Source organism: Varanus komodoensis, unplaced genomic scaffold (genome assembly GCF_004798865.1).
Source record: "Varanus komodoensis strain SLA01 unplaced genomic scaffold, ASM479886v1 scaffold72, whole genome shotgun sequence".
In the NCBI taxonomy this organism is placed as follows: domain Eukaryota; kingdom Metazoa; phylum Chordata; class Lepidosauria; order Squamata; family Varanidae; genus Varanus; species Varanus komodoensis.
Window position 1 is genome coordinate 2,489,811 of NW_025336374.1, and position 288,358 is coordinate 2,778,168.

At 44.6% G+C, this 288,358-nt stretch overlaps 7 protein-coding genes across 14 annotated transcripts in view; 2 read left to right on the forward strand and 5 right to left on the reverse strand.

Moving 5' to 3' along the window:
- PLPPR1 (phospholipid phosphatase related 1) overlaps positions 1-9,512 on the forward strand; it is a 158,698-nt gene extending 149,186 nt beyond the window's left edge. For all 6 annotated transcript variants that reach the window (XM_044452444.1, XM_044452445.1, XM_044452447.1 and 3 more), the window contains 4 exons: positions 2,860-3,110; positions 6,016-6,192; positions 6,994-7,125; positions 9,049-9,512. In XM_044452444.1, coding sequence (XP_044308379.1) covers positions 2,860-3,110; positions 6,016-6,192; positions 6,994-7,125; positions 9,049-9,081 — 593 coding nt within the window. In that variant the 3' untranslated portion in view covers positions 9,082-9,512. The remainder of the gene's footprint in view (positions 1-2,859; positions 3,111-6,015; positions 6,193-6,993; positions 7,126-9,048) is intronic.
- A 6,676-nt stretch (positions 9,513-16,188) lies between these two features.
- MRPL50 (mitochondrial ribosomal protein L50) lies at positions 16,189-18,262 on the reverse strand. The gene is made up of 2 exons (XM_044452451.1): positions 18,101-18,262; positions 16,189-16,763 (listed from the first exon to the last, which is right to left on the reverse strand). The coding sequence occupies exons 1-2, from the start codon at positions 18,187-18,189 to the stop codon at positions 16,373-16,375; spliced, it is 480 nt and encodes a 159-aa protein (XP_044308386.1). The 5' UTR covers positions 18,190-18,262; the 3' UTR covers positions 16,189-16,372.
- A 3,943-nt stretch (positions 18,263-22,205) lies between these two features.
- Positions 22,206-38,134, reverse strand: ALDOB (aldolase, fructose-bisphosphate B). Of its 2 annotated transcripts, none has more exons than XM_044452473.1 (9): positions 38,035-38,134; positions 27,959-28,075; positions 27,116-27,327; positions 26,540-26,594; positions 25,949-26,109; positions 25,760-25,843; positions 24,299-24,473; positions 22,944-23,143; positions 22,206-22,733 (listed from the first exon to the last, which is right to left on the reverse strand). In XM_044452473.1, exons 2-9 carry the CDS (start codon positions 28,068-28,070, stop codon positions 22,638-22,640), a joined length of 1,095 nt encoding a protein of 364 aa, XP_044308408.1. In that variant the 5' UTR covers positions 28,071-28,075; positions 38,035-38,134; the 3' UTR covers positions 22,206-22,637. The 2 variants fall into 2 exon arrangements, with proteins under 2 accessions (XP_044308408.1, XP_044308409.1); XM_044452474.1 differs by lacking the exon at positions 38,035-38,134 and adding an exon at positions 33,884-33,992.
- A 10,145-nt stretch (positions 38,135-48,279) lies between these two features.
- On the reverse strand, positions 48,280-49,467 carry PGAP4 (post-GPI attachment to proteins GalNAc transferase 4). Its single transcript, XM_044452385.1, has one exon. The coding sequence runs from the start codon at positions 49,465-49,467 to the stop codon at positions 48,280-48,282; it is 1,188 nt and encodes a 395-aa protein (XP_044308320.1).
- Positions 49,468-77,244: 27,777 nt separating this feature from the next.
- RNF20 (ring finger protein 20) lies at positions 77,245-104,516 on the forward strand. Of its 2 annotated transcripts, none has more exons than XM_044452440.1 (20): positions 77,245-77,262; positions 78,817-78,986; positions 80,017-80,184; positions 80,277-80,424; positions 81,613-81,795; positions 83,602-83,720; positions 84,881-85,027; positions 86,910-86,987; positions 87,074-87,193; positions 89,152-89,331; positions 91,461-91,596; positions 92,784-92,905; positions 93,624-94,024; positions 95,134-95,251; positions 95,672-95,821; positions 96,648-96,860; positions 97,932-98,057; positions 101,328-101,468; positions 102,372-102,473; positions 103,107-104,516. In XM_044452440.1, the coding sequence occupies exons 2-20, from the start codon at positions 78,858-78,860 to the stop codon at positions 103,281-103,283; spliced, it is 2,958 nt and encodes a 985-aa protein (XP_044308375.1). In that variant the 5' UTR covers positions 77,245-77,262; positions 78,817-78,857; the 3' UTR covers positions 103,284-104,516. The 2 variants fall into 2 exon arrangements, with proteins under 2 accessions (XP_044308375.1, XP_044308374.1); XM_044452439.1 differs by lacking the exon at positions 77,245-77,262 and adding an exon at positions 78,011-78,034.
- A 3,484-nt stretch (positions 104,517-108,000) lies between these two features.
- Positions 108,001-211,724, reverse strand: GRIN3A (glutamate ionotropic receptor NMDA type subunit 3A). Its single transcript, XM_044452460.1, has 9 exons — positions 211,005-211,724; positions 158,953-159,557; positions 153,615-154,662; positions 131,985-132,130; positions 130,292-130,407; positions 125,790-125,941; positions 115,439-115,603; positions 112,872-112,945; positions 108,001-108,343 (listed from the first exon to the last, which is right to left on the reverse strand). The coding sequence occupies exons 1-9, from the start codon at positions 211,722-211,724 to the stop codon at positions 108,001-108,003; spliced, it is 3,369 nt and encodes a 1,122-aa protein (XP_044308395.1).
- A 73,977-nt stretch (positions 211,725-285,701) lies between these two features.
- The window catches only part of LOC123034783 (perilipin-3-like), an 8,173-nt gene continuing 5,516 nt past the window's right edge, over positions 285,702-288,358 (reverse strand). The window contains exons 5-7 of the mRNA XM_044452443.1: positions 287,100-287,299; positions 286,262-286,390; positions 285,702-286,073 (exon numbers count right to left, since the gene is read on the reverse strand). Coding sequence (XP_044308378.1) covers positions 285,702-286,073; positions 286,262-286,390; positions 287,100-287,299 — 701 coding nt within the window. The remainder of the gene's footprint in view (positions 286,074-286,261; positions 286,391-287,099; positions 287,300-288,358) is intronic.

The window sequence follows — 288,358 nt, forward strand, 5'->3', positions numbered from 1 at the left end:
TACACGTTCCTTGCAATCTCCCTAACCAGCAACAACCTTGAGTGGTTAACAACAAAACAGAAAAACATAGGCCATAAATACAGTAAAATACTGCATGAAATCTTTCAATATACAAAATTTAAAAACAATTTAAAAGCTAAAATAATTTTAGCCCACACTAGATCTATTAAAACCAACTGACAAAAATTCCCCATTATGCCCTTAAATGCCTGGGAAAAAGCATTCTTAACTAGATACTGAAAACATGACAAAGTTAACGCCAGGTCGGCCTAACGGGAGAGCCTGGCAGTGCTGGGGGGGCAGGGGCTGGAATGGGTACCACTAAGACTTTCCTGCTTGTTGCCACCTTGGAGGTGGCATTTGGAAGAAGGTCTCAGGTGGGGATGCGTTACTTCCATGTACTTGGCTACCAAGTGGGGCAACTTGCTTAGAGCTTGGAACTTTCATACATGGAAAGAAGAAGAGACAGAGAGGATTGTTCTAGCTGCTATCACAGTCACCCCAACTCTTTATGAAAGCCTCTTTTCCTTATCACTGCTTTTCTTAAGGAGATGAGTTTGTGGGCAAAGGCTGTCTAGGCCACAGGTTCTTCAGATGCAGTTTACCTTTCCTTCCATCTGAGCTTTCTGACGGGGGGTGCATTCACTCATAATACTAAGCTGTGCCATGCGATATCCACATGGCATGGTATCTTACCTTGTGGCCTGGGTTCAGACAGGAGCTGGGTTCCCATGCACACGTGCTTTTCATGCTTCTCCATCTTCCTCACTGCGGCCTTTAGATAAGCCCTCCTGCCTCTTCCATCTCAATACCTGGAGGCCCCGTTTCCCAGGGCTCCTCCTCCCCATTGGAAGAGCCTGTGTCTCCCTGGCCTTGAAGCGCACCCCACGGACAACTGCCTCATTCATTCCCAACACTGTGGCAGGGAAGGAAGGAAGGAGCATGTCTTCCTGCACAATTCCCAAGGGTGTCCATCTGGACATCTGCCCAGGAAAGTTTTCTGACTAGCAGCCAGGAAAGTGTTTGTCCTGAAGCGATGGTGGGGCAGCCAGTGCAGCAGGACTTGTAGAGCGTCCTTGGGAATGTCAGGGACGAGACAGGGTTGGAAGGGGGAAGAGAAGGCAGAGAGGGAGACTGGGACTTCTCGGGCAATTGCCCTGACGGCAACACCCACACAGAGCCCATTTGCTTCTCGGGTGCGAGCCAGCCTTCACATGACGAGAGCCCTGGCTCCCTGAATGAGGCATTCGCACACCACAGTTTCAAAGTGCTGCTTCAGTAAAGTGCAGCAGCCAGACCGGAGTTCATGCTGCAGCGCCCTGATGCTGCCAAGAGTCCGAAGCGGCAGCCGGGCATCAGGAAGGCAGAACATGGAAGGGGCAAAAAGGAGCAAGAAGCAGCCAATTAGAGCACAGCAGGCTCTGACGCAGCAGTTGCTAGGCGGAACAGAATAGTGGAAAATTTAGCCTGGAGTGTCTGCTGCAGCCAGGACCACTCTTGCCACAAAATTCTATGGTGGAAATATGGGAGCTGTGCAGCAACATGGCAGCTGGGTTCAGACATGCAAACAGACAGACAAATGAGCCATAGTGACGCATGGACACCTTACAACAGGCCAGTGTTTCTCCACGTGGTTCCGTGGAGACCAAATGTACCATGCTTCTCCATGGATACTGGGTTCAGACATAACAACAAGACATAACCCCATGGTTTCTACCATGGCTTGTCATTGTGTGTGAACTCACCCACAGTATCTTTCCAGTAATGAAATAGTTCAGGAAAAGAAGGTGGATAGGCACATACATTCATAGACATCTAGGTCAGATGGGGAACCAGTTCTCTGTCAAGGGCCACTGACCCACAGGAGACTTCTATCAGGTATGACATCTGATAGTAAGTGGAACCAAGTCTGATTGTGGGCACAGCCAGAACCAATAGTGTGCAGAGACTGTAGGATTTTATCTCACTTTGTGTGGCATTCCATCTTTCTTGCCACTAACACAGATGTGAATTCATCTGTTGTGGAGGACTACCCATTCTAGCTGTCTGTCCATTTCTGCAGTTTTCCCCATGTTCACCTCTTTAACTCAGATCTTGATCCAATCACTCATGGAGTACATTCCCAACTTCTTCCCTCACCCTCACCCACCCCACCCCACTCCTCCTTCCTCTCTCAGTTCTCCCACCTGCAGTCATGACTCAGCACAAAGCCCTCCTTTTGGGCCACACAGCAGCTGCAACTCCTTCTCTACCTCTCTCCAGCTCTCTCACACACCTAGGAAGCAGAAGAGGAACTGATTCTCTGGGCCTAGAGGACTCAGGTTGCTCTATACTGCAGTGGACTATGGTTCGGTGGAGGAATAGCCACAGCCCATGGGCCTCAGGTTCCACATTTAGGATCCTGATGTCTCAGTTACACTGCTAAGTAAGCATACTTAAGAACATGGACAGCTCATGCACCATCATATGTGTTCAAAGACCTAAAGGATGTCGGAAGCCTTCAGAGGTGATACACAACTATGTTGGTGCCTCAGGACTTAACAGGAACCAAGGCCTGCATCCAGGTTGGGCAGCAGTGCAGCATGCCTGGATGTTTGGCCCTGTACCTGTATTTCCATTGCTTCAGTGAGATTTGGACCTCCTGCACTTGTCTGCTAAATTCCAGGATCACAAGTCTCTGTCATCATGCATGGCTTTGCCCTGAGCACAGGGAAATCTTCCCTGGAAAGTTTTCCATTTCATCTTTTGAAAGAGAAGCCATCAGGGTGACTGTTTTCCTTTCTACACATTCTTTCATGTTCCAGGCGGTATCACAGTAACACACCTTGTCTTCCTGTTTCATTTTTTCCCTTCCCACAGGAGTGTTTGCATTTGGCCTTTTTGCCACAGACATATTTGTAAATGCTGGCCAGGTAGTGACGGGGAACTTGACACCCTATTTCCTGACTGTTTGTAAACCCAACTACACTGGGAGTGACTGCCGGGCTCATCATCCATTTGTTAACAACGGAAATATCTGCACCGGAGACCAGGAAGTGATTGAGAAGGCAAGGAGGTCCTTTCCATCCAAACATGCTGCTTTAAGCATTTATTCAGCCTTATATGCTACAGTAAGTACATAAAGACTTTCTTCTTTTATAGGAGCTTCCCCCTTTTGTCCTCCTGCCACTTTTAATTGTTTTCAGGGCCTCCTTAATCTCTTAGGACCAACACGAGCAATGATCAAACAACTGTTCCACTCTAAGATCAGGTGAGCCCACCTTTCCTGTTGATATGCTAGCCTGCATAGCTACAGGGAGCTTTACCCATGGGGGATGTTCAGGCATGTAGTCCATCACTTCAGAGGTCTGAAATGGCACAGGTCACCAAGAAAGAGCTGCCTCACTTGATTCTGCTGGTTCTAAAAACATATCAAGACTTCCTGCTGAAGCAGAGAAAGAGTCCATCTTGTCCAGCCTCCTATGCCAAACATGACACGATGAAGTCCGTAATCCCACACTGCCTCAATGGCAAAAATATAGAACAAATTGTGCAAAATATACAAATATGCTTAACATGTACAGAATTGAATTTCTTAAAAGAGTATTGTTAATATTAATATTATTTGAGATGGAATAGATACACTTTTTGCCCGAAGCTCTTTAAGATGGCTAAGCGATACCAAGTTTCCCTTCTGGCCGATGAAGAATTCAGCACAGCTCAAAAACACTTCACTCTGTCATGTTCCATTTAAAGGTACCCCGACACCTTTCCTCCATTCTCCCATTTTCTGTCTCCAGGCAGTGAAGTTGAGCCCAGCCTATTCTCCATTTATGTTTCTTTACATCTCGTTGTGGCCCATCTGTATGACACTTCGGCTGGTGCTAATGACCTGATACAATTTTGGGAGGGTGGGGCCAGGCTTAACAAAGCCAAGCTGTGTTTTGGAATGCAGAAATCACAGGAGAGGTTTTCCATTGTGTTTGCTGATTTAGCCTGTCACTTTTTATTTTAGTGCTACTGTATCTTCCTGCTCTTGTCACCCTTGTAATTGCAGGTTCAGAAATTAGTGCATGTCTCTTAATTGGTTCTTTTCCCCCTTCTTTTGTCCTCAGAGCTGTTGAAAATGAACCATAATGGCTTTCTGTGTTTTACTGAAGGAATGGTTCTGAGCACAGAGGAATCCTTCATCCTATAATTACGCTTCCATTGTCTGCTGTGTTTGTTTGCTTTAAACTCACGCACACACTCCTGCATGCACTTTTATTTTCTTTTGTTTATTATATTGCACTGAAAAATGGTATCTGTTACAAGGTGAGAATAGAAAGAACACGCCTAGATGGAGGGAACATAGGTAACCATCCGAAAAGATAATGATCTGTTAAAATTTACTTGAGTTGATGTTGGGAGAGAGCCACATTCTCAAGGCCTGCTGGCTGGAATTTAGAGGAGGAGGAGGAAAAGCAGGAGGAGACCTTGGGATGTGGACCGATTCCACACATTGAGATAAGAGAAGCAGAAACTCTTATCTCAAGGTCAGATTTCCCAGGTGTGTGGGCAGACTCTGAGAATAAGCAAGATGTACAGCTGTCAGGCGGGGGCTTGGAAGAGGGGAGTTTCTCGGAAGGAGACGAAGCAGGTATGGCTCTTGACCCCATGATGTGGCATCGGGAGAGGAAGACTGCCCAGTCAGAGGGTCAGCATGTAGAGAGGAGGTGTGCTTATTTCCAAAAGCCCCTTCCCAAAAGAATAGGACCTAAACATACTCCAAAGTTCCTAGAAGTAAATACTAGATTGGGTTCAACAAATTGCTCTGGGCATGCTCAGAGATTCCTTCTGGTTGCTTGTGCTTCTGGAAGATGTTTTGGTCGATTAAGAACAGAACGTTTTGGAAAGTAGTGGCTTTGAATGTCCCAAGGGAGGATCCCTAGCTCATGAGATTGGTGGGAAAGGCCCTTCTCCAGGAGCCCTCCGTGAAAGAAATTAGGACGGTGGGTACTTGGAGGAGGGCTTTCTCAGCGGTGGCGCCTAAGTTATGGAAAACGCTCCCCAGAGAGGTCCGCCTGGCGCCGTCGTTATTTGTTTTTTGGCGCCAGGCAAAGACCTTTTTATTTAAGCAGCGTTTTAAATGTTAATATTATTGAATTTTATCTGGCCAGGGCGGCTTATTTTATATTGTATGTATTTTATTTTAATGTTTATATTTTTAATTATAATTATTTAACTAATTGTTGTAAGCCGCCCCGAGGCTTCGGCAAATGGGGCAGCATAAAAATGTTTTAATAAATAAATAAAATAAAATGACAGTCATTCATTTCTGCTACAAGTAAGGGCCAGGTCCCACACTTGCCCAATGCCCTTGATCACCCCAGATACTGCCCAGGAAGCAGGAGCAATTTCTGTGATCATGGTGATCTGTTGTTTTTAAACCTTTGGAATCATATTTTAAAAAGCAAAGGATGCCCAGAAGAAAAAGCACAGCATCTTTCCCTCTTCTCCGATGCCTGATTTTTGTAAGACATTGAAGAGATCAGGTCAACCCCAAATGTTGCATGTTTTTTCCCCTTGGAATTGGCCTAACAAAGGTACTGCCCTAATATGGATTAGTCAGTTCATATATTACATTCTCCTTATGACTAGCAATCCTGGAATGCTTTGTGGGAAGGCAATTTTCATTGTGTGAACCCATTAAAAGTTGTCTGCTCAGTGGATCTAATAAATTCTGTCTGTGACAGTTGCCCAGTCTGGCAAAAGAAGCATCATCCAGTTTCCAGATTATTTACTGGGGAAAGGAATTGGGGATGGGGGGAGGTCTCTGGACCCATCTTCTGCTGCATCTTAAAAGGATGCTGTAGACCACATCCTATGACTATTTCTCACAGCCGTATGAAAGAGAAGTTCACGCTCTGTATATGGATGGGAGAAACAAGAAGAGTAATCAGAGTAGAGCTGATATGAGAGGGGACACAGGGGAAGGGTTAGTCCATTGAGTCTTCATAGCTCAGTCTCGGCTGACCATTTTGGACTGTATTTCAGATGTACATCACTAGCACAATCAAGACAAAGAGCAGTCGGCTTGCCAAGCCAGTCCTGTGCCTGGGAACTCTTTGTGCCGCGTTCCTCACTGGGCTCAACCGAGTCTCTGAGTATCGAAACCACTGTTCAGATGTCATTGCAGGCTTCATCTTAGGAAGTGCAGTGGCCCTCTTTCTGGTAAGTGAATGATTCACGCTGTCCTTTCCGACGTTTAAAACTGTTTCGTGTAGTTTCCCTAATCCAGCGCCCTGGAAGGCTGCCTTCCACAGGAGCTTGGAAGTAGCAAAAGTGCCTAGGTGCTCTCTCTACTTGGCAGTCATGCAAATCAAACCCTGGGGGTGGGGTATCCTTGAAGGCACCCTAAAAATAATTTAAATAGACTTCTTTGCTAGATGCTGTGTGAAGATTTTACAGGAGTGGCTGGCTGCTGAACCTCCGCAGCAGCCAAGGTTTTACAGGGAACTTGGAGCTCTGGGTGACCGTCCACACAATAATGAAAAAAGAGGACTTCAGTCTGTTTCTTTGGTCCTTTGCTGAATTTGGGCAACAAGATGCAGCTTATTTTAGTTAAAGCAAGGGGAAGTCAACCTCTTTTACTGTCATGCCACCAAACTTCAGCAGAATTTGATAGTGGGAACCATAGAAAAGTTACCGGGGAGTGCACACAGCCTGCAAGCCACATATTGCCAATCCCTGTTTTTTTAAAAATAGAGATCTTTTTTTTCCCCCAGTGTATACCTCTAACTTTTAGGGTCTGTAGAAACATAGTAACAGAGAACCAGAGCGAGTCAGAAGGGGTCTCCCAGGCCATCTAGTCTGACCTCTGGCACCAGCCAACTCTGCTCACGACATGCCCACCAGGTGCATGTCTGTAATGTCTCTTCTGGGTGCAGCTTCAAGGAAGAAGCTCCATTGTCTTCTCCTAAATTAGGGATCTGAGGGCTCACTTTAACAGTCTCCTCTTTCTTCAACCCACAGGGAATATGCGTGGTTCATAACTTCAAAGGCACACATGGAACTCTTTCTAAATCCAAGCCAGAGGAACGACGGGGAATGCCCCTGATGGCGTTTCCAAGAGTGGAAAGTCCTCTGGAGACTTTGAGTGCACAGGTGCCATCTATCCTGCCCTTTCGAATTTTGATCCACTGAGGGGAATCCTTATTATTCAAGCCAATCCCCTAGTTTGGCCAGAATAGAATAACATGTCAGAACAGATGATTAAGGGAAGCTGGTGATTCGTTTGGCTTACTCCTTGACATGTTTGAGTCTTTATTTCAAATAACCTCCTTTTGCTTCCACATACACTGAGCAGGCCATTTCATGCCGTATTTATATTGCCAGCAATATTTTAAATAAATGTAAACTTTAAAATGGAACAGCATTGATGGTAGTACTGCCATCTTAGAGCACTCGTGCCAAGCCATATGTTTTATGTATCCCATCTCTTCAAATACCATTTTTTCTCCTTCCTATCAACACTTGATCAGTGGAACTGGCCTAACTTTTCATGAAAGAAGGCTTCTGCAATCTGGCATCATACAGGTTATGTTGGCCTACAACTCCTATCATCCCTCAGCTAGCATTGACTGGAACTGATGGGAATTGTAGTCCAGCACATAACTTTGGGAAGACTGCAGAAAAAAACAGTAAACAAACCTTGCAGTCTCCTGAATTACATTGATCAGTGCATCTGGGATAGTTCACACATTATCTCTCTAATGAAAGAGCAGGCTGCCTTTAAATTGGGATGGAGAACCCATGTGGGGGCAGGATAGAAATTCCTCCCCCCCCTCCAAGATTTTGTTGGACTCCAGCTTCAGCAGCCTCAGCCAGCCTTGCCAATGGACAGAGGTGATGGGATTGTACTTCACAAGCTGAAAGGAGACCGCTTCCCCACCCTTGCTGTACATCCATCTCTGTCTGCTGGAATTCTGGAAAAGGAAGTAGACTCTGTTCAGCCAATAGCACGGAGGTTTGTCCTGCCCTTCCAGACAGTGGGAGCCTCACCTTTGTCCCTATCTGCAGTCTCCATCAATAACTGTTTGAATTTGCAGCACATCACTGCTACTTACACTATTACCGCTTTTTTATTATTGTTCTATTCCTTCACTGAAACATAAGAAGTTGCTGCAAATCAAATCAGTCCAGCGAAAGCTCTCTGGGCAGTTGATGACGGCACGTAAAACAAAATATAAAATACAGATAACAGTAAAATTATCACAATGCAATACAAAATATTAAAATACAAAATTTAGGAGTCATTTTTAAAAGCTACAATAGATTATACAAATTAAATCACAAGTCCTGTTAAACAGTTGGCATAATGCCTTGTCATAGAGGACAGTCTCAGATATTGAAAAGATATTATATTTGGGCCTCAGTGGGGAGTTCCAAGATGAGAGGTTAAACTGACCCCCTTCCCTGAACATCCACTACCAGCAAGAGTGGGGGGGGGTTTAAAATGGGTAAAATGTCTCCAATGAACACATTTTAATGTTTTAATCTTAAATCCCCCCATGAGGAACAAGTGGGTGGAATTTCAAGGGGAAACAGGTGCGGCAGGAACCTTCAGCTTCCCCCTTTGTGGAACAATAGTCCCAGTCTAAATTGGGGCACATGCTTACATGAGAGCAAAAAACCCACTTGTTTATTTGATTTATATCCTACCTTTTTCTTACAAAGGACTCAAGGCAGCTCACATAATTCTCCTCCTCATGTCAGTCATAACCTCACAACAACAACCCTTTGAGGTAGGTTGGGCTGAGAGTCTGTGACTGGCCCAAAGTCACCCAGTTGGCTCCATGGCTGAGTGGGGACTAGAACCCAGATCAGATGAGTCCTAGTCTCGCATTCTTAACCACTGCACCACACTGGCTCTCTGTTGTGAATTGTGCATCATTAGCAGAACTTTTATTGTGGCCCTTTGATGGGGGTTTTTGTTTTTGTGTCCTATTCTGGATCTTGACACTTCTGAGCACGTGCTGACTGCATCATACTAAAAAGTATTTTTTGCTTTGTATCCTTTCTCCACAGAATCACTCCACCTCTATGACTGAAGTAACCTGATCTGACAGATTGGAAGAGAAGCTATTTTTTATCACCCTCCGGTACAATACTCCCTCCAGAACACACAGTTATACTAATTGTCAGACTGTGATGACCAGTATTATGTTATGTCTAGTTAGAAGCTAATGTTTTGTACATTTTTGTATGACAAAGTGATGTAGCTTGCCCTGGAATTTCCCCCCTTTTTGGTCAGCTTTAATATATTTATGCCAGAATTTAAAACAAAAAGAAAACAAACAAGAAAACAAAAAACAAAAAAACCAGAAACAGGAAAAAAAAACATTTTTAAAAAAGCGAGACTTTTTCTTGTTTAAAATGTGTTCTGAGGCACTACATCTTTGGGAATTGTTGATGTTTTGTGATATTTGTACACAGACCTTTTTTTGGTTTTGTTTTATATACAATAAATCAAATGATCATTATAATACTAATTCACTTTTACCTTTTTGTTACCAGGGAATATGCCTCCAGTAGGTGAAGGGGCAAGATTCAGGTGCTGCTGGGCAATTCTGCAGTAAACCTTGTTCGGTTCAATGAAGTTGCCACAGCAGGATGTGAATCTAGTCTTGAAGCGATTGATAATAAGCACGCATTTCTGGGTAAGGGCGCAACTGAGGACTAGTCTGCTGTGAACTTCAACTCCTCCCATAAAGCCTCATGGATGTGAGTGGGAGTCAGGCAGGTTCTTGAACCGTCTCTCAGGACTCCCAAGCATCTCTATGAAGCTTGCTCAGGAAGTTGCCCCGGTGAGCTCTTCCCCCGGTGTGCAATCTCCAGGTTGTGTTCTCCAGACTAGGAGTTTCAACAGGCCCCAAGTACACAGTCTGCGTGCACAATCCACACAACTTTCCTTGTGGCTTTCTTCCTTAGACTTCCCAGGAGCTGCTCTGAGCAAGCCTTGTTCATGTGATCCCACTTTTTTTAGAAAAGTAGACATCCTTGGGGTGTCACCATGGACATTACAGAGACGACCTGGGTACACGTGCACATGTCTTGTGCATTGTGTGTTTAAGATCACTGCCGTGGACTGCAAGAGTTGGTGCATGCATCTTTCAGGCCAAGGTTAAGGCTAAGACTTTGGTTTAACACGAACACTGCAGAAGCGAGAGCTTAGTAAATGGGCTCAGGAGGCACCTTGTGCTAGTGATGCTCAGAGAACTAGCACAACAGTATTGGCATTTTTGTACAGATGTTTCAGATAGACCCCAAACTGGGAGCCTAACAAAATATGAAAGTGTTATTGAAGTCACAGGCCAAAGAAAAGTGGTCTACAATAAGCTTTAGTCTGCCTCCATGCAGTACTTTTTAAAGCCTGTGTCTTAAGAACTGTCTCTTAAGAGGCATGAACATTTTGGAAACTTCACAGACATGTTCATCCAAACTCTTAGAGTTGTACCAAAACGCTCATCTTCGCTGTGAAATAGCCGTATGTAACCCTTCCTTTGTGGCATATGCATGCATTTTTAAGACATGGGTAACTGGGGAAGTGGCACTTAACCCTTGGACCAAATATATTTGACCCTTAGGTGCCCCTGAAAGGCTGTGCTCAAGGTGCATTGCGGAGGGGCCCAGCTGGTCTTGAAGGTTTGAAGCCATCACTGTGGTTCCACCTAATGTTTTGTAATAAGAGGAGTGTAAATTTTCCATTGCCACATCACAGCATCATAGAACAATCCACAAAGGAGCCTTAGGCTAATACATCTGTGACTCATTTCCACTGGTGCTAATATGAAGAAACACCACTCATGTCGACGTGAGTGGGGAATTAGATCCTGGCTGTGCGTCTCATGTAGCCGTGTGAAAAGTAACCTGCCTGTTCCGAACGCTGAAGGCTCCCTCCTTTCTGGTAAGGAAAGGCAACAGGACTTCAATACATATTTATGAGGAGGAGGCAATGATAGCCATGTTCACGCCTTCCCTTGCCCTCTCTGGCAGCTCACCTTCCCTCCTCACTGCAAGGGAAGGGGAGCAGTTAGAGAGACCAACGGGGGTAACAAAAGCAAAAGGCCCACCCGTTGCTTGGACATCAATGACATCAAGCCTCTGTGGGGTTCCTTGTTTGGGAGGGCAGCCTTCAGAGCTCTGACCAAGCAGCAGCTGCCTATTTTCTCTGTGGTAAACATCGTGCGTGGCCTGACTCTCCACTTCTGTTAGATTTGGGCATGCCTTTCCCATAGAAGTGCCTGCCTCGTCATCACAAGAACAGGCGACATCTGCCTTTTGTGGCTCATAATGTAATGCATTTGTATCTAAAACTGGTTTTCACTTTGCACAGTATTGTTACAGATCAAAAGAAAACTAACGGAACAGTTTACTGGACCGTCTTTTTGTCCTAGGGCTTTCCTGCTGCATCTCATTTTTCTAGCATGGTGATAACCGATAGCGTGTTTCCTTTGAGGAATTGAGCCTCTCTCTGTACTTTTGCTGGAATGTCTACCATGTTGGTTCTTGGGTTTTTGTATATAATTTTTTTCCAAAAGAGATGAAAAAAAAAAAAACCTTATCACAAACTCTTTGCATCAGGGCTTTGTCATTTGTTCTAGGAACTGGGAAGGAAATATATGGGAGTTGTCTTGCCTCACAACCACACCGTTCGGCTGATCAGGGCAGGGAACGCAAGCCTCAATCCTAGCTTCAAACTGTGCCTTTGAGCCTTGAGTGTGAAATGCTGATGTTTTTCTTAAGGCGATGGTGCTGAAGTCACTTTAGATCTGAATGAGCTGTGCTCACTTTATGGAGATGAACCTGTTACTTCTCTCAGTGTCTTTCAGGAGGTGAAGGATGTTAAGATTCTGTCATTGGAAGTTCCCTGACATACATGACCTTACATGAAATTAGTAGAAATCATTTGCTAAGTCAGCCCAGACCTTTGATCTAGCACATTCTGGTCTAGCACAGTTTGGTCAACCCTAGATGGTCATGATCTTCCAAAGTCCCAAGTCAAGGTCTGGGCCCTCCCCTGTGGATCACTTCTGCTCCTAATTACCCTGGATGATGTGCTTTTATCCCACCCCTCTGGTTAGAGAGTTACTTCTGTGCCAGGAACTCAGAAAGCAGTGCAGGAATGAATTGCATGTTAGCAGCTGTATAACTGCAATTAAAGATTGGAATTTTAGTAAGCTTTCCAAATACTACCTGGTTCCTGCCAGGTAGCCCAGTTAAACCTTGTCTTTTGTGAACAGAAGGAAAGTAGTGGATTTCCCCCCTTTTCAGAGATCTGCATGCCTAGCATTACACACCACATTTATCCAAAAGGATTACTTACTCACTCACTCACTTAAAACTTTTGCATACCATCCCATCACAGACATCTCTGGCTGGTTTACAGCAAAGATGGGAGGGGGGAATGCTTTCATACTGAGAATTTTGGGAAATTGTACTACACTGTATCACCTTTGTATTCTACCTTCCTCCAAGCAGATCCAAATGATACATATGGAGTCGTTTGTAGTACTGCAAAGCAGGTTAGGTCTGGAGCAAGAGAATGGGCTAAGGGGACTGAGCGAACTTCGTGGTTCAGTGAGGATCCCAACACATTTCTCTGTGGGCCCATTTGATCCTGAACACTTTATTCTTTTTAAGGAAATGTAGCAAACTCAGAACAGCACTGTTCACAAATGCGTTACTACAAATATGTACAATCTGGAGATAACTGGCATTCACTTGTGGATGTTGACAATTCCCAACACATGTTTTGAATGTCTGAAAGCATCCCTTCATCTGTCATTTTGACTAAACAATCACCTATATGTGATAGCATGTGGTAGCAAATATCTTTAATGAGTGTGTATAGAGGAGGGGGAGAATATATTTGAGTTGTTCAGAGAATTCCTCTGGGATTGTCAACATTCCTACATTAATTTGATTACCCACTCAGTATTGGGCATTCATAGTAACATGTACAAATCCATTAGTTTGCTCATATGAATCTGCTTTTTAGGTCGGGGAATGCTAGAATATAGAAACTAAAGATTTATTAATATGAAATTGCCCTTCTGATTCGGCTCCAAATATCTCTCATTCTTTTTTCAAACATTGAGCAAACTTGGCTCTCTGAAATCAATTCCAATAATTCAAAATCTCCTGTGCTTCAGTACCACACACTGTTTTGATTTTCCCTTCAGAATGGATTTCAGTTGATAGCAGCCACTTTGGAACGCTTGCTGGGTGTAACATCTCTTAAGTCAAGCTCACCATGACCTGGTACCTGCTCTGAACTGCTTGCTAATAACGCTAATCAAGGTAGAATAGTTAGCAAAAACAGAACGTATCTATGGAGCTGGTGGCATTTTCCAGGCATAACCTTCACTGCCCCAGCAAAAGATGGGATAGTCCCCAGCCTAGAGTTATTCATGATTCTCCAGGCAGCAGTTAGATGAAAACAAAAGTGTTTTCATCCTATTGTCTCCTATAGCTACAAACTAGACAAGACCAGAGGCAGCACTTCCCCACTGACAACAATCAGATCCGTCACACTGGGAAGAAAGCATTTAGAACGTTTCAGACCTTTGGGTAGGTTCCAGTTAGTATTTTAAGGAAACCTAGCAGGCTTGTCTAGTGAGCCAGTTCCTGTGACTCACTTTTTTGCAGGTCAGTTTGAGCTTCGCTGGGCCCACTGCTTATGCAGGCTTTCTCTATTCTTACACATTTATCAGTCAGCTAGGCCCAGCTGCTGCCTGCTCTTCCATCTCTCAGAGAGAATTAACTTTTGTTTTTAAGGTGACGTCTTTATTATATTTATGATCTGCCTCTTTTAACTTTCATAAGGAACCAGGGTGTCTCACATGGTTCTCCATTTTATCCTCACAACGATCCCATATAGTAAATTAGGAGGAAAGCCAGTGCTTGGTCTAAGAGCATCCAATGATCTTCATGGTCAAGTGGGGACAAGAACCTGAGGCTCCTGAATGCTGCATTAACAGGAACCACTGCATTACTCTAGCTTTACCCCATCCCTTTTAATGCAATCAGATCACCAGTAACACAACACACAAAGCTAATTTTTAAAGCAACATCATGCTTCCCAAAGAAACAGTATATGCTTGAAGAGCACCTCCCAAAGCAGCTTCTTGCAGGCAGAAGCAAGTACTCCAACTCCCCCTTCCTGTGTATGCTACTTTCCAGCAGGCAAACTGTTTCCTTCCTCAAACAGCTGCCGTGTTTCCAACCATCCAAGAAGTGCTACTAAGCAGGGACTCAGCACTGAATCATTCACAATGGAAAACTGCAAAAATGAAACAACCAACCATTCTACAACAAGAATTAATTTAAAAATAGCCCAAAACAATACTGAAAACCGAGAGGAATTGGTTTCTTACCTGATGCAATGTATTTCAAAATCGATGTGGTTGTGCTTTTTACAGTATTTTGGTTTTATGATTGAAAAGTAATTATTTTAGTAAATATGTATCATAGTTACACCTTGATGTCATGGCATGGTCCAAAAATTCTTCATGAAGTCAGTTGGGGAGTAGGACTATAAACATCATGTAAGACACAGCCCTGTTGTTGTTAAAGAAATCCTGAAATGAAACATCACTGGGCCATTTACAGTCCCAAACTTGTTCACAATATACAATCTACTGAAAAGATCAAGCGATGGGAAGAAAAATCCTAACATGCTAGAGTGTTTATTATGCATTTCTGAGGACAGTCACCAGAGGGCAGTATCTTTTTGTACAGTAGCTGTCCATGAAACCAGGGAAAGATGCAAGCTTGTTAAGCATAAATATTTACCTATAATTTTGATATTTATAGCAATCCCCAGAGTCGTACAGAACAGAAAGTGTAATAATGCACAGCCATCCTAAAGGTACTACAATGAACAAGCAGCCACAATTAGCAACTGGTGTGCCATACCCACAGACCACATTGCAAATCAGCTACTGGAGAATACTTTTACAAACAAATGGACAATAGCCAAGGAGACAGTGAGACTGATCCCTATTATTGTTAGCTATCGTTACTGTTATCAGCATTTTAGACACCTTTATCAAGTTAAAAAATTAAACTGGACTTATAAAGTTAAAAATCGTACAAAAAGATTATTTTCAGAAAAGCCATATCCCAATTTGTATTTTCTGATTGAAAAGAAGAGAGGTGATGCTGGATAGCATTTGTTTGTACCTGTCTATGCTACTGAAAATTACATTTTTTTCCTAAGCAGACTGGTATCACACAATGGACATAGAATATTGCAGAATACGTATTACTAGAGATCTGTCAGCATATGGGCAGCTCACAAATAATTTTTTTAAAGCCAGCTCTGAATAAGCCACATAGCTCTAGCTTAGAACCTAAGAAGAACCATGCTGGACAATCTCAAGGGGGAGAGACCTGTCACTCTCCAGAGGGTTCTGAGCTACCAGTTCCACCATCCCAGCCACTTGGCTATGCTGTTTTATGTTATCTGGAAGGCCAACATCTAGATTCTAGAGAGCACCAGTTCAACAGGTCTAGCCTATCTACTCCAGTATCCTGCTCCCACAGTGGCCAGCCAGATAACTATGTGATTTAGGCAAACAGAAAGACAAAAGTCCCTTCCCACTGTTTATCCCCACCATGGGAGCACACACAGAACATGCACTGCAACACAGTCAAAATGTGTTACACTGCACAGAAATAACTACACATGCCAAGATGTTATAGATTTTATTGTCTTACAAAAAATCCAATACTTACTTGATATATATTAGCAATGAAAGAGAGAAAATATTTCCTACCTTTCTCTGGTATTTTTCAAGTTACTGACACACTAGGTTTAGCAAACAAATATATGTTAACAAACGGACTTTGCATACAGAACAGTTTCAAATGGAGGTTTCTCCATCCTGTCACTGGAGACAAGAGTCCAGTGTTTAATAGATTTAATAATACACTGTGTGGTTCTGACTAGTCCAAATATTGTCTTAACAGTACCCTCTCTTAATGATCTTTATGAAAAAGAGTTTACTTTAAATAGCACAAGCAAAAGTAGCACAGTCAACAAGTCTAGAAGGAACATGGTGGAGGGAATCAAGGCCCACACATTTTCTTGTGCTTCATTTCAGTAGCTGTAATTTCATTCAGCAATGACTGCTCAAAGAAAGAAGCAACAGGTCCTTGCAATTACTGAATAATCCTTTATTATCTTTCTCACAAAATCCTACAGTGCCATTACTGCAGCTGAACATTTGTAAGAGATACTAACAATACACTCTAGAAATCCAGGAAACACAAGTAATTTCTTTTGATGTGGTTACCAGAGAACAATTCCCCATAAATCACAAACGTCCTTGTTCACCATAAAGGTTCAGTACTGCCAGCGGATTCTCAAGTTTGAGGGTAGCTCCTGCGTGCTTAACTCATCAAACTTGGAGATGTCTTTCACAGGTATACTGTAAAAAGCCAAGACGTCTTTGGTACTCTTCATTTGATGGAGCTGGGAATTAGGAACTGCATGGCCCAGATCTGCTGCCAGTTGAGCCAACAGGCGATATTTTAAACTGCTGTCTCCCAGAGATACCATTTGCCAGTCTGAAGAGGCTGAGGAGCCAAAGATTTCTCTGACATGAGACTCCAGACGACTTTGGAGATCTTCTGGAGGAATGTATTTTTTGCTTCGAAATGGTGGGCAAACCAGAACTGGTTCCTCTTTCATGGGAACAGCTGGTTGTACTGTCTCTGGATCATCTTCCTTCTTCCTGTTTTAAGAAATTAGATTAATTAGAATTAGCAATATATTTTTATATCCTCTTAGGTATCAACAACATATTCCTATCTCTACTGGAACCTCACTCTAGCCTTATTAAAAACATCGGACCTTTCTCAACCTAAAAACATGCAACTGCATAGCTAGGCTTGAATATGAAACCAGTGTTCCCACCAAGAAGTCCTTAAATAGAACTGCAAAGAACTCAAAGCTTCCCATCGTTAATAAACCCAAGAAAAGTCTAATGCTGGGAACAACAGATGGCAAAAGAAAAAGAGGACGACAGAGAATGAGGTGGCTAGATGGAGTCAATGAAGCAGTTGGTGTGAGCTTCAGTGGACTCTGGGGGATGGTGGAGGACAGGAAGGCCTCGAGGAATGCTGTCCATGGGGTCGTGATGGGTCGGACATGACTTCATGACTAACAACAACAACAACACCCTTTACACTAGGGGTGCAACTTATTTATTTTCCGATTTATATCCTGCCTTTTTCCTACAAAGGGCTCAAGGCAGCTTACATCATTCTCCTCCTCCATCTTATCCCCAGAACAACAACCCTGTGAGGTAGGTTGGGCTGAGAGTCTGTGACTGGCCCAAAGTCACCCAGTTGGCTCCATGGCCGCGTGGGGACTAGAACCCGGATCGCCTGAGTCCTAGTCCCATGCTCTTAACCACTACACCACACTGGCTCACTCTGAGGCCCTCCCAAGATGTTCTTGGACTACAACTCCCATCAACTTTAACAAGGCAAGATAACAATGAGGGCTGATGGGAATCAGAGTCCAACTACAGTTACCCTTTCTAAAGTCTCACCCCAGACTTTATGCTCACAGAACTGGAAGTCTGAAAGCAGGAATCACGAAGATTGTCCACCCAGAGGCACTGAGGCTGAGCTGAAAGCAATGAAACCAGCACATCACTGAAGGTGAAATCTGAAAAATCCAAGATCCTGGAACCTGGAGAACAAAATTCCAGGTCCTTCAGTCACTCTCTCCAGGGAACAAACCGGAGGGAGGACGCCAGTATGGTACAGCAGTTAGGAGAGCGGGAATGGGACTCTGGAGATTTGGACTGAATTCCCCGCTCAGCCATGAAGCTCACTGGGTGACTCTGGGCCAGTCAGATTCTCGGCCCAACCTTCCTCGAAGGGTTGTTGTTATGGGGATAAGGTCGGGAGCAGGAGGAGGAGCATGATGTAAGCAGCTTTGAGTTCTTTAAAAAAGAAAAAAGTGGGATGTATCTTAAATAAATAAATAGGGACATGCACGCACCCCACCCCACCCACCCCGCAGCCCTAAGTCTTCCAACTGCGACAACAGGGATCCTACCTCGGCCATCCCCATAATGTCCGGCGCACAGGGAGCCCCAAGCCCATGCGATGTCTCCAGACTCTGAGGAGCCCCATGGAAGCCGCCATCTTGAAGCACGAACAGAAAGCACCGCCCCTCGAAGGGCAAGCCAGCTTCGCCTCTGGAAAGGGCGGAGAAGAATCAAACAACTTCCCGAAACACGGTGCATCACGGGATACGTTTTTTTTTCCCCTTTTCTATAGAGATTAGCTGCAAGGAGAGAGAGAGAGAGAGAGAGAGAGAGAGAGAGAGAGAGAGAGAGAGAGAGAGAGAGAGAGAGAGAGAGAGATTCTCCTTTGTTTAGGCTTCTGGGATTTGTAGTTGGCAGAGGAAAGACGAACAGGCGCGTATCTCCGTTGCGAGTTGTGATTGGCTCGTCTGGTCCCAGTTGCTGTAGCAACCGAAGCGGCCAGTTGGGCTCGCGCTCTTCCTCGCCCGCTGTTAGTTGAACCCGCAGAATACTAACTAGAACTGGAGAAGAGATAATCTCAGTTCTTTATGCTGCGTGTACACTAAGATTAAATTGGATTTCCACATTAACTTCAAGTGTGCACTATAACCCTTTTACTGCGGAGTATCCGAATGACAGAGCGGTGCCACCGGGGTCAATAAAGACTTTTCATTCTTACCAATTCTTCAAATTCTGTGCCACGCTAATCTTTTTCTATCTCTGAGGGCCGGATGTCGGGCAGCCAATGCTGCTTGACTGACAGTCCTGACTTCCAATTGGACATGCTCATTTCGATAGCGACCAATGACTGGCCGACAGAGGCTGACCTATTTGAGATACGAGAGGAAGTCCGTCTCCATCTCGGACTTGCCACTCAAATGGCTTCCTAGGGAAGGTTTTATGATCTCTGGGGGCAATAGGTGGCCTCGTTATTTAATGTATTTAAGTCAGGAAAAACTTTCCCAGCAAGTCAGATTGGCTAGTGGTAGCCTTGCCTTCCCTTGCGGCACGGCTTGCTTGTTTGAGCCCTCTGGGTTAGGTTTGCTATTCCTTGCCTGCGGGAAGCCCTGGTAGGACAGCTAGTTGGCACCTCAGGGGCAGTGCCTTTGCGGAGGTGCAAAGGCATTTCCCCATGAAGCGAGGAAACTCCCCAGCCAAAAAGATCAAAGCATGGCAGTGCCTAAACCTGCTGTTTCTTAACCACCTTCCGTGTATAAAAGTGAACATCCTGTGAACACGCTGCCTCTGAGCATCTGTCGAATGCATTTGCTTGCTTTCCCCCCTGTTGCTTTCTTTAAAAAACACATTCAGTAGAAAACTAGGGACGCCGCCCAACCCCAGTTGATGCCTTTCTTTTCTGGCAGATGGCAAGATAATGAAATTATGCTTGGATAAGTTTCAAAGTGCTTCCACAAATGATCTTGGCCCAACAGGGGTGTTTAAAATTCTGTTAGAGATTGCAAGCAGAACTTCGTGCACACTAGGGGAGAAAATGAGTGAGGTAAGCCCTTAAGGGCCAGGCGTTTAGATCAGGGTGTTGATTTAAATTTTCTCTTTACAGTTTATTACATATGAAACTATTCACATGTTTTTAATGTGGCTTTTTATGCTTGTTATGTGATAGGATACCAAGCTTTTAACATGTTTTGAATTCAAATTACCAGTTGCACATGTAGATTAACTCGTGCAGAGGCAGATCTGAAATTGTCCACCAGCATGCACCACAAAATTAAAGTCCCTTGGAGGAGTTTTAGGAATGCATGTGCTGTTAAATTAAGGGAAAAAACCTGTACAAATCATGGAATTGTCCCAAACAAAGTTACGCTTATGTTTTGCAGCATACTGTTCTCTTTCCTTCTCAGGTTATCTATTTATTAAGATTTATGAACTGCATTATTTGCTAAAAAGCCATCGAGACAGTGTGCAACCTTTTAGTATGTAGAAAATAATGGATTTAGGTGCTTGCGGGGAGGGTTAAGGCCAATTCAATAACTCACTCTGGCTGTCCTTGCACTATCCCCACATGAGTGATTGCATCATAAATCAGAATTACAAGCACAGTTAGGCTGATGGCAGAGGAGATGCAAACTCACAGGTGCTGTGTAACTGTGTCCACAAATAGCATTTGAAACTGGTGGTGAGCTAGAGAAATCTCTGTATGCTTCAGGGAGCATCCAAACTGAATGACTCACTCAGCTCTTATTAGGCTATCCCGTGTATTTTAGTGCAAAACCTTGAAAGAGAGGTTGGTGTAGTGGTTAAGAGCACGAGATTGGGACTCAGGCAATCTGGGTTCTAGTTCCTGTTTAGTCATGAAGCCAACTGGGTAATTTTGGGCCAGTCACAGACTCTCAGCCCAACCTACTTGACAGTGTTTTGTTGTAGCAGTAAGATTGAGAGCAGCAGGAGGGTAATGATGTAAGCTGCCTTGAGTTCTTCAAAAAAGAAAAAGGCAGGATATAAATCTAATAAATAAATACATAGATAAGAATGCTTTTAGCATCATCTTGTTACACTTGCCTGGGAATGACCTCTTCTAAGTACACACTAACTCAGGCTCTGATAAAAATTCTACCACATATTAGTGGTGCCCATGGCTTTTAGGCTTGCACACTTTGTGACCCTGTCATGATGAATGCACAGGATTGCATGTATATCTTACTTTTCTCTTTTGCAAAGATCCTTGACATGACTAGATCAGGTGAAATATCACAGGTCTTATGTTCTTAACAGGATTTCTCACGTGAACCAAGAGCATGTGCATTAGTCTGAGTGTGAAAACATCCCAAGCAAAGGCAGGTTATATATTTTTTTCGCATATCTGTGAGTATCCAGGCCCTAGCTGTGCAATTTACACAGACCACATTACAGATATTTGCCGTAACAGAGTGCGACACTAATCCAGAGTGCTACCCTTAAGGTCTCAAGATATTTTGTCATGCAGGTTTAATACCAAATTCACTTTGAAGGGCATGTACACAAACCTCTTCTAAAAGCCTTGATTTAACTCCATGTGTGTCCTTCCTAACTGGCATGATGCTTATGAATGCTGTAGCCTGCCTACAAAATGTTTCATACTAAAACTGTGGCAGTTGTAACACAAGCAGTTAGCTTAAAGCTTTTTAAACATAGTTTGTTCTTTCAGATCTGCACAGGAAAAAAGGCTGTGATCAGGCAATATTCACCCCTCCTGTCAGAACTGGGCAGAGTCTTCAGTGCTACAATCAAACCTAGCTGACAGCAGCACAGGTTAATGGCATGATGCACCTGTTCTGTGTTAAACTTGTTTGTCATTTTGTGTCAGGGCGAGTGTAGCTTACATAATCTGCTGAGAGTTAATGAGAGAGAGGGAGACGGGTCTTCAAAGGCCCATTCAGCCATGAAGCTCATTAGTTGATCTAGGTGAATCTAAGCACTTAAAAGACTTGAGGCCCAGGCCCATGTGAATTAACATGTGCAGATTTTATGGAGATTTTAGCTCTATAAAATATGTGCATACTAATTCATATATATGAATATATTCCTTATATGTAATTCATATATATGGAAATTTAGAGATCATTACTAGGTTTTCTTTCCATTTCACAAGAAATATCGCCAGCCAATTCATTTCACTTGGCAGAAGTCAAGCCATGGTGGCTTCTTTTCCCCGCTGACTGTGGGAGACCAGCCAATTTCTCTAAGCCCGGTGGGGAGTTGTTATGTTGAAATAGATAAGCCCTTCCCATGTTGGCCTAGGCTTGTGGAAGGCTGGGACTGAAATAGGAAAATAATTCATTCTTATCTTTGCATCCTTAAAAAAAAGCTGATTATGGCAGTTGGCCCTGAAAACACTGCTGGTTGGAGACATAACTGTGAGCAACTTGCACTGTTTCTGGCTTAGTGCTTTAGAAACAAACCTTACCTATGAAAAAAGGGAGACTCTAATGGCTCTTCCACTGGGTCAGTCATGCCATGCTGGCCTCACTTTCATCTACTTCTGACTCTGTGGCCTCTCAGCTCACTAAAAGCTTGAGGGCTGCTCCTTGAGGTGCAAGGGGACACTTAAAAGAAGGTTCTAATAAAAGAAATACTTGAGGATCAAAATGAATTATACCATGGAACAGGAAATGAATGGCATATACACACGTGAGGAACATTTCATACACATTTTATTTTTCCACAGTGGAAGAAAATGTGCTCAGTTGATCAAATGAAAACATAATGGATTGAGAAAAGATCTTTCATGCTGCCTGTTGTTTGTTATTAGCTGGGAGTTTTACACATTGAGAAGCGAGTAGGGGCTGAAGATAGCCAGCTCCTCAGTTGACTGTGGAAGCCATTTAAAAATTCCAGCTAACCAAATAAAAGGTGTAAAAGCAGTGATTGATAGATGTCCAATGTCCATACCAAATGTCCAATTCTTTTGGAATGTGTATGTAGTGAAGTTTTTTTACCATTGTGCAAGTGTGCAGTGGTGCATATTATCTCAATCCATTTGCAGCTTTCTAGTTGGATGTGCCATATTTTCCTGTTGGGTCTCCTGCCAGCTGCAAAATGGGCAAGGTAGTTGCACTGTTTTATGAGCTAGTATGTGTAACTGGCAGTAAAAAGCGACTCAGTGGCTGCTGTGCTGCTCTTCCCAGAAGCGGTATAATGGCCTTTGCTAGCTAAACCGTTAATCTGAAACAGAAAAGATAAAACAGCTAGTTAGAAAAGAAAGAATTGAGAAGGTGCAAATTACCAAAACAGTGTGCGTGTTCTCGGGTATGGTCTCAGCATACTTTGCTACACAGCAGAGTATTTAACTTCTGTATCGTTCACCTTGCCAATTCAGATGAGAAGGAAATTTTCTTGTTCATTTCTAGGTCTCCTATCGAGACATGGACTTACCTTTGCCCTTTTGCAAAAGGCCTCTTGGGCAGCCTTCTTGTTCTCAGGTTTGCCACACCATGCAGCTAATGCTGAAGCTTGCAGGGCCCGTCCATATGAGAAAGTCAGCTTCCAAGGTTTAGGCAGAGGGCATAGGTTGATGGCATTGAGGTTGATGGAAGCCTCCTCTTCACTTTGGCCCCCAGAAAGGAAGCAGATTCCTGCAATTTGAATCAGAACACCAGAGGCAGAAGGTTAAAGACCAACATGTCAAAGTAAAGTGAGAAGGGAGGAGATAGAGCTGGATTACGCATGATGCTGTATGACATAATGTGTGACTTAGTCCAGCTAGGTATATACAGTGCTGGCAGTTGTGCCTTGTATATGCTGATGGTAGGAACAAGTGATTATTTGCCGTATTATTTTCAAGACATGAACCATCTCAACTCAGTTTACATATTTGGCAGTGTTAAATTAAAAAACCTCCAACCAACTAAAACAGCAACATAAACATTCCATTTCAAAACAGGTCAGAAGTAAAAATATTAGCAAGTTTTAAAATTACAGCTTATAAAATATAGATCAGAATCAGTCATAACAAATAAAAATGGTCTGAAACATCCAGGTCTTTAAGGCCCATTTAAAAGTAATTATAAAGGGAGACAGGTATACCAAAAGACATTTCATAAAGTTGGGGCCAACACAGAAAAGGCCATGGCTCTTCAGTCCAGCAACCTGACTGAACTTAGTGGTGGCCCCTTGAGTCAGAACATTGCAGCTGATCTTAGGGTCCTGGAAGGGTTAATTTAGGTTCAGGCAGTCCTTCAGACAGCCTGCTCCCAAGCTCTTTAGGGCTATAAAGCTGATCATCTACACATAAAGCAAGTTTAGAAATGCACTGGCACCCAGTCAAAATGGTTCAAAATTGGTTTAATATGCTGTGGTTGCTGAACACATCAGGTTGTACCAGCTGATGGTTCTGCACAGTCCATTGTAATCTGGAGCATTATTTTTTTCAGGGGTGGCTCTCACCAATTACTGACTAGCCGCAAGCACTGTGGCATGAGACATTTCAAATATAGTGGCCATGCACTTATACCTCTTGTCTAGCGTGATCAGACTGCCAAGATACATCCTTCATTAAATTTCTTTAAACTAAATAAAATAGAATCATGAAATGTGGATGCAGAACTGTAAATGCAAAAGAGGTTCAAGGTGCTGCATAAGCATGGTGCCCATCACACACTGTAGACTACATTTCCCAGCATTCCTGATTATTGGCTCTGCTGAATGGAGCAGACAGGAATTTAAGTCCAAAACACTGGCAGGGCACCAGCTGGAGGAAGGCTGCTAGACAGCAATGGCTGAAGAATTACCAGGAACAGAGGCAGGGACCGTGCGACGGAGGGCTGTAACGGTTGCCATGGCCACCTCCTCAGCAGTGTACTTCTTGGTGCAAGCATGCCCGGCAGTCACCATGTTGGGCTTCAACAGTGTTCCCTCCAGGTAGACATGGTGATCATTCAGGGCCTTGTAAACAGCAGCCAACACCTGGAAAACATTCAGACAGCTTCTAGTAGCATGAGCTTTATCATCACCACCAGCCTTGGGAAGACTGCTGAGCTGAAAGGCAACCTTGACTTTTTAAATAATAATAATGAATTAACTAGACGGAGTAAAGCAGATACAGTGCAATCCTAGGTGTAGTCATTCAAAAGTAAATCCTGCTTTATTCAGTGGGAATTGCTCCAGGTGAGTGCACACAGAGGTGCGTCTTACCTGGACTGCCTTCCTTATTTAGAGTCTTCACATCTTTCATGAGTCCAGGGCTATGTGATATGGCCTAGGCCCTAACATCAATTACAGACGCACAATTCACAGTGGAGGCAAGAAGAAAATGCTCTCTCGCAGAGACTCCTCTGGCTCCCACAGCGGAGGCCTTTAACAGCCTGCCAAGGCTGTTATTGTGGAGGAGAAGGCAATGAAAGGCTCCACATCATGATGGATGCATTGCTTCCAGCATCAGAAATTGCAGGCTGCTCTGGGTCAGTTGCTGGGAATATGAGCAGGAGAACACTAAGGCACTCATGTCTTTCTGTGGGCTTCCCAGAGGCATCTGGTTCAGCCGTCTGCCAACAAGATACTGGGCTGGATATGCCTCTGGTCTGACCCGGCAGGGCCTTTCTTATGCTCTTCTTCTACCAGGCCTTTGAGCCAATTTGACTGCTATTGGCCTAGTGTCTTTGACAAATCTGAAGTTTGGGGCGGGGGTTGCCACTGTTGTATTTTAATTACTAATTACAGTGTTATCTGTTGCCTGCCTTTGGGGAGAAAGGCAACCTGTACACTTCAGAGATACAGAGAAAAATACACATTTACCACTTTTACTGCAAGAAATGCTTCCTCCAGAGCCTCTTCATTATGACTGCTTTATGCTACAGGTTCCTGAAAAGTGACTAGGCCATTGCTTTCCTTGGATTCACTTCTTGGACATTAATAAGTCTTGCACTGAAAATGCCGGGTGCTTTGTCCATTTAAAAAAGCCCTTCCTAAAACTCAGCCAGCAGAATGCGTTCCCAGCCCGAAAGCCAGCAGTTCTACATGCTATTTACACTGCAAGGAAGGACAATGATTGAAATTGCTTTGAGAAGTGGAGGTGCAGGCCAATGCACTTTCAAAATAAATGATGCAGCCATCATGAACTTAAACTTCATGTGCTTTCACTTTCTTCCTTTTGGACAACTTGGGACAGAGTTTTGGAAAAGCTCCTCGACATTTAGAATACATTTTTGACAATGAGCTTATCTGCATTGTGATGGAAGAACATGACACCTTACTTTCTCGGTCACATACTGGCACCGCTGGAGGTCATGGTCTCCATCTGGGAGGATTTCAGGTTCCACAATGGGGACTAATCCATGCTGAAAATGAAAAGGGAGAAAAGAAGCATAGTGTTTGCTAGCAGACCCTGCCCTCTCATCACACCCCAGTCAAGCTCTCAGAAACACCCTGGAACCAGTTTATACCTGTTGGCAGATACTGGCATACCGTGCCAACGTGTTGGCATTCTCTTGGATGGCAAGAGGAGAAGGAGTTGTATCTGTGATTTTCAGCACGGCACGCCACTTGCCGAAATCAGCCCCATCTTTCTTATACTGGGCACAGCGTTCACCAAGTCCATCCAGTCCTTTAAGGCAAGGATAGAGGAAAAGGTAGCTTAAGACATTCAAGACACATTGCAATCCAATGTGAGATGAAATTTAAAATAGTTCTGAAGGATCTTTAGACATTTTGCTGCCTTATAGAAATGTTTCCACTCTACACCCATATTGGTCTACAGTCACTTTCCTTGCTACTCTAGGTTCTTTGCTTTTCTCCTTGATTGTGCTTCCATGAACTTTATTTTCCTCAGCCCTTCAGATTTTAGGACTAAAAGTCACTTGCCTCCAACATCCCATTTCCTCCAGTCTTTTCTCTCGTGCTTTCATGAACTTCAAACTCACAGCCTAGAAAACTTCCACAACAGCTATGCTGACTGGCATCATTCTAAGATTGACCCTTTCTTTTCAGTAGTTAAAACACCAATGAACGTCATGCAGTGCCCACCAATAGCTTACCTTGGGTGGTGGTTTCTCCATTTGTTCCTGCCAATGGGGCCGTGCCTTTATCCAACTGTGGATATGAATACAAGTGTTAGCTAAAGGCTACGGAAAGGACCATATTGGGAAGTACACAGTCACTGCATATAAACTGGATTGGGTGAAATGGACTGCGCTGGTACATGTCTAATTTGTGTGATCAAATTTGCGACACATCTACATCCTGCAACTGAACCAAATGGTTCATAAGGCGACCGCACAAAGTCTTTCTATTCCAAAGTTTTAATGTGGCTACATTGCATTTGCAGTGGGAAGTTGAAACAGAGGATGGTCCTTTTGTGCCACCCTTCAAAAGACATTGTACAGTTCATCTGTCTTTTTCTCAACCATGTTTTTTGTGATAAAAAGATGGACGAAATGGGGAAGCACAGGAAGGTTACAGATGAAAGATTTTGTCTTCGGGACCCTGCTGTAAAATGCTATAGATGAGACAGAGAGATTGCACCATAATAGCCTCATGTGGAAGCACCCATAAGCAGGACATTTGTGCTTTCCTACTGCTAATTCTGGAAGAAGATCTTGAAGACAGTTCACCTTGATTCCAACCACTATGCCCTTGTCCTTGATGACTGCTGGAAAGAGCTTTCCAGTGTTGTCCTTCTGATAGAGTGTTTCATGGAAGAAAATAACTCCTCCAATATTCTGATTGATGGAGGTATCAGATGAGAAGAGGATATCACGGAAGGCACGGCGATTTTCTTCAGTGTTCTCCACCTTGATGCGCTGCAGCCTGTTACCCATAGTACCTATGAAAAGCCATCAAAAGTCAGAGACTTTTGCCACCCAATTTGGAACAACTTTTCCTGACCTCCCTCCTGCCCCCACCACACATACACTTAGATTTAATGAGTTCAGGGCATATATTCCAGCATCAAATTTATTATTTCTTCCATTCTAGCAACTGAGGTACATATTCAGAATTACCGTGTGGTACATTCCTTCCTGGGCTGTACCACTTCAGACTGCAATTTTAGGAATTCATGCTTAAATGCCTCTTCATGTTAAGGAGGGGGGGATCCTCCCAGTCTACAGAAAACTGAATGACCTTCTCCCAGTATGATTGTCTTTCATGTGTAGATCGTCTTTGATGCAGAGCATTTGAATTTGTCCTCCCTTGCCCGCAGTCCAAAGCTGTACAGTCCAGGAAGGGCTGTGCTATGTGATTTGAGCCTCACCTCTGCATTTCCTCCTTTGGCTGTTGATAGCAATTCTGAACATGGGCCTCATTCCTACTGTGAATGCAGAGCTCCATGATTACATTTTGAAATAAAAGGTTTTTCTTTAACCTTCCGCCCATCATCTCAAAGAGAAGACGAGGGGTGGGCAGGTGGAAGAGACATTGAGAAGGGACAGTAACATGTGAATGATTATACTCACCCACAGACTCATCTGCAGCCAGAATTCCTTTGCCTGGAGCCACGATCCTCTGAGCAATTTCAGAGAGGGCTTTCTTCTGCTCTGGAGAGAGTGCTGGAAACTGGTGGGTCATGATGGCTGAAAGCAAAGTCACAGTTCATTAGCTTGAAAAATTCAGCCTGGTTTTTCACCCACCTGAAGTTTTCTTGTTGTATTCTCACTACCACGAAAAAGATTAAAAATAGAATTTAAAAACAGTAATTAGTTTACAATAGTAGTGTGTGTGTGTGTGTGTGTGTGTGTGTGTGTGCATGCGTTCACACACGTGTGTGTTTCATGGAACCAATTTTAGAAAACTAATATGGGTTTAAAAAATCTTCACCTAGCCAAAATATAAAATGCTGTGTTAGTCAAACACCATATACACCTAGGCAGGATGACTTTCAGTCTTGAGCACCAACTTGCTGCTTCCACATTATTTTTAGCATCCCCATGATCCACCAGCACATTCCAGATTTGTAAAGCAACCGTGCGTAGGAAAGGTTATTTCTCAAGACTTAACCAATTTGCAATTATCAGTGTGCATAGTTGCTTAACTTAAGTAGTGCCTCATGGGATTGGACCAAAGTCCATCTAATCTACCATTTTTTGAAAGAATGCCACCAACCAGGAAGCATTTATGTTCTCCAGAAATGGGTGAAATGTTTGGGCAGTAGCTAATAGTTCATGGTCTATCTTCCATCCATCCTCAATAGAGTATGTGGACATTAAAGACTTTAAAAAACCTTAAGAGAACCATTATAAGGTGATTTCATTCTTTCATGGCACTCAGCCTAACTTATTCTTTGCACAGTAGAGAAATATAATCAGAAAAATACAAGATAAAATGACCACTAGTATTTTCTTATGTTGCAGCCTTGATTTGCTAGAGACTGGCGTGCAGATTTTTCAGCCATTCCTGCTTTGTAGACACATGGTTGGAGTGGTAGTTGTGGCTGCTGGTTTCAGCATCTTATAAACATGGAGGACAGAAAGAACTTGCTGTTGAGACAGTGCAAAGGAGACTTTTGCTAATTCCAGTTGACTGAGCCTGTGCACCATGGCTTGAAAAACTGGAATTAGAGGCATTGACCCCCATGTGGGTATTTCTTTTAGTCCTCTTTTCTAGAGGCCTCCGCAGCTACATCATGTGCTTCTGGTTCCTGTCTGTATGACACATGCAGCATCAATTGCTCTTTTGAAGATGGAAAGTAAAGCTGTGATAGGATAAACCACTGCCAAATCAAATTTGTGAGGTAAAATGCTACCAGTTGAGCCTAAAGTAAGAGTCAGGATCATGCACTCAAATAGCAGAACTTCTGTAGAGACAGATTTGTCTCTAGGCCAGGAGTGCAAAGGCCAGCAATCCAATCTGGTCCATGTGGGATCTCACACTAGCCTCCCAGGGTTCTCCAGTGGCTACTACCTCTTCCCTTGGTCAAGTACTTTCCCCAAACATAGATTGTTCAGTGGTTTCTCAGCTTTTGTGCATTTTCTGCTTAGTCTTAAAATGTAGAAATGCCCCTCCTAAGGCTTAGTTACTAGCAGTAAGAACTTTAAAAATGCTAGTATTTTGGCCCCTGCATCTTACGTCTTCAGCTCCACCAACTACTAGAATCTAGCCCCCAAGAAAAAATGGAATGTAGCCTTCAGATTGAACAAAATTTGATACTCCTGCTGAGGACTATGGAAGCAACAGCACAGTACAGAAGCAAGCAAAAGGACTGGTCAGAATGCAAGGGGCTTCCTGTGATATTGCCAATGTCTTACACAAACCAAGTTCTGCCCTCAGGAGACAGTACATCTCCTCCTGCATGTGGATGGCCAGAAGCGAAATGGTACCGCAGCCCCTGTACCACCGTCCTTCACTGAAAACTGGCCACCATGGAAGCTGCTTTCCCTTAAAAAAACAGAAAAGCAGAGAAAAGACAGACAAAGCTGCAGGTAGCAGGTCATCTGGCCCTCATCGCATAGGCAGAATGACCACTTAAAAGTGGACCAAAGTGCCAAGAGGTGCGCTTTTCCTTGCAGGCTCAGCAAATCTCTCTTCCACTATAGATCGGGACATTCGTTCCTAAGTAACGATCTGTTTTCCCACAGAGCATACTGTCTGCCCCAGCACTAACAAACCTCTGTGCTAACAACCTCCCACCCCTTGCCTGGCTTGCTTTCCCAGTGTTTGCTAATGCATTTCTGTGCATAGCTTTTAACTCTTTCCAGGGTATTCACATACACCTAGAAACTTTTCAGGCTTGTAGGAAGCAGGTTGAGTTCTGTGTATTGCTTGCAGGCAACTAGACACACAATTTGCTAATCATTAATGCCTGATTAGCAATTCCTTGTCCTCTGGATTTTCAGGTTCTGGCCAAGATGACAGCTTACATTTGCATTATGCAGTAAGCTAGTGCTCCACAATTGCCCATCAGATGATTGCTGTGCTTTCCTTGAGTTTTTGGGATGGCCACCACTTTTTCTAGAATAATAGTACGTTGACTGATGAATTGCTGGGACTTGAAGTGTGCACAAACCTAGCAAGGCCTACTTGCTGCCCAATAAGAGTCCCTTCCTCTTCATGTTACCCACGCAGTTTGACTGTACTGGAATGCAGAGGCAGTTCAGTTTAAAATTACAGTGTTCAAAATGGTTCATTTTGAAGAGGGTCTTTTGCATTTTCTTCTCATTTTTATCAGTTTCTCATATATACTCTTGGGCTCTGAACTGGTGGTGATTAACTAGGGACCTTCATGTGGTCATGATGAATTTCAATGAAAACATCACCTAAGTGTGCAGTGTTCTTCAAAAATGTCAAGGTCAAGGATTGGAGATAAGATGTGCTGTGTCATTTTTCTCAGAAGTAAGCCAGGTTTTACTGGGAAAGATTTCCAAGAAACACAGAGATTGCTCAAGAAGGACAGGAGTGAAGTAACAGGCTGAAACCAGATAGGTTTTGTAAAGCAGTGGGTGGGAAGCAGAGGCCCAAATCAGCATACCCGAAAGGAGTAATTCAAAGTTAAAGGTCCACTGAAGCCTGAAATCATTTCAGTATATAAAAATAATAGGAATCAACTGGGGTACAGCATTCTTGTCTGGAAGCAACCTAGGACCATGGTCATTAAATAAGTGGTTTGATCCCAAGAAAAAGCTTGTTCAAAAAGAATATCCAAATTGTGGGTCATTTCTTGAGTCCCAGGTTCTACATCTGCAAAGGATGTAGTCTTTGAGGAAGGATGCAGTCTTTGCAGATTCTCACCCTAACAGTACAGTGCCTCTCTGCATCAGAACTTAAGTTCCCAAATGGCAACCTAACTGGTAATTAGCACTGACCATTCTTACATGTTTTCAGGTTACTCCAGCTTATTCTTAATGCGCAGTCTTCAGAGAGAGGTTGTTTCTGAACATGGAGGCTGCATTTCACAGACTAACAAAAGGGCAGGGCGGTCCAAAGTTTTCCTCTCCTCCTTGAAAACATCAACACTCAAAGTAGCTTGCTGGCATCTCCGCTCACTTGGCATTAACACCAATGTTTTTCGAAAAACAGGTTTTAGCCGTTCATTTCAAAGTATTTGGTGGTGCTTTAACCATTACAAGTGGCGGTACAGTTAGTTTATTTCTTTACTCTGAATTTAGTGGTCTTATGGAGAGCTTTCTCCAATCGTTAGCATGATTAGGCAGAAAATAAGGTCTGCGGCTCCCAGCATGTCTCAGCCAGCTGTGATGGTAGGACTTTTTCACTTGTCTGAACATGCATAGGATTGCACCCTTCATTATTCGTCTTCCAAATGTTACTGTCCCTGCCCCCAGAGCCATTTGGGAAATGAGCAGCTGCTTAGGAACACGTCTAAAATAAATAATATTTTCCTAGCATGAGCACTTCAAAACTAGAAAAGCCTTTGCAGTTCTACTGAACTCTTCCAGAATGTAGAGTGGTTGGTGACATTTTAAGCAAACAAGGCTGTTTACCTAATTCAGTCTCTGGCGAAGGTACCACAGGACATTGACACGGATTGTCAATAGTACTGGAATGTAGCCCTCTTTCTCTTTGCTTAGGGCAGCGGAGCAGCAGCAGCAGCAGCAGCAACAAAAGTGAGACAGAATGAAATCGCCTCTGGTATCAGTGCAAAGGTTGTCTTCTGTTAATATTGCAACAGGCTGTGGACCAAAGTGCAGAAGTTTGGGGGGAAAAGAGAGGAAAGCAGGGCAGTTTCAAAATGATTGGCATGGTGTTGCTTTTAGGTCATCTTAAAATGTGGTGTGTGATGGAGGGGCGCAGTTTGTGTATTTTTTAAAAAATGAGACATTTTTCTGCTCTTCCCCATGCCCTGTTTTTTTAATTGCTCAGTCTAATAAAGAGTTCTGAAGAACGCAAAAGTTTGCATAATCTTTTATTGCATCTTGGTTGGCCCTTATAGAGTGCACAGCTCTTCTGCCTAGGAGTGCATGTGATGCTGACTTGAGGGTCACACAGCTACTCTACCAGTCCCCATAGAAACAGCTCTTTCTGTTAAGCAGCGGTGGCAAAAGAGCAACCTATATGAGGATTGTTGAGAATCATCTCATCCCCTGCAATCCTCATGCAGGAGGCTTCCACTTCTCCCTGAGGTCTTCCTAAGGTTGCTCTTTCCTCACTATATGAACAGTCTGCATCACTGGTAGCGACAATGTGATTGGTGGGAAATTGGCAAGGTGACAAGATTTGGGAGGCAGTGGGGGTGGATAGTCCGGAAGCACAAATAGAATAAAGCTAATGCCCAGCCGAGTGGGTTTTGTGGTGATAGTATGGGTGAAGGTGTGATATTAACTGCTGATTCTGCATGCAGAGCCACTATGGATTCACAACACTACTGATTGCAAAGAGGTTTTAAATGTTATAGTGTTAACCTTTTTATTTAATGGCTATTTTAAAAATTAAAATATCGTTAACAGTTGCTTTTTTGTTTTTTGTTTTATATGATCTTATTGAATTTGTTATTGTTTTATTGTTTTTAATTCTGTGGTTGTAAACAGTCCCAAGATGTCGAGGCATGTGGTGACAAGATATAAAAGTTTTAAATAAATAAAATAAAAAATATCTAGCCCACTAGGAGGAGGGCCTTTTCTGCAGCTGTTCCCCATATTTGGAATGCTTTCCCCAGGGAGATTCGCCTGGCACCTTCATTACTTTCTTTTGGACACCAGACAAAGACCTTCCCTTTTAAAAATATTTTAATAACTAATACCATAAGACCTTTGTTTTGTATTTTTTGCTTCTATTGTTATTTTATTTTTAATGTGTCATTGGTTTTTGTTATGTTTTATTGTGTCTTTATCTTGTAATTGTGAGCCACCCAGAGGTGCTGTGGCACACTTGGGCGGCATACAAATGTTTAAGTAAATAAATAGGCTATGGTTTTATGATATATTGTTGCCTGTTTTTCTGTAAGCCACCCAGAGTGCCCTCTGGCTATGTAATGGGGTGACATACAAATGGGGTGACATAAAATGCAATAAATAAATAGTATAAATAGTGGGAATCTGGAAGTAATGTGCATCAAATGAGGTTAGTGTGAGCCTGAACATTAGAGCTGGGCCTTTTCAGCCCCAAATCCAAGTTCCATTTCACAGATTTATCAAGGGGGCTATTCCAGTGGTGGGTGGGGCCAAAGTCAAAAGAGGAGGGGCCAAAATGCTGGCTCAGTTTCTCATTAAGCTCTTTTTATTAGTAACTAAGCCTTCCCCAATCTTTTAGAATTGAGGGGCGGCCGGGGGCAGGGGGGGAGAATATGCACAAGTTAGGAAACCACCAAAGTTTTGGCGGTTGGGTGAAAGGGTTTGGTTGAGACCCCAGGAGCACCAGATCTGGCCCCTGAGCTTGAGGTTCTGCTGCGGGAGTTGAATATAATGAGGACAGAAATCAATACCATGCGATACCTTAATGTCGCTTATTGCAAGGCACTCCTCACATCTGAAAGGAGAGCTGTCTTCCAGATTCCTCCATTTCAACTCAGGCAAGAAACAACATGAGGCTGGTCAGCTGATTATCAGTTCTCTTAAATGAACTAATAAAATGCTACTCATAATAAAGACCTGAAGCCATGAACTTTAAAAAAAAACTTCAGATGGCTTTATTGTAATAATAATAATAATAATAATAATAATAATAATAATTCTGTGCTCCTGAAGAAAAACTGTTTGCCTACTAAGCACGCTAGCTTAAGCCTTCTTCTATGGGGACCCAGGACCTTTCTTGCACTAAGGAAAATCAAGTTTTGTTACTGACTGAATACTCCAAATGGAGCTGTAGCCACGTACAACATACAGCAGTGTGTGTGTGTGCACATGCTGAATTAGTATTGGACTGCCTTGTGGGGAAATGCCCTGAATGAGGATGGGGTGGGGCAGGGGAGAATGGTTGAGAGGCTGCTTTGAGGGAAAGGGGGTGTATTTGGATGGATAGGGATTAATGGGTTGTGCCTACTGGAAGTGTGCAGTGCAAGTCAGCAGAACAGCCCCTTCCATGTGCCACTGGGTGATGACAGATTTCCCCTTGGTACAGCAGAAAGTGAAAGGCATGGTGGATCCCTGGCTTTGGAAGGACAAAAACACTGAAAATACCTTTGGCAGCTCATTAAAACAGGGAGGCTCCACATCCACAACTGAATTATAAGGGTAGAATAAAAGGAATTGATGCAGTTTGAAATGAGCGTTTTCATTATGGCATTAATATTACATTGCTCATGTGACTTTGCACTGTAGAAACCCTGCATCAAACAATTTGGAATGGGATTTTCAAAGGGCAAGCCGGGTAGAGGACCAGGGTTTTTTTTTTTTTTTGCCCAGCTTAGGAAAAAAAGCTGCATTATATGCGGCTGCTTCCACCATAGCCAAAGTGGTGTGCTCAAGTTCACCTAAAAGAAATGGGATGGCACCACATCCACCTATCCTGTGAGCACTGATGTCTTACAGATAAAATTCTTTGCACATACAAAACTGCCATAGTAGGGAGAGAGGGTTTATCCCAGCCTTCTTCCCAGTGTCCAAGTTGTACGCAGGCCTGCACGTGCATGTGTGCTTAAAGGTTCCCTCCTCTACCTGCAGTTTGAAGAGGTGCTTTTCTGGAGATCTTTTACTTTCTTTCCTGCCTTCCTTCTTTCTACCACTCACTCCCACATCCTTTGCTGTTTCTGTCCATTCCCAAGATGCCTTCAGAAAGGTTTCTAAAATCATGTTCAGACTGAAAGCACAGGCATCATTTCAGATTTCAGTGAGGGAGGGAAAGTCTTCGGCAGCTGCTGCAGTTCCTGCTCTTGGATACATGCAGAATTAAATTGCAAAATAAATCCCAAAGCAGTGCATTTTAAGACCTTTTCTTTAATAAGTTTCCTTAAAGTGCTGCATATCACTAGCCTTATCTGCCAAGAAACAACTTAGCAACAGCATTTTTAAACCAGTTAGTTTTGCCTTAAGAGAAAGAGAGAAAATGGACTATGTATGGAAAGTGGTGAATTGTCACATGTGGTTTGAAGACACTCCCCCTCCACAGACATCCTTCCTAAATAGCACTCAACAATTATCCCTCAAAGTTCCACAGAGAAGGAAATCAGCCAGCTAGAATGCCATGCATGAAGAAGCACCACAGGAAAGGAACTTGTGAAATGTTTTTAAAGCCAGTTTGTACTGCAATAAGCAATTGCCATTCAGCCAAAGCTCTGTTTTAATAGCTGGGGAATGTGGCATACTTTAGAAACAAGCCTACTGAACAATTGTGGTAGGAGTGGCAGGATGTAATTTGCTAGGCCTACACAACTCAACAAACAGGGCCTGACAGCCAAGAATAGTGGTCCCTTTGGGCCCCAGTAAACCTCCCTTTAGGTAGCTCCCCTTCTACCTCCAAAACTTGCTACAACACATAGCTGGTGGCTTGTGCTGGGCTGGATGAGCCAGTGATTGTGTGGACCCAGCAGGATCTGAAAACTTTCTGTGTGGATCAACAGCACTAAATGGGATTGTTTTCATCTGGTAACATAAGCTGCTTTCCCAATAGTTTTTGTAACTCTTGACTCTAATAGAGCAGGGACAGATGGAATGTAGACTGGGAACTGCTGGTAATCAGATGATTTTCCATAGAAACCAAGATTGTCCAACTCCTATTCGTTTCACAGTAGCAACAACTAATTGACGGATCTCTCTTGCTGTTCTAAATTCTCTTGCTAAAAGGAAGAAAACTTGGAATAATCATGAGTGGATTTTTGTGCGGAAGGACTCTGCACTAGAAAACTCGCATTACCTTTTGAGGGGAAAGCAAGTCCACAGGACACATATCATCTCCCACTCTACAGCTGTCGTGGGGGGACTGTCGAGGACCCGTTATAGAAACATTCCACTCTCCATAGAGTAATAAAACTAAAGTCCTTTAATGTTGTCTACAAGATTTACAATACTATAGATAAGTTCTCTAATAGCAGTCCCTGCTAAGCAGATGTCAGCCCTATAATGGCTTTCCTTTCTGAGCCCACGAGGGATCATTCTCCCAAGTCACACCTTTCTTCCCTCTTACGCTGTCTAATTTGCAGTTGTTCAAATCTGCATAAAAAAGTCTGTTCTCGGCTTTTGAGAAATCTACGACACCTATTTCTGGCTCAGGGAGATCAGCCTGGGGGGGGGGGGGGGGGGGGCAGTTTGCCCTGCCTCCTTCCGAGTAGAACTTGCAGCTCCCTCTTTCTCATGACTCTCTGTCTCTGATAAAGGTCCAGGCGTTTGCTCAACGGGCTGGGGCTCAGGGAAAGATGCAGTAGCTGGTTCAGCCGTCCCTGCATTGGGTTGTGGGGTCGACTATTGGGCACTGGGTGCCAAGGGCAAGGTCTCCTCGCGAGTCACTGTTTCTGTCGGAGCTTCATGCACGACAACAGCCAATAGCAACCTGGGAGCAAATGATTTAAATCACAAGAAGAAGCACAGAGGGAAGGACCCTGGCCCCCGTCCAAACTGGACCTCTAAATAAGCTATGTGCAGATCTGGCAATGAATCTCCTTGGTGGCATCTAGTTTGACTTTACACAGGGAATCCAATATCACAGAAGCAGAAAAGTTCTGGACTGCTGTGCCACGTTGAAGGCAAACCGCTCTTGGCATGGCTGGGATGTACAGTGCTCCCCAGGATCATCAGCAATGGCGTGGCAGATTCTGCAACGCACCCTCAGTGTGTGTGCAAAGATGCCCCCTCCAGTCTGCCTACAGGAGCAGAACCCCTTCACTGCGCTTTGCAAGCAGTAAAGTCCCTCTTTACAAGCTCTGAAGATACTTGCCGACACTGGTGCAGGTAAATAATTATGGACCCCAGGCTGCAAACATGTGACTAGGCCCCCTCCTATTCCTAGACAGCCAGTGGTCAGGTATGATGGGAGTTGTAGTCAGCAATATCCGGAAGGCCACAGGATCCTTGCCTTGGCTGTAAGCTACAAAGAGACACCTCTATTTTTGTGCAAGCCTTGTGGGATAAGATGGGGTCTTTGCTGACAGAGGGTCCCTTCATTCCCTAACTATGAAGCACGTTGCTAGTACAAAGTCTACGTGTATTATCAAATAAATAAATAAATAAGGAAGGAAGGAGTGGCAGAATTCTTATCTTCATCAGAGATACTAGAATTCATCCTAAGGAAAAAAAGCCTCAGTACTTTTCTGGGCAACATTTGTGCTAACAGCAGGGAAAACTTGTTTAAATTAGTTGTCTGAACAGTCAGTATCAAGGCTGGATGATCTTTCAGAATTACTTTGAGAATTATTTGTTGAAAAACAGAAAACCCCTACTAGATTTCTTTCCCCCGACTTCTAGCAGCAAAAGGTGTGATATCAGCACAAATGTGTACATTTGGAAATCCCACTGATTTCAATGAGCTCAAAGGAAGCATTCATAGGATTACAGGCTGCTGGAGTTTTCTGCATTGAGAGAGAGGAGACAGAAACATACAAGCAGCCGCAAAGGATACACAGTTTTCTTACACACTCACACCCATGTATAGACACACACCCACTTCTTTTCTTCTTTACTCTTTTTGGCATGCACATTGATTCATAGCCACATACCGTTTGGGTAGATTGCCTCAGCCGCTACCGGATGCTCCTGTCGGTGAGGTGGCTGCAGTCAAACAGGTCAAATTCTGCAGTGCTGAAACATTTTATATGTTTGCGTGTAATGTTCCTGGTTAACTTCTTGTTCCTTCTTCCTGAGCTTCAAGCTGGTTGGAGAGGTGTCCATGCTCAGCAGCTGCGATTGGTTGCTGAAGTGTGGCAGTGCTGAGCCAGTAAGATATGCCTCCTTCCCCTCCCACTTCTCCTGCATGCCATGTCACACACAGCTTTCCTATGTACTGACATTTAATACATGTTAGAGTTCACAGGCAAAAAAAAAAAAAGGGGGGGGGGTTGCACCAATTCTGCACAGGCCTATTCAGGATTCAGTGGCCACTTACTGCCAGAGAAGTGCTCATAGCATCAAAGCATGAATATTGCAAGTTGCTGCCTGTCTACACACTTACATACTAGTCGTTACCAAACGCTGTGAGCATACAAAAATCTTTCATATTTAAACCTGAAGTCTTTTTACTAGGCATTGTGCCTGATGATGTTGATAAACAAGCGATGCATTTGATTCTACATGTAATTACTGTGGCAAGGATTGTATTTGCCCAACATTGGAGGAGTGAAGAACCACCCACTGATGAACTGATTTTAAAAAAGGTTCTGGACTGTGCTGAAATGGATAGACTGACTTTGTCTCTGAAGGAGAAAGAGGATACATACTTCTATCAAACTTGGAACTCTTTTTATTATTGGCTTGAGAAATGGGACTATGCGTAGATTTGAATATATCTACGGATTGCTATAAAAAAAAAATGGGCGGCTGACCCAGTAGGTCTGATGTCTCTGATGATTGATGTTTTTTAGATTCTTTTAGTTTGTAGAAAATAATAATAATAAAACTTAAAAAAAAAACCCCAAATGCTGTGGGAAGTAGCATTGCACCTGTCTGTAGGCTGTCACAAGCTTGGGCAGACTTAACTTTCATCTGGCTGCCTCACTTAGAAGATACAAAGGCAGACAACTTCTAGTGTGTATAAATGAATTTAAGTCTCACAAAGGGGGTATTTTCGCTCAACTGTTCACTCTTAGTTTGGGAACATCTGTAATCTGCCTTGCAGGAGTACCAGGAAGCCAGTAAGAAACTTTTAGAGTGGCATGCCCAATTGAATTGAATTGGCGTGCCCAATTCAGACTCTGAGGATGCCATGATGCCCCTGAATACCCACAATGAGACCGCCAGAGGGGTCCCTGGTGTTGTGTTTACTAGCCACTGGAAAAAATGAATTATTTATACTTTTTAAATATCTTTTTGGTTTTTTAAATATTTATACATGAATTGATATGAAAAGCATACAACTTTCTAGCAATTATATGTAGGCTTCAAAAAATGGATCAAATGCCCAAATACATTCTTCTTTGAAGGTAGACTATATAGGCCACCTAATAAATATTGAATGTTTTGGAAGTTTCTCAATTTGTTATGTTATAGGAAGTGACTGTCTTACCTTCCAGTGATTTAATATCTGTCTTTCAGCTGCCAAAAGGGCATGAAGAAGCTGTTTGTGCTGATCGTTTGTTTCCATAATGCATGTGATGCTTTTTAAAATCATGTAAGTTAATAATACAGTCTTTATTAAATCTGTAATAAACTCCCCCTGAAAAGAAACAACTAGTGAACATTACCAAAACATTAGCAGTATTGCAGTACCAGCAATTATCTAAATTGGAAGACATTGTCTTAAGGAGACATTGTGATGTTCAATAAACGTGAAACCAAAGATGCTGTGTATGATCCATAGATGTGACAGGCAGCTGTTAAACTGGATCTACTCTGATAAGGATTCTGTGGTGTTGCCCACAGCACTTCCCACATGTGTCCACAAAAGTTAAGGGACCTGTTTTGCACAACTGTTTTGTTGTTTGAAGTTTTCCAGACCATAGTTCAAGAATACGTGGAGCTCATTTGGAGGAATCCTGTCCTTCAGATGCATGTGTGTGTGTACTCTTACTGCTATGTTCAGTGCCCTGCCATTTCTTAATGGTGCATTCACAAAATGTAACATATATGCTACATTTTGTATAAATCACTTGGCTTTTTTCTCTATTTCCACTACCACACAGCCATCAAATTTGATTCTTTGCCTATGCAAAGAAAGGCATTTTGCACAAGCTCAGAGGCCCTTCCTTCCTTCCACACTGAATGTTTAATCAGAGCTTCCCACTGCATGTACATGTTGGGAAATATATGTATATGCTGGGTATGTGCAGTTTGTTTACATTGGACTGGGGAAAGACATTTGAATCATTTCCACCAGTCACATTAAAAGCTGCATTCATGGAGAGAAAAAGCCATGTCTTTTCTCTCTGGTTTCCCTGCACTTGAAGTAACTCCCAGTGAGTATTTGTAATCGACTGGACACTTGGAACCCAAATATTTTGTTAAGTCAGCACAGTCTCAGATACAGCACAAACACCCAGTGGCCTTGAACATTAGATCTTCTTTTCATGTAGAGATGCAATGTTTGCTTGAACACCGCAACTTGAACACTGCCCTCTTACTACGTTTTTCAGGGGGCAGGCAGAATCTTTAGCCCTTGTGCAAACAACAGCAGGCCTCTACAGACAGCGTGGAAAAACCAGCATGGCTTATCAGCAAGATATCCCCCCACCAACATCTACCATTAAATCCAGCAGCTGCTCCAAGGATACATTACCTGTATGACTGATTACCAGCAACCATACAACAGGTATTGGGCAACAACATTGTGCTAGAAGCAGCTATTTCCCCCATTGTTTGTTTGTTTCTCTTTCCCTCCCTGCTCCATTTTATACATGGTCATTATATATCTGTGTATAAATAAAACATAAGACAACCTGAGCACAATGCAGTCGAGACAGAAAGAGGAAAGGAGGCAAAAAAGACCTCTGGATCTGCTCCAGCTTATCTTTGCCCTCTCTCACAGATGCCCTCTACCACAATATGACAGGTGGGAAAGATTCCAGGAGCAAAGGGGGTTCCAGATGGACTTTCTCTGCTCCAGCACCTCAGGTTATATACCACCAGCTGCCCCACCAGAACAGTCCTGACGACTTTTTATCAGTATTATTTATTCCAATTTTATTAAGGTATTTTGCTCTTGCTTGTCAATTGTGTCGGAAGGATTTGTATCCTGAAAGAATTTCAGTTTTTAAAATGGCTATTTGGTATTCCATCAATTTCAGTGGGAAAGGCTTTAGCATGAGTTTTGTGCTCTCTGTGGCACTGAGGAAATGGTAGCATGCTTAGTTATTATTGTCTTGGGCCAAATGCATGTTCATGGAGTGCCGGCTCCAGGTTATTGAAGGTCCTAGGCAAGACACTTTCAGCAAGTCCACCTTCTTCTCGCTGCTTACTCCTTTTTGTCCTCTCTGCTGCCGCTTGCTTGTGTAACAGGCAGCGAGCCAGGGAACACGGAGGCCGTGGCATCTACTGGCCCTCCATCTCACCACCACTTTTCGTTGCCTGGGCCAGAGTGAGCAGCCGGTGACCAGGCGAGTTGCGCTGGCTCATTTATTTCACATGGCACAGCGGAATGCAGCATCATTGCAAACAATTCACAAACCAAAATATGATGTGTATTAAAGGCAAAACAGAATGTCTCTTAGCATTTACAAACTCTTCCAGGCCGGTATGTGATTTCACTTCCAGAATGGGAGTTTCTGACTTTCCTTGCTCCTTAACCAAACCAGGGGAATGCAGCAAGAATTAAAAGCTGTTCAAAGAATTAAAAATCTTTGAACAGCTTGTAAGTTGCCTTTCAGCTATCCAGAGCTAGTGCTACTGAAGCCTTGAATTGCCTTCATAGGGCAGAGCCACATGCTAGGACAAAGTTATTGCCTCCATTGTATAACATCTAATTGTGCAACCACAACATAATTTACCAAATTCAGGCTGGGGGAGGTGATGTCCTAAGTGGTAGGACAAGGCATGACTGAAAAGGTACTGTTCGTGTTAAATTGTTGCAATTTGTGTACCGAGTGGTGTATCATTCTTTCAAGTGTACCATCCTTGCAAATAAGAGTAGAGAAGTATCGAATCGTTAGGTTAATTATGACTGAGGTCTGGGTCTTGGAACTGCTGCACTGAGTCTGCTGCTCACGAGATTAAGAGCTGTTAGGAAACCCTTTGGAGAAATACTGTAGCTCAGTGCAGAGTGTTGCTGTGTATCTGCAAAAGGTCCGAAATTCATTTCCTGGTATCTCCAAGTAGTGTTGAGAATGATGTCCGATAAGCTGGAGACATGCTGTGAGTCAATGTAGAGGACCCCTTCTCCAGCAAGGTGCCTTCCAAACAGCTCCCGCTGCCGTTCCCTTCAGCTCCACCCAGCATGGGTGATGGTTAGGGATTATGGGAGTAGTGGTGTCTCTGATACTGGAGGTATCATGTAGACATTCTGACAAGTAGCCATTGATTGGCTGATCCACCATTGATTTATCTAATTCCCTTTTAAAGCCATCCAATCTGGTGGTCATCACCACCCCTTGTGGGAGGGAATACTAGTGTGTCTTGCTATAGTGAAATGTTAAAGATGTGTAAGTATTTGCAGAAGACAACCACACTGATCAGTTCTGATACTGATGTAGGAAGAGTGTTGATGGAGAAAGAAACACAGTCATCACCTTGCAAGTGTTCAAGGATCTATTCTAGCATGTATTCCAGGACATCCTGGAAAAACACAAATGCAATTGAACCTCATCGCGTTCCCAAGCAGGGACCTACTTTGTGTTTCCATTCCAAGGGGGCCAGTATCTCCCCACACAGACACTCTCCCCTGAGACCCAAAGTCATGTCTGGCATTTTTCTTTTCAAAGCTGAGGGTTGAAATGGCAACAGTGAGAATTGACCTTAGTTCAAATAAGCCAGTTCACCTCACAAGTTTGCTTCTTTTTGTCCTTCAACACCTTATTTGTCATTGTTCCTCACAGGGATTTGGTACTTCCCTCCCTTCTAGCCTAGTCAACACACACACACACACACACACAACCATCCACTGGATCATGAACTTAACTGCTCTCTCTGCTTCACAGGAAGGCCTGTGGTTTTCGGGGGCAGATTGAATGAAGCATGTCCGTTAGTGGTATACACATGAAAATAAAATGTATGCTGAGCTTACAGAGGGAGCTTGCTCTGTTAGGGCTAAGATATGCTCTATTACAAAGCTTTCCTCTGACATTTTCCTGCCACCTGGCTGTGTTGTTTTCCTATGTCCAGATCTATCAGCTGCTCAGACTATTAATAATTACGATTGTTTCTTGTTAATGTGATCTCCTTATTGCATCTCAGATCTTTGAGAGAGGGAGAACTGTTACAAGCAAAATTCAAATGTGAAAAATTCAGCAATTTTATTCTGCTGCATTGTGTAAACAAGACATTTCTAGTTGTATCATGTATTCATTCCATTAGCTACTAGTTGCCATATCAGTTTAGATTTTAGCCTAACTTTTATAGTTTCAGATACATTGATTCATCAGGACTTGAAGTTTTAAAAACTTTTCTGCCAGACCATTCATGGCACTACTAAGAATATTAACCAGAGCATATTTTGACTAACTGTATCTGACCGACTCCGAAAGGCTTCGCCTTAGCCTGCCTTTTCATATTGGTGTCTGCTTTCTTATCACTCAGAATGAACAATCCTCAAATGGCAGGTTCAATTCACTAGGCAAAATACGGAAGGAGCAAATTCCTCCCACTTCCATCCCTTTTGTTGTCTCTCCACTTTGAGCTAGTTGCTTAAACAACCTCTCCACTTGTCCAGAGCAGGGCATTTTGAGATCGAATACTGTGAATTTTTCTGTGGAATAACTCATGGTCCACCCTCAGGGCAACAGGCACAGAAGAGAACTTTGGGCCTGAACCTTTTCTCAGCCTTCAATATTATAATATGAATAGCTGTGTCTACCAAAAAATCCCTTCTTCTATGATGTTATTAGTGTAGCCGTGTGTTGTGGGGAAGGGTGCTGTTAAAGGCTACACTCCCTCGAGGCTCATCTATTGAGGGCGCCATACTTGTGAACGGGCCAGAGCTAAACATGGGCATGGCCTCCCATTACTATTGCAGCCTTCCCCAACTGGGGGTCTTCTGGGTGCTTTGGACTACAGTTCCAGGATTCCTGTCCATACTGGCTAGAACTAATGAAAGCTGAAGTCCAAGGCACCTTGACATGTTCTGTCTTTTTTTGCCACCTCCTTCCCCAGGTTTACCCTCCCAGTAGGTACTAGGAGATGGTCAGATTAGTCTTTCCAGAGGTCAGAACGGATCACTTGCTGAGGGTTCCCTTTTTCCATTGTTCTGATAGTCTGGGCTTTCCCCTTTCCCTTCCTCCCTCCCCTAGTGGGGTGGCACTGGTGTGGCAGCAATGAGGAAGAAGAGGCCTCTGCCAGTGGCCCCCAAGTCCTGCTTGGGCACTTTGGGGGAGGCTGCCAGTTATGGTCACCCACTAGTCTCTTGGCAAGAGAAGCAAGGAGTTTTTGCTTGCCTGCCAAGTAGCTTGCTAGCTGTTTGAGTTGACCCACAACAGCTTGTGTCATCTGGGTTCAGATGTCAAGACAATCCACCATGGCTCTTGCAAACCCTACAACACACTGTGTTGTTCAAAAGAAGAAGTGGTACCATAGTTGGTTCTCAGGTTGTGCTCTTGTAGTGATAAGAAAGCAGACACCAATATGAAAAGGCAGGCTAAGTTCTTATAACAAGAACTGATCTAGGCGAGATCAAGGGGAACCCAGAAATAACAAGACTGACTGTTCTGAAAGCATTTTTGTGAAAATCATTCCCACACACAACTTCGGTTTTCCTTTGCATCTGAACACCCAAGGAGATAGCTTATCAGCTTTCAGCTCTGTTTGACTCTAGGATGGGGTTAATTTGTCTGATCCTGTACCACGTGGAACATCTGAGATTATCATCAAATTCTGTTCTTGTATCTGAAGCACCGTCTTCTAAGATTATGTTCCCTCTGGACTTCCAAAGGAGCTTGAATCAGTAGGTACATCCACTTCTCTACTTGACAAACATCATCATCTGAAAAAAGCTTATTCTGTTTTGAGCTTTTACATTCAAGCAGCTGTTCGGTACTACAGCAACCCCATGTGGCCAGTCAGGAACTTCCTAGATGAAAATAAATTGGTTCTATGAGACAGAAAATGGAGACTGTAAAATTGTATCTTTGACTGCATTTAGCCGCAGTTCACAAGTCTGTTTTGAGATCTTGGTTCAGATAATTGAGATAACTTAGGTATTTCTATATGTTTATATAAATACTCACCTGTGTTTTCAGGTTGAATCCTTGCAAATGCAAGCATTTAAAACAAATGTCTATGAAAGCAAAAAATCTCATCTTTCACTTACAAATAGATGAATTTTATCAATGGTTGACTCAAAGTGCATTTAAAAATGAAATTTCTGTTTTGGATGCCTGTTGATATAGACCAGGTCTGCAGACCCAGTGTGGCTCTTTCGGTTCTCCAGAATACCATGTCCTGCTTATGTGTTTGTCTGCTAACCTTCATGGCAGGGGCCAATGCATTTGGTAGATGGCTTGCCACACTAAAGGTAAATGAATTATTATTGTCATTGGGTCATGATTTCTGGCAGCCTCTGCATGGGGCTGCAATGTTTCAATTAGTCCTCACTGCCACTGGTTAGATCATGTATTCGATCCTCTGTTCCCATTACTTTTGCAGATTCGGGCTTTACCAGGAGCCTGAGCTCTCTCGCCCCATGGTAAAACTAGGTGCTAGGATCCTCCTGCCAGCTGGTAAGGGCAAATTTTACTACATGTCAGGAGATGTGTTGTAAAACGATTATCTGGATATACAGTCATTGCCCAGCTCTGCATGAAAGTAGTTGCTATTTTTAGACCCACCAGCTTTTGAAACCATTGCAAACGATTCAACACAGTAATGCTAGAAATTGCTGCACCTGAAATAATGACAAAGAACCATCGCCGGCCTTCCGTATTTTCCATAAACATCAGTGCATGTGATGCTTTGCAAGAGTGTGTAAGCAAATTGAAGATTTCTTCTTGACCCAAAGGGCTCATCACTTTAATGAGCTTTCATAAGCACAAAGGGGCTCCACTGGAACTTGATTTAATCTGCTTCTTGTTGGTCTTACTTTTAGCAGGCTTTTGTCAGCCCCTGTGCCTCTTCAGCCAGGCCTCTTGGATTTTCTTCTTCTGCTACCCTTTCCTTTTAACTCTTCTTGGTCTCTGTTTCCTCCCACTCCATTCCATGTGATGCTTATGGACTACAGCAGATGCAGTATCTGCTGCTGCTACTTACGCTGGTCTACCACCACCCGCTCTTCCGAGTTCCACATTGTTTGAGCATCTCACATGCTGGCAGGGGAGTGAGACACTACATCCTTCCTCACTTAGGTCAGCCTTCCCCCAACCTGGTGCTCTATAACACATCTGGACCATTGGCCATACTGGCTGGAAATGATGAGAGCTAAAGTTCAAAACATCAGAAAGAGCACCAGATCATGGAAATGCAACATACGGTACATAAGCGGTAGATTGAATCTCTCCTCCTCACCCTCCTCCTCACTGAATGCTGCCAGTTGGGCAATGGCCAACGTTCTGCCCATTTTGGGCTTACTCCATGCCTCACCAGCAGAGTTATGGGCTTGAGCTTGTCTTATCCCACTCTTTGTATCATTTAAATCACAGTTGCAAAACCCTAGGCCCATGCGCCATATTTGATCCTCAAAGGGCCACACCACTTTCCCATGCCAATGGTCTGGTGGCTTCCCGGCTTCTTGTACACATTTGCCCCTGTTCTAAGAGGCCAACATGCTCCACTCCCCTTTTCTGAAGGGAGGAGGCTGCAACAGCAAGACCACCACAAGTGCATACCACCTCCAAGGCGAAGGGAAGAAGGATTTATTTTTCAAAATACATTCTTTAGTTACAAATGAACTCCCACTGAAGGAAACAATGTTGTTTTAAAATATTTGAGGTTCTTTTCTTCAAGAAACAAGGAAGATGGAGGAGAAGACAATGTTCTCCAGATGGTTTATCAGAGTGCAAAGGAAGCATGAGAAATGCTTCCCAGAAGCTGTGTACATCATCAAAATAAGGCACTGGTACTTCTTGTTACGATGGCTCTTACCAAGGAGAAGTACTATGGAATTCAGAATGAGTAGCACCCAGGGCAGGAAATGGAAGATGTAGGGGTGAAAGAGAAGATGGAAAAGCTTAGATTTACATTGGTAATCAGGAGTGCTCAAAACTTTTGAATAGTACTCACCTTCTAAGTACTAACATTGGTTCAAGTCTAAGAAAAGTAAATGACTGACCATGGAGAACAAGCGGAGGAACATCAGGTATGGAAAAGGGTAGAACAAGATCACAAACATCAGCCAAATCTTCCAGAACCATCATGGCTAATTTTGCCTATCTGCCAGTGTGAAGGCATTCCACGGGTAAGATTTTGCCACTTGACTCAAGCAATCACTCAAGTGTGTTGCTATGTTCACATGAGAAGACTGTACCACATTGGCCAAAGCTCATAAATTGGCCCTGTGTGAAAGCAAGATAGCAGATACTGTTATTGATAGAAATAGATGCTAGGACAGTGAATGAACCCACCCTCTTCCCTGAAAACGATTGTTATAGGCTAAGGCAACGATAGTATGATTTATCTCTGAAAAAGAGAGCTAGTCCTTCTTAATGAAGGGGGTACCTCTCTTAAAAGAATTTCTTGCACAAACATAATAAGCACCACTTTAACAACTTGGGATGCAATCCTATGCATGTTTGGACAGGAAAGTCCTACACCTTATCCTACAACAAGTCCTACAAAGTCTTGACAGGAACATACTGGGAACTGCAGGACTTCTTTCTAATCGTGCACAGGATTGCACCCTTACAAAATCGAACTTGTGAACTCTTGTTCTTTATCTGTAAGAGATATAACTTAGAGCTCCAGGAGATAAGATGAAGCTCCACGCTATTCTTGATTGCTGCAATGCACTGTTTCAGACTGCAGGCAAGGCACTTAAGTGCCTTTTTGTTATATCCCACCTGTTCCTAACCTACAGAACTTTACCATTTGAGGGAAAAGGCTGATCCAAATCCTGTATTTCTGACAGGTGTTGCGTGTATTTTGTAAACCATCCAAACATTCAACCCCCAGCTCACGGTTTGAAGTGGTACAACCAGTCTAGCAACGGGCAGCACATTTCCACTCAGCTGCTGCAGTCAAAGTAGCTTTGGGTTGTCATTCAACCTGAGACTGGAAAACACCCCCACGTGCCTGACCAGGTTGGGTTCCACCACGAACGCCCGTTCGCCCTTCGTGCGCAGCAGGGAGTAAAGGGCGGTATCTTTGGCGAAGCCCTGGCGGCAGCGCAGGTCCTTCAGATAGCCCAGCGCACGGCGGGCAGAGGGAGCAGAGAAGAGCATGGCTGGGGTGCAGCACTCCGTCACCGGCACCACGTTGTAGAACGGCGGGGCCAAGCGGCGAAGCTCCAGGAAGTAATGGCGCCCCACCAGCTCTACCAGAAGCATGCTGTACAGGGCAAAGAACAGCATGATGGGCCAGCTGAGGCTGGAGCGGTTGGTCACCCTGACATACACGAAGCTCAAGAGTGACCCCCAGAACATGCCTACTCCAAACCACTCCAGGATCCTCATGGGCTCCGGGTTGATGTAATGCTGCAGTCGCTCGGGATGGTAAAGCTTTACATAAAGGGCGTCCTGGAGGTGAGGCCTGGAGAACCGCACCTGCAGCAAGTGGTGCAGCACTGGGAAAATCTGCTCCTCCGGGACAGCATCATCCTCCACCAGCAGCACATACTCCGGGTTGTAAGCCTGGAGTGATTTCTCAAGGCAGTAGGTGTAATCCTGCTTCTCCTTTTCAAAGCGGTTCAGCGAGAACTCCAAATCCTTGCGGCCACCATAGCGGCTGACCATCGCAAAGAAGTTGGCTAGCAGCATGGCATCCCAGTGACTGCCGGGCTCCGCTTCCACGTTGCAGAGCAAGACGCGATGGTGCCGGCAAGAGGGGCCGCACTCCTGGAGCAGGCGATGGAAGTGGGATGCCACTTGGAGCACGTAGTGGAACTCGGGGCGCCTCTGCACTGTAATGATGGTAATCAGCAGCCACGGCTGCAGGGCCTCCCCAGTCAGCTTCTCGGAGGAATTGGGGGCCCGCAGCTGCTCAAAGTAATGGAGGGCGCTCTGGCCATCCTCTTGGTTCTGCTTGAGGAAATCTTGGCTCATTGGGTTGAGGTACCACTGCCGCATGTAGAAGTAGGAATGCAGGAGCTGCCGGCAAGTCAGTGGGGCTAGCACGCCAAACGTCACACTCACCAAGACAAGGAACGGTAGGAATGGGCTCGACCCACGGCACAGTCGCCCCCAAGGCTGACGTCCCCATGGGAGCATGGCTGCTGCTCCTTACACCTCCAGCAGTTCAGCCCATTCTTTCCTCTGGTAAAGTGGTTTCTAGCAGAAGCATTTATAGACCCTCCAGATTTAAATCTGTGAAGAAAGAAAGGAGGGGATATTATGGAAATCTATGACTATCGCATGCCTGAAGGAAGAAGCAAGTGTTGTAAATGCCCTTATAGTGGAAAAACGTATCATCTAAGTTTAGACAAGCAAACATTATCTCCGATTGGCACCTGCTACTGGATACTTTGGCAGTTATCGGTGGGACAGGGGTGTTTAGTGTGTCTGCTGAATGTGATGTGCATCCTTACAGGAAAAATAAAAGGAGGGTCCCTTTGCTTCCTCCCAGGTGGACTAAGGGCAAGTGTGGGGCTATTTTGGTTTATCCCTTTAAGTGCCATGTTAGAGATTTTAGTTGTGCTAACCCTCTAGTGCCAGGGTGCTGAACTTCAGGCTGCTGCACTGAATTGGAGTTCCCCAGTGGGTGACCCCTTTCCTTGGCTGCACCCCCGTTCACCTGGTTACCAACTATTTGGTGGCTTTCCCAGCTATTCCCTCAGTCTAAAAGGCTGAAATGCCTCTTCTAATGCTGTTACAGGCAAGGGTAGCATGAAGCTAAAACATGCCGGTCTTTTAGTTCCATTCCTTTTGCCTGCAGCCCCACCCATTCCTGAAATGCGGCCCCTGAGAGCTTCTTCAGCCATTGGGCTGAAAGGGATTGGGCACCCCTGCTCTAGCTGAGTAGGGAAAGGATAAGACTATTTGGAAAGAACTGAATGGGACCTTTTGACATGTTTTTAGCTGTTAGCCCTGACAGATCTGGAGAGAATGGAAACAACTATTTTGAAAGTGAATTATGATTGCACTGTTCCCTTTGGATTTTAATTGAGATCTGCTTCCAGAGTCAAATTTGGCTGAAAAACAGGGTGAAAAATGGTCATTTCCAACTAAACTGAATTCTTTGATAGGTCTGACAGGCACAACTAGCTCGCATCCAACAGGTTTGTTTTGGCCCTGGATTCCAGCAACACAGCAATTCAAGTTTTGCAAGATGGACACGCAACAAGGTGTCCGATGCGATAAACTGATAGCATTTGTTAAGAAGACAGGTCACCTTGAGAAACAGGTTCTTTTTGCCTTAGACCTGCACATTTTTGAGGCATGTTTAGAGGTGTGCACTCAATTTTGAAGCTTTACATTAAAATGCCCAGTGCCTTAAGTGACTAAAAACTAAGAAATATGAATGTAAAAGACTTTCTTAAAAATGATGTCTAAATTCACTGAGGGCACAATCCGTGCAAGCTAGGGTAGGAAAAAGTTCTGCTGCTTCCAGAATTCCCCAGCCAGCCATGGTGGCTGGAGCATGCTGTGGATTGCAGGAAATTTTTCTGTCTAAAGACACACAGGATCATGTCCACAATCTCTTGGAATGATCTGGCACAGGATCATTGATCTTGGTTATCAAAATTAACTCTGAACTCCATTGGAGAAACAGCAAGATAAAAACATAATAAATATATCTGTACATTTGGGCTAGCTGAGAGCCATTTTTGTTCTACATAAAAGGGAACATGCAGTTTTTCGCATGCAAGCATCCTATATACCGGGGTAGCCAGACTTGATCAATGGAAGAGCCACATACAGTAAATGTCAGATCTTTGAGAGCCACAAGACATGAAATTTATTGATTGATTATGAGCAAACAGACATTGCTACAATGATCAGGCTAGTTACTGCTAGTAGAGGTCTTCTGAGTCTCCATCTTGGCTGTAAGTTGTTGAAAATCAGGCTTTGGATGGGTTTACTACTTGGCGCCTCCCTGAATTGCACAGTGATTTTCACTCTAGCAAGCATTTCGACCTGAACCAAGCTGCAATAGTACTATAAAACCTATTAGATCCTGCTTATAGAATCAGTGCTGTGCAATATGGCATCGGTTTCTAGGAGCTCAGTCTTTACCTTCGGCCAGCCGATCGGTGCTTCCCCGCATCCATTCAGCAATTCCACTTACATGCAAGGGAAGGCATGCCTCCAAGTGCTTTTTATTCGACTTCTAAGTTGAGCAAGGCAGCGCTTGCAGAGTGTCACAAAAACCTTGAGTTGTCCGTTCCATCCATGAACTAGCTTTACAAAGCAAGTGCGTGAATAGGGAGTGGTGTGTCCTCAAAGCTACCATGACAAGTAAGTTGGATAGACAAGGGCAGTTGCTGGAAATTACAAGTCTCTAAATAGAACACACCTCCTTGCTGTGGATCCCAAAATGATGCAGGCTCAGATTTTCTCCATGGAAGCCTTGCAGGCCCTGCTGTTTAAGCTGGATGAATTGCACTGGTGGAAGTAGACTTCCTTGCCCCTTTCACCCCAAGGTGGCCTCTCCAGCCTCCTGGCAGTCAGGAGGCTTTGCTGAACTCAGGGCCATCTTAATGCATGGGCCTGATGGGCACTTGCCCGCGGGCCCCATACTAATCTGTGTATGTTAACCCTTGGAAAATTGGAAAACTTCCAAAATTAACAGTAGTTGTCGTAGGGGCCCCAGTACACTGCTTTGCCCGGGGCCCATAATGCTGTTAAGACGGCCCTGGTTGAACTGGGTGAGCCCTGGCTGGAGAGGGAGAGGGGAATCCCTCAAAACTGGGCTGAGGGGAATCCACCCAAATTATGTTAGGAGAGAACTTCCTCTTGCGGAAAGTCCCTTTCTCTTAAAGAAGGCAGATTCTGGACCCAATCTCACATGTGGTTCCTTAGGCAGGATGCAGTGATGTCCCAATTATGTTTCTCATTAGCAAGCGGGCCCTGCAACGAAATGCTGCAGTGTAGAATGTGCCTGTTCGGGGTTCCAACAAAGCAACCACGGTTTTTCCCAGATAATTCATTTCACTTCATCTTCTCTATCTCTCTGGATTTGATGGGGGTGGAAGTCCAGTATAACTGGAGGGCACAAGAGTAGGGAAAGCTGGACCTGTAACAGAAGCAGGCAAAAGCCAGATCTCCAGATGTTTTGGATTTCAACTCTCAGAAGTTCTCACTAACATAGCCAATAGGGAGGAATACTGAAGTCGAACACATCCACAGATCTGCAACCTGCCCATGCCTTGTCTTGGTGTTACAGGTTTGGCCTTCTGATTAATATACTCCAAGCAAAGTTTATACCAAAAAATTCTTTTAATGGATTCCATTTTGATTCTGTACTAACATGAAATTAGTAAAAAATATTTCGATCATTTTTCATTACAATCTTTATTCTCAAATTATCAAAATATAGCTTGCATTGAAAATAAATATTTCTTGTAGTTAAGTAGAGCACTGCTCAAGTTTCTTAGTGTTATAAAATATTAAAATATCCTGTAAAAAGTTATACATATATAATTCAAGCCAAACAGGAAATAGCAGCAAACAGCCCAAGTTGCTGGTAAATTATCAATAACAGGTTTACAGTGCCTTTTTTATAGGATCGAAAGTATATTTTTCACTATTACACTGTGATCCATTTTCTTAAACTTACTTACATCTGATGCATCAAAGAGTGTATGATTTTTCCTTAACTATTTTGTTAACTAGACACCAAGATCCTTTGATTGCTCTTATAACATCACATTCTTGCTAGTGTTCCAGTCTCATATTTTAATCTTCATTCTTTCAGGAGGCAGCTTTTGCCTTCTCATTCCATCTCTCTATATTGTAGCATTTGTTAAATTCTTCATTTCTGTCTTGTGATTGTTCTAAAAGCTTATGCTTTTGTTCACATTAGAAAGTATTTTTCACTGAAGTTATATGTAAACAGACCACTAATCTTCAATCCTTTTGCATCATCATGTCAAGCTGGAACTAAATATTCTTAAAAGGCCCAATCATACTTTAACCATGTCAGTAGGCTTTTCTGTTCTTCCACGGCTCTACGAATCCAGATGCCACCAAGTTTTTAAATACATATCTGAGGCATGGCACACAGTTTCCGTTGATGGCTGCCAGATCCTTTGCTCTTTCGTTTTCTTCAAGCTGATGACTGGTTGAACTTAATACGGAAATTATTCAGTTGCTATGCTTGCCATATAAAACAGTTACATGGTAGGACTGATAGGACAAATTCTTACTCTAGTGTCAGTGTCCCAATACAGCATTGTTTCTTGATTAGTTTTCTGCTCCATTCAAAGGAATTTCTAAGTTCACATTTGCTTTTCGTGATCCTCCAAGCTCTACAATCAACGCGGGAAAGGTGAACTTGCAGTTCTTGCATAAGCAAGTAGTTTTGCCATTTTCTGATTATCAAAATACAGTGTGACTGGCTTTCTTTGTGTGTATTTTCTTTCAGTTGTAAGTTGGGATTTCATAGATAGACCCTAGGAAAACCTTATTGCATTAGTTTGTGTAGAAGAGAATAGATTTCCTGCTTACTTTCATAAAGCAGCCTTCTGTCTCATTTAGGCCTCTGCATGCATGCTCAGTCTAATTCTGAACAAAAAGAGACTGCAGCATCTAACTCAGAGGTTATTTCCAACCGTATGATCCTCTTTCCTGGATCAGTTTGGCCTACTTTAGGTAGCGAGTAGTTAATGGAGATGATTTGCCCATTGAATGTTAACTGCAGCCAGGAAAATGTCTCTTAAAAATGTAGCCAATCTTAACTCAAAAAGCATCTTTGGGTAAAATTTATTATTTATATGGGGAAATAATTTAATCTATAATTTATATCAACTATGAGAATGTATCCATACATAGGTCTCATGAAGAATGTAGAAAGGGCTATTTGGACTTGCACATTTTTCATACTAGCTGCGGGTAGAAATCTTCTGTGAACACAGGGCCAGGTATCTTAGAAATAAGGTGGTCCACATTTCAAAGTTATTCTGCAAGTTTCAGCTAAACTGATGTGAATGTTGCATCCTCATAATAGACAGATTTACAGCAGGCAAGAACCCCTTAGTGGTCTTTGGCAATCTTGTAAAATATTATGTATTCATAATGTGTACATCAATTTATGTCCAAACACTTTTACGCTTACATGATGAGCTAAAGTCTCACTAAAATAGTCCGTCAACACCTCCTTCTTTTTAAAAGGCTTTTCCTGAACTGTGAATCAGGTCCTGCTAGCAGAATTGGGATTAGATTGGTGCCAAATGTAATATTGGGTCATTTATTGGGAACTCACAGCCAAACTTTTACCCTGATTTATGTAGCCCACACTGATATGCACTTGCCATATTAATCTTAGCTGTCCTGTTGCCAATGGAATCTTTCTGGTTTCCTATTTAAAACAAAAACATCACAACATCTATCACTCACTGTTTTAAGTGTAGGGTACTGGGTGAGAGCTTTGCACATTCCTGGACCAAAAGAAAGATGAACAAGTTGATCCCAAATCAAACCAAGCCAAAACTTTCCCTTCAAGAAAATATGACAGTATTGAAGCTGTCACACTTTGGGTCCATTGTGAGAAGGCAAGACTTCCTTGAGAAGATAAGCATGCCAGGGAAAGTCAAAGGCCACAGAAGAGGAAGAAGAGCAGCTATGAGATGGGTTGATTCTGTACAGGAAGCCATAGGTTTAATTTACAAGAACTGCACAGTATATCAAGGACGACAGTTTATGGAGGGCGGGCATTCATGGGTCAATGTTAAGTCAGAGCATACCTGATGGTACATAACAATGACAGAAACATTTATCTAGGTGTATTCGTTGTTTTTAGTCTGAGTTCTCAATTAATGTCACATCTTTTTATATTTATTTAATTCTTGCCTGTGACCTGATGGGAACCCTGACCCTGAACTAGTGTGTTGGGAGTGCATTGTCTTAAAATTAAACACTAAAACATTTCTTATAAGCTGGCCAATGGGTAAACTTTAATGACTCCAGTTTTTGCCCATTTTCTTTGTATTTGGAGTATATAGAGAAATTTCTTATCATTTAAAATTCCAAGAGACATCAGTTGGACATCCTGTTTCTGTAAGTTATAATCAGAACATTCTTTTGCTTCCTAGTATCTTTTGTAAATTAAGATTGTAAATAAGGCAGACCTCTGATAACTTACCTGGAAATCATGTATTCATGACTGTGGAGGCAGTTCTGCTACACTGCCTCTGCTCTTAAAGCTATATCAGATTCTTCTGGCCAGCTTGTTGCCTAGCCAAACAAGTTCACGAAGAACTTAGTAATCATTCTCCAGAATAGGGTGCTTTAAGGGTTTGTGAATCCACTTGCATATTTCACTCGATTTTCAAAATGCGACAATGGTTTGAGCTATGTGAAGGGCAAACTGAGCCTTCAGCTTTGGTGTGCTCATTTGTTAGAACTACTGAGGTGTGTCCATGCTAGAATTAACTGCAATAAGTTTTCCTTATGCATTATCAAACAGCTTGAACCTGTCACATCCATCAGTTTCCTATCTGGCAAACATTCAGACTTCGTAAAGGCGGCTTTATCTACTGATTTTAGTTTCTTCAAACCTCTGCTTGGAAGTTTAAGCAAGAATGGAGGAGCAAACCTAGTTCTTCAACAGGCTCAACTGCTTAAGTAGCACTTAAGCAATAAAGCACTGTCTATCTTTTGTCTGATAATTTAATTTCTCACCTTCCTTTCTCTACCACCCAAGAACCAAAGCTCTCTGGGTAGTTCAGAACAATTCATTTTTAAAACAGACCAGAATTACAATAAATACATTTATTCCAACAGGCAAAATTTAAAAGCAATTTAAGAGCTAAAACAATTTTAATAAAAATTATAGCAGTTGAAGAAAAAGAAAAATCTATACAATTTGAGGGCATAACCTTTAGGGATTTCCTTAGGGAATGATGGGCATCCTATGCCCTTAAAATGGAGACATCTCATTCTAAGTGTCAAGTTTGAGTAAGCTTCCACATTTCAAAAGCAGCACATATAAACCTTTTTCTGTAAAAATTACCTCAAATCTATTCTCCCTAGAGGGCCCCACACTAATGCTCTATAAGTGATATTGGTAGTTCTTCCACCACAAAGAGGCTAATACTGTCCTGAGCGCCAGGAACATCAAAGTAAGCCTTTCCTTACATGCAAGGTTTCATTTTTACCTGCAAAAATAACTAAAATTGCTCACTGGGGGCTGAGGCTGAATTTTTGTTGAATAATTGTTTGGGGCCTTTTGAAGACAATACTCCAAAGCAGGTTGAAGGTGGGGCAAAGCCTGCAACAGTTGGGGATGTTGAGAACTTCAGCTATAGTTTTGTTTCACTGGGGTGAAGTGTCACCAATTCAACAGAATTAGCGTTTATTTAGGCAGAAGCAGATTTAAATGAGGCACTCATCTACATCTGTTCCCAACTAGAAGATTCCACAGATTGACCCAAATCTTTTTCCCAGCTAATGGGGATTCGATGCATTATCAAGTTTGGAAGCCAAACCCTGGGTGTACAATTTCATTTGTGCTATAGCTTTGTTAGTGGATGCATTTTCTTGTGTTTTCAGTGCAGCTTTTGCTGTAAACCCGGTAAATCTGGAACCAGTTTAAGATATTGTCCTGGAGCATATCTCTAAGTAGTTAACAGTATCTGGGGCACAAGTGTACAAACAGGTATTCTGTGCAGTTCAGCCAGTTCACAGCCCTGACATCTTTCCAATTTATCAGGATAACAGAAGAGTGGGTGCTGGAAGAATGAAACCACTCAAAAGGTTCAAAGCTAAACCTTTCGACTTCTAGTCTTAATTACCAAATTGTTGTTCAACATTTCTAAAAAACAGTAACAGCAAAAAAATTACATAAACATATTGCAGGCTAGATCAGATAAATTCTGAATCATATCTTTGAGAAGATAATTCCTTAGTCATAATTTGTGAATTATTAGTAATGTTTTTACATTACATTTATATCCCACTTGTTTCCTTTTACAAGGAATTCAAGGTGACCTACAAGGCTCTCCTCCTCCTGATTTCATCCTAACACCAACAGCCCTGTAAAGTAATTTAGGCTGAAAGTCTGTGACTGGCCCCCAGCTTCATGGCTGAGTAGAGACTAAAACTCCTATCTCTATGGTCCCGGGAAAATGCTCTAACCACTGTCAGGCTGGCTTTCCCAATTAAACATAATTTTGTAGACATTCTGTATCAAGCATTTTGATGTATATAATCAATTTTTTCTTATTAACTGAAAACAAAAATTTGCAGATGCTTTTGGCATTTTTCCTTTCAAAAGAATGACTCCCTCTTACTAATTTCTATTCTCATTTACTTTATTATTTACACATTTGGCATTTTCATTTCATAATAAAATGTCCTATTTTAAGAGAACTGGGCTAGCCTTCCCAGTAATTTTAACAAAGCCAAACCAGCTATTCCAAAAAGAAAAAAGGCAGGTCAACCTTTCCCAACCTGGTGCCCTTCAGTTGTTGGTGGACCCCAACTCCCATCAGCCCCAGTTAGCATGGTCAATGGTTGAAGGTGGTGGAATCTATAGTCCAACATGCTAGAGGGTACCAGGTTGTTTACCCCTGGTCTAGGGACACTGCTGAAGCTAAGCAGGTTTGGATCTGTTTGGTAAACTAGCTGAGAAACCAATGTTAGAGTAACATATTAAGATTCTGTTTTATTTTTAATTACAGGAGATAAAAAGAGGCATGTGGCAACCTAAAACAAAAGAAGGTCAGTTACAATAAACTAAAAAGCTTCTTGGAAGAATTCAAATACTAGAGGATTATCATAAGAAAAGTTTAAATAAACGAATTCTGAGTTTATAAATCAATTAGATTGGTGACAAGGAATACAGAAGATGTTAAGATTTTTAAAATAGTAATGTTCTGAACACACAAATAAACCTGGAAGATATCTAGTGTATTGTCTAAAATGAGAAACTGAAAGGAGAGTGATACCAGTGTTAAGAAAGATAATGAAATTACTCATATGAAAAATTGAAATACATGATCAATTTACAGTTTTTCCCCAAATTTGTATTAAAAAATTCAACTTCAGGAGATGGAATGGAGCAATATATTTGAAGCTCATATTGAAAAATTTACATCTGACCATAGAAGTATATTAAATGGTATTATCACCATCCAATAGTTATCACAAGCTAATAAACATTTTTTAAAAAAATAAAGCACCTGGGCTGGATGATCTCTTCACAATGTACTAAAAGTGTTTAGAGGAAAAATTAATATTACTACTTCAACAAGTAATGAATGAAATTTAGAAATCATTATCTCCATCATGGCAAGAAGCCCATATAACATTGATGTATGAGAAAGGCAATGATCCTACAGATCTACTAAAAGAGAACTAAAACCTTTTTACTTTAATAATGGCAGTAAAATTAAGAAAATGAATAAAAAGACAGATTCACACAGACCAAGCGGGCTTTATCCCAAAGACACTTATGAAAGATAATATATACTTTGTGATCAATGCCATTGCAAAGGTCCAAAAAACCAAAAACAAAAATGCAGCATTTGTCTTTCTAGATGTGGAGAAGGCCTTTGATAATGTGTCTCCGTCTTTTTTTATTGAAACACCTTCAATATTTATACTGTGAGTTGAAGTTATGAATTGGATTCAAGCAATTTATACTAAACATGTTAAGATTCTTACAAATGGAACTTTAACTGACAGCTTTCAAATGGAAAAAGGGGCACATCAAGGATGTCCATTATATTCTTATATTGGAAGTCCAATTTTCTTGTATTGGAAGCTTTAGCTACGAAAATAAGACAAGATCCAAAAATAGAGGCGTAAAAGTAGGCGGAGAAAAATATAAAATGAATATATAGCACATGGTAGACATATTTGGATTGGATTTTATTCTGGATCTTTTTACAATAAGAAAACAAAAATAATATTAAAATTTGTAATGAAACAAGAAGAGGAAAATAGAAATTCCAATCCAGTTAAGAATTTAGGAATAAATGTGATGGGAAATAATGACACATTATTTCAAGATAATTACAAAGTAAATGGATGAAGATTCAAAAGAACTTATAAAAATGGTCTAAATTAAAAATGTCATGCTTGGGAAGAAATTCCATTATAAAAATGAATATTTTACCTAAGTTGAATTTCTTATTCCAGATGTTACCAATTTCTATACAGGGAAAAACTCTTCAAGGTCTTGTAGTACCAAGTATCAAGCTATATTATTATTCTGCTGTCTTGGTTTGGATCACAAATTGGATTTTTAATTTTAATGAAAGAGTGAAATTGGAATGATCAGATCTCAAAGATGGAATACATAATTATTTATGGACTAAAGAATCTTTCAAAAAAGCTTTGACACCAAATAATAGCCATATACTTAGGGACGGTTGAATAAAAACTTGGTATTCCATGAGTAGGAGAATCAGTCCTCCAATTTCTCCTTTGATGTCTCCAATAGAAACATACTATGGAAAATACATAAGAAAATAATCATATACTATATGGAGACATGATTGATCAACAAGGACAAATCAAGCTTTAGCGAGAACTAAAAGATGTAGGAAACATATAGAATGGCTTCTTTATTATCAACTGGTTTCAAGCTTGAAAAAAGGAACTTCAAACAGGAAAAGTGCAATAAGAACCCTGACAAATTTTGAAAAGATGATTAATCAAGAGGAAGACCATCTGTTAGGATGAATCTACAATCAAGTGCTCCAATATGATACCGAAACTCAACAAATTAAAACCTGTATGATTAGTTGGATACAGAACCTTGAAGAAAAAATACTCCCCAGTCAATGGGAAGCTCTATGGATGAAGAATATAAAATTCACAACCAGGCAAGCATTAAGAGAAAATTGGAATAAGATGAATTTTGGTGGTATATTACCCCAAAAGATATACAGAAAATGTATAAGAATTATAATAGAAAATGTTGGAAACCTAAAGAAATAGATGGGACTTTTTACCCTATGTGGTGGATGTGTGATAATTTTTTTAAAAAACTGAAAAATGATACATGCAGAAATGCAGAACATTCTCAAAATTAATGTTTGTATGAATGTTACTGAGTATTATACCAGAGATTTTTTCCAAAGAGTATGCTAGAGTTTTTAAAAAATATTATGCTATGATAACAGTGGCAAGAGTTACACTTGCATCAAAGTGGAAAGAAGACTGTTCAACTAGCAAAGACTGGAAAAATAACCAAGCTGAACATGCAACAATGGCAAAATATTCAAGAAAACAGAATTTGTAAAAACATTTAATAATTTTCACTTCATGTTGAAGTTATGACATTATTTATAATTGTTCTGAAAAAACAGAGTAATCTGTGGTTGAACCTTAACTGAGAAGTGATTGATTTAACTGTGGCTAAAGAGAAATTTTTGCTTTCACATGAACAGGTTAGATGTTGAAATTATATGCTGTATTTCTGTAATAACTCTTGGTATCCCCCCCTCCGGCAAATTTTCTTATTTGCATTTTATTTTTTGGTGAAAAAAGGCAAAGAGTTTACATGTCCCATTTTATTAATTTACTATGACATTGAAGGGGCAATCCTGCAGCCTTCAGACAGCATCCGAGGGGGCATGGCATATTTTAGACCCCCAGACCTAAAAAGGGGGTGCTTCAGTGGGTTTACTGTGGAAAAGACGCTAAGTTCAACACTCACGTGGCTAATTTTAACACTCATTCTCTCTAACCTGCTTAGAAGCACTTGCTGCATGCACTTTGACTTACTTCTTGGAAAGTATGTCTTGGGTTTCCCTGCACTTTGCCTGTGTGCATTGCAGTTGCTTCAGTTGCTTGCACAAGTACAAGGCGTGGGCTCATTCAAGTGCAAGACCTCCGGCCATCTGGTAGCACAAACAAGTGCAAGATGGAGGCAGCATCACTGGAAGAGTAGGCCCCTTAAGCTTGCTTTTTTTGTTCAGTGCTTGACCTTGTTTTCTAGACAGGACGTGGTTTGGTCCTTAAAAATCCAGTATATGCTGTTTATTCAGTATTAAGCCCAACTGAATTCAATAGGGCTTATTTCCCAGTATGTTCTAGGCTGTACTTCTATGCACAACTATCCAGCAGTAAGCAGTAACTCCTTCTGCATAAACAGGCCTGGTTTTTCTAGGTATCTAGTGAAGGTCACCCTTTAACGTGACTTTTAAGAAAGTCTCACATTCTTACACCCTTTAAGGAATTTTGAATTATTCCTTCCTCCATCTGAGGTCTAAATGGCCAGTAAATCTGTATAACCTTGCAAAGTGGCATTAAAGGTAGTTACAGAGGTGATGTTAGGTAAAGGAGAAAGGCGGGGGGGGGGGAGTCAGATAAATACCAGCTAATCTCCTTTCTTTCTCCCTCCTCTCTGAAGTGTTGCCAGACAGACGGGTGCTTTGCTTCTTTCATGGGGCCAATGTAGTTAAGGGTAAGTTGGCTGAATCACAACCCACCATGATGGTCCTTAGGGAGGCAGTAGATTTTATGGCTTAAAGCGAGAAAATGGCTCCATGGGCCAATCAGAAACTTGGCAATGCGGGAGAATGGGTTTGGAAGACGTATGGAGCAAGTTTAAGGAAGAAAAGGCACGAAATGGCTTATTTATTGAAATTTAAAGTGCCCGTTTTTTCACATAGACTTACATTGTGTACATTTCATGGCAATTATTTTGTCTTGCACAGCGTCTCTTGGCAAACAATTTGTGGCCTTCAGTAAAGGAGAAAGTGCAGTATGGGCCAGCTCCCAGTTTCCACCACCTCACAGACTTTCTAGCAGGGAAATGGGGCTACATGTGGAAGCGCTACTGGGAACTGGGTTCCTACACACAGCAGTGGATATGGGAGAATGTTGGTGACCCCCAACTAGTTGGTTGTTCCTCCTGTCCACCAGGACCCCTATTCCCCAAAAGTAGGTTGAAAACTACCAAGCAAGTTAAAACAACATTAGGCATTTTGTGCTATTACACACAATGGTTTCTCAAATTCCCAAATGGGCTCATGGGTTCAGTATGGTTGAGGATAACTGTCTTAATAAACGGTGCAGACATCTAGTAGGGTAGCCTTAGTCTTCTCAAAATATAATGAAGTATAATAAACCGTATCAGGACTTCTGATTATGATGCTTTTTCATGTTTACTCAAGCTGCTGGGAAATTACAGTGCAAAGGCATCAACTGCCACGTACTCTGGACACTATGCTTGCTGTAATGGTATCCATGTGGTGATCAGTGCCAACTGTACCACTACCCTGGAGCTGCATGGTCGCAGCATGGTGGACTTAGGCCCCAGGTATGTCTGTTTGCTGGACACAGCCAACTACCATTCCACATAAGTACCAAACATGCAAACAACAGAATGGTAGTATTGGAGGGGACCTTAAGCCACAAATATTCCTCCTGTATATGCCCAACACAGACTTTTGCTTAGTTTTATAATCCTGAAACAAATCCTGAATGGTAGGCTACTATTTCCTCAAAGGCCAAATGATCAAGAAACTGAGATTAGGAGAGAAAAAAAGAGTGCCTTACTTTTATATATCTCACAGGAAAGATTCAGCTTCTGGATTTCATAGGTTATTGCACAAACATAGTCAAGTGCGAGCCTTATGTAAACACTGAGATTAGGGCAGAATGTCCCCCCATAACATTGCACTTTTGGGGTGCAATCCTTGTGGCTAGATGGCTGTAAGTTAGGCTGCAGTCCGAGCTGAGGTTGAACCACAGTGTGCCCACCCTCTGCTTGCACAGTCAGCATGGTTCACTCCATGTGGGTGCAGCTCCAAAGTCGCAGGACTAGTGCTGGGGGGGGCGGGGGGCGGGGTGGTTCCAGAGGTCTGGTGGGGAAGAGCAAGGGTAGGGCCAGGATGCAGGGAATTCCAGTGGTGCCTCAGCCCCTTCTCCCTGCAAGCTTGGGCAAAATATACAGATTGCTGAAATCCTATGTCTTTTGAAGGGCAGGTGAAGCATGGAGGCCATCCTTGCTTCTGCTTTCTTCCCACACTTAACTGGATACCAGCAATTCAAATTTGGAGCATTACAGGGATGCCACACTTTATCTGGGTCGTTGGCCATCCAGCACCAAGATACTGATGCAACTGCAACTAAGCACAGGACAGGATGGAATGTATTGCTTAAGTAACCCTGAGTAAACATGGAAAACCCTTAACACAGCATGGTCAGCCAAACATTGTATAGGGTTTTAAAGACAAGTCTCCTTTTTTATTTTGACTTATACAATGTGTAGTCTACCCTCTAACCTAAGTTCTCTGGGGGTCTTGCACGGCTTAAAGTATAATTATAACAACCACAAGAACAGCAAACAATTATAAACAATAAATCATTTTAAAATGAAGAATGGGAAATGAAACTCCGCAGCAACAAATCAATTTAGAACAGAGGACAGAGAGGGAAAAAATCTATAGAGTTAACACAGTACAAAGCCACCACATGGTTTTAAAAGCCTGGGAAAATAAAAGGAAGTATTCTCCTGGCATCAGAAATAGCATAAAATAGGTAGCAGGTACAGCACCCTGTGAACTGCATTCCACATCTGTGGGTGCACTAACTGAACAGGCCCTTTTTTGTCTTATAGAGAGTTGAGACAAAATCTACTATATCTCACTAGATGCGGGCATTCAGACGACCATGACAGGGATACATATGAGAAGAAGGGATCTTTCGGGTACCAAACTCTCAATGAGCAGGATCCGATGCCACACTACTCATTAAGAACCTCTTTTTCTTCCGGGGGTGGGAAGGGGGGACGAGAGAAACCTAAACAAATTGCATTCCTCTTTCTAGCATCGAATAAAATTTTCTTGAAGCATTTGAACCTACAGCGCTCCATTGATGGATCCTTAACAGAAAGGAAGGTGCTTTTTTGCGTCTGAATACACACACACAAGAAATCCGACTTTCGAAAAGTGGGTAGGATTCTTAAAGAAAATGCAATTAAGTTGTAGCTAGCCATACCTAATATTCGGTCTTAGTTTCTCTCTCTTTCCCGCCGCTCGTGTTTTTTCCCCCCCTAGGTAGAGAACGCGTCAAACCAGTGGACTCTAACGTAGCGACCGCTTGAACCGTTTCCGGACTGCAGCCCACTTTCGGGGGGCCTTTGGACCGAAAAACTCAGTCTATCTTGAATCTCAAGCCTCTCGCGTCTTCCTCCTTCTGCACTGAAGTCTCCCGCACCAGGAGATAACCCGATTTCTCTCCACCAGCCGCCCGCAGCCCCCACCCCGTAGGCTCCCAACCGGCCATAGCGACAGCACTTCGGAGGCGAGGTGGGGGAAGCCGAACTACCCTGATCCTCGAGAGGAACTACGAGGCCCGCCAGAGGGCGGGGAGCAGGCAGAGGCGCAGAGGTCCACCAAGAGCGCGGGAGCGCCTCGATGGCTACATTTCTCCCCCTTCTCCTTGCAGGCATCTCCTTAGAAATGCATCTCTCCCCCCCTCCTCGGCCCCGCGCACCCCAAAACGGCCACCGGAAAGATTCCTTATATTTTCACAGCAAGCTCCAGAAGGAAGGCACAGCCGAAGCTGAAGACGGATCTGCTCACGTACCAGCAAAGACAATTAAGAAACCCCGATCCAGCCAGATCCGATCAGAAGCAAGCGAGCAGCCCGTTCAGCGGGCATAGCGGCAGAGGCGGTCATCCGCCCCACATCTGGAGCAGATCCAGCCAGACACCAGTTCGGAGAGACAGAAAGGGTGTGCGGGTGTGTGTGTAGGTAAGGCGACGCCTCCCTTCCCAGAGCCGCTGATAAGACCCCCTCCTCCGCCGCGCTGCTCCATCGCAGCTCAAGCGGGCATCCGCCTGGCCGGCGGCGCTGCCGCTGCTGCCGCTCCCACCGCGCTCGCCTTTTTGCTTGTTGCGCTCGCGTCGCTCCGCACCCGCCGCGCGACCTGGTCGCCTCCGGCCTCTTTCTCTGGCAGGCGACGAGGGTGGGATTAAAAGCGGGTGGGGGGAGAGATGAGCACTGGGCATGTGACTACGGCAGCCACAGAGTCGCGGGAAGGAAACCCCAAATCGAGGACAAATGGTTGTTTGAGTCCCCTCTTTCTCCGCCCGGCAGCAGAAGCCTGCGCCTGGGCTCGTGGGGAACATCTTTGAGGACTAGCGGCGTGGTGTTGAGGAAGAAATATTCGGGTCCATATTTGATTGGCCATCTAGTTAAGGACAAAATAAGCGCGCATTTGAACTTTTGCTTTGTACTCGATTTGTAAGCTTGCCCGGCTTAAAGGTTCCCGCTTGGTATCCAAAGCGGATTGTTTCAATTTATAACCCTGAAGTCCCCCCGGTGTTATTGAGTAACAGTTCCCATCATCCTTGCCTATCGGTCATGCTGGCTGGAGCTCAAGGAAGTTGGTCTGGACAGCCAGCCACAGATGCAGCCATATGCAGAATTTCTTCCAATTCAAAACGGTCACACTTTCTAGAAGCGTCACTCAGCTGGGTGCCATCAGCTACAGATCTCGTAGTCCGCAATAGCACAATCATTGGACTTTATAAAACTTGGACCATGATGCATTTGTAATGGAATACTTCTTTTGATAGTCTTGCAATACTAGAGATTTAAAAAATCCTGAAGTTTGATAACCAGAGAGGTGGGTTCCTCCCAAACAAACTATTTTCCCTTATCTTTGGAAATAGAAATACATTTTAGAGCAAAATGCAACACCTGGAACACTTTTATCAGTTATAAATTTATTTTAGGCTGCAGTCCTATAGCTACAAACCTAGTAGTAAGCCTCACTCAATTCGTGGGACCTACTTTTGAATAAATGTATGTAGGATTGTAATGTCTGAAAGATAAAATGAAAAGTGCATAACCAAGCACACAAGATGCTACCAACTGCTATATTTATTTAAAGTATAAATCCTTTAGTTTTATTTAAATAAAAATTGCATATATATCCTATCGTTCATGTTTGGAGTAGCAAGTTATTAGAGTTTAAATGTCCCAAAGGTATCTGGTATTTTGCCAATTGACAAATGGGAGGGGGAATTAAAAAACAGAAGCCATCAATATTGCAATAGACAAAAAGCATTTTTATGATTTGGGCTTAGTACAACTTCCTCTCCACTGGCTGCATTATACAGAAACAACTGAAGACAGTATTCCACCCCGCCCCCCTGTCCACCAAAAGCTAATAACAGGAAGCAATGTTGGGTGCAGGAGTATGCACCAGAGTACATACCTCTTTCAAACTGTTTCCACCCTTCTGTTAAAATAGTAATATCTGCATGTAGCCTTACAGAGCTTGATATGAAATGTACAGTATATAGTATAGAGGAATGCATTTACCAAGCACCAGAGCTTGCCTTGCATAGTTTTTACGACTGAAATCATAGGACTGAAGAAGTCAAGTACAGCCGAAATAATAATTTCTTAACTAGCCTTAAAAGTATTTCAGTTGATTTTTATTTCTTCTTTCAATTTAAACAAATCATGATGGACATTTAGACAACGGCAGGGTAAAAATATGGTATTTGTGTGGCTTTCATGATGTATAGTGCTACAAAGATGCAATCAAAAATTGGCTTCACAAAGTCAACATAGTTTGACTTTGTCTGCAGAGAGAGACTATAGACCAGTGGTGGGGAACCTATGGCACATGTGCCACAGCGGGCACTCAGAGCCCTCTCTGTTGTATGTGAGCCAAGTCACTCCAGCATCGCCCCAGCAGCTGAGCATCGGATAAATGTGCATGCTCGGAAAGGAGTAGCACCAGGCGATGATGTCACGAGCTGCGACTCATTAGTTGCAACTCCTCCGAGCTTTTGCATGGCCGGTCAGTGCACTGCCAAGGATATATATATATTTGTTTGGACTGGCTGTGAGTTGTTTTCTCTAAACTAAAACCTCAGTTTTCAGGTTCTATTGCAGTGTTGGCACTTTGCGATAAATAAGTGGGGTTTGGGTTGCAGTTTGGGCACTCGGTCTCTAAAAGCTTCGCCATCATTGCTATATAGAGCCAATGTGGTGTAGTGGTTAAGAGCACAGGGCTGGAACTCAGGAAACCTGGGTTCTTCTCCAGCTCAGCCAGGGAGCCAACTGGGTGACTTTGGGCCAGTCACAGACCTACCTCACAGGGTTGTCGTTGTGGGGACAAGAGTGAGAGCAGCAGGAGGAGAATGGTGTCAGCCACTTTGAGTTTGTAAGAAAAAAGGGGATATAAATCTGATAAATAAACATAGTTACAGTAGAATGCACAATATGTTGTCAACTTACTTCAATTAACTAGGAGGGAAGAAAAACGGTGAAAAGCCATATAAAAACACTGAACAGAAGGAATTAGAGAAACAACAAAAAGAATGTGTCTTCATTTTTATTTATATTTTTTAAACCAAAAAAGACTCATCTCAAGAAACTCTACTGATAGCAGCAAAAGGGGCAGGTTTACTATTGTATTTCCCACCATTTAAGTTACATAGATCATGATTGCAAATAAAATCCTTCTAAGAATTTTGCCTGATTCAGATACTTCCCTCACTACGCCTGAGATAAAAGCAAGCAGTATAATAAAATATTTTTGGCAGCAAAATCATCAGAACTCTTGTTTCAAGGATCTGGTTGGTGCACATTTGTTTTGCCTCCAAGAAGGAAGCTTCTCCCAGTAGCTGTGCATTACTTTGGCATCAAAGAGAATCAAACATGACTTGCATAAAGTTTATAGAGCCGACGATGAGACAAGTAAGGCGAGTCTGATGTGGATCTTGAACGCTGTACTGGAAAATGGTCCCAGTGCTAACAGGGTTTCTTACATAGCTCACAATTCAGGAAAACACACGTTGGTTGGATCAGAAATTACAACAGTTTTACAACTAGTTTAATGATAGAATTGAAATGATGTCATGTACTCCACAGTTGCCTCAAACATGGGATGAAGGCTTTGAGGTCCGATATGAAATCTTGTCTTCAAAGCACGCAGTGCCTTTTCCTTGTGCAAGAAAGTAAAGTCTTTACTGTCCTTTTGCCAGTTTCTGAGAATGCACCACATTGGTGTTACTTCATCACGTTCCAGCAAGATGGCTGTCGCACTTACGGGCTGTCAAATGTATCCTGAAATGCATGCCAAGTGAATGACAATAGGGTGAGTAGGGGAGAAAGTGTGAAGACAGTACATGCAGAATTCACTGAGGAACCCTAACACAAATCTCTCCTTCTTCATTAGATATGCCTTTGGCACAACCTGATGGTATATTTCAGGATGCTCTGAAGAACCTAGGAGGTAATACACAACATGGCAAGTCAGAGTATGCGTGGAATGTGGATTGTCAGGGAATTATGGCTTGTTACGAATTGTGGGTTGTTGTGTTACGTGGACACGTTAACAAGTGAAGGCAAATTCTATGGATGATCAGGCCAGATTATTTTGCACATTGTCTCTCTAGCTGGCAACATAAAATTCAGAGAAGAAACAAAATGGTACAGTAAAAATAAATGTTTTTTTAAAAATGATTTAAAAAAGCAAATGGCAGTGTTCTTGCTTCACAACCATGTGAGATGCATAGATCAAGAGGCTCATGTTACAGCACTCGACACTGGGATAGACACTGACAGGCTACAGTATGTGATGCCTACTGTATATTCATCATCACCATCATTTCATTTCTACAGCTCCTAGTAACTGAAGCTCTCTGGGCAGTTAACAACAGTTTATAAAACATTAAAATATAATACAAAGTACTGTATAAATGCAATAAAACAGGATAAAATTCAACACAGCATTTAAAAAAGAAATTAAAATTCCTGGAACAGCGAATTTTATGCGATAAACTAGACCCGGTAAGGGGAAAAACTGCTGATAGAAGCTCTCAGTACTGCATGAAAAAGCAATAAATGCCACAATTTGCTGCAGAATAGCAAACAGTCTTAACCCAGTACTGAAAGGATAAAAGTACCAAACAGGCTTCAGTGGAATTGTTCCATAATCAGGACCATCCCTAAGAAGACCCTCTTCCTTGTTGCCACTAACTGAGCTTCCCCTCAGAGGTGGCATTTGGAGGAAGGCCGCAGAGGTTGAGCATAGTGCCTGGGCAGATGTAGCTCAGGAGAGGCACTCTGACAGGTAAGTATTCCCACGCCATGCTGGTTAAGTCCACCATCTTGATTTTGCCAGTTAAGCCCACCATCTTGAATAGGACTCAGAAATGTACAGGCAAGCCATGCAAGAAGGCTGGAATCAGTTTACAGGTTCAGACCATTTGGTCCCCAGTATTGACATTCCGCACATGCTGCAACTTCTGAACAGTCTTCAAGGGCATCCTCACACAGAGTGCTTTCCAGTAATCTAAATTGGGGATTATCAGAGTACAGATTACTGAGACCAGGCATCCCTGTTCAGATAGCGGCTTAGCTGGGCCACTGACTGAAGCTGATAGAAGGTACTATGTGCCACTCAAGGGAGCACCCAAATTACCATCCTTTTTTTAAAAAGTAAGTTTTATTCTTAATATACATCTACCAAAAAAAAAACTAAAAAGCATCAGTCATTGATAATATCAGACCTACTGGGTCAGCCCCCCCTCGTTTTTTCTTTTTATGTTAAACTATAAACATATTTAAGTCTATGCGTAGTCCCGTTTCTCTAGCCAATGATAAAAAGAGTCCCAAGTTTGATAGAAGTCTGTATCTTCTTCAGAGACAAAGTCAATCTGTTCATTTCCACACTGTCCAAGATCTCTTTTAGAATCAGTTCATCGGTAGGTGGCTCTTCACTCTTCCAGTGTTGGGCAAATGCAATCCTTGCTGCAGTAGTTACATGTAGAGTCAAATACATTGCTTGTTTACAAAGATCATCAGGTACAATGCCTAATAAAAAAACTTCAGGTTTAAATGTTAGAGGTTTTTGTAACATTTCCTCAAGCCATTTGTATATTTTAATACTTTTTTGCCTTATCACATGTCCACCACATATGATAAAAAGTACCCAATTTGTGTTTACATTTCCAACATCCATTTGACATATTTGGAAACATCTTAGCTAACCTATTTGGTGACAGATACCATCTATAAAACATACAGGTTTTCTTTGTATGAAGTTGCTAATGTTACTTTAATATTTCTTTCCCACAGCTTTTGCCATTTCTCTAACTCAATATTATATCCAAAGTTTTGTGCCCACGTTATCATAGTTTCCTTAACCTGTTCATCTTCCATTCTCCTATCTAGTAGGAAGTTATACAATCTTTTAATCATTTTCTCATCTGATTTAAGAATCACGTGATCAAATGCTGTTGGCTCCTTATGAAAGCCCTACATTCTATAGTCTTTAGCATATCTCAATTGCATTTGAATCTTGTGCCACCAAGAAATATTAATTCCTTGTTCTTGTATTTCTTGATTCAATTTTAATCCATCATTATCCAAAATATCATCATATCTCATGATCATATCAAAATTCAATGCATTTGGATATACAAGAGCTTGCATAGGTGAAAGCCACCTTGGTAATTTAGTGTACAGTTTTATCTTCAACTTTTTCCACACCGACATTAATGATTTCCTAATATAATGATTTAAGAAACAACCTTATACTTTTCATACCACATATAAGCGTGCCAACCTATTTTCAAATCATCCCCTTCAAGATACAAGATTCTCTTATTTCTTAAAGTTATCCATTCTTTTAGCCACGATAAAACAGAAGCTTGATAATACAACATCCAATCAGGAAGACCAAAACCCCCATTCCCTTTAGCCTCCTGAAGCATTTTTAATTTAATCCTTGGTTTCTTCTTTTTCCATATAAATCTTGAGGTTTGAGTATTTAAATCATCAAAAAATTTATTAATTTTTATGGGAATCATTTGGAATAAAAACAAAAGCTTTGGTAATATATTCATTTTAACTGGTGTTATTCTTCCCAACAAAGATATTTGCAAATTAGCCCATTTTTCCAAGTCACTCTTAATTTCCTTAAATAGTTTATCATAATTATCATCTTTCAATGTAGTATACTTAGCTGTAAGAAAAATTCCCAAATATTCAACCTTTTTAGCAATTTGAAGATCTACTTGTTCCATCAGAGTTTTTCTCTGCTCCAGTGTAAGATTTTTTACTAACAATTTTGTCTTGTCTCTGTTTATTTTCATCCAGGTAACATTGCCATATTCTGCAATCCTTTGTAGAAGTTTAGACATTGTTACCAAGGGTTCCTCAATTATAAAACTAAGTCATCTGTAAATGCTTGCAATTTATAGCTTTCATCTCTAATTCTAGTGCCTTATTATCCATATCTTCTCTAATATTTCTATTTAACACTTCTAAAATCAATATAAACAACAGTGGTGATAAAGGGCATCCTTGTCTTTTGTATGCCCTTTTGTATGTCTATAGTGCTTGTAAATTCTCCATTAATTATAATCCTAGCGGACTGTTTTAGATAGATGCTTAGTTTCTCATTAATAAATTTTTCACCAAACTCCATTTGAACTAGTTGTTGCTACAGTCCTCTTTTAAGGGCAGAGCAATCCCATTAAGAGCAGGTTGAACACCTCCATTCAATGTTATTTTAGTGGGGTGGGGAGGACAGCAAGGGAGGAGATTGTTTCCACTACCCACTTAAGGATCTTGCCCAGAAAGGGAGCATTTGCCACAGGCCTGAAGCTGATGGGATCTTCCAAGACCAAAGATGGCTTCTTCAGGAGTGGTCTCACCACCGCCTCTTTCAAGATGCTTGGGACCACTCCCCCTTGTAAGGAGGCATTAATCATCTCCCAGGCCAAGCTGGTGGTTCTCTCTCTCCTAGTTTTGATTAGCCAAGAGGACCAAGGTTACAAGTAGCTGCATGAACCTGTAGGGTTTACAAGACAAAGCTTAAGACTATAAAAAACAGTACCACACCAAAATAATAAAAAACCATAAATATAAAATAAAACCAAAGGAACAACCAAGATAAAAGCAGCTGGCAGCAGTGCAAATGTCTGGAAATGGACTAACACCCTTTAAAAAAACTGAACAGCTAAAAAAACCTGGGAAAATCAAAAAAGGTCTTCGCTTGGCACCAAAAGGACCGTAATGGAGATCCCAAAGGAGACTGTGTTGAGGTCATTATACAACTGGGTTGCTACCACTGAAGGTCCCCTTTGTCATAGCCACCCCCTGCACCTCAGTTGGGGGAAGTGCCTGGACAAGAGCCTCTGAGGATGATCTTGCTTTCCAGGAAGAGATGTTCCTTCAGAAGATGCATTCCAGGACATGATGCTCCTTCAAGCCATTTTGGGACTTAAATATTAATATAAGGGGTTTGCATTTGACTTATAAATGGACTGGCAGCTGGTGCAGACCTTAAAGCACTGGCATAACCTGATCACACTGTTCGGTCCCATTAACTACCTTGGACTACTTTGGACCAACGGATCTTTCTGGACTGTTCAGCCTGGCATTTTACTTTAGATTTGAGAACACTCAGGAAGACGCAAAACTGCCATGTTAAAGATGGTAATGCAGTTTATTGAATACACTGATGAAATGAGGATAAGGAATATACGCGAGCAAAAGAATACTAGAATCATTGAGTGGTAGCATTGGAAGGGGCCAGAGGGTCATTGGGTCCAACCTGCTGCCCAGTGCTGGATACAGAGTCAAGCCACCCCTCTCAGATTTTGCATCTTGAATGCCTCTAGTGTGGGAAAGCCTACAACCTCCCGGGGCAACTGGTTCCATTGTCATGTTGCTCTCACAGTCAGAAAAAGTTTGTGTGAGTGATGTGTCAATTCCCTTCCCCAGGCAGAGGAATAAGGGTTTTATAAAGCTCCTCCACCCCAATATTGCAGAGTCTGTCAGGACTCAAGCTTTCAGGAAGGTAAACAGTTGTGTTCCCACCACCTTATCTACAGAATGTCTGGGGAAGGCAGCTACAAGGTCATTGTCTCTGGTGTGCTTCCTTAACAAGCTACAAATTAACAGATTATTGCAGTTATTCTATTTGTATGTTTTTGTGAACTGCTTTGTACACAGTGCATTGTGGAAATGCAGTATGCAAATAAATGGACCACGACAGTTTACAGCTGGTATGAATATGTTATCACTAACAACTGTTTTTGTGAATGACCACTAATAATGTAATGTTCACTGCCTTTAGTTTTTGCATTTTATTGCTGTCTGATCTTGCTTTCTTACTATCTTCCCCAAATCAGACTGCAGTCCACAAAAGCTTCTGACAAAATAAATGCATGGCTCTTTAATAGCACAGTTGTCTACATCTGTCATGTTTTTGGCACCAACCTTTGTTTTCCCAGGCTTGGGCTTTGGTTATGGCCAAATTGTTTTGGGTGGCTTTGCTGATGTTATAGGCTGTGAGAGTAGGAAGATTTGTAGGCCACTTTTCATATTGTTTTTTATGTGGTTTTAATCATATTTCCTGCTAATGCCTAATTTGGGCTTTTCTTCTTCCTGTTATATTTTATCACTTTTATCTGAAATTTTTTATGCTGTTCTTCATGCAAATCCATATTAATCATGGATTTTTGCACTCTGTGTAAGGTGCTTCAAGACGTTTTGCCACAAAAGTGCCACAAAACAATAATATGTGGCTTTTAATGTGTTGGACTTGGATTCAGCAGATCCAGGTTCTAGCTGTTAACCAAATCTAGGAAGTCTTGTAAGGCAGTGAGTTTGCCTGGTGCACCTGTCCAATAACAAACCAGTCCAGATGGCTTTTCACAAGGAGGCAGCTTTATTCCAGGAATAAAGGGGACAACACACAGGCAAGCAAGGCAAGGCTCCAAGCAGCATCCACCCAAGCAGTGCAAGTTTCTAACCTTATACTGCTGATTAAACGTTTTCATTCCTCTCCCTCTGCTCTGCCCATTCTTCTAGTGACATGTTCTTGCTTCAGTCTAGTATGGCTTCAACTCAGGGTGGTCCAACATGCGACCCATGGGCCACATGCAGCCCCCTAGGCCTTGTTCTGTGGCCCCCTTGCTGCTCAGAGCACCTTCTGTTTCCCCTCCCAGTCTGGATCTCAGTGGACTGAGGCTCTGGAAGAGAGTGGGTTGGGCTGGCGGGCTGGCAGGGCTCACCCCAGCATGCCCAGCACTGCTCCAGCTGATCAGCACGAAGGCGCCTTTGCACACATATGCAGGAGTGGGCGGGGCATGCTGGGGAGAGTTCATTGGCTCAAGCACAAGCTCAGTGCACCAATCCCAAGAAGGAAGGAGGGGCCAGTGGGGTCACATGGGAGCATTTCTGGGTGGGGGAGACAGGGAAGAAAGGGATGGGGCATCCCGGAGGAGCGGTCATTGTGCTTGGCCTGCAGTATTTATTGATTTATTTAATTTAAAACTTTTAAATGCCGTCCCCTCATGCCTCGGCATCTTGGGGCGGCTTACAACGTAAGTAGGAGAAAGAGCTTCCTCTGGGTTCCATGTGGAGGTCCTCATGCGGCCCTGGAGATAGAGAAAGTTGGACCACCCTTCTCCAACTTGTTTCAGCTGCCCCATCCTTGCCTCTCCTGGTATTTGGGAGGCGTTGCTACATGGGGGACAGCTGTCATTGTGATTAGGCCATATTTGTCTCCACTCAAACATGAAGCTCACTGGGTGACTGTGGACTGACTCTCAAACTAATCCACTTTACAAGGTTGTTGTGAGGATAAAAAGAGAGGACAAAGGCTATGTAAGCTATCTGAATTCCTTGAAAGGGGAAAAAACAGGATAAAAATGTAATGTAAATTTCCCTATTTGCCCTCCTACCCCCTGAGATTGGCAACAGAAGCCCTCCTCCGGGAACCCTCTGTGAAAGACGTTAGGAGACAGAGTACCCGGAGGAGGGCCTTCTCTGCGGTGGCGCCCCGACTTTGGAATGCGCTCCCCAGAGAGGTCCACCTGGCGCTGTCATTATATGTTTTTCAGCGCCAGGTCAAGACCTTTTTATTTAATCAATATTTTAATATGTTTTAATATTGAAAGTTATTGTTGTATTTTATTAATTTGCAGCCAGTGTGGATGGTCAATTTATTTATGTTGTAAGCCACAAGTAATTGGACAGCATACACATTTTATAAACAAACTAACTAACTAATTTAATACTAACAACAATTTGGAAGTTCCATTGACTTCAGTGGGCTTATTGCCAAATAAGTGGGTATTGGATTGCAAAGCTGTTTTTGCTGCAACAGACTTGTTGACCAAAAGGGACTGTGTCCTGGTGTGCATATGTCCAAAATACACAGCAGGGGAAGGTTTTCTTTTAAATGATTTATTCTCAGGAATAACCTGCTACCAATAAAAGGTTCCACATGGCATGCCTGAGCAGTCCTCAGTTAGCCCTTTTATACACTGCTCATTAGAGGGTTACCCATAACACAGCACTTTCCAATAGGTTACAGAAGTAAAAAGTTACTCATTTGCGTACCAGAGATGCTTCAAAAGAGCAGAAAGGATGGGGTGCTATTACATAGAAGAGGAGGAGGATGGGGTGGGCTGGTGTGAAGTTTGAGCTGCTGCTGTCAAGTGCCAAGTAGCTTTCTTTGGAATGGTGCCTGCTCAATGTCAGCTGCATTTTAAGGATGCACATATGGTGATCTCTAGAAAAGAGGGTTTTTCCTCAGGCCTGGTTATGTGGCAATGATTGCATGATGTAACCAATGAAAGTTGTACCTATTTGTGCATCAGACTAAAACTGTACCTTCTCTGCTTAACTGGAAATAGCCTCAATTGAATTCAGTGGTACTTAGTTCTGCATGGACATACACGGGATTGTACTCTTAACACAGCTCCTGAAATTGTTACTTTATTATTCCAATGGGTAGATTCCTCTTTCCATTTCCAATTTTATTGCTGATCTTTCCCCCTAGGCCTCTTTTTCTAACTTGAGAACAGTATTTGTGAGAAACCGTTATTACCCACCTAGCTTGGTTCTAGAATTTTATTTTAATGGCAGGTAGCTATGACAACTCTGAACGAAAAGACCGTCGCGGCCGCGGGGAATAAAGAGAAATATGTGATTTAGTGTAAGTGGGGCATAATAGGCAGACATGTTTCTTAAGGTCTGGAGAACTACAAACCCATAGGAGTTACTAGGCGTCGGCGGCCATATTTAGTAAGGGTGCAGGTGTTTCGACTGCATGCGGATCGCAGCGGAAGGACGAGATTTGGGGAAGGCTGAGCGCTTTGAAGCTTGTCCATAGGAATGCGTGACACCGAGAGCGCGCGCGCGCCTCTCAATCCCACGTGGTCTGAATGCAACGTGTGAATTATTGTATGCAAATATGTGCATTTTTAATTTTTCTTTGTTTATTCATGCTGTGCGCCTGAGCCCTGGGTTATTTTGATGCCTAAGACCAGCCCTGCACACAGCGGGCGGCAGTTACTTTTGCAACATACCCCAAGACTGCATTTCCAAAGAACGATCATGCATGGTTGGATCGTCGGTGCTGTTCAGTCGGCGGGCTCTACCCCAAACTCCCGTCTGGGCACTTCTGTGCGGACTGCTTTGCAAGTTCTTCCAGCAATTCTACTCACAAAACACACTTCGGGTTGTACAAAGAAGCAATGTAATTTAGGTTGCAATCCTAAACTTCAACCTTCCTTCTCCGAGGTGCCCTCCAAAATTTTGGACCTCGCTTCCCATCCGCCCCAGCAACCAAGGCTAATGGCCAGGATTTCTGGGAGTGGTGGTCCAAAACAATCAACGCATCAAATTAGGGAAGATGGCTCTACGCACTTGGTCGGAGCCTCTCGCTCCGTTCCAGGCCATGCGGAGACGCGGAAGTTGCGGATGTTGGATCTGTCGCACTTTTCCTAAAACTGGTTCGCGGCCGGTAGCCATTTTGGCTAAGGGCATGTGCTAGTGCTGGAAGGGCGCGGGGCGGGTAAAGAAACGAGGCCAGGATTGGCCAAGCCGCCGTTGTCGCGAAGGCTGCTTCCTGCTTGGCGGGCCGGAGGGCGGAGGCTCGGGGGGCGGCTGGTGAGTGCGCGCGGGAGCCGGAGCCGCGGTAACGCGGGGGACCCTCGCTCGGGGGTGGGGGAGGCGGGGAGGCGCGGGCGGCTCAGTGTCTTCGCGAGTGGCGGGCGGGTGGGTGGCTCGCTGCAGCGCTTGAACGGGGTGTGCGAGGCTGGTGGCCCGCAGAGCCCCGGCTACCGGGCTGCGCTTGGCTGCGAGCTGGCCGCGTAATCCCTGCAGTCGCCAGCTTCCGACTTCAAAGCCTGTGTTGCCCTGGATAGGCGGCCTCTAGGCATGTGCAGAGCGCTAAGGCAGGGGTCTGCGAACCGATACGTTCCAGGTTGTTTTGGGCTGCCGGCCTGGCCAATCGGCAGGGGCTATATGGCAGCTTTAGTGCGAGACAGTGGGGGACGCTGGATTGCCTTTCCCTGCACTAAGAGTATAGAAGCTTTGTTTTGAACGATGCTCTCTTTCCTTCTCATTCCCACAGGCCCCATAGAGAAGAGAAATTGGGGAAAGAAGGGGGGTAAGAAAGAGGGGGCACAGAGCCCACCACTTGATACTGTCTTCATAAGCTCTTCCAGATGTTACAGAAATGACCCAAGGCCTCACTTTTGTTGAATGTGATGTTCATTGTTGAGGTTTGATTCATCCGGCATTTAAATCTTGGTCCTTAGTACACTGTGCTTTTGGACTGCAACAAAACGGAGTCCACGACTCCCCCACCACCACTCCTAGTCCCCTGAACCTTGGCTCTGAGTTTCAAGTTTCTGTGTACTCTTCTACCCAGAACATGGTAACTCTTGGACTCTCTTCTATTATTATTTCATTGCATTCATAGCCTACCTTTCTTCTTGCAAAGAGCCCAAGGCAGCTTGCAAGGAGCTCTTTCTTACAACAGCCCTGTGAGGTAGGTTAGGTTGTGAGTCTGTGGCTGATCCAAAGTCACCCAGGGAGATCCATGACTGAGTGAGGACCAGAACCCAGATTCCTACATTCTTAACTGCTATAATTTACTGACTTCTGCAGTGGTTTTTTCCCCTTTTTTCTTTCAGCCAGGGCATCTTACAGTCTCTTTCCTCTCATCTCTGTGTTTCTTTCATCCATTATATGTATGCATGATTTTAAGCAGGCTAGATGTAATGTGAGTAGACCAGGGAGATATCATTACCAGTAACTTGCCCGACTCTTGTACACTGCATATAAGAGGGATATATTCGATGATAGCTCTTTTCAAGTTCCAATCTGTTAAGGAAAGGAAAAAGCTCAGTATTTTTTCAGCCCTGATTCCAGAAGTTCACACATTCTTCAGAAACAACTCTGAAGAATGAATGAAGGAAACAAGCATCTTACCATTTCATTCTGTGGATTTCAACTCTGAGTGTGTTTGTTTTCTATTTGAAAACTATTGGGCTTCCAACAAAAATTCTGATATGCCAGGTAGAATTTGCTCGAAGTATGTTTTGAATGTGATTTTTTTGCTGCTGGCTGTGTATCTGTATGGAATGAAGCAGAGAAGCAAGAAACAAACAAAAATCTCCCAAACAATTTTCTTAAAAACCCAAAACTCTATTCCAGGGAAAACGTGGTGAGGTGGAGGAGTCCAGCCTAGAATCAGCATGTCTGGAATTGGAAATAAACGAGTGGCGACAGACTCTAGTCCAACAGGGCCTCCGGAGAAGAAGGCGGGTGTTGAAGACTCAGGAACTACTGTGGAAACCATTAAACTTGGTGGTGTCTCCTCTACGGTTTGTATTCCTTTTTGTGCTATCATTTCGTATTTCTTAATGGATGCATAAATTGCTGAATTAATTCCACCCCTGAATGCCATATTGTTTTGCTTTTTCTTGCATATTAATTCGTGTAGCTTTTGAGATAAGCTTCATCAACTGGGCTTTTTGAAGCCTGGTTCTCATTGAATATGTAAAAGCTAAGGGGGACAAAAAGAGCTTCCTTTTTTTCCCACAAAGAGCAAAAAATGTCTCAGGGAAAATTTGTGTACCTCCTGCCCCCGGGCTTTTTGGTTCTAGTTCTCATTATGGTGGTAAACCTCTTCCTGGGCTATTGGTGAAGGTTTACTAGGCTGACTGTCCATAGTCCCCCTGTCTCCCTAACTCTTTGCTTCTAAAAAGCTAGCATGCTTAATCTAGAACTTGTCTCTCTGACATATTTATTTATTTATTTATTTATTAAAACATTTCTATGCTGCCCCTTGCCGAAGCCTCTGGGCGGCTTACAACACAATAAAATACAATAAAATACAAAAATAACAATATAAAATTAAAATTAACAACATAAAATAAATAGACAATATAAAAGAAGTCGCCCTGGCCAGATAAATAAGCAAATATTGTTAACAATTAAAATGACGTTTAAATAAAAAGGTCTTCACCTGGCACCAAAAACGAAATAACGACGGCACCAGGCGGACTTCTCTGGGGAGCATATTCCATAGATTGGGCGCCACCGCAGAGAAAGCCCTCCTCCGAGTACCTACCCTCCTAATTTCTTTCACGGAGGGTTCCCGGAGAAGGGCCTCTCCCGCAGATCTCAAGGGGCGGTCGGGCATATATGGATGTAAGCGCTCCTTCAGGTAACCATATTAACTTTGATTTTTGATTTCGTTTGATTTTTGGATTGGGGTATACTGGGGGAGCATTTCCTCGCACAGACTCCCTTCTGCAGTGTGAGGTGATACAGCCCAAAGCCACCATTTTGGGGAGAAGTAGGCCTAGGCTGAGATGGCCGTGAATTAAATAATTGACAGTGTGCTTTCAGGAGGAACTGGACATTCGCACCCTCCAGGCTAAGAACCGAAAGCTGGCAGAGATGCTGGACCAGCGGCAGGCCATTGAGGATGAGCTGCGGGAACACATCGAGAAGCTGGAAAGGCGGCAGGCCACGGACGATGCTTCACTGCTGATTGTCAACCGCTACTGGAGTCAGGTCAGCCACATAACCGCTCTCACAGTCCCTTCCTCTACATTGTATTTGCTCCAACCATCTCAAAAATTAAACAGAGGGTTCCCCCCTTCCAGTTTGATGAGAACATACGCATCATTTTGAAGCGCTATGATTTGGACCAAGGCCTCGGAGACCTCCTGTCAGAGCGGAAAGCCCTGGTGGTGCCAGAACCTGAGCCTGATTCGGACAGCAACCAGGAGCGCAAAGATGAGAGGGAACGGGGTAAGGATTCACTTGCCTGCTTTGGGGTTGTTTAAAGCTTTCTCCATTTATTTATTTATTTAAGTTCTATACCACCTGGTAGCTGAAGCTCTCTGGGTGGTTTACAACAATGTGTTCTCACAACAGGATAATGATGAATGGGACCTCTGGGTTTTGGGGAGCTCGGAATTGCATCTTCTCATGGCAGTTTTTCTTGCACTGGTCTGTTTTTCTTTCTTTTTTAAATTAAATTAATTTTACAATATAAAATGCAGTTTTAAAAGAACTTAAAGCAAAAATAAAAACATGTGACATTTAGCATACAATTAAAATTAAAATATTGTGCACCCCAACACTGGAACCATAGGATGCGTGTTACAGAAAAAAACCCCTCATTCAAAACTTCTTTCAGGACATTTCCCCCTTCCAAAATTGCAGTGATTCTTTTGTTGGTTCAGATCCTTTCCCTTTTTTAAACCACATATTCAAGAAATCTTATTAAACTTATTATCCTTTATAAGCCCTTTTCTCAGTTTAATGTCACAAGTTAATTTATCATGAATAGCTGTATTCCAAGATTCTCTATACCAATCACATAATTGATAATCATATTTTACCTTTGAATTCTTAGCTATGATTAATCTCTCAGCACTTATTACATTTGTTATTTAACAATTTAATAATAAATAATTTATTCTTTATTATTTCAACTTCATTTCTTATCAAATATTGAAAGAAATGTGATCTTGGCAAATTTCGATATTTAAACTTAATGTTTTAATACCGTCTTTAAAAACCTCTTCCCAAAACTTCATTATATATTCACATTCCCACCACATATGAAAATATGTACCCATTCCACAAGCTACGTCTCCAACACCAATTGGAATATTTACTGTCTATGCAGTTCAACTTCACTGGGCTTGGGTACCACTTCTGTACAATTTTATAAACATTTTCCTTTATTCTTACTGACATATATTTTAATATCCTCTTCGCTCAAGTAGTTTCCCAGTCATCATTGCTAATGTTCTTCCTCAGATCTGTTTCCCATGTTGCTTTAAGTGGATCATATAGATCCCATTCTTCTAACAGTATCTTTAAAATTTTTCTTTCTTTCCCTTTCATCGGCATATTGTAATCATATCTTCACATTTAATGTAATCTCTGCATCTACCTCTTTTCTTTACCCATGCTGCTCCTTCACAGGAGAGATGGTGGAGCCCGCATTCTCCTTTCTGGCGACCCTGGCCAGCAGCACCAGTGAGGAGATGGAATCTCAGTTGCAGGAGAGGGTGGAGTCCTCCCGCCGCGCAGTCACACAGATCGTGACCATGTACGACAAACTCCAGGAGAGAGTGGATGTGCTGTCCCAGAAGCTGAACAGTGGAGGTACGGTCTAAAGAAGAACCAGTGGAGGATAATGCGGCATTAAGCCGGTGCCTTGCATTAAGCCAATGCAGTTTAGCATCTGTTTTCACAATGGCCAACCAGAACCCTGTAGGAAACCCACAAGAAGGATATGGATGCAATAGCACTCTCCTGCCATGGTTTACAGAAGTCTCTGGTACTGGTGATCTTATATAGATGTTGCAACTAGTAGCCACTGATAGGCTTAATCTCCATGAATTTGTCTAATCTTCTTTAAGGTCATCCAGCTTGACCATCACAGCTGTTGTACCAAAGTTTCCCCCTGCTTGGGATCAACCTGGAGATATTGGCCATATTGGGTGATTCATGCATCCATACAGTAATAGCCTCTCTGGATATGGAACAGACACCCCGTCCAACCTCCTCCATTGATTGCCCATTGACCTTGAAGTCAACCTGGCAAATAAATGTTGGCTTGTGGTGCTTGGTCTTTTGCAGTTGTGCTGTACAGTTAAGGGTGAAATGCATTTCAGTTAACTTACAGCAGGGTTAAGGAACTGGGCTCTCCAGATGTTGGCCTCCTATCATCCCTGACTCTTAGCCATGCTAGCCGGGACTTATGCGAGTTGGAATCTAACAACATCTTGAGGGCCACAGGCATCCATAAAATGATATAAGTGGCTGCTAGAGCCAGACTCGACCCTTCCCAACTGGCCCAGCCACCCACAGTCCTCTTCACTCAGAACAAGCCATTTGTTTTCATGTAATTTTACTTCTCATAATGTGTGTTGATGGTGCTGGGTGTTTGTGAGGCCTAGTAATTTGTGTGCACATGTGGGCCTCTGCTTATTTCATTTACAACAGGAGTTCCTACCTGTTTTGAACCTGTGGGCAGATATAGCAATTTAAGAAATGCCTGTGGGCACCACAACAAAATGTCTTCCATGGAGGATTGACTTGGTCACATCATGGCTGTGGAGGGGGCTAGAGTGTCAGGAGATGTGGGAGCAGGGAGAGAAATAGGCTTGGAGGGAGGAGGAAATGAAGATTTTTTTTTTCTGGCCTGCCCAAGCTTTTTCTGCCACACAGTCCTTTTCCCTTGGCTCTCACACGCTCTCTTTCTACATGTTGCTTCATGCAGACCTTTCCCTCACTGTTTCTCTCCCTTTCTGGTCCTCAACCTTCTTTTTTCCCTCTGTTTCAAGCCCCTACCCTCGCTTTCTTTCTTACTCATGTTTGTACCTTGCTGTATACCCCCTTTCTCTCTCCCCTCCACCTTGAATTCCCTTCATGCCAGCTATACAGAGCATCAATGCTAGTTTCATGAACAAGATGGAAACCTGGCACCTTACATTTTTTAAAAAAATTAACAAAACATGTTTTGTAATGGGCAGGGAGTGAAGAGTTGTGTAGACACCCTTGGTGGTGGATGCAGGTATTGTGTTGCAAATCTCTGATCTACAGTCCTACACTAGATCTAGCAATGGGCAAATGGTAGAGTTTGATATAAGCATGCATATGCAGATTTGAATAAAAAGGAGCTTTCCAGGATGCTGCTGCCATTTATTAATAATATTTATTAATCTTTTGTTAGTCATTCAGTTACTCAGATTTCCACTCTGGTTTATCATTGCTGTTCTCACAGTTTTGAAGGCTTGTTTTAAAAGCAAGTGTTTATGTAGCTGTAAACAACAAAATGAATAGATTGTTGAAATGCCAAGGACACTGAATAGCATAACTAGTACCCTGTTTTGCTCAGAATCTACCCAGGTCTCCTGGCTTCAGGCGTATTTCACAGCAGGATCCTGAATTCATTTCTTCCTTCAGATATTAGTCTCATGGAGGAGGCTGTCCAAGAGCTGAATTCCTACCTGGCAAATGAGAACAGACGGCTGCAGGAACTGGCTGATTTGCTGCAGGAAAAGCACCGCTCCATGTCTCAAGAGGTACAAGGAAAAGATAGGCGATGCAAAAGTCAGGCCATCAACAAAGTTAGGGAGATGCTTTTATTTTGGCAGGTGGGGTGTGTGTGTTTGTATGAGTAAGAGAGAGAGGGACAGAGATAATTGGACCCAGGAATGGATGAAGTTGGGTGTACCTGAACAGTTAGGCTGAGAGTGCAGGAACCAACTGAATCCACCTTGTGAACATTAGAGCATCAGTGGCTGTTCATTGTGCTTGACTTGCTTTTCTTTTGTTGATATAAAGTCAAAGGAATTGCTTCGGCTTCTGAGAAGCTATGGAGGGTTTGATGCTGATAAAAGGTGCTGTTGGGATGATGGCCTGTGGCATACACTGTAATTCCCACAGCTAATGGAAGCAATCTTAGTCTCTCCTCCTTGGTGTGGACTTGAGCAGAGGCCTGCTAAGTGATAGGGAATGGCTGTAACTGGAGCATCCTATGAGTATCTTGGGAGCAAGGGAAGGTGGGAAGCCAGGCCATCACTGCAGCAGGTCACTGTTCGATGTGATGGTGTGAATGGTGTAAATCTGGGCTCAGAATTACATGGCAGAGGCTGCTGGCAAAGCTAAGCCAGTAACAATAACAGCTTGTAGCTTTCAGACATGTAGTTCTGGTGCTCCTTTTTCCTTGGGAAATACGTTCTCCATACATGTCCCTACTCTCCCATCTTGCATCTTTGTATTGATCGGGGTAGAGTCATTCTGCTTCCTTGTAGCTGCTTTGGTGTTTGCTGAATTCCTAGGTTCTTTGGGCCGTGTCGGTGGGATGGAGGGTACACAGAGATGGTTTGGATGAGAGCCAACACACCGGAGCTTAATCCACACAGAGTAGAGGTCTTTTGGGTCAGCAAACCAACTAGCCCAGGTTTGGCACTACAGTTTGCTCTGCATGGAGTTGTACTTCACCTGCAGGATCAGGTTCAGAACTTGGTGGTGCAGCCGGAGGCAGTATTGCTCCTGGGGCCATTGGGTGGCTACGGTGGCAAGGAATGCCGCTGCCCAACTTTGACTGGTGGGTCAGTTGTGCCCCGTCTTGGAGAAGGTGGGCCTGGTCCCATTGATGTATGTCTTGATATTTTGCATTGATGTACAGGCGACTGCAAATGGTGTCCATTCTCACAGTGGCTTTCCTTCCTTCCTTCAGTTTTCCAAATTGCAAGGGAAAGTGGAGGCAGCGGAGTCTCGTGTATCTGTGCTTGAGACCATGATTGATGACTTGCAGTGGGACATTGACAAAATCCGCAAGCGGGAGCAACGGCTCAACAGGCACCTGGCGGATGTCCTGGAACGCGTAAGCTCCACTGCCTTCAGTAGCAGTTCCAGGGTTTGAACAGTGCTGAAGAATATTGGAACAGTTGGTTGGTTTTTTTTTCAGGAGGAAGAAACATTTTATATACTTATTTTCTTGGATTTTAATATGTTTTAGAGGAACTTCTCACTTCTTAATAAGTGTCCCAAAAGCAGCCCTCAGTACTTAAGAAGTTTCAGTCCATAGTTGTATTGTTTTAAAATTCAGAAAATAATCTGAATTTTGCATCAGAAAATAATGCAAATGAATCCATCTGAAGAAACTTGGTTTGGGAATGAAGAGGAGAAGATATTAGCTGAAGGGACAACATTTTAAATTTTGGCCTTAAAAAAAAAAACAAAACAAATGCACTCAAAATCTTATCTGCCATGTGTGGGGGAGGAAACAGTCCGAGCAATCCAAGGTTAACATCACTTTGGATTTTTCCTGTAGTTAAAACTGTTGTACTCTAGATGCCTAGGGTTTGATAAATTCTTTACAAGAAACATTTACTCATTCCTTTTCCTTAAAAGGAGTGTTTCATTTATAATAAAACTAGGTCAGTGTGCAGGGTAGCATCCTGTGGGAGTACAGGAAAAGCTCTGAATGTAGGACTTGGCTCCGAAATCAGCACTCTGAAATGGGCATCTCTATTTAAAGTTTCATCACATACACACAGCTCTGCTTGTAACCCAGTGAGCAGACAGGAGCAAATGTAGTATCCCAGGCATTTAGGCTGAATGCTTCCCAAAATCCTACCACTTCTAAATTTCTCATGTAGTTTTAAAAAGTAAAAATCTTCTGGTTCACATGGTTGCAGAGAAGTATTTTGGAAATGTGGAATTTTGACAAGAACCTGGAGAGGCCATGTAAAATCCTCATACTCATCATTTGCTTAGTATTAATCTTCTGCCACTTGGCATAGAACTTGCTTAACGGTGACCCATACTCTGGTAACTTCCCGATTGGACTACTGCAACACGCTCTATGTGGGGCTGCCCCTGAAGACAGTCCAGATACTTCACTTGGTTCAGAATAGAGCTGCCAGGATGTTGACAGGGACTGGCAGGTACTCACACATAATGCCGGTCCTTTTATCGGTTGCACTGGCTGCCAATTGAAGTCCAGGCCCAATTGAAGGTACTGGTGATGGCCTATATAGCCCTAAATGGCTTGGGTCTGGGATACCTGAAGGAGCGCCTTCTTCCCTATGTGCCCTCCCTTCCCTTGAGATCTGAGGCATAGGTCCTGCTGCAGGAGCCCTCCCTGAATGAGATTAGGAGTGTGACTACCTGGAGGAGGGCCTTCTCTGCGGTGGTGCCCTGACTATGGAATATGCTCCCCAGAGAGGTTTGCCTGGCACGGATGCTTTTTTCTTTTTGGAGTCAGGCAAAAATGTTTTTATTTATTAAAACATCATCATTTTAATGTTCAGATGATTTTAACTGGGGTTTTATTAGTGGTTGGATGCTGTGCTGTTTTTTTAAAATGTTACTCGTTTTTATTGTAAGCCATCCCGAGACACTAGTGGTGGATGGGTTAGAAAAGCTTTTAATAAATAAATACATCAATTAAAGTAAAGAATACCTGCTGTGGGTTAGAATAACAGTGAAAACAATGTGCGTGAATACTGTGAGGTTTTGTGACCAAACAAACCAGATGTGGGTGACTTGTGGTCTCTGGGCTGTTTGGGCTTTTGGCTCACATTAGTCTTAGTCGGTATAGTTGATGGTGAGGGATCCTGAGAGTTGTAGTCAAACTGTTTAGAAGGCTGCATGTTGCATTCCCATGAAACAAGCATTTTAATGGTGTCCTGTTTATAGCAACTGTGTTGGAATGTGAACGGTTTTCATTTTAATTTTCATAACAAGTCTTAATCCCGCAGGTTAATTCGAAAGGCTACAAGGTGTATGGAGCAGGCAGCAGTCTTTATGGGGGTACAATCACCATCAACGCTCGGAAGGTAAATCCTAAGTGTGACCAGTTGGGTGTTGGCCAAGCTAGCTGGGAGAGAGGTGCAAGGGTCCAGTTTCCTCCTGTCTTTTCTAGTTTGAAGAGATGAATGCTGAACTGGAGGAAAACAAGGAGCTTGCCCAGAACCGCTTGAGCGAACTGGAGAAGTTGCGTCAGGATCTCGAGGAGGTGACAACTCAGAATGACAAGTTAAAGGTACAAGTTAGCTTGTGCTCCCCTAAATTTTGAGAGCCAGGGGAAGCCTTTTTCCTTAAAAATAGGAGGTCACTTTGATCTTGCATTGGGAAAGGTTTCTTCCTAAGAGTAAGAAAGGGGCTCCTGTCCCATCCCCCCCCCACCCTGGTGGCGCATTGTGTTATCCACTGTGTTGGAGACTCACCAACTCGATGGAGGTATGTCCAGAGGAGGAATTCATGCCAAGATGCAGCAATAAGCTTCATTTTGGGGTCTTTCAGAGCTGAGCGGTAGGCAGCTGCTGGTGGGGACCCAGGAACTGAGGGACACAGTCCTTGCCCCAGCAGGAAACCCTTTATAACTTTTGGGAAGGCACAGTATCCGGCCTGGGTGGGTCTCACTTTCCGGGAAGATGCTATGGGCTGTAGCTGGTGGCCCAACGCGCCAAGCTGCCGCACCAGGCAGCATGCTCACCCACTTCTGTGCGCAAGACACCAGTGGCTTGTTAACTGGGTGTTACTTGAGCACATGAACCAGGACGTTATATTGACTTTGTTGCTGTTGTGCAGCACTTTTTGATGTGAGGCTGCCACCTTCTGGCTCAGCTAAGCAGACGGAAGGTACTTCAGGTTTCTTCTGGCATCCTTATATCTGAGGGTAGTTGGGGACACTTTCAAGCAAGAGAAGCAGTCCCTGATTATGGAATCACTGGTTTGTTGTTTAACATAGATACCGTCTGAAGGCAGCCCACTCAGGATTCCCAGACAGCTCCCCATGAAGGCCCCGTCCAAGCCCAGAGCTAAATAGCTTCAGCAAGATGGCTGCATCATGTACCTTCTGTTGATGTCACTTTGCAGTGCTTACTGTATTAATACTTCAGCACAGCGTCAATTGTTGCTATTGGCTTTACTCCTGGCCATCATTTTAAACTGCTTATTTGTATGATGTTCTATGTGGGAAATCAAATCCTGAATGCCATCTATACAACCCTAAACTAGGGTTGGGATGAACCCTTTTGGAATCTGTCCCTCTAGTAGGTTCCCTCTCATACTCGGTCCACTCCTGCAACACGAGCCAAGCCAGGGATGCAGAAGAGAGGCCTTGTGAGTGGACATGCCGGGCACCAATCCAGCAGCCAGGCTTCCTCTCTGCTTGCCGCTGCCAGTGGCAGCAGCGATGCATGTGGGGGGGAGGGTGCTGGTTGTGCAGCATGTGGGACTTAATTCCTGGCGAGCACCCCACAAACGTTGGGTGCACTCACTAGTGGCTGAGGCTCGGGGCTGTCTCAAAGTGGACCAGAGTCTGGGGAGCTGAGCCCAGGGAATCTGACAGATTCCCACACCCAGATGGATTCCTCACACAGCCCTACTTTAGACATCCCTCAGCTGCCTTTATTTGGTTTCTACCAGACTTTAATAAAGGTCCTGAAATTGGAAGTTGTTTTTTTTTTTTTTGCCAAAGGAAGAACTGGATATCGCCTTAGAATCTTTTCACAGTTTAATCTCTTCTGAGGTAGGTTTGTACTACAACCAGAAGAGCAATCTGGTTATCCACTGGATTGCTTTGAGGCCTGCTCCCATTCTCTTGGAGCTTTGGACGCCTCATTTAGGTTCTGTCTCAGCTAGACCACGTGTGCTGGTGTCACTTGGACTTGGCCTGTCGTCAGGTGTCCCATTCGAGGAATCCCTGCAAAACTGGCAGGCCCCTGTATCCCTGACATACTCCTACATGGTAGTGGGCTGCTGGAGCCAACCATAAAGTTTCCTACTCTGGGCAGAGACTATATACTGTGAATGGAGACCAGAAGGTACAGCTGGCCTCTCTTGTTGTGAGCAAAGGCCTTTAAAAATGAGGTGCCTTGGCTTCTCCTTCCCTTGTGTTGAGTGTGGCCTTTGTTGATCATTGTCTTTCCCCTGCTGTGTATGATGTGACACCGTTTTCCTTTTGCCTCTCCCCATCTGCTCTGTGGCCCCGACCAGGTGGACCTGAGGAGGGCGGTGGAAGAAGTGGTGAAGGAAACCCCGGAATATCGTTGCATGCAGTCCCAGTTCTCTGTTTTGTATAACGAGAGCCTCCAACTCAAATCCCAGCTGGATGAGGCCCGCACGCTGCTTCATGGCACCCGAAGCACCCACCAGCGCCAGGTGGAACTCATTGAGGTAAGTGCCTTGTTTCACTGTTTCCTCCTTACTGGGATCTGGGAGGATGCAAACAGGAATGCTGTGGCTGTTTAAAGCAGGGGTGCAGAACCTCAGGCCCATAGGCCAAATCTGGCCCTCCAGGGGTCCCAAGTTAGCCATGCTTGCCTCCCTTGGCTCCTGCCCGTTTCCCTTATCTGTTTAGCGGCTTCTAGGGTTGTGTGACCTTTTTCTGAAAGGTTGGAATACCTCTCCTAAGGTATAATTACTGGAAATAGGAACTTTAAGCTAAAATACGCTGGGGTATTTCAACTTTTCAAGGGGGAGGAGCCAAGAGACCCCAGTCTGCCTCCAAAACTGAATGTGCTCCTCAGCTGAACGGGTCAGTGGTTAGATTTAATGAGCACTAGTGGTGCCTTGTGGTATTCTGTGGAGAAGAGAAATGACAAGGCTTCCACCCAGAAAGCTTTCAGTCTAGCTGAGGACACGGGATAAGGAAGTAGCGCAGGGACTGATGAAAATGCCCTTGGGTAGACAGTGGCTTTTTGAGAACTCGTCCTATGGCCACTTGTGATGGGTAAGGTTTTTCACCAGGTATTGGTAAGGCCAGCCGGTGGGCAGGCAGGCACTGTGTCTTCCGCAGGGGCCAGTTCATGCCTCCGGTGGGTTTCCCTTGCCATAACTGGGAGAGGAAGTTGGACCCTTAATGTGAAAGTGGAGTGGTCCATAGCTCAGACGTAAGGCATGCAGAGCAATCCAGATGCAGCCCATGGCTTCTCCAGCACGCCGTCACTGCTGGTAAGTGTGTGATGCAAGGATGGTCTGACTCGGCATAAGGTAGCATGGTGTGTCCTTATCAGGACGCGAGTCTCGTGAGCCCCACAGTGTTTGGCATTCAGCAGAGTTTGTATGTTGCGTGTTCTTTCTCTCCGCCAGAGGGAGAGCAAGCAGACTGGGTCTAATTTCCGTCCTCTTTGAGATGCCAAGTAGACGCAATAAAGGTTGCAGGGGAGGGACGCCCTTCCCCTTTCTGAGCCTCTACCTCACTGGGGAGGGGGTGGATAGAGGGACCACACAGGCAGCCATTTCTCTGTCCCAGACCTGGGGCCAAGCTTCACGATCAGCAGACTAAGTGGAGGTGCTTTGGCTGATGTTACAGCTGAGCCCGCGGAGCCCTCCTTTCTGCCTCCAGTTGCGGCAAAGGCAGCAGCTGCCGCATGGCATGCAAACATCGCGGATGAGGAATGGCTGGTCTGTCTCAAAGCATGTGCTTCTGGTTGTTCAGGAGGGGTTCTGAAAAGAGCTGGTTGGTCCATATTTGAAGGAATGTATTTTATCCAAATAATAATAATCACAGTAATATCATCATTAGTATTATTACCATACAATTTTACTAGATGCCTTTCTCAGAAAAATTCCCAGGGCCTCTTGCAACAGAAAATAAAACAAAAAATGTAAACGTTTCCAACAGCTAGAAATACTTAACAGTGAGCTTTCCTGTATGCAGCAGTATTCACCCTTCTCCTCCTCTTCCAGGGGACCTTGGAAGTGGCCACAAGGGGAGGCCTTCTCAGTTGGGTCCCCAGTTATGGAAGGATGTCCTCAACAAGGTCCGCCTGGTGTCTGCATTGTTCTTACTGGTGCCAGGTTAACATCTCATTGTCTCACGCCTTTGGTAGCACATGGATGAGGTTTCTAATCAGGTCTTGCGGTTTTTCTTGTTGGTATTAAAAATATTTTTAGGCAGGTGTATGTCTGCCTGTGCGTTCTTTTATACTGTAGTTTTGGGCTTTATATCCTTTTTAAATTGCCCAGAGAGCTTTAATGATTGGAAGATGTAGAAATGTAATGAGGAAGAAGGAACATGAACCACAAAATAACAAGAGCTGATAAAGCCACCAAATTAAAATGAGAAGCCCCAGATGTCTGGATGAAGTGGAAAGTCTTAACCTGGTGCTGAAAAGGTGGTATTGTTGTTGCTACATTTTCCACAATGGAGGGGCACCTCTGAAAAGACCCCCCACCCCTTTTGTTCCATCTTCCAAACCTTATTTTCTGGCTATGCTTCAGCAGCTCCTCCCACCGCAAAGGGCAGCTTTTATTGTTGGAAACATCAGCATCAAAGTTGCATTCTGTGTTTCCTTCACTAGCGGGATGAAGTCAGCCTACACAAGAAACTGCGAACGGAGGTTATTCAGCTGGAGGACACCCTTGCTCAGGTCCGCAAGGAGTACGAGATGCTGCGAATTGAGTTTGAGCAGACCCTTGCAGCCAACGAGCAAGCAGGTACTTCTGGCCAGGTCTTGTCAAGAGACACTGATACTTTCTTCACTGGATGCTTCCTTCAGTGAGTGTCCAAATTATCTGAGTTGTGGCCACGTCACTTCCCCTACAGAGGTAAGCCACCGAGCGCTGTCCTGCTTTTAGCAGCAGTAGCACTAGCCAGTCTTTTCGGATCATGAAGTTGGAAGGGACCGCAGAGATCATCTCATCTGGCCTGGCACTCTGTGCAGGCGCAGCATCCCTGCCAGATGACCACCCAGCCCTAGCATTACATTGACTTGCCCCACAGCCCGGGTGATCTTTTGGCTCAGCCCTGACTATGGGGTCGAGCAGGATGCCACTCTCTTTTGGCGAGGTGCCTGCGTGAAAGCACACTCTGTGCTCTTGCTGTGTTGTCTCACTCTTAAGCATATCTCTCCCTTACCCATCACTCAGGGTAAAATCCTTCCAGGTTGCCGATTTTGGTTGTCAGTTCCTATTTTCCATCCATTTCAAAAGCAGCTTTCTCGACCTCATGGATATGGAGAACACATTTTTATGCTGTCTAGAAAGGATGAGAGAGGAGTGGGGAGCCTCCAGCACATGGAGACTCCTCCATCTTGGGGGTTCTCCTCCTCTGACCCACTCGCCTCTCCTTCCAGGCCTTGCCATCCTCTGGGGCCCTTCCCACTGCTTCATAGCGCTTCCCCTTTCTCCACATTGCCCAGTTATTTCTCAGCTGATCAGTGTCAAGGAGATCACAGGGAGAGATGGCTTCTGCCTTCTGCCCTGTAGTCAGTCCTCCATGCACTGCTGTGAGGATTAGCAGGGAAACAGTGCAGCAGGGGAAGAGGGCAGAAACGGTGCATGTGTAGGGTATTTGTGTGTGTTGCTGGCTGTGGTGCCACCAACCTGTCCTTCCCACTTTTCTTTAAAGGAATGTGACCTTCATGGACATGATGGTAGAAGGTTTCTCATCCTTGCTCTAGGTGGTGTGAGAAAACCACTGGGTAACCGGGGGGTGGTGTGCGTGATAACAAGTGTTTTCTCGATGAGCTCTTGTTTCCAATCCCTCTAGCATAATACAGGTATTGTCCTTCAGTGGTTGGAGGCGGACGAGCCGGTCCGTTTGGGCCTGTCCCAGTTCTTTACAGCAGAACTGTGGAGTCTTGCTGTCATAGAGCTGTTCCAGCATGATGGTTTTTGTGCAGGCCCCATCAATCGGGAGATGCGGCACCTCATCAGCAGCCTCCAGAACCACAACCACCAGCTGAAAGGGGAAGTGCTGAGATACAAACGCAAACTGCGGGAGGCTCAGTCTGACCTGAGCAAGGTAAAGGAGGTGTAGAAGTGGAGACATGTTGGAGATGGGAGAGGGAAGAGGGGGGATGTGTTAGGTCATATTTGCATGTGTGTGAAAGGGAAGGGATGGGGGGGGGATACCTTTTCTAAGAGGGTGTTTGCCACCTGTAGTTTTTGTAAGTATGTGTATTAAATATGCCTTTCTTTTTAAAAGGAAATGCTACCTAAATCAGATAATTTCTTACTGCTTCTCCAAAGATTTTTTTATTTAACTGTGCTGAATACTGTGCTAAAACTGATGGTTTATTTTCCACATTTTTCTTGTCTTGTTACCAATCAGCGAAGCCCTAGATTGTGATTGATTTTGTGGGTGTATGAGGGAGGTAGAGAGAGCCTAATTATTTTTTACACTGCCCAGTAGCCAAAGCTTGAACCATAAAATGCAATGGGATAATACATTAAAAATAACATAATAAAATAATAGTATAATTTTAAAAACTACTGAAAACTAAACCCAAAGTGAAAACCAGTAGCAGTGCAAAGATCTAGAGCTGCACTAAGGTACGACCGTCCCTGGGGACGCTCTGCAGACCAGGTGGGGCAGGGTGGTCTTCTGGGGTGCCTGATCGCAGACAGTCCTGTTCTGGTTCTGAGGAGTCAAGCGAGAGTGCTAGAGAAGACGATGCAGAGCCCTTGCGGAAAAGCATTGCTCACCGGCTGTGTGCGTGTGTTCTGCCATTCTGCTCCAGACCCGTTCCCGCAGTGGAGCTGCCCTCCTGCACTCCCAGTCCAGCACAGAGGACGCCAAGGAGGAGCTGCTGGAGATCAAGCAGGAACCAGAGGATCCGTCTTCTCAGCCAGTGGTCCCCAGGAGTGCCCCTGAGGACGCCCCGGACCCCAAGGCAAAGCGGGATGAAGAGGAGCGGGAGCGGGAGCGGCGGGAAAAGGAGCGGGAGCGGGAGAAGGAGAAAGAGAAGGAGAAGGAGCGAGAACGGGAGAAGGAGAAAGAGAAGGAAAGGGAGCGAGAGAAGCAGAAGCAGAAAGAGTCCGAGAAGGAGAGGGAATCTGCCAAGGAGAAGGACAAAGGAAAGCATGACGATGGAAGGAAAAAGGAAGCAGAACTGGTCAAGCAGCTGAAGGCTGATCTTAAGTAAGGCACCTTTTTCCTGGAGAGTCATCTCTTGATTGTTGGATGTCGTTTGGGGTTGCGAGAGAGAAGGAGAAGTAGAGAGGGGTGAAACCTGGGTCCTCCAGCCGAGAGCCCAAATGATGTGCTTGGATTCACCCGCAGTCACCTGGGATTTTTTGGGGGACTGCCCACACTGGCCCTTGGCAGGAAGAAGTGCAGCAAATGTAGCTAAGCGGGATTTCATTTCTAGTTCACGGGCTAGAACTGTCCAATCTGAGCCACTGTGTCCGCTTCTGGATTCTGTGTGTAAGCTTTTGACCATATTTGTCAGCGATTCTATAGCAAGGTTCTTGGGACAGATTGCTGCAATAAATAAGTAAAATTCAGTAACAGTAGAAAGAATAATCACACACATAAAAACAGTCACAGAGAGTTAAAATGGTCCAATGATTCTGCCTTAATCTGAAGCAGGCCAAAATGTTTGGAAAAATAAGTCCTTTAGCTGGCATCATTTCACAGCCACCACTGAGAAGGGCAGCCACCCATCACACTTCACACAGCAGGGTCGCCTGTAGCAGAGCCTCTGCAGGTCCAAGAAAGGAGAGATGATCTCAAGCCTTGGAGGGCCTTGAATTGGAGCCAGAAATAGACTGGAAGCTGCTGAAGACAGCAGAGTACTGATGAGATGTGCTCAGATTGACCAGCCAGCAGTCTTGTAGCTCACAGTAGCTCACAGAAGATTCTGAACCTTTTTCAGGGGTAGCCTTGCCACACAACAGGTTGTGCTATAAGGATGCATTGTATTTCTTAGCCAGTACTAGGCAGTGGGGTGAGTGGGCCAAGCCAGTTGTCTCTGGGATGCTGAGCTCCGATTTCTGGAAAACCTCCCAGAAGGAGAGAGAGTTCTTGCACATTTCCTCTGGAGCCCCAACCAGCTGTTCCAGTTCAGTGGTGCACAGTTTATTAGGATACGAGGTTCCATTCTTTAGCTGGCAGGAAAGGGATCCACAGAAAGATTGAGTGTTTTAGCCTTCACAGGCTAGGAAGTTGAAAGCACAGTCCTTGATTTGAAGGAGATGATGTTCTGTTTTGCTCCTGCCGTATTTTGTTTCATCTTTTCCCCAACTCAGGAAGGCCCAAGAAAGCCAGAAAGAAATGAAGCTGTTGTTAGATATGTACCGCTCTGCCCCAAAGGAGCAGAGAGACAAAGTACAGCTGATGGCTGCCGAGAAGAAGGCCAAAGCTGAGGTAATTTTCTGTGCTGTTGTCCAATCTGTTTGTTAAAAGTATTTATATCCTGTCCTATCACAAGCAGGACCTTCAGTATGGTTCACAAGGCATCATTAAACCTCCCAGAAACTTAAAAGTGAGAACTGTCTTCATGATCCAATGCAGCCAAACCTCCATTTTATTTGTGAAACATGAGAATTCAGATGGGATGACACTCTGTTAATCCTGTATTGTAGAAATTGCTACACACGGGTTCCTTTCAGTGTTCAGTTCCTTGAAACCATGTTTTCTAGAAAAAAATTTCCCAGGAGATGATGGGTAAAGTTCAGTACCTTTTGAATTCTCCTCCTTTTAGAAATCCCTCTTTTTTGCTTTGAAATCCATTAAAAATGCCCATAATTTGGTTTGAAACCCTTCTCCCAATTCTGCTTGCTTCAGCTAGATGAGCTAAGGCAACGAGTGAAGGAGTTGGAGGACAAGGAGAAAAAAGAGAGCAAAAAGATGGCCGACGAGGATGCACTCAGGAAGATCCGAGCAGTGGAGGAACAGATAGAATATTTGCAAAAGAAACTAGCCATGGCTAAGCAGGTGAGGAGCATTTGTAAGAAGGCTTTCCAGCCTGTGTGGGTGTAGCTGTCATGTTCCTCTGGGGTGCTAAAACCTTTGGCTGCTTTTAAGGAGAAAAGCAAGAGGTGACTGTGTTCCTAGGATGGTGATATTTTATTTCTTTAAAGCTTTTATATACTGTTCTTTACTATGTCCCAGGATGCTAAGTCCCAGGATGGTGACACTTCCTGTCTGTCCTAAGTTAGGCATGTAGGAAGCTGCATTCTGCTGAGTCCTGCCACTGGTCCATCTTGCAATTACTGTTTACACCAATTGGCAGCAGTTTTCCAAGGTTTCAGGCAGGTGTTTTCCCAACCCTACCTGGGCTTGCTGGGAGACCAGACCTTGGGCCTTCTGCTTGCAAAGTGGGTGCTCAGCAGCTGAGCTGAGGCCCTTCCCATCCAAACATCACGAGCCCCATCAGCTGGTGCCAACTTCATTCCTGGCCCGGCCCATTGAGTGTCGTTGTCATGACCCTTGGCTAGTACGTGCCCATATAACCTGCCCCATTCTGAAGAGTTCAAGGCACCCCAGAGCACAGGGGTCTGTGAATCAGTTGATGAGTGTGGAGTATACTCCAAGAGCCCCGCTGCATTTGCTCCATCATCCCGGCGTAGTCAATTCAATGGTTGTGCTGGCTGGAGCGTGATGGAGCTTGTAGTCTAAGCTATCTGGAGGGCACCTGGTTGGGGAAGCCTGCAGCAGGGGAAACATGAGGTACTTCTGGGAAAAGTGCCCTTCCTTATGAAATGGCTCCCTTATCTCCTGTCCGTGAGAACTTGTTTTGGTGCCTTCTGCTTGATGACAGGAAGAAGAGGCACTGCTCTCTGAGATGGACGTGACAGGCCAGGCCTTCGAGGACATGCAAGAGCAGAACATTCGCCTGATGCAGCAGCTGAGGGAAAAGGACGACGCCAACTTCAAGCTCATGTCGGAACGCATCAAATCCAACCAGATCCACAAGCTGCTAAAGGAAGAGAAGGAGGAGCTAGCGGACCAGGTGCTCACCCTGAAGACGCAGGTACGTGGGCGAGCAGGAGGAGGAGGAGGGGCAAGAGCAGGAGCCAGCAGTGGACTCCTGCTCGAAACACGATCTGACTGGAGGGTGTAACTGTGTGGAATAGTGAGGAACGGCACCTTGACATGCGGCACTCAAATACACTACTGCAGATGCACGTGAAAAAGTACTTCATGTGGCTCCAGATGCATAATTCAGCTCTTTAAAAATGTTGCCTTTCATCTTCAAGCAAAACCCAGTGTGTGCCTGCAGGGGATGAGAGGGCCTGTGGTCCCCCAGAGCTAGAACTTTGGGCATTCCTCCCCCTTGGCCATGTTGGACCCCAATAACATCTGGTTCTTTCAGCAGGGATAAGTCTACAGCTGCAGACTGCAAAGGGGGGAGGGGGTGACATGACTGAATGGTGTTTCACTGAAAATAATTCCCCGCACACAGAGAGCTAGTCTGTCCAAGAGGAAGGCCCTTTTCCTGACATGCTAAGAACTCAAGTGGATGGAGCTTTTTTTAAGTACAGAGAAGCTTTCAATAGCATGAGGTAGCACCCTGCACTGCCATCAGCAAGAGCAAGGCCTCACCATCAGGTGGTTCCCCTCTTTCTGCCCCCACTCTTTTATCATTCAGTGGTTTCTTGACTTTGGGCAATCCTCCCAAAGAGAGTTAGTTACTTGCAGTAAGCACTTGCAGTAAGCACAGTGGTGGTTTTCGTCCCTGCCCACGGGGCATTCAGCCTCAACCACTGCTGGAGTGCAGCTCCTGAGAGCACCTCTGAAACAGAATGTGGTCCTGGGGGCGGGATAGCCTTGGAAGGGGACCTGTGACATGGATCTCCGATGCTGGGTGAAAGGAGATTTCTGGTTGCGGCATAATTTTCTCACGCCCATCTCCAAGTTTCTTCGCCCCATCAGTAGCGAAAGCACAGAGCCTTGTGTCCCATAAGCCACTTCACTGAGTTCCTGCAAAGCTCAGGACGCTGCCTGAGTGTGGTGCAGAGTGTGGATGCCTGCCAGCACGAAGTGCACTCCCTTCTCTGCTGGGCACTTCCCTTCCCCCCCCCCTCCTCTCTGCCCCTTGAAGGTGGATGCCCAGTTGCAAGTGGTGCGCAAGCTGGAGGAGAAGGAGCATCTCCTGCAGAGCAACATTGGCACCGGAGAGAAGGAGCTGGGGCTGCGAACCCAGGCGCTGGAGATGAACAAGCGCAAGGTAATGACCCAGGTACCGCAGCCCGGATGGCTTTGAGGGTGAAATGCGGGGAGGGGAGGGCAGTCATTCGTGCTGTCTTGAGCATCTGGGAGGAAAGGCAGGTATAAATCTGGATGACACTAAAATAGGATCAGACATAGATTTCTTTTAGGGCTGGTGAGCAGGCCTGGCTTTGTATGGGGTGGAATAGCTTTTAGTCTGAGACATCCAAGTCCTTGAGCAAACTTCCCCTGATGTCAGAGTTGGACCCATCGTGCCTGGGCCGTCTGAGGGAAGCCATGCCTGTTGGCACCCCTGGCCTCCTCGCCCTGCCGTGGCACATCCCGATAGTCCCCTGTGGGGGGTGCTGTCCACCTCTTTCCCTGACAGGCAGCAGCCCTGTTGCTGGGTTGCTTTGCCCTCTCCTCTAATGCAGTAAGCACGGCACAGTCGTGCTGGTGAGAGAGGTCTGTCCCTGCTAGCTAGAGATGCTACTGCAGGCTCAGCACATGGGTGCTTTATAAGTAAAACTATTTGATGTGTTTAAAACCCAAGGTAGTCTCGAGGTGCACGGTCCTGAGATCCCCTTAGCACTCAGGCCAAGCTGCAGCTATTGGTGTGGCAGTCCTGGAGCAGACAGACGGGTGGGCACATGGCCTCTTTGATTATTATCGATTTGGAGCTTGCCTTTGGCACGTTTAGGAGGGTCACAAAAGAAGAGAAAGCAATGATAGGGTATCACGAGAAAGCAATCTAATAAAACAGGAGCCAGCAGCATGCAATCAATAAAACAAGTGAAGGAGCAGCTCACATGACAGGAAGAACTGTTCTCCCAGAAACATCAAAGCAAATTTCATTAAAAACTTGAAGAAGCTGGATGGACTTTGCCTGGTGCCAAAAAGATGGTTATGAAGATCTTTCTCTGTGCTGCAGTGGTTGTGCAACTCCTTTTGAGCATTTGTATCCTTGATAATAGGGAGGGATGCTTATTTTGTTTGATCTCCCTCTGGGGGAAACATTGAGAAAATACCAAATAATTCTGTAATTAGGACATAAAAAACCCCATATTACAAACCCTCTGGAGTACAGAAAGCTGAAAAAGAAAAGGACAAGCCACGGCTACAAAGTGATTTTGATGAGGACAAAAAGGGGCAGTGGATGAGAAGCAATGCAGAACTTCAAAGGAATAATGAACAGGGCAGCTAGCTGGAAATAATGAGGCCAGTAAGGCCTTCCGGGAGGGATCAGTGATGAGAGGAACAGGAGAGCTGAAGGGGTTGAGGGTTGGAAGGTCAGGCAAAGAGGAGTGACTGATGATGCTCTGGCTGGGAAGGGTTTCCCTGTCAGAAAAATTGCATCCATGCAACAGGGTGGAATGATGCTATTGGACTAGCCTAGCTGAGCTCCCCTACCCACCCCCCAAAAAGCGTATGTTGTTTGGCTGCTGTACCAGAAATGAATCCTTTTTCCTGCTTAGAGATCATTGAGCGTTATAGAGGTACACATACATTAAAATAAATAAACACAGGGTGCAGAAATAAGAATTATCTGGCATGGGTTGGACTTGCCAGCTCTGGTGTCTTCCAGATATTTTGGACTGCAGCTCCCAGAATTCCTGAGCATTGCGCATGCTGGATGGGCTGTCAGAAATCTCAATAGGAAGTCTGAGCTTTGGCAGCTATCCTGAATGACAGGAAACTGAGAACAGGCTAGTCCAACCAGAAAATACCTGGAGGGTCTCTTCATGAAGGGGTAATCTAGTCACCCCTTAGGCGTGAAGACAGAGTAAAAATAAATCTATCTGTTGCCTCTCTCAGTCACTGTCCATGGTTGTTACCTACCACATTTTGTCAGCAGGCAGTCCCCAGAGAGTTGCCTGGCTGAGGGTCCCTGGTTTGGACACCTGGAAGTGCTCACCTCTACCCTTGCATAGTACCTTCACAGTGAAGACATCTGTGCATCTTTCTTGTGTTTCAAAATGATTTAAAGGCGTGGTGAAGCAGGGACGGCCACTGGCGGTCAGCTCAAAAATTGTGGAAAGCGATCTCTGAAAAAAGGGGGGGGGGGGGGGGAGGTTGTAGTGAGTGAAAACGGGCGCAGGGTCATAGGAGGGAGCAGAAAGCCAGTGACTGCTGCCCTGGCACGGCACTTGGGCGGAGGTGGCCTGGCTGTCCTCGGCAGTGGCCCAGGCAAACTTGGCAAAAGCGGCAGCTGGTGTTGCTCCTCTTGCCAAGGGCTCACCCGCTGCTTCCCTGTACCCAGGATAAGGTTGGTCGTCCGGGTTCAGAAAGTGTGGCCGCCCGCAGTGTTCTCATGTGTTCACGTGGTGGTTTGTTGCCACAGACCATCCACCTTGGAGGAAGTGATCTGGATTTCCATAACATGAGAACCTGTTGTGGCTGTGTTGTTAACCTCAAGAACAGAATCAGAAGTCTTGAACATTCCCCAGTAAAAGTATTTTCCCCTACGGATAGTGAGCTGTGCTGCTTGTAGTTAGTGATATTTCTTGGGAGAGTATTATGTTTTCTTAAAAAAGACACTTTACATGCAGTTTGAATTGGAATGGTCTGCTGTAGCATGTCATTCCCTCCTTATTCGGATGTTGGAGAGTTCTGTACCAAGTCAGGAAAACCCTGTTAGAGTGGTACCTTGGCTCACGAACTTAATCCATTCCAGGACTGTGGTCGTGACCCAAATTGGTCATGAGCCAAGTTAAATTTCCCCATAAGGTTCAATGTAAATAAGGTTAATCCGTTCTGTAACTATTTTTTTACTCACAAAAATGTGAAGTAAAGTGACAAAGAGCAACAAAGATCGCAGCCATCTCCCCCCCCTCCCCAAGCATGAGCGGGGTGGGGGAAGGAGAGATGACGCGAAAGTGGGTGCACTGGAGGGGAGAGGCAGGCGTGCTGGGGGGAGAGATGGGCGCGAACGCGGGTGTGCTGAGTGGGGAGACGGGTGTGATCACGGGCATGCTCCTGCAGGAAAGACGGGCGCGATCTTGGCCATCCCCCCTCCCACCCCCAGCTGATGGGGCTCGGGAATTTTGCACACCTGAACCTTTTTTTTGCAAGCAGAGAATGTTTCTCATTTTCATTCTGTTTTCTGGGTGAAGCTTCTCCAAAACAAGCTTGAAACTTTATTCACTACTTGTAAGGAGCATATCTGACAAAACACTTACAGATTCCTCTAAGGATCAAAGTGGGACATCAAATTTGTGCAATTGGACGAGCCTGTCCATTTTGGTAATATTCCCAGTGGCAGAAACTTCCTTGCCTTCTTCCCTTGTAGGCCATGGATGCGGCTCAGCTCGCCGATGACCTTCGGGCCCAGCTGGAGCTGGCCCAGAAGAAGTTGCATGACTTCCAGGATGAGATTGTGGAGAACAGCGTGACAAAGGAGAAGGACATGTTCAACTTCAAGCGAGCCCAGGTAACGAGCCACCTCAGGCAAAGGTGTGTTGACTCGAATCACTGGGGAACCGTTTATGCTCAGCCACCCTGGCTTCCCCCTCCCTGGTATTCCTGTCCCTGTTGCCTGGCGCCCCAGCAGCTCTTCCACTTGTTGCTCCTCTGGGTGCTTCCAGGCTGGCCGTGGATGCCTACATGAGAACTGCTCTGCGAGTCTTCACATCTGGGGCCAGCCTTTGGTTTCCAAGCAGTGCCCTACCAAATGCCTCCAGGAAGTTCATCAAGGCAAGGGCCCTCCCCAGCTGATTACCTCCAGAGCATTCTGGTTTGGGATATACCGTCTCCAGAGGTGTCCGTTTTGCTCATAGTCACTCATAAAGATATTTTTCAGGCATTTCTAAAGCCTCTCTCCTAATGGCTGACAGCCTCTGTATGCCCTCAGTGTGTTGTGAGTGCCTTCTGTGTTGCTTTTTAAAAATTTATTCCAAGCATTTTATCCCATTCTTCAGTTAAGGCTTCCAGAAATAAGGCAGCCCTCTCTTACAACCTCAGAGGCATGACACAAAAAGACAAAGGGTCTGGATGGGGGTGTAAAAAAAGCACGACACTCTTATTTGCCAAGTTCATTTGGTTATGGGGCTGGATCTCCACAGAGTGGATGGGTGACCGCCTCCTTGCCCTTTGCTGGCTTCAGCGGGAGCTGTATCCTGGCTCAGCAGGAGGATGCCTGACCACTGCCTCCTTTCCCTCCTGGTCTTTATTTTTTGGAGGGATACAGAAGCAGGAAGGGGAAGGGGCTTCTGACTGCTTCGGCAGGTTTACCCATTCAGAGCTGGGAGCTCTGCGGCCTTCAGTGGAGGAGCTCTGAGAAGAGGGGCTGTTGGTCCTATTGAGAGGCCTCCTTTGGCTACTATTTCTCTTACAGGAAGATATCTCAAGGTTACGAAGGAAACTGGAGACCACCAAGAAACCTGACATGGTTCCCAACTGTGATGAGATCCTGATGGAGGAGATCAAAGATTACAAGGTAGGCAATTTGGCACTAGAATCCCTTTGGACTCAAGGCCCAGCTGTGGGCCTAGCTGGGTTTAGGGTTGAAAAGGACCAGAATCTCCTTTAGTGAGGCTCAAGGGAGTTGCTAATCAAGGAATGTGGCAGAAACCCTCTGGAAATACCTTCAGTCCATAAGCAGGAGTTATTTTATCGCAGAAGGGAACCCTCTGGCTTTTGGCATAGAAATCAAGGCTCTTGACCCTCTTCTAGCCTGAGGCTGAATCCTGGTGCGGTCCAGTGGTGGGTGGGGCAAAGGCAGATGGGGCGGGGCCACAGTATGGCCACATTGAAGCTTAACGCTCTTACCAGGAGAGGCGTTTCAACTATTTAGAACCGGGCATGGGTGAATTGTGTAGAACCCAGGAAGTTACAAAACAGTTGGCAGTCCAGGGAAATGGAGTAGGGTGTGGGGAAAAGGGCACGGTCATCCAGGGAGCTCTGGCCAGCCCGTCTGCAACCCCAGGTGGACCCTAATGGGCCTACAGTCCTGCACTTCAGGGACCCTGATGTCAAAAGCAAGCACAGTTTCTTAGATAGGAGAGAGGAAGAAAACTTGCCCTTGCCAGCAGCCGTGTTGGCTCTTACCAGTCCAATTCGCTCTCCAAAGGCCCGCCTGACCTGCCCTTGTTGCAACATGCGCAAGAAGGACGCCGTGCTCACCAAGTGCTTCCACGTCTTCTGCTTCGAGTGCGTGAAGACCCGCTACGACACCAGGCAGCGCAAGTGCCCCAAGTGCAACGCCGCGTTCGGGGCCAACGACTTCCACCGTATCTACATCGGCTGAGTTCTGGCTGCGTGAGGCTGAAGAGGCCTCTCTGCCACCACCCTGGTCACTCATCCGCTGGCCGGATACAGCGCCTCTCTGTCAGCACCTCCCCTACTGTTTGTAAAGACGAGTCGCCTTTCGCTAGCGAGTACGGTGGGGTTCTGTCTCCCCACCTTGTGTTTTGCATTTGGCCATTTCTTTTTCAGCACTGCCAGCCTCCCTCCGTCAGTCCCTGTTTGTTGCCTGCAGGATGACTTTTTGGGCAAAATGGGTCCCAGTTCTGGTGGATGCCAGTTGGCCTGCTGCTGAACCAGGCAACATTCTTAAAGCTAGGGGATTGGCCTGGGGAACTTTTAAAAAGGCCTCTTGTTTCTGTTTTTTCCCCCGTCCCTCTCCCTTTTTTCCAGTAAAAGAGGAAACGGCTCTCTCCCCAGTCAATGCTTTGTGTAAGTCCACTTGCATCCATTGAGGGACTTGTGACACTGTGGTAGTTCCTTGTGCAGGTTGTTCGTTGTGAGGTGTGGCAACTGATACCAAGCTAGCAAGCAGGAGCAAGGAACCCCGGTATCTGAAGAAAATCACTGCAGCGGGACCACTGACGTGTCTAACATTGAGCCCCTGAATTGGGGCAGGAATGGCCAGTGAAGTTCCTAATGGAGGCTGAGGCATCAGAAGGAAGGGCAGCCTTCTCTCACCTTGTCTTGAACTGTGTGCAACTTGGTTTGCCAGAAGCGGGAGAGCTGGAGCCATGTTCTTCGACTGGCTCATGCTTTGGGCCCTCGCGTAGCAGCTGTGCGTGACTCAACGTGGCATGAGAGAGGGTGAGGGTGCACTTTCACATCTCCAGTATGTGACCTAGAGTGAATGTGTCTAAAGGCCTCCATGAATAGGAGCTCTGGGCCCATTCTGTCCGCTGCCTTTTCACGGCCAAAGAATTGCATGAAGGCATTTCATTGGATGGGAGCTGATTTCAACCCGTGTGCTCAGTGGGCCGTGAAGGAGGCTCGCTACCATGCCCTGTTCCATATAGGACTGATGCAAAGTGTTGAAGCCTGGACTAGGCCCTTGAGACCCTCATTCCATTAGGGATTCGCTTTGAGGCTGGGTGGAGAAGTTGGGGTGACTGGCTAGTCCATCAGGTATTTCAGTCTTTTCTTCCTTTCCCAACACATACTTTATTGACTTTGTTTGGCTATGAAAATGACTGATTGGAAGTGTAGCTGCTTCAATAAAAAAAATCAGAGGTTTTAACGGCTTTCTTGGTGGACCCTCACTATTGCTCTCTCTTGGGGTTGCATCTCTCTGGTTTTGCTAACTGAAAGGTCCCAGTGCTGCTTTGTTTTGCGGGTAGCATGGGTTTGTAGGCATGGCTGCAGCTTGTGTGGGTTTCTTGAGGGACATTTTGAGGTGTAGGGAAGCTCTCTCGGCCTGAGATATGACTTCCACATTGGAGAAGGTTGCGGGGTACAGGGGGAGACAGAATGACATTCAAGTGGTGGTTGCAGCCAAAACACCAGCATATCTCAGTTCATAGAACAAGACTTGACCTTTTGAGACTGATTTCTCTGGTTTGCTCTGCTAGTTCAGTGGAAGGTTCCTTCCCGTGCTCACACAGCAGACCTTTGGCATTTACTTTCAACAAAGGGTCTGTTGAAACAACTGCTGGAAGTGTTGGCCATGTGCTAGGAGATCTGCATAATGATTGTGGTGGACGCAGCTTGCCTGTTGTGTCAGTGCAGTGAGGGTGGCTTGTTTCTGTGGTTAATGAGTGATTCCACAATATGGATGCTGGGTGGCTTCTTGACCATGGCAATAGCCATCCAGGTTCCAGGTTTGCATGACTCAGCAAGCTGCACTGGTGAGGTTAATTATGCAGATCGCTCCAACACAAATAGTGGGGCAAATTAGCCCCCACTAATACAGATACTGTGCTTGGGATGGTTTGGAGCCACTGATAGATTTATCCTTTAAAAATCCTATATAATTGTTTTAAAAGCCATCTTAAGTTAGTAGACATAACATGTCTTGTGATGATCCATGAATATCATGGATCAGTTTTGCACTGCATGGGGAATGGTTTTGTCTCATCTGTGTGTATATGTGGATGAGGAGCCTGGAGTTTTCCAGATGTTGCTGGACTCCAATTTCCATGGGCCTCAGCATGGTCAGTTATCATGGAGGACCTCAAATATGTCTAGGTTTATCTGGACTCTGTCCAGTATTGGAATGCATCTTGTTAACATGCAAGCATGCAAGAAGAATGAGGTCTGCTGTAAATAAATAAATAACATTCTTGCTAATAATACACCTCTGTGAGAAATAAGAAAGTTGTGAATTCCACGGTTGAACAATCCGTTTGAAAAAGATTTTACCACTGCACCACGCATTTTCCTTTATGTCAAACAAACCCAAACCATAATGTAAATCAACCAGCCTAAAAAAATAGTATTAAAATTTATTTAAAACCAAAAACATACAACCATGACCCCAACCAGCTTTCATCTAGAAAAGGAGATGGCCTGGGGTGACTTGCAGAAGTCAAGAAAGACTTCATATATTAATTTACACCAAAGATGCAAGATGTATTGTACTGGCTTTCAGTCAGAATGTTAGAAAATGCCAGTATATTTCAGAGAGGGGCTTTTAGACAGGGTGACAGGTGGGAGGGGATGGTCTCTAGGCACTGGCCAGCACACACATTTGGGTTCTCAGCCCTGGGAGGTCTGTATGCTGGAGGAAAACTCAGCCAAAATTCAGTGGTGGATGCCCATCTCCATGTAGCTGCAGCCTGAGGCTTTCATAGAGAGCATTCTGTCAAAGATAAGCCCATCTGTTGGCTGATTTTTCTCTGATGGATCCCCAGCTTGAAGGAAAACTGGAGAGCAAGCCTGTCATTGGATGGTTCCGGTCTAGGTACATGTTTGTAATAGCTGTAGTCTCCTCTCACTGCTCCCATGGCATTCCACATACGTGCATTCCGGTCCTACGGTTAGGTTAGATTCCACAAGCACATTCCCCTAACATGGTGAACCTCTCTGGCTTGGAAGTTAAGTGTGCCACCCAGCCTAACTGCACAGGAGACGAAACCACCGTTGACCTGAACGCTGTGCGAACACCAATACTATCTGCACATTGGGAGAGGGGCTGCGCGCAGGGGAATTCCTGTTACCTGTGATCCCTTGAACACAGGTAAGTGTAGGGAATTCCTCCCCTGCTAGCTACCTTTCCTCTAAGAGCAGGACTACCGAGCCTCTGAAGACTGGATGGGTGTATTACCCCTCGTGGCTGGACGTTCTCCATCCCTGATCTATGGAAACTGGACCGTACAACTCAGTACATAAACAGGGCAATAGCTGCAATACTACTGTGCATGTCGGGTCAGGTGGGGGCATGGGAGGTTGGATGATTTGCCAGTTGCTGGTATGCCAGATACTGTATCAGCTGCAGCTCGCATAGCACCCGCATAAGAACAGACACGGACAACTGCAGAGCAAGCCGCCACTGGCCACGTACACAACACATTTCACTGAAGGATACCACTGCACTTCAAAAACATTAAGCCTTCATGTCGGCCTTGGGAGCCAACCGATGAGCGGGAGGCCCCCGGCCACCAGCCTCAAGCAACAGGTTCCATCAGCCGGACACACCATAAAACCCTACAATAGATCACTTTCCCGTAGCTTCAACAGAGTGAGGGGCAGCCGGGCCTGCCGAGGGCAATGGCGGGATCATTTCGCGAAGGGAAAGAAACCTGAGGGTGGCTGAGCCCTGCCCTGATGGTTTACTGTGAGAAGGGCTATACCGTTTCAAGTGGAGATGGGAAGTCATAGTTGGAATGCCTTCCACCGAACAGTTTTCCTGCATATAGTAACCTGTCGCACCAGAGCAGGAGGTGCAGCAATGCAACAGTGGTGGTGATGTTCATTCTGGACAGCATTCAAAATATGATTCCCATATTTACTGTCCACAGTAGCAGAGACCAGAATGCCAACTGTGTTCGATCTCTTCATGTGAACTGCCCTTTGCATTTCTATTAAAGGGCAGTAAAAAATCAACAAACAAACCATACTCCAAGAAAACTACCCCCCACACGCTAAAACAATAATATATTAGGCGTAGGTCAACTCTGATGAGTTTTTGCAGTAACAGAAGCGTATATTGATTGTTGGCATTGATCTCTGTGTCTAACTGCTTTAGGGGACAACCATCTGTAACGGAGTTGAGACTGGCTAATGGAAATAATGGGGAGAAATAGCACCCACAGGGCCTTGGATTCTTTAGTGTGTGCCAAAGCTGATTTCCCTAGGGAGGCCTGAACCACTTCAAGTAGCAAAATCCAAACACAGGACGCATAATTCTGAATCATCGTTTGAAGTCTCTTTTGCTCTTTTTTTTAATTAACGCACAGAAAGGGCCAGGAAGTGGAAATTCCATTTTGACTGTGGTGAGAAAAAATCAGGAGTTGGGCAGTGTAGTGTCTAAAGAGCTCCCTGCCCCTTCTGCTAGGATAAGACTTGTTGCAGAGAGAGAGCTGTTTCTTCTCCAAAATACTCCGGGAACCAGAAGCCACCTTCTGCAACCCTGGCTCTGCAGGAGGGAAGGAGCTGAGGCCTGAAGAACGTATTGCTTGCTGATTTTGTGGTGCCGCTTTCTGGCATTGCCCAAAAAAATTGCATTATGAATTGTTACGGAGACGAGGCGAGGCTGGGATGGGACAGGACTGGGACATAGCCGCTTAGGGCTCTGCAGTCCTATTTGTCCTCTGAAATTCCTCCAGCTCCAGCTTTCTGCTCATGGCTAATTGCAGTTCCTGCTTGATCACCTGGATATGCTTCTCCAGCTCTGAGAGTTCTTGCATAACGGAGGTCCGAGCAGCGTTAAGGGGGTCTGCTTTTCCATTGGTGGTCAGCGACGCTGGAGAGTCCCTCATCAATGGGGGAAGAGGTATGTCTTGCTGCTCCTGCTGCTTGAGCACCACCTCATTCTGTGGCTCTTCGCTGCAGACATATTTCCGGCGCTGGCAGTTGCCAGGGCTGGTGGTGTTCCACACCAGATGCTGACTGTTTCCGGCATTGGACCTGCACAAAGAAATTCACCGTCACCATTAGGAGATGGCTGCCCTTTTGCATGTATGCTGTGCCCACCAAGTCAATTAAAAAACCCCCATTTCCCTCCAGGTAGTGTTGGCCTCAGGTAGGACTGTGCAGAAGGTAGATCAGGAACTTCTTCAGCATGTAGAAAGAGCCATGCCAGATTAGATCAAGGGACCATCTAATCCGGATTAGATCAAGGGTCCGTCAAAATTTCTGTTTGAGTAGAATAGGGGTGCATTAGCACCTTTCCACTTGTATGCCCCAGCAACCAGTGAAAGTAAACTATCTAGCTGCCTTCTTTCTGCACCTGCCTTGGGCCTCTTTAAAAGCTATCCGAGTTGGTGGCTAATCCACCCAGTGCCTTGGCAAGGGATTAAGTATGGTCAGAACAAGTTGTCTTGTTCTTTGTCACCCCAGGAGCTGTATTCAGAGCAAAAGGGCAGCGAAACTGCCATCCTGGCTAGGCCGTAATCTAGGTTTAGTTCTATCAAGAGGTCATCAGGGTTTAGTTCTAGATTTCATTTCGGGTTTGTTTGTCGGTTGGTTTTTACAAAAATAACAGTTGGGTCCTGGACTAAGTGATACACAGAAGGGGCTATAGGGGTGTGCAAAATTTTGAAACCTACAGTAGTCCTGTACCATGAGTACAATTCAGAGGTTTTCTATATAAGGCATTTATCCTGAGCTTGTCATTTCACACTCATGGTTCTTCACAGTTTCTTAAAATGATGTCAAAACCCTCCAGTTTTACTGTTGTGTCTAAAGAGCACCTTTGCTTAATTTGGTTTAGGGCAAGAAAAAATGCAGTATCGTTTGTGAAATGTGAAAGAAAACACTTTACCATTCTGTGATGAAACCCAAAACAGACATAGCACATTAACAGTCTGATGTAGAACAACCCATATTCTACTTATCCAAAGCAGACAACCACCCAAGACAACCATACAGCCTTGCCCTGCTTGTCATGGCACCCTGTTGCCCATCATTGTAGCATAGTGGTTAAAGTGTTGGACTGGGCACCTGAGAGATCTGGGTTCCAGTCCCCACTTGGCCACAAAAATCGCTTGGGTGACTCTGGGCCAGTCACTGTCTCTCAGCCTAACCTACCTCACAGGACTGTTGTGAGAAGCTGATTGAGAGGAGGAGGAGGAGTATTAGGTAAGCTGCCTTGAGTTCCATGAAGGAAAAAGGGTGGGTGGGTAAATAAATCTGGTTGCGGTGTGTGAACAAAGCACCTTTGCTGTTTCTTAGATAACATTATATACAGTACATGATGCATTTGATGGCCACTGCTTGATTGCTGATGACAGCAAGCTCTTGCCTGCAGGCATATATGCAGTGCGATATGTGCACAATCATCCCAACAGACTGTCTGAGTTATATGGGATTATATGTTGATGAGGCCAACTTTTAGGTGGTGGAGCTGGTGATGCATGTGTATTGGATTGGTAATCCCTAGCCTTTACTTCACTGCCCATGACTGCAACTGGGGTGAATCAGAAGTGGCCTTCTCTGTCTTAGTGCCCTCTGATGTGATTATCTTCCTGTAGCTAAGACAGAAGTGCATTGATCTGATGAAGGGTGGATTGCTAGTGGGAAGCACTTTGGTAAGTTCCACCTTCCTGCACTCCACTGCACTCCACGTGTGATCTAAGAGCAGGGGAATGCAGTGTTTGGATCCTGATTCACCCACACCTTGAAAACATTCCCCCCAAAATTTGGGGCCAGGACAATTTTCCAGTTGATCCTTTCCCTTCATGGAGGGTCTCCCTCCCTCCCTCCCTCTGTGTATATATGCATCCCTGTATACCTCTGGGTATAAAACCTGCAATTTCTCACAATCTTTTGCAGTTGTTTGCAATGTCACCATAGCAAAACAACCACTTATCCATTCTTCCTAGGCGGCTTGATCAGGACATGGCTCTTCACAGGATGCTGGAAAGGTATTTGGCAGCTTCAGCTGATCCAGGAGGGAGCAGCACATGCTTCCATGGGTGGTGGTCACTGCGCTTCCCGTCTTGCAGGATCTGCAGTGGCTCTCACTTTGCAAGCACACAGTGGTTGGCCCTCTTGTAAGTCCCAGGATGTGAACTGCAACAGTCTTTCCCAAGCTTGGATCCCCAAATATTCTTGTCAACCCATCATCCCAGCCCCTTATGCTGGCAGTGGCCGATGGGAATTGCAGTCCAATGTCCTCTGGGGACACAAAGCTGAGAAAGGCTACATAAGGCCGCCAGCCTGCTGTGCTAAGGTAGAGAGCCCTTGGATGGAGCTCTTTCCAGGTGGCCTCAATCAGGCAGAACAGCTAATGCATGGCTCTGCTGGGGTTCCGTTCAACCGTCTGCGTACCTCAGCCACCCACCGATAGCAAATTATCGGCACTTTCCATTCGGCTACCTAAGACAGTCCTGGCCAGGCCTCTTTGCGAGACGCTTGCAGGGAATGTTGGCCACAGAGCCAAAGAAGGAGCAGCTGAGGAATTCACGCTGACGGAGCTAGACGGCTCCCAATATACTTGAAAAACGTGGGTGTGCAGATACATGATTTCATACATGTATGTGACCTTTCGAGAAACGTAAGGCTGACGGAAGTATCAAAGGAGTGTTCCCCTGGGAACAGATCACACAAGCAGAAATTGTTTTCATCCGTCTTCCATTTCTTCTTGGTTTCAATACAGCAGCTATCTAAAGGAATAAATGAGTGCTGCCATGAAAAAGGGAGTCGTTTCCTAAAATGCCCAATTGCATTATTTCGTTATTCGTGTGCATCTGGACCCTGTTTCTGCCACGTGATTCTGTGCAGTCTGCTTGAATTGTCAGTGGAAGTACAACTGGCTTGAACACGGTGTGGGAGGATTCCGGTTGGACACAATAACTGTTCAATGGGTATTTTTTACCCTTCCTTTGGCAGGATGCTTGGCCCCAACATTTCCAGGAGCATATTTCCGTGTATCAAAAGTATTTTGGAAAGTCATGCTTGCCTCAGGATGAAGTTCTGTCAGCTTTCTAAAACTTGCCCTACAGGCAGGCTGGGGTTGTTATGGCAAGTGGGGAAAAGGGAGCAAGGCAAAACTCAGCTCTGCAGAGAAATACAGGCAGGGACAATTCTTATTAGTCATATCATGAGTAATAGCAGAGAACTAAAAACGTAACTGTCAAGCTTGATGCAATGTTGAGGCCTGAGCGTCTGTGTGTAGGGAACGTAAAGAGCCGCTCCATAATGTTCTAAGTAGCACAGTTATGTAAAAGACAGTGATATGGTGCTAAGTTTGAAAGTACCGTATATTTTGCGATACATTCTAAGCAAGTCAGAAGAGTCAAAACTACTCTCACTTTGATGTTTTTTCAAAAACGTATTATTAGATTGTTGCTCCAACTTTTTCCCACCTTGGAAGGAAAAAAGGTGGATCACAAGACCCTTCTCTCTTTCACCTTCACAACAGCCCTGTGAGGTATGTTAGGGTGAGGGTGGCCCAAAGTCACCCTGAGAGCCTTATGGCCGAGTGGGGACTAAAACATGGATCTCCTGCCTACCCAGTCCAGTGCTCTAACCACTAGGCAACACTGGTTCAGAACAGAGTCTGCTGTTGTGAGATCTCCTGATCCTGAGACAGAGGTGGCCGATTTGTGATTTTTCCAGATGTTCTGCCTACAGCTCTCGTCAGTACAGCACAGCTTGCTGAAAGACCACCCCGTGTGACCCTGATGCAGGCAGGCTAGTGGGCTGAGAGGCACAAGTGCCTTCAGGGGTTTTGAAACCGAGGCTCATGGGGCCATAGATGCGCTGGCCAGCCCATTCCACACATGCTGGCTGTGTGGCAACTGGAATTAAGTCGCATTCTGAAGTTCCTGGTAAGCTGCTCCCTCCTGCTCTCGGCTCCTCTGAAGTGGGATGATGTCCTGCCCTGTCTTGGGAGAAAGCGCGTCTTCCCACCCTCTGGAGGATGGTACGTCCAACGTGACACAAGCCACTGCAGTCTGTTCTTGTGGGCCATTTTGAAAATGTCTACTCTACTTCGTGCCTCTGAAAAATAGGCAAATTGAGTGGTGTGTGTGTTTGCCCACCTCTAGCACAAGACTTGCAGCTCGGCTCATGTGGTGGTGGCGGTGGCAAAAAGGGCCAATTTCTTTTTAAAATAAGGGAAGCAACCTTGGTGGGAAGTAGCATCAAGTGCTGGAAGGCTCCCAAGAGCCCAGTTTTGCTTTCTGAGCTCACTTAATTCAAACCCTTGACTGCCCGACTGTCTGTCCTGTTACTGTGAGGTTGGACTGAGGATGGTATGCATTTAAAAAAAATCTGACGTGCGTGGAATTGAGATGCTAGAGGAGGCCCTTTTGCCAGAGTGGTTCTTTATCATTTATCACTTACTTGGCACAAAAATAAATATGATTTTCTGTTTCTTTTCATTCCGTATTTTTAAGCAAACCCACTCACACCCTTGTTTTGAGTGTGGGGAACAAATATTTAAAGATCCATCTGCAAACGAGGCCTTGGAAAAAGTATTTGTTCTTACCTCTTTTCAACTCTCTTTGCTTTAGGCTGGTGTTTGTCTTCAGTAAACGAACTATTCAGAGCACGGTGCAATCGCTAGAGGTAAAGCACAACATAAATTTATCAGCAGGAGAATTCCACACCTTTGAATTTTAGGGTGGAGTGGATCTAGAATGTGATCCTTGCATGTGACACAACACCAATTAACAGCTTAACTGATTTAAATGTAACCATTTATTTGCCACAATGCTGTTTGCATGTGACACTTGCCGCTGAATTTAATATTCTCAATATATGTCCACCTGACAACTTGGTTAAGGATCATCCCAAAGTCCATTGGATCTGGTGTGTCCACTGGTGCTTCTTCTGCTGTTTCCCCAGACTCACTTTTCCTCCTGACGCTTTAAAAAGGAATCTTTAAAATCTTTATTTTATTTAAAACTGGGAGGCTGGCATGTTTCAAAATGGTGTGCCATCCTCTGGCACCATTTGTATTTGGGTTCAAAAGAGTTGTTCTTCTGTTCTGGAGCTGAGCCATCCATTCCTGCCTTGTCCTTAGGTTCTCGGGCAAAATACTTCTCTTTTAGTCTCACCAGTTTCCTTTCTAGAAAACTGTGACTGGCTCTGCTCACACTGGCAGTCTTTTTCTGAATGGGAACCCCAAACCCCCAGGAGCCATTTTGTGAGAGTGACCACGGTGGGTGGAGAGTGGGTGGAGCCTTAGAGGAGAGGCTGAGAATCCAGAAAGGGACTCCCATAGGATGTGCGCAAGCTGGAGGTTCCCCACCCTTCTTCTACATAATGGATGCAGCTCCCAAAGGAAGTAAGACCCTCGGAGTGGAAAATTGGCCATAGCCTTGTTGATGCCCAGCAAAAGCTGTAGACCAGCTGAGGATCTTTCCCACCTTCCTGTTTACAGGTGGGGGCATATGTGCAATGGCATTTTTCCCTACGTTAAGCACCTTTCTGAAAAAACGAATTGTATTTCTAATGGAGACAGACACAATGATGTCAACCAAATAGGTACCGTTGGCATGTACAGTCTGATGCACTTTGACACCTTTGCCCAAGCTGGTGTCCTCCAGATATGTTGGCTTATAGCTCCCATCTCTCTGCCTACATGGCCTTGCTGGCTGGGGATGATGGGGACTGTAGCGCAACCCTTCCAGAGGGTGGGCACTCAGGGAAGGATGCTGTAGCCGAAAAATATACAAGCACCTATTATGTCCTGTGAGAGCTGCAGCTCAAACAGACTCAAGTAAGGTACAGTTTCTAACTCTAGGGGGTGACCATCCCTCCACAGACTTTCTCAAGATATGATACTGTTTTGAAGGGGAAAAAACATGTTAAGATTTATATTTGGAAAGGCTGTTTAGCATGCATGTATCACACCCAGGATCCAGATGAACGAATGAACAAACAAACGAATGGATCCTTGGTTAAAGAAGGACAAGCATTTATGGCTGTCTTTTCATCTCCGATGTGCAGAATGCTAGGTCTTGAGAGCTAGAAGCCAATGCTCTATGGAAAATAGAGCAAAAAATGCAAAATATTGTAAGCCGTCTAGGAAGGCCTCGTTAATTATAGACAGCCTATAAATCCATGTATAAATATATAAATCCATGTATGTATAAAATGAGATTCTTTTTTTGTCTGAGCATGCCTGTGCCACTGGTAACCATCCCAAGCCACTGATCCCCTCGAGAGGGTTCCTTGGTTTACCACCTGAACTCTTCCCCAACTCACTCTTTATTGAGCGCAATGATTTGTTTTTCTTAAAAAAGGAAAAAAATTGATACATTTGATCCATCTGTCTTCTAACAAGGTAAAGAGAACAACAGGTTCCCTTTCCTCCTGATGCTGCTCCGCAAAATTCCTAAAAAGGATTAATTTTGGATTGGTCCTTTTTTCTTTCTTTTTAAAACTTATTATTTTTAACAGATAGCAACATGCTAGCACGCTCGCATCTTCCCCGTAATTTTCTCTGCCTTTAAACCTGAGCTGGACTAGATTCCAAACTGGGGGGGATCTTCGAATAGAGGACTCTCCTCTTCTGGCCCCCCAAAATAGAGAACTGCCCTCTGTGAAAGAGAAGCCATGGCCACCCTCCTGCAGGGTGCCTTGACTGCTGGAGGCTGGGCCACTCATTTTCAGGTGTGGTAGGCTGATTCTGGGTCCCCGCACCGTAATCCCCAAGTGCAATGCTTTATCCACAGAGCGACCGCTACGTACTTGTATGGGAGAACGTCACCGGGCATCCTTGCAGGTGGGATCTAGCCCTTCTTCTTGCTTGTGGTCATCTTAGTGTCTACTGTGTGGCAAGGAGCAGGTTCTCCCCACTAAATGTGTCCCAGCTTAGAGTTCACTCTCTTTATGCAACTGAGTCTGTTCCCAGCCCCAGCTCCACCTGTTGATCTGCCAAGCTCTATCCCGGGTTTTGTTTCTTGGTCTCACCAGGAATATGTTGTGACCTTGGAAATAGGTGACGGATGTCCCCACTTTTCATCTATTTCAGTAGTGTTTGAGCTCCCATCCATTCAGAACAAGGCCATGTGTTTCCTTTGAAAGACTAAATACTCGAATATGTACCTGACTTGTATGGAGCCAGTATCTGAGTTTGGATTTCTTTTTGATTCGTGGGATTACCAGCCTGTATACTATATGTTCTCCAATAGTCGTGAGAATGGACAGGCCAAATCCGATGCACAACATCACAAAGAGGCCAGAAAAGTGCTTGATGCCCATCTGCAGTGTCTGTTTGAAAAAGCAAAGGACATTAATGTATGCATTATATTTGAAAACTGAGAAAACTGTAGAAATTATACATTTAGCCTAATTTTTGTTTTATTTGTCCTTCTCATGCTAGTTTAGTCTAATAGTCCAGAAGTTTTATCAGATCAAGTCTGGTTTTATCAGACCAAGCAACAAGAGACCTCTTTTGAATGGTCTTTTCACCTTATTTTCACTAGTTTTTCTTCCCAGGTGACTTCCTGGAGTGGCATCAGATGGAACACAAATATCTGTAGGTAGAAGTATCCTTCCCTGTGTACACACAAGAGCTTTGAGCAGCATGAATTCTTTGGTACCAAATCCTGTGCCCAAACAGGGCATCTTTTGGTCCTCATGGAGCCTCATCACATGGGCAAAGCAGACAGGTGGTCTGGGACTGGGCCTTCCCTTGTTTTGGCTTATCTAGCCGGCAGGTAGCAGCAAATCGCTTGTTTTTTAAAAGTTCCCCATAATATCTTGGAACGCTTTATTTATTTGAATACAATAACATGTAAAAATTAATGAAAATGTATTAAAAACAGCACCCAACCCAACAGATCCAAGGCTTCTGCTCGCTGGTGGAAGGACAACTGAGAGGAAGCAGGCCTGGACCCCTTGGGGGTGGCCACTGAAAAGATCCTCTCCTGGGTCACCATTAAAAGGACCTTTGAAGATGGTGGTCTCCAAAGAAGGACGTCCCCAGAATTCTTTAAGAAATGGGCAACCTCACATGGGAGAAGGTGGTCTTTCAGCAATCCTACATCTGAACATCTGAATTGTGGATAGTTACAGTGGTGATGGCTTTCAGCTGGCATGGCTGCCAGCTGATGACATCATCAGGTGCTTTCCCTCCCACCTGGCACCAGCCCTCTTTGGATGCCAGCTATTTTTTCCCCAAGAAATCTGGAATCAAAACAAGGCTGAGCTCAGAGACCATGTTTGGAACAGATGGTTTTGATTTACCATCTTCAACACACTTGTTCTGTGGAGGCCTTCTTAAGACTTTCACCTTGGCCATAAGAAAACCTATTTGCCTTGCCCACTGCTAATTCACCCTAAGCATCTGGTCAATTCATAAATATCTGTGGAAAAAACAAATTACCTGAAGTGTGACTAAGACCTGATGGAAACAGTTGCCCACCAGTTGTTTTCCCACACAAGTCTCCTCAATTTCCAGTGGACTGCAGCTCATGCGGGCTAGTGAGAAAAGGGTGAAAAGGGCAAAGGTGGGCAGCTCCTGACTCTCTAGATGTTCGGCTACAGCTCCCATAAGACTTCACCACTGGCTTTGCCAGCTAGGGCTGATGGAAGCTGCACCCTAACAACACCTGGAAAACCTCGAATTAAGGTGTCAAAAAGTTTCGAAAACTCCATTTTCTTTTTGTCTCCTAGCAGTTTCACAAGGCTGAAGGTACATGCAGTGGCAGCCACTTGCATGTGAGTTATCTTGGCATGCCCGTAGCCTCAAAGTTGGAACAGCACCCAGTTGACTGGTCTGATTGCAGCTCCATTTCTATGGGAAGTGGGGGAGAGGTTTAAAAGATAACTTTTAATGACTCTCTAGATGTTTCAGCTCTTCTCTACCCACCACCAGCCAACACTGAGCAGTATAGAACAATGTCTCACAGATTACTCAGTGAAGATACGTGTGGTCAGATTCCTAAATCCCTACTGTCCTACAACCATAATGAAGTTTTAACAGTGGTCATGTCAATTGTTCCTAAAAGTAGGGGCACTGGAGGAGCAGAGAAGAGAGTGGCTAAAGGGACTGCCACTGAATCTTCCAAATCTCTGATTTCCACAACTTCCTAATGTCCAAAGTCCTCTATATGCAGGCAGTTCAGACCCCTGGCAAGGGCAGGCAGGCGCTTGAGCACTGACAAAAAGAGGAAATCTAACACCAAAAAAAGGACAAAAGAGGACAGCAACTTGCATAATGCTCACATAAACAAATTTACATCTATTCATATAAATTTGGAAGGGGAATAACTCTATATAGAAATACATGATATCTCACCTATGTGAGAAAACTCACTAGGTGGCCTGTACTACGAGTCGCAGCTTCAAGGTCTCGGCTGCTTACCCTCATTGTGGTTCGTTGACTGTAAACCAGGCTTGGACTGGACACATCTCCTAACAGAAGATACCTCCAAAGAGGGAGCTGTCCTCTGGCAGCTCTCCGAAGCAGAGGACTGTCCTCTGTCAAGTAAAACATCTCGTCGCCCCTGAGTGTGGCTACAAATGAAAAGGAAGGAACAGGGCCAAATTCTGTTCTTAGCTTAGCCAGAATGGTGATTCTCTATATGCCACAAATGACATTTAGCTGTATTCCTCCTTTCGCAGTTGCTAAAATTGTGGGTCAGCTAACTAAGCATCTTACAATGTGTTGTCCAAGACTTCACGAGGGAGAGAAGCGGTGGTGGTAAAAATCGGCTTTTCGCATAGAAAGATAACGAACGCCCATTCTACCAATAAGGGGCAACAGGTACGCGCAGATAAATGCAGCACATTTTATGGTGCGTGCGGGACAATCACACTGAAAAATGTAGCACCGAATGCATTTGGCCAGAACTGTTTCCTAGGTCAAAATCCTATTCCAAATACACACACGCATACCACCAATCTATTAAAGACAAACAATTCCAAAACCCATTAGCCACACAAGGCCAAATGAGTTTGGCCATAAAATGCAAAGAATCAGTTCTTCTCATGGCATGCATTAACTTTGCTGAATTGAATCAGCTGACCTCCTCTCACTTCCAAGAATGCCAATCTCAGTAATGTTTTATTTTTCCTTCCACAAGTTGCATTTGTGTGATCTAATCTCTTTCACTGGCTGAAGCACACTTTATAATGAATGCACCATGGGAGAAAGGTTTCCAACTCAAGATCATTCCCTTCATATTAAGAATAAAATATGGTAGCTAGGCTTGATTAATTAAGTAATGAGCTTAATGATTCCATTTACTTAATAGAGGGGAAAAGAACCTTCTTAATTTGAACAAGCTGATGCCAAATCAAAACAGGCCTGGACAGTGTCCCAGGAGGTTAGATACCTGTATTTTTTTTTTTCCTTACAGGGACTCCACCATGAATGATTTGCTTGGATGTGCAACCCATTGTGAAATATTAACACTTCCCTTCCCTTTTTATATTACATCCAGAATTAAAAAACAAGAATGAAATCAATACAAAACCCCAGTATTTTTGTCTGATTTTGTCAGTCGTTTAGCCTCTAAAAACAGAAAAGTGAAATTAAACAGCAGTGAGAAGATTGCAGAGAGAGCGCGCGCTTTGTAGGCTTTCTACATTTAGCAGTTTTGATTATTCTTGCTTGGCAGATTTAACTTCCTTTCCGCATTCTCTACACAATCCTGCTCAGAAGTAAATCCTATTATTTCCAGGTAAGAGAGTGTAGGACTGTAGCCTTAAAATAGCTGAACATCTCATGCATCCAGGAAACTAAAGCATATTTATGTATTTAATTTGTGTTTATACTACCCAATAGTCAAGGGCCTAGCAGCTTTCACAGAGAAAACTCAGCACCGCACTTAACTACAATCCTTATTTTTCTTCAGGAGAAGAATATTTTGTAGTATAAATTGACTCTTCCACAGCATCTGTGGTGGTGGATTAGAAGGAAATGAGTTTTGGCCTCTTGGTGTTGGGGTCGGGGACTTTGATAAATCTTGGAAAACAGGAGAAGTGCCAGAAGACTGGAGAAGGGCTAACCTGTCCCCATCTTCAAAAAGGGAAAACAAGATGAACCTGGAAACTACAGATCAATTACTATGACATTAATCCCTGGAAAAATTCTGGAGAAAATTATTTAAAAAACCAGTCTGCAAGCATCTTGAAGAAAATGCAGTGATTAATAGAAGCCAACATGGATTTATCGAAAATAAATCCTGTCAAACTAATTTAATTTCATTTTTTGACTGATTTACCTCCCAAACAGAAAGAAGGAACACTGTGGACATAATCTACCTTGACTTTGGCAAAGCTTTTGACATGGTGGGCTCTCCCACACTAGAGACATTCAAAAAGAAACTGGACAGCCATCTGAGTGGGATGGTGTAATTTGGTGTCCTGTAACAGCAGGGGCTTGGATCCGGTGCTCTTGGCTTTCTTCTCACTGTATCTCTGTCTGGCAAACAAGGAGTGGCAGGAAGAATGAAGAGAAAGATGAAGACTGAAAGCAGCTGTTGACCATGGGGTGAGAGGGTCAACTTACTAAGAAAGGGGGCCCCTTTGTGGTGTCTTGTCCAAGGCTCCCCAAAATCTGGAGCCAGCATACGGCCCCAGCCAGGCCCTCCCATTCATTTCCAGCTTCTGAACCCCCACAAAAGAGTGGAGGGGAACCATGATGAATTCATGCAAAACACAATGGTCATGCCTCCAAGTCAATTGTCCTCCAGGCAGAAAGCACAAAAGATTGCTTGTCTGGGCCTTTGGAGGGGAAGAGGAGGGTGCCATTTATCTCCCTCCCTCTCAACCTCTCTCTGAAGAACGTCAGGTAGCTTTTAAAAAGCATCTTCCTGGAATCTCTAAAATAAAATTAAAGGATGGCCTTAGAGTGGAGTTTATCCATCACTAATTTAAACTGATTTTACTGCAGTGCCCTATCCCTACTGGAATTTCATTTTTTATTTTGTCATAGAACAGGGGATGCCTTAACAGAACTTTTGGCACCCATCCCAAGCTATAATTTCCAGGAGCCCTTGGTGGTGGGCGCTATGCCAATTACAGTGGTTAAAAACTGATGTAATGGCAGTTTGCTGCATAGAGCTACCCAAAGATTCCATGGGCCATTTTTCTTCTTCGTGTAATATTTGGATCCTGACCCCGTGCAACCAAAGGCATCTGACCCTCCTTCCCAATGCAACACGGATTCTGCTCCTCTAAGATGGCTGTTATTTCCCAATGGAGCTTAAAACAATTAAGCTGCTGAAGCTGGAGGAAATAGAACATTTTCTAATGCAAGTTTGTATTTCAAAAACAGCACACCTCCCCACAAAATGTCTGGGAGTGAAGCATCTCGAAATAAATGCAAAGGGTAGTGCATCTGGGAATCTGGTGCAAATGTGCTGTGTGTCTAAAAATTGGATACGAGGCTACCAAGGGAGTGACGAAAACCAGAAGATGGATATTTCAGCATTGGAATAGGGTCATCGCAATCAATATTTCGCTTACAGATATGGGCATGGTAGTGCTATTACTCTTTGCCGACATGTCCTTGCGTGCCAGCCAAAAAATTTCATCAAAAAAGATACGGGGGGGAAAAGGGTATGAAAGTGTGCTCTGCTGATGACAAGGATCTCAGTCCCTTTGCAGAATGTACACAACAAAGAGCACCTCTTTATCATCCTTTAAGCCAGGAGAGATTGCTGTGAAGCTGGCAGGAATTCGCAGCACAGGCCAAGGGAGCTGGTATGAGGTTAAGGGAGCGATCACGGGAAGTACCTGGGCCTCTTTTGCTTTTTAGGGTGAACCTCTATTGGGTGATTATGCAGGAGAGAAGGGTGGGGGAGCAGAATTTGTCATGCCAGGGAGCATTCTGGCCAGGGCTGGTTTGAAAAGCATTGGCATATTTTTGAATATTTGCATGGCTCACCAAAGGAGCAGGAATCATTTAAAATCTCTGGCCTAAATGCACCCTTAATTCTTTTCTTTGATAATGATTCACTGCCTTTTGTGCAGGGTCTGCAGGCCGCAACCACACTGGGAGCTTCCACATGGGACAAGATTGTACGAAATAAACAACCCAGTCTTAAATAGTCTGTTTAGTATTATTTGATCTTATCTGGCCAGGGCGGCTTATTTTATATTGCATTTTTTGGATTTTTAATGTTTATATTTATTGTAATTTATATTATAATTACTTTTATGTATTGTTGTAAGCCGCCCCGAGGCTTCGGTGAATGGGGCAGCATAAAAATGTTTTAATAAATAAATAAATAAAAATAAATAGTTTGTTAAATAGCATGGTTCCCCTGGCATTTCATAGCAGTTAGCACTTAGCTGGAATGCAGCTACCCTGAACAGGGCCCAGTTGACTGAAAAGTATTCCATCCAAGTCACCACCTGCACAGAAGGTTGGAATTTAGTATATTTATACTAAAAAAACTACAGCCTCAGGGTGTCTGTGCCGTTAGTCATTTCTTTGGCATACCCAATTCCTGTGCAGATAGTTATGATGTCTTAATTGATTCACTAAAACTAATTGCTTTGGCAACCAAATGTAAACACTTCAGAGCCCCACTAATTTACATTGATCAGTTAAACATGTCTGCTAACTAAGCTCCTCCATGTGGCATGAATGAATGGGCAAAATGCTTCACTTTGGTCCAATCATAAACTTTATAATAAATGAATTAATTCCAGGATATAGGTAATCTCTCAGATTTATGAAAGCTAATCCATCAGTTATGTTGTGTGTGCTTTTTTCTTCTTTATGTCAATTCTATTTTCTTGGCTGCAGTATTTCAATAAATCATTGAATGGGGTTTTCAGTTCCAGGAGATAAAAGTGTGCATTTTTTTAAAAAAAAGTCCAATATGTGCAATGTGTCAAAGGCACCACAAGATGTCTCTCTTCCAACAAAGTTCTCAAACCTCATCACACATTCACTCCTTGGCAGTTTAGCGTTTCACGCAGTTCCGTAGGAGGCTCCTGAACAAACACGAGACAATTTCATTGCAGAGTTGCCAAGAAGTGCTTAAAACATTCACCACCTTGCCAGCGCTTCTCTTTTTCAACTTTTTTCGAAAGCTCTCCAGGGAATCAAACAACACAACACAACAGGAGAAGTAGTAATAATGTCCCATATGCCTTTCACAATCCACCTTTTCCTGGGCAAATACAGGTTCCCCTTCTAACTGTACCGTTGGATACCTGACAACAGTTGCCAATTGGTCCTCCTAACAGAGTTTTGTGCCAGAAGGCAATGTCCCAAGATGTAAAGTGCCAACAGTTCACAGATTGTATCTTTTTTTGTTTTTTTTCTGGGCAGAGGCATACTGGACACAGGGATGGTGTAATCTGGTGTCCTGCAACGGCGGGGGTTGTACCTGATGGCCTTCATGGCACCTTCCAACTCTACTATTCTATGATACGATATTGGGGGAAAAAATCAAACAAAACCATTGCCTTTCCCAAAAATAATTTTGTTTTAGACTGCCACTGTTGCCGGAAAACTTGACACACCTCTGGCTTTTGTCAAGCATTCCATAACCAGGAGCAGCCCCCTCTTGGTTGCGCTGTATAAATCAGGATGGAGAACCCGAGGGCCGGGAGCCAAAATTGGCGGTCAGGGGTGCCTCAGAAGGCCCCACCCCCTTTCCACCTGCCATTCGCTGCTTTGTGGCCTCCTAGCTTTTGTGCAGTCTGCTCCCCTGCTTTTCTGAAAGATTGCAATGCCTGTCCTCCGGCTTAGCTTTTGGCTGCAAAACCTGCAGATAGAATAAGCCGGTATTCTTGGCCCTCGCTCTTTTGCTTTCAGCCCAGCCCACTGCTGGAATGCAGCCTTTGAGAGCTTCTCCCAAATGCACACTGGCTTTTGGGCTGAAAGGCATTCAATAGATCCAGTTTAAATCCTATTGATCCTATTTGGGTGTGATAGGGATGGAAGGATGATTTCCAACAAGGGAGTAGGAAGAGGGGGAAAAAGGTAACTAGGACAATCCGTTAGCCTGAAGGAGAAGGTGGGCTGAGATCAGATAGCACAGAGTGTGATTAGACAAGATAGCAGGAAGCTTGACCTCATGACTATTACCAAACACACCCTGCATAGGAAATCAGCTCATTATAATTCACCTGGGAGGGACCAAGTGGGAGGGGAGAACAGGGATCAGTGGCACAGGATAGGCGGACGGAAAAGAATTGTGACCTCCCAGTACCCTGGCCAATGGGGGAAAAGAGGGGGGAGAAGCAGCCGGGCGGGGGCGGGGAGGGCATAAAAAGGAGATGTGAACATGTGCTGAGTTGAGCTGGCCAGGAGAAGCTGGTCCCTTTGTTGCACTAAACTTTCAATAAGAACTCTCTGCTTGCCTCGAATATTTTTTTCTTTTCTGAAGGAAAGGAAAGAGTGTTTCTAACAGGTGCATCTACCTCTCTATGGACTGCACTCCATACATGCTTCAGCCCTGCCAAGTGCACCCCCACCAGGCCGAGAAAATGCCCTAGCAGTGAGGCGCCATCCCCTCGAAAGGAACAGCGATGCTTCCAAATGCTCTCTGTGCAGCCTATCAGCCTAAAGCTCGGACTGCAATGCGGCCGGGCATGTTAAGCACCAGTGGAGTGAGCCAAACAGCGTCCTGGGCTCCATTACTCCTTTTCTTTCCCTCTACAAATCTGGGCTGACGATTCCAGTTATGGAGATCTCTCTTAGGAGAAGGGAACATCCAGTCTTTTGGGCACTATGATAATGGTTCTCGTTGTCCTTTGGCAGTTGCTGTATCTGTTTGGTGGGTCAATTGGCCAAGCATCCTGCGACATTTGAGCAAAGTGCTACATTCAGGACCACCATATCATTTCTATGTGTTCTGTGTGTCTTTGTTCTTCAGGCAGAAATTACAGCAGACATAGGTACCCTGATCCCTTCTGCTTTACTGCCTTCAACATCTTTTAGGATCCCCCCACCTTAAAATATCTCAAGATATCATGCCTTATGATGACACTGCTACCCTATTTTTCATCTAACCCATCCTTCCTCAACCTGGTACCCAAAGTTGGGGAGGTTGGGAGTTGGGTTACAACTCCTGCTACCCTCAGCCAGCAGGGTTCATTATGCTGGCTGAGGATGAGGCAAATTATAGTTGGACACAGCTGGGGAACACCACTTCGAGCAGCAGTGTCTAATCTCAGCACTTTTCTTTAAATTGCTCTCTTTACTGCTTGGTATGTTTTCTTCCCCTCCCTTGCTATATGCCACATTCTTTGGTAATGAAGTAAGCATCCATAGAGAAAAGCTAAATTACTGACTGGGTTCAGATATGATAATCCACATTCAAAGGCTAAGTATGGGTTGACTGTGGATTGTTCTTGAATCATGAGTTTTTATTGAAACATGGGCTATGGTGTTGTCTGAATCCAGCCATAGAAGCAAGCTATGGCTTGTTCACCACAAACAGCCCATGGTTTGTTGCTAAGTTATGAATTGTGGGTTGTTCACTACGGAGCAAAATACTCTTGATCCAAAAGGATCTGGACAGACTATGGAAGTGGGTCGGGGACAACAGGATGGCGTTCAATGCAGATAAGTGCAAGGTCTTGCACTTGGGGCATAGGAATTGGCATCATAAGTACAGGTTAGGGGACAAGTGGCTGGAGAGCAGCACATGTGAAAAGGATCTCGGGGTGCTGGTTCACTACAGGCTGAACATTAGCCAGCAGTGTGATGCGGTGGTCAAGAAGGTGAATGCCACCCTTGGTTGCATAGCCAGCAGTGTGGCTTCTAGATCGAGAGAGGTATTACTGCCAATGTATACGATTCTGGTGTGCCCGTAGCTGGAGCATTGTGTTCAATTCGGGGGCCCTCATTACAAGAGGGATATAGCAAGGTTGGAATCAATGCAGCGATGGGCCACTAGGATGGTGGCTCCTTTGCAGGGTAAGCCATATGAAGAGAGACAGCGGGAACTGGGTCTTTTCAGCCTTGAGAGGAGGAGACTCAGAGGACCTTTAGCAACATACAGGTATGTGAGGGGGTGCCATGCAGAGGTGGGTCATGACCTTTCCCCCACTGCAGTGGAGGGCAGGGCATGTTCCAATGGAGCAAAGCTCAGGGAACCAAGATTTAGTGTGGATGCCAGGAAGTACTTCCTGACAGTTAGGACCCCTAGGACATGGAATGGGCTTTCATGGGGGGTGACTGAAGCCCCATCAGTGAGGGTGTTCAAGGATAGGCCGAACATGCACATGGTAGGCACGTCATGAGTGGAGCTGGCTAGAGCCAGCTGGGTCAGACTAGATGGCCGAGGAGACCCATCTGACATTAATTAATTAATTAATTAATTAATTAAAACATCTCTATGCCGCCGCATTCGCCGAAGCCTCGGGGCGGCTCACAACATAAAATTAAAATACAAGAAATAACAATGTAAAATAAGACATCTGTTTCTATTTTTGTTATCTTTCCATGATAGGTGGGTAGTCATGAAACACCTCTTACCTCTGTCACAGCAAAGCTTCTTTTTCCACATGGCACAACCTTGTACCACTTGTCATGCAAGACATCCATGAAGCCATGGGATTTATACTGGCTGATCAGTTCAGAAATATTTGAGGTTAATGGAGAGTTTGGAGGAAGGCCAATACCATATCCTAGGGAGAGACAGAAAAGCCAGTGTGAGTATAATGAGGCCATCCTTCCCCAGTAATGTCCAAATAACAATACCAGCATTGTTATTTTTCACAAATGGTTGTCTATGATTGTCATTAACTCTCAAACCTCTCTGAATGCCCGATTCTTTGAAACCCCAAATATTAGAGAGCACTTTACTCCATCATTCTACAACTTCATTCATTCCTTTTCTTGGAGGAAGGGAGATGAATGTGATCCATCCTTGTCCTCTTCTCCTCCCAGAACAGTCTGACGCTGTTATTGGCGTGTGCCTTGAAAAAGAGCAGAAGCAACACAGCAACTGAGTGCCTCTATCGGAGTTGCTTACACAAGAGTAGAGCTGCTGGCTAGAAGGGATCCCCACTGCCGTTTCAGATCTCTACAGGTTGAAGGTGCTTCTAGGCAGAGGGCACCTAGTGCTGGCATATTCGGGGGTCTACCTGGGCAATTGCTGAATCTTACTTCAGTAGGGGCAATAGGGGATCATCTTCCACCACACCTGAGGATGACAAGTAGGGCAGCTTAGGAGGTGCAGGGTGGGCTACGTAGTACCTGTAGCTCTTCAGCACCTCTCCACTGCCCCTCCAGCATCTGCGGCCTGAGGTTGCCTAAAGGTGGGGCCAGCCCTGGTGTGTGCGTGCATAGAGAGATTGAGGGAGAAAGAGAAACGCACAGGGAGAAAGGCACATGCCTTTTGCACACCGCATTTACGGAACCGTCACAATGCTTCGAATTGTACTGGGACTTTCTCCCCACCAAAGAAGGAGACATCAAGTCCACACTGGTAACAAACAAAAAAACCCAAACCAAACAAAAAGCTACTGTGCCTATTAAGTGGGTGAATTCACTAACAGCTCTGCAATTTGCTGGCAGGAGACTGCTAATTGCTTGTATAATCACCCTTTCAGCACTTGCAAATTCATGACTACTTGTGGTGGAAGAATGTAGCCCACTAAGCCAAGCCGCAGGAGGTCAGCAGCCCCAGTGCCATGTTACACAACTAGGAAACCAGGCGATGTTCTAGTGTGTACGTGTGCGTGCGTGTGCGTGAGCACATCCGGCTATATTTAGATAGCTTAGCTGGCCTGCTCTAGGGGCTTGCCCATTCTGATCAGCAATGTACAGATAAGGGGTGGAAACAGCGGCGCTCTGGAAAGTTGAAGTCGAACTCTATTAGAGAGACAGAGCTGGGAAATCGGACGCAAGCTCGTGAAAAGACGGAGCGTGCCGAGGTCTTCCTGTGGCTTAGCTTTGGCCAGGGAGAAGCAATACGAGGCGCGCACAATTCCGGGATGTTCTGAAGAACTTGAAAACCAATCTCTCTCTTTCTCTTCCTCTCTCTCACTCTCTCTCTGCCAGTCTCTGGATTCCATCTTTTAGTCACACTTTTGTGTAGCAGTAGAACCAAGAAACTGACTCCAAATCAGTCCTACGGCAAGAAGAGTGGGTTTGATACAACAGTTGTCCTTAAATTCTACAGACCATCCTTAAATGTTCTTAAATTTTACATTCTCATTCTCAACGTGAGTCTCTTTATGTGTTGAAAATGGTTCTATCCAAGCACAAGATAGAGTATTAGCTTGGAGAGCCTCCCAAGTACAAAGCGAATGTTAGAAATCCGCTTTTTAATGCTTCCCCCATGCTCGAGTTGCGGAAAAACCTCTCGAAATGAAGCAAACAAACAAGATGTGCATCAGAGGATACTAGCCTACCCCCTTTTCTCCTGTGCTAGCCTTTTATTTGCAGAAGCTTTTATCCAGCAGTAAAAACACAACCAATTGAAACTGGTGTGGTCCATTATTACTTCAGAAATCATAACTCTGCCTTATTCTGTTGAATGAGTAGATGAGGTAAGAGGCTATGAAAAGGAAGGCAGCTTATCTAGGGCAGCAGTGGGTAGAAAAAGACATCTCCAGATGCTTTGGACTTAAACTTCTAGCTAACCAGTCCACACTGGCAGAATGTGAACTGGGAACTGAAGTCCAAATGGAGATATACCTTCTCATCCCTGTCTAGTGACAGAAAAGGACTTTGACTAAACACAGTGATGGGAGGCAGAGCAAGGAAAGACCCAGAACACTTGTTGGAGGCCTCTGGACTCCCGCAAAGGCATAGGTGTAGAAGCTCAGAGAGTTTTGCAGTTCCAGAAAAGACAGCCTTAATTGTGAACCTGCTGTCAGTTTTCGTTTCCATTCCAGAAATGAAGAACCTGCAGTCTTCCAGATGTTGTTGGACGCCAGTTTTCAGCAGCCCCAGACATCATGGCCAATGGTTGAGGAGGATGGGAACTGTAGTCCATTTGAAGATGTCATTCCCATCCTATCTGAAATGGTGTTCTCCAAACTCAAAAAGTTTTTGCAGTATAGATTTTCACAGCATCCTGCAAAAATGCTGCACAGGAAATCTCACTAGCAAAATTATCCATATTTAAACATGCATGCTAGCAGCTTTTTTAATAAAGCTGTAGACTAGGAATAATGAACTTATTTCAGACCAAGGGCTGGATTCCATTTTGGAAGGGCTCTTAGAGTCTGTGTTACAGTGCCCGCCGGGGCTACATATCAGCATTCTGTCTCAAATGAAGATCTATCCATGGGTTTTCTAACTTTTTAGGGTGAATCATAACCCTTTAAGTCTTTAAGACTGGAGTACTGACATTACAGATGAAGCCACCCAAATTCTCCCAGCTGCATCTAATACAATGGGGATCCGTTCCATTTCCTGCCTGCATAGCTATACATTGAGCTAGCATGCCCAGTCATCGTTGCTAAGCTGGAAAGGTGAGGCCCTGCAGCTGGATGGGTGACCACATGTGCAGAGCAGGGCGTTAGATTTGATGGCCTTATAGGCCCCTTCCAACTCTACCTCTACTCTACTCTACTCTACCCACATCTGAGGATGTGGCAGGTCTGGCACAGAGGTCAGTGGGTGTGGAGGGTGGATAGATTGCTGAGGAAAATGAGGAAAGTCAGGGTAGAAAAGAGTATCAATCATTCCCAGCCACAATCATCTCTCCCAGGAGCACAAAACCCATTTCCAAATAGCTGCTCATGCGTCCCGAAGTCACATGAAACTGCTGGTGGCTGGCCGAACTCCAGAGCTGTGCCTTCATCTACCTTGATGTCAGCCACTGTTTAGCACAACTGCTGGAGAACTGGGCAAGCTGGAAAAGCATTTTCTTAACTCAAACTTGTGCTTTGGTTGAAAAATCAGAAAGGCTGCTCAGGAAAGCACCCAGCTCAGCATACAAACATGCACTCGTCAGCACAAAAGATGGCAAGTGGGTTCAGTTTGTTTTGTACAAGAGTAAATCTTCACCGTAAGAGTGCCAGGCTCCTCTTCTATTGAACCATGACTTCATCCTTACAGAATCTGGACTACATTCCACTGAACTCTAATTTGGGGTGGCCATGTGTCCTACTTGACAGAGGATAGTCCTCTATTTGAAAGGCTGTCAGGGAGTGGTCCTCACTTAATGGACCTCTCGTCTGTCAGTGCACAACTTGCCGACCTGCTTAGAACAGGCATACATTGATCTCTTTGATAATGCCGACAATGGGCAAACTCCAGTCCATGTGCCTGGAACCTGGGCAATGGTGTAAGTTACTGGTGATGCCACAGCCATGGGAGTCAGTCATGGTCGTTCAAGCAAAGAACTCAGGAAAACACATGACGGCAGTGCAGTCCTATACCTGTCAATGGATCTGCTGGGACAAGTCCCATGGAATGTCCTCCCAAGTCAGCGGTACAGGATTGCAGCCTGAGGGTTCAGTCACTGTGAGAGGGAAGCTCCTCCAGCTAGAGTGAAAGGAGTGATACTGCCAGGCATTTCAGAATGGCAGATTTTTAGCTCTCCTTGGTGACACATGCACAATAGAAGTCAATGGGGAAGACATTAGATTCAACATCTCCAGCCTAGCATAGCTGAGTTTCCCTCCGAGGGGAATGGAAATGCTCTGCATCTCCTGGATTCAGAGCTGGTTCCCACCTGCCCATTCCCCGCCTCTTGGGATACCTACTTCATTAGCTTTGGTGTCTTCATAATGGAGCCCTTCAGGGGAGATGGTCCCTCTCTTCCAACAGTGGGAATTTCCAGCCCCTCCAAAGTCCTCTGGGGTGGCTAGCCACGGAGGTGGGGCACTAGGATTTCTATGTCATTCTTAGTTCCTCTGCCTCGCCATGCTGTTTCCCAGGCAGTATTTTATTGATTTGCTTCTATTTCCGGGTTTGTTTGTTTGTTTTACTGCTTATTGTATAGATCTGCTCTGGATTTTACTGCCCATATTGCAACCTTCATACATAAGCCATATTTGTACGAAATTATTTCATACCTTCAATTGCAAATGGTTTCCCCACTGTCAAAAGTTTGCAGTCAGCATCTATGGACACTTCATAATCCAGGAGTGCTTTGTCCATGATGAAGGCATCCAGTTTCTCTGGATCTTGCCTGCCAATCAGAGGATAAAACCAACACCAACCACACAAATCACTTCCTAATTAAGGTAGAACTATGCAGCCGCATTCATTTGCACAGTGCTTATTGTTTCTGGGTGGAAATTTTGGCCCTAATATTCAGAAAGCCTTTAATATCAACAGAGTACAAAAATCAAACAGGAATCCAGGTATATGTCAATACACAAGCAATCGATGATGATGGCAGAGCAAGTAAAAATCAATTGATTTATCGGGGGGGCGGAGTTTAATGCTGCCTCTATGAATTAAAACTAAGAAGGTAAAAGATGCATTTTACCTCAAATGCAACAAAAAAGCTACCACATTTTTTTTTAATTGAATTAAAAGCTGTAGCAGTGCAACCTTATACCCATCCACTCAGAAGTAGCGTTCAGCAGAACACACTCCCAGGCAAGCGAAGGCAGACGGCAGCCTGGGCACTCGTACCGGCAATGGCTCGCTTTTGGCACATATGACTTTTGGCTTCCCCATTTGTCACCCTCCTGTCCCTCTTCCTCCCCTCGTCTACATTTATATTCTAAGCAAAATTCCTCGAGGCAGGGATTTAGTCTTACTTGTCAATCCTCCGAAAAGTGCCATGTTCCTTGATTATTAAAATAATAAATCGTTGTTAATTATTAATACTCCGTATGATTAATGATTAACTGTGTTAATTATTAATAATACAATCGAGGAGGTTCTAGCAGCCAAGGACAGGCATCTGCAAGGGGCACAACATGTTTCTTTTCTATGTCATGTGCAGACCCTTTTTCAACCCGGCGCCCTCCAGAGTTTGGCTCCTGAGTTATGCTGGATTGGCTGCTCCTCTGGAAATGGGGTCTCCAGCCCCCTCCTCCCAGGGAAGCCCCTCCAGTCTCCTGAAATCCGGGATCCAAAACCCTCCAGTAGTTTTGGACACCCAGCATTCCTGAGCATTAGCCATACTAGGTTGAAGTTGATGGGAGAAGAAATCCAAAGCATAGGGAGGGTACCAGTTTGGGGAAGGCTAATATATAGAGCTGACCAGCCCTTCACTAGTCTTCTTCTTTCCATCATATTGATGGACATTTCAGCAACATAAAATATAAGCAAAACTTGAGCTCACCTAAGGTCCCTGAATTCCATTTCAAAGCTGCATCAACACCAGATTGCAAGTTTTTTCTTTTTGCAAGACAATCCAAGCGTAGCCTCCTGTATATCTTTACCAATGACTAAATCTTTACCAATGACTTTTTTGAAATGTACTCATTCTTCAGTAGGAATGTGCCTTTTTCAGACATACACATGCTGTTGAATGCATTCTTTTGGATCTGCAAATCCCATTACAAGCTCGGAAATGAACGGTTTTCAACCAAAGAAATGGTTTTCAACCACATGTTTGATCCAGAAGGTGCAAACTTTCCCATGCAGCCCTAAATAAGAAGCATCTGCCCTCATGTCCTGTGACATCAGTGGGCATGCATTGACTGTCCCCAGGGCTCTGGGACCCCTCACAGAATCCCACAAGTCCTTTTGTCCTGTGGTGCCTCGCTGCACATCGACTCATTCCATTACGACAGAATGTTCACTTACTTTAGGTATTCCACGCCATCGGGAGTTGCAGGCACATTGAACCTTTTCATGTATTCATGCATATCTGGGAAACTTTGCTTGAAATAATCTTCAGCGCTGCTTTCTCGCACTGTCCCGAAGCGGAACCCCTGTGATGGGTGGTGCAGCTGAGGAAACAAATGTGAACATTTTCACATAGGGGTTCTTGGGAATACATAGTGTTACATTCCCTGAGCACGTCCATTCTGTGTGTCCCCCCCCCCCCCGCCACCGCCGCCCAGTTATATATAAATCAGTCCGAATCACTACTTCTGTGCTTATTGGGTTACATGATCACAGCCTTTGGGTGGAGAATGCTGCCTAAGACCCAGGACAGGTTGCAGTGACAGTGGAACAGCCCCCTGGTCGAGACAATATGAGAAGGAGGTTCTAAAGTTGCCCCAGTGGCTCTGTGCTGCTAGGCCTTTGTCCCATTTTACAGGTTGCCCGTTAATTACATTAGATTAAATTGTATTTTTAGTTAAGAGAGAGTGTGTGTACATACACACATGTATATAGACATGCTCTATGGTTTTGATTTTATAACCAGTCCTGAGACTGTTTTTATCATTAATGGCAGCATAAACATTAAAATACTTAATTTAAGTTTCAATTATATTATAGATTCACAGAATGGTAGAGCTGGAAGGGGCCATTGGGTCGAACCCCCTGCTCCGTGCAGGGGTCCAAGTTAAAGCATCCAGGACTGATGTCTGTCCAGCTGCATCTTGAATGCCTCTAGTGTGGGAGAGCCCACAACCTCCCTGGGTTATTGGTTCCATTATTGTATGGCTTTAACAGTCGAGATGTTCTGTTTGGGTTAGGTTTGCAAGCATCTGGCTTCCTGTAACTTGAGCCCATCATTTTATGCCCTGCACTCCGGGATGACTGAGAAGAGATCCCAGTCCTCTTCTGTGTGACAACCATTCAAGTACTTGAAGAATGCTACCATATCTCCCCTCCATCTTCTCTTCTAATAGCTAAACATGCCCACTTCTTCCATACTCTCCTGACTGGGCTTAGTTTCCAGTTCCCTGATCAGCTTTGCTGCTCTACTCTGAACCTCTTCCTGTCTGCATCGTTTAAACTGTGGTGCCCAGAAATGGCCACAGTACTCAAGGTGAGGCCTAAGCAGTGTTGAGTAGAGCAGAACTAGCACTTCACTTGAGTTGGATGTGAAACTTCTTGTTGCCCCTGTTGCAGCCACATCACATCACATTCTGGACTCATAGTTCAGCATGTGATCTTCAGTTCCAAGATCTTTCTTGCTTGATGGGCCAAATATCCCCCATCTTATTAGTATGGTAATATAATCCCCTTGAAATTCTCTCTTCTAAATTTTTAATTTTAGATAGGCAGTCAGCCAGCCACAAACCTCAGTCAATACTCAATCAACATACTACTTACTATAAAAACAAAGAGATAAAACTTTAAAAAAGTAGCTAAGCACTGGCATTTTTACTCTGGAATAGATGCTGGGCTTCTAATTTATATTGGGACCCCAGTGTGCTGGACCCAGTGTGATCTGGATTGGGTCCCTCATGCCTGCAAGGAGGAGGTGGTAAGGGGCCTTGCAGTCTAACACATCTGGTTGGGGAAGGCTAGCAGCACAGATTAGTGATGGACCAGAGCAGGGCCAAGAACCTGCAGCTGAATCCTGGCTAAAAGAAAGTCCTGTGGCTGAGTGGTTCCCAAGTCTGCCTGGGAGGCTTATAGTCTGTTCTGGATGGGGCTGCACCCTCTATGAAAGTTCGGATGCAAAATCGGGGCGGGGGGGGGGTGCTCCTAGATCCATCACTGTTCCTGAAAGCACAAGTGACCACAGTGACTCAGACTACCCTTTTTCAACTTGAGTAGGTCCCGCAGCTGCAGCAATACACCCTCCGGTACGGATTACTGCAAATGCTCTGTGTGTGGGGCTGCCAGCAAGGCTGATCTGTCAGCTGGAGCACATGCAGAATGCAACAGCTTGGCTGTTCTTGGGAGTCACTCCATCTTGGCATGCAGCTTCTTTGCCAAGGGATCAGTACTGGCCACCTATTTACTTCTGGAACAGGTTTATGGTTCTAGTGCTAAGCTATCAAGTCCTGAACAACATGGGACCTAGATATCTGAAAGAATATCTTCTCCTTTCCCATTCTGCCTGGTCACCATGGGCATCAGAAGACTTTCTTCTGGTCATTCCACATGGCCCAATGGCCTGATTGGAGACTACCTGGAAAAGAGCCCAGGGCCCTCCCTGCCTCTGGAGGTCAGGCAGACTCTGACACCACATTGTTTTCAGCACCTGCTGAAGCCACCACTCTTTCAGAAAGCCTTCCTTGCTGACCAGCCATGGTTTTCCAGTTGTTTTGTTTTACCTGGTTATTGTTCAGCGCTCTGGAATTTGCCTAGATATGGAGCACTGTGCAAATGCTATAAATAAGTAAATATCTTATCGGTGACAGGAATCAGGCTCAGAGTAGATACACCTACCTCTGAGCCCAAGTTCTTTCTCTCCTGCCCTCTTTGAGACCCAAGTCTGAAGAGAAGCCATCAGTGGTGGACCCCATATTTCTCTTCAGGCCAATCCCAGATCTGGGCTGGCTAAGAGTGTTCTTCAGCATGCTGACCTCTCTGGTCAGGGCTCCACAGTAGCATAAGTGCAGGTCCCTGCCAGAATGTGTGCCTTAGGGGGAGAAGGGATGTCATGGCAATCATCCAAGAGTAGGAGGATCTTGGACAAAACTCTTTCCCCACCCCCAGCATGACCTCAGCACGTCTGCAGGCTCAGCACCCACTTTACTTATACAATAAATGTTGGGCATACCATTCAAGTACAGAACAGCACGATATGCAAGATCCCAATATAAGAAGTGTGTCTTATATATCGAGTGCCAACATAGGTATCTCCTTTGCACAAAAAAAACAAAAAAACAAAACAACAAAAAACAAGTCTCAGTTGGAGTAAGAGCGACAGGACCCTCCTTATTTGATATGATTCCAAACCTGCCAGTAGTGTAACCTGTGGCTATTTTTACAACAGTCCCATGGAGCCCTGGGAGAGTTATTTGCAAAGAGACCAAAAGGCTTGAAGAAATACGTCTGGCAGCAGGAGAATGTTTCACCAGTTCGTTTTAGACCGCTTGCAAGAAGCAAAGGTGACACGATCATTTGCAGGTATTCAGCGCTTGCAAACATTTTGCCATCACTTGCAAAACTGAACTGAATCTGAAATGTAAAACAGCATCGTGCAAATCTCAAACTGCACATCGACGTTCTACATCGGCGCACTTTGGCCAGTATCTCTTAACTGTTTTGATTTTGGCAGGCACCTGCTCTGGATCACAGCAGTTAAACATGGATCACGTTCTCCCAGATGACCGTCACTATTAGCCAACATGGCATTCTCAAAGAAAGTATGAGGAACTTGTGATGTGAATATTCACAGGGGACAGATTGGAGGGGAAGTTTTGTTTTTCAGCTTATTACGAGGACACTCTTCTGTGACAAAATGTCCCAGAGGAAAGATTTATTTATTTATTTCATTTTTATACAGCCTGATTACCAAGGTTCTGTGGGTTGTTAGCAAAAGTTGCAGTGAAACAAAAGTTAAGAAAGACGCACACCTGAAGGAAAAAATAAATAAATAACAAAACCGTAATAACAGTTGCAATTGAATCAGCACAAAAAACATAGCAGTGATGGAAAATAAAAATGCAATATAGAGAAGCAAAGTTAAAAAGTTAAATGGGTGACTTTCTGGGAAAACATAAAGGCCATACAATACAATACAATACAATACAATACAATACAATATCAATCTTGCTTATCGATCCTGAAGAGCAAGCAGATTGGACTACAGTGTGGCATGTCCAGGTGTCTACCATTGTTGCATTGCCCAATTCCAGTGTAAAGATTTAAGGCAGTATCCAGCAGGGATATTCCCTTTCTTTTGGTTCCATTGCACTCATGGGTGTGGTTGCGTGTGTGACTGGTTTTTGGGTGTTTCAAAGAATAACTCTGGAAATAAGGAGAAAGCTCTGGAAGAGTGTCAGGTCTGGGAGCTGTGCTGATCTCCTCCATTCTGGACATGAACAGTTCCACATGTTTTGAATTGTTGTTAGAAGCTCGAAGCCCTGTTGCATGAGGGACCATTGCATGAACACAGCTGGATAGCGCCCAAAGAGCCATTGCCCGTCAACATGCAGGCAACAGAATGAACGAGCAGGCACACAAATCATCTGGTCACAGTCTTCCACGTGTTAGTGAAATGTACTATATTCCTATTTCAACTATAATAATTACTTCTATATTTGCATATATATGCATACATTAGTTCTTGTAAGTGTTATGCGGATTACCATCTTTTGTCCTCTGTTTTGGTGATTCACCAGTGACCACCCTACCCTAATGGGCAGTCATGCTGGCCAATGCTTACGGAAGACCTACACCCTAGAGGGGAGCCTCCAATCGGAGACTTCTGGAGTTGATCCTTCTCACCATTGACAGCTCCTTATTCATGCATCTCTTTCTCTGGCCCAGACTATAGTGGTGGTGAGGAGGTAGAGAAGGTGAGGTCAAAGCCAACTTGCTGTTCACTGGCTCCTTGCTTGCCGAGCAAGCAAGAGCTGGCAACCATGAGGAAGAGGCAAGAGGCAGCTGGTGCCAATAATGAAGAGACAGTAGATTCTCTGAGGTAAGGAAGCTGGTGGAAGGCGACTTGCCCAAGGGCCCTCCAGAGGCCCTGACGCTAGCACAGTATCTGAGCCTTCCTTGAGGCCAAGGCCTAGGGAGTAGCTCTGCAGAAGAGAAATGCTGCTTCAGTTGATTGCTCCATACTGTTCCATGCCATTTATTCACTTTAGTGCCATTTGGAAAATGGAGCTGTGCCATGATCAGGCTGGTGATATGGCCCGACTTCATTGCTCATTATGGTTCCTGTCATTATTACTCCTTAATGGAGTGAGATAACCCTTGTGTTTCAGATAATTATCAAATCTTCGAAGGACACTTCAGAATACCCCAAATTACCATTTACTGCTCAATATAACTATCTTGAGAATAATAGTATTTGAGAACTGAAGATATATGTCATGACCCTGGCTAAGTTAATTTTCGGCTTTATCCATGTTCGGGTTTATCCAGCAAACCCAAAGAGGCTCAAGAACATTTCCACCACACAAGCATCACTCTTTCTCCTTTAACTTACGTTTGGGACCAGTCTAGCATTGCAAGGTAGGACTGACAGAAGAATGTCCAGCTGTACCATAAAGTCCAAAATTTTAAAAAATCTAAAACAATTATCCACTAAAATACAGCTACTAAAATATAAGTGAGAGCCATCAATAATAAAACAGATGCACCAAACAGGCCATTCTTTGCCATCAAATGCCTGGGAACAGAGGAAAGGCTTCATGTGGCGATGAAAAGATGACCATGCCATTGGCAGGTGGACTTCAGCTTAGTGTATGAGATACCAACAAGAGGCATTTCCAATCAGGGAACAGCCAGGCATTATCAAGAACTGCTCTACATCAAAGCTATGGAGTGCTCATGTATGCAGCTGGAGGGATCCATGCATCTGAACAGAATTATTTATACATGCAAATAGTTCCTTCATCTTTCATAGCTTGGTTGCTTGATACCATAACGCTCACTAAATGTATGCCTGTGGCAAATGAAAAAAAGAAGGATTGTGTTTGAGGTACAGTTGAGCTTCAAGTCCTCAACTGAGGATATATCACAGAATATTTGGCTTGAATTTGGACAGGCTCAGGAGTGGGAGACAAAAGGCGGTCTGAGGGCACCACCCGTGTTTGAGGTAGTCCGAAAACCAGGATGGACTTCAGTTAGTCCTGCTAACCCCTGGTTGCCATTTCCTTCCCACAAGGTCCCCAGAATGAAAAGGTGTAATGACACTGAGTTGCTTCTTCAGGTGTAAGAGAAATCTTTGTGTTTAGCTTTGGCAGAGTTGGGTAAACTTGATGTAATTCAGTGAATTCCTTCATTGCAAATAATCACAGTAAATTATGCACGATAAAAAAAATCTGGAGAGTGGACAGTGTACAGTGGACACTAACCTGGATGACTTTAAAAGGGAATTAGTTGAATTGAATTGGAGAAGGGCTAACATTGTCCACATCTTCAAAAACGAGGGAAAAAATGAACCTTGGAAGTACAGACCAGTCAGTCTGACATCCATCCCTGGAATAGTTCTGGAGACACTTATTTAAAAATCAGTTCTGTAAGCACCTCGAAGAAAATGCAGTGATTAATAAAAGCCAACATGGATTTATTAGAAATAAATCCTGTCAGACTAATTTGATCTCATTTTTGACTGATTTAGCTCCCAAACAGACAGAGTGGAACACTGTGGACATAATCTACCTAGTCTTTAGAAAAGCTTTCGACATAGTCCCCCATTACGTTCTGATAAGCGAATTAGCAAAAAGTGTACTAGAGTAAAAAAAAACCCTATTAGGTGGATCCAAAATTGGCTGATAAATCTGACACAAATGGCATCTTCTCAAACTGGAGGGAAGTAACTAGCGGGGTGCCACAGGGTTCATTTCTGGGCCCAGTGCACTTCAACATCTTTAATGACTTAGATGAGGAAGTACAATGAAAGATAATCAAATTTGCAGATGATACAAAACTGGGTGGAATAGCAAACTCCCTCGAAGACAGAAAGAAGATCTAGGGTGATCCTGATAAACTTGAATGCTGGGCTGAACAAGGAACATGTGCCAAGTGCTCCATCTAGGAAAAAGAAACCAGATGCATTGATACAAGATGGGGAATAAGTGGCCCAACAGAACTGAAAAAGAAAAAGACCTTGGACTATTTGTAGACAACAGGCTGAATGTGAGCCAAGAATGCGATGCAGCTGCAAAAAAGGGCAAATGCTATTTTGGGATGCATTAATAGAAGTATTACTTTCAAATCATGAGAAATAGCAGTTCCCCTATACTCCTAACTAGTCAGACCTCACCTGGAGTGCTGTCTTCAGTTCTGGGCACTGAGACTTCAGAAAGATGCAGAAAAAATTAGAAAGGGTCCAGAGGAGGAAACAAAAATGATCCAAGGTTTGGAAACACTGCCCTATGAGGAGAGACTGAGAGAACTGGGCATATTCAGCCTTGAGAAGAGAAGACTGAGGGGGTCATGGTATCCTTCTATAAGTACCTCAAAGGGTGTCACAAAGAGGAAGGTCAAGATCTCTTCTTGCTGATGCCAGAGTGTAGGACACGGAATAATTCAGGTTGCGACAACCCAGATTCAGGCTGGTCATCAGGAAACGCTTCCTCACTGTCAGAGCAATACGGCAGTGGAACCAGCTGCCTAGAGAGGTCGTGGGCTCTCCCACACTAGAGACATTAAAAAAGAAGCTGGACAGCCATCTGAGTGGGATGGTGTAAGATGGTGTCCTGCAACAGCAGGGGGTTAGACCTGATGGCCTTCTTAGTCCCTTCCAACTTTACTATTCTACAATTCTATGAATTCACAAGGAATAAGGCAATCAATGGCTATAAATTACATATTGTATCAGAGCAATATGCCGCTAAACCAGTTGCTGGGGAGCACAAGCAGATGCGCGTCCTTCCCATGGGCTTCCTGTCCTTTGGCCACCAGGTGAACAAGATGCTGAACTGTACAGGGCTTTGTTTCCATTCTTCTTCCGTTCTTCCATTCTAATTCACTGCAGTGGATTCATGTCAAGGCATCTTTGCAGCTCTGTGTAACTAAAATGCATCCTTGGAATTAGCTATTTCCCATTTAATTTGAAGCTGAGCCAAACAGATAAATGAGTAATTGCCTCATAACACAGTAAGGGCACTGGCGGCTATGGATGTTTTATTAGAGATGTATAGCACGCTATCTCAGAAGCTTGGCAAGGGATGTTTTCACTGGAGTCACACATTCCCTGATTCACTGTGATTAAATCTAAATGAAGTAAAGTGCTGTGGATTCATCTCCAGCTCTTTGACACAGGCAGCCTTGCAAAAATGTAGATAGGATACGCAAGGCTCCTGTACAAATAAGAGACGTCAGTGCAAGCTGCTGTAAGAAATCAGATGGGGACAAAGGTTTCCACTATTCTAAAGATCACTTCTCACAGCATCTCTCGCAGATAATGCCTACCTCCTTCCAGGCAATAATCCAAGCACTGCTTAATTCAGAAGTTGGATCTCATTTTGCCCTGGGGGCGTCTGAGGTCCAGTCCTTACAGCAGTGAATTCAGCAGCTACCCGAAATTAACTCCCTGGTGGAGACCAAGGTGGTAGTTTAAACACGCCCTTGCACCCGGAGCAGTAAGAGTCTTACCATGGCTTTGCAGCACGATGATGCAGAACCTTGGAAGCCCCATGTAGCAAGAGAGTCACGTGAAACTGCTGCTTATGCAGATGTGATGGTTACCATCATTCCCATGCAAAGGCACAATCTGCTGCTAAATGTTAAAAATGCAGTTCATGCTGGCATGTTGAAAATTGCATCAGCCACCCAGGCAGGGAGCAGCCTCACAGGCGTATGAGGCCCCACACAGATGTATTTCTGGAAAGAGGCTCTTTGCCAGTGAGTCCACTCAGGTGGCCAAGTGTTGTCTTTTACAGGAAACAGCCCTTGGTTTGAGGTGCGGTGGAGGACAGTCCTCCATTTTGAAGATGCACTTTATTTAGAAGGGCACCTTGTTCAACCCAAGTCCACTATAACGATAAAGAACTCCAAGGAGGAGGGCCAGTGAGGCTTGGAAGTTCTTTATCAGGCAGCAAGATCACCTGGTCACTCTTCCGCTTCATTCATTACGTTTCTGCATGGCCCAGTAGACATCGTTTTCTGGGAGGTATACAGAGATTAAAAACCTGATCTATTCACATCTGACTTCCCTGTGAAGTTTGACCTTCACTAAAAAGCTGACCCCTAGCAGAACCCTACAACTAAAGCTACAGCAATGCCCACTGATGCAAAGTTCTCCCCACAGCTGGGGCAGTGCCGGTCATCAACCAGACCCACAGCCTGAACCGGTGGGTGGGCTTCCCGGAAAGAAAGCTTACCAAAGGAAGCACCGGACTGCCTTTAAGAGCATTCTTATTGCAGCAGTTCCAGGTCTGTGCCATGGAAAACTCCACCAGCTGATTTCTTCTCTGTTTTGAATGGTGTTTCACATGTCCCATAAGCAAGAGGTCCTGAACGATGAGCACAATGGCTTCAAAATGCATTTACCAAAAGCACTTCTAGACCCACCCACCCACTAATTCTTCTTGACACTGTCCAAAAATATATCATCAGCAGCTGTCAAATCGTACTTTTAAATAAAGAGTGACAGAAGATGGCAGAAGAGCCTGAGAAGAACCACGTTGATTTTGGCCAAAGGCCTATCTAGACCAGAGTTCCGGCTTGTCCAGTCCAATGACCAGTGAGCTGCTGTATGAAGGAGGTGAAGACCGTTTTTCACTGCTGATATTTAGGGACACATTTAAAGTGATGGTAAATACATCTTTGCCTGTCATGTGACTTTTAAAAAATGTAGATCGCACCACCAGCTTGCAGTTTGTGCGATCAGTATTAGGATCATGGCAGTCAGGACGTTGCTTTGCAATCAAATCTGCAACTGCTGCTGGAAAGAGGGCTGCCCGTACCCCAACACGTACTGGCTTGATTAAGGACCATTTTTTTAAAGCAGCAGGGGAGGAAAAGGTTAGATTCCCCCTCCACATTCCTGGGGCTATGATTGCATGGACTGAGTCTTCAGGGAATGCGGAAACAGATGCTGACTCAGATGACATCTGCAGCCGAGATGTCAAAGCCAGTGTACCCAGAGATACGCCAGGCAGTCGCTGAGAATCAGACAGTTTCGGATACCGTGAGAAAATGTAGTGAGCATGCTAATGAGGAAGAGGCTGGATGAAGCATTATTAATCGCATGGGGCTGCCTCAAGCAAAGAGGGCAAACCAGCTGAGCAGCTCCCTTCTTCCAAGATTCGCCCTTATGCAGGAAGATCTACCCCGATGGTGGATTTGGTTATTTCAGTTCAGAAGGAAGGGCACGCATTCAGTTTGGAATCATTCTAAAGTTGCTTTTCTTTAATAGGGAATATTCTAACATGGCCTTGTTTGTTTGCTTGCTTCTGACTTTGGCAAAACTTTTATTTGCCCTTTGAAGCCAACCTGGCTGCTCAGCATGAATACAATAAAACCTTTCGTTAGAAAGCCATTGCCCTGGTCTGCTTGGAAGGCCAGGGAGAAGAGGGACCACAACAGTGCTAACAGTCAATCCACCCAGCTAATGCTATTTGCACTTTTAAACCCTCCATTTAACAACAGTAAATAAGCTGATGCCGGATCACTGTCTTTTTGTATGCACAACAAGGATACACAGTATTTCACAGGGGTAACAGACCAGTGATTTCTTTGACTGAAATCTGCCTGTAGCTGTCAGTGACCTTAGACTGCACCACCACAAATAGTGGGAGTTGGTATGCTTGACTTACTGGTGTCACAACTGTGGAATTTGCAACTAGCTCTGCTGATGCAAATGATTTAACCTAATTAAAGTTAGACTCTGTCACTGCAGTTTCACAATGCTGAAGATTTGTTGTGAATGTAATGAGATTTTTTTAAATATGGAAACTGAACTACCTATCTTTTAAAAAATCTGACTTTCAAAAGAACAGGAGTGGGTCTTATTTGGTGTTCCCTTCCATTAATTTTCCAAAAGGCTAATGTTTAGCTCATTTGCCTTGCTTCAGTGCATTAGATCTTTATCTGAATTTAGATTGCTTTTTGCTGCTGTTGTTGTTTGAGTTCACTTACAGTTTAATTAGCCAGAGGTTCTATTTTTAGAAGACCATTGGAGACTGGTGGGGGGGGGTGGGCACGATTTTAAGGGGCAGGCAGATGACAGTCCTAACTCAGTACATCCGAAGGGTCACCAGCTCAGGATTCCCGTGGCTAATGCTGAAAGTTCAGTGAGAAGAAACTTCTACTCTGTTGAGCACGCAAGGACTGAAGGCCTGGCCACTAATTTTGAAACTGACCCAGCCAATTCATGGGCTCCAGCAACCACTTAAGCATCACCAAGAAAGAGGAAATGAATCACCAATACAAAGAAAAAGAGGGCAAAAGTGATCCCAACTTGCCTAACATTTGCATATTTAAATATCTATGTATACGTGGAAATGTAGTAAAAATAACTGTAATCTAAATAGGAAAGCAATACACATACACGGGTGACTTAAAGGCCCCTGTTCTTCCTTCTTGGGCTCCTTGACTTTAATCTACATTTGGACAGGACACCGCTTCATATATAGATGAGCATCATATGGGGGACACCTTCATTTAGAGGACTATCCTCTGCCAGTCCTCCAAAACAGAGGACTGTCCTTCACAATGTAGGGCAATTGGATACCCTACTACAGACTTCATATACCTGTCAATTGGAGGAGCTGATGTTGTTTATGCCATGCCCCTTCTGTACTCGGAGTGGGGCCAAAGGCTTAATCTCACACCAACCTTGGCAGTTGGTAGGCAGCCAAATTTGGGCTGGCTCAGAAATTCCAAGTTTCCGAGCCAGTCCCTTGTGGACCAGGTGGGAATGCCTTCACTAAGTACCTCCAACAAATAGCCTGGCCCAATGTATCTGCAAGAGCCTCTCCTTCCATTATCTCATTCTTGAGTGTTGACTCAGTTGAGCACAAGCCTGGGAAACAGAAGGTGGCTGGGCCCTCTCTCATTTTTGGGGTTCTAGGGAAAGTTCTTAAGAGTCCCACCAACTGGCAGGGCCAGGAGTGGCTGCCAGTCAGATCAGGCAGTGCTGAGCTAGATGGACCAAGAATCAGATTCCATATAAAGCCGTTCTATACACAAGTACAATCTAATGGCACCAATGCAAGGCTTTTTCTGAACTGGCTGCCTTAAGAAGATTCACCTCCATGGTTATTTTTACATATGCCATTTTTAAAACAATTTACCCGGGCACTTTAATTTTGATGGGTCCTCCTACCCCAAGCTGGGTTTTACAGCTGTTTTATTTTCTCCATCATGATTGCATTTGTTCTGTTTAGATTTATATTTATACTGTGATCTGCTGGCTGACGTTGTGTGTACGGGTAAGGAACTCTCTACACCCAGAGGAGCCCTCTTGCCTTGTTTCTGCATACATTACTGTCCTGGGGATGTTTCCTGATGGTATGGGGCAGCCACGCAATGAGGTGGGGAGACTCAGTTACTTTGGGTGCAGATGCTGGGAGCAGTGCAGGGCCTGCAGTGCAATTTTTGGAGAACAGAGCTGCCCTGAGGGTCCTATACTGCTGCTGAAATAAGATCTGTTTCTGCATGTGGAACGGAGGGGGTGCCGAGTTGGTTATTGCCCAGTGGATTGGAGGGAAGCAAACCCAGAAGGGTGACTCATGCAGTCCACTGTTCTATTATATCTCTGAATCCTATTATGTCTCTGAATTGGGATGTGATTGAACAATCAGTTACATCCAATGCATCACTGCAGCAGTACGAGCCGCTGTAGAGGCTGCTGGAAAGAACATGAGTTACAATAGATCGAGCCGGGCAGCACTGGGCGGCCTCTGCCCTGCTCGGTCCTTTGGGCTTACAGCAGCCTCCCCGGATTATGTGCTTGCCCCTCCACATGAGCAACTGTCTCATGCACAGGAGGCTTTGGAGGATTACTGGATCCTGCTCCTTTGGAGGAAAATGGAGAATTACAAACTGTGAAGGGTTAAGGCCCATGAAACAAGCTCATCTGACCTTCTCCAGCAGCTCGCTTCAAATCAGAAATTAAAGCACTTAAAAAAAATGGTCCACAATTTCACCCATAAGAAAAAGAAGATTATTTTCAAAAGCTGTGAATGAGAGAGGGGTTTTGAGGCACAGTGTATAGGTTATGCATCTCTTTAGCTTTTGCATATTGGTTTTCTGCCATGCCAAAGCACATATGGTTCCTCATGAATTCTGTTCACTATTTATCGGGTGCTTTATGAGTACAAGAATGGATGTACCTAAACAAAATGGAAGTACTGGGTTATCTGAACATTTACTGGGAGTTTTTGACCCCCCCCCCCCGAGGGAACCACTCACTGTAGAGTGGTTGGTATTTTCTCTCTACTGCATTTGAGCAGGGCTGAAGCCACGAGAAAATGCTTTACTGGAGGCCACCTAGTGAGTCTTTGGCAGTGGCGAAATTTGAACTGGGGACTGGGCAGAGCCTCTTTGGTTACTGTCCTCATATGCCTCTCACTTTGGGGGGTCAGAATTTTTTATAGATCAGACATGAATATTTAGTTCCCAGTTACATGTGACCCTGAGTAAATACAATAAAGACATTCCTGTGGGATTACATTTATGTCTTCTAGACATGTTTCTGGTTAATTTGGATTCAAATCCCCATTTTTGATGGAATGCCTTCAGCCATGAATCTCCACATGGATGATCTTGGCCCAGCATTCTCTCTTGACTGAACCTACCTCACAGGTTTATGGCAAGGCCAATATGGGGAGAAGAGAACACCGTGTGCCACTTATTTCCTTCCTTCTCACATTGATGCCCTGCCTTGTCCAAGGAGCCCAAAGCAGAGCACGGGGTTCTCCTCCTCTCCATCTCATCCTTACGACAACCCATCTGGGAGGTTAAGTTGAGAGCCAGGGATTAGCCCAAAGTCACTCCCTGAACCTCTTGGCTGAGTGGGGACAGGAACACAAGTCTTCCTGGCTCTAACCCATACACCACTCTGCTCTGAGTTCCATGGAAACGAATTGGTGTAAAAATGAATTGCAAATGCATGTTAGGCAGACATCAACAGCTGAAGCACAGAGAAGCAAATGGTGGGGAATCTCACCTGTTGCTATTTGCCTGTTTGGTAGCTATTCATATTCTCATTGAGGGGTGAGGAACATCTGTCCTCCAGTTGTGCTTGGCTGCCTTGAGCCCAAGGCAGCATATCCAAAGGGAAAGGATGATGGGAGTTGTAGCATGGTGGCAACTGGAGGGCAACAGCTTTCTTACCCCATGTTGAAAGGGTATTTAGCTATATATATATAATTATTGCCCTTTAGCACTCAAAAGCTAAAGCTGTCTGGCTAACTGTGCCAGAGCCATTGCCCTTATAAAAGAAAGCTTCTGTCAGTACCCCAGGGATGGGCAGAGGATTTTGGGCTTCATTTCCCAGAAGAGCCTGCCAGCATGGCCAATCATCAGGAATGCTGGGAGTTGGAGTCCCATGTTGAGAGCTGAGGTAGATCCGGAAAGCTACTTTCCGCCCAGCCCTGCTCTATATGGCCATATTTGTTAGCTACGCTCATTTCCTGCCTTTCCTGCCAGGAGCCCAGCATCTGCCCCCGAAAGGGTGGCAACCCCACAGGTGGTGTATTTCCAGCATCGCTGGACACTCTCAACCCCTCTGGTGCCTGGCTTCAGCTGACGCAGCATGACTGCTTCCTGTGCGTTTTGGGAGGGATGTGGGCATTTATGCAGGCGTCTATTTCTCGGAGGCACCAGTGTACTCTGGCAACAGTGACTTTGGATGATGAGGTTCTTAATCGCCTTTTCAGGGCAGAAAGTCTGTTTCATATTTCAGCACAGGCTGCTCACTTGCTTGAGAGCTCATGGGGGATTTCAGTTCTGTGTCAGGCCTGCCATCTGCCAGTCCCAAATTGCACTCATCTTCCAGCACCTTGAAAAGGTTAGAATCCTTTCAGAAGGTTGGGAGGGGGAAGCTTAAAACTGAAAAGAAAGTATTCAAAATGGGCTTCATCTCAGAGAAGATGATGAAGGATCAAGTGCAGATGATCACTTGCCTGTTTTAAACTGGGTTCTTTTTTTCAGAAACATATCCTACTATTTTTTAGGATTCCAATTTAAAAAGGTAACTTTATGGGACAAATGAAGGGCAAGTCAGACGTGCTGCTTACAGGCAACATGCAACTGCTGAGTAGGGTCATCTGGAGTTTTGGATTGTGTTGCCACCAATATGCTGATGACACAACAGCTCTGTTTCTCCTTTTCATCATCAGCAGATGAGGTGGTAGATGTGTGAAACTGGAACCTGGTTATGACAACAGACTGGATGAGGGCAAACAAACTCAAACTCAGTCCAGACAAGACTGAAATGCTGTTCATGGGTGGTTCCTTTGACCAGATGGGGTGTTCAACCTGTTCTAGCTGGGATTGCACACCCCCTGGAGGAACAGGTTTGTACCTTGGGGGTGTCTCTTGATCCATCTTTGTCACCTGAGGCTCAGGTTGCCTCTGTGGCTCAGAATGCCTTCTACCAGCTTTGGCTGATGGCCCAGCTATGTCCCCATCTGGACAGAGATAGCCTGGCTTCAACAATCTATGCTCTGTTAATGTCCAAGTTAGATGACTGCAATGCACTGTACATAGGGCTGCCCTTGAAGATGGTTCAGAAGCTGCAGCTGGTGCAGAATGTGGTGGCCAGATTAAGAACTGGGACCCAGAGGTCCAAACATGTAAGACCAGTTCTGACCCACTTGCATTGGCTGCCTGTAAGCTTCTGCTCCCAACACAAGGTGCTGGTTTTAGGCTATAAAGCCTTACATGGTTTAAGACCACAATACAGGTTGGCGCACCTCTCCCAAATGTGATCTACTCAGACACTATGTTCAGCTTCTGGGGCCTTCTTCTGAATGTCAACTCTGAGGGAAGTGTGGAAGGTGGAAACAAGGAGCGCTTTCTTGGTGGTGGCCCTCATTTGTGGAATAACCTCCTCATTGTGACCTGGCTGGTGCCAAAACTGTCATTGTTTTAGTGGCAGGTTAAGATGGCCTTCTTCTCTGAGGCATCTACAGGTGTCTTGGGGTGGTTTTAAAGCCTTACTTGGTCACCCAGGGACTTGAAGTGGATCACCAGGTGTTTCACAGAGTCACACTTTTGTTGTTAGTCACGAAGTTGTGTCTGACCCATTGCAACCCCATGGACGACATTCCTCCAGGCTTTCCTGTCCTCCACCATCCCCCGGAGTCCACTTAAGCTCACACCAACTGCTTCAGTGACTCCATCCAGCCACCTCATCCTCTGCCGTCCCCTTCGTCTTTTGCCGTCTATTGTTCCCAGCATTAGGCTCTTCTCCAGGGAGTCCTTCCTTCTCATTAGGTGGCCAAAGTATTTGAATTTCATCTTCAGTTGTTACTCCTTGTTATTGTCTGTTTTTAGCTGTTTTCAATGTTTTTATTTTCCCCCAGAATTTATGATTTTTTTTGTATTTTTATCATCTGTTTTTATGGACTGTGTAAATTACCCAGAGAGCTTTGGCTGTGGGGTAATGAAATAAATAACAACAATAACAAGAACAACAACCTTGTCTGATTTATCAATGTGTCTGCTTCATTGTGTGCCTGCTCCATTCATGTATAAGCCCCACACATGATGTGGGCTTTCCCATGCCCCTGAAAGTCCTACCTTGCAAAAGGTCTTCTAATGCTTGCATTAACAGAGGAGGAATTCTGGGAAATAAAAATGAGAACCACCAAGAGAAGGGCCACTGATGCCAACGCTGCAGTGAGTTTGTCCCCCACCCCTGAAGGTTACCCCACCTAAAAATGGCTAATACATCTACCATTTCACCAGTACTAAACAGGCTGATCAAATGTTGGGGCAATTCTTAGCCTAGGATGACCACTTAAGCATTGCCAAAAAAAAGAGGCTGAGCAAGGGTGGCTAGCTGTCCTCCTGTATAGAGGGCAGTCCTTGATTTTGCAGGGCTGCAGAGGTTTTGGCCTCAGCACGCATGAAACCGTGTGGATATCCAGGCAGTTAAACTCACATCCGATCCCCTTTTGCATAATTCAGATCTTCATCTTTACTTAATGCAACTTAAATAATAAGCAGAAAGCAATACAGGATCAATATTTCATAGCAAAGGGCTGAGATGGATGGCTGAGATGAGACTGACAGGTGAGACACGTGAGCTGGAATGGGTGGAGAGAGGAAGTGTCAAAACCCCACACGAGGCCAGGCCTTCCGGCTGCAATCCACAGCAAAGAACCAGACCTGAAGGCAGTTTCTTGACAGCAGAGGAAGCGCTGGTGCAAAATGGATAGAAATTCTTCCTAGGGACAACTAAACAATGCATGAGATCATCACCCAAACCTGCTAACAGATCTGAAGAGGGAAAACTAAGGTAGAGCCTAGGGGGGGTGACAAAACAAACGGCAAAATGCCAAACTGCCTGTCCCAGCCTTGTTGTCTTTTCTCTCTGCTCTAGGTAGAGTTGCAAGAACGCCTCCGTTCTTTCAAGAGGTTGCTGTACTTAATTATTTAACCATATTGCTGTAGAAGTCTTTACCCATTGATGGAATTCTTTATCAGGCTCACAATGAAACGGTTCCCTCGCCTTCTCTTCTTCGCTCTGATTGTCTAAAACAAACATCTGAGACCTTAGGGAGGAAAAAGCCACCTGAGAAATTGGGGTGTGGAAAAATGGGCAGAAAAAGCTTACAGATCCCTTTTCTCTGATCTCAGTCATCCTCTCCCAAAGCAGTTGCCACATAATAAGGGCTGAGCTATCAGTACTAATGTTTGCACTTTGTCCCTCCAGCAGAGAGTTGCTGTAGAACAGGTAGGAGCTTTTCTTGATGATGACCTCTACATATCAGTGCATCTCCTTTTGCTGATCACAAACCCACATTATGATCCTGGCTTGCATCAAATCCTTTGGTCTAAATAACATTTGACAATGTTTTGTTTCAGATCAGGACCAAAGCAACCCCTTTTTGAAATAAATCCCCACCCTTCCTTCACATTCGATATTCGCAATGTTCTGTATTGTAGGTTGCTTGGCATTAGGTCAAGGCTGCTGCTATGGTCAGTGTTTCAAACATTTCCTTAAAGGTTAGCACTTTTAGCTACACTATCAATATTTTTCTTGTGCTCAGAGAGGCTTTGAACATATAATGGTTTGCCGGCACCAGCCTGTGATAGCAGGTTCATCACTATATATGTTGATTGCTGCAAGGAAAGCAGTGCAATGTGAACCAAGGGAGCAGAAAGTATGTGAAACAATATTCTTTCTGTGCAATTTGGTCATTGGTTTTATAGGAAGAACTAGTTATATCCTTTCATGTATTACTTTGACAGCTGTTGTCCTTCTTGGGCATCCTCCATAGCCCTACACTTTGCCTTTGAGATAAATGAAGCTGGCTAAAATACAAAATGAGGATTGTGTGCAACATATAATAGAGAGATGAGGCACAAGGAGGGACAAACACCTGCCAAATGTTGGTTAATTTTAGATTCTCACCAGCCCTCTGCTTGATTATTTAAATACCTTTTCAGCTTTCGTGAATGCTGTTATTTAGAAATAAAGCATTGGCCAGGGATGGAGCTACCTGCTACAATTGATAGGATCTGTAACCACTCAGTCCTGCATCAAGTTCTCCCCACTTCAATGTGCTTGTATTTATTTATTTCGGTCACATTCTGTGCATCCTTCAAGGAGGTCAGGGCAGGTCATACACATGTTGCTTTTTATCCCCTTTGCTTTTTATCCCCAGGACAGCCCTGTGAGGTTGAGCGGTGGAGAGCAACTGGTCCAAGGAGAGAATCACAACTCTTCAGGAATCTGAGCTGGAGTCCCGGCCTGACATTCAAACCATGGTGCCATTCAGGCTACGGCATCATCTCACTGGGGTTTCCAGCCTCTGCCAGCAGCTCTCAGCAATGCAAGTGGAAGCAGCAACTTGCACGAGGATGCAGTTAGATGGGGCAGGTGTTGATTATTGCGTGTTTCAAAGTGGGAGAGAAGGAGAGGTAGACACAGGTGGCATTTTCAGCTGCATCTCCATGTTGCTCAAAACAGTTACACCCAAAGTGCACCCTTAGGATGTATAAGGGACACTGCTTGAATTTCAAACAGATCAGAGTTGTAACTATTAATACAGCCAAGGCTAAAATAGGTTTAAAACTCATCATTTCCAAGGCCGACAGAACCCCAGCCCTTCACCTTTGTGACACATATAATAGAGAGATGAGGCACAAGGAAGGAATCCAGAAAGAGTTTTCCTGTGCCTGGCAGAGATGGGTGAACATCCTTTGAGGCTCTGATTGGCTGTTGAGGTTCTCCTAACACTCCCTGGGCACCTGGTTCCCCTCATTTGCATTGCTGAGTGCAAGCATCTTTTTTTCTGTTGGGAAAAATGTGCATTTGCCCTCATGGGCTAAAGCATGAAAATAATATTTTTGTGGGGAGGATGTCGGTGCAAATACACACTTTGGAACACAAACACAAGTTGAGAACTTTGTTGAACTACTGCAAGAATCGTGTACCTGCTCATGTTTGGGGGTGTGAATGGGATGTGGTCACAATTTAGGGACAGGAGGGAAATTCTCCTACATCTCCAGTCATTGACGACATGTGGAAGCTTTAATATAGGAATAAATGGAATCCTATGATGAATTCCCACACCAGTACCCACACCAGCAGGTGACTCTGTTTCACCCTCCCCAGCCTTCTGCAATTTGGTTTCAATAATGAATTCTGCAGTGTAGGAGCTAACACTGCACAAAGAAGAGATGAAGGATTTGTCATAGCCAATTAATGGTCACCTGGAAGATTTCCAGTTAATTAAACACATCTGAAAAAAGCCCATTAGTTTGATAGGAGCTGGTGTGGACTTCTCTGAAAATAGCTGCTGTTTCATCATAACATTTGCCAAATCCCTTGGCAATTATTAAAATCATAAGCAATTTTACCTCTGTTTTCTTCTGCTAGAACAAAGAAATGCTGTTCTAAATTCTAGATTATCTGGGTTAGAAATTGAATGCATTAAGAAACAGTGAACATTCTGGAGTAAAATTCATGGAAGTAATTTTTAAAAGGCATTTAAAATATGTGACCTAAGAACTGAGACTGCTTTTCCCTCAAAAATAAAATATAATAAAATGCAAGCATATTTTCAACTGCTATAAGTAGAAAAGGAGATGAGAAGAAATCTAAACCAAATCTTGTTAATCCATGTGCTTCCCAACCAGAGCATGCCTGAAATCTATCCAAAAATTAAAATGTTACTGATGGATCCTAAATTAAGTGGGACAGAAATGCTATGTGACATCTACTTTTAAGAGTCATTTTGTGTCGATATGCTTTTCAGCAACAGTTTGAATTTATATGCTAATCTTGTGCTAGCTTGCACTTCTTTGAAAGTTTAAAATCAAATATATACCGTATTTATGTTTAAACATGTTGCTATATGCAGCTTTGTTAACTATGGCGTTTGTTATTGCTATTGTTGTTATTGCATTGCATTTATATTGTGACCTTTCCCCTCTTGTGAGCTACATAGCTCCATTTTATCCTCACAACCACAACCTTGTCAGGCCACTTAGGGCAAGAGTGAGTGACTGGCCCAAAGGCACAAATCTACTGGGTTCTAACCACTATACAACATTGCCTCTCACTGGCTCATGAGACTGGCTAATTGAGCTATCACGGGGCATTTGGTGGGGAATTTATGTTAGCTGTCTTTGCAACATGGCTAGACTTTTTGTTTAAACGCTGACTCCTCCCCTGTCCCCAACACAAGACCCTGCCAGCCCCTTCTTTGGGGCCACCTCTTGTGACCTTGGAAATGCAGCCAGAATGGTTCTTTCAAAGCCAGCTGGTGGGTGAGGCTGGGGGAAGGATGCTCGGAGAGTTCAGACCCAACTACAAATTTTCCAACCTTGGAATTGGTTTTTTTTGCGAACGATGTGGTCATTTAGGCCTTAGACGTACATTGTTTTACATTTTGTACGTTGAAATGTCATGTGGTATTTTATTATCTGTATTTGCATTCTGCAAATTTTGGAATTGTTGTGAACTGCACAGACGGCTTTGGCTATTGAGTGGTATAGAAATGAAATAAACAATCATAAATAATTCTCCGTCTTTTCTACTGTTTGCAAGAGCCCGACTGCTATCTGCTTGGCAGCTAAGCAGCAGGCAAGCTACTGAATTCTTCAGTACTCTTCATCAGACTAGAGTGGTTGAACAAAAGAAAGTGATGGAGAGAGGGAAAAGGTGAGAATACACTGTACTCGCGACCTGGTGTGAATGCAGATGTGCATTTTCATTTGCACTGCGAAGCAGCTCACCAGTTTGTGTGTGTCACTTCTTGCCCATGATGACTATATTCAGGTCAGGGCTATACATAAGTGGGTTACTCACTTGCAATTCTCTGCATTTGAAGGCTCGCAGCTGAAAAGTGGAACGTTTGAATCGGCAGGTGAAGTCCTGCCTGCGACAATTGTTCCATGGCAGTTCATTCACACAGCGAGGCTATTGCTCCTTGAAGCATCCACTGAGAGACGCATACACACACGGACCGCTCCACTTACTATGGTGAGATGTGAAATATAATGCTGAATTCTAGGCTTTTGTGCAATGAAGCAGCATCCAAATTGACACACACTGCCATAGGTAACTTTGCCTATATAACAGAATGCACCCAAAGGCTAAACATATAAAGGAAAAGTAGATTATTATTATTTCAGTGAATGGGTTGACCTATAGACGCTTTCAGGGAGGCATACATGATAAAAACAAATATAATAAAATCAGTGATAATGCACATCACAGGAATTGTTTTTAAAGCAGCAGCAATAAATCAGAATTGCTTAATTCCTTACCTTTGGGTCATGTATTCCAGACAGCTCTTCGTAGATTTTCTCTCCTACCATGACAGCAGCCAGATTAGCTGTGTACGTTGACAGACAAAACAAACAAAAAATGGCCCAGAGGTTCATTAGAAACCTTCCAGTCCAGCACTTGGGGGGTTTGATGGCGGCTGTTCTACCAAACAAGATGGCATAACAGACGTTCAAGGCAGAGGAGAAGGAAAACACTTTATCCCTGTTCCTTCCCTTTGGGGTCATCCCAAAGGGGCTTTTCCATTCGTACAGGGTGAGGAAGATGGCTGTGATGTGGAGCGCCACAAAGATCCCCAGCCACATGGTCCAGTGAAGTGGCCACATGAAGGCTCCAATAGGAGCCGCTGTGTCTTTGGTTCTCACCAGGATGCCCAGGCTGGTGGAAAAGAATGGGCTGGTGAAATCGATCACCTGGCTGCGGGCTGTGTTGATGCTGAAGGAGGTCACAGCCATGTGGGCGGTCCCAGCCAGAAGGTCACCGACAAGCCCCGTCCACTGTCCGTTTTTCAAAGCCCCATATTTCCCGTCACCGACAATGTACAGATCGAAATCAAAGTTCATGTCTTCCGCCAACTTTTCCAAGAGATCTATGCAATAGCCATAGCAGCACTGTTTCAACTTAGTGGGCACGGTGTCATTGCCTCCTTGGAGGCTTTCAAAGAGGGCATCCAGCACAACCGAACTGTTGGTCAAGGGGTCCAGGCACAGCTGGCCTGCTGGACACAAGCCTTCATCATCCACTGTCCTTGTGAACACGAAGGGATGCTCAATCAGAGTCACCACCCTCAGATGGAGGCGGGTAGGGTGCTGGTTGTGATTCTTGTGCCTCTGTGCCTGCTCTGGCCAGATCCCGTAATCCATTATGATTCTGCCTTCTTGCCAACTCCCCAAGCGAGTCCACATCGGGTTGCCCACTGGGTCGTGCTGCAGATTCCAAATGAAGAAGTTGTTTTCGGAGCTGATGATGGAAGAGTCTTTGACTTTAATGTGCCCACTGAGCCCATGAAAGGTGGTGTTGGCTAAAAACCTACAGGGCAAAGGGGAAGACGTTACGAACTGACACCTAGACAACAGACCTCTCAAGTGTACCCTGGAGCCAAGATCTCTGCACCCCCTTCATTGCTGTGCTCCTCCTTCATCCACCCCACACAGATTTTCCTTGGGAGTGCACACTTGTGTCCCTGTCCATAGCACTGTCATAACACAGCATGTGATATGGCTGATCTACGGTGCTTCCCTGTATGGGCAAAAGTCCAAATGGTAAGATCATTCAACCTTAAAAAGGGGTGTGGGGGCAGGCTGCCTGATTCTGTAATCCTAGGCACAGCTGTATGGCAACTTGCGTTATTTATTTATTTTATTTATTAGAACATTTCTATTGTTATGAAGTGACAAGGACATGTCAGCCTATCTTGGTACCACAGGGATACAAGCTTTGGTTGAACAAGTATTCTGGGCAGTAAAGCGTCAAGTGTAGCTCAGATAATGGTTAGAACCCTAATGGGGTAAGGCAAAGAACAGCAATATAACAAATATATAAGTAGCACTGAAATGATTTCAACAAGATCTGTGCATGACCAAAACCTGTAAGACGTATTTCTCTCCTGCTCAACCATCTGTCTTCAGTAGTGCCATTGCTTCCCTTCCCTTGTTCTGGAGTGGGCGACTGGAGTGGGCTACCAGTAGTGGTGATGGCCCCCTCTGAAGGCTATATGCCATTAAAGGGGAGAAATCCACACCGATGAGAAGGGGAAATGCTTTCAGACAGGCCTGGGCAGGGACTAAGAGCCTGAATGGAGCGGTGTTGTAAGGGAACAGATGCTCGCAGGGTCGATGCACTGGGACTTTTTGGTTAGCAGAGACAAGGGCGTCATCTGCCACCCCATGACGGTGGACAGCCGTGCTTAGTTGGTCTGCACAGTAGCTGGGAAAGCAATGTTTTGCAGGAACAATGCATGGCTGCCCACCGTCCACATTGCAATGCAACGGATGGTATGGCTGGTTGGTTTGGAAAGGGCAAAGAAGAACCTACTGGCTATACAGATAACTGCAAAAGACATCTATGATACACAGGGGGAATTGATTGAGACAGCTGCTTGCAGTTTGGGCCTCTCCTTAGGGCTGTGCCACATATACTGTCATGATGAGCACTTGCACTTCAGAATTTACCACTATGCTACTGAAATGGATGGATAGATGGAAGGCCAACATTTTAAAGAAATCGGCAAAAGTCTTGCCATTGGACTGTAAGCACCGAAATGAATGCTTTGTATTTGCAGACATTTCGCTCATCCTCGTCTTAATTGCTGGTGTTTTGTGTCAGGAATGGTGCCCCCTTTGGCCCTGCTTGCCGGGGAGAAGATGGCTGGCTGGCTGCAAATCCCCCCCCCCTTTCCTGCTCTAAAATATGTGATTGCGTTTTCATCAGCCAGGCCTGTTTCCAGTGTTTTTCTGAGTGGTGTGTAATTGTTTTGGGATGAATGGAAACCTGAACTGAATGGGACCCATTCCAAAATGAGCACTGAGAGGCAAAATGAACATGAATGGAAGCTGCTTTGGAGGTTTGCCTTTGGGCCCGGGCATTGCTAGGAACTTAAAGTATCGGGGACCAGGCCCACAGGATACAAACTGCATAACACCCGCATATGTAAATTTATATCTATATATTCACATTCAGCGATCATCACTAGAATTGATTTAAATTTCATGGGAGGAAAGACAGCCAGTGAATTTCTCCTCCAAATCTTCTCAAATACTTTGTACCTTGGACCAAGATTGCCCCAAATCAATTGGAAAAAGCATAATTTTATTGTATTAACTATTTCTTAATGCTATTTATGGCATTTCATTTTATACATTTTATTGACACCATCCATGCTTGTATCACTTATGCTATTTACGCAAATGATTTCTGTATTAACTGTGGTAATGGTGGTGTTTGTTTTTACCTGTATGAAGTTTATATCCATTAAGTTCCGTTATCAGCATGCACAATGTGGTTATATGTTCACTGATATGGCTTTGAGATGTTTGATTATGCTATATAATTTGGAAAATAAAAATTTTATTGAAAAATTTAAAACTATCAATACCTTCAGATGAATCCATGGAATTAGAGCCAAGGACAGGTGTGAACCCAGTTTCCATTCATTAAGTCCCCTTACCATTCATGCCATCCCTTCATTTGCTAAAGGTGCAGTCCTATGCATGTCCTGCAACTCCCAGCATGCCCCGGGTAGCATGGCTGGCCAGGGAATTCTGGGAACTCTAGGGCTTTTTTCTGCCTACATATGCCTAGGATTGTGCCCCAAATGTCTGAAAATAGCTAGAGTTGCAGCCTATCTCTGCTTCCTAAGAATGCCCCTTTGATGCACTTAGGTTGCTTTTCCAGAGGGACACTGAAGACATCTTAGGACCCAATCCTATGCATATTTAGATAGAAAAAAACCCTCCATACCCAGGATTGCACATTCAGTACTATGTCTAACAATGTCCTGTGTGCAGCACTTCACAGGCACAAAATCTTTATTCCTTGAGTGTACACAGTCTGGTCTTTTTCATGTAGATAGCAAAATGTCAGTGCTTCCATAACCCCAAAGAGGCACAGTAGTCAACTCTTATTGGCAGGTTAATTAAATTATTCCATATTCATTAGTTTGATGACTTAGTCATTCTGTCTCTAACTCACCACATTTAGTCCAGAAAATGAGAATGGGCAGCAAGTCAAATCACACAGTGCTTTAATTACCTAAATGGCATAGTTAAAACACCATAATTTACAGACAAGATGGGCCTTTCAAATCCTAATGCTTTTTACCCTGTAACAAGGGCAATCATGAGATTAGGAGTTAACTCGGCATAAATTCTCTCATTGCAAGGCCTCTGATGTATGCGCTCGGTTGCAGAAGTGCGACCTACAACATAAAAGAGAGCTGAAGATGCTCTGCCATGCAGAGCACAGGTTTTGATTGCTGCTCTAAGGGCTATGAGCCCAACTCTTCAACTTGGAGACGGTTCTTCTATTGTAATGAGGCAAGTTAAGGATGTGTGAGGAATCTGGCTGGTGGGTGGGAATCTGCCAGGTTTTCTCGGCTCCTTGGACTCCAGCCCGTCTTCGCTCTTCCCTAAGTGTACCGCATGCTGAATGTTTGTGTGGGCATCTGGCAGGAAGCGAGCTCAAGCAGAGTTTTGCTTCCACATGCATGGCTTACAGGCTCTGCATACTTGGCTCAAAGAATGATATAATTTGTGCATTTTGTGTGCCAATAATTTAGTAATTTGCCTATTTTGCACCAAAATATCTTCACAGATCTTGTGCAAAGAATTACGTACTTTGCATGCTTTTCACAAAGATTCTGCTAGTCTTCACAGAGCTGACCTCAGCTTGGCTGGCTTCATGGCCGGGGTCGAGCACTGGAAAGAAGTCCAGCGAGTACAAAAGAGCCAGATTCTAACCTGATCATCTCAAGGGCAAAGCAAGACTGCTGGACCTCAACCCGTAGGTCAAACCTGGTTTAGCAGGGGTCCCAGTCTAAACTTCTGGCTTTCTCCAGATGGGACCAGCTCCTCTTCCCCACTCCTTGTGCTCCCCTGTCAATAACTGGGTAGTTCTGCAGTGCTTGTGCAGTTTCCCCAGTCCAACAGGATCCATCTATCTAAGGTTTAATTACTGGCAGTAAGGGCTGCTATTATTGGTGGTTTTGAAACGTGGCCCTGCCCCTTTCGCCTCTGATCCTGCTCACCAGGGTCAAGCCATGATGGAATCAGGTCATGATTCAACATGATATCATTTCTGTGCATTCTGTCTAATTATTCAGTGGGCTCAGAGTGACAAATCTCAATAAAAATAAGATTCAACAACAACAACAACAGAGCCAATAATAATAGAGAAATATTTGTGCTTAAAATAAGGACAAAAGGGTTGGTGGAAGAGCTCGGTCTCCACTGAGCAGCAGTGAAACGGTGCGGTAAGACTAGGACCTTCGGTGAAGAGATGCTTGTCTGGTGAAGAGTGCTTATTCTTTCCTCCTTCTGCCTCTGCATCTCTGCACCTCCCTTCCCAGATGGAGTCCCAAGGTCCAAATTACTGTGATGGGTAGAATAATAGGAAGTACGACTGAGAAGCAGCAGGCAGGATAAGGATGCAGGATCTAGTCCCCGCCTGCTGCTTTTCTTCTCCAAATCACATCCCCGACCCTTTTAAGATAGCCACTGGAGACCAGGATCCCCTGGCCTGTGTGTTTGGCCCTTAAATATGGAGCATCAATGTGGCGCATTCATCATTCTCACAAGGAAATGAATTGAGATAAAACCTTACTTTGATAAATACTGGCCTGAAGTGAGATTTTTTTCCTCTGTGTTCAAGCAATTAGTTGTACTGGGAATAAGTGCCAGTTCTGGCTGGATCATTGTAGCAGTAGCAACTGCTCTAGCTACCAGTTCCATTGCATCCTGGACGTAGTCTTCAAAAAAAGACTGTGTTGTTTTCCCGTGAGCTATAAGGCCTAATGGCAAACCTTCTGTCCTCAACTCTTCCACATTGTGTGAATCTCCAAGTATCCAGTGAAGTTCAGGGGGCATCACTCCAAACTGGGTGGTAATCTCAAAAATTCTCCTTGTGCTTTCCATGTCACAACCAAACATCACCACGGTCGACGTCGTGTCCTTAATGTTCTCTAGATGAACTTGTAGGTAGGTCAAGAGGTCGCTGGTTGATGTGAGGTTTCCTGTGATATTTATAATAGATCCCAAATGAAATTTGGAACTTTGTTGTGTGAGGAAGAGAAAATCAGTGATGTTCCACTCTTCCTGGCATACCATCAAGCTAAAATTATACCAGTTGTTCAAGGCCAAGATTGAGAAAGTGACATCAGCATCAAAGCTTAATGAGCGTTCTAAACTCAATTGTAGGTGAAGGGGATTCTGTAAGATAAGAAAAATATTGGTTAGAGAGACTTGACTACACAGATAATAACTTGGTAAACTTTTCCTGGCATCCTTTTTGCTTAAACTTCCAATTCTGTTGCTGGCATAAAGAACTAAGTGATGCAATCCTGAACATGCATCTAATGCATCTTAGAGCACAACCTGAATCTTAGCTACTCAAAACCGGACTTAATGTAATGGGACTTACTTTTAGGTACGTGCATATAAAACCACAGCACAACAATGCAATCATATCTTCTCAGAAATAAGCCCTTCTCAGTTTAACAGGACTTAGGCCCAGGTGATCATGCATAGGATTACATGCTGTTTCCCAGCAGAATCACTGGGATCCTTGTGCAGAGGGCCACTTCCAGCAGTGACGGCCACTTTCACTGGCAGTGACAGGGCAGGGGGCAGCCCATGGAAGGGTTTGGAACAATCACTGCTTCTCCCCCCACCCTTTGAAGCTGCCCATCCCAGCATTAGAAGGCAAGTCTAAAATCTGATTTCTTTTACTATTAGGGATCAAAATGTTCCAACTTTACTGCAATCAGAAGAGCCATTCTAATGTTCATCTGCACACACACTGTTGCAGAGGGGATGTGACACTGTGCATACCAGCTCTGTCTTCCTCACTCTGAGCCTTGTGAGTTCCACATGAAAGGAGATGCTGAGCGCTTTCCTCTGAGCCTGCCTGGAAACCTTCCTAGCATTGGGAACCCTGACAACACGGAGGGCACAAACACTGTTGCTGGTGCTCACAACCCACACCCCTATACACAGTTTGCACTGTCAACATTTGGCTGAATGCCTGAGCAGGGCTAAGTTGTCTCAGGGGATGCATGCAGCAAATTTTGGCTTTCTAGCTTGCCAGTGCGTTTTCTGTTTTGAGGGAGAGATGCAGAAATGTCCTACTTTCAGATTTTAAGTCACCATCTACAGCATGGTGAGAAATCCAGGGTGGTGTGAAGTACAGTCACTGCTTTGGTCCCATGTGAGTGACTAAGTTGGGGCATCAAAGCAATAAGACAAACGGATGCATTTTGTTCAAACACTTGTGATTCTTTTTAAAAAACGTGTGCCAGAAACTGGCATATTTGCACTGTGAAGTCACATCAGGAACTATATTAGCAAGTCTTCAGTATATTAATCAGTTTGCAGTATATTAACAGTTTGTAGAGTATTAGAGCACATGAAAAGGCATTGGCCACAAGACAGTTGCAACAATTCAGTCATGCAGTTCCCAGGAGCGTGATAAGAAAAATTGCGATTCAGCATAGTAAAGCTCCCCTGTTCCCTCCCCATTTTTCCTTTAACTATCCAGTGCCTCTTTATATAAGCACAGAGACAAGTTAATTAAAGGAATATGGACTATCACAATCAATATGCATCTCTTAATAGGAATTATGAACGTGAACTATAGAATGAATAAAATGAGCCTGTGGCCATGAACGTGTCCTGCGACCACAGAAGAGGATGTGGGCATAAACTGCAGGGGATAATATTTCACTGGCACTGTACCTGTTCCCTTCATGCAGAGCTGCAAACCGTTACCGGTGTGGCTTGCCTAGAAACGGTTTGCTACCAGCCCTGCCCACCTGCCATCCTACCACCTTAATCCTAATTTTACATATTTTTCGAAGACCTCAGAATGTACATTGATAAATGGATAAAATGCGGTTGCTGAGTTTTAGGGATGTCTCCCTTTCAAAATCAGTCTTCCTGTGCCGCTGCAGGGCTGGTGGCAGCTTTGAGGGAGATCTGGGCAAGGTGCCATCTTCATCTCCGCCTGGGGAGGTTGGCCTCGTGTTCCTCCCCACTGTACCAGCATGGTGGGGGAAGCAGCACGGAGTAGCAGGGGAAGGCCAGCCATGGGCACCTCTGGGGATCCAGGGGAGAATTTGCCCCAGCCAGGACCAAGCAGACGACTTCATCCAGGCCATTGGGGTACCCAGAGGTTGGGATGGGCAGCAGCTCCAGCCACCCTGTCCTCCCTCAGCTTTGGGCAGAGACTAGAAGTGCAAGGCCAAGTGCATCACCTTCCTTCCCCAGAATGCCTCTGGGCCCTAACACAGCATCACAGAGGGATGCCACACTGACCTGGGACCAGACATTGGGCTTGTTGATCATGGTCAGGGATGCTGGAAGAGGCTTTGCTTTTCCAGCTCCAGGCTCTCTTCATGCTTCACCCCCCCCCCCCGCCTTTTTTTTTTTTTTTCAATTAAAGGGTTAACATCTACATGTTAAAGGGTTTCAGCATCTACCTAACAATGCCAAGTGCTAACACTGGATCATTGTCCTATATACCAATATAGTCTGCAAAGTTTTTTCTGCCACCTTCAAACACAAGGAAGGTATCATAGACAGGAAGTGAAGACTGGAAAAGAAAGGGAAAAGGGAGTAGCTGGGATGTTGACTGCATAGTTTTTAAATAAGTTAATCCTAAGTGTTTGAAGAAACATATAGAATAATCTCATGTGTGTTCACCCAGAAGTAAGCATCTGTCTGTGATATATCTGACACATGCCAAGCTGTAGGTAATGAAGATGACTTCCAAAAATCCCCAAGAAGCCTCATAGATTATGTTAAGCTCAAAACAAACATTGTGTCAGAATATATACTTTTAGGCAAGGAACGCATCAAGCTACAGAGACAATGGATTAATATTGCACCAGGCTAAGACGATTAGCAATGAACTGTGCATTTGGAAGCACTGATAAAGAGATCAAGCCGCAGAACACAGAGCATAGCAGATGAACCCAGTTTGAGAAAGCGAGGCTTCCACAATTGTGATATTAGATTAATAGAAGTGTCGGTCCGTTTGGCTTCCACAATCACAGCTGGAGTACAAGAGTGCAGGATTGAAATGGATGATTCACTCCTGGGAGGAAAAATATCAGCAAGTTGCAGGCTCGAAAAGGGAGAAAAACAAGCAATCCACAACTGGATAAGACGAAAGACAGAACCACCAGCAAGAAAAGTGCTTGCTTGTTTCCTCTGCAGTGGATGCTATTCCCATAAAAAGCATGCACCTAAAAAAAGAAATTAACTCCAGTTTCCAGAAGTTGCAATAAAAACAAGAAAGTGTCCTGAGACATTTGAAAGACTGAAGACTAGCATGCTTATTGCACTGCAAGTTTTCTTGGGCTGAATGAAGAGTTGTGAGTTTTACGTGCATACACATTTGGGGAGAACTGTAAACCATGAGGTTAGAGGAAAACGAAATACAGAACATACAGACAGTTAACGTTACATTATTAACCGAGGGCATCACGCAAACTGTGGTTGGTTACATTCTAGCATGTAGTGCAAAGAGGATCCTTTATTCCAATTTAAGCCACTGATGACAGAGTTTAACCTCTTTGAGAGGGATCCTGTGCTTGCTACACAGCTTCTAGTGGTCAGGAGAATTCTTCAGATTTTTGGATCTGAGGTTGGAGACAGGACAGAGGGGCCCACCTCCCCTAGGTTGGGAAACTGACTTTGGAGTAGGGGTAAAGGGGGCACTCTGGGGAAGAGAGGAAGGAGACCAGATCTCCCAGGAGGCCAGCTCTCCTAGTAGTGTCCCAGCCCTCCTTTTTCTCAGTTTGCACCACAGCTAGACTGGCAGATGCTCCCGGTGCTCACCAGGGGATGCTCATAAGCCTTTAACTTGTGAGCTTTGAGGGTGCAGCTGATACCCATCACTGTGTGTGTCACATGGAGAGAGCTGGGCTCGCAAATTTGCATTAAGCTCACTGGCTGACCTTGATCAGGTCACTTGAGGCTACCTCACTGAGTTATTATGAGCATAAACCAACTGTGTGTGCATGTGTCTGCCAATGGAAGAAGGGTGGAATATGAATGTGAGAACTTTAAACCATTTTGTGGGGGAAAGTTGGCCACTTAGATTCAATGATGCTTCTTTCTAACATAGCTTTGCTATATAAAGAACAGGCCCTTTCAGGTCTGAAAAGGTGGCAAAGGCTCTTGTCATGCACAGGCAATCATTTATTTAGTGATTACTTTCTTATGTTGCTCAATGGCAAAAGCGCTCTTGGCAGATCACGGGCATTAAAATCATAAAATGCAATGTGAGATACAACAGCAATGTTCGCAGCAACAATATAAAATAAAAGGCAAATAAAACTTAGCAGTGATGCAAAGGTTTAACATACAGTAACAGATTTAAAACCAGAGACTGAAAGACTGGTTGCTGCTGGAAAGAGGGGAGCAGAGATGCCAGGCAGGTCTCCAAAGCTTCAGGAAAAGTCCTCTTTTGGGTATCCAGCCGCCTCACTTCCTCCATCCGGGATTTATGGCTAAGGACCACAGCAGGTGATCCTAGGTAACAGGCAGGAGGAGATGGGAGGAGATGAACCTTCCCGGCAGTCTGCCTCAAAGCATTTATGACTTTGAATGCGAATACCAGCACTTTAAATGGGCCCTGGAAATGGACCAGGAGCCAGTGCTGATGGAAAAGCACTGGCATTATATAATCATGTCAGCCAGCCACAGTTAACAGTCTTGCTGCTCTGCTTTGGACCAGCTGGAGTTTCTGGACCATTTTCAAAGGCAGCATGTTGCAGTGACCCTGACGAGGGCTCACCGGAGCATGGATAACTGTAGCTAGGCTATTTCTGTCCGGATGAGCAAAAGGGACCTGTGCTACCCAGCCTACCTGTGCCTCTAGTGATGACGCACCCCCACATGATGAAGCTGATTATTCATGGGGAGCACAACCCCTTGCAGGACAAGCCACCCACTCACAGTGCCTTGGTTTTGTTTGGATTCCATCTTGGTTAATCTGTCCTGGTCCAAGCCATTACCTTAGCCAGGCACTGATTCAGAACATCCACGGCCTCACTGGGATTTGATGGAAAGAAGAGGTAGAGATGGGAGTCACCAGGATTCTCCACAGACATGCATAAGATCACACTAGAAAAGTAACGAAATCATCCGTGCTCGCTGGGTCTCCATGCACCCCTTTTTTAGTCCTCTCGGCTATTTGTGTGGCCTTTCGTTTGCTCTGAAATGAATTCCGTGCTGTGTTGTTGGAAGTTTCATGGAAGCTGTGAAGTATGAAGTATAGATTTTTTTGAAAGGAATAATGGAAACACAGGGTTGAATTAGAAATGAGGGATATACCGACTGAGAACCAAGATGAAGAATATTTGTATTAGAGTGAAATAAATCTTGGAGGTATTTGCTGAGCTTGCTCTGCTCTTGGCCAGGTTTCCCCAAGTATAAGATGCTCTAAACACTTTCTGCCATCAGGCCAAAGCACACAGTGAGATGCCACATGCAGTGACTTCCAGAGTCCCATTTGGGTCTCCAGAAAGGGGTTAAAATGAGCTCACCCCCTTCTTTGCTAAGTGGATCATCCTCTATTTGCAGAAGACCAGGGTTTGAGGAGCAGGAGGACCTTCAGAGATAGAAGAGGGCCTCCTCTTCACAAAGCTGTCCTCCACAGGTAGAGCGTGACCATTGTGATTAAGGGAGGGTGGGGTGGAGTATATTTTAATCCCTTCCAGTATCCCTGAATGTGATGGTCCTTCCACCCTTCTGGAAAGATGTGGAAATACTCATTAGGGTTCATCACCTCAAGCCCTTTGTAAAGAGATGCTGACCTCTGGTTCCCACACAGGATTAAAAATGCACACTCTAACTTGCTGCATTGTTAATGTTTCCCTCCCAATATTCCATTGTTTTCAAACTACCTTTTCAGGTGTTTGCAGAGTCTACGTGCTAGGAGGACATGTTTCTTCCAATTTAGCCTTATTTTAATTCTTTGTGGCAAGAAAGGATTTAAAGGTGTAGAACCTGTTTGACACCCTTTCACTCTATCTTCTTCCTCTCATGTTTTCCCACTGCTCTTTCTTTGCAATGATTCTGACAAGATTTACAGGCAGAAAGAAATACCCAAAGTGGCATGATGACCTCACCACTGTCTTCTCTTTCCCCATCTTGTCCTTCCTCCTGCATGGCTTTGGTTTTCATTTTGGCAGCTACTCTTGACATGGAGCTGAGCAACGGTGGATTACAATGCCATTTATTTTTAAACCTCTGTTGCTGTGCACTGCTGAAGGTGTTCACACATTCAGTGGACTCGACATAAGAGAAAGAAAACTAACTGAAGTCACGGCATGCTTTCCCATTTCACCTGCACTGCAGTGCCATATTGAGGCCTGCATCATGCACTTGCGCTGCTGACACCAGTGAAAGAACACACCTTGCAAACCTCTGCTTTTCTTGCGATTGCAGCTCTATGCATCTGTATATGGGACCCCACTGCAATTCAAACATGGTGGACACTGCTATCTTCCATCACATGTGCTCCCAGAGCAACCCTCACAATGGTACCTCACACTCAGAAGGGTTCTAATGCAGCTTCTCCCTGAGCCATTTGGGACCAGTGTGAGTTCCTTTATGTCATGTCATCTGAACCCTGTAGTTATATTTCGGCATGGTACATTTGGTCTTTAGAAACCACAGTAAGAAACAATGATCTGTGGTTTCCACACTTCACCATGGCTTCTCGGGTTGTCTAAAGCTGGCATCATGGTTTCCGTGGTCCTGGCCTGCATCTACCACTGAGTCACCTGGAAAATGTTCCAGCTATCTAACACAGGATTGATTTTCAGGCATGGTGGATGATGGGTTCTGTGCTAACAGTGGGAGGACTGAATGAGGAGGGTAGAAACCATGCTAGTGTAGAAAACACTTGGACAGGCATATCCGGACAAAAAATGGTGCACTGTGGAAACCACAAGGGGTTGTTTGTTATAATGTGTGAACCCAGCCCTACTTTCTATGGAAGCATATGGAGAATTGCAATGTAAATCCCCAGATCTAGAAGGTAAATAGCATAATGTAAGGAACTCTTCAGCTTTTTTATAGTTTGATATTTTATGGACAGTGACAGACTAGAAGACAGGCTAGATTTTCCATTTAACTTGGATGCAATGTCTTGTTGCAACCGGATGCAAAGCACACTTTCCACTTCACATCATTAAAAAAGCAAGCAAACAACAACCCTTCTTTAAACTAGCAGTGATTTCCTTTTCTGCTCCAGTCGACATGTGTAAACCATTTCTAAAATAAGAAAGCACATTCACAGTGGCTTTGCCTAAGGGATCATGGCCCAGTGCAGACCATTGAGTGGATGAAGAGTCAAAGAAACCAGAGTTATTCAGTTAGAGCTGTTCCTTCTGGCTTATTCAGGAGCTCTTCCACCTATATCTTTACCTGTACTGAAGTCACTCATAGCTAGCTAGATTTCAGAAAATTAACATTTGAAATATTCATTGGGGAGCTTTTGAAAAGAGGAGCTAATTTAGGCAATCTTAAAGAGCCCCAGTCCTTGCAGTCAAAGAATCTAGGCAACCAGCCAAGCATCACAAATAAACAGTCATCTACAGTTGATTTTTAAAAAATAAAATGTTAACCATCCTCTCTTTGATTAATTTAAAGCTTGTCTGAATTTGTCTTGAAAATGATTTCTCTTTGGGCCAGATTGCTGTAGGGTCACTTAGCATTTTGAAAGGCTATACACAAGAACCCCAACCCAATATGAAGGAATATTTTAAGCTCTTGTGCAAGGTCAGGGAGGCTGTAGGAAAAAAAATGAATTGTCAGCCAGTTTAGGAAGGAATGATCTATTATTTACACTTCTGGTTACAAATGAGCGTAAATAATGTGGCTTTAGAAGCTTGCAGGTGCTCTCACTTTAAGAGCATCTGAAGCAAGGAAGAGGGCCCCTTTACAGTCTATTTTAGAGTATGCATCATTGACCATCAGTAGCTCTCTTAAACCATGGCATGGCGGAGGAGCAATTATCCTATAAAGGACTGGCCTCAGCAATGCAGTCCAGATTCCTGCAGATCTGGGACCTCCATGAGCCCATTCAAGGAGCAGCACCTGATGTGGTCAGTGGCTGACCCCCTGCTCCCATTTCTGGGATTCTGTTATGCCCCAATGCTGTGCAGGGTAGGGGAGATGCTTCTTTGTGGTGAAATCTTCAGTCCTAAGAAGAAGTGTGCTTGGCCGGATCCTGAGAGAGCTCCCTTTTGTGGCTGCCCCAAAGTTCTGGAGCTCCCTGCCCAGGGGGCTAGCTTGGCGCCCTTTCTGTTATATTTTTGGAGGCAGGTAAACATTTTTTGTCCTGGCAGGACTTTGAGAATAGCCTGGACCTGTGAGATTGCACTGGACAAGCTCTGTGTCTGTATCCATGATTATCCACACAACTGTATCCTCAACTGCTATATATGGGTATGGAAGCTGGAGAGTGAAGAAAGTTGACAGAAGGAAATTGATGCATTCAAAACATGGTGCTGGAGGAGAGTTTTGCAATACCCTGGCCTGATGGACCAGCAAGTGAGTTCAAGATCAAATCAAGCCAGAGCTTGCCCTGGGAGCAAAACTGGTGAAATGGAAACTCATACTTTGGGCACATCATGAGAAGGCAAACTCATTGGAGAAGGCAATAGTTCTAGGGAAAGTCAAAGGCAGAAGAAGAGGAGGAAGATATAGATTGATTCCATCTAGGAAGCCACAGCCTTGAGTTTCTAAGAGCTGTGTAGGGCTGCCAAGGATAGGGCTTTTGTTCATAGGGTCACCATAGGCTGGAGATGGTGCAGAGAAGAGGCCCATCTCTTGTTCAGTACAGGCTGATTCTGAGACGGAGGAGGAGGCAGAGGAGCAAGGGCGGGGGGGGGGGGGTAGAAGGAGGAGCCAACCTATTCAAAGTTACCCAGTGAAGTTTATCAGGCAATGGTTAAGAAACTGACCAACTTGGAAGGGATGGTTCCCTGGAAGGTTATTCAGGATGGGAGGGAGAGCAGATGCAACAAGAACTCCTTGACCTGGTTGGATGGCAGTGGGAGAAATGAGCTGCCCAGTTATGGGGGCTCAGGCGTTCCTGCCATCTAGGCCTAAAGGAGAAAGAGCCACCCAGAAGGTGGAGTCAGAAGCCTCACCACAGAGCAGAGACAGAAGGGAAGTTTCATTGGATCCACCTCTTTGCCTGGCAAGATGCTTTTCCCTCAGCTTTAGCTGAAGGCTATTTAGAGCTCATATTGTTCTGAAACCAGTTAAGTTTTGGTAAAAGAACTGCACTTTGCAGGGTTCATTCTGAGTTTGATAAAGGGGCCAGCTCATGACAGACGACTTGAAGGCATGAAACAACACCAGCTCAAATACCTGCTGAAATCAATTTGACTGGAAATGCCCAGAACTGCACGTGAGGCCTTCTGTGTGTGAAAGGTGTGTTCTTCCACTAAGCTATGGCTCCACCTTGGTTTGGATGATCTGCAGGGTCTCTCTGCTCAGCCTGGGCCCATTTGCAACGGTGATGGGGAGTCCCAGCTCCTCTTGCTGTCCTCACACCCCTCTGTCCCATCAAGCCCATTCCTGGTGAAGATCAAGCAGTGACCAAGTCATACTGGATCACTGACCGCTGCTGATCAGGTCACCCACCCCTTGCTGCCAGGCTTTTATGGCTCTTCCCCAAGGCAGTCCATCTGGGGTTTGCTGGGGTTTGGTTAGCAGCATGGGGTACCGTGTGTGTAACATTTGGTAACAATGGCAGAAGCCCTCAGCCCCAAGATTACTGTCATGCAAAAGACACAAGGCTTTTCTCCGAATGCAGCAATAAACAGCTAAGCAGTCTTACCGAAGCACCCCATAATTTCGAAAACAATGCATGTGTATAAAAAAAGTTGGCATTTTCTTCCTCGGGACCATTAGATGGCACTCCACTTCTGCTTTGCAAGCAACGTTGCTCAAGAACGTTGCATCCTCTTTTCATCTGATTGCCAGAAGGACACACCTTGCTGGGTGCCTAGAACTTCCACCCCTTGAGGTCTCTTCCGTATTTTATGATGCAGCTATTCAAAGCCAGCCCTTCAATGACAAGGAAGCCTCTGGAGTCAGAGAATAATTTCCCCACTGTTTTTACAGCCCGCAATTCTTCTTCCCTGGAGCTTTTCCGAGTTCTCCATGTAATTGCAAGAACTGCAGTCTGAAGCTCCTTTAATGAGTAAAGATTGCTGGTGGGAGGGAAACTTGAGGGATCAGTGTGCTTTTTGTGGGCTGGAACAAAGGAATATTGGGCAGGAAAGACAGGAAGAAGTTACTTCTGGAAGTGAGGCCACTAAACCAACGCTTGTGTTTTGTGCCTTGCCTCTTTTTCTGTGCTTCTGCTCAGGGCTGTTCAGACATTTCGGCTGCCATCCCACCTGCACTGCTGTGAGAGCGAGTCCCATTACTCATTGGGGCTTACTTCACAGGAGACATGACCTGGATTGCAGTATAAACGTGGTCAAGTCCTGTGAAGGGGTTTCACCCATGAAGGTTCATAGGCGTGCGCCTCACGTGTGAATGCGACTCATAGGCATCTGCAAACATGTCTGACACTTTTGGCAGGGGGGCAGGGCTGGCAATGACTCATAGGTGACTGTACACTGGCTGACAAACCTGGATTTCCATCTGCATAATGTGTGAATCAGCCTTTTCTATAAATTTGGAGAGTTGCTCTTGTCTCTTAAGATGTAGACCATGGTTTCTCTTGTCTAATCTATTCCCTACTGAACTGTTTTTTGGAAGCTTGTTCCACAGCTTACAACCCACCCTGACTTTTTTAAGGACACTCCGTTTCCCCTGCTCATCCCGTCCTGCTCCCTCTGAGATAATCAGCATCCTGTGACAACTGAGCATGCTCGCCCTTCATTGGACTGTGTTTTGGAGGGGGTAATTTTTGCAAGGGACCTTTTTGCCCAGCTCTTTGCAAACTGTGTTTTGTCTCCAGGCACAGCACAAGTCCCTGAGCTCAAGACCAGAGCAGAACTGCCCAAAAACAACACCTTGGGGCCATACCTGGGATGTTGCCCAAATGGCTAGGCTCCATGCAGAACCGGCTCCAGACTTGCTGATACTGGAGAGCAAAGGACAGGAAAGCACCCAGCTGTTCATCGCAGGCCCAGCAGCCAGTTTGACTGGCAATTAAATCTTACTTCAAGGCTGGGGACAGGACAGCAACCTCAACCATCAGCACATTTATGGTAACCTCAATTTTAAAAAAATGCATCCACACAATTAGAAAACACAAATAGTAACTGCACCAAACATACTTATTAAAACAAGCCTGTAATTCAAATTAAGCTTCCAAAGGCTTCCATCATGATCATCTAGATTGCACAGGGCGGCGCAGGGTAACGGGAAATTTTGGAATTAGGAGTTGGCCACTCTGGGACATTGGCAATTGTTTGGAACCAGTGCGACCTCATTTAGACCCCCGTGCCATTTGTTATAATGGAGCAGTGGAGTGGTGCATAATGAGCATTCGCTGTAAAAGCCTTTTATAAGAATGGTGATTGTCTGGCTGCTGCGCAAAGGGAATTTCAACGTCATTACCAGTTAGGACGTCATGATTGTGTCCCACCTGTTCATGCGATCACAACATGGGTGCATAATTTTGAGGAAACAGTTTTAGCCTTAAAAAAGAAGTCCCCAGGTGGTGTTCAAATGGCCCACACATCACAGAATATTGAGGCTGTTCAAGCTGCCATCTTGAGGAGCCCTCGCCACTCCATTCAACAACATGCAATATTGCTACACCTGGGGTGACGAAGCATACAAAGAGTACTGCACAAGTTGAAGTTCCATCCCTACAGATTGCGGATTGTGCAGCAACTCAAACCCAATGACCCCATGTTGCGTCAACAGTTTTCTGAACAACTGCTGGCTAAAGTAAATGAGGACACTGATTTCATTCCATGGCCTCCAAGAACCCCAAATCTCACTGTCTGTGATTTTTTTCTGTGGGGACATCTTAAAATCCGAGTGTATTGCACAAGTCCTGCAACCATTGCTAAACTAAAAAGGAGGACTGGAGAGGGAATCGCTGGCTTTCCTCTTGACATGTTATGTCGAGCAATACAGCATTTCCACAACAGGCTGTGAGAATGTGTATGGAGAAATGGACAACACCTTCATGATGTCATCTTCAAGACATAAAATGCATATTGAATGAATATTGATTGCCATCATTAATTGCATATCCTGTACAATGCATTGCATCATAAAATGTATTTTGTAATGTGTTTATTTGTGCATTGAACATCAATTGAAAATTTCCCATTTCCCTGCGCCACCCTGTATGTATTGTGTGGAAGCAAATCCTAATTCCCACTAGAATGCCCCCTTTTTTGGTAGAGAGGATTATAGAGATGGTGGCTCCTCTTTTCAACCCCCATCCCTTCAAGAGGTCACTAGGCAAGGCCAGCAAAGATACATGTGCGTGCGAGTTTGAAGCCCCAGCATTTCACGGTAGCTGCAGGCTACTGTTGATGAGCAAAGAAGAAGAAAAATCTTTTTCTCCAGCAAAGGAAAGCTAAGCACACACTGCCAGGGAGTGAGAAAGCAGGAACACACACATTTTACATGATTTTCAGCAGATGTCAAAAGATCCCCTTTCCTGGGATGCTGTAAGAGGCCCAGCCCTTCTCATGCAGCACTTGCTTCAGGAGCATCTGGTGTGTTTCCAACCATTCAGACATGGACGTTTCAGCAGTTGGTTTTCCTGACTGTAAAATATTCAGCAGTGAATTAAGTTGGGCTGCAAAATGTATAAATCACTAAGAGGTTTTTGGGTTCTTTTGACCCAGGCCTTGTACAAGATACTTCTTTGAGGCTATTTCTAACCAAGTTTTTTTAAGTGTACAAAAAGGCATCTTTAAAAACACCCAGAGAGATATCGATGAAATGAAGCATGTTTGTGATATCCTTGGAAGTGACTTGGAAAGGAACTGTATGGAGAGATATCGATCGCCCATGAAAGTGGTAAGTGGGTTCCAAGGGAAAGATGACTTGATCAGATCCATAGATCCTTTGAGGACGTCCAGACCAAGCAGGGTGGACACTTATGAGTTGCCAAAAGGGGGAAATGCATCACCAAAACAAGGATGAAAGAAGACAACAATTTGCCTAGCAATTCCATAGGGTGCTATCTATGTGTGGATGCACATTTAGGAAAAATGTTTTCAATTGACACAGAGTGCATTTTACTCCACTGTGCAAGATTGTGGCCTCTTTACTTGCTTGCTGAGTCTGCTGGCAAGGGACTAACTGTTGAAGGTCAGCAGTTCTTATGTTTCATTGCTGATGAATGGATGCATCATGAACGGATGGATATGGAAACAGAACTGGATGGCTCAGCCCTTCAAGTGGAGGACAGTCCTCTGTACGAACAAGCATTGACTTACATGTAGGAAATGGTTCCCGAAGAGCTAACTCCACAGAGTTTCTGTATCACCTGGACATCATCTTATTTATGAGAATTCTACCGGACCTGCTTCTTTGCCCCATTCAACAAAGCCATCAAACTCCCTTGGACTTGGAATTTTAAGCACATGAAGAGTCCAGAAAGCGCTTCTATCGAACTTGGGATTCTTTCTATAACTGGCTGGAGAAACGGGACTTGGCGTAAACTTAGAGATATTTTCAAATTATTATAAACTGATTTGAATTTGACTTTAGAATGTTTTAAAAATATGTAGTAGGGGGTTGACCCAGTAAATCCGATGTATGTGATGTTTGATGTTTTTAGTGTTAGTTTAAAATTTTAATAAATTAAAAAAAAAGTCCAGAAAGCAGATGTTTTAGAACAAGAGTGGGTAACTGTGGCCCTCCAGAAGTTTTCACCATTGGCTGGCTACGGATGATGAGAACTATTGTTGTTATTTGCCATGAAGTTGTCTCTGACCTAAGGTGACCTTTTGAATGAAAGCTCTCCAAAAAGTCTAGTCCATGATAGTCCCATTCAGTTCTTCCAAGTTAAAGGCTGTGGCTTCCTTCAGTCCATCTCATACTTGGTCCTCCTTTTTGTCTTCTGCCTTGAACTTCCCCCAACAAGATTGTCCTCTCCAGTGAGTCTTGCCTTATCATGACATGGCTGAAGTTTGTCATTTTTACTTCTAAGGAAAGTTCTGGCTTGATTTGATCTAGGACCCACTTGTCTTTCTTTCTGTCAGTCCACGGTATTTGCAAAGCTCTCCTCCAGAACCATGGAGGAGAATGTTTTGAATGTATAGTCTTCCTCATATCAGCTTTCTTCACTGTCCAGCTTTCACATCCACACACTATGACTGAGAATACAATAGTTTGGATGGTCTTGGCTTTGGTCTCCAGTAAAACATCCTTACAATTGATGATCTTTTCTAGTTCCTTCAATGCTCAGTCTCAGTCTTCTTCAGACTTCTTGTCTGCAGTCTCCTTTTGAATTATGGGCCCCATACATTTGGAGGGACATGAATTGTCCACCCCAGATTTAGACTTTGCTCCAGTTTTTATAATTCTTGCCTATTGATCTGAATATGTTGTTGTGTTGTAGTTTATTGTTTTCAGTGTAAACTGCCTTGGGAAAACACTATAAAAAGGTGGGGCATCAATTTTTGAATGAAGCAGTGCATGTCTCTTTACTCAGAAGTAAGCTCCTGTGTGTTTGGCACAGCTCACTGAATATGTACAGTATATTTAAGAATATAGCCTAAGGCATGGAGGGTCACATTCATTCAATGCAGAGGCAGTGTTAGCAAACAGCCTGCTAGGGCTAAAGACCTGCATCTTCCACCTGGGACACAGAGTTTCTGAGTGGTCTCTGCACCACCACTCTGCTGTTCACGGGGACTCGCTAAACTAATGGTACAAAGGCCCAGATGATCTTTGTGACATCTGATGCCCCTGGATGAACTGGCATTTCGCTCACAGGTCCTTCCCCTCCTACTGAACCCCTGAAATCTTTCTGCCTGAGGCATTACTTCCCCTGAAATCAAATGCCCCCCTCTCACCTGTCCATACATCACTTTTTACAAATTGGGGTGTCCTTAGGATACAGTGTTTAAAGAAAACTTCTCCCTCTCTTGCTCCCTTTCACTCTCTCTCTCTCTCTCTCGAGTTTATGTAAGATAGCAAATGCAATGTTGTACTTTCCCTTTTTTTTGTCCTGATCTTTTTGGTACCTAACATGCCCCTAGGTGGAAGCAATCTTCATCTCCCTGCCCTTTGTGTCCTGCATTTTTGTCAGGTGGCTTTTTTGGCCATCTGCGGATGGTGTTTCAGAAGGGGAAGAATGAGCTGGAGAGGCCCAGGCAGCTCCCCTTCTACCCCTCTCTGAACTTGCCTAGCAGAGCAGCTGGTACAGTCCTTTCCAAGCTAGCTGCAAGGCGGCAGAGGCAGGGAATTGGTGCTCCAAGGCCCAGCTCCAAGGTTGGGCTGCTGTCTCCAGCTGTGGAGCTGAGAATCCAAATTTTACTATGGACTCCCAGGGGCCACAGGATCTTTTCCTAAATGAATGTATCTTTTTATCTGTAAATAGTTGAGTAAGATAGCCCTGGACACCATTCATTCTTTAAAGGGCTGATAGCACAACAGGCTAAGAGCACAGGAACCTAAGTTCTCCAGTTACTATAGCAGATTAAGTGGAGCTATTGAAATGTTTAATTCATTGGGACATTGTGGTAGGAAGTCAGCATTTAAAACCGAGATGATCTTTTATTTCTTGCTGACATAGCACTTCTGCCACACTGCCAGGTGTACTTCCTTTTCTCAGAGAAAAACTCACATGCAATGGTAGTTCCCCACTTTCGGACAGCTGCTGTTTTCCTGTTGTAAGTTTATAAATAGCTTTGTGCTTGCTAGACTAAAGGGCAATGTTTCCTTCCGAACTGACTGCTGAAAACACAAACAGCCAACGTATTTGTAGGTGGTATATCAGATATAGATCCAAATCAGGAAGATCATGTCTTGGACATTTAGTAGGAGCAGGTGCAGGTTTGTAGCTTGGGGGTTCTCCTTGAGCTATCTTGGTCACTTGAGTCGCTTAGTATCAGGTAGTCTCAGAGGCATGGGGTGCTTTCTACCAGCTTTGGTTGCTGGCCCATCTATGCCTCTGTCCAGGCAGGGAAAACCTTGCTTCAGTAACCTACATTCTGGTAACTCCAATTAGACTACGGCAATGCACTCTATGTGGATCTCCCTTGAAGATTGTTCAGGAAGCTGCAGCTTGTGTAAAATGTGGCAGCCAGATTAATAACTGGGACCAGAAGGCCTGAACATAAAAGACCAGTTCTGGCCTGCTCGCACTGGCCGAGTTCAAGCTGTCTACAAGCTTGGGACTGTAGTAACTAATACAATACCCCTTCTGGACTGAATTTACCTGGCTGCTACAATCTACATCTGAGGCCTTCTTCTGAGTGCCACCTCCAAGGGAAGCTTGGAGGGAGGCAAGAAGGAAGAGGGCCTTCTCAGTGGTGGCCCTCAGATTTTGAAATTCTCTCTCGACTGAGGCTTGCTGGTGCTGACCAATCTTTTTGGTTCTAGGTTAAGGCTGCTGTCTACTACTCTTTAGTTAGGGGCACGTGACGGGACATGCCAACATTTTTAACAGTTCTTTTTTATTGACATTGTTTTGGTTTTTAAAAACCATTTGAAATTGTATATATTAGAATATTAAGTGGAATGTTACTTTATTTGTATTTTATTATTGTATTGGTTCTTATTATTATCTGTTCTATCATTGTACAAATGTTAGGAATGGCTGAGAATTGCCCAGAAAGCTTCTGCTATTGGGAAGTATAGACATACAATGAATAAAACCAGTGTCATCATTCTTTATAAATGGAAGCTTCACCAGTATTAGTGGGCAGGTGTGCTTACTTACTGCAAACGTTAGACGAAACCGGCATAAATTCTCTCTTTGTCTCCTATATGAAGGGAAAGGAGTCCTAGCTTGGATAACCATTAATATCTACTAGTGTGGAGCCCAACATTTCTTCCACATTTTTTCCAACTATTCTCATTCCATCGGATAAAAAGCAAAGCAAGAAGAAATATGAAGGAGAAGGAAATTTTGGAGTCTTTCTTTGGAATGGAGTTTGGGGTGCTGGTGCTTGCGTCCGGCTTGAGGTAGCCGAGAGGAGAAGGCCCTCTAGTCCGCAGGAGTCTCCCTGGATTTCTGCACTTGGATTAACTTCACTTGGAGAAGACGTCACGGGGCAACTCCTCTTGCAGTGGTCTTTTCCAAATCAGGAAGGATGGGAAGTTGAGGAGGCAGCAGAGTGATGGAGAGCAACATCACAAAAAACCAAAACCAAAATCACAACAAAACAGATACACATCACATTTCATGTATTTGCTTGCAAATTGGTACCCAAGTATTTGCACATTTCTTTCAAGAGAAGTATTTTTGTATGCTGTTTTGCCTAATGTACACATTTTTGCAAGCCAGTTTTCTAATAAAATGTCTTAACATTATTTTCACAAGTTTTATTATGATGATGAAGATGATGTTGATGATGATTTTCCCCACCATTTTCTTCAAGGAATCCACGGCAGCATATATAATCCTCTTCACTATTTTATCCTTAAAGCATCCTTGAAAAGTAAGTTAGGCTGAGAGCCTGTAATGGCCACGCAGTGGGCTCCGTGGCCTTGTGGGGACTAGAACCTGTTCCCAGGACAACTCTCTAATCGCTAAGATACACTGCCTTTCATCAATACCCATTTTGTGACCATTTTTCCCTAATGTGCCCATTTTGCTCTGCATCGTTAGATGGAAGAGCTCTTTGCAAGAATCAGAGGAGTGTGAATTGTGATGAATAATTGAATTTTGCAGATTGGTTTGATACTGTAAAATTAGGTAAGCCTGCAAATATGAATTAAAGCAGCTTCTCCCCCATATCTGGGACTGCCCTATGGTCACTTTGCCGTGAGTCCGGATTTGAATCCTAATCTCCCTAATCCTACTCTCACTTAATCCCTTCATCAGGGGAGGTAATCTTGTGCCTCCAGATGTTTTGGACTCCAACTCCCATGAGACCCAGTTAGTATTGGGGATGATGGGAAGTCTAGTCCAAAACAGCTGGAGCTGATTGGGCTGATTTCTGCTGAATGGGTTGGATTCAGATTTAAGCCGGATCATCAGCTGGAAGAGGACTTCCCAGCCTCCTCCTTTTCAGGGCAGCCCCTCCAGCCTCCTCAAAATTCTACACAGAGGATCGCAGTCTCCTGCGAGGGTGAGCAACTCCTGCTAGGGTTGGGAACGGGAGGCATTGCAAACTTTTGTATGCCAAGTTGCTCCTTTCTTGGAAGCCCCGTTCTTCTCACAGATCCTCGTCAACAATAATAAAGCAGTTTGCAAGCTACAAAATGTAATGCAATCAATACAATTTTCCTTGAATTAAATGGCAATGAGGATTCTCCTTGCACCATACTTCTCTACAAAAATACCCAATGTAGTTTATACAAAATCTACACAGCACTGAATAATAATGTATTCTAAAAAGAAAGCCGATTAGCAAACAAAACCAGCTCAGTTAAAAGCAGCACACTGCAGTTCTAAAAGCACCAGTTCACAGAATACAATACTGGGAAGAGTGCACGCTTCTTTCCATGACTTTCTCCTGCCACTCCTACCCTGGGTTCCTTCCAGTAGTGCAGCCCAACCAGGGCTCACAGGGATGTAGGATCAGCACAGTTGGATTAGCAGGGCCATCAGCCACCCCCAGAATTCCACATTCCCTCTGAGCATAGTTGCCATCCTCATAATATGATTCCCCCCAGCATGAATATATAGCCCTGAGCTATCCCTGTTGTAAAGCAGAGGATTTGGTGTGGCCTGGTCTTCAGTGGGCAATTAAAACCTAACAGCTTTAGAAAAGACCTGCACTTCCTGGAGAGAAAAACTGCTAGAACTGAGATTAACCAAGATTGATGCAGATTAACATGGCTGCTAGTTTTTGACCTCTCCTTGAGGGTGTGATTATGGGGACGGCCATGATGAGTGTCTGCATGTAAAAAATTATCAAATGTGCCACTGGTTCTCTCCAAACTGAGATCTGAAACCAGGGCTGGAGGTGGCTTCTACTGTTTAGATGGTTTTTGATCTCTGACATCTTGCTCTGTGCTGACCCCAGGCAAGGCTGGATGTACTAGACACTTTAAAACAGCAACAACCAAGCACAATCAGATCACGAAAAGTGACATTTTATGAACAGCCGAACTCATGCAAATTAATCATACTTGCACATTTTCTCTTCATATGCTCAAATTATTCTGTTATTAATAATGGGCAGGGGCAAAGAGGTATACAAAGCATTGAAACTTCACCCTCCCATCATGGAAATCCATATCCTGTTAACCTTTCTGCCTTGGCAGATTCCAGGAGGGCTTCTCCATACCTATTAAGCAGTATGGTTGTAACCACAGACAGGCTAGAAAGATGTCCTTAAGTGAGGGGAAAAAACAGAAAGAAAGCTGAAATTCTCATGATGCTGAACTCTGCAACAAATGCCAATTTCTGCACCTATTTTGGGGAAAGGCTTCTGCAAGCACTGTGGAAAATCTATCTGCCCATGGAGAGGACAAAGTGCTCCTCATAAGGGGCAGAGGCAGGCAATAGTTTAAAAAAAAGTGCAGGTATGACAGAAGCATCATTGTCCAGAAAATAGACAGAAATCTGCTTTGGTTGTTGTCTTACGATAGCCCCTGTAGGTTTCAGAAGATCATAAAACCTGCAAAACCTATTTACTTACAACGAACAGTATAATGGAGGCGCTCATCTCAAGGAATGAGATATTTTTCCACCCATATCAAAGCTTGGAAGTTCAGTTGTAAGCATGGCTTCTTGGTATAGAAGGGGAGCAGGAACAATAGAGGGGGAAGTGAGCAGATGGTTCGGTAAACAGTCAGTCATGGTTTAGTGGTCCAATATCTTTAAAACTGAGTCAGGCCATTTTCTGCTTTGCTTAGAAACAGCTGTGGTGTTGGACAGTTTGTGCAGCTCAGATGGAAAGATTCCGTGCCAAGAACTTCATAAAAGTGACCCCTGAGCTGCACTCAATCTCTTGGTGGCGTCTGCAGCACCCTCTGGAAATGCGTTCTTCCTCACACGGAGGTTAGAGTAACTTTGTTGATGTGAAGCACTTGCAGTGCTAAAAATTATTATGTCAGCCGTAACTGTCAGCTATGCTATTTATGCTCCAGCATGTAAAGGACACTGCATTAAGCATTAGCTCTTGTTATGAAGGAGCTCTGAAAAGGGAGACTGGGGTGAATTGTTGGCTCCCTCTGCAAAAATGCTACCAGATTTGCAAAGCCTAAATTGCAGGGTTAAGAAACAGGTGAATGCCATCCCTGCAAGGGGCGAAAAGTGAACGACAGTATGGCTTTGGCAGTGCTTGGGTTTTTGGTTTGGCCAGTGCTTTGTCAGGTGGATCTACTTCTACTGTGGTCCAGTGCCATTCCTATCTGAAGCAGTCCTGGGCTGAGCACAATTGGAATTACTCTCTTAGAGGTACTGATGGGGGGGACATGTCATGAAGGATTCCTTCATGGCATGCCATTTTTTTCCACAGTCGCCATGTTGGATCCAGGAGTCACCCTGGCTTGATTTGCAGGATACCCCTCCCCCCACCACACACCGCAGCTCACCCTGTTCATAGTGGTGGCTGGTGGTTCTCTGTGATCTGGAGGGGCTGCTCTGGGGAGGAGGGCACAGGAAACCTGCTTCTACCAGCCCAGTGGTTTATGCCTAAATTCCTGTTAGAAAACTACATGCTTGTAGAGATTGAATGGAACAAACCTGAGAGGGGAAAAGGAAGAAATTGACAGAAACTAAACTTGGCCACATTTCTGCATTCCTCCTTGACAGTGTTCTAGGCATCACTTCCACAACTGTGGGAGGCTTGGGCCAATCAGGAAGCAGTGGGAGGCTTGGGCTAAGCAGTGGATGGTTTGGGCCAATCAGGAAGCAGTGGGAGGCTTGGGCCAATCAGGAAGCAGTGGGAGGCTTGGGCTAAGCAGTGGAAGGTTTGGGCCAATCAGGAAGCAGTGGGAGGCTTGGGCTAAGCAGTGGAAGGTTTGGGCCAATCAGGAAGCAGTGGGAAGCTTGGGCCAATTGGGAAGCAGTGGGAGGCTTGGGCCAATCGGGAAGCAGTGGGAGGCTTGGGCCAATCGGGAAGCAGTGGGAGGCTTGGGCCAATCAGGAAGCAGTGGGAGGCTTGGCCCAATCGGGAAGCAGTGGGAGGCTTGGCCCAAGTAGAAGCAGTAGTGCATCCAGGGCCGGACCTGACAGGGACTGTTCATCCCCGGGTTGGGGGCAAAGGACCACCAGAGGGTGACAAGCAAACTCCATTTTATTCTTCTAGCCAAGCTGCTGCTATGATTTAAGTTAGATTAAATGCAATAGTATAATTATGCTTGTCATTTTATTTATGTATTTATCTACTGAAGTTGGCAAACATTCCAGCATATAAGGAATGCAGAAATTGTGGTGAAGCCTGTAACCATGGTGGATCGAGAAACATCCATCATGCATTTCACAACTGAAGCAATAGGCATGGCTGTCTACACCTTGTGTGGGAACATACGACCACTACGTCCAGGATCTAAAAGGACCGTGGCTTAGAAGGCTAGTGAAGAACTTCACCGTCTCTCTTCAGCAAGAGCAGACTGTCAAGAGGGAAGTCCTGCCTCCACTCAGAGACAACCAAAACTAGGGCTACCCCATGACTACAGTTTCTGACAATTGTATCCACACAGATGTCCACATTGAGGTCTACCAAGATACCTCTGAACACACCTGGCCTTTAATACTTAATCTTGATCATTTGTAGCATTAGAATATTCACAGCACTTCAAATATTTTAGTTTAGTATTTCTTACGACAACCCTGTGAAGCAGATCAATATTGCGAGCCCTGTGCTGCAGACATGCATCCGACCAGACACAATATCGTTTTTGCAATTAACAGCCACTGACAACATGAAATAATGCGACTGCCTACTAACTCTCAGGACCCCCCATGAATCTTTGCAAGAATGCAAGAAGTTGCCTCCTATTTGCTTCTGCTGGAAACATTATAGCTTGAGGGCTAAATAAATACATTTCCTCTGGTTATCTATCCCCTCCCCTTTTAATTCCAAACCTGCTGCTGGGCTTCTGAAGGAGATACTCTCTATTCTAACTCTTTTCTATGTGGATAACATTGTGTTTATACATGGAGACAAATATGAAAAGAGAGTCTTCAGGGTAACCTCTCATCCTTGGGACTGCTTTGAGCAAGGCAAACCAGAACTGGAAAGGCTGGCTATGCATGCTGTCCGGAAAGAAATTCCTTACTCACTCTTGAAAACTACTGAAATATCACTCAGGAAACCAGTCCTCTCAATACAGTTCTGCCACATGGTGGAAAGAATTAAACCATCCCATGGCTCCCCAGATTTCCACAAAAAGAGCAAGCACATCACTGGTCAGAAAAAGCCAGCAAGAGAGGACACCAACAGTCAAATGCAAATGAGTATGCCTAGGATGGGTGTATGTTTAGAAAAAGCAACGGTCCTTTAAGTAGGAATGCAATATATGCCAGCACTGGGAGAAGAATGCTGAGGTAACCTGCGTACTTGTTCAGTTTGAGGTCCAGGAGCTATCCTGGGGAGCCATGCCAAGCCCCTGCTTTTCCTCCTTCGGATTCTCTGAATTGAAATCATACTTGGATTGCACAGCTCATCAAACAGAAGACTGCCTTCTGCCAACTCTCCAAAAGGACAGACTGTCGCCTTTGAAGCAGGCTACCTGGCCACTTTTTCTGACCAGGTGCAGAGGTGTGTCAGAATTCTCTGTCTTCTGGTGGCCATAATCAGGGGGAAGCAGCTGTATCTCTTCTAGAACTATGCTTGTTTTGCCTCATGGTTTTGCTAAAGGCAAGAACTTTCCATCTCATGAAGATTTTAAAAAATGCTTCTCTGAAGAAACTTAAAAAAAATAAATCCACATTGTCTTTGTTTCTCTTTTGACTGTTTCCAACATCTCCCTTGTCTTTTAATGGCCAGGTTCACACAAAACAATAAGCCAATCTTCTGAAGAAGCCTGCCTTACTGTTTATGTATAGGTGTGCTGAAGCATGCTTCCTTGTTGCTCTCACCTGGATCTCCCACCTGTGGGAGTGGCTTCAGCAACCAGGAACCCACCAGGAGGAGAAAGCTTGGTTCTGTGGCCAAACTGGTACTTTTGGATGGGGGCTCACCTGGCAAGTCAGAGACTGAAACCAGTATGTGAAGTGTTGATGGTATGTCAAGTGTTGACTTGAGAATGAAAAGCCAGGGAATTGGGTTCAGATGTCATACTAAGACTCTTCTTGTGGGTAAATTCCGGAAACCACTTCTGTGGTTGGTGCTGGGGCGACGCCGAATGGGAACAATTGAGCAGCGTGCACCAGCATGCCTGCTCATGCATAATCAGGCAGGGCTTTCCAAAATCTGGTTTCATAATGATTGATATCATTAGCGATGAAACATGTCAGGGTGGTGGATTGGATTATGCAGATAGGTTTGGCTGAGAGCAATCCCCCCTCGGACACTACAGGGAGACAGATACATTACACTAAATGCAAAGAGGCTGGTGCCCCAATCCACAGCTCTGTACGGAGTTCTTCCCACCCCACCTTCAGAAGAGGACGTCCTGTGTGTTTGTGAGTGAGCCACTAAACTGGGCGTGTGTCCTGGCTGGAACAAGAATGTGAGAGTATCAGAAGAGCCTGCTGGGTGAGAGTGAAAGCTGCAGTAGCCCTCTCTGCCTCTCGTTCCCCAGCAGCTGGTATTCAGAGGCATGTTTCCTCTGCTGATGGAGGTACCCTATACCCACACCAGCAGCAGCTTTATATACCATAAACGTATCCAGCCCTCTTTGCAGCCATCTAAATTGCCAGTTATGATGACATCCTGCAGCAACAAGTTCCATGAGCCTGTTCTGAGGGTGGCCACTTTGAGAAAAGACGATCCCGCTTCATTTCTAAACTGAGGGATGCAATCACACCCACCTCAGAGAGAGACTCTGTACAAGGGCCTGTGAAGGCTGATGGGATGGAGACAAGATCAGGGCAGCAATCCGTGCAGAGATACAACCCATCCTTTGTAGGGAGTGGATTCTTTGAGCTTCCCAAGCTTTTAACTGGTGGTTCTGTTTCCTGTGGCACCCTCGAATAGCAACCCTGCCTTCTGACACAAATGGCCCCATGTTGAGGCCCAGTGATCCTGGGGGGCTGAAGCACACTCAGGTCTGTGCCCGTCAGGGAAGGAAATCTATTTGCTCTTGCTTCATTTGGAAGGACTTAATATCTCCACAGTCAAAACTAACTACCTGAACCAAATACCACCGAGTGAGGATGTGATAAATATTGTGAGAGAGATTATGCTCACTAAGGAGATCTTCTGGGTGTAATTGGATGCAAACACAACACTAATTGCTTTAGCCAGCAACGTAAGTACCCAACGCAAAGTGAATTATTCATACCAATCAAAAAGTGGCTCCGGAGATGATGGGGGAAATGACAGCTTTGGCTCCAATGGTTGCTGCAACGGCAAGATTTTTTAAATCACAGTTCACAAGAGAGCATTATGTTTCTTCTGTGCATCAGAGCAAGGTCTTAATGAACCTGCTTATTTTAACAATATCAGCGCAGCAGCCATAAAGCCTGTGAAGTCTGAATATACCCATAAGTTAGGGACAGAGAACCACAGGTCTCAGGGCCCAGTCAGTCTCTCTTGGGGTCCTGATCTGGCACTTGGGACTTCCTAGATGGCCCCACATTTCCCCAAATACAAATCATTTGGTGATTTCCTAGCTGATTTTTTTCCTTTCTGACCCCACTCTAAAGCCTGAAAGGACCTCTCCTAAGGCTTAGTTACGAGCAGTAACAGCTTTAAGTATAATATGCTGGGATTCGCTGTTATTTCCTTGGTGTTTCTGGCTCCCCATTTTTGCCTTCAGTCTCACCTGCCCTGAAATGCAGCCTTTGAGAATTTCCCCCAAGCTGAGTTAGGTCCTCAGGTTGGAAGAGTTCCCCAGAATGTAAGCCTGCAAACCCACATGTATTAACTAGGAGTAAGTGTCCCTGAATGCAACAGGAGTTACTTCTGTACAGACACAGCTAGGTTGGTACTGCAGGATGATCAACTGATGGAGGCTGGAAAAGCCAAGCCAGCCGCTGCTTGGCAACCTAAAAGATTTGTGTTTGCTTCACCAATGGGCCAAAGATGAGCTCAACTGGGGGGGGGGGGATCAGGTGAGAACAGTGCCTGTGTCACCATGCCTAAGATCCTTAATTTTTGATCTAAAATTCTGTGCAGTGTCAGGGCCAAGGGTAGAGCCTCACTGATACCAGCAGGGGAGAGGTAACCCAAATGTTTTCTGCTCATTAAATGTGATCGGCAGTAGCAGATAGACCAGTTTGAGTCCTTCCCCAGAGAGCTGAGTGGGGAGGGAAAGGGTGAAAGGAAGAGACTGTCATAGAGACACAGAGAAAGGGGGCTGCAGAGAGGTGGGGAGGGGGGGGAGACAGACAGAGAGAAAGGGGATGGGAGAAAGCGAGAGAGAAGAGGGTGGGGGAAGAGAGTGAGAGCGAGAGAGGCGTGTCAGAGAACCAGTGAGTGAGAGATGGGCTGCATGAGAGAGATCAAGTGAGTGAAAGGGCTTTTCTGTTTCTACCACCACACCACCATTGTGCCAATAAGTCCTAGCAAAGTTGTGCAAGCATTCATTACACCAGTGCAAATATCAACAGAGCTAATGCACAGCATTAATGAAGATTTAGAAACAACAGCAGAAATCCTCTGATGAACAGACTTGTGAGTGAATGGGTAGGAAATGGATGTGGACCAGAAATAGATGGATTCATCCAGCCCTACTTCACACAAAGGGTTTGCCAGTACTTTGCTGAACTGTAATGTAAGGAACAAGAATCCATGCATTGTGTGTTTGTGATTCTATGCTCATGAAAGCTGGCAGTTTTTCAAGAGTGAGGATAGTGAGGTATTGAAATTTAAAGGTGCCACAGACTGGAATGAGAGCTCATGTGGTTCAGCAATGGCACTGTACCTCAATGCCAACTTGTGTTGTGGTGGTATGATACAACTTAGAGGGAGGCAGAGAAAGCAAAACCCTGAAAAAGCCCATGTGTGAATGAGGCTCTCTTTCTCCACAAAGGCAATGGAAGAAGTGTCCATGAAGTGCTGGGTGAAATGCTTCGTGCTGAGAAACCCTAAAACAGCTTCAGCTAGTCTTACTTCATAGGTTTCATGGTAAAACCCTGCCCCAGTGCCCAGTGCAGAATCATCTGTCCCTGGCACAAAAAACCTGATTACCGGATAATCAAACCATCCGTGGAACTCGCTCAGCCCCTGAGCCACTGATTGATCTTAGAGGTGTTTGTCATCACACTTGCAAACTTCTTGATCATCTAAGTTCTCTGGGTGGGATGGGAGTGAAAACCATAAACCTGCAAAATACCAGTGGATCCTGGGAACTGAAAATGGTGAATTGGCAAGGGTATGGCCAATACTATTGGTACATAATCCTATGTATTTTTCAACTAAGTCTGAAGTCCGACAGCTCCCGGCACTCACCAGCCAGCGTGTGGCTATGCATAGGATCGTGTGTTTAGCCATATTGCTCTGCTGTTAAAGGCTCAGAAGCACTCGCGGAAAAAAGGGGGATCATCCTAGGGGTAGCTTGTCATAGCAGCACCAGCTACATTTACTCAACTCTCCCCCGGCACTGAGCAGGTCCTCTTTTCCATCTGGTTACCTAACCATCCAAAGAGATGCTGTGGATCAAGTTGAAAGATGTTCCTTCTGCAAATCCAACTTTCTTTTCTTTCTTTTGCTTTCAGAGAAATATTGACTGTGAAAACTCAGTGCCGTCTTTCCAAGCACTTGACAAATGTTTTCTGCAGACAAAATATAAGGGTCATTCCTGGGCAGCAAATGATAATAATTTTCTTTCCTTGTCTTGAAGCTTTGAAATGCTGCCTGGGCAACCAGAGGGCTTATTTTGTGTTCCAGTCCCTCACAAGAGCGCTTTGCAAAACTTCATCACAGAGAATCTGCCACCCTCCTTTGCTTTTCTTAAAGCACATTAAAAAATAAAAATAAAAATCAGAGCGTAGGAGCTGCTGTTAGGGAAATGTGAAAAATTCACAAAGATGCCCTGGAAGTATTTTTTTAAAGTTCTGTAATATTGTCACATTGTATAAAAGAAACATTGAGAATATGGTTACAAGCTGATGATGAATCCACAGGAAAGATTTTGTGCTTGAAAATACAAGGGGCTGCTTTTGGCTTTGCATTCCTTGACATTTAATTCTTGCAATGTAATTCTTGCAGTCCAATGATGGCCCTAATCTCTCTGTCCATTTCTCAGTGGCAACAGCTAATGGTCTGCCAACGTGCCCCACCCCTCCATCTGCCACCTGCAGCTATTCAGATTTTGGCAGCTGACACCTTTCTGGAGAAAAGTTAATTAGCCGGCAGACTACAGATTGGATCTTTCCAGCCCAAAACTAAACGCAGCCCTTCCAGCCAGATCTTGCCAGGCTGCTGTTGCAATCTCTGCCTCTCTAGAGCCATCACCACCACCGACACCCTCCAGACCTGTGAGATTAGATTCCTGCCACTCACTTTGCTTATATGCTGCCCCATAGCCCAGTGGGTTCCCTGGGCAGCTTACAATAAAACAGGAAAGGGGACAATAAAATAACCGTTAAAAGCATACAATCCAATTAAGACAATACAAAAACTAGCCGTCGGCAAAATTACAGCAAGGCACAGTGTAATACAGATTAAAGCAATGTTAAAACCAATAGCTACTAAAATACCTGACTGAATAAAATGTCTTTACCTGGTGCCAAAACCAGCAGTGCCAGTGTCAGGTACCCTTCCATGGGGAGGGTGTTCCAAAAGCAAGATGCCATCACAATGAAGGCCCTTCTCCTAGCCATTTTCCCCCTCACTTCACTGGGGGATGGTTCACAGGGAAGGACCGCTGTCAAATAGTGATCGGGAAGGGATGTACGGGAAAAGGCGTTCCCTCCAGTACCCTGGCCCCAAACTCTTTAGGGCTTTGCATGTTAATGTCAACAGTCTAAATGGGCCCAGACTACCATAGGCAGCTGGTGCAGCCAAGAGAGGACTGGTTTAATATGTTCCCGAGATCTGGTCCTCGTGAAAAGCTGTGTGCACTCTGGATTAGTTGGAGTGTCCAGACCATTTTCAAAGGCAGCCCCATGTAAAGCGCATTATAGCAATACGAGCGAGAAGTTACCAGGGCATGGATAACTGTGCTCCACTCATCCAAGTGGGAAAGTAGCTGAGAAATCAGGCAGCACTTAGCTCTGTGGTCCATTTAATCTGGGGAACTCTGCCTTTAGTGGCTGGAGGTGGTACTGCAGGCTGCAAGCACTTTGAAACAGTTGAATTAATTAATGTGCTTTTAGAATAAATAATCTCAAGTGCACAGTCCCAGGTTTCCCCTCGGCATGCAGGGTGAGTTTCAGGTGTCCAGGCTGCATGGTCTTGGAACTGTGATGCAGAGGGGTGGACAGACAGACGCCCATCCTCTTTTCTTATAGATCCCCCCTCCCCAAATGAACAAGCACTTCCATTTGATTTGCATGGTCAAAAACAGCCAGTTCCCTCATATGATTTGACACACAGGCAAAAAAGGTGTGGGAAAGTCTCCCAGTCACCATCATTTCTGCACATAACTGCAACATGAGACCACATTAGCGCATCCTGTCCTTTCCATAGCTTTGTGTGAGAAATGCATCTGGGAATAGGCTCCCGGCAGCGGCTTTACTTGCCCTTTTCATCACATTACTGAATCAATAGAAGGATAATGATTTCATTCAAGTCAGCTGCAGAGGTGTTTTGTCACACGCTGCCAAAGAAATGAAACAAGACAAACGCCAGAGTGCATGCCTTCTCTTTGACAACTCCAAAAGTAATTAATTTCTGTATCGCACCCACTCATCGTTTTAAGAAACTGCTATAACATCTCAGTCTGTAGTGTCAGAAAAATCGAAAGGGCTGCATCCGATGGCTATTTGCTTTGACTTGACAGAAATATTTGCAAAATGTTTATTGGCTGGGTCAAAGGTTCATAGAGGAAATTTGTCAGTGGGGAAGTGCAGGATAACAGAACCTGCTTTTTCTCTCAAGGGCTGCCATTCTATACCTCTTTTTTTTTTTTTTTTTTGGAGGGGGGAGCCCCATGGGGCAAAATGTGACTGACTTCTGAGTAGACTTGTATAGGATCATCCTATACAAGGATGGGTAAAATGGGTAAAACTTACAGGGAGCCACATCGGCTGAGTGCTGTGGGGGGAATCCAAGAGAAACAGTTGTGAAAAAAATATATGGAACAACTGATCATAAAGTAGTGAGCAGAAACCTTTGAGTTTCCTCAAACTTTTCTTCAAAACAGATGTTCAATTAAAACATTTAAAAAAGGGGTGGGGACAGGAAAAACAAAGCTCTATTTCAACTGTAATGGAAAAGCTTTCAACCCTGCAGTACGTGAGAGTCTGAAGATGGGGTATCAGTGATGTTAACCGGCATTGCATTTCTGGTGGTCCACACAGTTGCAACAAGACTGTGATGACACGGAATGCCAAAGCTCTAGGTTACTTCTGAAGTTTATTTATTTACTATATTTATATCACATCCATTTCCCTTCCAAGGCAGCTTTCATAATTCTCCTCTTCCTCTCAATCTTATCCCCACAACAACAACACTGTGAGGTAGCTTGGGCTGAGAGTCTGACTGGCCCAAAGTCACCCAGTTGGCTCCATGGCTGAGCAGGGACTAGAACCCAGATCATCTGAGCCCCATCCCCACGTTCATGACCACTGCACCACACTGGTTTTCAGATCTCTCATTGTTTGCTGGGTTATGAACAGCAGGTGACCCACCATGGTGTGTTATTTTGGCTGGGCCCAGACAATCCACTCACCCAAGTTTCAACAACAATCCACCGTTCAACAACCTACAATTGTCCCATACAGAACCCTTTAGATGGTGTTACCATGTGGCCTGAACCAAGTAGACATGGTCCCTGATGTTGGTCACTGACCATAATACTTCCGTTTCTCCAGCCACATAGGCATCTGTCCCTCTCCCACCACCATAGCTATGATTATTTTTAAAGCAGTGGTGAAACCAACAAAACCCACCGGCACACATCTGGAGGAACCTGGTAGATCTGTCAAAGTATGCTGCTATCAAAGGGGTTTCTACACCCTTGCTGCAGATGATGGGAAAACTTTATTAAAGTTATGGATATATATCATTGTAAGCTCACAAGCCAATGCTTGTCCATATGGCTTTTCAGGGGGAAAAGTAAACTCTTTGGAAAATCTCCATCCACAAAAGCTTATGCAAGAAGGAACATGCTGCTGGAGATATGGAGACTGCAGATTTCCCTCTTTGTATGAGGACTAGAAAATGTGCAACCATCAATGAACAAGTTACCCGCAAGCAGCCTTTATGAAAGGGAGAAACTAGGTTGCTTGGCAGAAAGGGTCTTGGTAAAAGTCTGATCTAGTGGAATTTGCATGACTTTTACAAGGGATCCCCTCAAAACTGCAATGAAATCATAGATCACATGGACCAGTTCACCTGTGCGAGCCCAGCCCTGCCATGCCTTCGCAAACCCCAGTGCAGGTTTATCCTGCGTTAGGTGAAGAGATCTGCCTGGGTTTTCTCGGGAGAACTCTCGGAAATGCCACATCTGCAAGGCAGTAGCAGCCACCACCATCAGCCAAGCTGGTAGATTGCTTTCTTTCCCCGCTTCCTTCCGCATACTGTCTCCTCTATGCATCATGTCCTTGTTTAAGATTATCAGCATGTGGGCAGGGACTTCCTTGTTTTACTGATTTAATGGAAGCTACTCTGAGAAACTTTTTGACTGGGGAACAGGAGAAAAGGCTTTAAATAAACAACCATCCAAATGACATTTTCAGCGTGATTTTCTAAGCCTCACTGAACTCAGTGGCATTTCATCCCAAGTAAGTATGCACGCAGTTTTATTCACAAACTGGCAAAACTTTTTGATAGCTAAACAAGGAAAGAAAAGGATGAAAGGCGATACAGAGAGCATTTGAACTTGTGTCCCCTAGTATCCACAGAGTGTGATCTGTATTTCTGATCAGAAACGGGATGTGGTAGTTCAAATACGTTTGCTTTTTTTCAGGCCTGTGTCATCTGCCTGAACTGCATACCTTTGTAACTGATTGAATTTTATACTGATTTCCGTCCCTGCCCCACACAAACAAATTTTTATTTATTTGTTTGTTTATACACATATTTATAGGTTGCCTGTAACTTCCTCAAATTAACTCTTGAGAGTGTGTTGTGGTTTTTACACACAAGTAAGTATGGATGGGATTGCAGTGGTTGTGAGCTCCCTGGAGGGGTATTTACATCCAGTTCTTTCCAGTGTGAGTGTAACACATTATCCCCTACACCAGCCAGCCTTCCCCAGTGTGGTACCTTTCAGGCATTTTGGACTATGACTCCCATCAGCCCCAGCCAGTATTACAGAATGATATTCCTGCATAAAACCATGTGGCATGGTCTTTACTGTTGGATAGGGGGAGATCTGGGTTCTAGTCCCCATTCTGCCATGAAGTCCACTGGCTAACTTTGGGCAAGTCACAGACTCTCAGGTTGTTGTTGTGAGGATAAAATGCAGTGGAGAACTTTACAAGCTACTGTGGGTTTTCCACAAGAGCAAAACTGCATTATAAATGTACTAATAATGATATTCCTCTTTCTCTGGTACATCAATTTTTTGCACTCTTCCAAAGCCATATTATAATGTATCCATACAAGTATATAAGATCCCCCATACTTTTTAAATCAACATTGTGATGTGGCAATTTGAGCACATTTACTTTTTAATCATTCTGAGATTATTTTTCTATATTAAGCATACTTTTTCTTCATCTGTTCTTTTTACTCTACTGAATTGCTCCCTGTAAACACCTGCATTTTGTACTGCTGCATTAATTCAACTTTGATTAGTCTTTTTATCACCTGGAAATTTAGGAGATAATTAGCGTAATATATGTTACACAATGTCCTAGCTAGCATTGCACAATATTCTATAAAACAAATTATCTTTCTCCTTTTCCAGTTAATGATTTCATGATGTGTGGCATCAAATTTCATACTAACTAATGAGTTCAGTCGTGCATATGATCTCTTAAAGGGCATATGCCAATTGAGTGCAGTATGAATACGCTCTATGTTGAGATTCTGATTATTTCTGTATCTCACAAAAGAAAAGTTGCTCAAGTTTGCCATAAGTAGCACTGGATCCCTGATCTTAGATCCAACATGTGGCAAGATGAGTTCACATGTTATTCGACAGAAGAGGAGTATCACCAGGATAGCAAATTGAAAATCCTTTCGTATGGAATTCATTGCAGCTGAGCTTAAAGGTTTAAAGGTCTCAGATGAAACATACTGATTCTCCAAAAGTGCCTTGAGGTCCATGCAGAAACTAAGCAGTCTAAGAAGTGGAAACTGTGTGGCCTGTACATTTCCAAATGCTTTTTCTTCTCTGCTCATCAATCTTGAAAAGGTAAAGGCCATTTAATGGGTCTGTACTTTGAACCAAGCATGACCCAAAGTAATTAGAGAGTTTACATTACATAGTGAAACCTGCCATGTAAATCTTTGCATAGAAGGAATGATAACCCTACTTCTGACATGTTGGGGAGATACCCTTTGAAAATAGCAGGGCTGGCCCTCCAATATGTCAAAGTGACGCACATGCCTCGGGCAGCAGACAACTAGTGGTGCCCACCTCCCTTCCTTTATGTCCCACAGCTCAGACGTCAGCCTCCAGCTAGAAATACGAAGGAAGGGACTCGGGAGAACAAGACACCCCTTCTCCTGCTCTGCCCTGTTGCAGGTGTCGGCAGCTGCCCTGCTCCACCCTCCCTCTCTCTTTCCAGTTGGCCTGGAAGGGGAAGGAAAAATGGGTGGACGATGCACCCTGGCAGCAGAGGGGGGCCCTGTACTGTGTGGTGCACTGGCCTGCTTACTAGCTTTCCTATTTGAGGCTCACCTGCTCACCTGGACCATGGCGAGTGCGGGATGCTCGTTTGCTCTCTCATGGACCTGCCCACCCCCCAGAGCAGTGGCACCAAGAGAGAGTTGGATGGGCCAGTGACAGGAGTGGTGGGAATGGCGCACCCTTTTGCATCTTGCACCGGCTGCTGGGCAGCATTGGAAAAGGAAGCAGTGGCCGGCGCATTGCTTGCAGTAGCTGCCCAGGCACCGAGTGAAACCACAGCACCTGGCACAAAGGCGAGAAGGACTTCGGCGTGTTTGTTTCTGAAGATGTTGGCTGAACCGGGAGTGTGCTGTGTGCATATGGATGGAGAGGGTGCATTATGTATCCAGGGAGTATCTGTGCAGGTGGGACAGAGAGGAAGAGGGCGAGTGTACAAGGCAGGTGTGCAAAAGCTGAAGCTCAGGGTGCCACTTCTGTAGGTCCTGCCCTCTGAACTCTGCCCTTTCCGGAAGCCCATGCAAAGGAGGAGGGGAGAGGGGAAGCCTCCTGGCTAGGAAAAACCATGTGCAGTGAAATTGGAGAAGCGAAGGGGATGCAGGCAGCTTGACTTCTTTTGCCTTGTTCCTTCCCCCACTGCACCCATCGCATGTGGGACATCCATAAGAAGGAAAGCAGGGGTGGGCCTGGGCCAAGCACTCTCTGGGAGAGCCACCCTGCCCTTTGCACAGGGGCAAATGATGGCAGGTGAACACAGCCCTGCCTCCTGCTGGCAGCGGCTACGGTGGTGCCCCCTGATGTCACGCAGTGCATGGGTGGGTGGCGTGAATCAGCCCCCAACCCTTTTTACTCTGCACCCTGGCTTAAGAGAAAGACGGAATGAAGGGAAAGCCAGTGAGCAAGTCTCTGGGATAATGGAAGGAGGGAAGGGGGAAAAGGGAGGTCTGATCCTTTCGGAGACAAGTGGAATAAAGAACGTACAAGAATGTGTCACAAAATGGAATGAACAAGTGTCACTTGTTTGGTTTTTTTAAAAAATCCATTTCTTTCATAGCAACAACTTCCCCCGTTTTCAAAATATTTTTGTGATTAGATTTTCTGTTTGTGAGTCGGTGTAAACTATAGCGAATGCATTACAGTCATTCTTGATTTTTAAGGACTAAGTTATGATGGAAAGCACAGGCACATATTTGCGCCAACTGTATTCTAAAAAGTTTAATATAGTACAAATTTTTGTTGAAAAAAATAGATGGCTATACTTTGTCAAATTCATTTCCCCTTTTGATAGGTTTAAAATGATTGGGTGGATCCATTTTATTTTATTTTAAATATTTTCTGGAGATGTATAGGTTGGAGCCAGGAAGAACTGATGGGGATGTGGTCTGGTTAAGGGCAGATAAGTTGGAAAGATACACAAAAGTGTGGAGAGCCAGTGTGGTGTAGTGGTTAAGAGTGTGGGACTGGGACTCAGATGATCTGGGTTCAAGTCCCCACTCAGCCATGGAGCCAACTGGGTGACTTTGGGCCAGTCACAGTCTCTCAGCCCAATCTACCTCACAGGGTTGTTGTTGTGGGGATAAGATGGAGGAGGAGAATGATGTAAGCTGCCTTGAGCCCTTTGTAGGAAAAAGGCAGGATATAAATCCATAAATAAATAAATAAATAATTAAAATAGTCAAGGCTATGGTTTTCCCAGTTGCAATGTATGGCTGTGAAAGTTGGACCATAAGGAAGGCTGAGCGCCAAAGAATTGAGGCCTTTGAATTGTGGTGCTGGAGGAGACTCCTGTGAGTCCCTTGGACTGCAAGGAGATCAAACCGGTCATTCCTAGAGGAGATCAACCCTGACTGCTCTTTAGAAGGCCAGATCCTGAAGATGAAACTCAAATACTTTGGCCACCTAATGAGAAGGAAGGACTCACTGGAGAAGAGCCTAATGCTGGGAACAAATGACAGCAAAAGAAGAAGGGGACAGCAGAGGATGAGGTGGCTGGATGGAATTACTGAAGCAGTTGGTGTGAGCTTAGGTGGACTCCGGCGGATGGTGGAGGACAGGAAGGCCTGGAGGAATGGGGTCGGACATGACTTCTTGACTAACAACAAGAAGCTGGAATGGAATCCTGATAAGACAAAGAAGCATCCTAAAGATTAGGATTTTCCATTCAGTATAACATTGTTATCAATATTTGGAGACATCCTCATAGACAGCTGACTCAGGTGCACTGCATTATAAAAGAAGCCACTATTAGATGCTGCTAATTCTTTACACAGTGTCATCCTATGTGTGTTTACTCAGCCATCCAATGGAGCTTACCCCAATTTTATGCAATTGCAGCCTTAAGCAACTTATAGCAGGGAGAGGACAAGTTTTTGTTGCATCCCACAAAGAAAGCCATTCCACTCCATCAAATGTCTTAGTTGTAACTTAAAGTGGTAACATAGTTGGAGTTTTGCTTATCAGGAATTATGTATTATACTAAAGGTTTTCTTGATACTGCCTGCTATTGGACAACTGCTTTGATTTTATATAATATATAAATATAATTAATTTAGTAGTCAGGTTTCTAGTCATGATATTGTACCTTGACTTAGATGAAGAAACTTGTGTATATGATTTTATATTTGTAGGGGTTTTCCTTTCTTTTAACAGTAAGATACTTTAGGGAATTCTGGGAATTACCCACTTCACTAGCTCGCAATTAAAGGGGTCTTTTAATATAGGCATTAGTATGTTTGCAAAACACTGATAAAAACCAGTACCTATTCCATTACCTCTAGTGCTTTATTTTTTCTTAGCTTCCATATATATTTTCATCTGTGAAGAATGATTTTAAATATTGAATGTCATATTGAGTAAATTGAGGTATTTCATATTTATTCAGTAAGCCTCAAATATAATCATTTTGAGGCAATCTGTTTCATATAATGTAGTATTTAAAAGAAATCTTTTGCCTCTTCAATACTCTTGGTTAGCTGAGCTGATACTTTTATAATGGTTCTGTTCTTTATGTTGCTTAGCGGAGATAAGCTCCACAGAGTTCAGTGCAACTTACTCCCTTGCAAGTGTGCACAGGCCTGCTGCCCAAAGGCATTACATTTCTTTTCCCCGATATCTGGCCAGCTTTCACGCTAACAATTTATCTTCTTTAGCTCCTTTCTTCTGAGCACAGCATGCATCTAATAGGTCAAATTTCTTCCTTGCTACTCAAAGTTCTTAAAACGTATCAGCCAAACAATATGATTTGGTGTGGGCTTGGGATTAACCACATATTTTATTGCATAGTTGGGAAACCCTGGTCTCAATTTCTCAAAAGTTTTTGGCATAGAGATTCGGGTGGCATACAGAGAGACGTGTGTCTTTCTTTCTCTCACCCACAGAACCATAATTTTGTGCAGTCTTTCAAACTCTACCCTCCTTGGGATCTGGTCCACTGACTGCAATCATGTCAATGCCAACAGATTACCCACAAGGAAATGTGGCTTTTCATAGGGGAGAAAAATCCCTTTCCCTGCTTAGGTACTTCTTTCTTCGCATCCTTTATTTTTTGATGCCTTGAATTTCTGAATTTTGACTCTGAATCTGTCTAAGCAGAGCCAAACCATTTTCTGAAGTATTGAATTTGGGTCTGTTGCAATTCCTGTAGGTGATGTACTGCACACACACAAGCACATGCACGAGAGTGCGTGCACACACACTTGCAAAACAATATAAATACCATGATTCATTCCTCTTATTAGATTCCATCTTTGACCATTAATTAAAATGAGGACATGATCTGAAATGAGATTTCAATTTTAACTGTAATTCCTTTCCTGCATAAATTAGATGATGCAAATATGTAATATAACTTTGAGTATGAGTTATGACATGCTGAAAACTATGTGTAATCCCTTTCTTTGGGGTTTAAATAGTGCCAAACACAAACCATCCTCCAGTGATTCAGCTGTTAGAGAAAATATTGGGGTTCCATACTGGTAGGTTGTTCTTGTGTTTGATCTGTCTTTCAAAGGTCTCATGATTGTACTGAGATCTGCAGCTATTATTAAACTATTAACTTTTATTTAATAGTTTTAAATATTTTAATAATTTTATCTCTAAAATTATCAATATGATTCTTAAGCTTTTTAAAGAAGATAAAAATGAAAAAGATAAGGCATGTTTATATATATTTGTTGTCTGCAATATGTCCTTTATTTATTTAGTGTATTTCTATCCCACCTTTCTCCTATTGTGGAACTCAAGGTGGCTACAGGCGGTTCCCAGGTGGTCTCCCCTCCAGGCTCAGCCCAGCCCCCAACATGCTTAGCTTCAACATGGCGGATGCCTTATGAGCCTTCAGACCATACTCTGGGCTCACTGGGATCATTCCTGTCTAATAGCACTCCTTTTGCTGAGTTATCTACACAAGAATCCAGATCCTTTGACTCATCAACAGTGGATGTCTTGTATTATATCAGTTCCCTCAAATAAAAAAAATCTATCTCTTGTTTCTTTAGTGATAAATAATTTTATTTTCATTTCAAAGGATGATTAAGGCAACATCAGATGTTCTAAAAGGCATTTGATTTTAGAAATGCTTTAATTTACATTGATTTATTACTTTGTTTTAAAATGGTAAAATATGGATGGATGGAAAGAAAAAAAAACTCTGTAAATTTTCAGGGATACTGTGCAACTTGGCATGGAGACAGGATGTTCCATTTCCTGCTCTACCTCATTCAGTACAGTTTTTAATAGAGCAAAACTTTGTGGATTGCTGTGGAAAATAGAAACCGCTTCCATTATCAGAAGGCAGTGAGATCATGCCTCATGTCCCTGTTCTTGATCACCCCATGTTCAATGTCCCTTTGAGTGTATAATTTGTCTGGTACATCTATTCACACTGGGATGCTGAACGTGAAGGTTAATGCCCAGAAATGAACCGTATGAAAAGGGTTCCTGGCTTGTTTTAATATGCATATAGTGTGATAACAATTCAGGGGAGATTCTTGATCTGACAACATACCATGTTTGTATGGATATTTTTTTTGGTGGGGAGTGGAATCTTAGAGAATTATAATCATTGGAAGTACTTTTAAAATAATACCTTTGCCCAGCTGATTTGGCCCTCCACCTGGGACATCAGGGGCCTTACCCTGAGTGCCTCAGGTGCTGGAGTCCAGCTATCCTTACCATGGGGCCTTACCAGGGACATTTAGCTCCTTTGTCTGCTGCTAACTCAGGAAGAGCAGTCTTTTGGATTAATGTTCTATAAACAGAGGTCTTCCCAGCTATCTTATGCTCTGCTGACCAGAGCCAGGCAGAATGGAAGGAGGCCTTTGAAACCCTCAACTTCTCGCTCTCTTTTTGTTTTCTGGCGATTGATGGGCCTTTGACCTGTCCAGCTCACCTATTCACCTGGTGGTGGGTGGTGGAGAGGCTTGCGGATGCAACATGTTCATGTCTTCTCCATCCCTTCACCTCTCCACCCACTGGCATGCCTTCCAACCACAGATAATGCAGTGGTGGCCTGGCCGCAGGTCATTTCCCCTTCATCTAAATGGTCAAAATGCTCCTCCAGATGCTCAGCTAATGACAGTAAGCATTTTAGCTAAACTATACTGGTAGTTTCAACCCTGCCTCATTAGTCTTCAGCTCCATTCACCACTGGGACACATCTCTGAAAGTGTCTCCCAAATGGAATTTGGTCTTCAGGCTGGAAGAGATGGAAGCCCTGTCCTTAGGAGGGCCTGTCCTTCTGGAGCAGCCTGCAAACCTATCGGCAGATCACTGGAACCCCTGACCAAAACGCACCTTGCCTGCATTAAGTTTGCTTGTTCATCCCCGCAATCCACTCCAGTACAGGTGCCAAACAAAAGCTCAGTACAATGCAGCCATTCCTGTTTTCACGCATGTCTATCCTTACCCTAAACCCTCAGAAAGATCAGCCAAATTCCCTGATGATCCCAGATTCCTTCTAAAGCAATTGTGTAAGGCAGCGAAGTGTGGATAGCACATAATTGGAAGTCTCCCGAGCTGCGTTCCAAAACAGCAGTGAATTGATACAATTCGGGACAGTATCATTATGTACACATTTACTACGTTAGTGTGATGAACAGAGAATTACATTTTTAAAAGCAAATTGGTATGGCACCATGGTTTCCATTCCTAAGTTAGGAAGCGGCTACTCATTACATTTCCATCAAATACAAATGCATATTTTTTTCTGTTTCTGCTACATAACCTACATTTTCATGACTTTCATTTCCCCCTGGTCTCTTAATTAGTTATCATATATGTCTGTATTTGTTATGCTTTATTTTCAACTTAATTTCAAAATAAAATACCATGTCACCTAAAATAAAAGAGAATCCCTAAATTCCAGTGGAGGAAGGGATAAAAACAAATTCAGTAAAATCAAACTTTCATTCTCAGCAAACAAACCAAACAAACAAACAATGCATTACTCAACAGCTTTCAAGGAGAAGAAACAACATTCTGAAATGCCAAAATACAAACCAGGATTACCTAATTTGTGCATTTGGTTGTATTTGACCCAAGTGCTAATGGTTGTGTAGAGGGAAATGTGATATATTGATAAATAAATGATGTATCTTACTTTAATTCCTGCTTATTGAATGAAATTTCAATTACTATTTCCTTTGGGTGGAATTTCTAGAAGAGACACACAGGTAGTTTGATTAGGCATTCTATGAATAAAATAAAGGGTTTCTATTTTTAAAATGATGTCAAATTGAAACAAAATCCCCAGTTCTTTAGTAGAGTTCTTCAAACGTATGCTGCTGTGTTGTATGCATCTTTTCTGCTTCTCTCACTATCCACCTGATTTCAGGGGTGGAGGGGTGGGCGAGGGGCTTTTTGAAGGACTGTATTTCACAGAAGCATATGCTACAGTCTTGAACCAAATTTTGAGGTTCAGGGGAGGAATCGTGATCATGACTGCATTTGGAAATGGAGCTACATTAGGCAGCTTTAAGTTTTTGGTACTAGTATTAAAGCCCTAAACAACTGGGACCTAAGCCTTCCCTCTTATCAGCTTCCTGGTCAATGAGGTCACCAGATGGATGTTCATGGAGGTTCTGTGTGGATCACAGACCACCTAGAGAAGAGCTTCTCGTTTCATTTCTGTTGACCTCCCTGCCTCTAAAGGTCAGACACTGACACTGCGTTGTCTTTGGGGCCTCCTGGAACCATCTTTACTTGGGGAAGTTTCCTTGAACTAATCCTAGAGCTTGGATTAGAGATGTGACTGAAAGATTGCCAAACTCATAAACCCACCGACACATATCCCTTTCTTTTAATCTATTTGGGAATGAATGACACTGCTAAGTGGAGCCACCAAGACATGACATATGATTTTGAAGCTCTGGGAAGGCAGCTCCAATGTGGCTACACAAAAAGCTTCATGTTAGCCCAAAAATAAAAACAGAACACCTATAGGAAGGGGAAGGAAGGCCAGGCTACAAAAGAAGGGTATAGATAGGTAGCACAGAAGTGCAGGTATGACATCAGAAAGGCTAAAACTGCAAATGAATGAGGCTAGCAAGGGATGCTGAAAGCAACAAAAAGCTTTTTTCCCACATATGAGCATAGTAAAAGACGGAAAGAAAGGAATGGTAGTTCAGCTTATCAGTGAGGAGTACAAATTGATAACAGATGACAAAGGAAAGGCCAAAGTGCTCAATTCCAACTTTGGCTCAGTCTTTTCCCAAAAGCAAGTCTATGAACCTCATGGCAAAAATGAATTCCCAACTGAAGGGTCAGGACTGAAGTTTGAGGTTAATAAATAAATGGTCAAGGTAGATCCAATTTGTTTGAATGAGTTCAGATCTGCAGGACCTGCTGAACTGCATCCTAGACTAATAAAGGAACTGGCAGAAGAACACTTTGAGAAATGTTGGACTGTGGGTGGGCATAATATATCTTGACAAAGTGCCCCGTGACATTCTGGTCAGCAAACGAGATAAAAGTGGGCTAGATGGATCAACTCTCAGGTGGATCCACAGTTGGCTACAGAACTGGACCCAATGTGCTCATCAGTGGAAACTTCTCAGAAGGGGGAGAGGTAATGAGCAGGGTGCTGCAAGGCTCAGTCCTGAGGGCATTTTCATTAATGACTTAGATGAAGAGGACCAAGGAATGCTGGTCAGATTTGCAGACGATACAAATTTGGGTGGGATAGAGAATACCTTGAAGGCAAACACAAAATGCAAAGTGATTTTGATAGGTTGGAGTGCTGAATCGAAGCAAATGAATGAAATTTAATAGGGAGAAATGCCAAGGTCTACATCTAGAGAAAAGGAACCAAATGCATAGTTACAAGCTGGGGGATACTTGGCTCAACAAGTGAGAAGGATCTTGGAAGTGTTGTAGATCACAAGCTGATGTGGCTGCAAAAAAGCAAACACTGTTTTGGGCTGCATTAATAGAAGCAGTTTCCAAATGGTGTGAAGTACTGTGTCCCTTGTACACAGCACTAATTTGGCCCCATCTTGAGTATTGTGTCCAGTTCTGGGCATCACACTTCAAGAAAGACCTCCTAGATAACCTGGAGGGGGTTCAGAGGATGATCTGGGAAATGGAAACAAAGCCCCGTGAAGAGAGGTTGCAGGAACTGGGCATGCTTAACCTGGACAAAAGAAGAATGAGGGGAGATGTTGACACCACTTTTTGAATACTTGAAAGGCTGTCTGTCATGCAGAGGAGGGCCAGGGGCTCTTCTCAATCATCTCAGAGCGCGGGAGACAGAATAATGGGCTTGTTACAAGAAAGCAGATTCTGGCTGCACATCTGGAAAAACTTCCTGACATTTAGAGTGGTTTGGCAATGGACCACATTACCCGCATTGCCTCCACACTGGAGGCATTCAAGATACAGCTGGACAGCCACCTACCACGGATGCTTTAACCAGGATCCCTGCACTAAGCAGGGCGTTAAGGACTCTTCCAATTCTACCATTGTATGATTCTATACCAGTCTTTTTATCTATTTTGCCCATTTCATTTTTCACCATTCCAGAATCCCTACATCTGAATACGGAGCAGTATATAAACATTGTAAATAAAAATAAAAATAACTTTTAAGCCCTTATTCAGGCAATTTATGTGCATATAACATTTATGGAAGAGAAGTCTTTTCACGAATCAACTAGACACCTAGTCATATGCAGGCTAAATGCCTGCATTTAAAATGTAGACCAACCAAAACCACCACCAATGAATGCTTTTCAACTGCCAAAATAATGTTCCATTTTCTATATGGAATAATGAACATTTTCTGTATTAATTTGCTTCTCAATTAGTCATCAAAAAAGGAAAAAAGAAAGAAAGAAAGCAGAAGGCTGAATGGAGGACAATGCATATCATGTAAAAGAATAGCTGCTTCACAGAGAGTACAAGACCTTGTGAATTATTGAAGGCTTCTTGGTTGGCTTCCAGGCTGCTAACAATTTTGTTGAGTACACTGCAGGATCCAGAAACAAGAGAATGTGACAGCTGGAAGGCATGGGAGTTAAAGCTGTAACCCCAACAGAGTCAAAATTCTATTACTGGGCTCTCCTAACAGACAGGCCAAGAGTGCTTGGGTTCAACTAGCCCAGATTTATTTGTCAACCAAAAACAACAAAAAAGACATTTCTTCTCCAAATGTTGACTTTTTAAGAAGATCACCTTGAAGACTCTGCTCACTGGCTTGCCATCAAGATCAGTAAAGCTGTTGTTGGGAAGAAATAGTAGGACCTTCTCAGTGATAGCTCCTAGTCCTCTTCCGACAGGGACTGGCTGCCTCCATCAATAACTGGATTTAAGAGATTTTTAAAAACTCACTTGTTCACCCTGACATTCACTTAACACATTCATATTTCATGATATTTTATTTTCCTGAAACTAGGTTGATTTTAAAATGTGCACACATTTACAATTAAACTATTTTACTATTACCATGTTATTGTGATGTTTGTATTGCTTTTATCCTCTATGTTGCCTTGAGTAGGGCACAGTTTGGAATGCTAGCTCCAAAGTAGATTAAATGCATTGCAAGGCTTCAATCCAGTGTTACTCATGCTTAGAGGAGACCCCTGAAAATGAATGGGACTTAAATTCAACTAACATTGGATTTAGCCTCAAGCTGAGCCATGTTTCAGGGATGAAACCCCTGCTCAGTTTGCAAGAGGTTCAAGCCCCGGCATCTTCAGGTGCGCCAGGCAAAACTTCCAGAAACCTTCCTACCATGGGCTAGTGGCTTGACTCAGAATAAGAGAGCTTCCTATGTTGCAGGTTCTTCAGATGGTGAGGAAGATGAGGCAGTGTTCTTGAAACCCCAATTCCCATGGCTCAGTACTGTTGGTGCTATTTCATGCTTACTTTATGTAGCCTATGATTCACTTGGTTGATTTCCTGAGGTCCCCTGTATAAGCTACATCCTGAGGCAACATCTTTACCCATCCTTGCACCACTAAGCCCCTCTTGGCTCAGCTTGCGTAGTCCAAGTCAAGACTCCGAGCCTTCCATGCTGGTGGCCATATTTGCAATTCTGGGAACTTGCTGGGAGCATGCTCACAAAATGGCTGCCATGTGGTCACATAAAATGGCTTTCATGTGGTCATCAAACACTCATTTCCCAGTGAGACTGAGAGAGAGAAGGGGAGAGAGAGCGGGGGAGAGGGGAAAAAACTTGCCCATGAACCTAAGAAGTAGGAAGCGTACGTCTCAGCTCCAGAACATAAAGCCGCTCTTTGGAGTCTGAAGAAAGACAGTATGGGAGGGAAACACTGACCTGCATCATTTCAACATCCTAATTCTTTGCTTTGAAAAAAGAGATAAGGAGAAGCAAGGAACCTGATGGGTACTGAGAGAAGTCTCTGGGCATATGCGTGCCTTTGGGCAGCCACACTGAGGACCCCAAGTATCGGTGGTAAGTTTCCTAAGTTACCTATGCAGACAAGCCAATGTTTCAGTTGTCTGCATTGGTACTTTCTTGGAAGAAAGTCCCACTGAGTTCAGAAGGTCTTACTGCTAAGTACATGGAGACTGAATTGCAGTCTTCATTTTGTATTCTATATCATATTTAAACTGGCATGTCTTTCTTGCACTTGCAATTATTGTGTATGGGAAACAGAGGCTTGCAATCTAAAGATTAAATTGTATACTGTGCCTCTGTGTATATAGTTAAAGAGACCCTGGACATTGCTTTACTGTCAGTTGCAAACCGTTCTCTCTCCAGAACAATTCCTTGTCAGATCTTCAAAGCAACGAGTGCTATTATCAAAGAAAATCGCAAAGTCCTTTGCTAAATGATTGCTTCAAATTGCAGCATTTGTTCAGACGTATTATTTATTCTTTCCAAATGGACGTCAGGAAGTAAGAAACCTTCCTTTGGTAATAACAGTGTTTGGATTTATTGTCAGTAGACATTACCAAATAAATCTTATGGAGGGTGGGTAGAGAAGAAAATCAGGCAGTTCTATCTGATAGTTCCCATCTGGTATCACCCTTGCAGTCTTCTGTGTTGACATGGGTCTGCAATGGCCTTTTAAAAGTGTCACCTCATTTCTTTTCCTGGCTCAGTACCTGTTATCTCAGCTTGCACTGCAATTCTTTGCCAGCTAGGGAGGCTGGAGAAATCCACAATGGATTAAAACAAGTTTAGATTTCTATGAATCAGACTGGTGCATTCTACAGTGAAGGGGCTTTCCCTAAATTATGCAGATGCCATAAATCTGCAGACTGATTTTTGTTTTTTTGCAGGATTGGGTGGATTTCATTTGCTTTAACTAATGCTCATTAGCACAGTTGCCTGAGTGTGCATTATGCTGATGCACCATGCTCTAGTGTGATAATATGCATTAGCACACATGCAAATTAGTGCTAATGCAAATTTGCACACACAGAACAAAAATATGTTAAAAACATCAGATTCCCTCAATCTACAGTGAAACAAAAGACATCTGACAATTCTCAAAACATGGACAGAATGGATTTAACAATATCTGTTCATCCTTGTGTAAAATATCTGCAAATTCCACTCTTTTTCAAAGGGAACTGAATTCCCTATGCCCTGGTTTACCCATCAAGTGCATGCATGTACCATTCCCTTAATTTTGGCATTTGGGGACTCTTCCAGTATAATTGTCAGCTGTCACAATTGTCTAAAGCAAGATCCCCCCCCCCCCCAATTTTCTTTTCAGTTGTTCTTTTATGAAAGGAGGGCAGCTTGGGACTGTGGGGTTTGTGGGGTGGGTAAGGAGCACTTGGGTACCTTTATGTTTGCTTTCTATGGGGCAAATCACCATTTTTGGGGAGGTGACTTAAAGTAGGAAAAAAGTGCTGAGAGCAAGGTGGGAAAAACCCCTCTTCTTTTATATTGGCCCTGATCTGAATTAGGGTCCCCAAAGTGTGTGTGTATGTTTGTGTTTACCATTTCATTTTAAGTGGGATATTCTATTCCTGGATTCCTGTATCACACGCAGACTGCGCTTGAGATTCAGCAGTCATTACTCTCATCTCTCCATAGCCTTAAGGATTAGAGAATTGCTTAGAGCAAAACAAATTTGAGATCCCTTGTTCATTCAATTCTGAATCTGGTACCAAACCCTAAATTACCTTTGTGTTTGCACAGAATCATGACGCACCTTGTGCAAGGCATGTTTGATCCAGGTGGTCAGGTGTGTCTTCCTTACCTCTTAACAGCAAAATGAAATTCCCCACTGGAGCGCTGTTGCCCTGCTCAGTGTGCCTAGGGATGGAGTACAAAGGTTTGACTGAGGACCACTGTTCTCTGGAAAAGTCCTTCAGCTGCATCCCTACACTGCATAAAGGTGCCATGGCTGATCTGGACTTAGGACAGCATGTCTTCTTCTTGGGGGAAGAGATTGAAGACCTCAGCAGGCCTCCTGGACTCCAGCATTCCTATGGGCAGCCTCAGCCCCACCCAACAAGGCTACTTCTGGCCTTTTGGAGACCATCATCTCTGAGGCACCCATGGAGGAGTCTCCCAATTCACTCACTTCACCTGTGGTGTCTGAGGAGGAGGCCAGGTGACCTGCCAACCCAAGGGGGCCTTGCTGTCCGAAGAGGAAGGCCCAGGTATCTTCTTGTCAACCAGGTGCACACACTTGAGGATACAAAAAAAAAAACTGGGCTTCCAAATCGTAAGTGGCTCCCTTGGAAGCATGAGGGCTCCTCAGGAAGCTGAAGGACTGGCTTTGGCTTTGCAGCTGGATCTGAGCAGAAGCTCAAGCTTCAGGTTTTCTATCTGCTGCTGGAGCGACACAAGCCCTGTGCTCTGTGGACCTCAGCTGCACTCCCCAGGCGGCAGAATCGACTTTGCCTTGATCTTGGCACTATGTGTGTCCCGCAGCTTCTCCTTTGTATCTGAAAAAGGCTTCACTCAGTGAATCCGCTAAGAGATCAGGCTGGAACAGGAGAATGGGTTTCTCACCGCCCCCGGATAACAGGCAGTGGCAGCTGCTGCTTTGCTGCAGGAGGCAAGGACAGGGCAACTTCCAGCAAGGAAGCTGGAACTCCTTTGGGTTTCTCTGGATCATGGAATCTATTTCTGGGCAGAGTGGGGTGAGTGCGCATTCTTGGCAGCAACATTGTGCCAGTGGGCGGGGCCAAAGGGGGCGGGGTCAAACACCCAGAAATGTCTGCCCATTGCATCTTACAGCTCTTACACTGGTTCAGCCTTAGGAGAGGCTTTCAGCCTTCTAGAATGGGGGGAAATCTGCACCAAAGTCAGAAAATCAAACACTCCGTGGCTGCGGGAAAGGTGGGAGACGAAAGAAGATTGTGTGGCTTTCTCAGGAACTTCAGAGAGCCAGAACTGGGCCCCTTGAGGACTGGATGTGCCTTCTGGTGGGGAAGCTCCCCCTGCTGGAAAGCTTCCCCCAAAGAAGAGTTCAGCCCCTGGGCTGAAAGAGGTTCTGATTCCCTGCTGTAAAGGGCAGAAGAAGAACACCTTGCTGCAGTATTCCAACCATGCACAAACAAGATGCATGGCCAGCCCCAGCCACTCTTTCCTGCCACCATATTTCTAGCCAGTTGCCTTTATTACACAAACTGCACACAAGCAGAGTTCGCCTCGGGCTGCGGACAGCATCCTCATGCAGCCCAAAGATGCCAAAGCTCCAGGCAGGCTTTGCAAAAGCCGTACCTCATGAGCTTCAGCTAGTTCTCTGGGCCAGAACATGGTTAAAAGGAGTTGCCACAAACTCTAAGCAGTGTGCCAAGTCCTCCCACCCAAGGTGGGTTCTTCCACAGAGGCAACTCCCTGGCTGCAAGATGCTTTAAGCACTGTGCGAACCTGCGTTATCCCTCCCTTTTCATCTGATGCTTGACTCTTGGATTTTGTGTTCTCACCCTCACCTTCTCTTTGTAGGAAGCCTGCATTCCCATTGGGTTGGAGGACCCAGCTTGACTGTCCTCTGAAAGATGAATTGGAAAACATGTTTCCTCCCCTGTTTCAGCTATTCTTGACTATTTCCTGCTCCTACACCCTTGGTCTACACCTTCCCCTGCCTTGTTTGACTCAGAATTAGTGCCCATGTCTTCTCAGGGCACACCTGATAAGGGGTGGGCCCACTTTCTACACACACACACACACACACACCTTAAAATAGTACAGTCTGAGTTTCTGTCACCTCAGCCTTACTACTTTAATGCTTAGACCAGCCTAGTTCATGCAGTTTCGTGACAAAGTAGTTGCCACTGAGTCATGTGGGAATCCAGCAGTGTCATATTTCTATGAAGTGATGTGGTTCAAGCCAACTCTAGAGAAAGCCCTTCCTTATTGAGCAGTTTCTCTAGTGTGGGTACTGTGATTATCCTGAAGCACATGAGACAAACAACCATCTGATCTTGAACTCTGAGAAGGCTCCTCCTCCCTTCAAAGCCTGCCTGGTCACTCAGGTGACATGTTCCTAGGGGTTCTTCATGGACCTATGGTCCAGCTGAGGCAGACCAGGTGTCCTTCTTTGATGGAACTGTCTCTGGAGGCCAGGCATGCACCAACACTGTGCTATTTTTAACAGCAGGTCATCAGGTTGGTTCCGTAACCATTTAAAATACAATTTCTTACACCCTTGCATATTGATCCCAATACTTTAGCTCACTCCATGTGGCATGCATCTTCTGTAGCCTGTCCTTTCCCCAAATTATCTTCATTATTATTTTGATTTATATACCAGAGAATGAGGTGGCTAGATGGAGTCACTGAAGCAGTTGGCGTGAGCTTAAGTGGACTCAGAGAGATGGTGGAGGACAGGAAGGCCTGGAGGAGTGTTGTCCATGGGGTCACAATGGGTCGGACATGACTTCATGACTAACAACAACACCAAACCAAAGATATGTCTAAGTCAAGGGGTGGGCAACCTTGGAAGGTACAGAGGCCATTTTCATCCCCCAGATCCCACCACCATTGCACACCCTACAGGTGCCAAAACTTGGAGAGGGAAGGAATAAAAAAAACAAACCTAAAATAAATTGTACCCATAGTTACTATAGAACACTAAAAAGTAAAAAAAATAGAAGCTACATACCAGTAATAGAACCTACAGAGTCTCCAAAAGATCAAAACATTCTAAGCCTTTTAGCACCCCTTAGGAGATCCAGATGTTATATTATTTTTAGACTAATATTAGAATTAGGGGTTTTCCAAATTTTGAGGGTGGTTAAGGCCACTCCAAAGGGTTGAGAGGGCCATATGTGACCCCCAGGCTGAAGGAGGTTACATACCTCTATTAGAATTGGTAAGTCTTCCTCATACCTTGAATAATTAGCCAAGACGTTCCAGAGGGAAAATCCTTTATCCCCTGATTTAGTATGTCTATCATGCCACCCCTAGACAATGTTCAATGTCTGTTTGTGGCCATTTCTCCCTTCAAGTTTGTGTGTGTGTGTGTGTGTGAGAGAGAGAGACAGAGAGAGAGACAGAGAGAGAGAGAGAGACAAAGAGTGATAGGACTGTGACTTCTATGCAGATCCTCATAACCCTCAATCCAGATCTTCAGATCTTTATAACCCACAATCCACCAAGCTAAATACAGCCCATCAGCCATGTATGTGAGTAAGGTAGAGGCTCATTTTTGCTGCATACCTGGGATTACAAACAAGTAGGAGGCAAGGAACTAGCAAGCTGAAACAGAAGAATGGCGAGCTGCATTCAGCATGGCTTGGCACCTCAAAAAAGGCACGTCACAAATGGCACACGTTTCCCAATACTAAAAAAGCACATTCGCACAGTTTTCTTTCATTTTTTTAAAAACACCAAAGCTATAAATATGTCACCTGCAGGTAAGTTAAAAATAGATGTGAACAGTATATGGAAATGCAAAAAGAAGAAAAACATCAACCTAGAGAGAAGTGACAAGTGAGGTGTCCTGGGTCCAGTGTTCTTGGTATAAATGACTGTAATAGAGGGGATGCTCAGTCTATCTGCAGGTGAGTCCAGAAGGTGAGGGAGAGCTAATATTGTAGCAGACAGAAAAAGAACATCCAAGAAACTCTGAATGGGATGGAGAAGTGGGCCAAAAGTAGTGGAACAAACGATGGTGGAAAGAAATGTGAACTTATGCATTTAGATAGGAAGAGTCAGGTGCATAAGTGCAGGGTGGGTATCATCCGGCTTGATAGCAATATATATTAAAAGGATCCAGGGGATGCTTATACCGGAGTTTGGGCAGACCACAAGCTAAGCATGAGTTAGGATAGAGGTGCAGCAGCAGAAAAGGCAAATGCAAGAAGAACAGAGTCCAGATCAACAGAATGAACGGCATCATTGAAGTCTGCTTTGGGTAGGCCTCGCTGGTGTATTTGGTCCAGCTCAGGGTACCACAGTTTAAGAAAGACATTGAGAAACTGGAAGGTGTCTAGCGAAAGGACAAAGATGGCATCATCTGCCATCTTTGGTGATGAGGAGCAAACCTATGAGGAAAGGTTGATGGAATTGGGTATGTTTCCTTTGCTAAAGCTTTTTAAGCAGAAGGTGGATGGCAACCTATTAAGGATGCTGTCATAATGCATTTCCTGTGTCAGAACTAGATGGACTAGATGACTGTGGGGATCCCTTCTGGCTAAAACATCCATATATGCAAAAGCTTGCAGAGTTCTTGCCATGCAACCCTCAGATTTCAATCCTTACTCCTTCATGTTTTTGTTAACACACACACACAGGGAGAGAGAGAGCGAGCGAGCGAGCGAGCGCCATTAGGTATAGTCCTCTGAACTCAATCCTATATATATATATACTTTGGAAATAGTCCCACTGAATGAAATGGGTGTCACACCCATAGACACAGGATAGCAATCTTAGGCAGATCTACAAATACTGAGCTGAGAGTAAGAAGGTTTTCTTCTGAATAGACATGCATGAGACTGCACTGTTCATTCCTTTATGCCTCACTTCTTTATGTGGGGGAAAATAGATTTCTCTAACTCTGAATTGCCCTTTTAGGTTTAAGAATACAGCCTGCAGTGAGCTAAATGAAGAGGGAAATGGATTTTTTCACAAAGCATAAGAAGGTGTCAGTTCTTATCTAATTTCTGTGTCCCAAGACTTATGGGTTATTGAACTGATCTTTGGCCTATTGGCTGACCAGGTCCCTGGATCCTAAATGCAAAGCAAAGAAGTAGGGAAGTTCTCCTTCTAAAGCATAGCTGGAAGTTGCTTAGCTGAATAAGACTTGTGCAATGCCTTGGAAGTAGAGAAGTGGTTAAAAAAAGAATTATTACTTTTAGCAATAGCAACTGTTTAAGCATCTCAGAAATGGGAATTTGACTCCCCTACCTGTATGTCTTCTTGTGTATTTACACACAAATCAATGCAGACAAGCGTGCATATAACTGCACACACAGGAAGGAACAAAACTGTTTTTCCTTTCCAAGACTGCATGATCTTGTAGGAATGGGACCACTGAGAACGGCGGTTCTTTAACAGTTCAGTGAGCTTTAGAATCACACAAGGGTCTCCATCAGGCACAGATGTTCAGAACAAAGTAAGCAAAACATGGATCGTGCTGCATCTGTGAAACTTGTTTCGATATCTTGGCTCCCCCTCCGAGCTTCTTTGAGAACAGGTGAAGTGAGCCGCTAGGCAGGCTCTTTCAAGCATACGGAAAGTTTGTTCAGAGGATGCGGAGATATCTTTGCAGCCTCTCTAGCGTACTTCTTCCACGGAGCCGGAGGGGGGGGGCGGGAAGAGCCGCCCCACTCCGGAGCAACTTTGCCAAGAGGAGCGATGCTCCCGGCGGAGGGAAAAGGCGCTCGTATCTCGCTGCCTGAGCGGAGCCCGCCAGGTCGGACGCGCGCTGTCCGTGGCGCTGATCGCTCCGCGCAGCTTGGCCAACTGCACTCGCCCCTTCCACTGGCGCCGCCCCCCTCCAGCTTTCTCGCCCGCAGGTCTTACATACTAATCTCGGCTCCGGGCCACCCGCTCCCCTCCCCTTCGCCACCTTCTCGCGCACCTTGGCGGCGGCATGAGACCCGCCGCCGCCACCAGGCCCCCCTCCCCGCCCCTCCCCTCGCCTCGCCTCCCCGCGGCGCTCAGTCCCTCTCCCGTTACCTGGCTCTTTCTAGGGAACTCGTTGAGCACGATGCTGACCACCGGGATGCGCAGCGCGGTGGCGACGAAGTCTACCTGCAGCATCTCGCTCCTGCTCTGGGGGAAGGCGAGGATGGCCGAGACCCCTTGCACCACCACGGTGTGGCAGACGCTCTGCAAGAAGGAGACGGGGTCGTTGCTCCAGGAGGCGCTGGGCGAAGAGAACGGGAAGAGAGGTAGATCGCCCAGCCCGGCCTCGATGGCCATCACGACCTCCAGGGACAGGTTGTAAGGCAGCAGCCCCTGGACGCGGTTGAGGCTCTCCACGGCCAGCAGGAGCGCCTCCCTGGGCAGCAGCGCCGCGTCCGGACTCTCGGGGCCGATCAGGTTCCCCGCGCCCGACCGCGCGCGGCTCTTCAGGCTGCTCGCCGCCCGCCACCGCTCCGGCGAGCCCTGGGCGCCCGTCCATTCCGCCGCCTGGCGCGCAACTTCGGGCGCCAGCCCCGCTTCCTCTGCCGGCGGGAGAGCATGCGGCGCCCCTCCAGCTCGAGGGGCAGCCGCGGCAGCCCAGGGCTGCAGGTGCGCCGCCCCGATCCTCACCGTGTGCCCGATCCGCTTGAGGATTTGGCAGGGCTGCGGGTGGCACGAGGAGACCGGCACCCGGGCCAGCACCAGGGCGCAGGGCGGCAGGAGCAACAGACAGACCCTGCTCAGGAGCCACCACACGCTCAGTCTCCACATCACGGGAGAGCCAGCTGCCCGGCGCGCCACCAGAAGCCCCCGTCCCCCCCGCCGCCGTGGCACCTCCGCCGCCGCCGCCGCCTTCTCCGATGCTAGCCGCTCCTCTCCAGCCGGCCCCTCTCCCTCCGTCAGCCATACAAGTTGGAGGGCTCTCCGGTCACTCCAGGCGCCGTGGGGGCTCCCAAAGTCGACATCAGCCAGGGCGGAGAGAGCCCCGACGGGCGGCGGCGGCGGCAGCGGTTGCCGCCTCCCCGAGGCGGAGGCGTCCGACCGCAGCCTGCGAGAGAGCCCTGGCTTTCCGCCCTCGCGACCCCTGCAACTCGCGCCGGGGCTTAGTTAGAAGGGGAAGCGGAAAACGATCCATTCAGTCCCGGGAGGGTCGCCGCAGCCCTTCGGGGCGCTCCCTCGCGGCTCCATGGCTTGGATCTGCGAGCAGGGACCGGCGGGGGAATCCAGATCCGCAGATGGCCACTGGGGATGCCCGTCTCCAGAGCTGCCTCATCTCTCTTAGGCCACAACTTTCCTCTCCCTCTTCTTCCTCCTCTTCCTCCTCCTCCGTCCCTCGCCGCAGCCCGCTTCCCCGCTTCGGAGGCTCTTGCGAAGAGAAGCCCAAAGTTGCCAAGCGGGAGGCTTGAGCGAGCGGCAGCCGCCGTTGCTGCTCGTCCGAAGCAGCTCCAGTCGGTCGCTTGGCTGCGCTACACACCCACTGACTGACGGCCGAGGGCGGCTTTGGAAAATCAAGCAGGTAGCGCCCGGAGCGGGACAAAACTCCCCGCGAGGAATGCTGGGAGTTGTAGGCGGCTGGGAAGCCTCCCTAGCGCCGAGGCTTTCTAGAAATGGCCTTGGCTCTTGTTTCAAACCGAAGCCATATTTCAGGAAACCTCCTCCCCCTCCCCTGTCCCACCTCCTCATCGTCTGTCTAATATCCAAGAAGATACTATTTCACTTTATTTCTCCTTCACTGTCTCTAGGAGTGAATTGGGGTGTGCATGTGATGGCTTTGTTCCTTTAAAAACTGCACAATAGGCAGACATTCAACTGGTCAATACCTTTATTTGTTGTCTTTCTATGCCTGATTTCTGGAAACAATGCAGGAGTTTTACCAAAGTGAGAGAATGAAAAACATAAACCAGTGAAGACAGGAAAATGATGTGTCAGGCAATCCTCTTCAGAATGTAGGAAGTTTAATCTCCCCATTAGCTAGACCACCTCTTCCGCTTCTCATTTTATCTTATTCATTTTTAATTATTGATTGCTCCATAAGTTTAAAAAAATTCCAAGTGGTGAACTTTAAAAGGAAGAAGAATCAACATGCAAAAGAATGAAAATTTTAAAAACACGTTATGACAATAAAACCATGTCTGGTCATTCAAGAAAAGTGTGTTTTGCCTAAAACAAAACGACCACAAAGTGAAAGCAACATTGACCCACAGGAAGTCCCATGGGCGGGAGCCAGTATACTGAAAGCATCAGTCCTAGTGGACTCTAAACCAGGGTGGGCAACCATCTTGGGCCTGAGATCCAAACTTAAATCTTGGAAGGGTCCTGAGGCTGCATTGTAGATCTGGGTGTGCCTAAAGGAAAGAGACGGAGCTATTCACAGTGAGCAGGACCAAAGAGGGCAGGGTCTGTCTACCTCTGTGTCTAACCATCTGTGTTGCTGCAAGATGGTTGGATTACTGTAACTTCCCAGTTGGATTACTGCAACACACTCTACGTGGGCCTGCCCTTGAAAACGGTCCAGATATTTCAATCGGTACAAAATAGAGCCGCTAGGCTGCTGATGGGGGCCAGTCGTTATTCTCATATAATGCTGGTCCTCTACCAGTTCCACTGGCTTCCTGTTGAAGTCTGAGCCCAATTCAAGGTGCTAGTTTTGACCTAAAAATCCCTAAATGGCTTGGGACCAGGATACCTGAAGGAATGTCTCTTTCCTTATATGCCCTCACGCCCCTTAAGCTCTGTGGGAGAAGCCCTGCTCCAGGAACCCTCCTTGAAGGAGGTAGAAAGGGCATCTACTCGGAGTAGGGCCTTCTCTGGGGTGGTGCCCAGACTGTGGAATGCACTCCCCAGAGAGGTTCGCCTGGTGCCGAGCCTATATTCTTTTCGGTGCCAGGTTAAATCCTTTTTATTTAAATGCCATTTTAAGAATTAGAGTTTTTAGATTTTTGAACTTAACAGTCGCATTTTATTTTATTTTATTTAATATTTTATCCATTGCTATTTATTTATTTATTTCCCCATGATTGTGATTTATTCTCTCTTGTTTATTTTTGCTTTAATGATATCCCATTAGTACTGATTGTATTTATCATGATCTATTTATCGCTATTTGTTATATTATGGATTGTATATTTATTGTTTTGATTTTATACTCTGTAAGCCATCTTGAGACATTTGTAAAAAGACAGGATAAAATGCTTTATTAAATTAAACTTAAAAAATTAAAAATTAAAGTGGACCTCAGGCCCATGAAGAAGCAGGAGGGGTGCCTCGCCGAATGACTTGAGAATGTACTTGTCAAAGGCACTGGAGTTCTGCTCAAAAAAGCTGCCAAACTTCCCTCCAACAATTGTAAGATGGAAATGAGAAGAGAAGAACTCTGCTGGACCAACCCAAAGGTCTAAGTCCAACATCCTTTTCCCAACAATAGTTAGCAAGGTACTGTTGGGAAGCCCACAAACAGTGTGACGTATAAGAGTCCACCTCTGCCCAAAGGATATTTGCCTTTGGGCAAAATCAGCTGATGCTGCTTCCTTGCATCAACTGGAATTCAGAGAGAGAGAGAGAGATCTGCAAACAGGGCCTCTGTTCACACATGCATTCTCCTCACACTTGTGCACTCATGATTCCTCACTCATAGCAATTTATCTACATGATGCTTTACATGATGCTTTCATCCTCCAGAGCTTCTCCCATTTCCGTGGCATTTTTAGCAGGAGGAAAATGTCATTATCTGGACATGGCAACATGAAACTCTTGCATATTTGTACAATTCCACTGTACCACAGTGCCACCTGATGGTTGTGTCAGGGAACCTATAGAAAGGTGGTTCAAGAAAACCTTTGGGAAAAGAAGTGTATAAGAAGCCATTCCTAATCCGGCAAAGCATTCACAAGCTGAAGTCTTGGTAAAACAGGTTCAAAGCATCAAGTAGAAAAAGCCCATTGTTATGATGATTGGCATGGAATTTGTAAATGTGCCATCATAGCTATAACACCACAGCCGAAACTTTCACATCATCTGTTGGCACATTCACTGTCGCTTTTACTGCAGTGTCAGCTTGAACTTTCAGCCTGTGATTTATTACTGACTGGCAAGGACTCAAGTGAGGCATGTGCCTGTCTGTTGAGAATCCAGTCAAATAACTAGGAAATTAGGACTGCATCAGAGGTGGCCCTCAGCTGGCACAGAGGGTTTGTCATTTTGGTTGGCGGTAGGGAAAAAGACAGAGGGACCTGGAGCACCATCAAGCTTGCGTCCATATATGCTCTCCTGCCCCCTGAGATCGACGGAGGAGGCCCTTCTCCGGGAGCCCTCTGTGAAGGATATTAGGAGGGTGAGTACCTGGAGGAGGGCCTTCTCTGTGGTGGCGCCCCACCTATGGAATGCACTCCCCAGAGAGGTCCGCCTGGCGCTGTCGTTATTTGTTTTTCGGCGTCAGGCCAAGACTTTTTATTTAAACGATATTTTAATTGTTAATTGTTGTTTCTATTTATTGGTTTTATACTATTGCCGAGATGCTTCGGATTTTTAATGTTTATTCTATGTTGGTTTATTCTGCTTTGTAAGCCCCCCCCCCCCAGGCTTTCTGCAATGGGGGCAGCATAAAAATGCTATAATAAATAAATAAATAAATCTTACTATGGCATAAAGAGAAAACTTGATGTCCTGCAACAGCAGGGGGTTGGACCTGATGGACTTCATGGTCCCTTCCAACTCTGCTATTCTATGATTCTTTGAAGTATTCCTGGATCAATGTCCGTAGACTCACTCAGAGCCACCCAATAGGTGTGTGGACTAAGGGATTCTCCATCAGAACATATGCTTTCTCAGCATATGTTCAGGAAAGCATCTTTTTAAAAAGTGCTTTATGGACCTGAAAGCAACACCTGCACAGTGCATTAATCCATCATGTATATGTGCACCTGACTCAGTGATGGAGTCCATGCAAATGTACAAGATCCCATCCTCAATCTGTTCTGCCCCAAGTGGGCACTGTTTGTCGTGTTGTCTGGTAAGGCTTACATTGATAATGCTCTAGTTTTTTCTTTATGCATCCGATAGCAACTGATCAGGCCACATATTGATTAGCTGTCCCTAGGAAGCATTTCTGCCCTGTTTGTGCTAGCTCTTCCTCAGTGTGAAAGAAGCCAGCTTCTGGCTTGGTTCTCTGCTGATGTCTGAGATGCTGCTTGAAGGCCTGTTTCATTTCATTTCATTTCATCCATCCAGCTCATCTATTCATCAACCTCAATCATTAAGTATTGATACTAAATTTATCAGTTGCTTGCTGTTTGTGCTGGATTTCAATAAATATGAAGGGCTGAGTCACACAGAAATGGATTGCATGCTCAATCCTCATGAATCGAGACTAGAACACATTCCCTGGCATCTCCTGCCAGGGCCAAGAAAGAGTAATTTTTTAAAAATGAAACAGGCAAGTCATGTTTAAAAGCAAGACTTCCATCACCATGACTCTGTGCTTTACTAGGTTTTGGGTTTTGTTTGACTTGAGGACTGTGGGCCAAACTATGTATGACACTAAACAATTCACTTGGAAGCCCACCTGCAAGATACTCAGCTGTGATTTCTGGGTATGAATCAGGAGGTGGAGCGTGGCCGGTTGAAATTCTTGAGAAACATTTTGCATTTCCCCCAGTGGGTAAAGAAAGCCACAGTAAGACTGGAAGTTGGAGCCCTTCCTATAGACATTTTAGCATAGATGCATGCATTTAATTTTAGGCTTTGCTTATACACGAGCTCTTTGGCATTGATGTTGACAGGCAATTACACTTGTCTTTGGCTTGAAGAAGTTAAATGATAAGGCCAATCAAACGGGATCATCACTAATCCAGTTAAATAATATAATTTCATAGAGCACAGTGGTAAATCAAAAATAGACTATTGAATATTGATTTTCAGGTGGCACAGCCGAAAGCGAACTACGCGTTGGTGTGTTCACCACTAAAGTGGGGAGTAGCGCTGAGATCAGAGTATATATCAGCAAACCACCTCCAGGTTTTATCTACATTTAAATACAGGGAGCATTTACAGCTGCTCGTTTTAATTGTCTTTCATCAGCAGTCATGGAAGGATGTTCTGAAAAAGTTCCACTTGAATTAGGACTGTGTCCTTGTCAATCAGGACAGGTTGAAACAGAGGACCATGTTTTATTGGAATGTAGCTTTTGTGATAACATTAGGGCCCAGTTTATAGCCCCATGTCTTACTTTGGTACCTGGAAGGAGAAATATATTTTATGTTTCACATATACTGGCTTGCATAAATAAGGCTTGAAGCAGAACAAATGGCAAATCTTGTGCTCAGCTATTAAGATGAGATTCCAAATAATAAAATAAGCATTAATAAATGTTATCAGGAGAGAAATGGTATAGGTACTGGCTTTTTATATATGCCTATTATATGTGTGTGTGTGTGTGTGTGTGTGTGTGTGTGCTTGTGTGTGTGTATATATATTCATTTTCAGTAAGTACTTGCACCCCATCTTGGTGTTTACCTTGTGATCTTAGTTTGTAATTGGCAGTATTGTTTTAAAAAGTGTTCAGTAATGTTTTAATAATACCTTTACTAATAAGCCATTGTTCTAAATAACCTCTTCATATTAATTGTTTCATGTATTGATTGTGGAAAGGTCTATGGAATAAATAAACTCCTGGACTGATTCAAAGCACATCAGCGTGTTGTATTCTGTTTTTTAAAACTAGGGCAAGCAGCAGAAATTTTCATTGAGACAGTAGTGCATGGAGAAATTTTGACCTTCCTTCCTCAGCTGTGATCCCAATGAAAATAGCTCCCCTATATAGAAAAGAAGTTCCCATTGGCCTTGAGAAGAATTTCCCCAAAAGGCTGAGAGCAGGGCTGCTGTGGGGAAGGAGTGGCTGCGGAGGGAAGGGTTAAACCTCCCCTCTTGTAGTCCTGGTGAAAATCCACCCACATCGTTGAAAACAAAGGCTCCTGCTGTGCTTCTGAGTGTCACTTTTAAAGTTATGTCTGTACAAATCCGTATTGAACAGATTTGAAGCATAGTACTTGGAACAGATGACATGACATGACATGACATTAGTCCAGATGAAAAAGACATCTCCATACACCACACGGACCTGATTCATGCATCCTGGATTTCAAATGTATCTGGTGCCATGTGCTAAAAAATAAAACTCTAAAACATAAATTCAGAACTATTGACTTCAATAAACTCTACCTAGTCCCAGAAATACCTAAATAACTATTTCAAGTGCAAAGTGGCAGCAGGTTGCATTAAATATCACACATCTAGAATACAATTCTGCTTTCACATATTGCTCATTGGAATGACATGGTCTGAACTGTCTTTGCAAAAGAAGCAGGTCTGGAGGAAGTTCTGTAATCAGGGTGCCATCACCAGAAAGGCCCTGCTATAGTGGCAGCAGTGAAGATCAGCTCATGCTCTCATTGGGAGGCAGGCCCTGACTGATGGCATCAGCACATACATCCAGGAGAAGGTATTATTTAAGATTCCCTGAGCTGAAGCTGAATAGGGCTTTAATGACCAAGACGAAAACAAACAAAAAGGCTTGTCCAGACACAAATGCCATCTGGGCTTCAAGGAATAGCAGCCTGCCAAGTAGAAATGTTTTGCTGCTGCTCATTTGGGGTGGCATTGGGGGAGGGGGAGGGGTCCCAAATTCAGTTCCTAACAAAAACTTAACAACTCCTAGATCAACTAGACTGTCCACCAACTGTTTAACATTTCCATCTTGTTTGGATTGACCCTTGATTTATTAACTTATATGCAGTCTACCGCCGACTCCGAACACCCATTCAGGATGCCCAATCAAGAGTAATGAATGACTTATGACCAAGGCTCCTTATAATTTCCACCATGGCACTGGGTACCTAGTGTGCCTCCCTTAAGATTTCTGGAGGCTGAATGTCAAAAGGTGGAAACGCCACCTAGCTGTTCAAGCCAAACAATCACCCCACTCAACCCAGCCAGTCCTCTGGAAATCTCTGCTAGAAAAGGCAGAATCCTGTGTGATTTTAGACAGAAACATGGCCAGCATGATGGGAATAGTGAACCTTTTCTCTCTCTAAACTTGCATAGGATTGCGCTTTCAGATGCTAAATGTGTATAGGAAATGGTAAGCTCCTCCATCCAAGAAAGTGAATATTTATCTAGTGAGGGATGATTAATCTTCATTTTACTGAAACACAACTGGGCATTTTCTAAAGGCATTTTAATCATTGGTAACATTCAATTTTCCAGTGCCATTTTGAGGTTTTGCTGCTGCTTTGCTTTTTCAGCTGAATAGATGGCAACACTCTTTTTTCTCTTTTTCTTCTGAATCTGCAGCACAACTTTTAGAAATTATTCCCTCAAGGTAGCTGGCACTGTAAAAACAGTAAAAATCTCCCTCTCTTCTATAAACCAGTAATGCAAATGTTAAAATAGTACTGCTAAAAATACTGCTGTAAGAATGAGTCAGCATTCTCTCTGGCTCTCAAACAGTAAGAACAAGGCACGTTTGCCAATCAGTCTTAAATTGCCTGGCATATTTCAGCCTCAGTATTAGAATTCCTACCTCTTCTGGCTCCGGCAGAAATCTAACAGCAGCCTGACATACTGCAATAAACAGCCATTCCTCAATGAATACTGATTTATGCTTATGGATGATTGATTTTTTTAAAGGATACCTGTTGCTTAATAAGCACATGAATTGTATGGTTTAATAAGGTTTTATGGTTTACTTTGTATAATTCTAAAAGCCTTTATCATCTCATTTCCTATTCTATGATTTTGCCGGTTGACATTGTCCTTACTTTTTCAGGGGAATAAACATGTTAGGGGGAAAAATATTAAGCCAGGACTACTCTGGATTTAGACTTAGAAGTTGTCTTCATGTCAATGGGCAGGTTCAAACGACACAAGTCATGGTGGGGTCTTGCACAGGATGGTCTGTTGTGTCATCTGAACCCTGTTGTGGTATTTCAGTGTGATATCTTTGGGTTTTAGAAATCATGCTAAGCAACTAAAGTCTGTTCAATGCTTTCCCTGTTTCACCATGGGTTTTTTTTTTTTTTTTTGGTTGGTCATCTGAACCCCAGCAGTATGATTCCCATGGTCCTGGTATGCAGCTATCACAGAGTCTCCAGGAAAGAGTGCTTCAGCTATCCACTGTGGGAATGAATTTTTGGTGCAGTGGCTGATGGGATACATGTCAACAGAAGGAGGACTGAGTGAGGAAGCTTGCACAGAAACCCCTTAACTGCTTCTCAGGTATCTCCTGGCAAAAAACAGTGCACCATTAAACCATGCAGGGTTGCTTTATAGTAGAGTTGGAAGGGGCCATGAAGGCCATCGAATCCAAGCGCCTGCTGTTGCCAGACACCAAGTTACACCATCCCACTCAGATGGCTGTCCAGTTTCTTTTTGAATGTCTCTAGTGTGGGAGAGCCCACCACCTCTCTAGGCAGCTGGTTCCACTGTCCTATTGCTCTGACAGTGTGGAAGCTTTTCCTGATGTCCAGCCTGAACCTGGGTAGTCACAAGCTGAATTGATTATTCTGTGTCCTGCACTCAGGCATCAGCAAGAAGAGATCTTGACCTTCCTCTTTGTGACAGCCTTGGAGGTACTTATAGAGGGATATCATGTCCCCCCTCAGTCTTCTCTTCTCAAGGCTGAACATGCCCAGTTCTCTCAGTCTCTCCTCATAGGACAAAGTTTCCAAACACTGGACCATTTTAGTTGACCTCCTGTTGAACCATTTCTAGTTTTTCTGCATCTTTCTTAAATTTTGTTGCCCAGAACTGGACACAGTATTCCAGATGTAGGATGTGATGTGGGAATCCAACCACTGTGAGGTGAAGGGATGAGGATGAGAATAATGGAGCTGCCACCCCCAACATACACACACAAAGGGGGAAATGGCCTCCTTCTATTACTAAGGGAGCAGAAGTTGCTTCAACCAGCTTCTTGGAACTACAGCCTGAAGGACCTTTACATGGAACTGTCCTTCTCCTAGGCAATGCTCCAAACTGCTTCATAACCAGTGTTCCCAGCTGAGAAGCAGAGCATGTGTGTTGCATGCAGAAGGTCCAAGGTTCAGTCCTTGGGGTCTCCATATCTGTCTATGTTGACAGTATGGAGGCAGATGGACCAAAGATCCGATTAGGAGTAAGGTAGTTTCCTGTGATTTTCTGATCCCCTGTCCTGCCCAAGAAACCAGAAAAGAGCCTTCCCTGGGCCCTAGTTTCCCTTGCTAGCTCTGCCTGGAGGGTGAAGGGGCAGATATTTGCAGCTCAGTGAGGTGGCTGGGAATCCAGCACAGTCAGAATGGACTGGACCACTTTAGATGGTAGGTGAGAGATGCACCTTTTTCAGGGGCGTCACTGTGTTGCTTTCTTTGGCAGCAAAAACAAGCCTCGCAGCACCTTTAGAACTAACCAGTTGATTACAGATGTTTTCAGGAACTGGAGCTCATTCCACCAGATCTAGGATGTGCTGTCATCAGTTTCAGGAAGGGGGTGTGGGTGTGAAAGGCAAGCTATGAAATTAGAAGGAAATGAAATTAAATGGGAAAAAGCACAGTGACAGTTCAGTTGCGGTTGAATTAAATATGGTTGAAAGAGGATAAGTACAATTCAAGGGTATGTCAGGGAGACAGCACATTTCTTTGTGGTCAGCTAATGGGCCAGAACTGTCACCAGTCCTAAGAAGAAGTTGGTAACTGGCTCAGGTGGGAGATCTTAGGATGCAGTGGCACAGTGTTGAAGAAGAGAGTTGTGTGCCAAGAGTTGCCTCACTGGTTTGCTGTCTTCAGAAGTGGCAAAGGAGGCTGTCCCATCACCAGTGCGGACAGGACTGGCTGTCCCACTAAACATGCAAAGGGATATTCTCTGCCTCAGAGAGCAGAACGCCTTGGGCCCTAACCGCTGGTGGATCATAGAAACATAGAAAACATAGTAACATAGAAAACAGAGCGAGTCAGAAGGGACACCCCGGGCCATCTAGTCTGACCTCCGGCACCAGCCAGCTCCGCTCACGACATGCCGGGCAAGCAAGGCTCTTCTTATATTCTTGATACGAAAATAACTAAAACAGAGAAAAGTGTATATCTGATTTTCGTGGTGCAAACAGCACACATTTAAAACTGTTGAGTTAGGATAGCCTTAAGTGCCAATCTAACAGCAGGCACTGAAGCGATGAAAAGGCCTTTGCAGTGTACCCATCTGTCATACTTCTGATGGCAAAGGGAACTGGAGGGGGGCTTTTAATATGCAGCACAGTTCTTGACATTCTTGTCTCAAGACATTTAGGTCAAAAATTGAATTAAACATGGAAGCAAACTCATGACCAGTGAAGCTGGTAGAAGTCCAGTGTAACATGATCTGTCACAACTCTGGGATATGTATTGTGGACCGACCAAATGGAAGCTTCCAAGAACAGCACCACAAGTAGGACATTACAGTAATCTAGCCTGGAGATGATCAGAGCCAGGGCCAGATTGGTCTGATTTCTCTAGGAAAGGGTTAAGAAGTGGGGGGAAAGCCACCCAGAATTAGATCAGGGCCCAGGAACATACTTGCTATGTAGCAAAAGAAGCAACAGAGATGGATAGTGCCTATATATCCATTGAATAAGGTCTATCATGGATTTGGATTTCATACAAGAACTTATGGAGAGCACTTATTTACCTCTTATATTATTATCCACAATTTTTTCCTGTAGGAAACCCAAAGTAGCTTACAGAATCCTCTTCCTCTTCCTCCTCCTCCTCATTTTATCTTCACAACAAGCCTGTGAAGTAGATAAGGTTCAAAGTCAGGGACTGGTCCAGAGTCACCCAGAGAATATTGTCATTGAACGAAGACTTGAACCAGGGTCGCCCGAGTCCCAGACCAGCACCTTAACTGCTATATCACACCAGCTTTTGGTTTCAGAGCAACCATTCCTTTATCTCATCGAAAGGCTATACTTATCAGGTAGCACAGAGAAAACTAGCAAGGTAATCACAAAGGCACTTTATCACCCATAGTAAAACATCCAAGTCATTATATTCATCATCTCCAAATTGCACATGTGGGCATTGGTTGGGTTACTTCCATGCAAGGAACACCATTGCTTCTAATCCAATTAATATATTTCAAAGGAGGGGAAAATTGGAATTGTGTAATAAGGGGGTATGAGGAAGAAATGAAAACAAATCTTTAGATGGAACACGTGTGGCACAATCAAAATATATGATCGCGTGGGGTACTTTAAAGGTTTTATTACTACTTGTTTGGAAAGACATATATAGAGCAGCCATCCCAAACAGGAGATAATGTCAGTCTTTATAGTGCCATACAGATCAACTCGTATTCACTGCTCATAACTTGCATGGTATGGGATCTGATCCTGCCTTTCTCATTTTGAGCTCTGCTTGATGGACATGGATGTTCAGCCTTGGGAGAAGCCCTGTGGAAATGTCTCTCCTTTCTGGGAATAACCACATCATATATTTAATCTTGTTTAACAGCCATTTGGTCTCCCAAGGGAACCCAGAAATACAGTCCTGGATGAAGGCAGGGATGTTTTAATGAAGAATTCTGACTACTTTCACCAATTTTCATTTTGCAAGGCATGTTTTGTGGAATGCCATGGGATTTAAATTATTACAAAGCTGATACAGAACTGGAAGGCAGGTAACCTCCTGATAGTGTCCAGACTTAAAAGTCTGCTGCAGATCATTAACATAGTCTAATACCATTAGAACAGGCTCAAGTCAAAAGCAAAATGTGTCACCTAGGACTTGAGGTATGTTATCAACAGTTCAAAATTAAACCCATCACCCTGGCAGGACATTTTAGGGAAGAGAGATAGTTACATCTTTTTGTTTGTTTGCTTGTTTTAGTAAAAAAAAAGTGGGTTCCCTATTTTGGGGTTAATTTTGGAATAGCACTTCCTCCAGGGAGTATTCCAGTTACTGCCTAGAGAGTCCAAGCTATGGATGCAATTTTGGATTAGGCCTTCATCTTGGATCTTCAACCACTTGAGTCTCCTCTCTGCATGCTCAATTGATCCAAGGTGCATAGGCATTCAACACGACAATGCATGTAAGACACAAGTTGGATGCTTCTGACACTCTGTGGGCATCCCTGTGGCTCTCTGCTTATAGGAACTGCTTAAAAAACAGACAGAAGTTTCCTTTGCTAACATCAAGGGCAGTGACCTATTGATGGAGGAAGGATGCTCAGGGTTGCATTCAAGTTGCTCTGTAGGACACCCACAGTATGGATGTAGATACTTGGATACCTGCATATTTAAATGGATTGCAGACTTTGACCAAGATGAAAGGGTACTGGCAGAAGTCCAAAGCTCAGCTGCGGGCCAGAGGCTGCATGTCGATTTAGTTCATATTATCTTCACTAAAAAGGAGCTAATATGGACAGTGATTCTGAGAAAGCCTGTTTTCGTTAGATCTTAGAGTAGGGGTCTCCAGACCTTTTGGGTTGGTGAGCCATTTGGAGCATTTTATTTTTATTTATTATGTTTATACCCTGCCATTTTTCCTTTCAAGGAACACAAGGCAGCTCACATAATTCCCCTCTTCTTCTCAATCTTATCCTCTTAACAACAACCCTGTGTTGTAGGCTGGTCTGAAAGTCCATGACTGAGCCAAAGTCACCCAGTTGGCTCCATGGCTGAGCGGGGACTAGAACCCAGATCTCCTGAGTCCCAGTCCATGCTCTGAACCACTGCACCACACTGGATCTCAGGCGCAGAGAGCTTCTTGTGGGTTCTCTCACAAAATGACTATCATGTGGGCAGTGCCCATTCCTAAGATGGCCACCATGATGGGAAGGTGGTCACAAAATTCTAATCTCCCAGAAGGAAAATGAGAGCAACTAAAAAACGAGAGTGAGTTGTCCAAGGACCTAAGCAGATGGCCAAGGCGGGGGGTGGGGGGGTGGGGGGTTGACTTCCAACCCCCCAAAGCACACTTTGGAACCCAAATCAAGATGGTGCAGGAAAGTAGTCCTTCATTTGGCAGAGGGCCAGCCTCCTGGTTGATGCTTTCCATTAAAAAGAAACCTCTTGAGAAATAAAGATCAGGAGAGCCTGATGGGTTCCAAGAGGGCGTTCTGGCACTTGTGAACATCATGCTGGAGACCGCAGCTTTACAGAGACAGTGACAGCTGGAGCAGTCTGTGCAAGAGGGGTTCACACTCCGTGGTGTAGCACACAAAAGTCTGGATCTAGAAGTAAGCTGGATCAATGGTGCTGGTAGAAGTGCCTCTCCTCTCCTCTCCTCTCCTCTCCTCTCCTCTCCTCCCCAGTCTCTCCAGCCCTGCTAAAAATGCTACCCAGAGAGTCTGCATGCCAGGATGGGATGAGCTGTGGTGTGTGCAGAAGGGAGGCCACAAAAAATCCAGCTGAGGGATGTTCCCAACGGGATGCTCTTCACCTTGAAGAAGATCCCTTCTTCTCACAGAAGGCAGAACATAATCCAGCCCAATAGCGGTACAATCCTATGGCTTCTAGGTAGCCTCTAGGAGGTCATAGAATTTATTTATTTATTTATTCAAAGCTTTTCTATCCCATCCCCTACAAATGTCTTGGGATGGCTAATAGGATATTGCACAGCCCAGCTCTCACCTCAGGATCAGAATGCCTCCCCCCTCAACCCACAGCCGGTGTGGAAAGAGCCATGCTGACAGCTTCTTGCTTGGGGAAAGGGTTTTGTGGGGGGTGTTCTGTGGGGCAGGAGGGGAAGAGGCTGATATGGCCATGGTGTGAAGGGTCCCGGTAGTGCCGCAGGCTCCTTCCCTTGTGCTTGAATAGGGTCTGCAGCCGCAATGGCCTGCGCCCTAATTCACTAAGCCCCTAAGTGGGACTGTACACACTAAACAGTGACTATTGTAGGGAATATGTGTGCATTCAAAGGCAACAAATGCTGCATAAAACAGACGAAACTTGCAAATGGGATGACTAATAAAGCCTGGAGCTAGGTGTGTAGAGCAGTGCGGATGATAGTCAAAGGCTCCATTCTTTGTCCTATGTTCGATCAGTTGGATAAGCTGAACTGACACTAGGCCTGGAGACTTTTTAGTGGTGGCATCTTGTTTATGGAACTCCTCCCAGAACAGTACTTTTGGCCCCGTTAGTGCCAGCCTTCAAATCAGCTTGGAAGAACTGGCTGGCTTTTAAACAATTTTTATCAAAGATGCTGCCGGTTTTAGAGCATTGAGTTTAGACATTAAAGATGATGTTTATGCTGGCAATATATTGGCTTAAGGGTATAACTGATCTGAACTCTTTTGAATGGATTTGTAGGTACCACCTGCTGTCTGTTTACTATTTAGTTGTAGTCTGTGCTTTATGTGATGTTCTATTGGAAAGATGTTTTGTTTATTATCTTTATAAGTCACCTTGAGAATATACTGTCCTGTACAGCACCTTAAAAATGCTTTCATTAAATAAAGGAAATAAGGCATAACAAAGCAAAAGCAGTCCATTGTATGGAAGTTCATTTTGTCCGTGTTCTACTGCATTGTTAGATTCAAGACCCAATTCAGAGCTATGTGCCTTTTATTTACACCTGGATACTCAACCTTTTGGGTATCCAGATCTGCATCTCACTTTTGGTAATAACTTTTCATTTTGTTTGCTCCAGATACAGAGGCTTGCAGCCCCTGAACAGCTTAGGAACCTTTGTTAATGAAGATCAGCTCACGTGGTATTATTTTCTGCTGCTCACCACTCAAAACCTCCACCGTTGAGGGCATGTTGTAAGGCTTAGCTTATAAATGTTAATGGAAGTAAGCAGGATGTTCATAAATCTTAGCATACTCACTCTGTCATGCAGAGCAGGTAGTCTGCGTAACAAAATGGCAGAAGAAGAGACTGTTTAAAATAGTGACATACATTTACTTCAAGAACTTGATAAGATATATGTGGGGTGATGGAGGCAGGCTAGTGTCCTAGGCCGTGACTAGGTTCCCCCCACCAGGGAAGGGAAATAAGCTCCTTGGGTTATTTTTCCACCTTGCACATAGTCAGACCTTTCCTGATTATCATAATTACCCTTGCCACATAGAGCTCACTGCATCATCCAGACATGCTGGATATGGGTAACAGGTGGTTTATAAACCATTTTTAAACACCTGTGGTTTGTCCCAAGGTTGAGGAGTGGTTTGTAAAATCACTCCTGCCACCTCGTCTGAATCAGGATGACATGACAAACTCAGCCTGTTGAGGGCTCTTCCACACGAGAGACATTCAAGAAGAACCCGCACAGCCCTCTGAGTGGGGTGGAGTAACATGGTGTCCTGCAAGAGCAGGGGGCTGGACCTAGTGGCCTTCATGGCCCCTTCCAACACTATTCTATGATAATTGTTGCAATTAGGCAGCACATAACCAGCAGGTGTGTGCAGGGAAACAAGCCACAGGACATTATTTTCCTTCCTCGACCAATTGTGCAAATCTGAGTCTGACATAGAGAAGAAAAGGCGGAGGCCAGATGTCAACAAATGGGAATGGGGAGACGTTCTCCAGGAAGCTAAGTGGGCCCACTGAAGCACAGTGGGGTGGAAATTGCTCTCATCTCACTGGCGAGGCACGATCTCTCTTCAGTTGACACAAATCCCAGGAACGGGCTCACCACACTTTCATGGTCTAGGTTGGCTGGGTGCAAGCAGAGAGTAAGAATACAAGCCAAGATGCTTCCAGACATGCCGTCACAGAACAGTTGTGTGGTGACTCAGGGAAACCGTCCACATGTGTACCACTATGCCCTGCTGTTCAATTAAGGAGATGTAGAATCAAATGCCTCTAATTGGATCCTGAAATTAAACATGGGATTCCAATGGCAAATGTAGCACAGATTGGCCTCCTGACCTGCGAGTAATAAAGGTGCTCCATTTCTGAGGTTTGCTGGATGAGAAACAGCGATGTCAGGCCATTGGTGACTGGTCATGGGCGGCCTTTACTGATAAGAATGGAGTCCAGGCAAAGAGGTCTCTATGCTAAATGTGTAGCTGTTGGCACTGTAAAAAGAAAAAGTGTTTTAAAACAGTTTCAGAGCAAAGCCAGGTATGCCATCAGATAAAGTAACTGGAAGCTCATTTGAGATCATAAAACACAACAGATGTGTAGGAAGAAAACAAGATCAGAAGACAGGACACAATCAAGGAAATGTTTTTGCATCACCAGCTTGCCTGTAACAAGGAGTGCTAAAATGTATGGAGAAATATGTTATAGCAGACATATTGCATTCATTAGTCTCATTCATTAATTGCAACAACTAATGTTACTAAACCTCCCAGTAAGCTTTCCAGGATCTCGATAGCACCATTCAGATAAATCACAGTCCCAGCCTGTTGGGTGACACAATATTTGTCCCCCAAATGGCAAACTGGTGGCACACAAAGAAAAATATCTTGCTCGAGAATCTAGGTACAAAAGGGGGAGTCTGAGCCCTGAAACATAGAACCACCCTTACGAAGCTAAATAAAAGCAGTATTGGAGCATGACACTTTGCTTTGAAGCATGCCACAATCCCATTTTTAAAAGTTCTTGGTAAAATAAAAATCAAGATAGATAATGAAGCTGGTGCGCCCCAAGGGAGGTGTCCATGGGGCACATCGGTGCCCATGGGTGCCACACTGGAAGCTCGAGTTAAATCCCACATTGGTAACCCAAGGTTTCTATTGTAAAATTGCATTAAAGCCAAGAAGAACACAGGCACCATACTACTGCAGATCTGAAACAGCAGCACACCTGTTTTTCATTCAAGTGAGAAACTGAAAGGAGAGCAAAGAGATTGCTCTCCTAACCTCTCGAGGGAGGAGGCTGCCTTCCTCACTGGGAAAGCCGGATTCCTGGTTGTCAGGGCCGGTCCTTGCCTTGGGTCAAGTGAGGCAAATGTCTCAGGTGGCGGAAGCTGAAGCCAGCAGGGTCCCCCCTGGATATTCTTCCGGAGACTCCCAGTCATTCCCATCAGTTGGAGGGCCGTGCCTGCCTCATGGCCTGTCCTTGAGGTTGCTCTCCTGTTCACTGCCCACTGGACCGGCTTTGGTGCAAGGCTGGCATCCAGGGTGGGCAGCTGCTGTGGACCCACATCCCAGCTGGGATCCCTTGACCAGGTCCCCCTGGACAGGTTCCTCCTCTTTACCCCTGCAAACTGCTGAGAGCTCAGTTTCCCCCCTTCTCTCTTTCAAAACAACAGACCCTTATTTGGCAAAAGCTCTTTATTCCCAATGTACATCCAGTGAACTATAGCTAGCAAAGAAAGAGTCTCTGAGCATGGATGGGTTGGCTCATTGAGCCCAAACAGAAACTCTTTCTGAGAACCTTCCTTTTGAGTAATCCTGGACCCCAGCCCTCTGGGAGGGCCCCTCTGGAGATGGGCCAACCTCCTAGCTGTATGCAGGCCCACTAGTTGGGTAGCCCTCCCCTCCCCTCCCAATGCTGCATCATGGAGTCAAGGATCAAAGCAGGCTCCTTTGGCTCCACTCCCATGCTCCCTCCTGGCACTCACAGATCCTGGCTTTTCCTGAACACAGATAAGTTCTTTTGCTTTCACCATCTCTGCATCTGGATCCCAGGCCCCATCCTCCCCACTGGAAGAATCTGGGCCTCCCTGGTCCTGAAAGGCACACCAGGAACCACGGTCTCTTTCATTGCCTGCTTGGTCATCTGGCTCAGGCCACGGCAGTGGTGAGAAGAAGGGGCAGGAGATGCCGTGGCCTGCTTGCTCACGGGTGCTCTGCCTCGGAAGGGAGCAGGCGGGCCGTAGGCATGGTGAGGCGGGTGATGAGGTACCGTAACAGTTGTGACACTGGCCGCAGGGCAGTGGATGCACTGGTGGGAAGAGCTCCTTGGTGTGTCTAGGCCAAGGGCCCTCAGGAATCTGGAGATGCTTTTCTGCATAGGAGGTAGAGCACGGCTCATTGGCCCTTGCCCTGGGAACCTCTTGCAAGGACAGAAGCAGTGGTGGAGCCCACTCCCTCAGATGCATTAAAGCATCCTGCTTGAGCATGTGTTGGAAACAGAAAAGGGGTAAGCGTTCCTTTCTGTGGGAGGGTGGTGGTGCGGTAGTTGCTCGTGGTAGCTGCCAAGCTTCGTGGTTCTATAGTGTCTAGCTAAGTGTGGACGAACTGTTAGACTTACCTATGGGGGTGTCCCAATTCATGATGCCAGTCTGGAAGCTTCTGGAAGCTCAGATAGTTTTGTCAGGAACCCAGCCTAAGCCTTTTGCTATCCATGAGTTTCTTTGTCCCGCTCTGGCAGGTTCTAGTGGGGCCTGCAGGGGCCTCTCCGCCATATATCCAGTCTTTCTATGCCTGTGAGACTCACATAGCAGGCAGGAGTTGGGGGCAAGATCCCGTTCCTTTCTGGTGTTGCTCAGTGTTAGGATGCACATTCTGTTCTCGCTGGAAAGAATTGGGCTGCACTTTCCAATTTCCTTGCCAGACTGTAAGTGGGCGAAATTCGCCAATCTGATCCAGAGCCTTTTTAATGTATTAAAGTTCCTAGCAACTGGGGAAGCCCTGCAGCAAGACATCAGAGCCAAGCCTGGCTTTGAGCCACCCTGTGAGGTCCGCAAGACGGAAAACAAACATTATCCTCAAGGCTCTCAACGTGATCTATTCCACATCCTCTCAATCTCTCTCTGTATAAAAGCCAGTTCCTGGCCCTCAGTCCTTCTCTCCCAACAATCTGTCACCCTTTAGTACGAGCAAGACAAAGCAGCAATGGAGGAGAGGGGACTGTGCTGATGGGAACTTGCTTAACACTTAGGGGTCAGGGTTACCTGGAGCAGGTAATAGTTCTTTATTGAAGGTACTTGAAATTTAAGCATAACATGTGCCAGGTGGCTTACAAAAATACTTACCATAACACACAAAATAGGCAAATCAAACAATGAAGCAATATAATTCAAAATCATAAAAAGTAACAGCAGGAAAAGCAGAGCAAAGCAGGATAACATGCCAATTAAAATATAAAAGCAGTCAACTTCAGAAGTGGCAGTAAAACATCCCCACTGTTCAGTTAAAAGAATTATTTTGACAGAGTCCCTGAAGCTAAGCCGAGTTGGGTCCCAGTGTATCTTTCTGGGACATTGCTCCATAGACAGGCCAAGATCCTGGGAGTGCAGTTATGGAAGGGCAGCTTATAAACGATCAAATAAAATGCCATCACTACCCCCAGCTCGCCCTGCCTCTCTGCAGAAGTGCACCATACAGCTTGCATCAAATGGACAAGCACAACATAAGAGAAAATAGAGTTTTGGAACAGAATGGACACAAGAAAGAGCCGTCTAAAAAGGAACGGCAGTGTTCACAGAAGCAAGTGATGCCATCAAGGCCTGGGGCATGCCAAACCATGGGGCACCTCAGCTGCCAAGAAGCCAGGCCTCACCAGGGTCCCAGTGCACCCTGGGAACTGTGCCTCATCCTTGCAATCTGCTTCTTCACTGGTGAGGAGGAAGCAGCAGCAGATGCTATGGCTGGCAGGTTTATGGGTTTTCTGGCTGCTGGACAAGTGAGTGGTGGCAAGGAAGAGCTGGAGGAGGAGAAGCAAGAGCAGTGGGCATGGTGGTGGGAGTCACCAAGGGCAGGAGGCTACAGGGGCTGTTTTTTCATGGGCCACCAAACCCTCGGGGCCGCTGCTGCAGCAAGCGTCCTCTTCCACTCTGGCCCGAATTGCTCTCTGCCAGAATTATCCAGGGCTTCTTCTTCACCACAGTTTACAGTCAGGATATGAGGTGGTTTCCCAGGTTAAGAGGGAGCCTTGTTAGTGTGAACTAGCAGAGCTGTTAGTGCCAGGGCCAGCAGCAACCTTTCTGATGCTTGAGCACAGGATGAGACACTGTCCTGCTGCTCCATGCCCCAAACCCATTTCAACGAGCTGCTGAATTGTATTTCAAGACTGGGGAGGGCGCTGGGTCTTCCACAGCACCAGGGATGCAGGTTATTTTAGGGGATGAAAGGGTTCTTTCTTCATGAGTTCCATTGTGCACTGTCTGAAGCAGCTGCCACCCTCTACCTAACTGTAGGATTGGCCCCTGTACTGATGCAATACAGAGCTCTAGATAAAGCCAATGGATTTATGTGGATGTTCAAACAAGCAAACCCTGAGCTCATTTGAGTTCTCAGAATTCCACCTAGAAGCTCGTCTTCTCATTTCTGTATCAAATGGAGAGCTTTTTTCTTTTTCATGTGAAAATAGGTACATGGATTTATATTCTTTCCCCCAAATGCAGGTCACCTGTACATATTTTTGAAATGCAGCCACATTTCCTTGTGTGCTTCAAAAGTGTGATACACTGTTCTGCATTTTGTTCTTCATTCTTCTTCTCAACCCTCTCCTACCAGAAGCTGGATGTCATCATGGCAAAACCTCATGCTGTGGTCACCCTAAAAGGCACACCCTACTTTCCCCATTCTAACCGAATTTTTGCCATTCTTTAAAGGAATGTAAAAGCCACTGTCCTGGAGATGCTCTTGTGGCCTTCAGCATCAGTGACCCTGCAAGGGATGTGAGGTGGCTTTCTATGGGCACCTGCAATTTATGGGCACTTTCTCTTCCTTTGCCCCATATTGGTCTGCAGACTGGATCTGGTTGTGGGGCTGCCATTTGCCACCCCTCCTTTGGGTAAGAGTTGTGCTTGAACAGCAAAAGAGACACAGGCAAAGGCATAATTTCAAAATGCAGAGTGTCAGCTGGACAAGACTCCTTTTTTTATATCACATACTCATAATGAGATATATTTGTCATCTTAGCAGCAGATGTTCTCATCAGTTCTCTCTCCCTCCCCAGATACATTGCTGAAGAGCTCCATTATATGGGCCATGAAAGATCTTTAGGTATAATGGAGTGAGAGCTAAGATACCTGAACAAGTGGCTGCACCAAAAGACATTATTTTTATATACAAGGCCTAAGGGGAGCAAATAAGCCTTCAGGCTTTAAGTGGTTTAAGAAGTAGATTAATCAGATAAGGCTTTAATTGATTAAGTGTTAAGATCAATTTTAAAGAGCAAGGGCTAATTTTAATGGGTGCAGGTTAGACCATTGTTTATATTTGAACCTTTTCTGTTTCTGTTGTGTTACTGTAACAGTTGAATGCAAAAGAAAATAAGGATGACACATTTCCTTCTAAGAAGAAGCAACAGCTTTTGCTAATCATATTGGCATCCCTTGCTTCCTTCAAAAAGGTGCGTCTCTTAAAGTTTGATAACATGCAAATTTGTTTAGATTTCATCAGTTGGGCTGCTCCACTTCGTAACACCCACAGAGCAGAATGAGAGCTACTTCTGAGTAAATCTTAGTATTTCAATTTCATTCAATATTTATTTCTGTGCTTTCTAAGTGTACACAAGTTATGCACATAATTGAATGCCAGGCATGTCACAATGACAAATGTAGATCACACAGGATTAAAACCAATCTTACCAACAAAACCATTGTTTAATGAAAAAGAAGTTGAGGCATCACCTTGAAAACTATATCAGGCGGCAGGATCAGATCATACATCAATCAATTAAAAAGGCAGATGATTGCTTGCCTAAAATGCTTCAGTATGTTGACAATCCTATAAAAAAATCAGAACTAAGTTGTTAGCTGAGACCAGAACTTCTTGCAAGTTAATTAAAAGAAGCGCATGCTAGCATTGTACAAAATCAGCCAAGTATCTGTCAATATTTGCATGCAGAAAGAGAGAAGGGGGAAAACAATTAATCTACCTTCACCCTCAACAAACAGCAACAGTCCTATTCAGACGACAGTTCTGGAATGTGGAGACATCCATGTGAACTGGGGTGGGTGAGACCTCAGGTCATGCCCCCCCCCCCCCGGCCTCTGTGTATTGATGAGCTCCTTTGTCCTGAGCTGGAGTGTGTGTAGATTACCTGCACAGGTTCTCTGCCCATAGATCTGTTTTTGCAGGTTACAGACCATGCATACAGAGCTGGAACACATAAAGCTTGTAGACTGATAAGCTCTGTGCAGAAAAGTGCATCAGTATGTGGAAGTCAAGGGACACAACTGCACTCTATTCTGGGGATGTCTGGGTATCCCACTCTTGGATCCCAAAGGGGTTGTAGCTTTGCAAATCTTCCAAATATTTGCAAAGGTTTGAGGCTTTTCTTCTTCCTTTGAACATCCGGTTTGAACGATTGCAAGCAGATCAGGAGCACTTGTCAAGCACCCTCTGCTGCTCCCCCTCTTCCTATATCAAGGTTAGTGGTGAAGTGCAGATACTCATTGTACCCAAGGACAATCCAAACGCACCAGCAGCTGTGTGGATTCACACCAGCAAGCCAGGGATAGTCGTTTTCAGCCATATCAGCAGCGAGTCTCTGGAAAACTAATGGGTCTTGCCCCCTACGGGACTGAAGCACCCCAGAATACCTGGCATCACAACCAGGAACAATATATTATTGCTGGGAAAACCCCTTTCCTAATCCTGTTGCAGTGAAGCCCAGGGAGAAGAGGGAAGTTTGGCAGAGCATGTCAGCATCCCAGTTAATAAGGAAGGGCTGGAGCTGCATCTCTGTGAGTACAACACTGCCAACATCCAGAAACTGACCTGGGAGAAGGAAGGGGGAAGGATGAGGATAAGTTGATGTTATACTATGGTTTCTGCCAGGGAACAGGCCCCTAGCAGGAAAAGACATCTGATTAAGGTTTGGAGATTTCTGCATCCTCCTTTTCCAGAAGAGTCTGCAATGGCACATACACCTTCCTCCATGCGTTGGTATCTTCAGGGTTAATATGCGACATCTTCATGGATTGGAGCACTAATTTTAGTTTTTCTCCTGGTTGGGGGAAGGATCCCCATGGCCCTGCACCGAGACCACAGTAAAGGATGGTCTAAAAAGTTTTAAATAAATAAAAATAAATAAAGGAATGAATAAAATACACGAAATACTTAAATGCCCTGCTTCTGGGTTCACTTTCTGACAAGATCCAAGTGCAGTGAAAGAAGGGGAAGTGAAAGAAGAAATGTTGAGAGATTCCAGGCCAGGAGAGACTCAAGTCTATCAGCCACTCAGTCCTTAAATCCAATTCTTAAGCATGGTAAAATCATGAAAAGTTAAAAAAATATTTCTAAGGGTGAGCAACTGAAATGAAGACAAATCAGTTTAGAGCAGGGATGGGAAGCTTGCAGTTCTCTAGTTGTTTTGGCCTGCAGCTTCCAGCAACCACACCGCTGCTTATGCTGGTAAGGCTGATGGGCATTGTTGGCCAAAACCTGCTGGAAGTCTGAAAGAACATTGTGTGAAGGACTCACTTTCCTCCTGCAATGGAAGCAGAAGGCCCTGTGAAGCAGAGCCTCATGCAAAGGGGCCCCAAGAATGACTTTGGTTATTCCAGGGAGGAAACAATGTGCATTTTCTCTCCAGCACATATCTGGGCCACATTCATAAAGGGAGATGCATATATTCCATGCAAGGAAACAAAGCATCCACCCAAGGGCAGAGGGGGAATCCACCCCAGCATCACCAACTGAAATTCTCAAGCAGTAACCTCTGCACTGGCTATGTTCCATACCACACAGTTTCTTCATGGTGTGGTTTCTTACCTGGGTGAGGCTTTTGGACAATAGTGTGGTTTCTATGTATGCGTGGTTTCCACCCTCCTGCCTCAGTCCTCCTGCTAGTGACACATATCCTATCAACTCTCTGTGGCTGAAATTAAATTCCATAGTGTACCACTCCTGCCTATTTTGCCTGCCTTTTCCTCATTGGTCTGCATAGAGAGGCTGGATGGCTAGAGTGTCTTTTGCAATTGCCACTATTTCCACCAGACTCTATGGTAACTGCACAGAAGCCATGTTTCTGTGTTCAGATGACTGAATAAGCCACGGTGAAGTGTGGAAACCATATAACAGACCATTGTTTCTCTCTATGGTTCTATGGAAACCAAGTGAACCCCACAGTAAGTCCGCAACAAGGTTCAGACAACATGACAAACCATCCCGTGGTGTCAACCACCATGGCTTGTCATTATGTATGAGCCCGCCCACTCTGTCCTCATAGGTTCAGCAGTAAGTATGTCAACCCTACCCCTCTGTTTCCAGGCTGGGCCTGGGAGCTGCTGTTTTAGTTTTTCACAATGCTTCAGAACAATTACTATTCTGCATTCAGTGACTGGGGCTTTATTAGGAGATAATGAGTAAGACCTTCCAGAAGTCTCTGATGTGGCACAGTGGAAAATCTCCCCAATCCTCAACACCTGGCTCATTCAAGGAAAAGGCAAGCTGCAAGGTCAAAACCAGCAAGTTCTCAGATAAGGATGCAGCAAGAAGTGTGGTCAAAGGGAGCTGGACTTTGCTTACATGAGAAGTCAGCAGCATGAAAGATCATTTCCAAGAACAGTGAGGTTTCAAGGTACTAGGAGCCTGTCCCAGCAAGCATCAGGTCTCCCTGGGAGTGTATGACTTGGTGCTTCTACATCCACACCCAGGATTAAGTGGTGTCACTTCAGAGCCTTCATTAGGAGGTTGTTCCTGAGGAGTCATTTACTCCCCAGTGGCCTGTTTGTTGCAGGTTTCAAAGTATGAACTTCATCTTGAGTTGTGGTCTATAATTCCACCTTCTGGTGCTGCCCACTCTGCAGTTGGGCAGATGTTGGACTGCCTTTTCAGATTCTGTGAGGGATGCATGGCCCTTGGAGGCCTTGTCCAGGGATATTTCACTGTCCACCAGCAATGGGGCATTGCTGTAGGTTCCCTGGAGATGCTAGGAATATCTGGAGCACCCACCTGGGTGTTGGACTCTGTGGTCACTGAATCTTCATTCAAAGAAGATTCATTTGGCCTTGGCCTGGGTCAGGCATCCCAATCACTAAGGTTAAAGTGGCAGTCCTTGGTTGGCCACTGCTGCCAAGGAAGGCACACTCACCTGGGAAGTGGTCTACCAGAATAAAGCACCCCCCTTGGACCCATGGTCGGCCCTGGACATGGCACTTCATACTGGGTGAAGCTTGGAAGCATGGCAAGAGAAGCCCACCTTCCACTTCTGGCTTCTCTCAAACATATGAAGCAGCTGTCAAGTTTGCCATGTGATGGAGGCATTCTTGAGGAGCAGACCAAGGACTCTGCTGAGGGCATTCATGTGGAGTGAGGATTGCTCAGCAACAGCATCCGATCGTGTGGGAGGACAAAGCAAACACTTTCACAAAGTATCATGAAATGAATTTGATGGCAGAACGCGCCAACACGGAGCAATAAAACACATACAAAATGGTGTAATGAATGCGCCAAGCAATCAAAACAAAATAGCAATGCCTGACTACACATGGGACTTGCAAAAAATCCCCAGCCAACTGAACAAGGAAAATGATGCTGAGCAATGCTGCTTGCACAGGGTTCTAGCTGCTCCATTTCATTACCCTGCCTGATCTTCAGTGCTCTTACCAGAGGTCACAATTTCATGGCTATGGCGCATAATCAGTCTTCGTTGGGTTGTTCTGAGTGTCCTTAAGGTGTTTTTTCTCTAAAGAAGGTTTTGCGTTACTGCCAAACTGGTTTTTACTCCAAGCCTGCATGGGTAATGCCATTTTAGTACATAAGCAAGTGACAAATGCACAGACTGGAAACAGAAGTGGGAGGAGACCACTAGGAGAGGGGTGTGTGTGTATAAACTAGAGATTCTGCACTGCTTTACCTGTAACTACCAAGGTTATTAGGGAATCTGAACCCTTCTTCAGGTCACACACTAATGGAGGATTTGAACTGTGCCGCTTTCATGCATTGGTACAGTTCCAGCTTTGTTAAGAGAGAAGTGGCAGTAAAGGCTCAGCTAGAATCTCTGCCTTTGGTAAGAATACGTGGTGAGGAATGATGCTCAGTGGTGAAGAAAAGTACTGAATGGATACTCCACAGATTGTCATCACCATTTACCATGCTCTCCATCAAGTGGTGCCCGTGTGCTCATGGGGGCAACCACTCATGCAATGGGGATTTAGTGCTTCTAAGAACTAAGCTGACATGAGTGGAATTGCTTTCCGCAATGGGTCACGTCAGTGGAGCAGGCAGAAGGCTGGTCAACTGACCTGTCCCTGTCTGGACATGAGCATTTCTACTTTGGGGTGGGGGAGTATTTTCTTCAGGAATGCCACTTCTCCATTGTGTGAGTACAGCATATTAATGGAATGGCTGCAGGAGAAGCAGTAAATCAGTGGATTGGGGTTTAGGAAAGGGGGTGAAGCCCAGGGCAGATGAGAGAGAGCAGGCAAAGGCACGGAGAGTGGCAAAGAAAAATCAAAGGTGGGGGAGGCAGGAGTCTACAGAAGAGGGCAGAAGGGAGCTAAGACCAAGCAAAAGGAAGGCTCTCCAGCATGCGATGAAGGACATGGCAGCGTGGCACGTACGGTTTGCTCATTTTCAGACTATCTTCATAGCCGCACATCATACACATGCCAAGCTGTGGGTGGACATCTTGCAAGGACACAGAAAGCAGACAGATCCAGAAGGACTATATTTTAACTTTGACTTAATGTAGGAACTACATCTTTTACCATCACTCTGTTAGTATTTCAGAAGAGGGAGTTCTTATAAAGTAAGTGATATATAACAGACTGACCTTTCTCCAGTCACTGGAAAGTAAGTAGACCATCTGATCACCAATTTCATATCCCTTAGCATAATTCCTAACAAAGAATGACCCTATGGCTCATAAAGCCTGACAAAAAGGAAGCCGATTTTTACTAAAATTCCATGGCATTGTAAAAGTAACTTCTTCAGAACTTTGATAATTCCTCGTAGGTCCTTGCTACACTGCTGGGTAGAAATAACCTGCTGGCCCTTGAGAAATATTAGAATTGTCTTGCAGCAATGGACAGAAATGGTGAACACAAACACTCACTCAAGCCCACCACCTATATCATGTTTCCATTTCATATAATAAAACCAGAAGCAACCTTTATGACTTGTTGTCAAAGTCTTCTATTAATACCACTCTGAGGTCTCTCTCTTTTGGTTTTTACTCTTTTCTCTGTTAGACTTAAATACTTTGGTGCTAAAATATAGAAGGTAGCTTGCAGGGGGAGGAAGGGGAGGGGGACACAGATGGAGGGAGACTCCTTTGACTCTGAGTTCAAGACTGTGTCTGGAACAGAATCAGCCTCGGCAAGATTCTTGCAACTCCTTGATCTTTTGGTGTCTTTTGATAACATCAATTGTGGGATCCTCTGGACTGGATCAATGGAGCTGGGCTAGGGGGCATTGCAGCCATTCCTATCTGCAGGGTCAGTTTCGGAAAGTGGTATTCGAGACTTGTGTCTTGGTCCTGTGGCAACTGTCCTGTGGGGCGCCCACAACACCAGTGCCTTTTGGATCGACATGAACCCACTGGGTGCAATCATTAGGGAATTTGGGGCAAAACGATATCAGCGCACCCAGCTCTGTTTCTGTGATACACCTGAGCCAGGTGTGGCTGTGCATGATCTGGACGGATGCCTGGATGCAGTGTTGGGCTGGATGATGACCAGCCATCTGCCATTGGAACCTGGTAAGTCGGATGCTCTGTGGATGGTCAGTTTCTGGGTCCAGGTTCTGGGTAATGCACCTGCCTGGGAGGGGTTTGCTCTGCCCCTGCAGGAACAGTTATGCCATCTGGGAATACTCTTGGTTTCATTTCCATCACTGGAGGCTCAAGTCCCAACCATAGCAAAGAACACCTATTCCCAGCTCTGGATGATAAAGCTTTGGATGTTGTAAGCTGTCCTGAGACGCCATTAAGGTCGGGGTAGAAATGCTGTAAATAAAATAAATGATGCACAGCTATGACCATCCCTGGCTGAAGCACTTGGCCGCCCTGATCCATGCATTGGTAACCTCAAGACCGACCACTCATGCATATGAGGCAGGTACTGGAAGCTCTGCATTGCCTGCCAGTTAGCTGCTGATCCATCCTCAAGATAATACTGCTGGACTGCAAGGCCCTAAACAGGACCAGATTATCTATGAAAACGTCTTCTCCTTTGTAGGCTGCCTTGGTCTTTGCATCACAACAGCAAAGCCTTGCTAGACCACGGTCTACTCATGTTCACTTGGCTGTGATGGCCCTTCTTCCTTGTGAGAGGAAATAAGGCAGGTGCTTGATATAAAACATGAACAAATACTTGTTTGTGTGTATGCATATGGGAAGACGATGGCTCCCACTTTCTTCCGGTACTCAAATATGAATTCCTGGTTCAGAATTCCGTTGCTTCTAAGGGTGCATCCTTTTCACCAGGCCCTTGGTGGATCTCTATTAAAAACCAGGGAGTCAGTCTGCTTGTTAAGCAAAATCTGAAGACTACACAGCCCTGGAGTATGCAAAATGGAGAAAGTGGCCTTTCTCACTCGTGTTCTCCTGAAACATCTCTGTAGCAAGGAGGGAGCGCTTTAAAAAAGCAACAAAACACCTTATGGCATGGATCTTCCCCCTGCACTAATGTCCCCTCCAGGATACTCATTAGAACGGGCCAGAGCAGGTGACAAATCTTCTCTCTCCCCCGTTCTCTATTTCCCTTCATCCACTCCTCAGCTGACATCCTGACATTCAATTTTTCTATTGCCCCTAGCTATCAATTTGAGAGACTATGGAGATGCTTTTATATGATTTTAACTCTCCTGTGTAGGCGGAGGTAGCAGAACTTCAAGGGGGAAAGGTGAGAGGAATGTTTAACCCACGGCCAGAACACTGAGTTGCCAACCTGAACTGGGACCAGGGCTGTGTGAAGTTGGAGATTGCCAGGTTGCTCTGCACATCAGCTTGCCACTCGTCTCATGCTCAGTTGCTGTTTGCGTTAGTCCTTGTTCTGTGCGAATGGGACGCTTGTGGAAATCATGCAGCGATCGAGTGAGAGAGTTGCTCAAAGCTCCCCCAGGTGTACAGATTTTCTCTGCAGACAAAAGTGGGGCAGATTCAGTCCACTGAGGAGATTAGCAGAAACTGAGAAATGTATACACATCAGCTAAGAATCAGGAATAAATTGAACATGAGCATGTATCTAGTTATGCAAAAATATATTTGGTGGACACGCACTTCAGCTTATGTTTGGAGCTTCAGATCAGGCATGCTTTTATGTTCCGTGGGCAAACATGAGATTCTTGTGCATCCCTAACTGGGTATGAACATTTACAAAAAAAAAAAAAAAAAAAAAAAAACAAGGAAAACAATCACACATACATGATTACAGAATGTGATTAGCTGGACATGTTAGGATACAATTTTCTCTGTTAGACAGAGAAAATGTCCTGCACCTCTCAGCATGGCTGACAGGGGAATAGTGGGAGTTGTAATACACTTTCTGCCTTCTGGTTCTCTTATACTCCTCCTCCGCTGAGCTCCATTACAATTAGCATATTGCAAGTTGAGACTGAGCTCTCTTTACAGGCGCCAGGTAGATAACTTTTTCAAAAATCCCTTTTCTTTTTCATTAGAGTGAAACATCTATTACTTTGAAGATATAGCTAGCTGCTACATTTTTCTTATTTGCTCTAAAATAAGCACAAGGCCAACAGAACTGGATTGTTGGGCCCCTAGTATGGTTGGCAGAAGTTCTAATTGACTGTCTGGGTTCAGACCACACACAAAGGTTGAGTATGGGTTGATTGTGAGTTGCTGTTGAACCGTGGGTTGTTGTTGAAATGTAGATCAACATGTCTGAACTACATCCTGTCAACTATGATCAGCCCATGAAGAAAACCCATGGTTTATTGCTTGATTGTGATCTGCGGGTTGTTCACCATGGATTCTTAACTTGACTGGCTTCAGACAACAATTCATACTCAGCCTATCCTCAGGCCTTGAACATGGATTATCATGTTGTTCGAACCTTGTCAATGAGTTCATTGACAAGGATCTCATTCAGGTCTCCACTTGAAGATCCCTCCACCCAACTTTTGGAGATTCCCTCTCCCCCCCGCGCCCCCAAAGCATACCCCCTTCATCATAGTCTCCTGTATTTCATGGGACTGTTGTGATAAGCAGCCCAGTTCTTGTTCCAGTATAAATCTGGACCCATCCCTAATTCTTTGCCATCCACTGTGTTCCTGAGCTGGATTTCAATGCTCCCCTCCACACATTTGAAATTTCTATGGTCAAAAAGTGATCCACAAAACAAATTCTGTCCACTGTACATTTCAGATTTGGACAGCCTCGTGTTGGCCATATGGAATATGTGATCTGGCTGTTTGTTCTGCACCTTGACGAGATGTTCACTAGTTGCAGGACTCTCTCAGAAGGCTGTTCTGCCACCACCTGATTCAAGAAGAAAAGGGTTTCTTCTTAAATATTGCATGTGGAATCTGTCAAGCTTTTTTCTACGACCCTTGCACAGAATTCCAATCTTGTCTCAACAGAGTCATGGAGCAACTGCTGCTGAGCAGACACTGATTTTAGCTGACAGTCAGTGGCCACATTTAATCCAAACCCTGTCATGCCTACAGACAATCTACAAGCTAGCTTTGATGATGGCCACAACAAATAGCATAAACATGTCTGTTTGCTCTGCTCACAAGCCATGTGCTCATTATAGGCAGTTTCTGGGACTGGGCAAAAATGTGTGATTGCTTGCTGTGCTTGGCAACAAATGAAAGTCTCTGCTGATTTTGGGCTCATCCACAAGAGGCCTAAGAGTCAATCCAGCCCCCGGAACTTGTATGATTTCTAATGGACCACACGATATACTTCTGGATAGGGAATTTGGAACAGAATTGACAAAGGTCATGGAAATCATGGAAAAATATTCTGAATAACATTGCAACTGGAACTTGACTTCCGATTCCCTTTCTCTCACAAAGATCACTGGATGACCTTGGATGAGTCACCGACTCTTAGCCTAACCTTCCCCACTGGATAAAATAGAAAGGAGGAGAACCATGTGAGTATCTGGGCCTTCTTGCAAGAGAATAAAAAGGTAGGACAGAAATGCAATGATGGATGAATGAATGAATGAATGAAACCCATCAGAAGATCTAAAAATTCACAACCAAGAACTGCAGAGCTCTGTAAGGTGACCAAATGCTGTAAAAAAGATCGTAATCTCAATTTGTGTATACAGGAAAGCAGAGCTTACTTGTAGCAAGCAAATGAACATGCGTAGCCTAATATGGATGCCCATAAATAAAGAGGAAACACATTTCTTGTTCTCCGTGCACTTCAGTTTTGGGCAGCCCAGTGCTGGCCATATGGGTTAAGTGATTTGATCATTTGCTCGGCACCTTGATGAGATTTCTTTCCAGTGGGAATATATGGTTGATAGGGCATGGATCTGAGGAACTTGCAAGTTGTTTCTATATGCCCTTTATATCCGACCAGTACAAAGCCTTTAGTTTTCATAAGCATTCCCTAGGCCACATTATCCACTCTTTCCCTACTCTGTCACCACTATTTGATTTATCCCCTTTCCCCCATAAAGGCTGAAACATAAGCAAAGGGGTCTTGAGATGCCTATTCTCTGCAATGAACCACGATGGAAGCTTTGTCCTTCTCCACTGATAGCACTCAATGACCTGCTTCCATTTATCTGTGGAGGTCTTGACTCCCACATGGGAAACAGAGGATGCTACACATGAAGGTAAAACAGTGCTGGGGTGTCTGTTATAGTTCTCACTGGAGGCAATGTGGCTAGAGAGACCATTGCCTGTACCTCAGCAGATGTGGGAGTGACTCATTCAGCAGAGCTGATGTTGTTGGTGTCCCACACTCAATTCACTGCTGAAGGCCCCTGCTGGATTGGACCCAACATTTCTCTGCTCTTGCATTCAGAGTCTAGAGAGAAGCATACGGACATAAGAAGCTGCTTTATTCTGAGGCAGAGCCTTGGTCTGTCTATTCCAATATTGTCAACCCTAACCAACAGAATCCTTCCTAGGGTTTCAGGTGGGCCTGTTTCCAGTCTAACCTGGCAATGCTGGGTATTGAACCTGGGTCCTACTGCATATAACCACAGGCTCTGCCATTCACCTGTGGTCCTTCCCCTGAGCAAGGTGAGGTGTGAAGACCAACAGCCCATCCCCCTGATTTCTCATCACCCCCCCCCAGCTTCAGGGTGGTGGTGGTGGTGAGGGCATTCTTTCTTGAGGCCTGGAGATCCAGAGGGGCCAAGCTTAGACTGCAATTTTTTTTCCACAAGAAGCAAAAATTGAGGCTAAATTGTCATGCTTAAGAATAATTATGAAAACTGAGTTCACTGTAGCTTGTGGACAGAGTTCCCAGAGCTGACCAGAAGCAACATCAGAGCAGGACAAGTCACATTCTAGGCTGTGAGTCACTGCCTTGAGTAGGTACATGTGAGGAATCCAACAGGGGAGATCAAAACCCAGTAGGTCGGCCCAGCTCAGACCTCCAGCTTCAGGCCTGCCAACCCAGCACTGGTATGGCCATGTTCTGATGTGAGTCAAGTCAACACAAGGTCATCTGCTTTTGAGGCAGGCAGCAATTTTTATTTTTGAAAAGTCCACGACATAGGCGTATGTTCTGGCCATGAAAGTTGTGACTGGAATTTACACAGATTTCCCTGGCTTAAAAACAAACACAATTGCCACCCACTTTCAAAGAAGAAGCCATGCAATGTTGCTGATTCTGTTTTCGGTATGGGGTCTGGAGGAAACAGAAGCAATCTCTATTCCCAACATGCAGTGGCCCCATTTCAGGGATGGGTTTAGTGCTCTTACTCTAGCATCAGGAGCAAGAAGAAGGTCAGTTGCGTACCACACAATTCATATTCTGTGCAGTCTGATTGCGGGTCTTGTGTGAGAGCCAAAGACATTGTGTTTATGACATGTTCTTTCAAGAACTATGCTTGGGCATAGGTAAGAGAGAGGGAGAACTGGTGGAAGGCACGAAGAACAATAATAATCCAAGACATTCCTCTCAGAGACCTTGAGAGGACCTTGGAGCATGTTTCTGAGTTTGTTGTAGGGTCTCCAAAATATCCTACTGCTATCTGGTTGATATCACATGGCCAAAGGACTTCACAGTAAACAACTCTGTTAGTTTTTCTACTGCACGTAAACATCCAAATGAAATGCACTTAGATGGGGTTTGTGTCAAAAGTGACCAGAAAACAAAATATTAAATTTATTATTTAAAGTTATGTGTAAGCATGTTAATCCATTAAACACATGGAGACGTTTACTAGGACAAACCAAAAAGTTACAGAATAGTCAGCAAGTACTGTAGGACTTTTCTTCAGGCTGGATGTTCCATTAAGCAAAAATACTAAAGACAGTGAGAGAGAGTTTGTGTGTGTACATGTGTGCGTGTGTTTGTTCAGACATGGAAGAAAATGCCCAGTTGGTGGCCCTGAAGTAATTTCAGAAAAATAGTAAATGAAGCTGAAGAAGTCAACTAGAAACTGTTATTTTGTGGCTCATGCACTCATAAGATTGCACATCCCTGTGATGGGATCAAGGTCTCTGTGTGGGAGAAGCTGATACTGTCTCTCCAAAATGATGGTTGGGCTCTGCCTTCTGCACCTGTCATTCTGAGATGTATTGTCTCTGAACTTAGAAGAAGTTTTATTTAACAATCAGAAATGATAGCTCTTGATAGGTCTCTTTTATGGAGACTGATCAGTCTTTTAGGCCAATCACAGAGGATAGTTTTTGATAGGTCTCTTTTATGGAGACAGAGCAGTCTTCTAGGCCAATGACAGGTGTTAGCTCTTGATAGGTTTCTTTCATGAAGACAGATCAGTCTTCTAGGTTTAGGTTAAAAGATCCCCTCTTCCATTAGTATAACTTTTCAAAAAGAGAATTTTCTGGCCTGTCCTATCAGACACAATGACATAGTACATAAAGATGCGTGTGGAATCCAGCCTGGGGTAGAAATCCATCAGATTATTTTGGCTTGGCTCTCTGGACTCTGGCTCGCTTTCTCTTTGGCCTAAGCCTGACTTGAGTGAGTGTTTACATGAGCAACTAGCAGGAAGTGATCGCACAGGTAAAACTCATGAGGGCAGCTTGCACACATGCCATCTGCTGCCCCCCTGCCTGTGACACACATGCCGTTCTGCTTCTTCACATGTGACTTGTGGGCTTGGTGCACTTGGGAGAATGTTACAGTGCAAAGAAGGGGCCCACTTGTGTTCCCGAGTGTTTGTGGACTTGATCTCAGCTTGGCTCACATCCTAGGCCAGGGCTGAGAGTGGGAAAGAAGTCCCCTGAGTGCAGCAGGGCCAGATTCTGGGGGCATCTCCATGTCTCCACATGCCCTATTTAAGAGGAACATGCTGTATTTCACAGTTGTCTTTGGACTGCGCTGATATGCCCATCTGTGAAGGACCAAACTGTCCCTTTCGCCATTTATTATGATGTTGTCGTCATTCCTGGCAATAAGGATCATGTTATTCAATGGATTCATGATCCTAATTACTATCTCACCAATAATCCCTTAAATGCCAGATGGTAAACTTGAGCAATCAAGATAGATCTAAGGCTAACTTGGCTGCTAAATGAATTAACTGTTATGCCCTTTCCAGTAATTTTGTACATGGAAACTGCCACCCCCACATCCAGTAGTAGTGTGTTAAAATGCCAGATACTTAAATGAAGTGGATCCAAAACCTGACAACTTTCCTAATTGATGTGCAACCTTTGTACGATATACATTTTATTTATGAGCTTTAGCACTATTCCAAGGCAATTATATGCTTGTCTAAGCATTTCCCCTTGTTTGGAAGACGGCGTCTCAATTTTCCTTAAGACTAAAAATAAATTTTCACTCTGCTGGAAGAGATTAAATTCCATTTTCTCTTCCTTCTTCTCTGGCAAAGGAACTCAACCCTGAGAGTGGGTGAGCTGGGGGGTAAGAGGATTTTAGCATTTAATATGCTTTCCACTTAAGCCCGTGGCACAGTGGAGTTCAGGACTGGAATGACTATATACGTGTCTGTCTGTTTGTTCATCTGTTTGGAAGATTCCAAACCTCTGGCTCAGCGGCCACATCTGGCCAACTTGCAACTCTGGGATTAGCGTGGCCTTTTTCTTCCCCAGCCTTATCCTCTTTCCTCCAGCCACCAATCGTTTGGCGCTTTTGTGCAGTTTTTTCCTCCACCCACCATTCTAGAAGGCTAAAATGTCTCTCCTAAGGCTTAGATTCTGTCAGGAATAACTTCAAGTTAAAACAGGCTTGGTTTTAATGGTACTTTGACCTTGCGCTATTTACCTCCGGCCTTGACTACCAGTGGAATATAGTCTTTAAAAACTTTCTGAAATGGAGTTTCGTCCTAGGACTGAGGATGCTCAGCATTCTTACCTGAGACTAAATCAGGCCAGTAGCACATCTTGTCCAGCATTCTAATTGTCTGGAACAGGGTGGGAAGCCAGGGCTGGCTAGCAAAGGTGGCTGTAGTGAGATGCTGGAGATACATACAAAGTGTTGATTTGCCACGGAGCTCTCCTGAGTTGACATTTCTCCTTGGTGCTTATTAATACTGCAAAATTGAGCCCAGAGAGGGGAAAGGGGTGCGTGTGAAAAAACATCTATTTGTGCAGGCTTACGGATCTTCTGCAACAAGTTTCCTTCCCTTTTAGTGATTGTATTGAAAGGGGGCATCTATCCAGTGTTCAGTGTAAGCAAGTGTAAAGTAATGCATGATTTCATGTGCAAACTGATGGGATCTGAGGTAGCAGTGACTGACCAAGAAAGGGACCTTGGGGTCAATGGAAACAGTGACCCAGTATGTGGTTGCTTCAAAAAAGGTAAGTTCTAGGTTGGGTATAATTAGGAACGGAGTTGAAAATTAAACTGCCAAGATCATACTCTTCTTCTACAAAGCTATGGTGAAGCCACAATTAGAATACTGATCATTGGACCTAAAAGGATATTGTAGAGTTGGAAAAGGAGCAGAAAAGGGCAACTAAAATGATCAAGGGATTGGAGCAACTCCTGTGTGAGGAAAAGTTATCACATCTGAGATGGCTTAGCTTAGAAAAAAGGAGTGCAAGGGGTAATGATAGAGGTGTATGCAGTGCTATGGAGAAAGTAGAGAAGGAGAGATTTTCTCTTGCTCTGTGATACTAGGATCTGGGTTCCATTCCATGAAGTTGTTTGGTAGGAGATTCAGGACAGAGAAGTTACCTCTCTACACAATAAAAGAAGTTTACCTCTCTACTGTTAAGCTATGGAATTTGCTGCCATGGGAAGTTGTGATGGCCACCCATTTGGATGGGTTTAAATGGGAACTGGATGAATTCATGGAGGAGGTGGCTCTCAATGGTGACTCTCTTGATGGCTGTTTGCTGCCTCCAGTATAAGAGGCAGTGTTCATATGCACATCAGTTGCTGGAAAACTTGGACAAGAGGATGCTGCTGAAGTCATATCCTGTGAAGAGAATGGTGGAACAGATAGACCAGTGGCCTCAATCAGCATGGCTTTTCTTATGATTGTCTCTGCCTGTCTAAATTTGCCCAGATCTTAAGACGGTCCTCAGTGGTCCTTCTCTGGAAACCACCACTAAAGGAAGTGATATGCAGGACTACTAAGAAGAGAGCTTTTCTACTGTGGCACCCCGACTGTAGAATGACCTTCCCAGAAAGATTCACCTAGTACCTACATGGTAATCTTCCTGGTGCCTTCTTACTTTCCCAGGAATCTCAGTCTTTCAGTTTCTGCCATTTGAAAGCTGTTACTGTATTTTAAATCTTTGCATTGCTGGTAGGTTTTACTTTGGCTTTTACTTCTGTTTTATACTGTTGTTTTAAATTTTTATAGTGTATTTTATGTCATGTTCTATGGTTTTAATTGTTGGGAACTGTCCAGAGAGCTGCAAAATGTGATAAATAAATTGTAAAATAGAAGCTGCTAATAGTGCTGCCGTTTCCTCTTAATTTCTTGTACTCTGGAGTAATTTCTCCGGTTCTTTTGGAGTCAATGCAATAACAAAGGTGTGTCCCCTCCTCACCCCACCACCAAAGATGGAAAGTCATGAAAGTACAGTGAGTCAGTAGAGCCTTGGGCTGGACTGAAATTCTCACCCAACCATGAAGCTCAACCTTGGCCGAGTCATTACTTTTCAACCTAACCTGAAAAGAGTTGTTTTTCAGAGTTGCTTTAAAGAGAAAGTGCTGCTGGTGGTGGGGATAGACAGCAATCTATTGGAGTATTTTAATTGGTGATAGTTTTAATTAAAAATTTAATTCTAAGTTTAAGTTGGCATTTTAATTTATGAATTTTAAAATTGTAATTGGTGTCTTAAACATAAAATGTGCTCAACCTTGCCACTTTATGAAGCCAACATGGTTGGTGTTCCTGCTGATGGAACAGAAGGTTTTATTTATTGAATTTGTTCATAATGTTTTTGGAGTTTTGTTTTGTTTTGTCTTTTTGCATTTTAATTGCAGTAAACCATGTCGCTGTTGTGATGGTCTATAAACACTTGAAATCAATCAATCAATTAGTCAGTCAATCAAACATGCATACCATATTCAGCTGTTTGGAAGAAAGGTAGGGTATATATTTAGTAAATCAATCAATCATCAAAGTATCTTATCCTACAACACAAAGATGTTAGGAAAAAATGGGATGAAACTAATGATGACAATGGTAATTAATAAGACCAAACACTTTTTGGACAAACTTCTATGCAAGTTTGAACAGAGAAACATCCTGTAGCTCCCAGAATTCCTCAGACAGCCTCTGAGCATTCCATGGCCAGCATGGCTGACTGGGGAATTCTGGGAGCACAGGACGTTTCCTGTCTGAGCATTCATAAGACTGCACCCTTACAGTCCATTAATCCAGTGTGTGAGATGTGCAGTCGGATCCTATCTCCATTCACTCTGAAATGCGCTCCCCAGAGAGGTCTGCCTGGTGCCGTCGTTATTGGTTTTTCGGCGCCAGGCTAAGACCTTTTTATTTAAAACTTATTTTAATTGTTAATTTATTTGTATTTATAGGATTTTAAATCTTTTAAGCCGAGATGCACCGGGTTTTAATATTTTTACTGTTCAATTGTTATATTTATGTATTTTGTTTCTGTTGTGAGCTGCCCCGAGGCTTTGTTGCGATGGGGGCGGCATAAAAATGTTTTAAATAAATAAATAAATAAATAAATAAATAAATAAATGCAATGAGTTGTTTCAGTGGCACATGCTCTTAACTAAGAATATCTTAAGAATGTGTTGAACTCTCCCATTGAAATCAATGAGCTCAAAAGCTCAGATTGCTGCAAGTATTGGGGGTATTTGGTTTTAGGTGTTCTCAGAGTCATTCAGGCCATCTGGAATTTGACTGTAAAATGTGTTATTTTCCTCCCAGCACTGAGGACCTCTAATAAGTGATTTTAAACCCAGCAAAATTAGAGGAGGCTTCAGTACAATTTAGGAATGTTGCTCTCTATAAAACACCTGATACCATGCATTAATGATGAATGCTTTTGTCATGTAAAATTAATTTTCACCCATCTGCTTCTACACTATTGACATATGTTTCCAAGGTGCTTACTTTTCCTCCTCCTAAAGCCTCTGGGGAATATGCATAGTGACAGATTCTATACACTCCTTTCAGCACTGCCTTAAAATTCTTATCCAAGCAAAACTTTTATTGGTCCTCAGTTAATAAGGAGATGAGTTTCAGGCCCCAGTGAGGAAACAGCAAGATCTAGTAATGGCTGTGATTTTAATGAGAGATACAGAACGGCCATCATTATTATTCCATTTGATGTGAAGGTTCTATGAACTGGATCCAACAGAGAAAATTGGATGTAATTGTGGTCTTTCAAAAACAGAAGACTCCTGCCATGAGTGAAAAGGTACTTTTGGATCCAAGCTTTTCATTGGAATCCAACCCAACATGGGATACTTTATGGAAGATTTCATCCATGCCATTTTCAGCCATTCTCATTCACTTTGATAGAAAAGAAAGTAGGTTTTTTAATGTTCAGAGGAGAAGAAAAATGAACATAGGTGGGATTCTGGAGTTCTGGTGTTTAGGTTATGTGTGAATGCTCTTTTTCATGGTACAATAATCCTTCCAACACCCCTCAATCGTCTCAGTTACCTGTATTTCAAGGTGCCATGAGCTAATCTTTCTCTAAAGGGCTTTCTCACATTGGGAAGCTTGGTCAGCCAGAGGAATGGGAGAAATGTATAAGAAGTACAGAAGAACAAGCAAACACACAAATGCACAGCACTCTCTGTCACAATGATGCTCTTTGCATAAAAGTGGCTCCAAAATAAATTCAACAGAAGTTGAGATGGAAAAATAGAACCCTATTTCATGGGGGAAGGCAAATATGGGGAGACTGAAGGACAGATTTTGGCATGGCCCTACTTCTCTCTCTTCCCTGGAGTTGGTAGCAACGCTGCATCTCACCTTCGCCCCTCAGACATTTAACATTTGGATGTGCCTGGGCAAGAAGGACAACTCAAGCTGAGCTTGTATTTTTCAGAAGAGCCTCTTCTTAGGAACGTTCTGCCTATTTTAATTATGTAAACCACCCAGAGAGTCATCCTGACTAACAGGAGGCATACAAAATGAATGAATATTTGCTTTTCTTGGAAATAAAAAGTGACTGCAGAATTCTCTATTCTCCTTATTCTAATTACTATTTTTAATGCTGCTGCTGCTGGCCTCCTCATCCTACACCATGCCCTGGAATGACACTAGGGCATTGTAGGATGAAAACAGGGACCAGGCTGCCAAGAGCGTTGCATTTGTTGCCTCTTGCAGTGACAATGTAAAGCAACAAGGAAGGAAGGAAGGAAGGAAGGAAGGAAGGAAGGAAGGAAGGAAGGAGGTCTGCTACAACCATTGGTAAGCATGAACCCCACCTCTGAAAACAGGTGGAAAATGTCTCCTCCTCCTCCTGGGGAAATTTAAGGAAAGGATCCCCCCAATTTCTCATCTCACAAATACGATGGAGAATTTCAAATGGCAACTGGGAATAATCTGAGTTTCCTCTGGGATGGTGGCTCATCTGCTCATACAAGCTGGTCCCGAACGTCACAAAGAACAAGTGCTGAGCAGGCATGTGTGAACCAGCCCATACACAGCCTTTGAGGGGCTCATTAAGTAGCTCGGTGCTCCATGTATTGGGAAGCTACCACATCCATATATTCGAATACAGTGAATGGTCCTTCAGCTGAAACCACATTCTGGGTTTGGGCCTCCAGCTCCTCTTGAACTATCAGACCAGAGACTTCCATTCCTGACCTTTCAGCAACCTAAGAGACAGTGCCTTCAAGCCACAGGTCCCTGGCCTGGAAAAAGCAGTTTCCATCCCCACTGTGGTCTGTGCCTTCATTTCTGTCTTGATTCTGACATCTTGTCTTCCAGCTTAGCGAAAGTGCTGACTAAGAACAAGGGCAGCCGCCCACCCTTCCTCCACCTGCTGCTTAATGATGAACAGGAGGCGACGGGAACTCTGCACTGTTTAGGCATTACTCCTCAGGAAGACTTTTCCGAATGCCAGGCTAAGTGGGTTTGTGATAATGAATGAGGGCATTTGGGCAGCATTCCATAATATATGGGATGAGGCATTTTGCTTATTAGCAAATAGGAGGTGCCTGCTGTTAGGAATGGGGCCTGCTCTGGTTATAAAAGTACCCTTCCAGGGTTGCGGGCGCAGATGGAGACTCAAATAGGGTTCAGATCTGCTGCTGAAATGCCAAGGCTGGCTCACCCAGGGACCAACTACAGAGCTTTGGCTATGGGCAGTATAAAAATGTAATAATAATAAAATAATAAATCAGGCAGTCTCTGAAAAGCAGAGAAGTTTAAAAGATAGTAAGAAAGTTTAATAGGCATGCTAATGAGGAGGGAAGGAGGCAGACCTAGAATCATTAACGAGAAGGTAGGCCTCAGATTAAGAGGACAGAACAGTGGAGAAACTACATGTGACAAAGAAATGAAAGGTTCAAGTTGCTCATTTAAGTACTAACTTATTTTTGTGGTGGAGGGCAAAGGCATGAGCAGCAATGGAATTAGGCTTCACATGGCATAGACGGATTCCTGTCTTCCAAGGGGATGTGAAGGGTTAGGATTAGGCTTTGCAAAGGAAATAAGCCCAGCTTGGGACCTCATAGGAGGCGACCTTGCAGCAGGCTTTGCCAGGTGGAAGGAATGAGGCCAGCCCCTCCAGCCTCCAGTCACAAAATACAACATCTGACAGTGTTCCTGCATGTGGAATAACAAACATGCAGCACTTCAACTGGCAGGGCTGCACTTTGATATATGTGTTGCTGGGCTCACCTAAGTACTCCGAAAATCACTGAGAAGCTCATTTTGGCTTGCTCGTATTTCTAATTTTGACTTGTTTTTCAGGCTTTTCAAAACAGAATAGTGCACATTGTGTGTTATTATGTCAGGATGGACTTGTTGATCATTATTATTAGATATAATACTTTTGCCTTTAAGCCAAAGCTCTCTGGGTAGTTCACAACCACTCATAAAACCCAGAATCACAGTGTAAGGGGTGCAGCATGATACTAAATTTAAACAGCTAATGCAGTTTTTCTAATACAACTGGATCAAGGCCAAAGCCCTCCCCCCATCACTCCACATATGCCATTACATATACCTTAAAGGACAGTCTTAAACTGGTGCTGAAAAGATAGCAGACATGCTGCCAAGTTGGCCTTGGTGGGGCCACCACTGAGAAGGCCTCCTTTCTCACTGCTGTCCTCTGAAACATCCTGGTGGTGTCACTCAGAGCAAGACCTCAAGCACTGATCAAGGTGTGCGAGTAAATTCAGGTTGAGAGAGCTGCTCCATCAAGTATTGTGATCTCGAGTAGTATAAAGTAGAAGTGTGTGGCGCAGTGGTTAAGAGCATGGGACTGGGACTCAGAGGATCTGGGTTCTAGGCCCCGCTCAGCCATGGAGCCAACTGGGTGACTTTGGGCCAGTCACAGACTCTCAGCCCAACCTGCCTCACAGGGTTGTTGTTGTGGGGATAAGATGGAGGAGGAGAACGATGTAAGCTGCCTTGAGCCCTTTGTAGGAAAAAGGCAGGATATAAACCGAAAAATAAATAAATAAATAAATAAGTGGCACCCTGAACCAGCCTCAGAGGAGTTCAGGCAGTCAAGGCAAGTGGTCCAGAATTGGTCTCACACACTTGCACCTTCTAGTCCATTATTAATATGGCTACTGTGTTTTGTCCAAGCTGCATCTTTCGAACGACGTTCAAGAACAACCCTCGACAGAGTGCATTGTAGTATTCTAGTTTAGAGATCTCCTGAGCCTGGATGACTCAAATCAGGCTATCCCTGCTCAGATTGGGATGTGGCTGGGCCATCAGCCAAAGATGGTAGCAGATGTTCTATTCTACGGAGGTCTTCTGTGGCTCAAGTCGCAAAGATGGCTCCTGGAGGACTCCCAACGTGCAAAGCTGTTTCGTCCAGAACAGGCTGAGCACGTCTGGTCAGAGAGACATCCATGAACAGCTTCTCAAGTCTAGTCTGAACTGAACTTCAACTGTTAGCCCTCATCCAGTTCGTTGCCATAGTTAGGCACTGATTTAGACCATCTACCGTCTCATCAGATGGAAATGAAATGGGAAAATAGAGCTGCATGTCCTTAACCTACAGATGGTAGCCCTGTTCAAAACTCTGGGTGACCCTGCTCAGTTTCATGTGGGTGTTAAATAGCACTGCAGGGAGTGTGTGTGTGTGTGGGGGGCAAAAGTCCACCAGGCTGAGCAATATTACCCAAACATTACCTTCTGGAGCTGGCCATTCAGAGAGATCCAGAACCCCTCCAACCCCTGCACCCACCCCACTCCTAGCCCAAGTAATCACCCCTGAAGCTTGAAGTAAATGAAAGCCACCAAGAGAACCCGGAGTATTAACAGGATCATGTTCTCACGGGGTGACTAAAACTGCTTCTGTGCCAGAGCTTGGCCAAAATCCTAAGTGAAATGGATCCAGAGAATAAACCAGGATCCACAGCTTGCAGCTGCCTGGCTACCACCCACTCAGAATCCTTGCCCAGGAAAGGAGCATTTGCTACTGGCCTAAAGTTAGTAAAATAAAAGAACTGTGCCTTTCTCTGTATATTTTCTTTCCAAAAGCATGCCCTTCACCCCACTAAGTAAAAGCACAAGCACTTCAATAAGCACAAATTTTAAAAATGCATTTTTGAACGGAGTGGGGAATTCAGGAATTGGCAAAAAAAAATTCAAGGAAAGGACTCCTGCTCATGTTCATTCAGGCTGTGTTCACACACTTTGTGAGCAGAAAGAGGATCCTCACTCAAGCTTTGTTATATGTTGCCAGCTAATCAGTTCAGTTGCCTATAAGATTATCCTGAAGAGGGGCTGGTAACAAAAGGGAATGACTGAATACGAATGGGAGGGAGTGAAACAGGGCAGAAAGAGAGATCCCGCTGAAGTTCTTTCTTTACGAAAATGCATGTTTTATTTATGTAAAGCAGGGGAAGTGAAGTGGAGGCTGTCCAGATGTGGTTGGACTCCAACTCCCATCAGCCCCAACAAGTATGGCCTATAGTCAGAAATGATGGGAGTTGTTTTCAAACAACCTCTGGGTAGCTGCATTTTCCCCATTCTCAGTGAAGAAGAAACAAGATATAAAAATACACTTACCTTGGAATAAATCCCATTGAATGTAATGGAATTTGCCTCTTAGTAACCAGCCTTAGAATCACATTCTTCTTTTTGATTTGTTTTGTACTTGATAGTATACAGAAAAGTATTATGAGATGAGGAGGTACAGCCTGGGATTTTTTCTGAAAGGCTGGCAGACGCTTGAGATGATCCTTATGATCTCCTGAACCAGGAAAACAAAATTTTTGCTCATGTTGAAAAGTTTTCTTTATGGTCAGAAAGTCATAATGAACAAATCTGAGCCACTGCTTTTATTTTTTGTCACATTTTTCCTGATGCAAAGCACCAGCAAACAAACAAACTAAAACCAGGCACACAAGATAAAAGCACAGAAAATAGCTCCTAATAGTACGACGGTGGAGAAGGTTGTCTCCCAAACAATCAGCACTTGCTGTAGAAATAAATCTTGTCCCTCAGATTTGATTTCTAGAAATAATAGTATCTTCACTTGCAGAGAATGCGCTTCCCTGCTGGCAAATTGATGCCTAAGCAGAGGAAATCTCTAATTTCCTTCCATGAATTATGCATCGGCATGGTACAGCACACAACAACTGAATCAGAATCTCTAGCTTTTCTGTCTTCAGTGGCAAACCATTCGTTCTCTATAATAAATTCAAAATTTGGGCAGGAAGTGCCACATCCAGAGTCAAATATAGTGGACAGTATCCAAGTCAACATCAGGCTGTTATTGCTGCTGCTGCTGCTGCTGCTGCTGCTGCTGCTGCTGCTGCTGCTGTTATATGCCGTCAAGTTGCCTCTGACTTATGGCAACCTGCCCTCCAAAATGGCTTATCCTTGACAGTTGTGCTTAGTGCTTGTAAACTCCTGCTATGGCTTCCTTAACAAAACCGATCCATCTCATAAGCAGTTTTCCTCTCCTCCTCCTCCTCCTCCTCCTCCTCCTCCTCTGACTTCTACTTTCCCTAGCATGATTCAAGTGAGTCTTGCCTTCCCAGGATGGCCCAAGGTACAAGCTACTTGTCCTTTTTGGTGGCCCTAGACATTTGTAATGCTCTCCTCTTGCACCAGGGTTTGAACGCGTCCATTTTCTTCCAGTCAGCATTCTTCACTGTCCAGCGTTCACACCCATACACAGTGATCAGGAACATGGTAGTGTGAATGCTCTTGGCCTTGGTTTCCAGTGAGATGCTCACACACTTCATGATTGTTTCTAGTTCTTCACTGCTGCCCTTCAGGCTTCTGCTTTCTTGGTTGCAGCCTCCATTTGAACCGATGACTGAGCCAAGCTATGCAAAATCTTTCATAATCTCAGAGGGCATTAAAGTTGATTAATTCTTTTGTATTCCTGATTTTTTTCCTTTCTTGATGTTCAGCTGCAGTACTGCTTTCACACTTTCATTTTCATCAGGAGTCATTTTGATTTGGTGCTGCTTTCTGCCAGTAATATGGTATCATTTGTATATTTGAAATTATTGATTATTCCACCGATTATTCCACCAATTTTCATTCTTTCTTCCTCAGATCCTAATCCATTTTATTCTGGGGGAATTTGCCCAGTTTTTGGAGTGTGATTTTGCATAATTCCAAATTTGCTGCACTGTGCCTGAATGCATTTTTGCAAAATCTTTTTCCATCAAGGAGCAGATGACAGGAAGACACTCAAAAATCCACAAAACACAGAATGAATGGATTTTACAGTATCTCTAGCAGGTGTGATGGGTCTTTTTGTGAAGAACTTTTCTGCAGAGGATGCTCATTCTAGTGCAACGTAATTTATATGAGAGGCAGTATTGACTCGGAGGCTGCCTACTAAGTGTAATTTTAAAAAGACAATCCTGTTTTCCAGTTTAATCTTCACAGTTTGGAACTTCTCTATTTAGGAATTCTCACACCTTTCAACCTTCTAAATTTGGATGTGAGCCAGTCAAAAAATGGGGAAAATAAGAACAGACTCAAGAACTCAAGAAAAGCCATGCTTGATCAGACCAAGGGCCTATCTATTCTGTTCACATCAGGGCCAGCCAGACGCCTTTGGGAAGCCTACAAGCAGGTCCTGAGCGCAATGGCCCATCCCACTCATGCGGCATTCCTGGGATGCTGCTTATGGGACTGGAAGTTGGTGGACATGACCATTAGCCATGGATAGTGCTATCCTCCATAAATTAGTCCAACCCCCTTTCGAGGTGGTCCAAGTTGGTGGCCATCAGTATTTCTGGTGGGAGCAACTTAACTAGGAGTTGTGTGAAGAAGTACTTCCTTTCATCTGTCTCGAATCTCCAACCATTCTGCTGCCTGGGATGTGCTCAGGTTCTATTTTAATGGGGTCAGGGGACATCAATTACTAATGGGATACACTGGAAGTGGATAAGGACCCCAGACAATGCATGGCCAGTGAACCTAGCCACTGCGTATGTGAGTGGCAATGAAACGGATGGGCTTTGTTGAAACAGGAGGTGCTCTCCTTCAGTGGAGGTCTTTGAGCAGAAGCTGCTGAGCTACCTGTCAAGGATGCTGTAGCAGTAGATTTCTTGAACTGGCAGGGGATGGCTTGGTTGACCTGTAGGAACCTTTCCAACCATATGATGCTAATTAGGTTCTGCCTGTTAAGCAAAGGGATGGCTCTAATGAAGTCTTCACAGTGCACAGTGAAAAAATCTGAAAGGAAATTAATATGATGGCACACATCTAGAAGCTATAAAACACCGACTAATGCGGCAGTGATCAGAGCAAAACTGGACATGTCTGATGCAACTTTTCCATAGCCTCCCCTGAGGCCAAAAACCTTGGTAACTTTTAACTACTGCTCAGAATTTCACTAATCCAATGAAAGGTGCACTTTCTTGACAAGGCTACATAAGGGGTTTCCACCACAACTGCAAAGAAATATAGGATGTGCCCAACTGTAGCTTGAGCTAAATGTATTGGTGTGTCTATTTTTAGCACTTTTCAATTTGCCACATTGATGGCAATTTCTATCAACTTGATTTGGCATGATCCCCAGTTGTAGACCTCCTTAGCTAGATTCCAATTGCCATTTGTAAGGCTTGGCATGTGTCATTTAAAAAACAGCAGAATTTTGAAGTGAGTAATGGCAAGTCATTCCCCCTCCGAATTGCAATAATTCCAGGGGTACTGCTAAGCCTGGGGTGGTGCTAGAGGTGGGCCCTGAGGACTGGAGCCCCAATTTTTTCACATCAAGCCCTGAATTTCTGGGAAGCTATCTGCCCCTCTGCTCTGCTTTCCATGGTCACTGCTCACCTGCTCACCTAGGCATCAGCTCTGGATCTTTTACTTCCTGTAACTGTGAATTTGCAGCCTAAGAACATGGGCTGTTATAGTCCAAGCTACCTTGCCATATTTGCCAGTGTGACATGGTGCATTTGCCATTCACCAGTAATTTTTTAAGATGCCCTGCAGATCTTTGCCGGTCCCAGACACTGCACCCTCCCCAGTTGGATTTGGACCTGAAAGGACAACGAAAAGTATGGACACATGAAGGGTAAGCTTTAAGCAAACACAGATTGGGACATTGCACTGTTCTGTCCTGAAAGCAAGGAAGAGCTTAATTAGCTGGTCTTCTACCCGATTTAATTTATAGTAATTATTTCTAATTATCCACTTAAAGTTGCATTATGCAAATTCATGCAATTGAATTTTTCGTACTATGGGCCTGAGCCCCAGATTTCTGCCTGTGCTCCTTTAATGTTGTAAAGTACAATTTCTGCACAAACATACTTCACATTCTAATGCAGGTTGGTGAGAGGTGAAGCTTCTGAGGCTGCCTGTGTTTCCATCAACTAACATTGTAGGCTTACTTTACACACCAAATGGAATAGAACTTGGCATAAAAATAATTTTCCTGTACAAGATGACTAGCAAGCCACACACATGTCAGGGTAGAATCCTTTGGTCTCTTCAAAAATCATGCAAAAAAAGTCATGCTAAAACCCCCTAATTCTAACCCGTTTGTGAAAGTGTGTTTGCTTGTTTCCCTCAAAACACAACCAATCTTGCTGAAATAATCCAGTTATATAACATGAGAACTTATCTCAGGTGTGCAAACATCTCAGAAAGATTGGTCAAATAGTTTCAGTTTTATAAGTTAGTGCAATCCACCCCTGCAGTCCACAAGGTTCAGGTAATAGCTGGGCCTGAACAAACAGAAATCAAGAATCATTTAATCTCATGAGTTATGAAAAGCATGATTCTATTATAATTCTGGAATTTTCATTTCTGCTTTTCTGAAATTTCAGGCTGGGCTTCAGGTGTCACCCACCAAATGTTTATCTGGTTCTTCTAACTAGACCAAACCTAGGAGCATCTGCATGCAGAGCATGAGCTACTGTCTCTCCCAATAAAACATGGCTAATCATGATACAGTTGTGTTGACTTTGTCCCACCTTGCTTGATACATGATGCATAATCCTGGCAGCATCATTTTTAGGAATTATATTGATTGCACCAGCCCATGTGTGTCTTCACAGTCACAAATCTGTGACTTCAGGTGAACCTAAGTAAATCTGCATTTTCAAATAATACGTGGATTTGAAATGGAGTTATCCTTTGAAGTTCACACCTCTCTGGATTTGGCAATGAAATTCCTGCACTCAAAAATGTGTTCCTCAGGAGAAAGTACACACACAAAAATGCTTGCCTTCAAGAAAACAGCATTCTAAAAGTGGTCTCGTGCCCTTGAATGCTGATGCATATAAGCCTCCAAACTTATGCATCAAACGCATGGAACCTCCATCACGGCGGTGCTGTGCTTTTTCTTTCTCTCTGAGTTCCAGAGAGGCAATTACTGTAGGTTTTTCCATAGCAGGTGTGAGACAGCAGGCCAGGGGCTCAGCCTTTGGAGTCCAGGCTGCAAGGCCCTAGGACCTCAGAGCTGAAGCTCCAACAATGCCAAAGCCCCCTCAACAACATCGTGAGGCCATAAAATTGTGTCCTAAAACACACCAGATTAGAGAATCGCTTGCAAAAAATGCTTGCAAAACTGTATGTACATATTAGGAAAAATGTGCACAAAAACAGATATAATTTAAGGCAAACTTACAAAGAACAAAACAAAACAAAACCCCCTGAAATGGACATAATTGTACCTCTCTCCTTCAGGCATGTCTGCATGGGATGGCTCTTTGAAGCTTTCACTCCCAGATTCTGTAATCTGGAAGAAAATATAATAGAATCATAGAACAGTAGAGTTGGAAGGGGCCATGAAGGCCACTGGGTCCAACCCCCTGCTGTTGCAGGACACCAGTTTACACCATCCCACTCAGAGGATGATCTAGTTTCACCTTAAATGTCTCCAGTGTGGGAGAGCCCACCATCTCTCTCAGCAGCTGGTTCTACTGTCGTATTGCTCTGACAGTGAGGAAGCTTTTCCTGATGTCCAGCCTGAATCTGGGTAGTCACAAGCTGAATTGATTATTCCATGTCCTACACTCAGGCATCAGCAAGAAGAGATCTTGACCTTTCTCTTTGTGAGGTTATAAAGGGATATTAGGTCCCCCCTCAGTCTTCTCTAATGGCTGAACATGCCCAGTTCTCTCAGTCTCTCCTCATAGGATCATTTTTGTTGCCCTCCGCTGAACCCTTTCTAATTTACCTGCATCTTTCTTAAATCTTGGTTAAATCCCTGCTACACATTTTTGCTGACGTGTTCTCTTGGGTTTCTACACAGAGATAATGCTCTATCTACAAAGCAACTAATTCCTTGACCATGCTGACATTGTTGTTCTGAAAGAAAGCTGGCAACAGACACACCCAAAAGGAGCTCTACCGTGATAATACAATTGCTTCAAACGTGTTGAAAAATATCAGATAAGCGCCTGGCACAGCCCACATTAACAAGCTCCATGCTCTGCCTTTTGCTTTCATCTGTGACAACATTAAAGGTTTTACTAGCCATTAGCTTCCATTGTGAGAGCAACAACAGCAGACAAGATGAGATACTCCAGGAGAATTTTAAAGCTGTCTAATGACTGTACAAGACATTCTAATATCGCCTCTTCGGCAGCTAAGAAAATACTGACATTGGCATAACTAACCATTCCAGGCTTCGAGAATCCAAAGTATTTGTAGGACAAGCAAATGCCCAGATCGTTACTGGTGGTGGTGTTTTTAGAATGCACACATAAGGGGCTCAGAATGGGAGGAGGAAGCGACTTCATCTCCTTCACCTTCAGCCACTGGGTTGAGGGCCAGGTGCTACAATGGTGCCCTAAGGGTCGTGATGTTCATTGACTTCTTTCCATCATCACACCTCTGTTCAGACTATGAGGAAGGTGCAAGCGCCAGCATCCTGTCATTTGTGTGGTCCTCATCCTCCTCCAGAGGAATGTGAATTCACATTCTGAAAGCATCAGCCATGCATCATGGCTCATTTCTTCCATCTATGGGCCTCCAGACAGCTATGTTCTTGACATCTGACCCAGATGGAAGTGTTTGCTCTCTCCTCTAGCACATGTGAAGTGGTGTAGCGTGGTGGTTCGAAGCATGAGCTACGTATGTCTTCTCTGAGACAACGCTCAGCTGACCCACAATGCTTGGCAAACTGTTCTCCCTCAGCCTTAGCCTTTTGGAAGAAGAAGCAGTTTAGGAGAAGCAAGGGCTTATGGAACACGAAAGGAGAGAGGATATTTCATTATGTGGAGTGGGAGGATGGGAGGCGATGCATGTAGGCAGGGGGCACAGTATTTCCTCTCCCAAGAACTTGAAATTTGAGCCCTGCGGGAGGAAGTTTGGAGGGCAGATATTCCATCTCTCACTGGGGCCTGCATCCTCCAGGTTTCTGAGTCGGAATCCAGGCTGGTTCAGACCAACTCTTGCACTGCTCCTGCTAAAGAGATAACTGCACAGGTCTTCCCAACACACATTGGGTAGCAAACCAACCTGTGCCACTGCCTATATTCTATTTCTGTTATCTTTTCTTTAGAGCTCAATTAATTTTTGTGAGGTTAGGCCTAAGCCTGATACCCTTCAGATGGGTTGGACTACAACCCCCATTTATTCCAGCCATCATAGCTGATTGGCTGTGCTGTGGGACATAATGAAAGTTGTAGTCCTGCACATCCAGAGGATGCTGGGTGGGAGAGACTGGCCTCTGTATCACTAGTGCCACTTCCAATATCAATGAGGTCAACCATGGCATCGCTGTGTGCCTAGGTTTGCATGTGTTGAGGAGGAAGTGGCCAACAGCTCCCATATCAGCGTGGCAGTCGTCCACGCTGCGAGCAACTGGACCGTTAAAGAAGCTGTCCGTGGTGCTGAATCTGTTTTGAGGGGATGGGTTAACATCATGGATCGCTCCTTTAAAGTGCAGAGGAAACCCAAGAATGGATACACTGCCCTACTGCTATCAGGGTCACTAGCCTCCAAAGCTGGTACCTGGGGTGGGAGGGCATGGAGAGAACCCTAATCTAGGCTACGGAGGTTTTCTGTAAGGTGAAGACCTTTTTATTTAAATGTCATTTTAATTGTTAACAACATTTGCTTATTTATCCGGCCAGGGCGACTTCTTTTACATTACATGGTTATTTATTTTATATTGTTAATTTTATATTGTTATTTTTGTATTTTATTGTATTTTATTGTGTTGTAAGCCGCCCCGAGGCTTCGGCAAGGGGCGGCATAGAAATGTTTTAATAAATAAATAAATAAATAAATAAATAAATAAATAAATAAATAAATAAAATAAGCATCGTAGCAGCTGGCTGTTCCTGATAACTCAGAAGACTGCACAGCAAGTCTCATCTGCAGAGCAGTGTGTTCTGACCATGTCTTTGTTTCATTACTTTCCTTAGCAGCAACACCTCATGCTACTTAAGAAGGCAAAGTATTTCACCAGCGAGAAGTGATACATTGAAAAGATCTGCTTTTGGAAGAAAATGTGGAGAGATCAGCTTCTTTCTAGCATGTATCTAAGCTACAGTTGGGCACTTCAAATATTTCTTTGCAGTTCTGGTGGAAATTCCTGGTGAACTTATGCAGCCTTGTCAAGGTGGTGCACCTTCAATTGGCTTGGTGACATTTTGAGCGGTGGTTGAAAAGGTATCAAGGTATCCATAACCTGGATAGGCTATGGAAAAGTTGCATCAGACGTGTCCTGTTTTGCTGTGAAGCTACAATGCTGTCATTACTCGGGTACTTTGAGGGTCACAGTTTTTGTCAGGCATCTAATGATGGAGGTGGTGTAGCAGAGTAATGGCAACTGAGCTGAGGGGGAGTTAATTTTGAAGGCTGAAGGAATTATTCTTGCTAATGAAGAATAAGAAGAGAAGGAAAAATTCTATGCTGGATTCCCATGCAGGGTTATTGAGAAGCCATTGAGAACATACAAGGACATAGCTGTTCATTTGTACACATCTACTCTATGAAGAACTTCCTTGTGTTTTATTTTTCTGTTTGTGTCCTTCTGCCCCAATTGCAGTAGCAATAGATTTATTTAAAACAGCAAGACAAAAAGCAAGCTAGCAAACCCCACCCCGCAATGAAGAAATTCAGTGATGGTCAGTTTAAGACCAGAGTTAAGGCTATTTCACGTAGGCTCAAGTTCCACAAAGCCTGACAGGAAACTAATCCTAGTGCTTTAACAGATTTGATGCTGGGCGAAACCAGATATTGTGCTTGCTCACAAATGACAAACAGCCTGGGTCAACCTGAGGAACTCCCTCTAGCGATACAGCAAGACTTCAGTTAAGCAACACAGGATCATGACTGCATGGGTCACCGAGGCACTCCCTTCTCCCCATCAGGAGTCGGGTCTGAAAGGCTAAGGGAAAATGAGGATCTGGGGAAGATAAATCGTAAGCAACCTCACTTTGTGACACTGTACAGCATCTTTATTGTTTATGGAGCCCACCTGATAAGGCATCAGTCTAAGATTCCAATTTCCTGGCTTTGTGGAATGTGAGCCAACAGGAGATAACCTTAACTCCGGTTTTAGCCTGGCGGATTTTTGATCATGGCTGGCTAAGAAGGAGAAGGTGACACTTTGATGAGCTGTTTGGGGATGGCTGAATCTGCTGGGAAGGCAGGCTGGTGGAGAAGGCAAACAGGCCCCCTGATTCTGCTGGGAAATTGGAGCGTGAAACAGGTGCAGTGCTTCAAATTGACTTTCTTAAACCAAATGAGGAAGCAGCTAATGAATCCTGAACACCTAATCAAGCCAGCTCTGTCTATTGGAAGAGCTGCACCTGCCTGGGAGCTCCTTGGTGGATCATATGCATTCTGTCCTAATTGTGGAAACGAGGATGCTGCAGAACAGCCTTCCTAACCTGATGCCTTCCTCATGCGTTGAACTACAATCACCATAATTTGATGGGCAATGATGAGCATTAGGGACCAATATAGTTGGAGGGTACCAGCTTGGGGAAGGAAAGCAAGAGGTCCTGTGTTGGTTATCACCAGCTTCCCACAACCTCCAAACCCCTTGGAATATCATATTCTGTGCAGATGTTTAGCCGCTTTGGGAAAAGAGAATTCTGCTTTCACTTTGTGCTTCTTTGGGGATGATCTGGTCAGGAGAGATGCTAGGTACTGAAAAGGTCTGGCACTCAGGCTTACAGGATGAAAAGCCCAAACAAACCCAAACACATATGTGCACAGGCTCATTTATGTACATTCTACGGTAATAAGAACAGCCATGTGGATCCATCCAGTCTGGCATGCCATTCATGCAGTGGCAAACTAGCTACCCATGGGATCCCTCAGCCAGGACAGGTGCAAGACATCCATCTGCCTGAGCTCCTCTGCAACTGCTGTATGTCGGCCTGCTGCCCCCAGTAACAGAGGCAGCATGTAGCCAGTAAGGCTAGTGGCCAGGGATAGCCTCCTTCTCCACGGTCATGCGTGACTTGATTCCTGGTGAGCGCTGTGCGAACGCTCAGCATGCTGGCCAGGAAGTTGGTCCCACAGCCGCGAGAAAGTGGGCTGGAGCCCAGAGAGCCGAGCCCAGGGACCCAACGGGTTCCCTCACTCAAAACAGGGTTCCTCACAGTTCCCCAGCTCCAGCTCCAGCGTTTCATCCCCTATAGCTGCTTCTAGATATGGTTTTAAGGCAGTGTATGGCATTAGGTCACAGTTTGCCTGCTTTTTGGTGGTTGCTTGGAAACCATGAGAGAGAGAGAATAGGCTCCTTTGTTAATTGAATTAAACATGTGGAATGGAATCATGGTATGGGACAGGTACAAATATGACAAGTGCTGGGTCACAAATATGATCCTTTGGTTTCATGTTTGACCAGGTATATAATAGGTGTGTTGTTGTTGTTGTTGTTGTTCTATTACTTTGTATTAAGCTTTGTTGTTTGTTTTACTTTGTGAAATCCAGCGAATGTTTAACCCTGGATTTCATTAGAACCATTTTTCTTCCATTCTTGCTAATTTTTCCAACCATTCCCATCTCTGTTTCGTTCTCCTCTATCTCATCCCCTAAAATAATAAAAAATAAAATGGATTGATGTTCTGACAGGTCTCCGAAATGACATGCATTTCAATAATGGATTTTTAAGTTGAGTTCTCTACTTAATACTATATTCAGCTCATTCTTTAAAACATCCATAGATCAGATCATATTTCTTAAAGATATGCCTTTGTTTCTTTCATGTTAGCACTTTGAATGAATGAATGAATATTTGATTTTAAAATGTTATTCCTTGAGGAAAAGAAAGTACTGCCAGATTGGGTTTGGAATGAAGATTGAATGCCCTTTATATTAATCTGTCTTGGTTTGCCGAGTTAGTTGTGTTAGGATTTGGATGTCTTGATCTTGGCCATTGGAGAACTAACAGGTAGCCAGGGACTCACACAAAAGCACTTCATCTTTCTTTCCTGTCTTGGGAAACTCTTTAGATTTTGATGGAAGGACAGTGAAACAGCTAGACAGGGTAGTCTGAGGCATGCGTGCATACACAAACACACACACATCCCTGCCATAAGGCCAGAACTAAGGTTAATTTAAGATTTAAGATGTGACTTAAAAGGTGTGCCTTGTGAGAAGTAGGAGGTTTCACAATGTCATAAATGATGTTCGCATATAACTTACTCTTTGTAGACGCACACTTTTCCTTGAACCTTCAGGCTCAAATCCAGATGGAGGGATGGAGCACCTGGGACAGCAAAGGTACTGTACTTTGGCTGGGATCAGACAACTTAAGTCATGGTGGGGTTCTTTTTAACCATTGTTGGTCTGTCATGTTATCTGAATCCAGTCATGGTACTTCATCATGGTATGTTTGGTCTTTAGACACCACAATAGGAAACAATGGTTTCTCTGCAGCACCATGGCTTGTTGTGTTGTCTGAACTCAGGACCGTGGTTTCTATCATCCTGGTTTGCAACTATCACAGGGTGACCTGGAAAAGTAGCAGCTGCAGGAGCCACTCCAGCTCTCCAGCCTCTATGTGCAGACCAATGAGGAAGAAACAAGAACCATAGACAGGGAGCAATGCACCTTGGGACTGAATTCCAGGCATGGTGGTTGCTGGCACACATGCCAACAGTGAGGACTGAACAGGGAAGATGGAAACCATGATAATGTCAAAAGCACTTGATTATCTGTGGGGTAGATCATGGTAACCCCGCCCCTCTGAACCATGGTAACCATGAAGAGTTGTTTGTCGTGTTCTGTGAACCCAGTCATTGTCTTGATCCTGCATTGTCTTATGCAGTATCTGACTGCATTACTAGAGGAGCCCTCCTGTGAGTCAAACCTTGCCTGTTTGTTACTTGAAGGAAAGCACAGTTCATGCAAGTGGCATTTTTTAATCAGATCAGTTTGACATTTTCCAAAATGAGATCATGAAAGTCAAAATTACCATCAGTATAAGCTTATAAGAATTTTGAGACGTACGATGTTGGGACCTTCCTTTTTGGTGACTCACCTGCTTTATTCATTGATGTATTTACACACACAGAGAGACACACTGCAGCACAATGTATGATCTGGGTGACTGCAAATATGATGAGCTGCAATTCCTGCTGGCCATAACTATGGGCCGGTTCCCTTCACACATAAGCCGGGGGTCAGACTAGATGGCCCGGGAGACCCCTTCTGACTCGCTCTGTTTCTATGTTTCTATAAACATCACTCCATTTCTTGCTGGTTGTTTACTCATCACCCAATTACTTCTAGCTGGAAGGCTTCGACTGAGTCCAACTGGTGGGGACTTTGGGCACTATGAAAGAGTTCTGCCCAAGGGGGTGGATCTGTGATGGCCTATTCATAAATGCCACTCATTCCTAGATGCCAGCTTAGTAGTCAATGGACAGTCACATGTAAACAAGCCTAGATATGGGCAGATCACATGCTATGTAAATGCTGTTCTTGGCACTACACAAAGGGAAATGCCAAGCAATCTTAAGCTAGTTGGGTAGAGATGGTCCACCAGCTGAGATCTCTTACTGATCTGTTCAGTATTTCTCTCTTTGTTTTTTTCTATCTGCAAGGCTTTGGAGTGTGTTTGTGCTAAATGTCACTGTCTTTTGTATAAATAGCATGTTTGTTTGTTCTTCTGTGTTTCATGGCACCTTTGCTTCGAATATGTGAGCTTAGTGGGCATAGCAGGGCCTTAGTAATATACTGCAAATATACTATAGTGCATTTGGGTCTGCTTTGTCAAAGCAAAGATTTGCTTTCCTTGTTTATGAGACCGTGATTTATAGATCCCAGTTACTATGCAGATTGGTTCCAGGAATCAATAGCCTATGACCTGGACATTGGCATTTCTAGAAATGATTTCAAATATTGATCTGATATGCATGTAAAGACACAGGCAATCATTCTTGGATTATCCATAAATCAGTTTGACATGACTTCAGGGCTTAAGCAACCAAACATACATGCACAAATCAATTTTTCTTTAAAGTCAAAGTAAAACTGCTATGTAGACCAGAATGAGAGGCTTTCTCTGAACTGTTTTGCCAATCCTATAGACACTGAAGAAGGGAAAAGGGATTAGATCTCATTAATTTCTGCTCCTCTCCTATGGTATGTCTTCAAAATTAATTTGATGGCCATCAGCGCTTGCATGTGGTGATGACAGTGCTGATAATGAAGCTTGAAGAGGCATCACTAAAATCTGGGGTGGATTCAGGATCTGGCTCCTGTGCACAGGGAGGCTCCATAGTTCATCCCATGCCCATTGGCTCTGTGTAGCTTTTTCATAAGGTTGGAGGAGCTGCCCATCTCTGTCAGCCTGGCTGGGTATCCATAAATTTGGACCCAGCTGTCTATGCTCACTAGTAAGCTCACATTCCTCCTGCAATGGGAAGAAGTTTGTGAATTCCTGGGTAAATTTGGGTAAATTCCTGCCCAAAATGAACTGGAATGAATTGATCACTGTCCAGGATGAGTGATAATTGCATTTCAGTCCAGTCTACAAAGAGTTTACAACAATTTGCAGAGCTCTCCATATTTGGGATAAAAGGAAGTTCAGATGTTTTTTAAAAAAATGCAAATACAGGAGAAATAAAAACTGACAGACCTTTCAATTCACGGTCAAGATGTTTGAGTATCTTACTTTTCAAAGCCTGGGTTTGAGTCCTTAAGTCTTCAGCCACAACAGTACCACATTATGGGTGCCACAGTTTTTCAGACTTTACCAGTGACTATAGGATGGGAAGGTACATTATGTTTCTATTCATACTGGGAATGGCTTAACACTTGAATTGGGTGAGAGCAGATGATGAGAATTTCATTTCAGCACCAATGTGATAGGAGTTCTCCAGAATTCATGGAGCTCTTCCTACTGGGGAGAGAAAGAGCTTAAGATGTTAAAAACTGAATGTGGGAGGAAGTGGAACTGTCAGATCCATCCACTCCTTGTATTTTTTCCCTGATGGATGCTGCAGTGATTATTGATTAAAATAACTCCATCCCCAGTGACTGATGCCATTCTTTGAGAAAAAAAAAATGCTTTCAGTCTTTGTTTGAGCAAGCTGGAAAACTACAACCTGGGAGTATGTAAAAGAAGTTTGCATCACTAGGGGAGGAATGACTGGAAAGCATGCTTAAAGGTACTGCATTTCAGGTCAGGTTCCAGCTCTCTGTCTGTCATAAGCTGTGGTTGCAGCCTTCACACATTCAAAGCCACAGACCTTCCTTGCAAAATGCTATTTATTGACAAGTGTTTTTCAGAAGTGCAAATACCCAGAATGAATCTCTGAGTGGTTCATTGAACCCAATCTAGCAATCCCCTCCAGGAATGCTCCTTATGAGCATTCCCAAGCCGCATCCCTTTGGGATGGGCCTTCTGAAAATGAGCACACCTTCTCTCTGCATGCCAATCCTCTAACAGGGCAGCTCTCCTCTTCTGACAGCATGTCATGGGGTCAGCAGCCATACCTGCTTTGCCTGCCTCTGAGAAACTCCCCTGTTTCATGTCTCCTCCCACCAACTGTACATCTTCATTATTCCCAGAGGCTGCCTGCCCACCTGGGGCATTGGACCTTGAGATAAGCATCTCCACTTCTCTCATCTCAACATCTGGAATTGGACCACATTCCAAGGCCTCACTCCTCTTCTTGCTCCTCCACCTCCCCTGAAGTCCAGCCAGCAGGTCTTGCCAAGGTGTGCCCAGAGCAGCCATCTTTCTCTTCCCCAGCGTGGTTCTAAGTGCTCATGACAGTGATGTAGCAAACGCCTGCAGCCCAGTGGTTTTGGGTTAGTCAGTGCCTGTTAGTATGAGATGCTCAACAGTAAAACTGGGAAAATTTTGTGCAATCTGTGGTGAACTCCTTGAAGGATGGGAGAGATACAAACAAAATATGCCAATGAAAGAGGATTTCTCTGTGTTTGTTAGCACCATAGCAACAAGACTATGAAACCTAGATATCTGAAACTTGGTGTGCATACTAAAGCGAACCCAGGGATACAAAACACATTAAAGGCACCATCCTATGGCTTCCTGATATTGTCTTGCATGCCACAGGGTTCTTTGGAGACCCAGCTCTGAGATTTTATGATCTTGGAACTGGGGCTCAGAAGGCTAAGCACCACCCCTTCCAGCTGGCATGGAAAGGACTGCCTTGGCAACTCCCCACAAGGTCTCAGCTGGGCCTCGGACTGGGAGAAAGGGAATGTGCTGAGAGCCAGAAGGGGAGGAGGCTGTAGCTTTAGCATTAGCTCATCTCCAACTGGTTCCCAAGCCCCTTCCCGCACTAAATCGAGGTGCCGAGTTGACTAGGGGAGAAGCAGGGCGAAAGGCATGGTGGCAATAGAAATCCTGCTGTGGGATGCTCATCAGCCTCTGAGTTTAGGGGCTCATGTGCCTTTGGTGCAGGAGCAATAGGGCTGCACCCCAACTAATTTAACTGTATCCATATGGTTGAAGCTCTGCACTCAGTGGGAAGCAAACTGTTGTGAGCTAGGTGTCTCCTCCCCAAACAAGACAGGCACTTGGAAGAATCATTGGAAGAGTCTTTATTCCATACAGAGGTCAATCTATTCACCAGCCTTGAAACACACACATCAGGTGGAAAGCTATCCCCTCGCTCTACCCCCCTTCACCCAAAGCTTTGCTCATGAACCCTTCAGGGCCAGTCCCTGGAGGGAGGCATGCGATGGAAGTGGCACACCTACATTCTTCTCATTGAGCCCCTAATTAGTCTTGCAGGTGGGTGCATTGATGGACCCTTGTGTCCATGTTTCCTGGGGTGCCAAGTTCTCCTCCCAAGAACCCCCCACCAGCCTGTTCCCCGCCAGCTTCTTTCCCACAATCAGGAAGGGGATGGGATCTGTGGTTGTCCTTGAAGTGCTTTGATCCAGAGCTGGCTCATCAGGAGAATTTGGGGAGCTGGGGCCCTGCCAGTCTCAACCACTCCGATTTCAGAGTGAGAACTCTGAGCCACAGTCGGTTAGCTATCCACTCCCCCTCCTCCGAGTCTGAGCCGTCATGCCCACCAAAGCCCTCCATCTCTCACATGCGCCTGGGAATCTCACCCAAGCGCACACACACGACACACAGCATGGAAACCACATGGGGTTGCTTTTATGATGTGTGAACCCATCGCGTCTCTAAGAGTGCCACACTCAACATGGTGAACAGAAACGTGGTTGGTGTCCATATCATGCGACATAAAATATAATTGCAACCGTACAGAATTCTTGTACTTATAATGACTGCTGGATTAATTGATTGCACATGATACACTACAGGAAGAATTGTGCCATAACAGGGGGAGGCACCTTGCCCAAGCGGAACTCCACACATTCAAGGGCCCATGCTCCACTGGGGGTCACTCTCTCCTCCCACTGAAGGCTCTGTGCTTCATTTCACACTGTTCAAAAGGGGTCCTCAGACCTCTGGAAAAGCATTTTTTTGTTTGGGGGAATAGGGGCCTACAAGGGGGGAAAGAGGGAGGTGGGGCATGAGCTTGCTCCTGCTCACAGTTCTTCAGTTTCAACCCAATACCTGGGAAGAGTATGAACCAGGCCTCCTAAAACTGTGCATGCCCTGAATGAATGAATCACACTTAGAGTAATCCTGTTGAATTCAATGGGACTTAGATGAGATTTGACTTACTTGTCCCATTCATTTCAGTGGGTCTATGCTGAGCTTCACCAAGTCTGGCCACTGCCCCATATCTGCTTGCTGCTTTGCCCTATGGTGGCCCCACCCTTTCATGACATGCATTCATTTATTTTGCAGTATCGTAAAAGTAAAGGCACTTAAGGGATGTCTTGCTACCCTCTACATGGCATTTACAAATAGCTAATTAGAAAGCACCTCACTTTCTCTCCTTCCATGGGTTTTAATGAATGGGCACTTTTAAAAATGCAGATAAAGGAGTCTGTGTCTAGTAGACAGCTGGAAGGAGCAGGTGTACTGCAGGTTTTGTAGCCCATTTGCATATCTAATTGAATAAATGATCAAAAAGTGAAGGAAGTCACACTTGGCTGCTTATGAGAGAAGCACCACTGGGAGAAGCTCTCACTTCTGCTTAACACATTTTGCAAAATGTTGCTTTGAAAACTTATCCCAAGCATGGGAGTAGATCTAATAATAAACTACACTGCTCCGTCTCCTTAAAAAGAGCAACCCCCTCTCCAAAAAAACCTAAATCTGTAGTAAGCAGAATAGGTGCAAATGTCAATAATGCCTTCATATATGTGAGGCTGCCTCATCGATTCCCTTTCTTCCAGAGGTGAGACAACAGCTTGCAAGCCAGGTTGTAATTTTGTCATCATAAATTGTTAGGCTATTTCAAAGCAAAGAGAAATGAAAAGCTGACAGATAGCGTTGTGTATTTGTGTGTGTGCACGCGCATGAAAGAGAGAGAGAGGAAGACTGTTTTATTACAGCAAGAAGAAAGCAGGCAGGGTATGTAAAGAGCAACCGTGTGGATTGCTTCCTCTTGACTGTGAGTTCAGTGTCAATGCAACTTGTACTGGGGATGTAATGGAAACCAGGACTGATGCATCTGGGCCAAATCCCGCTCTACTCATGTCCAAGTTGATTAGTAACGGGTGAACTGACCATGCTACTGTTTGGAATTGGATGGCTGAGCCAGAATAGGCGTGAGTGAGCACCGACCTGTTGGGAATGGAAAGGGAGTTATTCTTGGCATGTGTTCCAAGGTCAATCAGATTCAGACTGGTCAGGTGAGGAGGGGACCAGAATTCTCAGATGCTGAAATGGAAGAAGTAGAAGTGCTTATCTCAAGGGCACCCACAACCCAGGAGTTCAGGTGAATGTTTGTTTATTTATTTACATGTATTTATAGGCCACCTACAGTTGCCAAGGCCTTCCTAGGCAGCTTACAATGGATAAAAAATAGTCAGGATATGAGATTAGTCAGTATTTACAACTGCCCAGATGGGTGTGGGAGAAGAACTCCTGCAGCCAGCCAAGCCTGGTACAGCTGTTGACCACATGGCACAATGTCGGGAGAGATAGGTGACCAACTAGAGGGGAGATATACAGAGAAGAGGCTTGTCCATATCCAAAAGGCCATCCCAGAGTGAAGGGGCCCCAAAGAAGGGTGTTCAGAAGTGATTGCTTCTAGGTCTGTGGTTCTCTCACTACCTGTCTCTGCAATCTTGCCTCAAGGAGACGGTGGTTACAGAGGAAGCATTCCTCTGCTCCTCTCACACACAATGAACATAGAAACAGAGCAAGTCAGAAGGGGTCTCCTGGGCCATCTAGTCTGACTTCCGGCACCAGCCAGCTCCGCTCACGACATGCCCACCATGTGCACGTCCAGCCTATCTTTGAACCCCCTCACCGATGGGGCCTCAACGACCTCCCGTGGAAGCCCATTCCACACCCTCGGGGTCCTGACTGTCAGGAAGTGCTTCCTGGCATCCAAATGGAACCTTGGTTCCCTGAGCTTTGCTCCATTGGAGGGCGTCCTGCCTTCCTCTGCAGGGGAGAACAGGTCTCTACCCATCTCCATGTGACATCCCCAAACATACCTGTATGTCGCCAACATATCCCCTCTGAGTCTCCTCTTCTCCAGGCTGAAGAGACCCAGTTCCCTCAGTCTTGCCTCATACCCCATCCCCTGCAAACCGGCCACCAACCTTGTGGCCCTACGCTGCACTGACTCTAACCTGGCTATATCCTTTCTGTGATGAGGGGCCCAAAACTGAGCACAATACTCCAGTTGTGGGCGCACCAGAGTCATACAGAGTGGTAGTAATACCTCTCTCAATCTAGAAGCCACTCTTCTGGCTATGCAACCAAGGGTGGCATTCGCCCTCTTGACCACCGCATCACACTGCTGACTCATGTTTAGCCTGCAGTCAACCAGTACCCTGAGGTCCCTTTCACAAGTGCTGCTCTCCAGCCACTTGTCACCTAACCAGTACTTATGACACCTATTCCTATGCCCCAAGTGCAAGACCTTGCACTTATCCACATTGAACGCCATCCCGTTGTCTCCTGCCCACTTCCATAGTCTGTCCAGATCCTTTTGGATGTGAAGTACCTGCTCCTCAGTTGTGGCCACTGCCCCAGTTTTAGTATCGTCTGTGAATTTGATCAGCAGACTGTTCACTCCTTCTTCCATGTCATTGATGAAATGATTAAACAGCATTGGCCCCAGGACAGAGCCCTGGGGGACCCCGCTTGTCACTGGCCGCCATCCTGACGATTCCCCTCTAATGGTTACAATGGTTATGAATGCAAATGCTCCGTGGATGGAGCAAGGAGAGGGATGCCCCTGCTGGCTCCACCCCTGAGATCACATGGCTGGCCAAGTCCCACCCCCTAACAGACGTGTGTTGAGCTCACTTGCCTGGAGAGGGACTCCTGCTTGAGCATGCCCACCAAGTGAAATGAGAGGCTACAAAGGAGAAGACCTCCTTGGTTGTGATAGCCCTGCTATGAAATGATGATAAAGTGTCTTCTTTATCTTCTTTCGGGTACTGGGTGAATTTACTAACACAGTCCTTTCAAACAACTTGCAGAAGACTGAAAGAGAAAGAGGGAGGGAGGGGAGGGAGGGAGGAGGGGAGGGAGGTTCAGCTCTTTAATAATATTTGTGGGCTGCATTTTCCTGCTTTTATTGTATTTATATATTCTAGTACATGTTAATATTGTGTCCTATTCTCAGATCCATAAGCCAGCCTGAGCACACCTGGACTCAACAGGTGGATGTTGAAAGGTAGACCCAGGCTGGCTGGTTGTGATGTCAGGGCAATGCCAGCAATGCAGCCCCACTCCTTGCTGTATGTCCAAACCTTGTTCATATGCCAAAAGCAGGAAGAAAGCTTCAAGGCCTCTCCAGGGGCATGTGAGCTGATCCTTTGGAAAAGTCAACAATATCTCTCTAGCTGACTTATTAACCCCTGGCTTCCCAAGTCTGGGGTATTCAGGTTGTGTCACACTACAACTCCCATCATTCCTGATAGTTACTGACTATACTGGCGGGGTGATGGCAGTTGTCGTCTGACATCTCTGGAGGGTGCTGGGTTAGAGAAGGCTAGACTATACTTTTCTGGTGTTCAGATCTTTGGGAGCCCCCTGGCTTCTGTGCAGAATATTATGGCTACTGGCTCAGAGATGCCCCTTTGCAGAAAGCAAAGAAAATCAAAGCAGCAAGGTGGGCTCCCCCCATGTTTGCTCGGCCAATTTACAACAAGAGCTCTCACAGTACCCTGTTTGCCCACTCATTTCCAAGCGATGCATTTTGCTGCCCTCTGCCATTTTCTCCACTCCTTAAAGTCTCCTTTGAAGTTTGTTCTGTTCGAGTAAAAGGGTGCAGCACAACCCACTAACACAAACAAGACGAGCATGAAGAGAATATGAGATGAAGAAACACCAGTGCAGCGCACTCGCTTTAGACTCTGGACGTCACGTTCTTACATCTCTGGATGGCAAGCGTTATTTTACAAGGGGACAAATGCGACGAACATTTCTTTTCTCCCCTCCACACCATCACTTCATGCTTTGCAACGGTTTCTGTTTTCCCGATGAGCTGGAATGGCAACAGCAACTCTGTTTGGCAGCCCTGGTGCTAAAAATTGACAACCCGCTGAGCATGCACAGTTCAGAATTTTTAACTCACCGCAAGAATCAAGTGGCATTTGCTTCCGTTACCTTTGGCTCCAAGTTGTGGCCCTAGCTGGATGGCATTGTGCCTAAAGAAAGTTGCTTCATTTCCCACTACTAGATTCCAGCTAGCAGTGATCTTCTTGAAAGGATACCAGAAACAAGCTTCTGTTTCCTGATTACAAAGTACACGTCTAATCAGTTCCAGAGCGATCACATCAACCCATCATAAAGCCTCTGAGGATGCCATGCATTTATCCTGGCCTTGTATATTGTTTGCATTCATTGCACCGTGGAAAGCAGCTGAGAAATGGATTGATGGAAGACACAGAAATCTCCACATTTTTGCCTTGACGTGAGCTCCGGGGATAATGTTTGAGCCATTAATCTTACAACGTCGAAGTGGGGCCAGAACAGATGTGCTGGATTTTCGTCTCGGGCTAGCTTCAAGTAATAAAGACAAATGTTACTGACAAGGAAAGTCCCACTGGCAAGAGCAAAGCTGCCACTGGGGGGATGGCCCAAGAGGTTCAGGGTCCACTCGGGTGCCTATGCTTTGCCAAATGGCGGCCAGTCAAAATTGCTCCACTTGAGGGCTGTCCGCATGGAGCAAGCCATCCGTGTGCTGTGCTTTGCCCCATGGCTCAGGGTGGTCTATCCACGATGCGGCAGATGTTCTCACGGTGCTCCCGATGCAAGTGATTCCCGAGGCTCAGCACGGGCTGCTCGACACCCAGCAAATATGCACAGACCTTCCCACAACCCACAGTACCAAATTCTTCCATTGATTCAAAACACTGGAATGGAAATGTAAAGCCCTGAACCAGGGATAGACAATGTGACCTTTCAGATGCTGTTGTACTGTAATTCCCACCATCCATCATGATTGGCTATGCTGTCTAGGGCTGAAGGGAGTTGCAGTGCAACCATATCTGAAGGCCTCACTGTTCCTCTAAATAATGGGAGGTGAACTCTGGACTTCCAGCTGGTGAGAAGTTCCCTCCCTGTTTGAAGCCTTTATGGATTCCTCCAGAAAGAGTGGGTTGACTTCCAAGTCCCACTCCTTGCTGGAGTCCCAGTTCTTATCTCTGCTCTGCCATTATCTCTGTGATCAGAAATAACAGCAGGGATTTCCGGGTGCACACAAATCTAGACAGGGGAATCCTGTCTGTGATCTCCAACCAAAGAATGGTGATAACAGCAGAGGATGCTGCGGGGCGGGGAGGGGGGGTGGATCACCTGCACAGCACCTTCTTCAGCTAAAGCATCCCCAGCTGGATTGGCATCTGGGACAGTCCTCCTTCTGCCCACTCAGTTGTGGCAGCTTTCCTGTATGCCAGGCTGCTTTAGTGGGAGGGCTACAACTTCGTTTAAAACAAGAAAGCCACACAAGAGAACCTCTTTCATCAGGGCGACTCTGATCCTCAGCAGAAACATAAACCTGTAACCCTTAGTCCAGCATCTTTCCATTAAAACTGCACTAGCTCTTGGACTATTGATCCGAATACTTGATTATTAATATGCCATGATATGAACCAGATCACCAGTGGTCCGAGCAGCTTAATGCATACAGGATTGTAGTTCATATTAGTGACGGTCTTTTTATGCCGAACATGCAGTTCAGTTTTCCAATTTCAATAACTGAACCATTAAAAAGCCATCAAACAAAAGGACACGGGAATGATGGATCATAGAATAAAATGTCATGCATGATTTGGTGATAAGGTTCAAGGGAAAGGGGGAAAAAAAAGGAAACAAGGGCATTTAAAGTCATGCAAAAGGGCTAATACAAATCTGGAAATTCACTGTTGATCATGCAGAACCTTGCAATGGACTGAATCATATTGCAGAACTGGTTGCTTGGTTTTGGTGATCAGGTTGGGAGAAGCTATGGAAGCAGAAAGGCGTGGCACTAATACAGAGAGAGGTCATCCAGTGGAACTGAACCAACAAGAGCTGCAGAACCAAACAGGAAGAAGGACTTCTTTGAACAGTGCGTGCTTAACCTGTGAAGCTCACTGCTATAAGACGTTATAATGGCTGCTGGCTTAGGTAGGCTTAAGAAAGGATTAGAAAAATTCCTGGAGGATGAGACTACCAAAGGGAATTAGCTTTGATGACAAAAATAAAGTGATCAACTGGTTTAGTGGAGTCTGGTGGCTTTAATGTAAGTGGGGCAGTGCATCCCTACTGGGCTAGAGTCTAAACCAGGGGTCCTCGAACTTTTTGAATAGGGGGCCAGTTGAAAGGCTGTGGTGACCATCGTGGGCCAGTGAGGTGGGGGTGCCTGGGGGCGCGGGCCGGTGAGGCGCCGTTGGGCGCGAGGGAGGCGGCATTGGGCGCACGTGGTGGCAGCTCGCTCACTTGGTGATCTCCCAGCCTCGTGCTGCGAGGCAGCAGCGAGTGCGTGCGTACGGGAGGCAGGCGTTGGCGTCAGCTTGCTCACTCGGAGACGATCTCCAGGCAAGCGAGCCACCACCTCCCTGCCTGCAATGTGAGGCGGCAGCGAGCGTGCACGCATGGGAGACAGGCGGCGGTGGCGGCTCGCTCGTTCGGAGACCATCTGCGAGCGAGTGAGCGAGCCACCACCTCCCCGCCCATGCAGCAAACATGCGTGTGGGCAGCGGACGGCAATGCGGGCCAGGTGGATGGCCATGGCGGGCCGGATCCATCCCACAGGCTGTAGTTTGAGGACCCATGGTCTAAACTTTTGAGGAACTGTCTATGGTACTGAATCTATGTTGGGCAGTGGGAGCAGTAGAGGGAAGGCTGGGGTTCAGACTCATGAATGGCTCCTTTGAAATTCAGTCAGAAATGCAGAGTGAAGACGTTGCCCAATGAAATTGGAGACAGTACTGTCCACTGGCAGAAGTAAGAGTCACCATTTTATTTCCTTAAACAGAATTAACTTTTCAGGGCAGCCCAGCCTTCAGGGATTTAGCAGGTGATGGCTTCTAGGAATGCAGATAAAAAGGGGGAAAGTTTTTCAGGTAAATGTGTGTGTCTCAGTGGGTGGTTGAAGGCACTGGAGGCGACAAGGAAATAACCAAGATGGATACAATGGGAAAAGTTCCATATGGACGGAGCCCTGTCTTTTCTTGTGTGTCAGCTGCTTCCACCTGTTGGAACACATGGTTGCTCACTTAGACAACCTCTAGAAAACAGTTCTCAGGGGCTGATATCCCTGCCCATGAGCTCCCACAAACCTCGGGAAGGGAACTAAGTAAAAAGTTCTTTATACAACAATACCATGGCAAGGATTATGAAATACACCTTATATATTAAGATCGAATGGCTACCTACCTGAACATCCATGCAATTTAAAGCAATCAGAGTGGCTGGTAAAGTTTAATTTACATCTGGAGTTAACTTAGTTTAAAAAAAGGGGGGGATTTTGTTAATTGTGTGTGTGTGTGGGGGGGGGTCACTTTTGTCAGTATCAGTCACTTTTAGCAGGCCCAGTGGTATGGAATTGTCATAGATGCTTACATTGTTAAAGACAGGTTTTAAATCTCAGTGGACCATTATATTTTTACTGTTATTTATACTTCCTGTTTTATTTCATTGTATTTTATGACCTGCCATGCACCACCCAGAAAGCATTGGCTATTGGGCAGTATAGAAATAAAATATAATTACAAATTATATTATCAATTGTTAAATTATTATATGATACCATAAAATATTAAAGTATAAGAAAATATATCTCACAGGGGAGAAAGATAATTTCCAATGAGTTTTTTTTAAAACTTGCAATTAAATATCATCTTCCACCCCCAAATAAAATAAGCTGTGGAAAAGTATTACCCAAGAAATAAGGTTGCAAACTATCACAAGGCTTTACAGGCAGAATTACAGCAGCCAGTTCAAAAGATGCTTCCTCTTTCTGCAGTCATGGCCTTCTTTTGCGCATTCAACATTCATGAGTGCTTCCCTATTCATTTTGACAGAGAGAACATTCTTGGGTATGAAAAGCACTATCTGCATCATTTAATGTTGTAGGAGATGCAGGTTGTGATGGGAGTTGTATATTCTAAAAAATTATGTAGAATATTAGACCAGAGCAGCAGGAATAGACTTCCTCAGTTTCATAGAAACACAGAAACAGAGCGAGTCAGAAGGGGTCTCCCGGGCCATCTAGTCTGACCCCTGGTTTCAGCCGGCTCCACTCATGACATGCCCACCATGCCTTTCCCCACAGGCCTTTTGTAAACAGGAAGTGAGATACAAGTGGTGGTGTGGCAGTGAATTTTAAAATGCATGTGTTTCCCACGGCTGCCCTCAGGGCTGTGTTCCCAAGAAGAGTCCCAGACTGTAGGCAACCTGATCAAAAGTGAACTGGAATTAGATTCTCAGACATCCCTGATTGAAGCTAAGCCCAGAGAATAGGGGATTCTCAAGTAGGGTAGAAGTGATCTCAGCACTGTGGCTGTTCAAAGGATGCTGGGACTGCATTCCCATGAGTCCAGGTTCTGCTATAGCACTAGACAGATGGATGCAAAAGCATTAAAGACATGAGACCCTTTCCCTGAGTAACAGGGACCTGTTACTGTTAATAAAGAACCCTGGAATGCAGATTTTCCAGGCTGAAAGCTAGCCACTCCTCACATAAAATCTGAGCATTGTGCAAAAGTCTCAGGGCCCTTTGCAGGAATCAATAATTTTTAGTCTTGCTGATAACTCTTTTAAAAATCTAAAGCCAAGTAGCAATACAAGGACCCAAGATTAATGATGTTATTGCAAAAGCAACAAAGGAGCTAATCTTCCTCATTTTTTTAAAGTGCAGATCAAAGCAATTTAAGCTTATTTTGTTTCCTCCCAACCCATCTTTTCAATCCAATTAAAGAAACTGGCATTTACAAACCATCGTGTTTTCCTCACAGTATGGAGATTAGAAAGAAATCGTTGCTTGAGAGTGGTCTCCATCTACAGAAATAAGCAACTTGCCATTTTATTTGATCAACACTGTGTGAAGAGAGCCTTAATTTTCACAGCCACAGTTTTGTTCTCCCGCAGTGCTGTCTGCTTTGCTGTGATGCCTTTGAAGAAGCCAGCAGGAGCTGTGTATGTCACCGAAATCATTCGATGGGCATTGTCTACATGCAACTCAGCAGAAGAACAGCTTTGTTGGGGTTGCCCAGCAAATTTCCATCCCCAAGTCATGCGAGCTCGCTCTTTCGGGCTGGCAAATGCTTTTGTGGAAAGCAAAACTAAAGCTCTCACACAAAACCTGCTTGATTTCACATATACAGCACTCACAAATCACCCTCCCTAAACCTCTCTTTTGCATTAGCAACACCATGTTAAGTATGGCTGTGACTGTAACCTTCCGGATTGGATGACAGAATCATAGCGGAAGAAAAAATTGAAGATCATGCACCTGCATTTCTTGCTAAGTGCAGGCAAGGGGTCATTCCTCCATCCATTTCTCCTGTATCAGTGAGAAGTCAAAAAGAGTTATTGCAGGTTATTGATCTGGGACTGAAGTTATGGAAATTCTAATAATTATTTGAGCAAGTCACTTGTGGGGATGAAATGAGTGACCTGATTCACGTGGTTCAACAACTCAGCTTGGCTGATTGAACATGTTGTTGTGTTGTGTGAACTCAGTGTGGTTTTTGCAGTGTGGCTTACTTTTCACAAACAAGCCTCTATGAGAAATTGTAGTTTATTTCAGCGTTGTTCATACCCATGGATGCCTGAGGTGCCATCTAGAACTAGCAAGGCAAGTTGATTGCGGGTTGTTAGGAATGGAAAGAGAGCCACCTGGTGCTGGGGATGAAACAGGCAGTTGTTCTTGGGGAGTGATTCAGGGCTCTTCTGATGGGGAGGAGCAGCCCTTGGAAATGGGGCCTCGGGATATCAAGATGGAAGAGGTAGGAGGGCTTATCTCAAGGAGGAACCTTGACCCCATGATGTGGCATTGGGAGAGAAGGGCTGGCCAACTAGAGGGGCAGCATACAGCTGAGAGGCTGGCCCACCTCCAGAAGGGCCCTCCCAGAGGGATGGGATCCAGGGAACCTCAAAAGGAGGGGGTTTGGAATTAGTTTCTCATTTGGGTTCAACAAACTGCTCTGTGGATGCTCAGAGAGTCTTTCTTTGCGGGTGATGCTTTCCTGGATGTACACTGGAAAATAAAGAGCTTTTGCCAAAGAACCATCTGTTGTTCTAGAAGAGTGAAGGGAAAAACCTATTCCCCAAAACCCATTAAGAGAAGCAAGCTCTCCTACTGCCAGTCTTCACAACCTTGCTAATGCCACTCGACCCTTCTCAGCGTCCTCCATCAGGTGGTCCTAGCAGTAGAAACAAAGGACATCTGAGAGTATCACAAAGAGGTTCACATATTTTTATTTCACTTTGGACCTTTACAAGTGAGTGGGCACAAATATCAGTTGCTAGGAAATCTGTTTCAATGTTCCTTCTGCTTACGATTTGCACAGGTTTTCCATCCCTGTTACTGCTTTGCTATTTATGAATGTTTTGAGATCCTGCTGGGGTTTCTGCATGTCTGTGTGACAGCCAGCAGAAGAAACTGTGGATGGATCCAAAAGCATGAATTGGGGTGGGGAGCTGAAAGCGGCCAGCTGAGAAAGAAAAGAAAGAGGTTCATGTAGTGAAGCAGTCTTTAAAAAAGGGAAAGGGAAAGGGAAAGGGAAAGGGAAAGGGAAAGGGAAAGGGAAAGGGAAAGGAAAAGGAGGAGGGAAAAGCATTTGCTAGCAGGCTGAAGTGGAGGACATGTAGAGGAATGGGATCGAAATAGGTCTGGCTGAATAGCAGGGAGGTGGTCTTGCACAGGGGTGCAAATTCCAAACAGAACTTTTATTTCAAGGAGGAATGCATGTCCACATCCACAAGAACTGTGCAAAATATTTCCTCTGTGTGATCTGGTGTGGTGGGGGGACCTGAAGTGGCCTGTGGCTGCTGGAAAAAAGGAACTATGAAGGAGCCTTTCAAGCAAAGGAGATTGGTAGCAAGGGAAGCCCCCAAAATGGCGGACAACATTGACCAGACATGGACGAGAGGGGGAAATAGCAGGCAGGTGGCCTTGCACTCTTGTGCAAAAGCACAATTCCCAGAAATCTTAAACTAGTTTCCAACTGCCGTGCCACATTCATAAGAGCTAAAGAATGGGAATTGTATTTAGTGAGCTGATGCAGGGAGGGACAAATTTCCTTTGGGAAGAGCAGCTCCGGAAGACCAATTGCAGGAAGGGAGGAGCTGATGGAGGACTTCTTTGCATTTAGCAGGCAATGTAGGAGCATGATCCTGGTTCAGTCCTGGCTGTGGGCTACCCAGGGGCCACTATTTGGCTGCAGTGGGAGTGCAGTCCTGGATGAGCTGGGATTTTTGGTGTGACCCTGTACCACCCCAGCTCTGTAGTGACAGAATATATTTATATGCATTTTTCCTCAGAATAGAGTTTTCCAGGCACTCTAAGTCTGCACCACTACATTAAAGAAAGGGAAGTAGCTATATTCCAATACACACATTAATCCAGAAAGGATGAATCAGACCAGCTCATGCCTGAAGTCAAAAGATCAAATGCTCTTCATCCTTAGCTTCAGCTAATTCTCAGCACTTTTATAAAGCAGAAAATGGATCCTGTGCTAAGTATCTTACAGGAAGGCCTGAATGCACAAAAGCAGTCCACTTACGGTGCCCTATGCCAGACCACTCCATGGACTTTGGACCACTTTATAATTATTACTGTTGTATAGAGTAGGATGCCTGCATGGACACGCGGGACATAATTCTGTATACCTCTACAATGACTCCCTTACTCACCATTTTCCCTAAGCAAAACAATCTCAAATGTTGCAATGTTTCATTATACAGGACTCGAGAATCTAGCTCCTTGAGCATTTTAGTTACCCTTCTTTGCACTTTTCTGAACTTGGTGTCTGTTTTCATCAGGTGCAGTGAGCAGAAATATCCTAAGTGGTGTTGTGTTACAGATTTGTAACAAGAAAGTATGGAATTTACAGATTTATTTTCAATTCCTTTACTAATTATGCCTAACATGGACCTTGCCCTTTTCACAGCAACTATACATTGGGCTGTCCACCACAACCCCAAGACCCCTTTCTTGATCAGTCACTGCTAGCTCTGATACCATCAGCCTCAACTTGAAGTTGGAATTTTTTTTTTTTTTTTGCCCCAAATGCATCGCTTTACATTTACTTAACACTGTGGGTCCTAAATCAAATCAAGCCAGAGCTTTCCCTAGAAGCAACAATGACAAAACTGAGGATGTCATGCTTTGGACACATCATGAGAAGGCAAGACTCCCTGGAGAAGACAATCATGCTAAGAAAAGTTGAAGGCAGAAGGAAAGGAAGAGCAAATATGAGATAGAGTCCACAAAGGAAGCCTTGAATTTCAAACAGGAAATCAGTCATGTCATGATTAGAACATTTTGGAGAGCTTTCATGGGATCACCATAAGTTGGAGATGACCTGATGGTGCATAAGAATATTGAACTGCATTTGCCATTTAGATGCCTATGCTCCCAGGTTGGCAAGATCCCTTTGGAGTTCCTCACAATCCCTATTGGTTTTAACCACCAAACCAAAGTTTAATGCCATTTGCCAACTTGGCCATTTCACTGTTTACTCCTCAGTCCAAATCATTTATGAGTAGGCTGAAAAGCATTGGTCCCAATGTCAATGCTAACTCCTTTCCAAAACCATCTCCTTTGGAAGACGGTTCATGAGTCTGTGGCATCATTTCAGAGACAAATGACGGCTTCCATGGAGATCTATGTAGTACCACTGAGGGGCTACTGAATGGCCAGATGTCCTCACTCCTTCCATCAAAGGCAGGAGGAGGCCATTCTTGGCAGTGGGAACTGAAAGAGTGCCATCCAATAAGTTCAAGCAATAACATTTCCAAGGGAAAATGCATGTGAAAGAGAAATCTGCTCCAAAGAACTCTGAATTAATTTTGATGGATTCCAGCCCATAATAAATTACACCTAAATGCTATATTCCCTCTTGGATTAAGTAGAACTTTACTTCTGAGGGAGTAGGTATAGCATTAGGGAGAATGTGGAGATAAGTCCGTTATCCTTCTAGTGCTGCAGTGCACAGAAGCTGCTCTGCTGACTTCCACATTCATGCACATGGAGAGATTTGCAGGGTTAACCCTGCCCACTGCATGTTGCCTGGCTGATGAATATTCATTGGATACCCATCAAACAACAAGCTGTTAAGGAGCACACAGCAGCAGGAAACACCACCTCCAATATAGCCACTTTCACGCATGAGTCACATTGAACAGGCTCCCTGCAATGCAGGGGAACAAGTTCTCTTACAAGCCCTTGACACCATGTGGCTTTCCTGCTCATCTGATGAGGGCAGTGGCTGGCAGGGATGTCCGTGTGACATTCACCAGAAGAGGAGCCAGCATGCATGCAGCAACCTTGTGTGATCAAGCCTCCATGGGGCCCTGCACCCCTGCTTCCCCCCTTATCCCCACCAAGATCTCAGCCAGAGTTTCCTGGCACGAGCCCTCCAACTTATATTCTATTTTCACAAGAGACTGATGTAAGAATGCAGTTCATTTTATTAGAGACAAGGGATTTCACACAGAACTTTGAAGCAGCCACAGATTTGGCAACAAGGCAAGTTATGCAGAGGTTCAACTTTATACTAAAAATATCATAACCATGGTCCCTCTTTAAGAAATGCTTCAGCAACAGAATAAATAGACTAGCTCCAAAATAGGCCCTCAAATATCAATCCTTTAGAGGTTGACAGGTTGGTTAATTTCCTCTTCTGTTTTGGGATCTGCAGCTGGTTCTTCAGCAGGTGTAAAAGGACCCACAAGCCAAATAAGATGAACATTGTGAACCAAATAATCGAGTAACCCATCCAGAGACTCCTGTGCTTTGCGTATTTCCTGTTTGCTCTGAGACACCATGCTGTCAGAAATATCCTGGAAGGAAGCTGCTGCACTGAAGGAGGCATGAAGTTCAACAACACTATTCTGGACCTGCAGGACATGTTCTAGGATCTTGTCCGGTAGCCCCCGAGTATTAGAAACCAGGTCACAACAGGTGGCCTGCAGCTGCTCGGTGATGTTGTGCAATCCCACTAGCACAGAAGATTCTATTTGCTGCCAAGAAAGAATCAGAGGCATCAAGAGTTAGGGTTAGAGGCATCTATTGCTCAACTACCTGCCCTCAAAATGGTTAAATGAATCCTACATTCCCCTCTGTGATCCTACGATGTTGTGATGCACCCGCATGCTAATTCTGCATTCGAATTAGTTGGTGCCCTGTTCCAAATAGCTTCAGAAGATACCTCTGGATTTGCCAAGCTCTCCTCTTGACCCTCTCCTTGGTCTGGTGTGTACCACTGCAGCCACATCTTGTTCAGCTGCTCCTGGAGATCGTCACATTTTAGATCAGCAGCCTGCTTGGAATATTGGATCTACAGGACAAAAATACAATTAGAAAGACATCAAAAGACCGTGAATGTCAGAATTGTTATCTGTTGGCCTGTTAATTAAGAACCATTCTAGGAAAGATTTGAGAAGTCACAGACATGAGCACCAGTCATTACTAGGCACTGCATAGATGTGAGATCTGTTTAATGTAAAGCCAATTAGAAGAACTGCAAAAGGTTCCACTTTAGACTTGTACCAGTGAGTCTTCAGCCACACTCACAAGGAGCTAAGTGCCAATACAATCAGGTCAAAGACTGAATTATTTTGCTGGCTATCCACATCGTGTTTAAATACACAAAAAGATGTTTTTAAGGCAATAACCTTAACCTGGTTCAAACATGTTTGATTAATAACAACTTACTCCAGGAGAAGATCAATTTTTTGTGCTTCAGTTCCTCATGTAACAGAAAGCGGAAATCAACAGCTTGAGTTCCACTTTGAAGCTCAGGCCAACTTCTGAGCTTTTCTCAGGAAAATCCTGAAGCGATTGGGTGCATTTTTGAACACCCTTCACCAAGATGAAGTATGAACTCTGACCACTGATTGCACTCAATAGGTGCAAAAGGGGTAAATTATGGCTGTAAATTGAAACTCCTCTCTCAGACATGCCTATTCATACGCTTGGCCCAAGCTTCCAAATACACCTCAGGTAATTTTACACTACTAGGTCCTGTCTGCAGTGGATCTTCCTACCAGATCAATCATTTGATGAATCTTGGAAAGTCCATCCTGAATAGTTTGGTTCACTTTCTTCACTTTGGCCACTGAATGCAGGTAAGCACGCCGGCGCAGTTTGGGTGGGAACGAGCCCAAGTGTGCATAGTAGGCCCTTTGCTGTTTCTGTTCTTCCACAGTAACTGAATTAAGCCCTTCAACAGAACTTGCAAGCTTAGCTGAAAAGGAGGGGAGACAGTGTTTCATTTCAGATAATGCCTGTTTGCAGCAATAAGCTGTTCAATTGATGAACTTCAACCTTTCCCATCCATACAAATTTGGCCGTGTTGTGCTGGGAATATTCCAGATCATGTATACCCGCTCTGGCACTGCAACGGAAGTTTGATCTTTGCTAAGTGTTACATTGTTGTACTCCGTTTCAAGTGTGGAAGTTTTCCTTTACATTCAAGCCTGAGATCTTTTGCTCTTTCTCAAAAGGCACATTTTCATGCTAAGTCCTTGCAATTAAGCCATAGTAGGTTGGTCGGTTGGACATCCCATGGTGTGCCAGCAGACAATTTGGCTTACCGTGGGTGGTTGTAACTAGTTGGGAGACAGAGGGGGACAATATTCATTCAAGCATCTCATCTCCCCCTTCCCACTCTGATCACTCCTTTTTATTTGCAGTCTTTTAAACATCTTTATCTTTGGAGCACCAAAAGTACAATTAAGAACCTACTTGCCCTGTGGACAATTGTATTTCTAATTTTTAAAACTAATTTGTGTCAGTCTTTTACAAGAATGAGCCTACGGCTGTTTGAGACATGTAGCCTTGCCTGGTCAGTTTCCTCATAAGTCCGAGCAGTCAAGCACAGCAGCAAAGAAGAATGAGCAGCACACATGGAAATTAAAACAGTGGAGCTGCATTTAGGCTAATTTGCACACAGTTGCTAGCTACCAGTGCCAAGTTGTCAATTGAAAAGCACCAGCACAGGGGAAAGAATTGCAAAACAGTACAGAAAAGTGCTTGGGGAGGAACAATGTAATCCTCTTGATTTTAAGTGCTGAATTAACATTTCTCATTGCCCCCTGCCTTTTCAACATTCCCGAGTCTGAAAGGGGAGATATTACCCTCTCCTTTTCAGAGCACTTGGCACTGAGCTTATTTGACAATTCTAACAACAATGCAGAAATATGCCATTGAAGGGTTGGAAAGCAGATGGAGGGAGGAAAGTGCATGCACTAGCAGTAGCTGATCAAAAAGGTGGTGGGGTTAACTAGCTAGTTGACCCTTCCCT

Coding starts and splice junctions, on each gene's coding strand:
- MRPL50 (XM_044452451.1), bottom strand. CDS start 18,189: ATGGCGGCTTCCATGGGGCTCCTCAGAGTCTGGAGACATCGCATGGGC. Junction 16,764..18,100: donor ACATTATGGGGATGGCCGAG/GTAGGATCCCTG, acceptor TTCTTAAAACAG/GAAGAAGGAAGATGATCCAG.
- ALDOB (XM_044452473.1), bottom strand. CDS start 28,070: ATGACCCACCAGTTTCCAGCACTCTCTCCAGAGCAGAAGAAAGCCCTC. Junction 26,110..26,539: donor TGGAGAAACCACCACCCAAG/GTAAGCTATTGG, acceptor CTTGCCTTAAAG/GACTGGATGGACTTGGTGAA. Junction 23,144..24,298: donor GGTCCCTGCCTCTGTTCCTG/GTAATTCTTCAG, acceptor TTCAAATTGCAG/GAATCTGCTTCCTTTCTGGG.
- PGAP4 (XM_044452385.1), bottom strand. CDS start 49,467: ATGCTCCCATGGGGACGTCAGCCTTGGGGGCGACTGTGCCGTGGGTCG.
- RNF20 (XM_044452440.1), top strand. CDS start 78,858: ATGTCTGGAATTGGAAATAAACGAGTGGCGACAGACTCTAGTCCAACA. Junction 89,332..91,460: donor GCCAGGTGGAACTCATTGAG/GTAAGTGCCTTG, acceptor TTCCTTCACTAG/CGGGATGAAGTCAGCCTACA. Junction 102,474..103,106: donor AGGAGATCAAAGATTACAAG/GTAGGCAATTTG, acceptor CGCTCTCCAAAG/GCCCGCCTGACCTGCCCTTG.
- GRIN3A (XM_044452460.1), bottom strand. CDS start 211,724: ATGTGGAGACTGAGCGTGTGGTGGCTCCTGAGCAGGGTCTGTCTGTTG. Junction 154,663..158,952: donor TCAGGCCAGTATTTATCAAA/GTAAGGTTTTAT, acceptor TTTGCCCTGTAG/GTTTTTAGCCAACACCACCT. Junction 125,942..130,291: donor GAAACCATTTGCAATTGAAG/GTATGAAATAAT, acceptor GTCTCTCCCTAG/GATATGGTATTGGCCTTCCT.